Source organism: Ambystoma mexicanum, chromosome 9 (assembly GCF_040938575.1).
Source record: "Ambystoma mexicanum isolate Mex_15411 chromosome 9, UKY_AmexF1_1, whole genome shotgun sequence".
NCBI lineage: Eukaryota > Metazoa > Chordata > Amphibia > Caudata > Ambystomatidae > Ambystoma > Ambystoma mexicanum.
The window spans coordinates 54706878-54995235 of NC_090931.1; the positions used below are offsets into that span (position 1 = coordinate 54706878).

Genomic DNA, 288358 nt, shown 5'->3' on the forward strand with positions numbered 1-288358 from the left:
CAACTGAGGGACTGGATGGGCCAAAATGTAGACTAGCACCAGACGTTCTGAATGACCTACCTGCTGTAAAAATGTTGAATGCCTGAGAAAATATCAAACAAAGCCAGAAGGTGGCATTGAGAGGCTTCCAAATTTAGCGTTGAATACCTATCAATTTGCTTTATCATCATTAAACTTGCTTCCAGATGACTCATTTTTACCATGAAGCGGCGCCAGCATTCTAGAACTCTCATTCGCCAACGCCATAACTCTAAAATAGAACTAACGCCGGTACGGCTCAAAGAGAACAAGCATGACAGTAATTGACCAAGACGGTCATGTGCCGTTGCAACACTTGACCATGAGTTTTGCAATACACTCAGTTGAAACTGCTCCGCACCACTTATTTCTATTCATTTATTTTATTTTTGCATTTATAGCAGCGCACCAAACCCGTGGGCATCTGGCCGCTAGTTGCATGGGGGGGTATACTCCGAGCAGGTGGTACACGTTAGGTGAACAGGTGACCTTACTTTCCTAAAATACATTGGTACTTAGCCAAAACACCTCCATTCCCTGAGCTTCTCCTTATGCTCATCCACAAGAAGGGCCTTCACTACAGACGGGTGAGGGCAGGATTAGGAGAGTTTGACCTCCCATTGACTTCCTGACTTGTCTGGAAGTAGGAGAGTTTGACCTCCCATTGACTTCCTTCCTGGTCTGGAAGTAGGAGAGTTTGACCTCCCATTGACTTTCTTCCTGGTCTGGAACTATGAGAGTTTGACCTCCCATTGACTTCCTGCCTGGGGTGGAAGTAGAGTAGTTCACTCTCCCATGGTCCTGCTTCCTGGTGTGGAAGTAGGAGAGTTTGACCTCCCATTGACTTCCAGCCTTGTCTGGAAGTCGAGCATTTCACCCTCCCGTAGTCCAGCTTCCTGGTGTGGAAGTAGGATAGTTTGACCTCCCATTGACTTCCTGCCTTGTCTGGAAGAAGAGAGTTTCACCATCCCATGGTCCTGCTTCCTGGTGTGGAAGTAGGAGAGTTTGACCCCTCACAAGCCTCCTTACTGGTCTGGAAGTGTTTATTTATTTATTTATTGGTTGCTTGTTAGGCGCTTAAACAGGAAGTAAATACTGTTTAAAAGCGCACACAGGGAAACAGGGCAGGGACAAGGGGATGTGAAACAATTAAAAAGTGAATACAATTAACTACATAAAGAAATAATAAATACAGTGGGTGGGGGCGAACCTACTATGCCTTGTGAGTGTTCAGAACGTGCAAGTGCAGAAGCGAGGGGGAATGGGATAGGTGCTGTGGTGCTCATGGGTGAGCAACAGGTGAAGTGCAGTGATGGATAAGTGCTAGACTCCAGGGAGGAGGGTGAGCTGAGGCAAGTGCTGAGAATAGACAGAAGCTGGGGGTGGTTCGGTGTGGGAGGTCAGGGCCCTGAGGATGCATAAGGGCCCTGCACACCAACAAGCAACTGTGAGATTTAGCAGAGGAGAGTAGGGGCGAAGGAGGAGGTAAAGAGGAAAGTCTTGAGGAGCTTCTTAAATTTAATAAATAATTTAAGAAAGTCCTGCTCAAGTATGAGAGTTGGGCCTCCCATTGACTTTCTTCCTGGTCTGGAAATATGTGAATTTGACCTCCCATTGACTTCCTTCCTGGTTTCAAAGTAGTACTGTTTGTTTCTCCCCTGGACTTTCTTCCTGTTCTGTAAGTAGAAGAGTTTGACTCCCCCATGGACTTCTTTCCTGGAGTGGAAATAGAGAGTTCAACCCTCCATGACATCCTTCCTGGTCTGGAGGTAGGAGAGTTTGACCATCCTATGGTCGTACTTTCTGGTCTGGAAGTAGGAGAGTTTGGCCCTCCCATGGTCCCACTTCCTGGTCTGGAAGAGGTAGCTGACCCTCCTTTGGAATTCCTTCCTGGTCTGGACGTAAGAGAGTTTGACAATCTTGTGGGCCTACTCCCTCCTGCATTAGGTGAACATTGCTGAAGTCTAAAGAAATCCCCTTTTTGTCTTGAAAACGTCTCAATTTGGCAGACAGTTCTCTTGATTGTTAATTTCAACAACTGCCTCAGAGCGAGTGTCCTCCACTGATCCCTTTACACTGAGTTTGCAACAGTGGAGAGGACAGAGCAGCTATTGGAGGAGGACTAAACAATGGCCCTCATTAAAAGTTTGCCGGTCCGGAAACAACAGTGCCGGTAAGCTTACCGGCACCATTGTTTCCGGACCGGCAACTACGAGTCTGCAGGCAGGTTGCATTCCCGTCCGCCAGGTCTACCATGGTGCGCGGAACGGCACCCGCCCACAGACGTTCACTGAAACACCGGCACCGTCATTGATGGTGCCAGTGTTTCAGTTGTCCCCACTCCCATAGAATCCTATGGGGTTCTATGGGAATGGGAAACAACATAGTTACCGGCGCCTGATGTACCAGCAGACGGAGTTGTAATACCCCGGTGTTGCCGGCAAGCCAGGCGCTGGTAACTGTTTACGGGTCTGGCGGTAGCCTGCCAGATTTACCGGCACGGCTACCGCCGGACACGTAATGAAGGTCAATGGGCCTCATCATGAGTTTGGCGGTAGCCCTTAAATCCGGCGGTAGCGCTGTTACCGTTGGATTTAAGGGTCTGCCAAATTTTCGGCGCGTTTTAAATCCGCCGGCGGTAAAAGCGTAAAATTTCCCCATTTAGCCCAATGGGGAATGGGGAATTCCCGAATGGGCTCAATGGGGAATGGGCATGTGATCCGGCGCTAATAGCGCCGGTGGGTTTGCAGTATGGCTAATAACGCTGGAGCTTTTAGCGCCGGCGTCACCGCCCAACTTGTGATGAGGCCCAATGTCTTTTTCGAGTACAAACCCAGAGGGCATTCTGGGGGTGGTTTCAGGTCAACGCATAAAGAGAATTAGCACTTGAAAGTAGTGTTCTTCCTTCCAATACAACAACTGGCGTAATGAGAAAACCATTATATGGCCCCAAACTGAACTGATTCCCATGCTCCGGCCTACTTTGTTGTTTCTTTGTCTTGTTTCTGATGATGTACCGTTTTTTCTTTTTTTCCTTTCACTTGCAACCAGCGCCCTGATGCTTAAGGGTTTGGTGCGCTTTACAAGTGTTAAAATAAAATAAATAGTGGTGTATTCATAATTTGAGTTGTTTTATTAACTATGAACGAACCAGATAATTAATTTATACTGATTTTGTTGCAATGAGAACATGAATTTATTAAATTTCCTTTTATTAAATTGTTCGTACAAGGTTTTGTATTAATGAAATAATACCCTAATAAGTACATGAATATACACGTATACACTCTATATCTACTCTCAACCCTTACTCTAGAGGCAAAAACATATGTTCACTCTTGAGGTCTGTCGAGAGACAGATGAAGATGTCATTCATGGCGACTGGCCCTCCCCTGCCCCGTATCATGCAGGTGAAAGGTTGTTCGCCCTATGGTGACCATATCCGCCTTATAGCAGACAAATACAAGAATAAATGAACATGATGTAACTAAGGGTGGTGAGAACGAGTGAACTCACTGCTAACTGACACACGTGAGTACAATCCGCATGAGGCAGATATGCATTTGTCAAAAAACACGAGGTCAAACATGCATTTGGACATGAAGACTATTTCTGGCACCATATAGACACATAGAATATAACATAAGCAATGTACACACTGAAATGCAACATGAACGATATCCACATATAGCTTACTAGCGTAGAAACCCAACAATAATGAGAAGCCATCTTGTACAAAATGGATGGCGGAGCCACATTAGAGTGGATGAGAAGCCTTGAAGCCATGGGAAGGTTTGATTTACTGAATTCACAGAAATAGAGATCCGTGAAGCACAAACAGTGGCTGGGCGGCCCCTTTCCAAGGACACAGTGAAATAAAGAAGGTTTGGATGGCTCTGAAGAGAGAAGATAAGAATTCCCAAGCCTAAGACACATTTCTTTTAGACTAAATAAAGAACGAATAGCCTTTGAATGCCAGGTGCCACTTAATTAGAAGCTTAATACTGTATAAGGAACATATCGACTAAGCCCCTGATTCATGGAAATATTTGTGCGTAAAACGCAGATTTGCCTGCCATTCTGCCTGAAAATCCCCATACCTCAAAGAGGGATTTTCAGGCAGAATGTCGCACAAATCTGCGTTTTTTTTACGTGCAGATAATTCCATGAATCAGGCTGTAAGTCTCCAGTGGCCGGAGAGAGTAATTACACTTGCATTCACATTAGCTAAAATCAAGGTAAAAGCAGAGTAAATTAATTCAAAACATGGTCTTCTCACACGTGACTTATAATTGGAAGACACTGTCTATTCATAATCTCGAGATACTGAGATGCACCTGCATCAACTCCCCACAAATTCCCAGAACAGAGTCACCCGACGAGGCCAAGTACAACGAGAGATGCTCTGGCTAGTACCCTAGGAAATAAGGATGGTGTCTTATTTAATTGGAAGAAGCAGTTTCTTATTTAATTGGAAGGAGCAGTTCCCTCTTTTTGCTCATGTGCTGATGACCTGCCAAGTGCTCAAGGCTGGTAAGACAGATGCCAACCAACTAAAACTATGTGACGCCGCCTAGTACATGTTGCAGCAGCCAATTACCTACAGCTGAGATTAAGTCTTTTTTTATCTTTATCAATTTAGGGATCGTCTAAAGTGGGGCCATCCGATAGCTATACCCAATGAAAAGACTAACCCCTATACTTTATGTATGTTTGCAATTCCCCTAACTAAGCCCAGACCCCATAGGTTTTTGCAACTAAGATTGCAGAATTACATCAAGTATGATGTGTTTTTCATTTATAATTCGTTGTTCTGTATTGAAACTTGTGAGAGCTCTTGAGAGTTGTGCGCTAACTGCTGTCCCTGCTTTATGTGGATTGTTAATAAAGTGGGCTTTGCCATTTTACTTTGACTATTTCCATTATTCGGGTGCCGGATTTCCCGGACTGTCTGTTCTGCATTTGCTGGTGCTTTCCAGTAACACCATTACATGTCTTTCGAAGATTAAAAATGAACTCATTGCTGTTAATATTGGCTACTCCAAGTCCTCATTTTGCTCTTGCAGTCCTCGCTGAGGGAGTGATGGTCTGTGATGTAAATAATCACTGGGGCGAGGAAGAGTGACATGCGTTAATAACAGCTGTGCTTCAACATAGGTTAATCCTTGTCCCGGGGTTTCTAGGCACTTAATGAACAACTAGTGGTCCAATTGTACTTACTGCGCATTTCGATTTAATGATAACCCGAGAGAGGGCATTTGACTTAGTGAATTTGACAGTTAATCCTGCTGGCAATCAGAATGCAAAGAGGATCACGAATAATCTAATAATTAAGTCTAATAATTGTCTATCACATAAATCTAAACATGGTGATCTGGAGGGGAACGTTTCAGCCTTTTCGACAGTGGGTTTCACTAATGTTATCGCTGAACAGTCACCCATTGTCCTAACAGTACCTCCTCAAAAGAGACCAATATTTCATAATTTTGATGCAGTTGTTCAAGAAAGAAAAGCACTTTTGAGACAAAATGTCAGACAACCGCAAAAACTCCTGCTTTAAAAAGAAGAGAGGGGTACTAAAATATGAGAACTGGGGAGGGTGTATATGCATTGGCTCAGTAGCTACCGCTATTATTTAGAACAACAAGATAGCGAGCATATGTTGCGGACTGTTATGATTAAGAATTCACATAATTTTGGGGATTTTATGACTAATCATATTAAAAATAATATAGACTCACAATGCAATCTGATGGACCACAAGACACAGAGAGCTCACTTCCAAAGTATACATCAGCCTCTAGGGGATAATAACTCAGAACCGGATATTTCAGCAGAGTGATCTTTAAAAATTGAAACAAAACAAATTGAATATCGAATAACCAAATAATTCTAGAGCACCTGGTCTGAACGGATCGAGTAACTATGTGATTAAGTGAAACACTATGTGCCATTATCTATGCGCTTGTACCAAAGTATTATTTTGCTATCATATATTGGTATCAATACATCACCATTGTTTATCAAATTAGCTATAGTCAGTGTATTTATTAAATGTGTGGTTATACAGATCACCTATAATGGTTCCTACAATACATCAGTTTACCAACACATATTTCGACCACTGTGGTCTTTTTCAAGGCAGAAATCATAAGTTAGCAAACTTAGGGGCCGATTCATGGAACAAACGTGCGCCGAAAATCTACGCACAAGCAGGCGCAAGCGGAAAAAAACAGGCGCACGCGCACGCGTGCGATTCATGGAAGTCCCTGCACGTGTCTTCCTCGGGATGTGCGCAAACCCGTGCATGGCGCACACGTCACTGCAACATCCCGAAAGACGTGCGCGACGCGCACAGTGAAAGCGCACAACCTCTGCGCATACACTAGAAAGTGGGCGGAACACGGGGCGTAACACGCGGAATGGGGAACAACTCGCGAAAACAAGGGCGTAACTGGGGATGTACTGCAGGGAAGCAGATGGAACGCCCACACGCACCCGAACCACACGTATTCATGGAATCGAATAGGGCAAAGCCACGCACAGCGAAAGACACGCACAAGCCCAAACACGTCCGCCACACGAAGGCAGGCAGTAGCGTCCCTGCGCATTACAAAAGTGGCAACATACAGCAATAGTGCCTGTGCGAGCGGGGCACGTGTATTTCGGGGTTGCGCGGGAAGTTACACATGCGATTGAGCGGGGTACGTGTATTTCAGGGGTTCGCGTGAACTTTCTCACGCGATCGGGCCTGGGGGAGCGGACTACGTGTATTTCAGGGGTTCGCGTGAAGTTACTCACGCGATCGTGCCTGGGGGAGCGGGCTACGTGTATTTCAGGGGTTCGCGTGAAGTTTCTCACGCGATCGGGCCTGGGGGAGCGGGCTACGTGTATTTCAGGGGTTCGCGTGAAGTTTCTCACGCAATCGGGCCTGGGGGAGCGGGCTACGTGTATTTCAGGGGTTCGCGTGAAGTTTCTCACGCGATCGGGCCTGGGGGAGCGGGCTACGTGTATTTCAGGGGTTCGCGTGAAGTTTCTCACGCGATCGGGCCTGGGGGAGCGGGCTACGTGTATTTCAGGGGTTCGCGTGAAGTTTCTCACGCGATCGGGCCTGGGGGAGCGGGCTATGTGTATTTCAGGGGTTCGCGTGAAGTTTCACACGCGATCGGGCCTGGGGGAGCGGGCTACGTGTATTTCAGGGGTTCGCGTGAAGTTTCTCACGCGATCGGGCCTGGGGGAGCGGGGTACCACTCACCGTCTGCCTTGCGTGTAGTAGAACGCGTAGCCAACACCCGCTGTGAAGTAATAGCGTGTTAAGCCCAACGGATGGAAAACACACGCACCGCACGAAAAGCACGTACAGAACATAAAGGCACGCAGGATCTCCAAGCCCTGCCAGGGCAACGCCCGTGCGCAAAACGTCACAGACGCGCTTACGCTGTAAGGGCCTTTGGTCCAATGAAATCGCGTACGCGTGCTGACGCGCTTACGCGCTAAGGGCCTTTCCTCGAATTACACGCTGACGTGCAGATTTTTCACGTGCCAAATCACTCCGTATCAAGCTGGCCACGCGAAAACACACGGAAGACCACGCTCCTGCCCAGAAGGCCGAATCACTGCCCCCCAGTGCCCCGAGCAGCCTCCCACGTGCCATCTGCTGCTGCCTGCCTGCCTGCCTGCTGCCACCGTGCCCTGCCATTTGGTGCCTGCACATCAGCCATCTGCAGGGGTCCAGTTGCTGTGCCCACCCCTGCTGGTACAGAAGACTCCCGACTCGAATAACATCGCTCCACAGCCCAGCCCCAGGACCCAGTTGCCCACCCACTCCTGCCCCTGGGGTTGCCATGTCGGGCACATCCACATCTGACCCCAGTGGCAAACCCCGGCCAGAGGGGCAGAGGGGCACCAGCTTCACTGCCACCGAAGTTGGTGTCCTGGTGGAGCAAGTCCTTCGGCAGTATGATGCCCTCTTCGGATCGTCCCGCGCCAACAGGGAAGGACGGGATAGGATCTGGGCCGACTGTGTGGTTGCCATCAACGCGGAGGGGGTGGCAACCCGCACCATCCAGAAGGTCAAGAAGCGCTGGGAGGACTTGAGGTCCAGGACCCTCATGAAGGCCCGGCGACTCGTGGAGGGGGGCCGGGGCTGCATGAGTTCCATCCAGTTGAGGGTCCTGGAACGCGCACACCCAGCGCTCCACGCCCAGGTCCTTGAGAGGGAGACCTGTCTGGAGTTGAGCGGTAAGTGGCCAAGCATTGCTGTGTGAGACAGGGCATGTTGCAGTGTGCTGGTTGTCTGATACTTGCCTGCATGTGTGACATAGGCCATGTACGCATGTATGTGTGCAGGGACATCATGGGAATGCATGTGCGACCTGTAATGTATGAACCGCACGGTTGTTGCATGTGTTTGAATGCGACATGGGGAGCCCTGTGCAGATTGCACACATGAGAGCATGGCAGTCTCTGTTCCTGGACATGGGTGGGGGCGAGGGATGGGTGCTGATGCCAGATACATATGTGGTATCCATGTCTGTGTGCCTGACCTGCGTGTCTGTGTCTTGTGAGTGCCATGGATGCATGACACATGTCTGTGACAATGTACAGATTCACTGATGCAGCCTAGTCATCCTTGTATGCACTGTGATTGGGGTGTACGGGGCCAGATGGATGTGACTGAGGTGAAGTGTGTGCATGTGATAGGCATGACCCATGATGCATGTGAGTCCCATTACATTGTATGATTCGAGAGTCCATTGGACATGCATTGAAATGTCCATGGCACGCACCATGACTGTCACTGTGTGTGTTTTGCCTGGACTGACACATGTGTTGTGGTGTGACATGATGGAAGTGTACTTTGACAGTGGCACTCATCTGCTATTGCTTCCTGTCTAGGGGACCATTGTACAGTACCCTGATGCTTGTGTTCTATGTCTCCCTCTACGCAGCGGCTAGTGAAGGAGAGGGCGGAGATGGCGCTGTGGAGCAAGGCGGCGGGGATGCCCCCACGGCTGCAGCGGAAGGGGTGGGTGAGCCCCCACAGGGGCCTGCTACGGCGGTAGACGGCGAGGAGCCATCCAGGTTGGTGGTTTCCACAGAGGAGGAGGAGGCCGCCACTGAGGCGCACATGGGGCCTGGTGGGGGCATCCCTGCTGGTGCAAGTGGTGCAGTCTAGGGGCAGGGGAAGGAGGCAGCACAGGTCACCGTGGAGGGGCCTGTGCATGTCGCTGTCCCTGAACCTGTGGGTGCACCACCTTGCACCAGCAGGGATGCCCCGTCCCAGGCCCCTCCGCAGGTAGAGGGGATGTCCATGTCATCTGACTCCCCTCCACCTGCGGACGAGGGGACCCCTGGCCGTGTGGAGAAGTTTCTGATTGGGGTCGCGATGTGCACGGCTGTGATTCGTGATGCCGTGCGTGCTTCCCAGGAGGAGCATGCACGTCATCACGAAGAGCACCGTGCCGACGTGGCCCAATTGGGATCGGCCATGTTCGGGGGTTTCCTGCATGTGTCGGCCAATCTGGCGGCCCTCTTCTCCTCTGTGGAGACTATACGCCAGTCGTTCTCCTTGCCGTCTTCCGGCCCAGATGCCACCAGGGCCTCCTGTGGACCTGCCCTGACCAATGCAGCCAGCTCGGTGGGGATCCCATCCCTGCCACAGTCAGGAGTCAGAGGTCCAGCAGGGGTGGACAACACAGCAACTGGACCCCAGCAGATGGAGGATGTGACGGCATCATCGGGCAGGGCATGTGCACAACGGCGTCGGTGGTTTCCATCATCCTGGATGCCGTCGTGCTGGCAGAGGCAGTGGCGTCGGAGGCAGCAGCAGGCTCGACGTGGGAGGCATCATGGCTCGGGGCCATCAAGATCAGAGGGGCAGGCATCGGCCGGAGGGCAGGAGAACCCTGGGATGGTGGTGTCTTCCGTGTGGGAGCAGTTGGTCCAGCGGATAGGTGCGGAGCGGCAGCGGGCGGAAGAGGAGCGGCTCACCATGGTCAGGGCGGAGTTCTCCATGCGTCAGGCGTTGAGGCGGCTGAGTGCCTCGAGGAAGCTCGCAGGGAGTTTGAGGTGAACATGGGGTTATCCCTGCGAGACCTCGGGCCAGGACAGAGTCCCGCCTCCAGGACATCGACATGGAGTTCGATGATGCCCTGGCCGGCAACATCACAGAGTGAGCCGCAGGACTTGCCCGCTGCCATTGTATATAGTTATATAGTTAGTGGTAGGTTTCCTTTAAATTATTATTTTTTTTATTTGGTTGCGATTGGACAATGCGCCACTTTTTTGTATATAGTTCAGTTTTTAGTTAGTTGACATAGTTAGGTTTCATTTGGTTGGGCTCATGGACCCGGGATTGTCTTGTATATAGTTCTTCTATGGATTTTTTGATTTCTTGGATTTTTTCCATGGACATTCATCTTCTTTTTGTTGTTTTGCTTTGTGGTTTTTCTAATTTCATTTCCATTCTACTTGATTTTCAATACATTTTTATTTTCATCCTTCAATGGGTCGTATCATCTCATTACTTTCATGCATGTCATGTTGGGTGTTTTAACATTCACTTGCAGCCATTGTGTGTGACAGACATGTGTTCATTTGCATTATTTACATTGGGTGTGTAACATGTAATTGCCTTTGATATGTGGGTGGATGTGATAGTTGGTTGGGCCTTTTGGCAGGGGAGGATGGGCATTACGGACATGATTGGGGATTGTTGGGACCCAGGTGCAGGGGGGCATGGGTGGGACATGGGCGAGGGCCTGCTGGCAGGTGCCCCACAGTGCTGGGGGGTGGGGGTGGTGGGGGACATGAGTTGGACATGGGTGGGGGCCTGCTGGCAGGTGCCCCACAGTGCTGGGGGTGGGGGTGGTGGGGGACATGATTTGGACATGGGTGGGGGCCTGCTGGCAGGTGCCCCACAGTGCTGGGGGGTGGGGGTGGTGGGGGACATGAGTTGGACATGGGTGGGGGCCTGCTGGCAGGTGCCCCACAGTGCTGGGGGGTGGGGGTGGTGGGGGACATGAGTTGGACATGGGTGGGGGCCTGCTGGCAGGTGCCCCACAGTGCTGGGGGGTGGGGGTGGTGGGGGACATGAGTTGGACATGGGTGGGGGCCTGCTGGCAGGTGCCCCACAGTGCTGGGGGGTGGGGGTGGTGGGGGACATGAGTTGGGCATGGGTGGGGGCCTGCTGGCAGGTGCCCCACAGTGCTGGGGGGTGGGGGTGGTGGGGGACATGAGTTGGTGTTCATTAGTTCAAGGAGACATGTGCCTTTGCTGGGGGGCATGCCCATGTTGGGTGGGCTGCCTGCGGGACATGACCAGGGATGCAGGGTAGTCCTCTGTGGTGTGGGCTGCCTGCAGGGGCCGTGGACGGTGTACAGGGAACACCTGGGAGGACCCACACTGTCAAATCACATGTAGGACTCCCCGGCACCCCTGAAATACACGTACCCTGCTGAAATCGCGTGTGGAACATCCCGCGCACCCCTGAAATACACGCGCCCAGGCTATTCGCGTGTGGAACTTCCCGCGCACCCCTGAAATACACGCGCCCAGGCTATTCGCGTGTGGAACTTCCCGCGCACCCCTGAAATACACGCGCCCAGGCTATTCTCGTGTGGAACTTCCCGCGCACCCCTGAAATACACGCGCCCAGGCTATTCGCGTGTGGAACTTCCCGCGCACCCCTGAAATACACGCACCCAGGCTATTCGCGTGTGGAACTTCACGCGCACCCCTGAAATACACGCCCCCAGGCTATTCGCGTGTGGAACTTCACGCGCACCCCTGAAATACACGCGCCCAGGCTATTCGCGTGTGGAACTTCCCGCGCACCCCTGAAATACACACGCCCAGGCTATTCGCGTGTGGAACTTCACGCGCACCCCGAAATACTCGTACCGTGCTGGAATCGCGTGTGTAACTTCCCCTGCACCCTGAAATACACGTACCCTGCTGATATCGCATGTGGAACTTCACGCTCACCCCGAAATACACGTACCCTGATGGAATCGCGTGTGGAACTTCCCGCGCACCCCTGAAATACGCGTACCCTGCTCGCACGGGGCCAATCGCGTGAGGTACTTCCCGCGCACCCCAGTGATACACGTAGCCTGCTTGCTGTGCTGGTACAGGGTTAGCGCAGCCCTTTGCGCTGGATTGGGTATGTTGATGGCTTTTCCCTGCGCGGGAGGCGTTCTTGGGGGCGTAACTGGCGCTGCTGCAGGGTCGCTGCGCCACTGTGCGCCACGGCTGGTTTTGGTGGCTGGAATCCATGAATACGCTGTGCGCGGAAATGGGTTTTGGCGCAGGCGGCTGGCGCAGGGATTCGCCATGTAATTATTGAATGCATGACATTATCATAACACAAAATCATAATAGTTACATTGTATCCACAAATGCAGGTTCTAAGGCCAGAAATGATTTACCGCCCTCCCACTCCCATGTGTGCTTGGTGCGTTTGCACAACATAAGATTTTGAAACCTCGCGCACAATTCGCAAGTTGGTTTGTACAATTTGAGATGCTTTTTGAGATATTCCGGTGCATTGCCGTATAGGCATTATATTTTATCGTTAATGTTTTGAATTGAATCAGTTGGGAGATTGGGAGACAGTTATGTTTTTTTAGCCCTGGTGTGATGTGCTCACAACGACCCGATAACATTCTAAAGACAAAACCTACTCCCTCCTCATTGAAAGGATGAATACAAGTCCCAATTCACAAAAAAAGCTGATCAACGTCATCCCCTTCTTTATCGACCTGCTGCGTTGATTGACGCTGAAAGTAAAATCTTCACGTCTTTTGTTTTGCGATGCTTGGAGTCTTTGGCAATAGAAAAGGGCGACTGAACAAGTATCAGCTTGGATTCAGGAAAGGTATGGAGACCCTAGTAAATGGCGTCTTAATAAACTGTCAGCAAGAGAAGGCCTGGGCTAATGAAAGTTTACCAGTATTTATAACCTCAATCGACTTCTCAGAGGCATTCGATATGGTGAACCAGAGGCTTCTCTGGAAAAAAAACTGAAAGCTTGGCATATTCCAGAGTACCTATTAGCCATACTACTACACCTGCATGAAGACACATGTACTCGCGGTAGATTGAATAGACAGTCTAAAACCATGGTGATGAAACCTAGAAGACCATATGGCTGTACACGGATGGTAAATGAGATACCGGATTTAAGTACAACTGGTTCACTACCACACCGTGCATGCATGTTAAGTTTAGATGAATGGAATGTTTTAAAGAAAGTAAAAACAGATGACACATGTTTCGACCACAAGGTCTTCTTCCAGGCTGATATATACATATCAAATATCACAGACAGTTAATGTACATAACAATAAATATAAAGTGTCAGATTTGGTTGAATGCATCAGAAATTAAAATCGGGGCATATAGGTGCCGGTAAGGATGTAAGGTTGACCAATAATTAAATTCACAATATTATAATGAAACAATTTTACCACTCCTGAGTTGAAATCAACATAGTCACCAAAGTCACCAACAATCCATAGCAGGGAGAAAAAAAGACATATAACACGCGGTAAGGGTACACATAATTCATTGTTAATTGATAAAATAACCGTGTTTAGGCAACCTTTCAGAAAAGATTGGGCTGATGCCATTATAGCAATGCGAACATTGAAAGTCCATTCCAGCCTATCAGCTTTAAACAAACCATTAGGTTTCCCCGTTATATGGACAAATTCAGAATTCCTGTTATTTGGCATATTCCTTAGATTTCCTTTAAACCTTTTACCGCGGGTCAGATCCGCTACTGATCCAGTTCCGTCCCTACATTTTGTACATTATGTAGCGAGACCTTAACCCAATCTTTGGAGCATTTTTTCAGTGAATGCACAGCACTTCAGTGCACAAGAGAACATTTATTTGGCAAATAAGCGCATGGTGGATTACTGCCAGGATTACTAGTTGAGAATATCAAACGCTAATGAAAATGCATTATCTATTACTGTTTTAAAGTTTTTAGGGACTATTAATTTGATTAATTAAAAATTATGAGCCTTATTATGAATTTGTATTGTATCTGTTATTTTGCTATTAAGGAATGCATTACCTATTAATCTTTTAATAGTTCCTCTCTCTTTTCATCTTTGTACTTGTAATTTATTTTTGTAATTGCTCAGTGGATGACTTTTTATTGTGTAAGGTTAATAGTATAACCAATTCACAAACAAGAAATACAAAAAGAAGCACTTCTGCGGCGTAACAGGCTTCGTGCATTCTCGGAGTGTTGAAAAGCTGAGTCAGCATTGCAGAGATCTCTACTGCAGGTCAGTTAACCCACTATGCTGCTTTACCGTATTGAGAGGCCGCCTTGTGATTGCGAAATGAAGGTGTTGTGCCAGTGTGACCGAGCACTCTCTTGCAGATGTTCTGTGCTTTGGCACCAACCAAATAAACACTTATTTTGATAAATTAATTTACTGTTATGTTATGTTATTTTGCACTTATATAGCACCTTATATACCATTGGTATGGTCTGAAGGCGCTGGTAGGTTGAACGCGCTTGGGAACCAAAGTTCAGATCAGTAGAGTGAGTAGAGAGAGTCAAAGGTGCATGTGAGCACCGGGAATGTGTGCAGCTTGTGCGGTATTCGTGTAATAGCTGCTTCTTAGCGGTAGGTGTGGTGGTTGAGAGATCAGGAGTATGTGTTCGTTCTGGCAGGATTTATCCAGACCGAATGTGGCTGTGTTAGGCCTGAGAAGAACGCCTGGCTGGGGGGTGAAACCAGCAGTGTTTACTTAGAATGATGGGGAGTGAGCGGTGGATGTTGGTATGAGAACAGTTATACCGAATGGTGTCATAGTATCTCTGTGTTCTAGTTGAATGGTGGTGTAAAGAAGAGAGTAAGCGTGGAGATGTGAATATGGCCAGTAACCAGGGGGATATCTTCAATAGTCTTATGTCTCGGCTATACGATGCCACGAGGCACTAAGGGAGTGGCTCACTACAGGTTGTTAACACCCTGGGCAATACCGCATTCATATGTAACCGAGTTGTACCCAAAGGGGCCTTTCTGAAATTGAGGCAAAGGTCTATTAAGGGGCATGGCCGGGGGGGTCATCAGGCCCGGCCTTACGGGCAGCAGCGCCCTGGGCAAACTGGCGCCCCTGGTTAACAGGGGGTGGGGCGGAAGGGGAGTGAGGCCAGGATGGGCCACTTTTATTTTGTTTATATATTTTTTTTTTACCTCCTCGCTCGGGCGAGGAGGTAATGATATGACTAGGTCGCATCAGCACCCTATTGTCATTAAATGAGCCCGCCGCCGCGGGTGCATTTAATGACAATGAGGCACCTGCCACGCCTTCTGGCACTACGCCAGCTTGGGGGAGCCCTTGAAAGACTCCCCAGAGCTGGCATGGTTGGGGGGCTAATGGCGCCTTTTGTCATTAAAGGCAACAGCAGCGAAGGGGTGCTTTTAGCCCGCTCCCACAGGCGCATTTAACAGCAAAAGCCTGCCTGTCGTGCCTTCTCCCACTACACCAGCTCGGGGGAGCCCTTGAAAGACTCCCCCGGCCTGGGTTGCCAGGGGCTAATGGTGCCCTGAGGGGCGTGGCGCCCCGGGTGGTTGCCCGGCTGGCCCCCCCCCTAAGGCCGGCTCTGGGGGTCATAGTTCAGCAGTGATTTCGGAGCCCAGTGGACGGATCTGTGGACGCTTTATACCTGCAAGTGGCAGATTCCTTTTCCGTCATCGCAAGCTCTGCCTTTCACTGGCCTGGAGTGGATAAAATGAGTACCAGTAAGTAAGGGGAGCAGACTAGCCCTCACTAACGCACCACCGGCAAGTCCAGCTCGTGCGTTCTATAAATGGTTACTAGTGCTGCCGAGCAGTGAGGCTGGCACTCTGAAATCCCGGACAATGGCCATAGCCCTGCACCTGACCCCCACGGAGTAGTTGTGGCGGGAAGACGGCCTATTTCGGACGCCGCCTTCCCTTTTATTCTCTCTATATTTGGGAACCTATATATAGAGAACGTGTTGTGAATGCGGCGCTGGGTGCGTGTAAACACGCACAGAACCAAAATAACTGCTAAAGGCATGTGTGAGCCCGAAAAATGGCCCAGCCTCAAGTCACGATTGCATGTGCGAGGGTGTGCAGGGACGGCGGGGGTGTGCATTGTCTGTGGGCCGCCGTCTGTGGGCTGTACGTGGTCACTTTGTGGGTGACGTGAGGTCACTATGCGTTCAGGCACTGTGTGTGGGTGACGTGAGGTCACTATGCGGTTCAGGCATTGTGTGTGATGTGCCTGGTGGTGTGTGTGTGTGATGTGCATGGTTGTGTGTGTGTGTGATGTGCATGGTGGTGTGTGTGTGTGTGTGATGTGCATGATGCTCTGTGTGTGATGTGCATGGTGGTGTGTGTGTGTGATGTGCATGGTGGTGTGTGTGATGTGTATGGTGGTGTGTGTGTTTGTGATGTGTGTGTGTGATGTGTGTGTGTGTGTGTGTGTAATGTGCATGATGGTGTGTGTGTGATGTGCATGGTGGTGTGTGTGTGATGTGCATGGTAGTGTGTGTGTGTGTTTGTGGTGTGTGTGTGTGTGTGTGTGTGTGTGAGGTGCGTGTGTGTGTGATGTGCGTGTGTGTGTGTGTGATGTGCATGGTGGTGTGTGTGTGTTTGTGATGTGTGTTTGTGGTGTGTGTGTATGTGTGTGTGTGTGTGTGTGATGTGTGTGTGTGTGTGTGTGTGATGTGTGTGATGTGCGTGTGTGTGTGATGTGCATGATGCTCTGTGTGTGATGTGCATGGTGGTGTGTGTGATGTGTATGGTGGTGTGTGTGTGTTTGTGATGTGTGTGTGTGATGTGTGTGTAATGTGCATGGTGGTGTGTGTGTGATGTGCATGGTGGTGTGTGTGTGTGATGTGCATGATGGTGTGTGTGTGTGAAGTGCGTGTGTGTGTGTGCAGGGGAGTTGCTAGGTCTGGAAAAGACCCGGGGCTAAGCTGATTTCGGAACTGTTGGGACCGGGGGCTAGCTAGTCTTTTGGCTGTAGCTCCTGAGATTCTATCCGGGGCTACAACCAAAAGATCAGGGGCTATAGCCCCCTTAGCCCCCCCTAGCAACGCCCCTGTGTGTGTGTGATGTGTATGGTGGTGTGTGTGTGTGTGTGTGTGTGTGTGCGTTTCAAGTCTGAAATAAAAGGTGGTTATCGCCCTCAATCTGGAGGAATAGAAAGGATTGAGAAATAAGCAAAACAGATGTGGTTCTGGGGTTCTGAATCACATGTGTTTTTTAACCAGCACTGCTCGGTTTAATTGCAATTTAGCAAACTCAAAATGTGTCTTGTTTTTTTTATGTTTGTTCACGTGTACCCCGGGTGATCTGTAGCGCCTCCTGAAACCTCGAGGATGTTACAACACTCTGCGCTCCTCTGTATTGCATTAAGGGGGACTGTTGCTTAAGGGGGTGATCAAGGATACCCTCAAACACCCTGATTAGTAATAATAAAGAGTGGGTCACGCGCCTGTCCAATTCCAATTCCAAAATATATTTTCCAAATCTTCAGTTCGATGCTGTTAGCTTTGTTTCTATGAAAAGATTATTAAATAGGTGCCCAAATGTCAACGTGTGTTTCGACCTCATATGGTCCTCATCAAGACAGGGATATTATTCCAAACCCATCATTACAAATTGCGTACCAACCATGTATATTATTAAACATTTACTTTTGACGTAAATGCATAATGCACATTAAATACTCAACAAAACCATCATCAAGTTATGATGAAATCACTACATTTACACCAGTTAGGACAGACAATATTGGGTGGGCATGGGAAGGATCAAAGGGGGACAGAGATGAGGGATATATAAATACATTCACAGTACGGTAAGGCAATTGGTATGTCTCCCGTGCTATATTTAGTGCTGCTATTTAAGAAGGGACACACCTGGATGGATTCCAAGATGGCCGCCACCTGGTGAAGTCGCACAGTCCCTGCGCTCTGCCCGGGCGGGAAAACAAAAGGTGAAATAAACAGTTTGCAAGCTGCTAGAAACCCAGAATCTGTCCAAATCATGTATCACATACAGCAAAGCTCCGTACAAGTGAGACATCATATGAGGCTGTGGGTCTGAGTCTGACGAGGAGAAACAACGAACGTCGTGACCACATGACTAACACCCCGGTGAGAAGCCTTAGCGTGATGCAGAAAACCAGAGCGGGGTTGACCGCCAAGCCCCCTGCAGCACTTGACGGAAAGGTGGAGCTCCAACGCACCGCTGCATGGAACCCTAGAGAATGAAGATCGAGCCTCTGTGCACAAACGCAGCCGCATGATCTGAGGCTGTGGCGGAGGCTGAAGTGTAACGGTTGCCACAATTGCATAACTGGGAGCGCCAAAAGCGAACATCCGGGGGACCTGGGAGCTCAGCCGGCTGCCGACTGAAGCATAGGAGCCCAGAAGTTAAAGCTCACCCCTGGAGAGGAGACGAAGAGGGCCACCCCCCATCCTCAAGCACCAACGAAAAGAGAACCGGAATGGCACGCAAGAGGCACACAAGACGCTGCGACCACGATACAGCCACCCCGGGAGAACCTGAAGCACCAATATAAAGGTACGGGGGCCAAAAAAGCAATATACGGTGTAGGCCTCCCGCAGCAGAGGTGAGGAAACTTTGCCCTCTTACCTCCCGCTCCCCAAAGGACACACAGGGCCAGGAGCAAAAGGGATCAAAGGGACCTCCGCAGAGCCGGGACGGGGGTTGGCAGGCCCCTCATGGTCCCCCTGAAGGCCCTCCTCCGGGGCTCGGAACGGGACTAGTGGAACGCCCGCTCAGATTCAAGCAGATATTTAGCCTGCAGCACACAGATTTTAGTAGCCCAGAATTACGCAATTGGGCTATAAGGACTGGACTGGGACACCCTCCTGGTTAGGGGGAGTGGGCACCATGGTCACTCCACAGGACTGGAGACAGAGACGCCTCCCAAATTGAAGCACCTGAATACTCAAATGCGCGACCAGAACAATTTAAGACGGGAACAACCACCCCAGTATTACCCCAGGATTACTGAAGCCCCCGAAAGGGAATAAGCCCCCACAGGGGAACAACAGGTCGGCCTTGGATGATAGAAAAGACTTGGATACCTCCTGAGGACGCAGCATTAAGGGCAGAGTATCCAATCAGCTTCCAAAAAGCAGCAACATCCTAAAACAAAGGCGCAACCGAAGACCACAGCGCACAGGGCAGGCAGCGGCATTCGTAACCGAGGGGAAACCAAACCTAACCACAACACCCTAATTCCCCCTGGGAAAATTGGATACGGATACACAATGCACCCAAAGACACTCGAAGACACCCAGTGGCACCCAGTTGGCGCACCAAAAGACCCTCCACACAGGCCCAGGATACAGATTCCAGGGTCCAAAGCCAAGAACACCTCAGCAAGGTCTAAAACCACATCCAAGTCACGAGGTGGACAACTAGAACTCTGCTGGAGACAAAATCGGGAAGGAAGCCAGCACAAGAACGATGCAGGAGAAGTAAACACCAAAGGAGAGACGGAAGAAACCACAAATATGGCTCTAAATAAGCAAGAACTGCAAGAGTGTTTAAAGAGTATGGAAAATAGAATGATGGAATCCCTCCAAACTCAACTAAGTACCATAAAAGAGGAACTAAGATCCTCCTTGCAGGAGGTGAAGAGGGACCTCACAGAAATAGGGGAAAGAGTGGACGCCACAGAACGGGATCTCTTGGAGACCGCCGAAGACTCTAAACAGAACATTATCCTCCTTAAACCAATTGCTAGAGCAACAGAAGACCTCGAGAATAGATCACAGAGGTCTAATATAAGGGTCAAAGACCTACATGAAACAATAGGGGACAAGGACCTCAAGGACACAATGCAGCAATGCTTCAGCAGCATGCTCAACATCACACCACCAGAAAGCATCCTCATCGACAGAACACATAGAGTGGGGCCCAAGAGAAGCGAACCTGGAGTCAGGCCGAGAGATGTCCTGTTAGCAATGACCTCATACTCAATGAAGGAGGAGATATTACAAGCAGCACACAAACAACAAACTGTCACCATCAATGGAAACCAGATCCAACTGTTCCAGGATCTAGCACTCTCCACATTACACAAAAGGAGACTGATGCAGCCGATCACAAGCACACGAAAAGACAAATGAATCACTTACAGATGGCCATACCCCTTTGGTCTGCAGTTCATGTTGGAAGGAAAGCACCAGTGGATCTCCACCTACGAAGAAGGAATGTCTCTGCTGCAATTGTGAAGAGGAGGAACCCCGACGGAGTAAAGAGGCAAAACAAACTCAGAGAGAGGAAGGTCCCAGGCAATGGGAATGGTCCTCAAACAACAGAAGGAGGGGCACAGCGCCCAGCTTAAAGGGGCCCAGACCAAAGTGAAGCTCAAAGGAAACTATTTGAGCACGTCAACGGTGATAAAGAGTCGCTGCATAACAGACCCGGACGAAAGGAGAAGTTTGAGTTCACACAGGGGAGACAATGAAAGGAAAGATGATGAGAAGAACTAAGTAAGCCCAGGTGGGGAGGGGAGGGGATGTCTTGGAATCCACATTCAGGATATAGACATGTCCTGGCAAGCGGGACGCTGGGGAAAATACGGGATCCAACTCTCCGAGGGGAATTCGGAGAAGGCTCAAAAGATACTTGGTCCTAGAAGAAGGGAGGGGGAATAGGGTAGGGCAAGAGGGACAAGACTCATGAAGTTACTAATGTTGAAGTTTGGTTATGGGGGGGGAATGTTCAAGATATGGTTCACGACAAAACAGAGCGCGTAACACCCACTGTGGGGGAAAACACGGCATACAATGAGGAACAATTGATACTGAGACCACGACTGAGTTGAATGTCATAACCCTAAATGTGCAGGGCCTAAATTCACCAGAGAAGCGGCGCTCCATTCTAACGTGATTACTAAAGCTCCGAGCAGCAATAGTGTTCTTACAAGAAACTCACCTACTCCCGATAGACAAAAAAAAGAATGGCCCACAGAGAGTTCCCTAGACAATACAGTGCTTCAGGGGGGAAGAAAACTAAAGCAGTAGCGATCTTACTTAGCGCTAATGTAGCATTTAAGAAACAGGCTTTACACAGAGACACGGAGGGTAGATTCTTGCTTCTCAATGGTATGCTAAATGAACACATTTACACACTAATCGCAATATACGCTCCAAACGAAAGGCAGGACCTGTTCCTGGGAGAAATATTGCAGAAATTGGGGAGTTGGTGCGAAGGACAAACATAATCAGGGCACACTTCAATTGTGTAATGAACCCAGCCTTAGACAAAACTCTCCCTCCCACAGCTGCTGACAGAAGAAATAGGCAGGCACTGGGTAAACTGTTTAGGGACCTAGAAGTCATGAAAACATAGAGGTTTTTCCACGAGGAAAAAAGAGAATTCACCCACTACTCGGAAGTCCATAGAGGGTACTCACAAATAGATATGATTCTGGTTTCGGCCACACTAATCCCACAAAATAACAAGGTACAAATAGGAGTCCACTATCTGTCTGATCAGGCCCCAGTCCTTCTGCAAATAATCGCTAAAAAAGAGAGACCCAGAGTCCGTAAAAACTGGAGGTTGAATGAAACGATGCTCAGAGACATCGCCCTTAGAACGCACATGGAGAACATGCTGAATAACTATTTCCAAGACAATGATAATGGGGAGACAAACTGGGGGGGTAATTTGGATGCGGAAAAGGCGGTTGTCCTGGGAGAATTCATTTCGCAGGCCACAGCATACATACGAGAGAGGGCTCATTAGGCAGAAACTATAGAACTACGGGAGACAGAAGTGCAGCACAAAGCTAAACAAACACCTAAAACATTAAGAACCCTCCGTAAAGCCAGAGCTCAACCCGAAACTCATGTGGCGGATCGTACCGTACAATCATTGTTACACACCAAGCAGATATATTACCTGCACGTGAGGAAAGCTAACAAATTCCTAGCAGCCAAACTAAATAAACAGAGGTCCTTTAACTACATAGTGCGGCTCAAAAACTCAAAAGGAGAAACACGCACATCGGAGGAGGAGAAGCTAGATATAATGGAGAAGCTTCACCAGGGCCTTCTCGAACGGGAGAACCTCTCTCCACAAGCACAAATAGACTATATGTTAAAAATGTGCCTTACCCCAAATAACTACCGAAGACAACCTCAACTTGCAGGCCCCCATTACAGCACGGGAGATAAGTGACGCCATAACACACCTTCCTCCCAACAAGACCCCGGGACCAGATGGGTTGGGGAATGGATATTAAAAAATATTCCAGAACCAGCTGTTAGGCCCACTAACAAAACTTTTCAACCATATAAGGGACAGCGGAACGGTTACGCATGACATGGGAAACTCAACCACAGTCCTGATCCTTAAAACGGGGAAAGATCACACAGAATGTACAAGTTACAGACCGATCTCATTGCTCAACAGCGATGCCAAACTTTACACAAAAATCCTTGCAACCAGGCTGGCAAAAGTACTACCCAAAATTATCCACGAGTACCAGGCAGTGTTTATCGTAGGAAGGCACACGCAGGACAATGTTAGGCGGGCAGTGGGTATCATAGACTTAGGGACTAGGACGGGACAGATGTTTTCTATAACAGCCCTACACGCACAGCGGGCATTTGACAGCCTAGACTGGGCACACCTAAACTTGGTTCTGGCGAAATATGGCGGTGACCCCATTTTTTTAAGACGGTACTAGCGAACTTCCAGCTCCCCTCAACAACCTCTAAGGTCAATGGAAGACCCACAACAAGAATACAAATATGTATGGGTACGCAACAGGGCTGCCCGCTATCCCCCCTGATCTTTGCAATGGCAATGGAACCAGTAGCAGAAATTGTAAGACAGGATTCGGAAGTAAAGGGAGTGGTGGCTGGGGGAATAACACATAAAATAGCATTATATGCCAATGATATCTTGCTGTTTCTTAAAGATTCCATTGCCTTGCTCCCCAAAGCATTGGAGAGGTTGCGGGTGTTCGCCTAGATATCTGGTTTCACCATTAATTACACCAAATCACAGGCCCTGAATGTAACAGAGGAAGAGGGGGTGATTGAATTACTAAAGACGCAATACCCACTAATCTGGGAACCCAAAACCATAGAATACCTGGGCATCTTATTAACAAAAGAATACAGACACCTGTATGGGGCAAACATACCACCACTATGAAAATAGTTAAAAGAAGACTTACACAGATGGGACGCCCAGCGACTGTTTTGGTTTGTACGCATAGCCGCACTTAAAATGACGCTGCTGCCCCGTCAATTATACGTGGTTAGTTCCCTTCCAGTTGAAATTCCCCCTACGATGAGTAAAGCTCTGCTAAAAGAAGCAGTCGCCTTTGTGTGGCATGGGAAAAAATCTAGAATACAAAAACATTTCCTGACCAGACCACCTTTACTAGGAGGACTCAGGGTCCCTAATATTGAGCCATATATCCTGGCAGCCCAAATAGCACCAATGTTAATGGATGGGAGGGAACGCACTAAATGGGCGGATGGGAATAGAGCAAGGTGTCACAAACATCCCACTAGGAACATTACACATGCTACGTACGGGTCAGGACCAGGGGGGCAGAAGGACAACTACTGGAAGCTACCTGAGTATCACTGAGGGGATGGGATATAGCACTCAAAAAATATCATGCCTGGTTTAGGACCCTTTACCCCAATGGCGCACAACCTAGATTTTAGCCCGGGCATGCAGGGTGGGTTCTGGGAAAACTGGGGACAAGCACCGATGATCCATTTGAGGGATTTCTTTCAGGGGGGTACCCCTTTAGTATTCGAAGACTGTAAGCAGAAATTTGGAATAGGAGAAAAAGAAAGATACACATACATACAAATAAGACATTGGATCTCTCAGAAGGAGGTTAAAAAAGTGGCCACCAGAGCCCCGGTGGGACTGGAGCTCACCCTGCAGGAGGGTGTACCCTCGAAAGCATTAGCAAAAATGTACAGATTAATAGATAGGGCACAAATAGAGGACAACATTTCATACAAAGACAAATGTGAGGGGGATTTGGGCCCATTACGGAGGAGGAATGGGGACAATTATGGAAGAGGGCACAAAAAACGTCCAAGTGCACGGCCGTCAAGGAGACAGCATACAAAATATGCACCAGGTGGTACCTAAGCCCACACAGGCTCCACAAAATTAATCCCTCATACCCCCCAACTGCTGGAGGTGATGTGGAAACAGGGGAGACTTGTATCACATTTGGTGGACCTATCCTAAGGCTGTGATGTATTGGAAAGAGGTTTTGGGACATATCAAGGGAGACAACTCCCATGGGACCCAAAGGTAATACTACTGGGAGCTGAAGTTGAAGGAATATACGCGGTGACAGGAAGTAATGCCGCCCTCATCACTCCATTATTAATGGCAGAATTCGTCCATGAAGAGATTGGCCTGTGGAGGTGCATATTTTGCATCCACAGCCACTCCTTTTGAAAATACAGTTGTTGTGCTCAAGTGTGATCCTTAACATTTCCTTTAACATGTTGATATGTTCAAAGTAAGAAGCTGAACTATTCCTGAACGTGCATTCAATTGCTCCAATTGCTCATTCATGCTGTATAGGAAATGTTAAGGATCACACTTGAGTACAACACATTTATATTCAATGATCAGTACTTTCAACAAACCAAAGGAGTGGCTGCGGGTACAAAATACGCACCTATCCAGGCCAATCTCTTCATGGACGAATTTGAGGATAAGCAAGTGTACCAAGATGTGGATCTCACTGCACATGTCATAATATGGCGCAGGCATGTTGATGATTGTGATGGCATGGAGGGGCAGAATGATAGACCTAACTGCCTTTGTGAACTGTATTTGCAACAATCATTTGAGAATTATTTTTATGCACCATAGTAACAGTTAAAAGAGTAACTTTTTGGATCTCACAATATATGTAAATGGGGGGCAGACTTAAAAACTGTACAAATCGAAAGGAGACTGAGGTGAATTCAACACTGTACGCCACAAGTTGCCACCATAAATCAGTTATTAACAACATCCTCATGGGGAAATTGATTAGAACTCGCGTAACTGTGAAGAAGGTGACTCTTTTGATAGACAATGTAATCTCCTGGAAACATGATTTTTGTAAAGGGTTACTCAATAAACTGTATAAAGAAGGCTCAGTAAAAGGCACGCAACATGGAAAGGGATTCAACAATGATCCCCAAAGAGCAGAGAACGAAACAATCAAAAGGATCTACGAAACGTATTACAAAATATTGTAGTGATAACCATGTAATCACAAAAGTATTAAGGAAGCATTGGAACCTTTTACACCAGGACAAGGACCTAAAAGGTAGTGTGGACGACACTCCAAGGTTCATATTCACAAGGGAACCCACCCTTAAGAATACATTGAGCCCATCCTTTCTATCAGGAACGGCCAGACAGGTAAGTACTAGTTGGTTGCAACCGATAAGAACTGGATTTTCCAGATGTGGTACGTGCACGATGTGCAAATACGTGCAAAGTAAAACTCAAGAATTCAGTAAAACTGGGGGAGTGACAATTAAAATTAATAAAATGATTAACTGCAGAATCAATTATGTCATGTATGCGATCATTTGCAAATGCCAAAAAATATACATTGGAAGTACAATCTGAGAATGGAGGATTCTGTGGGAAGCGAAGACCCCAAGTTCCCACTACCTGCCCACTGGCAAGCAACGCATCAAATGGACGATAAGAGAGACTGCGATTGTTGGATTGATGAGAGTCACCCTTGGTAAAAGAGGAGGGGACAAAGAATTGAGACTGAGAGCGAAGGAGGCTAAAATGATTTGCTGGCTGCGCAAGACGGAGATCAGACTGAACACAGATAATGAGATGGTAGCATTCCGCTAAGTAACCAGCACTAATGGAGCGTATTAACACACCTTGAGATACATATGATGCACATGATCTAAGATTGATACTGGATGATTTGAATATAATGTATACTTAAATCAAAGTATGTATATTACACAGCCCACGGTAGTGGCTGTGTAGTCATGGTTGAGTTGCTAACCCCATAGCAAGAGCACTTTTTGGGCGGCTTATAACTTCCCCCCCCCCTGGACCAATCCTTAGCAAACTTTGCAAAAAAGTATATGGCCCACTCTGAATTTTTTTGCAAATTGTGGTGAGGTTTGGTCTGAGGGGCAAAGTTATAGGGGGGTCCCAAAATTTATTTTTTTACCATCGACATAATGGGAAAAAACTTTGCTCACGCCTACAGCTCAAACCGCTGGACTGGACGGATTTCCACCAATTTTGTAGCAGGAGCAGCGGCTTAGTCCTGAAAGTATGCTTTTGTTAATTTGGTGTAAATCCGTCCAGTAGTTTTTTTTTAAATGACCTAAACGTAAGGCAAAAAACAATATTTGTGATATCTATGTCTGCTCCATGGGCGCACTTCCCTGTTCGCTCTGCGGACAGGACACCGATTGGCTAATCGGCTTGCATCTTGTCCGCGGTCATGCAACATGTCCACCGATTGGCTGGAGAGAGGCCTAAGGTGCGTCACATTGTTTCGATGCACCCGCCATCTTGGATCCGACAGCGCGGCGGTGAACAGAGGAAAAATGAAATTTTGGGGAGTGTGTTGGTGTGCAGAAGTGCTTGGGGAGGATTGGGGAGTAAGAGATGGGTCAAATACTGTATTTGTTTAGGTGGCTGGTACCCCTGATGTATTCGACATGTCTGCGGACTTCGCAGCTCTCTGCAGACATAATAAATGCACTACTAGCTCCTTTACTTTAGTATGATGTTGGTTTTGGGTTGTTAGTAGAGGATTGATTGTAATTAATATCCCCTATAAGCAGCCTATATACCACAGTCAAAATGTTTGGTAGCATAGGTGTGTTATGCTGCAGTGGTTGTGGCCAGGGTCTACAGTCTTGGGAGCATGGCTGAAGGCCATAGGCCATGCACCCAAGAGTCTAGGCCCTGGCCACAACCACCGCAGCATAACACACCCATAGAATCAAACACCAATCAAATATCCACAACCCAAAAGTTTGTGTACTGTTTCATTTGTAGAGTTTGTATGTGATGTTTTGGCTAGGCTATACAGTTAAGATTGTAGAGTTTGTAATAGGACGGTGTCATAAGGTACCTTTAGAAGTAAACATTTTGGATTGTGGTGTATGAGTGTGTACATTTTCTTTGAGATCTAATGGTAAATAACCTACTTTGCCACGAATGCCTATCACTAATTCAGAGGGAGGTAATGTTGCTGTTTTTGGTTGAAGGCGTATTATTGCATGAAATAGGTGCACTGTTTGAATTATGATGCTTTCATATAAATTTAGTTGTTGCAGGGGTTTTGGTAGTGGGAATAATCCCAAGTTATTTGTGATAGCACGTGAAGGTATTTGGTTGTTCTCAAGTTTTGCAGTGCAGTAATTGCAAAGTATTAAGGGGTCAGTAATTTCGTATTTGTTTTCTCCTATAAGGTAGAGAGCTAATTGGAACCATTTGGAATCTTCCTTGTCTTCTATTTTGTACGTTATGTCTACAGTTTTTGTGCTACTTTTATAAAAAAAAGTCCTGTGGCAACACACACACATGGTTTGGTACTTCAGCTGAGGTACTTTTAAACTTTAGTATTTCTTTTTTGTATGTGTTTAATAGAAGGTTGCTATTTGTACAGTAGTTGCTAGTTTGTTGTAAAGCTAATGCATTTTATAAGTGGCTTTCACTTCCAAAATATTTTCTCTTGATATGCTCTATTTATTCAAGTAGTTGTTTTACTGCACCATGTAGAAGATTGTTATTTAAATTGACTGGTGCTAAAACAGGACTTTTAGCATAGTAGAGTTTATGGACCAGATTTCTTATAGTTGAATGATGTGTTGATATCATTTTGATATGATGGAAGGTGCTTTTGCAAATAGTTCCTGAAATGCAGGCTAATGAATGTCCTGGTAGTGCTGTGTATTTGCGCACTGGACAGGCATCCATATTTTGTAGTAGTTTCATTTTGAATTTGTCTTTGCTTTTTACATACTGATTAAGGAAGTGGCGTAAAGAATTGAAAGATTTTTTGGCAATGTTACACATTGATGTGCACGGCCATTTGTAGACTGGACGTTTTGGTTGAGTAGAACGGGGAGGTCATACTGAGTTTTCTGGGGATATTTTTTTGAACAGAGTTTCTTGGTCCGTAATTGTGTTATTAAGTTTCTCATACCCTCGCCCACTGCTATGTATGGCAGTTGGGTTGGTTTGCTTTTGTTTATATGCTTCTTCATTAAAATATGGTTCTGTGCTCGTGGTGTGACTCCATTCACCTCCACAGATGTTTAAGAAGCTATTTGTGTTGATTTTCCATTTATTGAGAAGTCTTTTTTGTAATTTAGTAGTTAGTTTTGTTAGTGGTTTCATTCAGTTTAAAAATAAAATAAATAACTTCCTTTTGAGAAGGATTGCACTGTCTATGAGAGCTTTTATGATTACTTTTCTACAGTAGGTGTTAAGGGTTGTGAATGATTTCTCTTCTGTTTTTATAAGGTTCTGAAGGACTCTGTGGCAGACATTTTTTGTAAAATATTTTTTTTGGTAGGGTTATTTGCTACTATATCAAGATTTATAGGTGCAGCGTTAGCAGTAGTGGTAGCTGAAGTCTTGTTAATCACTTTCTGTTTCATTTTACATTTTGATAGAGGAGGCAACGTTTCTGTACTGGAGGCTTGTTTTGTTTCGCTTAATGACTGTATTAGCTGTTTTGTTTGAACTTTTTGTACAACATCTGCTAGAGATGAATGCTTGTTTTGGACACTTTTATTTTGATTTTCTCTACTTCTGTGTTGCTTTCTACAGAGTTGCTTTTTGGTAGGCATTCTTTGGGGTTTGTTGGAGAAAAAAAGAAAGTGTGGGTTGGGTTGTTGTGCAGTGTATGCATGCTTTGTGCATGAGTGTCTGAGTATGATGGTAAGAATGATTGTGAAGGTGTGTGATTGTGCAATGGGCAGCTACATCGAGTTGGGAAGGATATTCTTGTATTTGTGTGTTACTATACTGGGCTTGAGATGACAATATAAAGTATGCAACTGGTAAGGGGAAACACTAATACTACATCTAATGGGAAAGGGTTAATACACTTCTTTGTTCTACAATACTAAAATGCTAGTGTGTTTGAGTAACAGTTAGAACATTATGTTAGTATTGTACTTACTTTTTTGTATGGAAAGGGTAGGTTTCTTCTAAGCCGTTCGTACTTCAGATGCTGCTGCTTTTCAGCAGACTGGTCTTCCCTGCAATTGTAAAAGAAATAAGTTAGTGAATATGTGTGTTTTTAGCACTTTCATTAATGTAGACATTGTTTCTTTTGTTTTTGTAGTAGTAGTGTTTTCTTATAACTGAGCATAGTATGCATATGCACTTTCCTTTGCCTATGTGGATCCTGTATATTTTATTTAGAATCTGTTAGTTGAATATGTTTTACAAATGAGTATAGGGCACACTTGTCTTTTTAATGTTATGTTATTGGATATTAAGAGATTGAAGAAAGAATCATATGCATTTTTTGCTATTTTTACACAGTAAGTGGCAGAGATTGTACAGAAAAGCATGCAATGTATGTATTTGTGAAGGTTTGGGAAATAAAGCAGTAGGATTTCATATAGAGACAGTGGTGTTGTTTGAGCTGGGAGCCTTTCTAATGATATTGTATGTGTGTGCTTGAATGAAGATGTATGTACTCATCCTGGCTGCGTGTAATTTTCTAACACACTGGACAGCCTTTTTTATAATTATACTGTTTTTTCTCCCATCTTTTAATCTGAAATAACATTGTTTTAGATAGCAGTGTGAGTAAACAAAACTTTGGAGAGCAGACAGGTTTGCAATTGACACTTCTTCATAGCAGATGAGAGAAATGACAGTAAGTTCATTTTACGGTTTATACAGGGTAAGTGGCAGTTACTCTGTTTAGATGTATTCATAGAAGAGCTGTACATGTACTGTGTAGAAAATATTCATACCTGTATCCTGTGTTCATGCATGTGGATGTGCATGAATCTGCAAGTAGAAATCTTGGGGAGTTTTATAGTAGTTTTTGCTGTAGGTCTGTTGCAGTGACAGCCGAATTGTACTGAGAGTGATCAATAGTACATCTAAAGTGCTGATCTGTGATGACAGAGTTAGTTGTAGAGTTCTTGGATGTGACTGGTGGATGATTGTGTGACTGCTTAACTTAGCCAATGAGGAAATGGTGCACAGAGTGAAGTGGAAAGGGTAGAAGGGCTGCCCCAGTGTTATGCGTTCCGCGGTCACCGCGGTTGTTCGCAGACAGAGCGTGCCACATCCAGGGTTTCTCAGCAAATCCAGCATGGAAAAGGGACTGTAGGGATCAGCCAATCAGATGTTGAGGTTGTGGCTTGTGTTGAAAGAGGCTCTGTGTAGTGAAGATGGCAGAGGTGGAGAAAGTCAGGGTGTTGGTGGTTGGAGATATGTTTGTGCATGGTTTGGAGCAGTATGCTAAATGTAGGAATGTGGCAAGCAATTTTGATGTTAAAGGAGTGGAGGTGGTGTGGAGTACTGTGCCTGGTTTTAATGTGCAGGGAATTGTACAAGTTTGTGGAGATATGAGCAGGGTAAACATTCCACATGTAGTTGTTTTTGCACTGTGGTGCTTTGTATTTGGGGTATGTCAGTGCCCCTACTTTGTTGGCAGATTTGGAACATTTGGTTCAGGCATTAATGAAAATACTTCCAAATGCCAAGGTTATTTTTTATGGTTTAATACCAAGGGGAATATGGGACAATAGTTTAGTTTTTTGTCCTCAGGAGGTGGAAAGAGGAAGATGTAGGGTGTGCTTTATTGAGGTAGGTTGCAGACCTTCTCATTCTCTGTTTTACGGTAATGTTGATATCATTATATTTGACCCATCCACACTTCTTTTTTATATATGCAATGTAGTGACCTGCATTGGTTGTGGCTCCTGCGTGATAGATTATACCTACTGTTGTGAAGGTTTTCTTACCAAGTGTTAGTTTACCATGTGTAAATCCAGTTAGCTTACCGTTGTTTTTGGTACCATCTGCATTCTAACGTGAAAGCATTACTATTAACTTGAGGAGGACCATCTCCGGTTCTGGAAGCACCTCAAAACCTTCCTCTTTGCTTCTGCTTTCTCTCTCCCTCTCCCCTGCTAAATTCTTCACTGAAACTACACTGAATCTGCAACTGGGCCACTCTCTCCGACCTCGGTCCTTGGCCCAGCCACTCTCCACTTGCACTGCCTCCCTGGCAACCCCTGCACTGCGGGACTGTCTCTGTATCCCTACAGCCCCCCCTCCCCAGCACTTGTCTGCACTTACCTTGCACTTGCCACCAGCTGGCCCTATTATTTATTTTTTATTCTACTTACCTTGTACTGCACTTCCCCCCTCCCCTTCCCCTTGCACTTTTCCCTCCCCCCTACCCCTGCACTTGCGGGATCTAAATGACACCTGGCCTAGTAGGATCGTTGTCTGTCTTCCCCTTGTTTCCCCCTCCCTGCCTCGTCACGCCTTGAAACACTTGTGTATAGGTGCGTTACAAATGCCATATCATATCATATCATATCATATCATATTATGTATTTACTATGTGTCTGTATTTGTAAGGTGGCAAGATGCCCACACCGTTCATCTCACTAGTGACCGAAAGTGGGATAGTACAAACACACTTGTGCAAATTATAGGCCTCTAATATTTAACTGCGGTCATTGGGGTCAGGGTCTGCGGCATGGCCGAAGGGGGTTGCAGCAGGGTTTGCTCAGACATTCTCACACGAGCACATTTTGTCAGGGCTTGAGACTTGCTCCTTTGAAAAATGTTTACATGATTTACCGTATGAAGAGGAGATGGGATGAGGTGACAGGTTTTGTGTGTGTGGCCTGACTGTGGGAGTCGCTGGGAGAGTGCAAAGTTCTCCAGAGGAACAAAATAAATTTGCAGAGATGTTGTCCGCATTGGTGAATGGTAGCAAACAATTCATATGTTTTTCAAAAATATTTGTAATGCCACTATGGTCTGAAGGGCTATCGGCTCCCATTCTGAGTGACGGTTAGCGCCGTGAAATTTTTGTTTCTTAGCTGAGCAAACCCACACATCGTACACTGTATAAGGTTCAATTGTTTTTCGACCTTGAAACAAAGTGAGGATTCTGAAAGGAATGCATAAAGGGAGGGATGTAATACTTTCAAATATGATAATGTTCACCATTCCAAAATTGGACAAAAGAACATGTAATTTCATTTATGAAAATTCGTTGACCTGAACGGAGTGTCTGCATTATGCTGATAGAATGGAAATGCCAAATATTATGTAAGTTTTACTTTCGACGATTTTTTAGAGGAACTAGCCAAATTATCATTCGCTGGCCATTATTGGTGGATTACACTGTATTCGGTTGTTGTGTGTGGCATATTGCAATGACACGCAATTACAACTTGTGTGTGTACTTTGTTTTGTCCCAGGCACATGGCCAGTCCAGCATGGAGATGCATGTAGTCCACTAGTGGGTTCCCCCAGGTTCCATAAACGCGTAATTCAACGCTAATATTTACTTAAAATTCTGTCTATGTGTTCTTCTTGGCCTTATCTTGATCCCTGATTGCGGCGTCAGCCTCCGCATCCCATTTCAAGCTGACCATACTCCATAGCACTAACTTCTGAAGCAAATTGAAGAGTACTTTGCACGTATTTTGTCTGAGTTCCCATTGTTTCACGTCCGTGTTTATCAATAGTTGTAACAGGGGGCCAAGTTAATGGTTAAAATGATAACCTGTAATAAAGATCGGCTACTGAGACACATTTCTGTTATCTTTTTTTAAACAGCTACATCTTGGCTTTCTGCGATTGTCATGGATTCTAGATACCAACTGATGGTTTTTTTAACCATTAGCTGCAGATACACGTGAATGGGTAGATCACAGTGATGCTTTTTTGGGACGTTCGCCACAGGCCGGTAAGACCCTTACACAGTACCAGTGATAAGGAGCAACTTGACATAGTTTACGGTGGCCTAGCGCCAAGTTGATGCCAAAGCCTTGCGATTCACAGTGCGTACAATGCGCTTCTTATACCCAAAAGGAACACCGCGTGACTCACGATAAACATTTGTGGATCGAGCACGAAGAAAAAAATTACCTATTTGCTTGAATATGGCAATCGCAGGATGTTCTCGGAGCATTTATTTTAAAATAAAAGTACTTTACAAATTGTACAGTTTTGCTATTTCCTTTAAAAGTATGGTTTTATATTCAAAATTGGGATGTGCTGTGGTGTGAGATGATGTGTGTTGATATTCCGGGTTCTGCGTCAAGTAACATTATCACGTAAGTGATGATTAAGTGCATTTTACTATGCTGTATAGTAACGTCCTGGAGATCGGCGGAGAATATCACTAAGTTTGTTGATGTCAGCCTCAGGGGCGGGGCATATGAATTAGTGCCGCCAGGGCAATCCACCTTGGGCGATGCGGCAACGGATAAGATTATCAGAAGATGGCCACTCCCTGGTGCCTGATTTTGCATGTGTAAAAAGGAGAATTACGGTAAGGTGCATAGAAAATGTTTGTACGATCGATCAACGTATGCTTAGAAACACATGCCCGAAACCTCGGAACAATAATATTTCTGAGTGCACTATTCCTTTAATAGATCAATTCTTTGCTGCATTCGCTGCAGATGATTTTCTAAGGTCTGTTTCTGTATTTATTTATGTCTGTATGGTGTGTTTAAAAAAAAGAATTGGTAAGTACACATAAATTAATGGGTAATAATTGGTTCATATAGAGAAGTGTAGTGTCTACCATTAGCATCACTGTTTTCACTTATTTCAACACAAGGAACATTTTCTTCCAGCCATTCCAAAGTACTAGACATTTCTGTGTAAAAAGAAATATATATATAATTTTTACTGTACCTAATACAGAAAGTTTATAAATATATAAAATAAAGTCTACTCACTAGTTTCTTGCTAAGTTTTGGTGTTACTGCTGCATAGGTGTGTTGCTGATTTTTGCTGTGCAGTTTGTGTGAGGTAATTGTGTTGGAGGCATAATTATTTTGCTGTGGTATATTGCATTATGTTGCATATGTTATGTAATTGGAAGGTTGGTGTGTTACGTATACAGTTTCCACTTCTTATTTATTATTGAATGTAATGTATTTATGTGCTGCATTTTGAAGATGTTCAGTGTTTTTATTGCATGATACAACAATGTAAGATAGTCCCTGAGTTTTTGGATAGTGTTGATGTTGACCGAGTCTGTCCGCGAACATACCCATGGTCAGCAAACATCAGACCCACTAGCGCAGGTAGGGGGTTCAGTATGTTCTATGTTATATGTATATAAACTAAGGGAATCCTAGGAAACATTTATCCAATTTATATTGTCTATATCTATATTCAGTGAAAAAAACTTTGTCAAGGGCACGTTATGGTTAGGTTGCACTACTAAACACCTATAATATTCAGTGAAAAAAACTTTGCTAATGGGACGTTATGGTTAGGTTGCGCTAGGGCAGTTATGGTTAAGTTGCGCTACTAAAAACATATGAAATTCAGTGAAAAAAACTTTGTTAAAGCAAGGTTACGGTTAAGTTGCACTACTAAAAACATATGAAATTCAGTGAAAAAAACTTGGATAAAGGGACGTTATGGTTTAGTTGCGCTACTAAAAGCCTATGAAATTCAGTGAAAAATACTTTGTTAAAGGGACATTATGGTTTCAAGTAAAACTGAAAAACCCTTGAAATTCACCAGTTATGGTAAGATAAGCAACCATAACTCATGCCACCACCATGCACTGCTAAGACTAACACCCAGGACATCAAAGATGACATCACAAATGTCATTGATGACATCACATGTGCATTTACTTTTCATGAAAAGTCTGTACAAGGGATTCTTATAGTAATGTTGATAAGAAAGTGTGAAGGTTTATTGGAATAAATATCATGAGGTACGTAGTGCATTAAGTAATGCATTGATATAAATAGCATTCTATTATCAGGTTCTTTCCAGTATAATAAGCTACTCATGTAGAAACATAGGCAGTGTGTGCAACATACATGATGGATGGTTAATCTTACCATGTTGAATAGTAAAATGATGAATGCTTATTATTACAGGTTTGTCTACTGTGCAACATTTAATAAGTAGCTAATAAAACCGACTTACTAGATAATTGCATTATTCGAAACAAAACACAAACAGACAACAACACATACAAATATGAGCATATACAGGGAAAACAAAATAAACAAAAAAACAGCAGTATTACCAGACAATCTACCTGATTATCTTCATGCAGAGAAATGATTGCTCTGCTTCAAAGCTACTACTTTTCTATGTATATCTATCACATTATGTGACTGGACACTAAGGAAAGTATTGTGAGTACAATGTATGCACAAATAATAATAATAATGTAGCATCTATATAGCGCTACAAACTCTCAGATTTCTGAGCGCTTCTTATTATTACCCACAGTGTGTGGTGCTCATTTATCCACTTTGGAAGGGTGATAGGCTGAGTTGGCCCTGCTGGGATTCGAACCTGCGTCAGCAGGCTCTGCATGGATACCAAAGCGAGCGCTCTACTCGCTGTGCTATTTGACTGGCTTATGAGCATATCCAGTGAATGTACAGTAATAAAAAAACAGCAGAACTATAAGAAAGTGTTGATAACCTTACTGATCATCTTCATACATAGCAAGCAATGCTGTCTTCCAAGTCTGTGTTTTCCCCTATGTGTATGTTTCATATGCTGTGAGTGAACCCCAAGTGAATTACTGTAAGAACGTATTTAAAGTAATAGTCTACAAATATAGTACTTTTTGAATTTTTAGTTCCTGACTGTTCCTGGCCTAGATATGTCAGTAAAGGAAAAAAGAGGGAGCCAGACATGTGATGTCATCTTTGATGTCCTGGGTGTTAGTCTTAGTAGTGCACAGTGGTGGCGTGAGTTATGGTTGCTTAGTTTACCATAACTGGGGAATTTCAAGGGTTTTTCAGTTTTACTTGGAACCATAACATCCCTTTAACAAAGTTTTTTTCACTGCATATATCTTCTCCCTTTTCAGAATCAATGTTGGGACTTAAGTCAGTTAGAGGGATTTGTAATCAATTAACAGTTATATTGAATGATCAGAATGTAATGTTCAACTTAATTAATTGATGAATTTTCATAGAATTTGTTTCTCTTTTGATTAACCTTGGAACGTAGGTAAGGCGCAGGGCTTATGGACAAGAGGCCCCGAATCGGTAGCAGTAAGTATGGGCTCCTCAAAAGGACATAATTTGTGAAACTTTCTGATAGAGGGAAGATGCAGAGATTGTAATTTATAGGCTAACTGGACTATTACCATGACTCTACTGGGAATGGGATGCTTTAACCCATTGTGATAAACAACGTCTCATATACAGCAATAACCCAGAACCACGTGTCTTATCTGACAAAAATAGACAAATATTTAGTGTTCTCCATTTGCGCCACTAATTAAATAAAACAATGTTAAGAGTGCTTCATTGCACTAAGTGGCTATATAGAGTCAGCAGCAATAAGGTACCAACACTTAACACGGGCCTCGGGTATAATGGAGCGCATTACAGTAACACTCCAATAACCAAACAAAAAATGTGGTAAAAGGTTTCCTTAAATTATAGATACAAGTGTTAGTAGTTGAAACTGTAAAGAATGGATCCAGTATTTATTATATAACTATGTGCTTAATATAATAACGTGCACGCAATTGTTTATGAAACGCCATCCAAAATGGGTGAACCATAACGTGTTATGTCAGATGCAACTGCGTGTGATGTCACAATGTCACCAAGAATAAATGCTGCATCCAAAATGGCAGCCGTGGCAAACTATGCACGCGGAACGCCGCCAGGATGTTTAACGAAAAGAAGACTTTTTGAGGTAAGGACTAGGGCACCTATTAAACTTATTTTAGATGACTTTCTGCTGACTATTATTAGAGGAAGATATATACAGAATAAAGAATAGAGTCAACGGCTACACCTTTCATAGACACGCAGGAGGTGCACCTATTCTACAGTGAGGATAGCTTACATATATGCTAATCCAAGGATCACAAGAGGGAAGGCTGTGTCATAAAACAAAGTTTAATTGAGGATTTAACAGTGAAAAATTAGGCAAAAGGCCTCAGCAACAAAAATAGTATATAAATACAAAGGAACCAAGACAAATAACGGTGGGTTAGTAACAACCAAGTGCAATTTCATGTGCGGCTTTATCAATAGTGGCACACAATCATTGTCGACACATTTATTGGGTGTTTCTGGTTCGGATAACAAATGGAAAACCACAGGTGCTGCGATGATGAGGCAAGGATTACTATGGGTACCGAACTGTCGCCAGGGCTCACGTAATGGTGTAGAGGCTTGGTTCACCTAAAGTGTTAATCGTCCCATAGATGATTTAGGGAGAGGGAGGTAGACACTGTAGAAGGTAACCTACCGGAGAAGATTCAGGTGGCGTCTTGAAAATAACAGGTAATTTCTGCTGTCATTAATACAAGCACGAAGATAGATTTAGATACGGCAGGGGCTGCTATCTGGTGAGAGAAAGGCTTTGAGTTAGCCCAGAAATTGAGTCAAAATTAGTTGCAAGTAATGTTGAAAAAGTCCTCAAAGCCTACCTGCCATCTTGAGGTGTCGTTTGAGTGAGATGGCACAGGAATTAGCAGGGTAGCTCTGATAGTTGAAATACCAACTGGTCAAAAGATCAAAAAATCGGGCTCCCGGGGAGAATTCAAGGGAAAGCCTGGAATTAAATCAGGAAAAATAGCAGATTACGAGTAGGCTGACCAGGAGTGAAAGAAAAATATGAGGTGAGGCCAAAGTGAAATGGACACCCGTAGTGCGAGAACCCACTTTAATGGCCTTGAATAGGGCGCAGGGAGTGAGCCGATCTGTTGAGGTGGTAATGATGCACACGGTGGTCTGCAGGTGCTGAGGTGATGAATGGCCTCATGGTGGGGTACAGGATTCCCTAGTTACACAGAGGAGTGAGAAGGGTAGCTCTGGGAGCAGTGCTGTGAAATAGAGCGCGGCTCAGAGCGGGCAGGCCGCTCGCAACCCAACATGCAACTGAAAAGAATTGAGAAATGAGCACTGGGCGGCTCAGGTGTCCGACACAAGAAAAAGGATGGAGAGGGCAACGTCTTACCTCTCGGATGCGGAGCTGTATCTGACTCGAGACGAGTGTTGCACCGCCGCGCATGTGCAGAAGGGAATGTGTTGATCTATGCAGAACAACTTTATTGAGCCGCCTGGTACATGGACATGAGTGTGGCAATGTAATCTATTTGCCAAGTGGACGTGTCAAAAGGAGGGCTGGGGGCATGAGTCTTAATCAGTGGTGGCTCATAGACTGAGGGATGTCGTTTTAATAAAACACATCGGCTCATGTAGGAAACTCGAGCCGGGAGAGTGTAGGCAAAATATTTGTCAGATGTAAATGCAAAGGTTGGCATGGAGACCTAGTTGCAAAGGGACATAAAGAATGCGTCATAGGTGGAAACAAAGGAACATATGGAATCTATGTTCGAGAATCAATATTTATCAAAAGAATTTGAGCTTTATTTTGCACAAAACTAAGGAACAAATACATCTGTGGATTTGGCACAGGTATGGCCTGAAGTAGCAAAACAATTACTTACAAGAGTTTCTAATATCTGGGCAGTAAACCAAAGTCACAAAGCCAGATAAAACAATAGAGAACGTGTGAAACATTGTCAAAATGTTTGAACATTAATGGGCATAAACGTGTACATCACAAATAAATAATTCCATCAGTAGACCACAGATGTACTAGCGGTGTTGCTATTGCCTGGAATTTCATATCGTAAATACTGTAGAATTAGGTTTCATTTGGCCAATCAGAAGAAGATCGTCTTCTCTGTATGCAGAGTCGCATGCATCGCGGGACAAAGTATTTGGTAATTACATAATTTACAGACAGATGCAACACTATTTTAGTATAGTAACAAGGATACAGGTGTTGCCACAGAGAACATAGTGTACCAGAGACTCGGTGTTGACAAGAGTATATTAAACTATGGAAGGCCTGGTGTCAGCTGAGTAGTAGAGTGCATACAGGGCACAAGGTGCATGACTGCGCTGGGTTACAGTGGCTGACCGCTTGTCTATTGTGGCTGAAGATAGAGTGCCTGTCTAACAGCTGTTAAGGTGGTTTTAAGAAAAAAACAAATTCTGTTTGATGCATATGTTAAGACCTTTTTTCACAGAGTCCAAGCAGTAAATCCATTGTTGTGAGTTTGCGTAGTGTCAGATCACGGTTGCTGCCACGGAATGGATTTTATACTGTTTGTAGAATGAACCAGAACAAGTCATTGTGGCTGTATTTCTTGCCCTTGAAATGTACCACCATCGGTTTATCTTCGTTTAAAGATGTGAAGGCAGGCGCTCTGTTACCAGTCTTTAGCTTCTCCTCCTAATGCACGTTTTCATGACTTCATCAATCTTCATGGAGGCTGAGTTTCTATGTTTTTTCAGGCGGGTCTGCATTTCTGTTTCAGGTGTGACAAGTTAATTAGCTCTGAGGATTCTGGTACTTGTTTTTTTTCGCACTTGATTTTGCTGGCAGGTGACTGGAAACAACTCCCTCCATAGCACAAATCTTCCCCTTGATGGGGGCAGGGGGAAAGCCATGGTTGTGGCTCTCCAGTGTAAGTGTTATCTTCTGTCAAATTTGTGATGCAAGATCTATGCTTGCATATTCATTGTTTAATTGAACATTTACATTTACCTACATAAAGTAGGTTGCAGGGGCACTTGATGGACTATACCGACCACTTAATGTTACAGTTGGTAAATGTGTTAAAAGTCCAGCTTTTGCCATTTAGATCTATTTCTTGTATGTTGTTTGTGAGGCAACATACCGAGAAGGTACTACATCTATAATGTCCTTTTACCGGTGTGAGGTGCCAAAGGGTTTGCTGAGGATTAGGAGGTTAGCTGGGTTCTTCATAAGTGTGGACTAGACAGACTTTTAAGTTTCTGCTGCATTTGAATGCAAAACGCGTTTTTTCTGGATTGAAAGATTCTGTGGACAGGGTGTTCCAATGTCGAAGTGCTACTTTTCTGAGTGAATTACTTATGGGTGTAAAGGTCGTTACACATGTAATTTTATCCTTTGGTTTATCTCTGACTACTGGGGTCAAACAGGAGTCTCTACTGGTATGTTTTGCTAATGTTCTGGCTCTTCGGATGATGTGCCCCTCTATCTGTGTTCTTTGAGGCGCGTAGACAATTCAATGCTTTTGCTATCATATTCGCCTACTGTTGTACAGTTGCATCTCAATCTTAAAAATTGCCCGTAGGGCAAGTTCTCTTTAAGCCCTGCGGGGTGAAAACTTTTGTATTCTAGAAGGCTGTTCTTTGACGTAGGTTTTCTATATAGGGTAGTCCCTCGGTTGTTGTTGCTGGAATTGTAAATTTCCAAATCTAGAAATGGTATGTGCATTTTTTCGTAATGTATAATAAATGTGCTGCATGTATTACGTGTGTTTAGCCATTCTAGGAAGTTGAGTAGTAGTAGCTCTTTTCCCTTTCAAATCATGAAGACATTGTCTATATAATGATACCAGCACCATACATTGGAACTGAAAATATTGGTGTCATGGTAGATAGAGGTTTTCTCGAAAGAGTCCATGAACAGATTGGCTACGTCGGGGGCGAAGGTTGCCCCCATACTCGTGCCATGGCATTGCTGATAGAAACTCTTCTCGTAAATAAAGTAGTTTTCTGCCAATGCAAGTCTTGTGCATTCTAGTAGGAATGCCATTGGTGGTTCTAGTTTGGGTCTTTGGTCTAGGTAAGTGGCTAGTACCTCGGTGCATTCTAGTTAGGGAATGTTGGTATATAGCGACTTGATGTCCAGTGCTACAAGGAGCTCTTAGTGATTGATTGTCAAAGTACTACGTTTCTTTATCATGGAAGTAGTGTCCTGAATATAGGACAGCATTTTGCTAATGAATGGATGCAAAATATTGTCAATATAGACTGATAGTGGTGCTAGAATGGAGCCTATCCCGGCGACTATTGGTCTTCCTGGGGGGCAGTGAAGGTTATTGTGTATTTTGGGCAGCAGGTAAAAGGCAGGTAGGATAGGGTGATGGTTGACCAAGAATGATTTTTCATCCTCATCAATCCAGTCTTAGTGCCAGGCATGACACATGAGACTTTCTATTTCTGAGAGGAGTCTAGTAGTTGGATTGGTGTTGATTTGTCTGTAAAATTTGGTATCTGACAGTTGTCATAGAGGAGCCTGCTCCATAGTATGATTCCGCCTCCTTTGTCCGCCGGCTTGATGGGGAAGTTGTGGTCACCTTCTAGAGATTTTAAAGCCATCCTTTCTTGTTTAGTTATCTTTTCACAAAAGGTGATGCATTTCCATCAGAATTTGATTTTCGTAAGCTAAAATTTCCAGACAAACCATGGAGGACAGCAGTGTAAATGTCGATGGTGGTTTGAGGTCAGTGGATCTGGGTGGATCTCTTTCCGGTTGTCTTTAAAGAAATACCTCAACCGGATTATCCTGAAAAATGTGCGCAATTCACTTTCAGTATTGAATCTATCTGCATGGGTGCTGGGGATAAAGCTAAGTCGCTTACTTAGGATATCAATTTCAAGCCTGCTTGGATGTTGATGGTCCTGGATTAGTGGAGTCTGAGTCACTACTGTTGGAATTATTAGAAAAAGTCACACATTTTCTAGGGAAACATCATTGGTTCTGCCTGTTGGTTGATATTTGTTGGCTCAGCTGGTTGTAGAAGCCTGGAACTAGGTGAGGGTAGGTATTTTCCTCTTTATAATTTTTAACGTCGTTTTTCAGTTTCCACCGTTTTTTGTCTATTGTGAATTTCTGGAATTTTGTGATCTATTCCTCTATTTTGTCCAGGTGGGTCATGATATCCGATATTGTAGAATCTTTTTACATTTTTTCTTCTAGTGTGTTGAGTTCTTCTTTCTGGGGTTTGGTTTCTTCTTCTGCTGCCTCTTTCACGAGGATCACCCAGTCACAAGAGCACTTATTACCGACGCCACTGAACTTAGTCATAAATCTTGGGTTGTCTTGGAAAACTCGTGGAATGTTTTTAACTTGGAGTCCTTCTGGAATTACGCTGGCTTTTAAGTACTCTAGCATGAGTTGGCCATGAGATGCTGTTCTTAGAAGCTTCTTTTTCTTTTGAAGTAGTATATCCAGGCCATTGGTCACTGGATCTTATATGGAACTGCTGGTACTCCAGTGGAACCTAGGAGTGAAGGTGTCGTCGGAAAAGCTGACAATATTCACGCTTTCCATTGAGTTAGAAAATTAATCTTGCCCAGCAAAGAAAGGGTTGTCCAGGGAAATGGAGTATAAGAAGGGGCAGGGGACCCTCTTTTTTGTGTTTGGAGTCCTGACTTTGGATGGTAAATAGGGAATGATAGAATAAAGAATAGAGTCAACGGCTACCCCTTTCATAGATGCACAGGAGGTGTACCTATACTGCAGTGAGGATAGCTTACATATATGCTAATCCAAGGATCACAAGAGGGAAGGCTGTGTCATAAAACAAAGTTTTTCATCCAATACTTTGTCATGCAATGTTGCACAATGTTATGCTATGGTATGTTGCTTTGAAGCACATATTGTGCTATGCTGTGTTTGTGATTAAATGACAACTGCTCTGCAGGAGTGCAGAGAAGACAAGTGGCTAGACCGCCTCCTCAGCCCCACACTACTTCTAAACCAGCCGTGATCGCAATCATAAAGGTGGAAGCGGTTGCAGCCCGGCAGGAATACCTCCTTCGCCTCACGTGGTCATGCAGGCCGAGGGCAGGCGACAGTCTCAGGAAGGCGTGAGCTCACAACTTTACCAACCCAAACACCCTTACCTCAGTGGTTACAAAATAAAAGAACGTCCAATCAAGTTTCAATACAAACATTGATACATTGTGTACGTGAGGAAGCTGTGCAGAAATGCGAGACATAGCCTGTTACAGCTCAATGTTCTGCCCAGGACATGCATGACGGCACATGGGTCGATGAAGCTTACTAAGCAGGGATCGCGTGCGTGCCCTGGTGTGGATCAGGTGAGGCGATTCTAATGCAGATGTTCTGGGAAATGATGAATCGGTCGCTGGAGAGGGGCGGAGTCACTAGGTTTAAGTGGACGCCGGAGGAATGTCTGTTGGGCATGCAGGCCCGGCCGAGGGAGACAGCCCGTGTGGTGAAACTGATGGACCTAGCATGCATATTGGCCAAACACAGGATGGCTATGGCCTGGAAGGCGGTAGCCGGTGCATCGTTTGCAGGGTGGCGGGAGGACGTGCGTGTATGTTCTGCAGATGAGACTGCGGTGTGGTATAGAGCCTTACAGGGGGGAGCCCGAGAGACTGCAGACAATATAGAAGCCTGGAATGCTCTGATAATTGCAATGTGTGGTGCGTCTGATGGCAGGCCCCCCCCCCCCCCCCCCGGGTACACTGCGACATTAATCGGTTATCTTGTTTGGATATAGTCCTCCCTGTGGGAATCAGAGTTTGCAGGTGTGCATGTAAGACCACCATTATACGCAGCTGTCTTCCATGCCCCATATTACTGCTCATCATATATTGTAGGACCAGGACAAGCTATGCCTTTTGTTGGTTTTGTTGGTTTGGATTTGTTTATTTTGTTTATAATTCTCTGAAATGCCTGCAATGCTTCTAATTCCGATTGGTTCGCATATTGGATGATGTTGGTTTTGAATACATCGATTTAATATATATATATATATATATATATATATATATATATATATATATATATATATATATATATATATATATATATATATTAAAAAAAATAGATACTTTAATAAAGCAATCAATGCAAATAACGAATCAGAAAACACTCTGAGAATCCACTCCGGGAACCACACAGAGAGGATGAGAGGATGCAGACTTTTATGAAAGGGCACTCTGGGCTGGTAAGCAAGGGTGTTCCGGCAACAGATTGGCAGCTATGTCCCTGTTGAAGGATATGTTCTTCCAGAGAAGGGTGGCTTAAGAGACTATCGTTCCAGAAAGTAGACTGAAAGTAAAGGGGACCGGCCATCTTTAGATAGAAGTCTTGACTCATGCACTCAACAGCGTTGAGCAGATTTTTAGGCATTTCGTTAGGATTAAGCTGAAGTCGAGACTTTCGAGTCGATGTAATCCCACTGACGGTCACTAGTCTGTCCTGTGAGTTTGAAGGTGTGGGCTCCTGTTGGGTTGAGCCGGCATTCCAGACAGCTGCAATTATTTGAGCCGGCTGTTGAGTCGACGGCAAGACAGTTGCTCTGCCGGGTCGAGTGGGCTTCCGAGCTGGGCCACTTCGATGGCTTCCAGCATTCGCGCCATCACTGTCGATAGCTGCTCCCAAGACAATGAGCCCGCGGTCAGCTTGAGATGAGTCGGTCTGCTTCAATGGGTCGAGTTGGAGTCTTGATGGCTTAAAGTGCAGCACGTGGTTTGGAGTTTGCAGAGTGCCAAAAGAAGCACTGCAGGTCCTGTGGCAGTTCGAAGGGCATCGAGCACGGTTGATCGAGCTTGCCTTCTGTCGTCACCTCCCTGGCAGAGGACTTTGGGGTAGGTTGAATCCCCAACAGAGGACCAGATTAATCTTCTTCTTCTTCTGAGGGACCACATATGACACAAAGAAATAGGGGGTGGCACCTTCTTATGAAGGCAAAATGTCACAGGGGCCCAAAGCAAGCCTGCTGTAAGGATTACAATCCAGTCGGTGTACACTTCGCCTTCAGACATCACACCCAGAGTGATTACATGAAGAAGAAGAGAGCTGCCAATGGAAACCAAGATGCCAGAACCCTTCTCTCGGCCAGCCTTTCACTCCTGGCTACTCTAGCGCCACCCCTTCCCATTGCAGCTAGACTTAAAAGAGACTCCAGAGGTCAGCCCCCTGGTGTGAGTGTAGTGCTGCTGTGTCAGTGCTGCCTTTGAAGCAGTGGTTCCCAGTACACCCCCTCAGGTAGGGTTCCTCTGCCCTCAGAGGAAGGCGTTGTCCTTCCTGTAGGAGGATCAAAAGACAGCAGCCTGGCTCTTGTCCGTCATCTGTGGAGTTAGCCCGCCCAGACACTGATAATACAAGTTAGCCCTGTGACTAGCCCATCAAGCAGGCTATTTCTCCCCGTTTATTCTCAGTGGAGGGGCTCTCACATTTGGGGCAAAACTCTCTGATGTTGGTTTTGACCGCAAACGTATAGATGCACCAAATCTCTCTGCAAAAGATTACATGTAATGAAAATTTCTTTGGAAATGGCCGTTCATGCAGCCCAGTGTGTTTATGCACCTGCTGCAGGGCTCAGTGTGTAATCTGAACGTTGCAAATTTGGCCCCTATGGAAGGGCGACTCCTCATTTCATGTTTTGACTATGAAATGTAGGGCCAATTCATCTGTTCAGTCATACGAACATATTAACAATAAGACAGGTGTGTTTACTGGGTAGGTCACAGCTGCGCCACCAGAAAAACATCCTTTCACCAGATGGTGCGATCCTGAGCAGATTACGTAGTATCCATGCCCAGCTGCCAAAATGTGTAGTGCCTAGAAGCGGGATCAACACAGCCGTGCTAGGCGCTACTTGTCTGTAGGGTACAGCCGCGCAGAGAGGGCAACGGGTGCGCACAAGTCGATCCCGCAGCCCACATCATGCGAGTGCACATCGATGTGTCCTGCCCGGGCTCCAGTACACATTCCGCCTGGTTGCTGTCACTGTGGCAACGCGTGACGCCGCGCCCTGAAATGTGTGTGGGATCTTAAGGGTCAGGAGAAGGCAGAGCACAGCGTGTCCCAGCACTGCGTGAGAAGCGCGTGCGCATGTGATGTGCACCCGGAGAGCCGGCAGCATGGCCTCTCCACCAGACATGCCGAGGTGTCACTTCCAGCGACTTCCAGGGACGGGCGTGGCCGCGTGGGTCTGGCTGCGCCCTCCTGTGTGCAATTACACAGCCACCGCTCGTCACGTTCACTTCGCCAAAAAACGATCCCTTCCCTCAATAGCGTTGCACAGAAGCCGCCCGGTGCTCTGGGAGCGTGGGAACATGTGCTCACTTCCACACCAGGTCACATTCCTGCAACTGGCTGGCTCACAGACAAGGACCCAGTACTGCAACCTGCCTGTGACATGTCATGCCGTGTCATGCCACCGTACCTGTTTATCTGTGCGCTGGGGGGTTTCACGCTCTCCTCAAGCTGTCCTCTGCCCCTTTCTTCCATGTCATGGTGTGCCATGTTATGCCATGTCCTGCTGTGCCATGTCATGCCATCTAATGCTGTGCCGTGATAGGTGTTATGCCATGCCATGCTGTGTCATGCTAAATTCCATGTAACGTTATGCTATGCTGCATCATGTTGTGGCATGCGAGATGCCATGTCATGTTATCCAATGTAATGCCATGTCATGTTGTGCCATGCTAGGCACCAGGTTATGCCATGTCATGCTGTGCCATACTAGATGCAATGTCATGTTATGTTATGCTGCATCATGCTGTGCCATGCTAGATGCCATGTCATGTTATGTTATGCTGCATCATGCTGTGCCATGCTAGATGCCATGTCATGCTGTGCCATGCTAGATGCTATGTCGTCTTGTGTTACTGGCGGCTTTTTATATCGTTTGCATGGACTCAGGGTGTCATGCCTCGCCGTGCTACACTGTGCTGTGTTCCATCCTGTTATGCGGTACCATGCTGTACTATTGAATTTGTTACAGTTGTTCTCGCCTGTGTTATGCGATTCTATCCTTTGCTCCTTTATCTTATTCTACACTATGCTTTCTTTTGTTTTGTTAATTTATGCTAGCCTATGCTGTGTTTTGTTATGCTCTGTGATTCTGTGCTTTTATTTGTTAACATCTGCTGTGTTTTATGTTATGCTACCCTTTTCTCTGTTTTGTGGTTGTGGTGTCCTAGGTCTGTTTTTTATGTCAAGCTGTCCTTTTCGCTGTTTTGTTGTTATCCTGTCCTTGGTCCGAGTTTAATGTTATGCTATCCTTTGCTCTGTTTTGTGGTTGCGGTGTCTTTTTTCTGTTTTTTATGTTATGCTATCCTTTGCTCTGTTTTGTGGTTGTGGTGTCTTTTTTCTGTTTTTATGTTATGCTATCCTTTGCTCTGTTTTGTGGTTGTGGTGTCTTTTTTCTGTTTTTTATGTTATGCTATCCTTTGCTCTGTTTTGTGGTTGCGGTGTCTTTTTTCTGTTTTTATGTTATGCTATCCTTTGCTCTGTTTTGTGGTTGTGGTGTCTTTTTTCTGTTTTTTATGTTATGCTATCCTTTGCTCTGTTTTGTGGTTGTGGTGTCTTTTTTCTGTTTTTTTATGTTATGCTATCCTTTGCTCTGTTATGTAGTTGGGTTGTCCTTGGTCTGTGTTTTATGTTATGCTACCCTTTGCTCTGCCATGCGGTTCTGTGTTATGCTGTGTTCTGCTCTGATATGCTTTGCAATGCCATGTTATTCTGGGCTATGTTTATCTGTGCTGTGCTGTGCTATTCTATTCTGTGCTGTGCTATTCTGTGATATGCTTTCCCGTGTCATGTGATTCTGTGCTATGCTATGGTATTCTGTAATGCTGTGTTATGCGATGTTACGCTGTGCCGTGCCATGCTATGCTATGTTGCACTCTGCTTTGCTACACTGGCGTGTGCTCCGTTGTGTGCTATTAAATATGTTAAGCTAACGTTATGGTGATTTCCTGTGTTACGCTATGTTACGCCACGCCAGTTATGTTATGTTTACAGGTTCCAAGTCCCTAGGCAGGTAACCGCGTAGTTTTTGAGGGAGGGGGCGCTTTACGCACTCTGTTTAAATGTTGGAATAAGGGCGGCGGGGGCAGGTGCCCTGTGACTAGCTTGCTTGCAGTAGTATCAGGCGATGCGAAGGTGTAACATGTGTATTTCCTAAGTGCCGTGCGGGGCCTCTTGGCGCTAGTAGTGGATCTGGCAGGTGGCCCCGCGCGCGCAGCGCCTGCGGGTCCTTTGGAAGGCCGCGTTGGTAATTACAGGAAAGGTTCACTTCTGGGTCTCCCAGTGGGGGCTGCCCTTGTAGGCAGGTCCTGGGGGGCGACACGGAGGGGGGGGCAGCCAGCTCAGCCCCCCTGGAAGTGATGCTTCCACCACCGCGCAGGAAAGAGTTAATGAGGGCTGAGAGAAACCCTCGAGAAAGCGAGAGCTCTGGGAGCTGACGGCCGGGGGAGGGAGCTCCCTTCCCGCCGCCTCATTGGCTTTGAAAGTTTTCCTGCGGACCTTTCTGCCTTTTTTCGAGTTCCCTCTCCCCTTCGCCCCCCTCCCGGGAGCCCGGAGGGGAGGAGGCGGTGGGCGAGATCGAAAATAAACCTGGGACGCGAATGCGGCGGCGGCGTATAAATACCGCGCGCAGGGCGTCTGGGCCAGTGGCCCTGCGGGGACAGGGGACGCCAGGGGCAGGGAGGCAGGCAGCCGACGACGAGCTCTCTCAGCTTGAGGACCCCCCACTCTGCGTGATTGAGTCGCCCATCCCCCACTCTGCGTGATTGAGTCGCCGAGGACCCCCGTCCCCCCAACTCTGCGTGATTGAGTCGCCTCTCTCAGCTTGAGGACTCCCCCACTCTGCGTTATTGAGTCTCTCCGCTTGAGGATCGCCCCACTCTGCGTGATTGAGTCTCTCAGCTTGAGGATCGCCCCCACTCTGCGTGATTGAGTCGCCCTTTGGGCTATTGTTGCTGGTCTTGCTTGGCGTGGATGTGGAGGAAGGGGACCAAGGGGGGCTCCCCCGGATCTCAGGCTATAGGTGCATAGCGAGAAAGAGCGGTGCCGGTCTGGAGAGTAGCGTGTCCTGAGGAAGGCTTAGTTGACATGAGCTGAAACGTGTCGGCTTGCTTGATAACCCTCTATTTGCTGCGCTTCCTTGTATGGGTCTTTTAATGCTATCTGTATATGTATATATATATATATAATACTATTGGGTTACTTGTCTCTGGCGCACCCCCACTTTCCAGAGCGCCCCCAGACTTGCTCCGGAGTTGGTGGGGTCCTGCTTTTTAGACTTGTTGCAGCTGGCTGGTTGGGGGGATGCTTTCTACACCTCGAGCCCATTCCTTGGGTGCTGTGGGCTGGTCTGTGCCAGTGGCTTTGCTGCTGCTGGTAGCTGGCGCCCTGGCGGCGCCCGGTGGGCGCCTGCACCGCAGCGCTCCTGGCAGGGGCCTGGGAGGGGCAGAAGAGCAGCAGACGGTGCCCGTCCGCCTGCTGGGCATCCCTGGGCAGGTGTTGTACAGACTCTCGGCTTTTGGCAGGGTCTTTGTGCTGCGGCTGGCGCCCGATGCCAGCTTCTTAGCCCCGGGTCTGCGGGTTGAGCACTTGGGCCGGGGGCGAGATAGGAGCGAGACTGGGGGGTCCACGGGGAGCAGGGGTCTTAGAGAGTGCTTCTTCTCGGGGACAGTGAATGGGCGTGGAGACTCGCTGGCAGCAGTCAGCCTTTGCCTGGGCATACGGGGCTCTTTCCTCACAGAAGGCGAGGAGTACCTCATCCAGCCTGCCAGCCCGAGTGAAGAGCACCCGCCAGGGGCAAGGGCGGGCAGCAGCGCCCGGCAGGGGTGGGACACCTGGCTGCTGAGGCCCGAGACCCACCTGAAGCCTCATCTCATCCGCCGGCGTGGGGGCGCGGGGACTCTGGGGGCCAAAGCTGCAGGACCTGGCACAGCCAGTGCCCACAGAGAGGCCACCGCAGAGGAATGGGCGGAGCCGGAGCCCGCCCGCAGCCGGAGGTTCGTGTCCGAAGCCCGCTTTGTGGAGACCCTACTGGTGGCTGACGCCTCCATGGCCCGCTTCTACGGGGAGCAGTTGCAGGTAAGATGCCCCCCGAATCTATCTCCCTAATAAAGGGCCAGTGGGGGGAGGGGGGTGGGTTCAAATAGAGGCTGTGTGTTGTGCTGTTGCCTATGACTTGTGCAAAGTGTGAATTCAAAGGCAAACATGCGGACCCGTGTGGGTTTGGGCCGATAGCCCGCGCCCCCGCTTCGATGCGCTGCCCTTTCAGTGCCGTCACATTCACCCATCCGTGCTTTGCTGTATGTAAATAAGCCAATCCCTTCCGATCACTGTGGTTTATCATGAAAGGGAAACCAAGATGGTTAGTGAGAGTTCAAAAGCCTGACATTACAGTTGGGAAAAGGAGCGCAAGTTGCATAATTCTGAGGGCAAAAGACGATGCAATAAACGTCTACAGGGAAGAGGCAGGGGGCGCCACTTCCATGCAATAAAGTCGCCATAGTAAATCCCGCCGCAAAAAACGCCGATTTTCTTTAAATGCACTATTTTCTCAAATATATATGTGGGGGTGGGTAATGGTAAGTATTTATGTGACGGGAATTGCTGGGGGCGCTGCGGGGGTCCCCAAACCCCCCCATATATATATATATATATATATATATATATATATATATATATATATATATATATATATATATATATATATATATATATTATTTTTTAAAGAAGAAAAAAATCGGCATTTTTTACAGCGGGATTTATCATGGCGACTTTATTACTGGATGCCACTGACGGTTGGCATATATACCCAAAATTGCTGCTTAGTCCCTGTTACAGGCGCTCTTCGCGTTCCGCCAGGGCGCTCCCCGCGTTCCGCCAGGACAAAGCACCGAAGTATGGCTGCGTGTACAGGGCCATCCGCTCTTCTATTTAGCATTTCGGAAGGGATCCGTCTGCTTCCAAGCGATATTACTTCAGGTAGGAAAAATATATGAGGCCACATGGAGATACCGTGAATTGCCCAGGAGCACACGATTTGGTAAAGTGGGCAAACGAGTGAGCATGTGGGCGATGAGCGCCGGCTCCAAATTTGTCAATGACATCCTGTGTGATCTTGGGCGCAGCGCTTTCCTTCAACTGTGGACATTTGCAATATAAGCGAGTTTTGAAGTAGGGTTGAATAGACCAGATCCTGGAAAGGGCTGATTAAGGAAGAATGCTGCCTATTTCCACAGCCCTGATGAAAGCCTCCAAGGAAGTCGAAACTTCCTCTCCTGGGAATGCGACCTTTGGTCTATGCCTGCCCTGCCCTTCCGCACTCCCCCCTGACAATGCTCTAATGAGCCGCGCGCTCGCCCTCTGACGTGTCTCCCACGGATGTCATTTTGTGGCAGACGTGTGTCCTGTTGCCACTCTACGTTCCTGGGCACCCTCCGCCCCCATGCCCCCTGCATTTACCTTCTCACACGGAAGTCCAGCCAGGCAGCCACTAAGTCGTCTCCTGTTTGCTGGTCCTGCCCCTTCCTTTTTTTGATCAGAGCGCCCTTCCCCCACCATAAAACCAACATCAGAGGTGGTTTGTGGCTAAGTGTTAAAACATGGGGAGGTGCCCGCTATTCCCGGCGCTGTTCGTTTTCCAGGAACCCCTCTTTGATTCTGGGCAGATCGCTTTCTGGCGCATTGATAATATGCATAACATGATGGAACTACTGCAACTGCACGTTGTGTAATGTCCTAGTGTTCCCCCAATTACACGTACCCCAAGCATGTACATTCTCACTTCTGCCATCACCCCCACACATGAGTGTACAGCGCCTCGTGTCACAGATTCTTCTGTTCTCTGTAAAGCGCTCCGCTGCTGGCGAAGCCCGGTGCGTGCTTTGTGAAATGCATAAAACATGGTTTAAGATAACACTGGCTGCATTGCTTGTGACCAGACACTTCCGCTCCTCAGGCGCACACATCTCTCTTTCTTGAAATGGAGCGGGTGTTTTTTTAACTCCAGGTCAAACTGGGTCATAGAGTCTAGAGGTCATGGGCGTCTCGGAAGCAGCCTTTTGGGCGCTGAAAGCGAGCAACCACACGCGTAGAACAATGGACACGCAACTTGCAAACCCGTCTTCCTATGCGCCAGCAAAAGCGAAGAGCATTTACAAAGAAGCCATACAGGAAATCCGGTAGGCTGCGAGTAAAGCGCTTGCTGTAGAAAAATGTAGCAGGAGGGTGCGAGGCACTGTACAGTGCATATGTACGTTCTCGACTCTGAAACTAGGCGCAGTGCTGGAATCAAAGCTGTCATTTCACTCAGGCCAATGTATCCCACACACTTACACTGAGTACCAGGATATAACAGGTTATGAACGCCAATAGAATCGTTTTATTCAGCTCTGGGCCGATCGTCCTTAAAACGACTCAGTAGTGGCGAGCAGGTTTCGCTTTGACCTTTACCGTCAACGCCCAACCTGCTGAGCTATCCAACCGGCTTCACGTGCTATCACACTTTGATCACTCGCGCACGTGCAGTTTTCTGTACTTCTGTCCGAATCGTGGCCCTGTTCCCTGCCTTTACTGCCGTGTTCATGCCAAGCACGGCAGCCCGCCTGCGAGTCTCCCGATTTCCCCCGGGGCCTCCTCGACTCTCAGGGCGCGCTGCTTCCTAAACACTCCTGTTGCTGGCTGCGAAATCTTCTGACCGCTGAAGTCTCCGGCGGACTCGATGGTCGCTTTTCCGCGCACGAACAGAACAGCGGCACCGTTGTGCTACCCGGTGAAAAGGCTCAGATGTCACTTTCCCCACCTGAGTCCTGGCTAGTTTGGATAGGCATGTGTGCAAGGGCTGGCCCGACCCTCTAAAGAGATGCCAAACAACATAGCAATTATTTATTTACCACTCACCACAAAGTTAATGGTCGCTTGGCGCTAGAATAACAGATGTGTTACCATCTAAATGAATGAATGGTACACGTTTTAGACCTCCGAAAGATGGAAATCGGAATGGGGTATATATTGGGTGATGTGTTGCTTATGTATAAGCCCCAACCCGGTATTTCAGCAGGTGTTCAACCCCACTGAGCTATCTCCCTCATTCGTCTTTCGCACCATTTTACTTTTACCGATGGTTTTGAAGCCAGGCTGCCATCTGGGTGCATTAAGGCCTCACTTTGCTGCAATAAACTAAAACAGGGCCTCCCGGCCACTTAGCACGGGCAGGCAACGCTGTTACGGGAGCAGTGCGCAAAGTGGCATAGTCAGTGCTTTAAGTGTATTTGTAATTGTATTTATTGTTTTATATAGCGCCTTAATCCAAGGCGCTTTACAATGAACAACAATATATACAATAAACATGGAACAGTAGAAGCAATAACGGTAAACATGAGTCAAACCAGAAACTCGGCAAGTAGAGCAATTTACATATGAGAAAGAGCAGGAGAGGAGGGGGTGTGTGGAACGAGGGGGGAGAGAGAGAGTAGTGAGTAAGTGAGTAGTAGGAAGCAGGGAGATTTAGAAGAGTTGGGGAAGATAAAGAGTACACAGAGAAGGGTACAAGAAAGAGGGAAAGAAGGGTGTGAGGGGGAAGGGGATCAGGGAGGGAATGAAGAAGAAGAGATTTCAGTGAGGAGTGGAAGGAGAATAAGAAGGGGAGGAACGGATAGAGAAAGGTAGGGAGTTCCAGCGTAAGGGAGCAAGGAGCTGAAAGGAACGGAAACGAGAAGAGGCACAAGGGGGGGACTGAAAGTAAGAAGAGATCGGCAGAACAAAGGGAGCGAGAGGGGGTGTAAAACGAGAGAAGAGAGGAGAGGTAAGGAGGAGCAAGGTTGGGAAGAGATTTAAAGACCAGGCAGAGGAAGTGGAATTGAAGTTGGGAATGGAAAGGAAGTCATCCTAGCTGAGAAAGTGAGTTGGAAATGGAGTCATGGGATAAGAAATTGAGGCGGGCCCTCATTTGGGGGCGTGGCTTGTCTGATAGGCGTGGCCTAAAACTTGAAGGCTTGGACTAAACAAGAGCATGTAAAAATGAAGAGGGGGGGTCTCGTCTACATAACTAAGCGCATACTGCAGCACTGCTGGTACAACCAAAACGTGTGGTCCTGGGCACATCATGTAATTGCACTACGTCTTATCTGCAGCACTCCAAGACCTGGTGCAGTAAATAGTGACAGAGTGCGGTATAATGCTGCAGCATACAGCAGCGTAGCCCCACAGCGTGCGCTTCTTTGCTGCCACTCTCCGTGTCCAGTGAAATAAGAAAACAAATATTATGGTAGTTCAGCCAAATGAAATGGCTCGCCCGCGCGGCGTCACACAATGTGGTTATGTGCTTCAGTTGGGACCTGCGAGTTACATGTTCCAGGAGAAATATTTGACTCAATATTTATACCCATTACCTGAGATAGTGCAGAGTGCACAGATAATCCGACAATATAAAATTGATTAATGCAAAATAGGACCTCCCCGTCCCTCCCACCAACCTGCTGCACAAAACGTTCTTCAGGGGTTCACCAACAGGATTTATTATAGCGTGCTCCCTTGCTCGCAGGAGATTGGGGAGGCAGCCAGGACAGCACTTGAAAGAAAACAGGTGTCATTTTAGTATTGAGGACTTTTAGGTCCTCTGAAACTTCACTCCGTTTTTTGATAGTAGCACTAGTGGCCGCCAGCCTTGAGAAATTATAGAGGAGCTGTGTTCCATTCTTATCCACAGCACTGGCATCTGTTTTGACTCCCTCAAGACCCTATAAAGAACAATTGTGCAGCACTTCTAAGTTCTCAGGAGTTTGTGTCATCTAGGCATGAGCTCTGCGACCGCCACGTGTGTGGGCCTCTTTGGGTTGATATCCCACATTATGGTGTGCCGCTGTAGAAGCCTACATGGTTTAGTGTTGTGTAAATACGTAGAGGTCCCACTGGAATGAATATTTCCAGTTCTGTAGGCCCCGCCTGGAGTATTGAGTGATATTCTGCAGTACTGGGTCCAGTTCTGGAGGCCCCGTCTGGAGCACTGAGCTATATTCTGCAGTACTGGGTCCAGTTCTGGAGGCCCCGTCTGGAGCACTGAACTATATTCTGCAGTACTGGGTCCAGTTCTGTAGGCCCCGTCTGGAGCACTGAGCTATATTCTGCAGCACTGGGTCCAGTTCTGTAGGCCGGCCCCGTCTGGAGCACTGAGCTATATTCTGCAGTACTGGGTCCAGTTCTGTAGGCCGGCTCCGCCGGGAGTACTGAGCTATATTCTGCAGCTCTGGGTCCAGTTCTGTAGCCGGCCCCGCCTGGAGTACTGAGCTATATTCTGCAGTACTGGGTCCAGTTCTGTAGGCCCCGTCTGGAGCACTGAGCTATATTCTGCAATACTGGGTCCAGTTCTGTAGGCCCCGTCTGGAGCACTGAGCTATATTCTGCAGCACTGGGTCCAGTTCTGTAGGCCGGCCCCGTCTGGAGCACTCAGCTATATTCTGCAGTACTGGGTCCAGTTCTGTAGGCCGGCCCCGCCAGGAGTACTGAGCTATATTCTGCAGCACTGGGTCCAGTTCTGTAGGCCGGCCCCGCCTGGAGTACTGAGCTATATTCTGCAGTATTGGGTCCAGTTCTGTAGGCCCCGTCTGGAGCACTGAGCTATATTCTGCAGCACTGGGTCCAGTTCTGTAGGCCCCGTCTGGAGTACTGAGCTATATTCTGCAGCACTGGGTCCAGTTCTGTAGGTCGGCCCCGTCTGGAGCACTGAGCTATATTCTGCAGTACTGGGTCCAGTTCTGTAGGTCGGCCCCGCCTGGAGTACTGAGCTATATTCGGCAGTACTGGGTCCAGTTCTGTAGGCCGGCCCCGCCTGGTGTACTGAGCTATATTCAGCAGTACTGGGTCCAGTTCTGTAGGCCCCGTCTGGAGCACTGAGCTATATTCTGCAGTACTGGGTCCAGTTCTGTAGGCCCTGTCTGGAGCACTGAGCTATATTCTGCATTACTGGGTCCAGTTCTGTAGGCCGGCCCCGTCTGGAGCACTGAGCTATATTCTGCAGTACTGGGTCCAGTTCTGTAGGCCCCGCCTGGAGTACTGAGCTATATTCTGCAGCACTGGGTCCAGTTCTGTAGGCCCCGTCTGGAGCACTGAGCTATATTCGGCAGTACTGGGTCCAGTTCTGTAGGCCGGCCCCGTCTGGAGCACTGAGCTATATTTTGCAGTACTGGGTCCAGTTCTGTAGGCCGGCCCCGCCTGGAGCACTGAGCTATATTCGGCAGTACTGGGTCCAGTTCTGTAGGCCGGCCCCGCCTGGAGTACTGAGCTATATTCTGCAGTACTGGGTCCAGTTCTGGAGGCCCCGTCTGGAGCACTGAGCTATATTCTGCAGTACTGGGTCCAGTTCTGTAGGCCCCGTCTGGAGCACTGAGCTATATTCTGCAGCACTGGGTCCAGTTCTGTAGGCCGGCCCCGTCTGGAGCACTGAGCTATATTCTGCAGTACTGGGTCCAGTTCTGTAGGCCGGCCCCGCCTGGACTACTGAGCTATATTCGGCAGTACTGGGTCCAGTTCTGTAGGCCGGCCCCGCCTGGAGTACTGAGCTATATTCTGCAGTACTGGGTCCAGTTCTGTAGGCCCCGCCTGGAGTACTGAGCTATATTCGGCAGTACTGGGTCCAGTTCTGTAGGCCGGCCCCACCTGGAGTACTGAGCTATATTCGGCAGTACTGGGTCCAGTTCTGTAGTCCGGCCCCGCCTGGAGTACTGAGCTATATTCGGCAGTACTGGGTCCAGTTCTGTAGGCCAGCCCCGCCTGGAGTACTGAGCTATATTCTGCAGTACTGGGTCCAGTTCTGTAGGCCCCGCCTGGAGTACTGAGCTATATTCGGCAGTACTGGGTCCAGTTCTGTAGGCCCCGTCTGGAGCACTGAGCTATATTCTGCAGCACTGGGTCCAGTTCTGTAGGCCGGCCCCGCCTGGAGTACTGAGCTATATTCGGCAGTACTGGGTCCAGTTCTGTAGGCCGGCCCCGCCTGGAGTACTGAGCTATATTCGGCAGTACTGGGTCCAGTTCTGTAGGCCAGCCCCGCCTGGAGTACTGAGCTATATTCTGCAGTACTGGGTCCAGTTCTGTAGGCCCCGCCTGGAGTACTGAGCTATATTCGGCAGTACTGGGTCCAGTTCTGTAGGCCCCGTCTGGAGCACTGAGCTATATTCTGCAGTACTGGGTCCAGTTCTGTAGGCCGGCCCCGCCTGGAGTACTGAGCTATATTCGGCAGTACTGGGTCCAGTTCTGTAGGCCGGCCCCGCCTGGACTACTGAGCTATATTCGGCAGTACTGGGTCCAGTTCTGGTGATCCCAGAGAGGATATTGTGTGTAGTTTCGGAAGTACCATGTGGAGGTTTGGGTGCATGGCTGGTGGTTTTCATCTGCAGTATTGCAAAGTCTCCACCCTTTCAATTAGGACTGGAGCTTTTAAAAATAATAACAAGTCCTCTACTAAAGATTTGCACTTCCATCACCTCTTTCCTTTTGCAAATGACCATTGCCATTCATGCTTTATTTGCAAAAGGGAGATGTGTTGTCTGGGAGGTTAAGGCCTTTCCCCCTGAAGTGAAGGCTTTCAGATGCAAATGTCTCATCCATGGGGTTAATGGGTCAAACGTTAGCACCCTTTTGTCTCCACTCCTGTTGTGCCTGTTACAGGGCACAACAGGGAGTGGAGACAAAGGGGTGTTCATGGTGGGAACGCTGTGCGTTTACTGAGCTGTGACTAACAAGTACCAGACAGCCCCAGCTTTGCTTTGGAGTCCTGCACTTCTGTCAGTCACAGCTGCCTGTCTTGTTGACAGCGGGCTCATCTCCCGTCGAGGCTACGGCCGTGGTGGGACAATGACCCGCAGTGAAGTGGTGGGACCGGTGTCCCGGCAAGGCCCTGTCTCAGCCTCACTTTTTGGAGACTGCCGGGGCCCAGCCCCGGCAGGCCCCGGCCCGCTTAAAGCACTGGGTATAGTGGAGGAGGCCGTCATCGACTCGCTTAATAAACCTGACCCCTCCCCACTGCCTAACTCCCTGAACCCCACTGCAAGTCTCAATGGAGCTTTCTTCCAGAATGTTCCTGAGATGGACTCGCTTCTTCGAAAGGAAAGGTGCATCTTGGGAAGAAAGAGCATCTGAAGCTAATCGAAGAGAGGTTCTTGTCGTTGTCCTTGGGTTCACCACACTACGACTTTACCCACACACGCCCAGAGTGCACACACATACAGATACACACACACTCTGTCCAAATTATTGTTTCTGTGGAGACACTCTGATTGAGAAATGTAAATGAAAAAATGTGTTTGTTGCTGCTTCGCCATCATGGCTTAAAGACAGGCGTTCCAGCATGCTGCCTGTATGATGCCTGTATGATCCCATGTAATAGTCCCTCTGACTAGCCACCATTCACATATCTGAGGTTTTTTTGGGTAATTCCCTCATCTGCACTCTTCCTGCAGAACTAGATGCTACAAAAAGAACTGGAAAAAGAGAAGGCATCAGCCCAGGTCATTCTGCGACTGACCAACAGATGTCAGTATTGCATCACTGTAAACTTGCTTCCTCTTCCATATGTAATTCATCGCAGTTCTAGGCCTAGTCACTGGGTGGCACTGCTGCATATCTTTCTGTGTGCTCCTTCCCAATTTGTCATCCCATGCCACACTATGACTGGCCTCCAGGTGTCGCCGATGCACAGTGTGACACTTCATGTGTCATCCAAAGATGTTCTCTGACTGGCCTCCAGGTGTCACTGCTGCAATACTTTCCACATGCTTCCTCTCCAATATGTAAGAAAATGCAGTTCTATGGCTGGCCACTGGGTGCCAGTGGTGCCCTAATTTCCATGTGCTTGCATGATATACTGCAGGGCAGGACGTTTTGGCGCAGCGCCTTTGGCCGCAGATCCCCTGTCGGTGCCCTGTTGGCCGCAGCCAGCAGGCTGCAGGAATCTATCGATGCCAGCATGTTTCAGCATATAATCGGGGACATCCTTTAGGGGTCGCCAGGGGTCGCAACCATGAGGTCTCTCTTGCTACCCCTGTGGTCTCCCTTGCTACCCCAAAACATGTTTTTTAAATGCAAGCTCCTGGGCTGTGACCAGCGCCATGTGGCTCTTTGTTCTGGCGTGACTGGCTTTCTTGTTCAGGCCTCTTAAAAAACAGGGAGTTCTCCAATTACACTTTGAGTAGTGACCCTAAATACGAAAGAATAGGAATACCAAATAATGTGTCTTTATGGAATTCCATACAATAATTGCTAGACTCAATAAAGGTTTATTTCAGGCACACTTCAGAGGGTGAGTCATTGATTTAGTCTGTTCTTAAACACCTCAACTCAGCCTTTCATCCTGCTGTGGTTGATAAATGAGTACCAACACAGGTTGGGTGATATTTTATGCATATTTTTCTATATAAAGCGCTTAAGCCTAAGAGCTATATAATTACACATCATTATCATTTGGCCTTGGATGTCTACTTGCATTCACAGTAATTTGCTAATATGTGCCTTTACACACTGATATTAACGATACATATGGCGATCCATTCCTGTACGAAATGTACATCACATTATAGTGATACTATGACCATATCTTTCGTTGTGTACTTGGGAACAATGCTATGCAATGGCACGTCCTGTTTTGTCAAGGAGTGAAAGGTTGTGTTCTATCGCTTCCCGTGATATCACTTCGGGTGGGGTCAAATGACATCACTTCCTGTGATGTCATCAGAGGTCAAGGGTCGCGTGATGTCACTTCCCCTACCCCTGGCATTTTGGTGAAATGACGTCCATGCATATGAACCTGTGCTACATTTTTTAAAGCAATGGTAGCTACCTCGCTCTCTTCAAGCCCCAGCACTTAGCCACAAGACCGAAGGGATATTATAGTTTAAAGGTGCACGAATGTAATACCCTGAAATCATATACATGTGGCTGCAGGTAAGTATTAAACGTGTGTCTGAGAACCGTCACTGCCGTTTGGTCTTCTGGCTCCATCCTGGCCCTTCAAGGCCAGCCTCCGGGGTCCAGATGCCCCTGGCTGCAGTGACCCCTCCTCGCGTGTCACCCAGGGCCGTACTCTGGCCATTGACAGTCACCTGATGTCTGTGCTGCAGATGACAAGATAGCTTAGGGGTGCATAGCCCCTCTGCGGAGATCAGTATGCATTCAGAAAGTCTTAGGTTTGACTCCGCCTTTTATCCTTTCTAAGATGATGAGTTGAGTACCTTTGGGCTGTGAAAATGAAACAACGTTTGATTAAAGCACAAGGAAGGATAGTCAAGTAGAACGTGCCATATACAATACAAAGTATTATTATTCAGTATTATGAATAATGATAATATGAGTCATTATTACACTAATGCACCTTCTGGCATGTTACCAGACGTGGCACTAGGACTGGACCCCATGTGGCCACTGCCACGTCGGTGCCCAGTTCTATTTTCCGCTGCCACCCAGCTGTATTTCAGTTAAGCGTGGCAGTGCCCCGCGTGTGGGCAGCCCTCGCCACTGATGTGTGCTTTTGAGCTCGGGCATGGCCGAGGCACACGGGTAGGTTAAGACGCAGGAAGGTTTGCGAGGGACCTCGAATTCCTATCACCCAACAGAGACACCGTCTTCTCCAAATACCTCTCAGCGGAATTCAGAGCGTGTGCACCGAAAAGCGAGGGCGTGGCCGGCGATATAACGCCATATCAGGAACGCTCTAGGCTATGACGGGGCGGTTGCAGAAACGCCCTCTGCATTCTGGTTTACGCTGCACCCGTCCCCGGGAGTCGCCCCGTTGGCTGCCATGGGGGCACCTTTCCTGGTGGGGGCGCTCAGAGGCCCGGATATGTCTCCCCACCACTAGACCGGTTCAGCTTTTTTGATAGACGGCATCTGATTGGTTGGGGTCGGCTGATAAAAAGTTCAGCTGCTGCTACGTGTCCCCTGTTCCCTCGTGAGTTTGGCGGCGGGGGCGGGTGAGGGGGGTCCCACTTTTGCATTGTGTAGGCAGGGGTCGCTGCCAGCTGGATGCACGTCGGTAAACGCCACCTAGTGGCTTGTGCAGCAGGGGTGCCTGTGGGCCTTCTCCCGGCTCTGTAGGTTTAGCTCGTGACAGCGCGGCAGATGGCATGCTTGGCATCGCCCGGGTATGATGACAGGGTAATCGTCCTAGTATCACTGTCAGCAGCCTGGCATATCAAGCAGCACTCTATCACTGGTTCACCTGTGGTATCCTGAGCGCACTGGCATCCTGCTGGCACCCTCCGAGGCTTGGTTGCATCAGAAAAGCCCTCTAGTGTCACTGGCATCGCCCATGCTAATTGCACCCACACACAATTGGCAGCACCATGTCAGATTTAGCAGAAGAACAAGGTGGTTGGTAACTCCCTGGCATGTCGATCAGTATCACCTGCCGCCCTTTGGCACAGGGAGGGGTCTGATGCCAATGTGATGCCAAGACTGCATTCTGGACACATTCAGCATGAGACGGTGGCCACTGGCAGCGCAATAATGATGTTGGCAGCACCCTGGCATACTAATCAGTGCCACGTACAGTCCCTTGGCATAGTGAGGTGTATATTCTAATGATGCGCGGGCACCTGGTATTTTCAGAAGTACCTCTGAGGGTAAGGCTGCACGTGGGCACCTTGGCAGCACCCCGGCATATAGAACAGCACCCCCGCACGGACAATGGTGATGTGTGTTCCCATGACTCTGCCCGGATTCCATCGTCACAAAGGGAGACCCTCCAGAACACAGCCAGAGAGCAGAGCCCAACACGCACGCGGGCACGCACGCGGGCACGCACGCACAAACACACGCATATCGCGTCACCTTCCACTCAGGGAATTCTGCTCACCCTCTCGAGCTGTTGTTCCTCCATCGATTCACGCGGAATCCACCGCGGCTCAGACACAACACACACACACACACACAGAGACCCTCCACATGCAAAGACACGCCAAGCACATGGAGCCGCATGGACGGCACCCGACTACATATGGATTCCCCAGCGACTTCTCCCCAGTGGCCTTCAAGACACTGGACAGCCTGGCCCCACAGAGAACTCCCACAGACACATGCACGCCTGCATAACGTCCACACCGTCCACACATGCACACAGCCTGCCATAGTGCACGCAGAGACCGCCTCACAACCGCATCCCACCCAGCCCCGCCCCCAATAAAACACGCTCTTGTAGTAGAAAAGGTAATTCGCCGAGTGCCCTCTTCACTCCAAGAGCTGTTCAAGCACCCCTGGTCCCCACAATCCCGGAAAGGCAGATGGGGCGGTGCCCGGGGGCCTCAGCGATACGAGGTCTGTGCATGAACACTGCTCCGCGTGGAGGGTCGCAGACCCCTGGCCTGTACTTGAATTGCAAATGTGAACCCCCCTTTCTTCGGCACTGGCAACCCTGCAGCAGCAGCCCCGGGAACATCCATACCCCAAAGACCCGTTAGCAGGATAGCTCCTGCGGTGCCTGCAGGACCCCACCTAGCGGCGGCAGCGGCACCTACAGGAGCTGCCTCTGACCTGTGTCTGGCAGTCCAACAGCCACTGACTGGGCCACCGTAAAGGGGCTGGAAACGAAAGAAATGCACGTAGTGATCCCAAAGGGGGCAGTGCCCAGAGTTCTGGGGGCAGAGCTGAGCCGAGTCTTGATAAGTAAGCGACAGTGTTATAAAGATTGTAAAAAACAAGAGAGAACTAAGATAGCACTGCTTCATAGGGATGCCATGAAACGTGCACAAGTCACACGATGAACTAACCTGGTAACAGATACCAGCACCAGCATAGTCAAAAGCCGAGCAAAACAGTTTGCTTGACTCCTTTTTTCTACCTTCCTGAACACAATCCTAAAATCACCAGCATGCAAAGTAATTTGAACTTGTAACATGCCTCTGTTTTACAACTGTACTGTTTACACCGAAAGAAACATGGGGCCTCATTATGAGTCCGGTAAGTACCGGCACGGCTGCCGCCGGAATCTTTTTTTTTTCCGGCGCCCAGCAATGGGGACCTACCAGGGCATTACAGGCCTGGTGGTCCCGGTAATTTCCTATTGCCGAAGCCAGAAAAAAATACTCCCCATTTCCATTTGAGTCCCATTGGACTCAATGTGAATGGGGAGGACGGAAGCACCGGCGCTGTTAATAACGCTGCTGGGGCTTCCGTCAAAGTCTGCGGCCGGGTGCCGTTCCTCCCACCAGGTCAGACCTGGCGGGCGGAAAAGCACCCACTCACAGACCTCGGAATGTGCCGATCTGGTAACAATGGTGCCGGTATTGTTACTGGCACCGGTGTTACCGGACCGGCACACTCGTAATGAGGGACATGGTGAAAGTAAATGCATGATACAATTGAGAAGAGTTCCCCGCAGCTTGCGAGCCTTCTAGAGCGGGGACAGGTGACCCCTCTGGGTGCAGTGTTGTCTGTAAATTCGGGCAAAGGCCTCATTCCAAGTTTGCCAGAGTAGTAAAAAGGTGCTGGCAATTCCATTACCCCCACTTTTTTGTGTGGTAACAGAATTAGCTCTGCCTTTACCGTGCTGCCAAATCCCAAGTTGGGCACTGAAGTGGAGGATTCACTTCATGAATCAGGTATGAAGTAAATCCTCCTCTTTAAAGCCAAAAATTGGCAGAATTACCGCAGCAGGTTTACCGCTCACGCTAATAACACCCAAACCCCCATGGAGTCTTATAGACTCAACAAATGGAGACTAGTACTGCCCTACCACCACTTGAAATCCCCTGGTAAATCCACGGGACCAAGCGGTAGTAATGGGAACCGATTTTGGCAGTAATTTAGTAGAATTATCACCGAATTACAGCCAAACTCGGATTGAGGCCCAGTGTTTTTACCAGATTCCAAATCCGAGGAAAACATCCCAATTCCAGCACTGCTCCTTGCAGACACAACATCCACAACAGAAACAACTGCAGCCACCCGGGGGGTACACTGCGCACTTGCAAGACCTCGCCCCCAAGACCCCCCAAAAGAGTGTGTTTCCCAAATGCATTCTTATACTGAAATATCACCAATGGAAGTATGCTGACATTACAAGTTAACCAGAGGATAAAAATGGCTAGTGTTCATTGCCACGGAAACCAGCAAACATTAAAAAACCTAGATGGATGGAATGGAAGGAAACAATGAGAAGCCTGAAAGACCCCCAAATACACGGCAGCACATATCCTCACAACCTCAGTTGCCTCTCCTGGCCTCACATATGACATCACAGGTAACATCACAAATGACATCATTCATGGCATTCCAGACACACGGTGGGAAATATATGAAACCTCTCTCCCCCTCTCTCTCTCTCTCTCTCTCTCTCGCTCCCTCCCTCTCACTATCTCTCTCTGTCTCACTCCATCTCAAGCTCTCTCTCTCTCTCTCTCTGTCTCTCTCTCTCTCTCTCTCTCGCTCCCTCCCTCTCACTATCTCTCTCTGTCACACTCCATCTCAAGCTCTCTCTCTCTCTCTCTCTGTCTCTCTCTCTCGCTCTCTCCCTCTCACTATCTCTCTCTGTCACACTCCATCTCAAGCTCTCTCTCTCTCTCTCTCTCTGTCTCTCTCTCTCGCTCTCTCTCTCTATCTCCCTCTCTCTCTCTCTCTCTCTCTCTCTCTCTCGCTCCCTCCCTCTCACTATCTCTCTCTGTCACACTCCATCTCAAGCTCTCTCTCTCTCTCTCTCTCTGTCTCTCTCTCTCGCTCTCTCTCTCTATCTCTCTCTCTCTCTCTCTCAATCTCTCTCTCAGTCTCTCTATCTCTCGGTCTCTCTCCCTTTCTCTTTCCGTCTCTCTCTTTCTCTCTCTCTTTCTCTCCCCCATCTCTCTCTCTCCCTCTCTCCCTCTGTCTCTCAATCTCTCCCACTCTCTCAATCTCTCTCTCAATCTCTCTCTCTCTATCTCTCAGTCTCTCAATCTCTCCCTTTCTCTCTCTCTCTCTCTCTCTCTCTCTCTCTCAGTCTCCCTCTCTCTCTCTCTCTCTCTATGTCTCTCAATCTCTCCCTTTCTCTCTCTCTCTCAGTCTCCCTCTCTCTCTCTCTCTCTCTCTCTCTCTCTCCCTCTCACTATCTCTCTCTGTCTCACTCCATCTCAAGCTCTCTCTCTCTGTCTCTGTCTCTCTCTCGCTCTCTCTCTCTATCTCTCTCTCTCTCAATCTCTCTCAGTCTCTCTATCTCTCGGTCTCTCTCCCTTTCTCTTTCCGTCTCTCTCTTTCTCTCTCTCTTTCTCTCCCCATCTCTCTCTCTCCCTCTCTCCCTCTGTCTCTCAATCTCTCCCACTCTCTCAATCTCTCTCTCTCTATCTCTCAGTCTCTCAATCTCTCCCTTTCTCTCTCTCTCTCAGTCTCCCTCCCTCGCTCTCTCTCTCTCTCTCTCTCCCTCTCTCTATCTCTCAGTCTCTCAATCTCTCCCATTCTCTCTCTCTTAGTCTCCTTCGCTCGCGCTCTCTCTCTCTCTCTCCCCCTCTCTCAGTCTCTTTCTCTCTATTTCCGCCTCTCTGCTCTCTCTCCCACACCCTCGCTCTTTCTCCCAGACACTCCTGGAGCCCAGGTCCCATGCACACATTCCTGCCCTATGCACGCGGCACGCCTCCATGTGATCACCACATGCGCTCCCCGCACTCACGGGCAGGCATTCCACCGATGCCCCCACTACCTGCGGCTCCACGTGTCCTGCGCGCCCTCCAGGCGCACACGTGTTCTCAGCCAGTCCTGTCCATACACCGCCTCGCCACGCATGCCCAGTGCTGGCACTCTGAAGGGCTGCAGCGCGTGGACGTGTTCCGCATCCACCAGCATTATTCCCTTATGCCACCAATCCATGCCTTTGCACTGACGCGTGAACATGAAGTTGAACACCTGTGTCGGATTTCACAACAGGGCGCTTCTTCCAGGCTTGCTGGAAATGTCTGATGTCTTCTTGAATCAGGGCGTGAAGGCAAGTTTATATGAAAGAAAGATTGTATGCATATAGAAAGCGCTGCACAGGGAAGGCGCTTGCTTAAGGCTGTAGGCGGGAGATGGGTAGGGGGGAGTTTATATGGGCGCGTTGGCAAGAGTTCTTCTTGGACGTCTGCACTTCCAGGGAGCTTCGCGGATACCGTTCTGTGTGAGGTGACATACATCTATGACTGAGTGACTCAGAGGTGTGCTGACCACACATACCAATTTTCTGGGTGGTCTCAGAGGTGTGCTGAGCACACATACTCATTTTCTGGGGGGTCTCAGAGGTGTGCTGACCACACATGCCCATTTTCTGGGTGGTGTCAGAGGTGTGCTGAGCACACATACCCATTTTCTGGGGGGTCTCAGAGGTGTGCTGACCACACATGCCATTTTTCTGGGTGGTCTCAGAGGTGTGCTGACCACACATACCCATTTTCTGGGTGGTCTCAGAGGTTTGCTCAGCACACATACCCATTTTCTGGGTGATCTCAGAGGTGTGCTAACCACACATACCCATTTTCTGGGTGGTCTCAGAGGTGTGCTAACCACACATGCCCATTTTCTGGGTGGTGTCAGAGGTGTGCAGAGCACACATACCCATTTTCTGGGGGGTCTCAGAGATGTGCTGACCACACATGCCCATTTTCTGGGTGGTGTCAGAGGTGTGTAGAGCACCTATACCCATTTTCTGGGGGGTCTCAGAGGTGTGCAGAGCACACATGCCCATTTTCTGGGTGGTGTCAGAGGTGTGCTGACCACACATGCCCATTTTCTGGGTGGTCTCAAAGGTGTGCTGAGCACACATACCCATTTTCTGGGTGGTGTCAGAGGTGTGCTGACCACACATGCCCATTTTCTGGGTGGTGTCAGAGGTGAGCTGACCACACATGCCCATTTTCTGGGTGGTCTCTGAGGTGTGCTAACCACACATACCCATTTTCTGGGTGGTCTCAGAGGTGTGCAGAGCACACATACCCATTTTCTGGGTGGTCTCAGAGGTGTGCTGAGCACACTTACCCATTTTCTGGGTGGTGTCAGAGGTGTGCTGACCACACATGCCCATTTTCTGGGTGGTGTCAGAGGTGGGCTGACCACACATACCCATTTTCTGGGTGGTGTCAGAGGTGTTCTGACCACAAATCCCCATTTTCTGGGTGGTCTCAGAGGTGTGGTGTCAGGGGTGTGCAGACCACACATGCCCATTTTCTGGGTGTCTCAGAGGTGTGCAGAGCACACATACCCATTTTCTGGGTGGTCTCAGAGGTGTGCTGACCACACATACCCATTTTATGGGTGGTCTCAGAGGTGTGCTGACCACACATGCCCATTTTCTGGGTGGTCTCAGAGGTGTGCTGACCACACATAACCATTTTCTGGGTGGTGTCAGAGGTGTGCAGAGCACACATGACTATTTTCTGGGTGGTCTCAGAGGTGTGCTGACCACACATGCCCATTTTCTGGGTGGTGTCAGAGGTGTGCTGACCACACATGCCCATTTTCTGGGTGGTGTCAGAGGTGTGCTGACCACACATGCCCATTGTCTGGGTGGTCTCAGAGGTGTGCTGACCACACATACCCATGCATCAGGGTTTGTGCGGCAGTGCAAAGTCACTTTGAACCGTGCAAACAATGCCATGAATCGGGCCCCTGGTGTGCTTTCATGCATCCCAGGGTACACACGTATCACGACCTGACAACCTCAAACAAGAGTGACTTGCGGGTCTCTACTTCCAATATTGGGATGGCCGACTCACCCCTTCGTCTTTCTAATGATGAATTGAGTACCATTAAGTTGAGTAAGCGGCGCACATGTTATTTACAGTGCTTCGAAACGGCCAACCTGCGGTGAAAGCTAGCAGGCGCTATTCAAATAATCGCGTTCTTCTTCTTATTGTTATTATTATGCATTATTGTATCTGACGGAACGCGGCCATTCCATCAGGGAGGGCATATGGTGATCTGAAATTAGGCACGCGCACCATGCCCCCCCCCCCTCCGCCGTGGCTTAATGCAAGTGAAAACCTGGCACTTCAAGCCCAGAATGCGCTGCGCCCAGACGGATGGCGGGGCCCGCCGGGGAGTGGGGGGACGCCACAGCTGTTACCACTCATGCCCCCTTTGATCCTGAGGACATGTATGCATAGCGGCAAGCACTTGGGATTCGCTGCATTATAGCGCCATGACATAGATCAGGTAGGCGCTGTCCTCCGTGAACGTGTCCTGCAGAAAAGCGATGCAGGCCTTCAGAGGTGTGTGCGTGAGAGGCAGAGGTGTGCGTGACAGCATGAAGTGTGGCAGACGTTAGCTATGCGCCACACGTGGAGCCGTCATGGGAGTGTGCGTGACGCGGCCTCTGGAGCCAGCGGGGCGCCGGTGTCCAGAAGGGGCGCTCCATTATTAAGCACTCACTGGTGGCCGGACATTTTTTTGTCATTATAGGTTACTTATTATGCCCACCAAAATGAGTGCGAGCAGCCAAGCCTATCAAGGGGGCCTTCAGGGAGGGCCATTAAACAAAAGAATGGCTTCAAATGATGCATTTTACTGCCTATATTTTTTTTAAAGGGGGTAAATAGATCATAAAGTAGCATTCTACAACATTTGAATGATGCCTGTGCCCAGAATATATGCCAGCACTGCAACTATAAAGCACAGTTTCATCAGGCCTGTATCGCCGATGTATGTCAGCTTAACCATGTAAAATACTTTCCCCTCCTCCTTGTGCCCAAATATATACCAGTAGTGCCCCTGTAAAACAATTTCCTAACATAACCACAATACATACAAGCATACCACAGTGAAGGATGTTAATGGGTTCAAAATTAATTCAGAATGACCTTTAAAAACACTTTTGCAATGTATACCAGAATTGCTTCTGTTAAACAATGTTGTGCCCAATATATGCCCGTTACTGTAAAGCACCCACATGGTTTCAGTGCGGGCCCTCTCCCCTTCCAGACACACAGCACGTGCCCATGCCCTACTCCCACACTCTCACATAAACTCACTGCCTTGTGCACACTTACGCATGCATGCAAGCTTATGCACTCTTGCACACCCGCGCATATTGCATTCGCAGCACGCATGCACATACTCTAGGCTGGCCATGACCCCCGCCAGTATCTAGGCTGGCTGTGGCTGATGGCCTTCTAAGCCAGATCATCGGGAGAGGCAAAGGTATTATTTGGAACTTACCTTTCCGCACGCTCATGCGCTCCTCTCCCCCTCCAGTCAGGGTCTACTAAGGGTTATTGGGCCTGATTCAGGCACCTGCTTTATAATGGCGCAATCCCACAGGAAAACGTTCCATGAATCAGGCCAATTGTATTTGGCACATTGGAGGGGGTGAAAGAAATGGGGGGCAGAAAGAGTGGGAGTGGGCCGGGGATGATCTGGGGGGGGGGGCACAATCCGAGGAAGGTCTGAGCTGTGACTGGTGCCTGCACTGGCATGAGACGCCAAGTCGCTTTAGGCATGCCACCCGGATGCATTCACCCTGGATTGAGGTGTAGCGCCCAGAAGGCAGACAGCAGGGCCAGGCACATGTCAGGGGTGCCTTGGATTAAGATTTAAATCATGTTTTCTAATGTTTGTCCTGCGCCTTTCTAAGGGCAGCAGTGCTGAGCACCAGGTCAGGGTGCATGGAGGCCCTTTCCCCCAAACTAAAACTTTAACGAGCCTCACTGCACGGAAGCTTCTAGAAGAGTGTGTTTGATGTCAGTAATGCTAGACTAACTTCCCCAAAAGCAAATGCTTTGTGGGACAAAAATTCAATGGTTCTGACCCTCCGACCCACTCCCTCCACCCACCCTTTGTCTCCATGACATCCACTGCCATCCCTACCCCAATAATAGTTTGCACTTTTTATTCTATTTTGGTGGGCAAGAGTGCTGACATAGAAAAAGGCCTAACATTCCGAATGGCCCTATGGAGCCCTGCCAGGTCTCATTGAGGTCTGTATAGAGTCCTATGGAGCCCTGTCAGGTATCAGTGAGGTCTGTATAGGGCCCTGTGGAGCCCTGCCAGGTCTCAGTGGGGTCTGTATAGAGTCCTATGGAGCCCTGTCAGGTATCAGTGAGGTCTGTATAGGGCCCTGTGGAGCCCTGCCAGGTCTCAGTGGGGTCTGTATAGGGCCCTGTGGAGCCCTGCCAGGCATCGGTGAGATCTGTATAGAGTCCTATGGAGCCCTGTCAGGTATCAGTGAGGTCTGTATAGGGCCCTGTGGAGCCCTACCAGGCATCAGTGGGGTTGTATAGAGTCATGTGGAGCCCTGTCAGGTATCAGTGAGGTCTGTATAGGGCCCTCTGGAGCCCTGTCAGGTATCAGTGAGGTCCGCATAGGGCCCTGTGGAGCCCTGCCAGGCATCAGTGAGATCTGTATAGAGTCCTATGGAGCCCTGCCAGGCATCAGTGGGGTCTGTATAGAGTCATGAGGAGCCCTGTCATGTATCAGTGAGGTCTGTATAGGGCCCTGTGGAGCCCTGTCAGGTATCAGTGAGGTCCGTATAGGGCCCTGTGGAGCCCTGCCAGGTCTCAGTGGGGTCTGTATAGGGCCCTGTGGAGCCCTGTCAGGCATCAATGGGGTCTGTATAGGGCCCTGTGGAGCCCTGCCAGGTCTCAGTGGGGTCTGTATAGGGCACTGTGGAGCCCTGCCAGACATCAGTGGGGTCTGTATAGGGCCCTGTGGAGCCCTACCAGGCATCAGTGGGGTCTGTATAGAGTCATGAGGAGCCCTGTCATGTATCAGTGAGGTCTGTATAGGGCCCTGTGGAGCCATGCCAGGCATCAGTAAGGTCTTTATAGGGCCCTGTGGAGCCCTGCCAGGCATCAGTGAGGTCTGTATAGGGCCCTGTGGAGCCCTGCCAGGCATCAGTGGGGTCTGTATAGAGTCCTGTGGAGCCCTGTCAGGTATCAATGAGGTCTGTATAGGGCCCTGTGGGGCCCTACCAGGCATCAATGGGGTTTCTATAGGTTCCTGTGGAGCCCTGCCAGGCACCAGTGGGGTCTGCATAGAGTCCTATGGAGCCCTTTCAGGTATCAGCGAGGTCTGTATAGGGCCCTGTGGAGCCCTGCCAGGTCTCAGTGGGGTCTGTATAGGGCCTTGTGGAGCCCTGCCAGGCATCAGTGGGGTCTGTATAGGGCCCTGTCGAGCCCTACCAGGCATCAGTGGGGTCTGTATAGAGTGATGTGGAGCCCTGTCAGGTATCAGTGAGGTCTGTATAGGGCCCTGTGGAGCCCTGCCAGGTATCAGTGAGGTCTGTATAGGGCCCTGTGGAACCCTGCCAGGCATCAGTGGGGTCTTTATAGGGCCCTGTGGAGCCCTGCCAGGCATCAGTGTGGTCTGTATAGAGTCCTGTGGAGCCCTGTCAGGTATCAGTGAGGTCTGTATAGGGCCCTGTGGAGCCCTGTCAAGTATCAGTGAGGTCTGTATAGGGCCCTGTGGAGCCCTGTCAGGTATCAGTGAGGTCTGTATAGGGCCCTGTGGAGCCCTGTCAGGCATCAGTGAGGTCTGTATCGGGCCCTGTGGAGCCCTGTCAGGTATCAGTGGGGTCTGTATAGGGCCCTGTGGAGCGCTACCGGGTATCAGTGAGGTCTGTATAGGGCCCTGTGGAGCCCTGCCAGGCATCTATGGGGTTTGTTATTGGGTGCTGTGCTGGATGATAGAAGCCAGCTCTCACAAGCAGGGCCCTCATTTTTACCATTTGAAGTGGTTTGACGAATCCTGGAGCTTATATTCATCCCAGTGCTGCTCGTGAGAGATGCTCCATTGGTGAGAGTTTATCTTCAGAGAGAAAATCTCTCCCAGTCATGGGTCTCTTCTAAAAGTATGCCCCCCTCAACCCTGGTATACTGCCATAATATTGCCCCAGTATTAGAGAAGAGATCGAGCCCTTTAGAGTGCTGTATAGACAGTAGTGCTTAGAGGCCCCAGTCAGGATTTAGCGCTTTATAAATGATGCTGGGGATGCACATGAACTGTCTTCATGCCAGGCATGTGCCAGGCAAGGCCACTGGTAGTTAAACCCATATCAGAGTAAGGATGAGAAGAGTATGCCAGTGCATCGCCCAGAATGCATTTATTTATTTATTTGCATGTATTTATTGTTTGCCTGTGAAGCGCTTATACAGCAAATACATTCTGTTTCAAAGCGCCCACAGGACAAAGGGAGGTAGCATGGGATTGTGGCACGAATAAAATACAAACAATACAGTGGGGGAAGGGGCGGCCGACCCTACTTTGCCTTGTGAGTATTCAGAATGTGCAAGTGCAGCAAGGAAGAGGGCAGTGGGGTAGGTGCGGGGTGTCCGTGTTCGAGGGTGCTATGCGGCCAGGAGCCGCGTTGGGAGGAAAAGTGCGAGTCTCCCACGCAGAGGGTGTGCCGAGGCAAGTGCTGAAGGAAGAAAGAAGCTGGGGAGATTGGGTGTGAGCAGTCAGGGTCCCACAGGATGCATAAGGGTGCAAGAAACCGATCACAGCAACTGTGAGATTAGCAGAGGAGGGAAGATGGGAAGGAGGAGGAAAAGAAGAAAGTCTCGAGGTGCTTCCGGAACTTAAGAAGGTCCTGCTCAAGACGCAGAGCGAGGGGGAGGCTATTCCATAGGAGGGATCCAGCTGAGGAAAGTGAACAACCTCCTGCTCTGTTTAGCAAAAAGCTTTACACACAAGGAGTTGGTGCCAGAGGAACGCAGAGGTCTAGAAGGAGAGTATTTTGTAAGGGAATGTTGCAGATTGCATGGCCCCAGACCCCAGACAGCCTTGTGAATGATGCAGAGGGATTATAATTTGATCTGTGCAGTAAATGGGAGCCAGTGGAGACTTTTTAGGGCAGGAGAGATGCGGTCCCTGGGCTCAAGGCCAAGGATAAATCCTGTTGCTCTATTCTGGGTTAGCTGAACGGGACGCATAGTGGAAGAAGGTAGATTGATGAGGAGGCTGTTGCAATAGTCATGGCTAGAGAGAAACAGGGCTAGGGGAACATTGAGCTACTGAGGGAAGGCGAGAAAAGTGAGAATTCCTTTGAGAAGGAAGAACAGAAAGTGGGACTTCTTGGAAATGTCCTAAGTGGGAGGGAGGAAGGAGAGAGAGGAGTCAAAGATGACTCCAAGCTTTCTGGCTTCAGAAGAAGGAGCAGGGCGAGAGCCCAAGGTGGAAGTCCAGAGAGAAGGGAAGAAGGAGGGAGCAGGGGTCCCAACTGGAAGGATCTCACTTTTGCTGGCATTGAGGCAGAGATCGTTGGAAGTGCACCAGGCCGGGATGGCAGATAGGCAGTTATGAAGGAAGGTACGAGGGAGTCAGCAGGAAGTCTGAAAAAGATTTGTGTGTCATCTGCATAACACCAGAAGTTGGGGATAAGGAGGAGATGAGGAGTGCCATCTGAGTAAGGTAGATGTTTAAGTGCCAAGGGAAGAGGATAGATCCCTGGGGGACACCACAGGTGGAGAAGGAAGTTGGAGAGGAGAAGGTGCCCAAGATGACTTGGGAAGAGCTGTCAGTTAGGAAAGTAGTCAGCCATTCCAGTGCCCGATCCGAGATACCAAGGGTATTGTGGAGCCTTTGTATGGAATGGTTGACACTCTCAAAGGCAGAGAAGAGATCAAGTAGGATGAGGAAATTTGGGAGTTGGAGTCCAGGGATGCGAGCAGTTCTTCACGGGTGTTCAGAAGAGCAGTTTCTGTGTCTCTGGATGCTCGAAATCCAGATTGATGATCGTGGAGACCACCGACAAGTTCAGTGTGCGAGTCGAGTTGGAGCAAGAGCAGATTCTGCAACAGTTTCCCCAGGAAGGGGGTGATTGAAATAGGGCGGTAGTTGGATGGACAGGTAGGATCTGATGAAGGTTTTGTCAGTCAGGAGAGGGTGCACAAGGGAGTATAGAATGAAGGCAGAGCTTCTCGGACTGAAACATGGGACCCAAGGACATGTACACGCCACTCCTGGCATCTCACACAACACATACCAGAAAGGGTAAGTGACAATCATGTGCCCTTGATGTTTTGATATGTTAGGCTGTCTTATCTTACGTCACCTTTATCTCATGTGATGTATGGTTCTCGTTGCTTCTCTTATTTCATCTTATCCTGTCCTGTCTTATCTCCTGTCATCATGTCATGTTAGTGATTGCTATACTATGTCATCTTATGCTGTCCTGTGTTATCTCCTGTCATCATGTCATGTTATCGATTGTTAAATTATGTCATTTTATGCTGTCCTGTGTGATCTCCTGTCATCATGTCATGTTAGTGATTGCTATACTATGTCATCTTATGCTGTCCTGTGTTATCTCCTGTCATCATGTCATGTTATCGATTGTTAAATTATGTCATTTTATGCTGTCCTGTGTGATCTCCTGTCATCATGTCATGTTAGTGATTGCTATACTATGTCATCTTATGCTGTCCTGTGTTATCTCCTGTCATCATGTCATGTTATCGATTGTTAAATTATGTCATTTTATGCTGTCCTGTGTGATCTCCTGTCATCATGTCATGTTATCGATTGTTAAATTATGTCATCTTATGCTGTCCTGTGTTATCTCCTGTCATCATGTCATGTTATCGATTGTTAAATTATGTCATTTTATGCTGTCCTGTGTGATCTCCTGTCATCATGTCATGTTAGTGATTGCTATACTATGTCATCTTATGCTGTCCTGTGTTATCTCCTGTCATCATGTCATGTTATCGATTGTTAAATTATGTCATTTTATGCTGTCCTGTGTGATCTCCTGTCATCATGTCATGTTATCGATTGTTAAATTATGTCATCTTATCCTGTCCTGTGTTATCTCCTGTCATCATGTCATGTTAGTGATTGCTATACTATGTCATCTTATGCTGTCCTGTGCTATCTCCTGTCATCATGTCATGTTATCGATTGTTAAATTATGTCATTTTATGCTGTCCTGTGTGATCTCCTGTCATCATGTCATGTTATCGATTGTTAAATTATGTCATCTTATCCTGTCCTGTGTTATCTCCTGTCATCATGTCATGTTAGTGATTGCTATACTATGTCATCTTATGCTGTCCTGTGTTATCTCCTGTCATCATGTCATGTTATCGATTGTTAAATTATGCCATCTTATCCTGTCCTGTGTTATCTCCTGTCATCATGTCATGTTAGTGATTGCTATACTATGTCATCTTATGCTGTCCTGTGTTATCTCCTGTCATCATGTCATGTTATCGATTGTTAAATTATGTCATTTTATGCTGTCCTGTGTGATCTCCTGTCATCATGTCATGCTATCGATTGTTAAATTATGTCATCTTATCCTGTCCTGTGTTATCTCCGGTCATCATGTCATGTTAGTGATTGTTATATTATCTCAGCTTATCCTGTCCTGTGTTATCTCCTGTCATCATGTTATGTTAGTGATTGTTATATTACGTCATCTTATCCTGTCCTGTCCTCTTCAACCCCCACCTCTCATCACTTCTCTCCTCTCCCCTTCTCTCCTCTCCCTTTCTCTCCTCTCTTCTTCTCTTCTCCTTTCCTCACCTGTCCTCTATAGTCATCACATCTTCTCGCCTTGGCCCCTCTTCTCACCTCTTGTTTCCTCTTCCCCACACTCCTCCATCCTCTCATACCCTTTCATCATGTACTCTCCTCTCCATCCTTCCCTCTCCCCTGCCCTCCTCTCATGTCCTCTCCTCATCCACCTCTCATCTACTCTATTTGTTTGGTTATTATTTTTAAAATGTTCAATCACCATTTACAGATTGTGCTGCAAAACATCTGTTGATTTTTATTTTTGTAATGGTTATCATTGTAAATATGTGTTGGATATATTGATTAAATATGTGTTTTTTTAATAGTAGTCATTATAGGATATGTTTAAAATTACTTTTTTTTACTGTAAAGATTTTATGTTTTACTTTTTCAAAATAAAGCTTTTATGATAATGATGGCATGAAAAACAATAGGCACATGAAAAAGATATTACCGAAGTAAAAGATCGCGCAAAATATGAGGTGAAAATTCAGTAAACTAGCAAAAGGTAATAAATTTCACAGTCTGGCAATATTACTGCTCTAAAAACATGAAGACTGATTAACGAGATGCATAAATCAATCTGGCACCAGTTGCATATATTAAATCAAATAAATATAAATTCTAGCAGAAAGTCGACAATAGTTTCGGTAGTTAATACCTTCTTTGCCCTGCCTTCATCAGGAGTTCATGATTCATGTGTTACATATTTTACTGTAACTTTTCACCAGAGACAGGCCTAGATGTCTCTGTATTTTAGTCTGAATATGAATATCTTGAATATTGACTCAATTCAGTAGAAACAGTATTCCCTGAGTTTCTTTGCGATTGCAGTAATACTCCTGAATTATATTCCTAGAGTGGACTATCATAGAGCACATGGTGCACATGGTCCCTTGCCAACTCTTAGGATGACCGAAACCTATAAACCATTGAGGCTTCCCCGCAGTCGGCGGCAGCCACGAAGCCCCGCTCCTGAACCCCAGTGAAGAGTCTGGGAAGAGCCCTTCTCGTTCATCCTCAGATCTGCATTCTCCTGTTCCAGTGGCGGGGCCCAACCTGGGAAATGTGTCTTCTACAGCAGAAGTGGGGAAGAATCTGTGATTAAGGGGTACTTTTGGGAGCATGTTTGCATTGTATGGTGGGCCACAGTTAAGAGGGCAAAATTAGATTGCTTGGCAACAGGGAGAAAGTGGGGGAATCCCATGTTTTGGGGTACTATCAGAATAAAATACTCAACTCCTTAAAAAGAATAGAAATGATGAAATTAACGTTTTGGGGCCCCAAGAGAAAACATGGCCGAGAACGAAGACAACTACAAAGATTTTTAAAGCAGATTAACCAAAAAAGTTATCTGGAGAAGAGGACATGTACGCTCGTGCACAGTGGTGGCAGCTGGATCTTTCAAGCGGGGGCGTATATGCAGCCCCTGGTCACAGTGTCTTCCTTATCGTTCTAGTCCTGTTAGTTTCCCTCTCACTGCCACTATTTGACCCCAATGTGGACGTGTTTGCCCAAGTTAGGCCTCCTTTCACTCCTAATGTTCCCAGGAGTGCGCCAATGCTGCTCTGATTGCCTCACTTCCGGCCCACTACACTTTCATTACACCCAATTTCCCCCCAATGTCGCTCGTGTGGACCCGCTTCTGACCCATGCCACTGCCCCAGTTTTGTCCCAATGTCAGTGTCATTGTCCCAGCTTTGCCTATATCACAATCACTGCCCACAGTGTTGCCTAACTGCCACTCTCCTTGCCCAAGGTTTGCTTGTATTGCCGTCATTTCACCCAGTCTTGCCTTGGTGTCAGTTTCAATGCCCCCCACCTCATTACCCAAGTGTTGCCCCACGACACTCTAATTGCCCCAAAAACCTCACCATTCTCAATGTTTGCAACAAATCAAGCTTATTACCCACGGTTTTGCCCATTCCCCTCCCACCCACACGCACTCACAACCCCCACCCTCAAATGCTGACGCGCGCACACACGTGAATGTGCAAACACAGAAAACACAGCACAGAAAGCAAGCATGGGTGAACATACCTTTTCCCTAGTCCTCGGCACGTGACCTGTCTCGCCTCCTTCGGGGCTGACTCCGCCGATGCCTGCGTATAACCCGGGACAGACCTGAGAGATAGCTCTGCTGCTAAGCCTGATTCCTGCGTGGCCACCATGAAAGGCACGGGGGGCTGAAGGGGGGCTCTTAGACATAGACTGTCTTGCTCATGCGGGGGCACTGAGTGGCAGACACCCCGGGACTTCCTATGTGCTGGTGATCAGAGTGGCCCCCCTGTGGGCCCCTATTTGTGACTGGGCTGGAGGTGTACCAGGCAATGCGTGGCGGTCTCCAGGCGTGCTGAGCTGTGCTTGCAGCGTGCTCCCTTATAGCAGAGCTCCGCTTTCCTTAGCATCACCAACCGCATAATGCTTGTTGGGGCAGTGCCCCATTGCCCATCACGGACAAGTCCCCAGTGCTTGTTAATATTTTTTGAACAGGAAGCTTGCTTGGCCAGAAATATCCAAAGCGCGATAATATGCGCTGTGCGCAGTGGAGTAACTTTGCTGAAAATATTGGGGGGGACATGACATCTGAAGAAAAGGTACCCCAGCCAAATGAATGGGGACAAAATGGTGTGCCATGAAAGTTGGGGGAGACAAACACCCCTGTACCCCCTAAAATTACACCCATGCGTGCACAGCGCTACCCCGCCACATCTTTCTGCGTCCTCGGTGCGGCCAAAGCACTAGTTAATATTGTTTTCATCGGCACTTGTGTCCCTCTCGCCGCCCTGTCCCTTCCTCCACACACCTGTATTCCTGGCTAAACTCCCATGGCGCCGTGTGCAGCTCCTGGCCCCTCTTCCGTCTCGAGGTCTTTTTTACTGTTCATCACAGCACTTTGGAGTTGACGCCTCAACATCAAATGCAAAATATCAAAATGCATGTCACACTATGCAATGGTCTTCCCGGAAGCCCCCTCAGGGGGGCAGACCAACAACGTCATCCCTCTTCCTCCCACAGACGCCCCCGCGCTCCCCCTTTGTGCAAAAAATTAATGTTTAACAAACGGAGAGACAAGGCCTACCTTGACCTCTGCCGCCATTCCCGCGCCCCTTAGTCGCCATCTTTTCTAGTTGCTATTTCCGGATCCGCTCTCGCCCAGAGCTTTTACGCTTTCTTTGTTAATAAACGTTGCCAAGATGGTTCCTTGGACCCACTTTTTAATTAAAAATAAGAGGAGCTCCTGCCGCAAAGTGAGGTGCTCTAGTTTCCTTCCCTATTTTGGGTTAAATTCGCTTTCAGCCTCCACTGATATTGTCTGCTGTGAGACAGGGTGCCCAACTTTTGGGGGGGAGGGGTGGAATTGGAAGTGGGTAAACAAGCAATGCTTTCAAGGTTAAAAGGCAGATCCAGAAAGGTGAAAGATCAGGAAACGAGTATATGGTGTGGTGAATATCCATGACTTCGAGGCTGGTCATCAGCTACCCAGTTTCACACTGGGTTGACAATTACCGGTTGCTGGCAATTGGGGTTTTGAACATCTATCTGCCCAAGAGCCAATGAGGAGAATGACTTGCCTCTAACTGGTGTCTGCTTCCATCTTTATGCATCTCTGCTTCTGCCTTTATGTTTGTTCTACCCTTGGGATCAGCCTTGTTTTCATCAATGGTCCCTCTGCTTCCCCTGAAATGGATCATCTAGGACTCGACTTTTAAAAAGTGCCACTTTCTGTCGCCCTTTAAAAAATGTAATGGGATGCATAAACACAGGTATGAATTAATCATAACCACCGGGCCGCCCGCGGGTCGCTTCGATTCCATTGTTTTTAATGCTTTTGCACCGCGACATAATGGACCATTTTTGATCTTGCTGCGTTGATGGCAACCACAGCAGACACTTCTACTTAATCTGAGATGGGTACCCTTCAGTCGTGGCTGCCTGGGCACCCTGGAAAGGCCTCGTGCAGCTCATGGAGGCTTCCCTTGTGGCTAAAACAATCCCACATGTTTCCAGTGACTCCATAATATTGTGCCACGTTTTTCCCAGCCTCCCTGTTCTCCAGACATTGGAGGTCGACTTCCCACAGCAGGCGGTCCCTATGCCAATCAAAGAGCAATGGTTCTAGTGGCCCCACCCCCTGAAAGTTCTAGAGAAAAACCCAAATCCCACCTTTTATACCAGACCTGCTGCCTTCCACATGATTTTGCCTACAACTCCCATCAGCACTTGCCAGCAAAGCCAAAGGTGAAGGATCATGGGAGTTGTAAGCCCACATTTCTGGAGTGTCAATGGTGGCCCGCAAGTGCGTTATACTATGTGTCGGGCGTTCATCCTCATTTACTGTTTTGGTGCCCACATGTATTGTCTGCTTTCTATTTCTTCTAGAACTCTCACCCCATTCTCTCACCCATGAAAAACAAACTGAAGCTGGCGAAACATTTCCTGAGCGCCATATTGAAGAACTAAAATAAAATTAAAGAGGTCATGACCATAACGTAGTCAGCGAATTGTAAAACTCCTGCTTCTCTTTACCCCTTAAGGGCTAAGGGCGAGTATTTTCATCCTGATTTTCCGTAAGCAATCATTGTAGGCTCCGCCCACTTCCACAGTTAAGTGCGGGATGAGCAAAGGTAAAGCTGGAGACTAGATAGGATCTGCAGATGGTATAATGGATACCACAACGAACACTTCGGGGCCAAACTGCAGACCTGTTTCTGCGAGTGAAGGATGAGCAGTGCATTGCATGTCCGCATCTGATAGTTGTGCTAACAAGGATTCGCACTATTCGCAAAGGTTTGTGGGTGAGTGACGTGCAAATAGACGCAGCATATCTGTGGTGAGGGGATTGTAGGCATCAGAATGACGTATGCAAGTAGAAGGCCCACCTGCATTGCAGAACTCCCCCCCTTTACTGTGCTAGAAAAGACAAATGCATAAAAAAAGCGGGCCCCTGGTTTGCTCAGGAAAAGAAGTGACTTCTTCTTCCCATCTGGTGCTGGAAATGGGTGCAGTGGCCCCCAGCACCAGAAAGACAGGGGACACATTTCTACTTTTCAAAACAGAATTACAGGGTGTGCAGGCATACATCTGGAGATTTATAGCGACAAATAGCCCTGTGACTGCAGAATAACCAAATCATGAAAGCAATATTAAATAAATAATGTATTTCATCTCAGTGCCTCCAAGATGCAGGGTACTTGCCCTGCTGCTCACTGACCCCCGGGTCACCATGAGGACCAGTCGCCCACCGATACGTTCTTTGGGGGCGTTGCATGAGCCAAAGGGTCATTGGCAGAGTAGGGTTGGAAAGGGGCTGGAGCCCACATCAGAAAAGGCACTGCCTCGAAGAGAAAGGACTAAATGAACAGCAACATGTCCCTCCGGGGCCCAAGCCAAGCCGGGGCCAGCCGCCCTGACCTCGGTCTGCTCGGACACCTGAAGGCTCACTCACTGCTAAGTGTATTTTAGTCGTCAGTGGTGGAAATGGGAAAAAATTCAAGGGCATCCCACAAGGACAGGGGTGGGGTTCGAAGGTAGGGGCAGAGTTCTGAGGAGGCGGAGCTAGCAGTTGGACTCCACTCAAAGGAAATGTTAAAAATAATATTTAAAAAAATGCCGCAATTTCTTTCATACTGCTTCTTTCCAAACTCCACACTGTTCACCAATTCCACTTGAAATCACTCCGGTGGCAGTGGTGCAACGAAAATATTGTTGGTAATGCAGTGACTTTTAGTACATTAAGGGATCAAGAGACACGCTCTACAGTAGAAGGCTACCAGGGTATCTCAACAGGTTGAGAGACCGTTGCTGAGATGTTATATATTCAAAACTGGTTGTTAATCAGATGACTTTTTGCAATGCCTTACAAAAAAACAAGTGCTATAAAATGTGTTTGGCCAGGGCATGGGTTGGGCTAGTCGCTTGCTTATATTCAGGGCAGAGGTGGTGTGAAAACATAAAAATTGCTATGAGGCTGGGAAGCCCAAAGGAAACACACCAACACAGGTTACAAAGAACATACAAGTGCTTTATTTAAAAGCTACAACAGTTACCAAAGTCAATTGACAAACGGATAGCTATTCGGCCCTCAGAGTAACGTAACGAACTTCAACGAAGGTTTGATGCATTAGTAGAGAGACCGTACATTGGAATATTTGGGTCTTTTATATGTTTTGTCCAGCCTTTGGCCAACCCTCTCGCGGGTTAACCATTCTTGGGATCAAGCCTAGAGTTCCTTGCCAGGTCAATCCTATAATTTATGCGTTTTGATCAGTTTCGCTGATACAGTTGTTCATTTACACATAGGTCAGCAATAGGACAAGGCTTCAGTTCGCGACCCCGACAAGTGGCCTGCAGGCATATTAATTATTTGTGTGCGGAGGTCACAACGGCCAGAATCTCGCTCAGAATATCATTCAGCCTCCATTTTGATGTTCAGGGTGACTTCCACATTTACAAGAGGACCTAAAATGGCGGCTAAATCCAAGATGGCGACTTACATTACTTTTCGTTAAGGTCAAGACCTTTCCTCGGAGTCTATTCACATGATATTTATTAGACGACTTGGCGTAGGCCAATACACATTCAATTTACTGCGGTAGGAGGCCTAATATTATTTCAATTCCAACAGACCCTCCTTTTGGCCTATGCCAAGTGCTGATATCATTTCTAATACTTTTGCAAATAACTCCATGCATTGTCATCCATACATCCCAAATCATTGTCTGTAATATCTATAGCCATTAGGTCGTTCATCAGAACCTCTTGTAACACAAACTCTTTAGATGCTGTATCTGGGGCATATATTCTGTGCCCTATTGTGCTCACTGCTTGGGCACAACATCCCCCTAGCATTCCACATATACTCGGAAGACATTGAAAACAGCAACAAAGGAATAGCAGGATCCCCAATATAACCAGAATGACAGAAAGCACCTTCCAGCCCCAGGATCGTAAAGAATCCCAAAACCAGGTGCTAAGATTCCAATCTCCTACAGGGATATGTACTTCAGAACTAAGGATATGTAAGTTCTGTATTGCTTTAAAAATTGTCGGCGAGGAATATGGTACGAAAACACAGCAAGCGGACCCCACCAATTTGTATACTCCACCTCGTTCTGCCAGAATGACATCTAATGCCATCCGATTTTGGAGTGGTACCAATCTTATTGACTTTTGTTCTACTGTCATATTGTAGAGTATGACCGTGGTCCGGTTGATCGTTCTCTCCAGTACCCTTGCTAATCCCCTAATGTTCTCAGAGTTTGTTATTTGTCCCCAAAAGGGCACAACTGATTTTGCTATATCTCCCAATACTTGCCCAGGGGTATCTCCGTTCTTGTCCCGCCGTGGGCGAGCCTTAGAAACCTCCAATGTTCTAGCTACAAATACCCCGGGTAACAGGATTCCTAAATAACAGGTTCCCTGCCAATCCTTGGGCAACTAGGGAAATACTAAACTACCACAAACAAAATAAACAGGCCCCCCTACATACAGAGGCCTGTTTTCTCCAGTCAAATTTACAATGTTCACACAACCTTCAAAATCTCCCATTGGCCGAGTGCCATTTCTTTGTACACAAAAGGGGACTGAATCAGGGATATGATTTATAGAGTAGGAAGGAGGCACTGCGTCCTTATTGCCTATCAGAGCCATTTTAAAGGAAATTAGAGCTTGTAAGGGAAGAGATAGTTTATCAGACGGCCTAATAGAAGCGACGTTAGGCTTACTTCTATTCGCAAAAAGCGAGCATCCCAGGGGAGTCAATTCACGTTTCTCGAAATCATTCAAATTAGTTCCATCAAAGTTCCCTGAGATGCTATCATTCCAACGACCAAAGAATAGTGCTCTAAGAGAGGCATAGCAAGCAGTCGTTAAAGGTGAAGGGTGAATATACCATCCTAGCCCCTTGTTCCCATGTTGCGGTAAATGAGTACAAATCCAACAATTACTCTTATTAAAAATGGCATGCGTTGCATTCATTACTATCATTAGAGTGTTATTATGATACTTTTGTCTATGTTGGGAGTCTCTAGGGGACAGAGTGTGAAGGTGTACAGAGGGAGTCAAAGCAGTTGGTACAATTTCAGTTGGTAGTAGAGGTGTTAGAGGGTACATTTCTTCAAAGTACCAAAGTCCTACAGCGGTGATTGCAAAAATACCAATTATCATTATCAAAACACAGCAATACGTTTTCGGGACCCAGGCGCATTGTTCATTGTCCAAGTTGGTCACCCCCCTATTCACAAGTCCAATGCGCGGAGCAGCAGTGGAGGTGGCAGGCATTGTAGTTCCTCAATCAACGACCCCAATGTTCGTTGCTGGCGATGCTACGGTCGCACGATTTCTTAGTCCTTCCCAACCCTAGCCAGCAGAATTCCTTTTTTCCCTTTTGTTGAACAGAAACTTTATTATACAAAAGGAAAACTTTCAACCACTTCTCTTTTCCAAATGCACGGAAAGACCTGTGCCGTAGTTCTATTTTTCTTCGTCGAAGGTTGTACCTGGTGGTACCCAAAACTGTTTGATCTGAAAATAAGGTGTTGTCATTTCCTGAGGGAAGCGACGTATCGGAGGCGACGGAAGTCGCAGAGCTTGAAACAGTGTTTTCCGGAAGTGATTTTTCAAGAGAGTGCGGAGACGAAATGGACTGTTCCCCAAGCTCCACGGGCTCAGAGAAATTCTCCGACGCACTCCCAGCGCTGTTTGCTACTCCAAGATCAGAGACTGTAGTATCAGCGAGGGGTTCTGCTTCTTCTGCAACATGTGGCGTCGGGTGAGGACGTTTCTTGACGTGCGTCGCGTAGATCCAGTGTTTCTTCCCCGCCACCCGCACTGCTGTCCGGGTGACCAACAGCACCTGGTAGGGTCCCTTCCACCGAGGAGCGAGACAGGAAGACCTTTCGTAGGCCTTCACTAGGACCCAACTTCCAGGCTGTATATCGTGTCCTGGGCCCGTAAAACGTACAGGTAAAGCTGAGTAGACCTGGTGATAAATAAAATACAGGTTTTTAGTTAACTGGTTACAGTAGTCTACAAGCAATACATTTTCCACCTCTCTCAGGGCTTTAGGCTTTGGGAGACCCCAAATGTTAGCAGGCCTCCCCATTACTACCTCAAATGGAGAAAGCCCAGTCTTAGTTTGAGGTGTGGTACGCATAGCTAATAATAATACAATAGGTAAGGCATCTGGCCATTTCAGCTTGGCATCGGCACATGTTTTTGCAAGCTTATTCTTTAAGATACCATTATGTCTTTCCACCAACCCAGCACTTTGAGAATGTCTGGCTGAGTGAAATCGTTTCTCAATATGTAACGCTGTGCATATCTGCAAAATTACTGCTGCAACAAAATGAGGACCATTGTCCGACCAAATTACCCTTGGGAGCCCAAATCAAGGAAAGAATTCTTTTACCATAGTCTTTGCAGTGGTCATGGCAGTAGCATCTTTAACATATTTTAGATTGTTACACCGTTCCATCTCAATAAAATCAAAGTGAATGACCTCGAAGGGAACAGAAGGCGGCCCAAAGCTTCCCCTTGGAGTTACTGTCCCCTTTGCCACATTGTGCTGTAAGCAGATCATACAGTTCCGGACATGATGTTTCGCAGTCTCCGGAATCTTATTATTCACCCAGACTTGTTCTAACATTTTCGTTATCTGCTGAGCACACACATGTGTAGGACCGTGTGCCATCGTAACCATTGCCAGCACATATGAATCAGGGAGCAACCATTTTCCTTCAGATGTATCCACCCAACACCCATCATCATCTAGTTTCCCCATTCCTTCGGCCCACCTTTTAGATTCTTCTGTTGTGGCATCAGTTTGAATATCTCGCACAGACCCTATACCTTCATCCATTACATAAGCATCTTTCATTTCCCTCAGAGCATACATGTCCGTGCTAAGGTCTGTGGCCGTTTGCCTGGCTATCAGGTCCGCAAAAGTGTTCCCTTTTCCCACATCATCTATTATCTTACGATGTGCTGCACATTTCATGATTGCTAACTGCCTTGGGAGCGAGAGTGCCGAGAGCAATTGCACTATCAAGGGGCCATGCTGAATCTTGGTCCCATGTGAGGTCAGGAACCCTCTTTCTGACCAGAGCCTCCCAAAGTTGTGAGCCACCCCAAAGGCGTACTGGCTATCAGTATATATATTTACTATACGCCCTTCGGAGAGTTCACAAGCTCTGGTCAATGCTATAATCTCTGCGGCCTGCGCGGAGTTATACGAAATTCTCTTAGTTTCAACAACTTTACTCAACGTAATAACTGTATAAGCAGCTGTAGATGTACCATCTGAAAGTTTGAAGCAGGAGCCATCACAAAACAGCTCCCCTTCTGCATTGTCCAAAGGAGTATCTATAAGATCTATCCTGCCCTTCGTTTCTTGTTCAGTGGTATACAGGCAGTCATGTAATTCTTCGTCACCGCAAACAGTGTTTTGCGGGAAAGGTAAGAATTCAGCCGGATTAAGAACACAACACCTCTTAATTTGAATGTGAGGGCCAAACAGAATTAATTCATACCTTGTTAGCCGTGCAGAGGTGAGGTGTTGCGTTTGGGTTTTGTTCAATAGGATATCTACAGAGTGAGTTACCATCAAAATCAAATCATGGCCTAGGACCATTCCCTCACTCTGTTTTACAGACCCAGCAGCAGCAGCGACAGCTCGCAAACATCTTGGCAAAGCGCATGCAACAGGATCAAGGGCGGAGGAGTAGTAGCCGCACGGCCTATTCTTCCCTCCGTGTTCCTGTGTTAACACACCCAAAGCACATCCATCACATTCATGTACAAACAACACAAAGGCCTTGTCATAATTTGGAGTACCCAGAACCGGTGCAGAGCATAACGCGGTTTTGAGAAGCTCAAATGATCGTTGATGTTCCGATTTCCATGGCATTGGCATAGAAATGCCCTTCTTCGTCAAAGCCAACATCTGTTTTATCACTAGTGAGAAGTTCGGGATCCACAATCTACAGTAAGAAGCCACACCTATTAAGGCTCTGACTTCCTTCTGTGTATTTGGAACAGACATCACACCAACACAGGTTACAAAGAACATACAAGTGCTTTATTTAAAAGCTACAAAAGTTACCAAAGTCAATTGACAAACGGATAGCTATTCGGCTCTCAGAGTAACGTAACGAACTTCAACGAAGGTTCGATGCATTAGTAGAGAGACCGTACATTGTAATATTTGGGTCTTTTATATGTTTTGTCCAGCCTTTGGCCAACCCTCTCGCGGGTTAACCATTCTTGGAATCAGGCCTAGAGTTCCTTGCCAGGTCAATCCTATAATTTATGCATTTTGATCAGTTTCGCTGATACAGTTGTTCATTTATACATAAGTCAGCAATAGAACAAGGTCTCAGTTCGCCACCCAGACAAGTGGCCTGCAGGCATATTAATTATTTGTGTGTGCGGAGGTCACAACGGCCAGAATCTCGCTCAGAATATCATTCAGCCTCCATTTTGATGTTCAGGGTGACTTCCACATTTACAAGAGGACCTAAAATGGCGGCTAAATCCAAGATGGCGACTTACATTACTTTTCGTTAAGGTCAAGACCTTGCCGCGGAGTCTATTCACATGATATTTATTAGACGACTTGGCGTAGGCCAATACACATTCAATTTACTGCGGTAGGAGGCCTAATATTATTTCAATTCCAACAGAGGGGGTATTTCTGCCCCTGTAGTGAAAATCAAAATTTGGCACCCGTGAACCCACAGTTTAATTTCTTAAAAACTGCTGCCAGCACAACATAATCATTTATTTGTGATTAACCAGTTTGACAATCATTTAACATCTTTATAAATATAATCTGTGATAAAACACAAAGGGGCACACAAATCACAAAGTATGTGTGGAAGTCTGACAACAACAAACAATTTCAAAGAAAACTTGTGAATGCAAGCATCATTTGTCAATTTAAAAATTACTTTGGTTTTTCTTTGAAAGCCTACAATGCACATTTGGCAAACAATGGCGTGCCCAGCATGTAGGAAGCCAGCTTTGAGCAGTAATGCCCCCTCCCATTTGTATTCATGGCCCATTGATTCCTGTGGTGTCCCTTTCAGGCCAGAAGAAAAAAAAAACAGGCTAAGCGAATAGGACCTGCAGACACAGGAATGACAGCAGTGAAAGGAGCACAGCCCAGATTAGATCACTGAGCCCCCAGCTTCCCTCTGCGAAGCTGGGGTCTGGGTAAAAGCCTGGTCAGGGCAGAGGCTGGACTGGACCCTAGATCGGGCCAGACATCTGATGCCAGATCTCAGACCAGCAAGAGCCGGCCCATTGACCAGCGCTGGTAGCCGTCATTTATATAGCGCCATTTCCTCATTGGCATGGCCTCAATGCGCTTTGTGGTTGGGATGCCCTCGGGAGCCAAAGTGCCGTTGGGGGACAGGAACAGCTTACCTCGCCTGCAGTCCTTTGCCCAGCGTTGAGCAAATGCTCATGAGAGCTTTGGGATTGCCACCTGGTGGGCCTGCGTGCCCTCCTGCCAGGTCTGGTCCTGTGGGGCATCGCTCCAGAGGGACGTGTTGGGTGGCACTGGATCAACGTTCCCCACTGTGGTACCAGTTGGGAGGGGAGGGGTGTTCTCACTGTTTCTGTCCAGGCCTGAGCTGTTGGCGTTACTGCCGTGGCCATGCCAACGTCCTCTGCCTCCGTGGAAGAAGTGTTCCCATCCACGTCAGGGGCTCCTGGCAGGAGTGTCGATGGCACGAGTGTTCACTTGCATGGTCACAGGTTGGCACATGTTCCTCGTCATAACTATTACCCTGCTGTCAGCCACGACAGCCCTGCCAGCCAGGGAGCCGCAAGTCTCAGGAGAATGGTCAGGTGCCCGCTGCACCCCAGCACATGAGGGACTGCTTCCAATGCCCAATCAAACGCTTCCAAACTCTCCTTTTGCAAGTTTGAAAACTTTATTTAAGTTCGTTGGCGATTTTCCCAACTTTGGCCCTCAAACGTGCGTTCCTATCTGGGGTATCACAATGAACACGCGCTACCTTTTGATGTTTCCCTGGCACGTGTTTCACACCAATGTGCTTTTTCAGGTTCTTTCATCATTTCCTCCACCTCTAGGTGGGGTATTGGGCGTTCCTCGTGCCCTCCAGGAGCCCTGTAGCATCTTAGTGCTGTTGCAGAAGGCTTAGTTAGTGCTTGCAAAAACATACATGTTCCCTAACCCCATGTTGCGGGGCGGCATACTTAGTTACACAAGTGCTTGCAAAAACATACAGGTTGCCTAACCTTAAACTTCGGCCTTTGATTGGTTTTCCGTGCTCGCGTTGGATTCTATACTAAAATGCATGGCATTCATTGCACAGGGCTGCTGGGCACCAGCTTTGGCCGTGGCTACCAGTGAATGAGACCGTGGTCTGCATATTTTAGTGAATCAGATAAACACATCTCCCTCTAAGCCCCTCCCCGCCCAATAGGTGTCATGGTGGGGGATGGGGGCAGTTGTTTTGTCCAGTTTGCTCACTCTTCCTAGAGTTCCCTAAGGCACATACAAGATCAGGTCAAATCAGGGCAGGTTAGGACTGAAGGGGGACAAGGGGGAACCCTGGCAGAGCCCGGGTACCAGGGATCTGCTCCAGCCAGCACCGGCTCACTTAAAGCCCTGCCTGGGGAATCTTGAGCATTTTCTTCCACAATCACTTCCCAATTGTATACAATTGTCCCATCGTGCATTTACACCACGTTCTTTGCGCACGCATGTTTTCTAACGCATCTGCTGGCGATTCCCAGTGTGCGCATCCGTTTAACACGCAATGTCACCAGATGCGTGGAGTAAATCATACGGCAAGCTAAGTATGCGTCATGAGGTCATACATTGCAGGCACACGTGTTACTGAATCACCACGCCACGTTTTGGGGCAAGCACCCCCAGCCCTCCCTGCTTGTGAATTGCACTCTACAGTGGTGAGCGCATGTTAGCGTGCTGTCATGTGTCATGGCGCTACGCGTGTTACTGTGAATCGGCACCAGTGGCTGTCTTGTGTCACTCTGTCTGCCAGACTGCAGCAGTGGCGCCCTCTAGGGGAGGGGCCAGCACATGACTGACTGCTCGAAGGCATTGGGGTGAGAAGGGAAACCTAACATCACATCTTCTAAGATGCAAATTTATTGATTTATTAGAAATATCAAAGTGCTTTTATCAAAGCCTGGTGCCATAGTGAAATAAACCAGAATATACATGTTACGGTATGCTATGTCATGTTACGCGGTGGTATGCTATGTTATGTTATGCTGCGGTTTGTTGTGGTATGTTATGGTATGTCATGTTACGCGGTGATATGGTATGTTATGTTATCGAATGGTATGATATGGTATGTCATGTTACGCGGTGGTGTGTTATGGTAAAAATAAAGACAAATAAATAAGATATGGTATGCTATGTCATATTATGGTATGGTGTGTTATGTATGGCATGTTGTGTTTTGGTATGGTATGGTATGTCATGTTATGGTGTTGTATGGTATTGACACAGTATGTTATGGTTGTCATGCTATGTAGTGGTGTGTTAGGGTATCATATGTTATGGTATTTTATGTTGTGGTATGTTATGGTATGGTATGTAATGTTATGTCATGTTATGTTGTGGTAGGTTATGGTATGTCATGTTGTGCCATGTTACTGTTGTGTATACCACGCTCCACTGTATTTGTGTGGTCTCCCAGCGCTCTGGCGACCCTGAAACTTCGGGGGGTTGGTCGGGTTAGTGGAGAGAGGGGAACATGCGAGCTAGCGCTGCTGCTACTGTCTTGACGCTGCCACTTGGAAACTAGGAAGGATTGGCTGGGGATGGGCTCGTGCGTTTCACATAAGATTTGGAGGGTAGTAGATGCCAGGAGTGGGTTACGGAATCAGGAAGGGGCGGGGAGGGGGGCAAAGCGAGAGCAGCTGGAGTGTATCTGGAGGGGGCGCAACACTGGATTTAAAGTGGGTCTTGTTTGTGAGCTGTAACGAGTTGCAACACATACATTAAATAATAGGTGGGTACAAGTCATCTCATGAACACTCTTTATTTCCCAGGGAAGAGCATCGCCAGATTCCAGTCCTCAATGCGTCCTTAAAGACCTACTAATTTAGTATGCGAATCAGCGCTGGTCATTGGGCCGGCTCTCGGCGGATCCGAGATCCGGCACCAGACATGGAGCCGGATCTCGGGATACGGCCAGAGTCAGCCGCCCAAACCCATGAACGCGCCTAAACACTTAAAAAAGAAAAAAAAGTGCCTGCGAGGGCAGCATTGCCTTTGATGCGGCTCTAGCACTGGTGTGTAAAGCACAATGCTCGCTGCATGTACAACTGATTCCTTTCAGTTGTGCATGTAGCGAGCCTTGTGCATTGCACACCACTGGCAAAGCCGGTGGTAAAAGGCAATGCTGCCCTCGCAGGCACTTTTTTTTCTTTTTTAAGTGTTTAGGCGCGTTCATGGGTTTGGGCGGCTGACTCTGGCCGTATCCCGAGATCCGGCTCCATGTCTGGTGCCGGATCTCGGATCCGCCGAGAGCCGGCCCAATGACCAGCGCTGATTCGCATACTAAATTGGTAGGTCTTTAAGGACGCATTTGTTTAAGTATTCCAGCATTGCTGGATGTCCACTACTTGCCCCGCCCCCCAGACCACGCCCCTCGGCAACTCCTGCCCCACCCCAGTCCTTGTGTTTTGGGATCCCCCACCACATTTTTTCCATTTCCACCACTGAGCGAATACACTGTACATGTAGCAAGCATGGCCGAGGCAGTCTGCTACCTCTGCCTGATGCCTCGCCCAGACCCTGGCAGCAATGCCTGGCAGCAACGCCTGGCAGCCAAAAGGACATTATACAAAGCCCGCTCCGATGCCTCAAGGTAGCTGCGCCCCTTGACACGGTGACCCTTAATTCATGAGAAGGGGCCATTAAAGGGATACATCTGACCCTACGGCGAGCTGGGCAGAATACCAGCTCGTGGGCTAGTTTCTGCAAAGAGGCGCCATCTCAGCAGAGGGTGGCAACCGCAGAGTGCCAACCCCGAGCGTCAGATAAAGACTTCTTGCCCGAGGAGGGACGCTTGAGCCCAAATGCCCCGGGGGAAAGCTTTCTAGCCAAATGTGCCGCACCAATACATTGACCTAAGCACTTCCTCGATCGGCTGTAATCCAAGCTCAAACTTCAGAAGAAGCTTTGGGGTGCCAGTAAAGTGCTTAAGACATGATTGCAGGCAACCGGAGGAAGCGCTAGCCCAAAGCTCGGCTCCACACAGCGCCGCTGCGGCCAATGCTTTGCTTCAATGCGCCTCTATGATGATCGATCTAGCTGGGACCTGAGTGTTAACATGAGATATCCCCCTCCCCTCCGAGCTGGTTACCACATCTTCCCGAGATGGCAAAGCACATACCCAAATAATCAAAGGTTGGTAGATTCGTAACTACCTCTGGCGGTATTTCCGGTTGGTTTCTAAAGCTTTGGTTTTCCTCCCAGACCATGGGGGTCATAATGAGTTGGGCAGTAAGGGATGCCGGGCACCGGTAAGGAGACCGGTGCCGGTAATCCTTTACTGCCCAATTCTGAGGTCCTTTAGCGGGCCCGTAATTACCGCCTTCCCCATTCCCATTGAGCCCTATGGGGGCTCAAATGGGAATGGGGAATGGCTGGTTGAATGGGGACTTACCGGGTCCTCCAGGGTCGGAATGATCCGGTAAGTCCCCATCCTACCAGACCGGACCCGTACCTGATATTGGAGGAAGACATGGAATGAGGGCCCATGTGTTTACTTTTAGCAGCATGTACTATCAGCCCTTTGGCTTCATTATTATCTACGAGCAGGGGCGTTGCTAGGGGGGGGCTAAGGGGGCTATAGCCCCTGATCTTTTGGTTGTAGCCCCGGATAGAATCTCAGGAGCTACAGCCAAAAGACTAGCTAGCCCCCAGTCCCAACAGTTCTGACATCAGCTTAGCCCCGGGTCTTTTACAGAACTAGCAACTCCCCTGCCTACGAGCGCCCCCCGCCCCCACCCTCCAGCTCAGGGCAGGTTCCGTCCTAGACAGCTGGCCATCATGATCAGCAAAGGATGGCATAGGGACTGAATGCCAAGGCCTGGGTGAAATGCTTGCCCCTATGACCAGTAATGGGGCGATTGGGACCCTACCGTTTTGTGCAGTTAAGCCCCCCTGTGCGACAGGCCTTATCTATTTATAAAGAAGCCCAATATTTGCTGCACCGCGGAGCATGTGCCTTGCATGGCAAAGATGGCCGCCGTGTCGTACACAGTTACTTTGAACCCTCATTGATGGCTGCTCAGAACGTGCTGCTGTCCGTCAAGCACTGATGTAGGAGAGAGTTGCAGGTCCCCTCACAAGCAGTAGACAGAAGAATGACTGTTCTGGTGACTTTGATAAGATCCATCAGGTGTAACAGGTGTCTGATGCAAACAGGAGCCATGGCTGAAAGGTTTTGAATTCATCTGAACCACTGGCATGGCTCTGGGCAACTCTCCAGACCGTTGTTCTTCAGCCTGGCAAGCCATTACAGAAGGGGAACGACCATAAACGAACCAGGCTTGGTCTCACCAGAACAGGTGCCGCCCAACCCAACTGCTTGGTAACTTCTGCGCAAGACCACAAGCATGTGTTGGCCTCATTGGGTGTCATATGTGAGGTGTTGCTTGGACCTCTAGCCCCAGCAGGCATGGGACCCACGTCTGGGCATACCTGTCAGACTCGGGGTGACTAAAGCAGACGAAAGGAGTGATGACTGGAAAGCTTAGAATTAATCTTAACCTCTGGCATAGCTCTGGGCAACCCTCCAGACCATCGTTCTTCGCCCGCCAAGCCATTACAGAAGGGGAAATACCATATGCAAATCAGGCTTGGTCCCACCACAAAAGAGGCGCTAATTCTGGGCTTCGACAGCGATACTAAGGTTCAGAAAGAGCAGTGGGTAAGTCTAAAGAGGTGGCACATTTGGACGCTGGGCACTTCCTAGAAAGGCAGGTTTAGACTGGAGAGAATGTTTGGGACACTAACCCGGGGAACACAGTCAAAGGCAGGGGTCTGGAAAAGATCTGGGGCTACACCAATGTCGGGACTGTCGGGACTTGGAGATAGCTGGCCTGTGGGTTGTAGGCCCTGAGCTTCTATCTGGAGCTATAACCAAAAGATCCAGGAGTATAGCCCCGTAAGCAGCTTAAGCCCAGCCCTAGCAACGCCTCAGGTCAGAGGTAAAGCAGGGGACACAGGTGAGGGCAGCCACAGGATGGAAGCCATGGACAAGGGTGAGATGTGGAAAAATGAACCCTTTTGAAGGGAATATGATGGCGGAGCAGAATCAAATTGGCAAAGAATTCGAGTTTTGGAAAATATCCAGTCTTAGGCCTGGTTTTGGCTGCGATGCACCGAAGTGGATCAGCGTGCCAGGTGCAGTAATCAAAGGTGAGCCATCACGGGGGTATGAGTGGCAGATCTGAGCTGCGTGGGGGGTAGGAATGGCAGGAATTCAAGGAATTTATGAAAAAAGAGGCAGCAGGAACAGGCGGGGCCTCAGGTGTGTGGGGCTTAGGCAGAAGAGGTGTCAAGTGCGAGGGCGACCACCTGTTTAGGGTGGAGATGGAATGGGGGTTTCAACATCGGCTGTGGAGTAGCATGACGAGGGGGGTGTTGTCTTTTTATAAGAGGGTAGACAGCCATGGGCATAGACTTTTGGTTTTCCTGGGGGAGCGGTGTGGTGGGAGGGGGCAGGAAACAAAAACAAAAATGGTCCCATCGTAATGTCAGGGATTTTTAGGTAGGAGGGGGCCTCGGAACACCTCATACTAATCGCCCCTGTATGCAGCAACCCTCAAGTTCAAGTATGAATTCACTGCCAAAACGTGGAATGTTTCCCAATGGGTCACCTGACAGAAAGGGGTAGAAAATAAAATTAAGAATCTTCACTCAAGGGTTAAGATCACACAACAAAACGCGTGAACCAACATAAGGAGATCAGAAATAATCACGCGAGAACCGCTGCCAGTATGTTTCCGCGAAATGCTGCCAACTGACAAGCCCTGGCATGTCTCTCCCAAACATGGGCAGAATGAAGCCTCTACCACAGAGGTTTGCTTTGGACTTCAACTCCCATCGTCAATAGCCAGTGCAGGCCATTGGGAGGAATCCTGGGCGTCATAGTCCAAAACATTTGGTGAGCCAAAGGTTGCAAACTTCTACTGTAGGATGGGCGTCATAGTCTGGAAGATCGGGAGAGCCGCCGGTGGCAAACGTCTAGCCTACGATGGGCATCATAGCCTGAAACATCTGGAGAGCCACAGGTTGCAAACCTCTAGTCTAGGATGGGTGTCATAGCCTTAAACATCTGGAAAGCCACAGGTTACAAACGTGGAATGTTTCCCAATGGGTCACCTGACAGAAAGGGGTAGAAAATAAAATTAAGAATCTTCACTCAAGGGTTAAGATCACACAACAAAACGCGTGAACCAACATAAGGAGATCAGAAATAATCACGCGAGAACCGCTGCCAGTATGTTTCAGCGAAATGCTGCCAACTGACAAGCCCTGGCATGTCTCTCCCAAACATGGGCAGAATGAAGCCTCTACCACAGAGGTTTGCTTTGGACTTCAACTCCCATCGTCAATAGCCAGTGCAGGCCATTGGGAGGAATCCTGGGCGTCATAGTCCAAAACATTTGGTGAGCCAAAGGTTGCAAACTTCTACTGTAGGATGGGCGTCATAGTCTGGAAGATTGGGAGAGCCACCGGTGGCAAACGTCTAGCCTACGATGGGCATCATAGCCTGAAACATCTGGAGAGCCACAGGTTGCAAACCTCTAGTCTAGGATGGGTGTCATAGCCTTAAACATCTGGAAAGCCACAGGTTACAAACGTGGAATGTTTCCCAATGGGTCACCTGACAGAAAGGGGTAGAAAATAAAATTAAGAATCTTCACTCAAGGGTTAAGATCACACAACAAAACGCGTGAACCAACATAAGGAGATCAGAAATAATCACGCGAGAACCGCTGCCAGTATGTTTCAGCGAAATGCTGCCAACTGACAAGCCCTGGCATGTCTCTCCCAAACATGGGCAGAATGAAGCCTCTACCACAGAGGTTTGCTTTGGACTTCAACTCCCATCGTCAATAGCCAGTGCAGGCCATTGGGAGGAATCCTGGGCGTCATAGTCCAAAACATTTGGTGAGCCAAAGGTTGCAAACTTCTACTGTAGGATGGGCGTCATAGTCTGGAAGATCGGGAGAGCCACCGGTGGCAAACGTCTAACCTACGATGGGCATCATAGCCTGAAACATCTGGAGAGCCACAGGTTGCAAACCTCTAGTCTAGGATGGGTGTCATAGCCTTAAACATCTGGAAAGCCACAGGTTACAAACCTCTAGTCTAGGATGGGTGTCATAGTCTGGAAGATCGGGAGAGCCGCCGGTGGCAAACATCTAGTGTAGGATGGGCATCATAGCCTGAAACATCTGGAGAGCCATTGGTTGCAAACCTCTAGTCTAGGATGGGCGTCATAGTCTGGAAGATCGGGAGAGCCGCTGCTGGCAAACCTCTAGTCTAGGATGGGCGTCATAGACTGAAACATATGGAGAGCCACAGGTTGCAAACTTCTAATGTAGGATGGATGTCAAAGCCTGAAACATCTGGAGAGCCACCGGTGGCAAACGTCTAGTCTAGGATGGGCATCATAGCCTGAAACATCTGGAGAGCCACAGGTTGAAAACCTCTAGTGTAGGATGGGTGTCATAGCCTGAAACATCTGGAGAGCCACAGGTTGAAAACCTCTAGTCTGGGATGGGTGTCATAGCCTGAAACATATGGAGAGCCACAGGTTGAAAACCTCTAGTGTAGGATGGGTGTCATAGCCTGAAACATCTGGAGAGCCACAGGTTGAAAACCTCTAGTCTAGGATTGGCGTCATAGCCTGAAACATATGGAGAGCCACAGGTTGCAAACCTCTAGTGTAGGATGGGTGTCATAGCCTGAAACATCTGGAGAGCCACAGGTTGAAAACCTCTAGTCTAGGATGGGCGTCATAGCCTGAAACATATGGAGAGCCACAGGTTGCAAACCTCTAGTGTAGGATGGGTGTCATAGCCTGAAACATCTGGAGAGCCACAGGTTGAAAACCTCTAGTCTAGGATGGGTGTCATAGCCTGAAACATACGGAGAGCCACAGGTTGCAAACTTATAATGTAGGATGGGTGTCATAGCCTGAAACATCTGGAGAGCCACCAGTGACAAACGTCTAGTGTAGGATGGGCGTCATAGTCCAAAGATCTGGAGAGTCAACAATGGCAAACCTCTAGTGTAGGATGGGTGTTATAGCTTGAAACATCTGGAGAGCCACAGGTTACCAACCTCTACTCTAGGATGGGCGTCATAGCCTGAAACATCCGGAGAGCCGCTGCTGGCAAACCTCTAGTGTAGGATGGGCGACATAGCCTGAAACATCTGGAGGGCCGCTGCTGACAAACCTCTAGTCTGGGATGGGCGTCATAGCCTGAAACATCTGGAGAGCCACCAGTGTTAAACTTCTAGTGTGGGATGGGCATCATAGTCCAAAACATCTGGAGAGCCACCAGCGACAAACCTCTAGTGTAGGATGGGTGTCATAACCTGAAACATCTGGAGAGCCACCAGTGTTAAACTTCTAGTGTGGGATGGGCATCATAGCCTGAAACATCTGGAGAGCCACCAGTGGCAAACGTCTAGTCTAGGATGGGCATCATAGCTTGAAACTTCTAGAGAGCCACATGTTGCCAAACTGTAGTGTTATGTTACGTGTGCTTATATTGCGCCGGGAGCCTGCAGGCATCAGGGCACTAGTGTAGCATTGGCATCATAGTCCAACACATCTGGCGAGCCACAGGTTGCAGACTACATGATGAGCATGTACTTCACTCTCAGAGACATAGGGGATGCTACATCCAGGTTCCTTAGGGGTATCTCAAATGAGGTGCAAGAGGATGGTGGGGTACTGGCCCCCTGTTCATAAAGCCTAACCCCCCAATCGGGCTCCCTCTGTAGTAAGCAGCAGGAAACGCGGCGCTGGGCACGTGCTGGGCCACACCTTGATGAACTTCCATCTTATGCAATCAACTCAAATGAAATGTGGGCTGCAGTGTGACATTCCCACAATTGGCCTGTAAATAGTACTGTGACGAATCAACTTTGGGGGGTGGGAGGAGAGGTTGGGGGGGCACACCAGTGGTCCAGGAATGAATATCGGTTTCTAAACCATCAATCAGCCCCACACCTCTAGTACACCAGAAGGGATCCAAACAGACTGGGAACACAAGTAAATTATAAGACATCCTTGTCCAATGTTGGTAACATGGTTGGAATTCGAGGCTTGTCTCCAAAAGGTTGTGAATCGTTGGTTAGTTGCAACACAGCGAAAAATGCAATTATTACTCAATGATAAAAGTACTGTCCAGTCATGGTTTATAAAATGATCGACTTCATTTTTATTCCACAGACAGTTCTAGCAACACTACGAAATACAACCCACCCTGTAAAGGAATGCAGAGGACATACAGTTTCAAGAAGGAAAATTGATGCACTATGGATACTGACAGAAGGGTAGTCGGTAAAGTAATTAATCACAATAGTTCAAGAACACTTGATTTCAGCACAAAGGGAGCAATGGGCATACAATTTCACTAGGGGCTATCTGAGAAGGAGCACAGGGGCAGAACCACAATGTACTGTGTGCTTGTCGAAGTTCTTGTTGCTCGACAGGGTCGAGTCGGTTTCAGGTCGCTTTGCAGCTCCTGCGGCAGAGTTCAAAACAGGAGATAGCTGCGGGTATCAAGTAGCAGGAAAGTTGGCACGCGAGGCTGGCCTAGCCAGCAGAACGGGGTCAGGAATCATTCTCTCAGTGCTGGTTGGCGGATCTGAAGCACTGGTTGAGGCATCTTGTATGATGTTAGAAACTGTGGCATGACAACAGTCAGCAGTTGAGTCTGGATCAGCTTGAGGGGCTCGTCTGACTCGAAAATGTCCTTTAAGGCAGATGCTGGTGGATGCTCGTCGATGCACTCCTAGCTTCTTCACTAGGCTTGTGCCATCCTTTAAGGCGGACGACCCCAAGCTGAGGAGAGTGTTGCAGGCAATGGCCTTGTTCTTGGTTTGGTTCAGAGACTCTCTGGCACTTCCCACCTAAGAAGCTTGCTTTCAGAGCCTAGTAGAGCATGCCGAGTGCTGGCTGGGTACCGGTTCTGAAGCTGTTGGAGGGTCCTCTGGATTCAGTATCTCCCTCTGTTCCCTGGGAGATGTTAAGGGGAGGGATCTTGCTTCCCTCTTTGGAAATCTTGGCCTTCGTTCAATGGCGTAATCTGTAAGGCATACTGTACCTTCAGCCAGGGTCCAAATGAGTTCTTCTTGTTACTCCTTGCAAAGTTTTCAGATGATCTGCCCAAAGATTGGCTCAGCCCTCTTTAAGAGCCAAATGGGCACAGTGATTGGCCTAGCTTATTGAACAAATCCTTGGTCCCCACCAACAATCTCCTGTATGCATGAGGTCATAACCAGAGTGCTTTGCAACAGAAAAGTTAAAGGGGGAAGCATTTAATACTAAGTCCCACCCAGTTTCCTGTCTGTTATGGATCAATGGGTCTCTCTGGTTAATTGAGCTCTGTGTGGTTCCTGATTAAAGCAGTAGGTCTCGCTTCAAGCTGTGGCAAGAATAGACTTTCTGTCTCCATCAAATCACATACTCCTACCATCTGAACAGGGTCGCCCTGCTGTGATGACTACTGTAAACAGCTGTCGCAGACATGACAAGTCACTGCCCTTGATATTGAGAGGCGGGAGCAGGCTTCAGGTTGACAGAGTGCATATGAAAGGTTGTTGGGGTTGTCCTGTCCTTTGTTAGTCCTGCATGCGCCTCCTTGAACTAACTCTGATTAGTATGTGAGAGTGCCACCAGCAGCTAACAAAGGAAAGTGCGGATCCATGGAGCCTTTGTTAGTTAATTAGGCTGGCCATGGCAAGAGGAAGGTTTTGCCTTACCCCTTTTGAGATGCCTTGATGTACTCTTGGCTGTCATATTCCAGCTAAATATGACAGTGGGGACGGTGCCTGCAGGCTGTGTCCACCCAGAGTACACAGGTGTATGTCATGTGGTGAGCATAGGAAAAGGTGTGCGGATTTGCCCCACACATTTTTCGTCGGTTCGTCTACCATCATTCAATTTCATTCAAAATTTCAAAAAAGCCCAGGTGAGCGCACACCCACCGTGCAGATGGTCGAATTCCTCACAAGTACTCCTCATTTCAGCTTTCTTTTATCTTTTTTTCACCTTCCTCTTGTCACCTAAAAACAGAACACAAACCCTAAAAGATTCAACAGAAATCTGAAACGCTGACCCGAAAGTGCAGAATTGTGCTTTCACCCCGCTAGCTATGACCTCCAAGCTCCTCACCACTTACCTGTACAAAAAATAGCAGTTTTGCAGCTCCCAGATGGTTTGAGCCGTTCCTGTTAACCTCCACCCCTCAGCTGTGGGCCTGTAAACACTTGTCTCACCTGTACCTGTTTGGTCTCACCGTGTTTAGTAAAGACTGATATGTTGGCAGGACTAAAACCCTGTTATTTGTGTAGCAAACACTAAGCAAAACGGCTGTTTTCTCCTTTGCGTAGCCCCACCTTATCAGAATCAGTGACCCCATGGGCCTAGTACCTACTCCAAGCCTGTGTGTTACCTATGACCCCAAAGAGGGTCATCCTGAACTCAAGCGGTGGGTGCAACTTAGACTGGAGTGCGCCCACGGTATTGTCACCGGCAGAAGTGGTGTCGAAGAAAACGTAACCGTGGACGTTGCGAGGATCTGCACATGTGCACCTGCCCCTAACCCGCTGTGACTCTGCATACTTGCACATTGTGCACAACACACTGAGAAAAGTGCGAAGGAATGGCCCTGGATTGCTTCTAACAAGTCCCATGTTAGGAACACCGGGTGTTATTCAGAGTGTAACGACCGCAAGACGATGGTATGTGGAAAATGCTCATTTATGCAAAATGAGCCATGGATGGAACATGGGTGTGTGTCATCGCCCGGGGAAGTGTGGGGGTGGGCCGTGGGCCGCCTCGCATCGTCTCTGCACATGTTTCAGACTCATCTGCCTCCTGCTTGGGCATTTGAAGTGGCAGGTGGTGCCTCCAGGGTGGGCGGGCTGCGACGGGAGATGGCCAGGCATCTGTGGGCCAGATGCGCCATGACGTCATGGCGCATCCGTCCCAGCGCGCATGTGCTATCCGGTGATGTTATTTTGGAGACAGAAGTGATTAGCATCACGGAGAGACGTCCACACAATAGAACAACTCTGAACAATAAGGCGGGCACGTGCCTGCTAAGAAAAGTGCTGGGTGCTGCCTTCTTGCTGGGCGGGGAGCTGCAGCTCATGGTGTCCAGGCATCGGTGGGCCTGGTGCGCCATGACTTGCAAAGTGTCCCTGGAAGGAGTATGGATGGCACCGAGGTCGCCTACATGCCAACACTATCCATTCCATTCGGGGGATGCTAGTCCAGTCCTGGTTTTAACGCTACATCCTGTCACTTGTAGCCCTGGATTTATAATGGGGAAATCCATGACTACAAGTCCAAGAATGCAAAGTTAAAAGCAGGACTGGAAAAGCGTCCCCCGAATGGAATGGATAATGTTGGAGGCTCCTAGTCAAAGCAAGCATTGGCAAAGTCAACAGTGTTTTTTTTCATGTGTGCACGGGATATGCAGTGTCCTAATGACACTGGCTGTTCAGAGGATGGCAACACTTGTGTGAGTGCCAGTGCCTGGAAATGTCCAATCCCTATAATCACACCAAAATTATTGTTTTTGCCAATGCTTGTTTCTAACAGGACCTCAATGCATGGGACAGATGCAAGGACACTGATTTTGCGTATAAATTAAGTGCCCGAAGGCATACTTGGTTAAGACAATTTTATTACCCAAGGATCTGATCCAGAGCCTTAATTAAGCATTAATTCCCAGAAGACTGATTAGAAATAACCCTGGCAGACCATTGCTGCACAGTGTGTGGTGTTACTGCTTGATAAAGCTAGCTCAAAAGATTTCGAGAGGGTGTGTTTTGGGTGGAATGGGGCAGGTAGTGGTAGGAAATGGCCGTGTGGATTAACATGGTCATGGGCAGCCAAGGTAAATACTCAAACAACGCCCGTGTCCTTCCACACATCCCATCGGCCTCCTATCTGTAGTCCAATGCAATACTTTAGGCTTACACAGGTGGCGCTAAAGCAGCACCCCATCACAGCTAAAACGAATCCTATTGTCATGCCTCTCACCCATATCAAGACTATAAGGGCCATTTGGCGGCCCTGTGGGGTGAGCGTTCGGCAGCTGCGTGGTGTAACCTGGCCCAGGAGCCGGCCGCCCTGGCCCCCATCCCCAGCAGGCTGCCGGAGGCGCACTCTGGCGGACGCACAGCCGGATGCTCCTACGGTGACATCACTGAGCAGCTATGCAGCCCTCCAGCTGAACCGGCCCTGCACGGCCCGACATGTTGCAAGAGCTGGGCCTGGCTGCTGCTCAGGGATACTGGCCGGGTTCATGGTCGGGCTTAGGGACACTAGCGCTGTGTGTCCCAATGCTGGCTGCCAGCTGAGCTGGGCAAGAGCCAGAATAGCGCCCTCTCCCATTACACGGGCTCCCACAGTGGGCTCCCAGTAGGGCCGTGTCTTCCGACGCTGGTAGTTTCATTTCTCTCATGATAGTGTGAGTCTACGAGTCCCTGCATGCAACGCGCTGTTGGCTAAAAAGCGAGGCCTGTTTGAGAGTGTCGCAAATGACATGGGGGGGGGGGCAATTAGCACCTATGCTTTTGTGCCTTAGTGCAGAGGAGGCTGGGGGACACGACAGGGTCTGAAAATATCCTACAATGTGATGCAGTGGAGGCAGAGAGTCTGGGCATGCTGCCCTCTGATAGGCTGGTTTGCCTTGTTATTGTTCTTATGTTTTGGGGTTTTCTATGGTGCCAGTGTGAGGCCTTCTGGCTGCTTTCAATAGATGTTGAGACCTATACATACCATAATGTCAGAAAAGGGGGATTCACAAAGTCTCAGTAAACAAAATGGGCATGACTGCAAAACATGGGACCCTGAGAAGACCTGAAGACCCTAGAAAAAGCCCCATAGAAGACGCAAAGACCCTGACTACATTTGATTGGCAGTAGTACTTGTGTGTTCCCAGAAACCTCGCGCATGAAACAAAGGGGAGCGCTTATTCCTCATGTCCTTGTTTGTGAACCATTGTGTTCTTTATTAATGGGGTGATAAAGGTGGTCAGCCGAAACATGTTTCGACCTCTCAGGGTCTTTATCAAGGCTAGTGCATTTGCGTCCATTAACCAGCTGGTTGGATGGTTCCCAAGGTCTGTTGGAGTGGATGTCTTCCACTGGTAGTCCTGATGGGCTCTGTAAAGTTGGGCCTCAATGGGCATTGGTGTGGCCAGTTGGCCTTAAGCTTCCTGATAAGACTGTCCGGATGGCACTGAGATGTCAAAACACGGGTCGGCTGACCACCGGAAATCATCCTATTATTAAAGAGCACAATGGTTTACAAACAAGGAAATAAGTAAGATGCATTCCTCTTTGATTCATGTAGGAGGTATCACACAACACACAAGTACTAATCCTAAAATAGCTATGGGCAACACCTCCACAACCCCAGACCTCGCAGTCAATCCGAATAATTAATGCTTTCAAGGAAATACACCAGAAAGTATCCAAGTGCAGTGCAAGTAGAGTCATCCCCTAGTGCCCGAACGCCTCTATTCATACGTTTGATTGGCATCTTCTATCGACAGGATAATGAGTGGGGACACTCTCAAGTGAGGGTGGGGTTCCATTGACTCCACTATCCTGTGCCTGTTGCGCCAGCAACTGTTCTGTTCTTCAAATTCCTTTTGGGGTTGGACTCATAGTGTGACTAGGGGTGGGCAAAAATGTCAGCCCCGCGAAGCGAAACGTGCAGAATTCGCCCATTCCTAGAAATCAGCTTTACGGTTCCTCTGACCTGAAATTTCGCCCGGTTATGTGCTTTTGTCGCACAGAACATGGTGTATCGTTTGTAGGTTGTTTTTTATGTAGCAAGACAAGAAACTTCACACAGGTCTCTTTTCAATCCATGCAGTTTCGTGCAGCGACACAAGAAACTTTGTGCAGGTCTTTTGCGATCCGTGCTAGTTTCGCGCAGCGGGACAAGAAACTTTGTGCATTTCTTTTTCGAACCGTGCTAGCTTTGCGCAGTGACACGATAAAGTTTGCATGGTTTTCCCTGATCCATGCTACTTTCACACAGCGACACGAGAAAATTCGGGCACGCCTTTTTTCCACCCGTAACGAGAAACTTTGCACAAGTTATTTGATTGTTTGACATTATCGTTATGAGAGCGACTACGCTGCGTCAGTGTAGAGCGACTACGTTGCGTCAGTGTAGAACGATTATGCTGCGTCAGTGTAGAACTACTACGCTGCGTCAGTGTAGAATGATTACGCTGCGTCAGTGTAGAACTACTACGCTGCGTCAGTGTAGAATGACTACGCTGCGTCAGTGTAGAACGACTACGCTGCGATTACGCTGCATCAGTGTAGAACGACTACGCTGCATCAGTGTAGAACGACTACACTGCGTCAGTGTAGAACGACTACGCTGCGTCAGTGTAGACAACACATGTTGGAAAGTGAAAAAACGGAATGTGTAATGCAGGTAACTGTGAATCATCCTCCCAGCCAGATGTGAATGCAAGCATGAAAATGGGGAAAACGGGAAACAAATCACTAAGCATTTGGGAGCGAGGGTTCAAAATCTTTTCACATTTTTTACAAATGATTGTATCATGACACATGTTTTCCGAGCCCATTTGAGCTAGGAGTGTGAGCACGAGCTTTTTGGAATTCAGTTTCGAGGATTTCTTTCAACAGGCAATGGCTGTCATCAATGCACTATAGTTTGCTTTGATGTCATTGATGATGTCATAAGGGAATTCCTCTGTGATGTCATCAGTGTGCTTATTGGCTACACAAATGAGGGGCATTCAGGGTTAATGTGGCGTACCTTCCAAAACGTGCCACATTGTATGGGTTTTGCTGTGTTAACCATCATCTTAACGTCACTTGAACTAACGTATTATTTCACAGAATTTCAAGGGGGTTGTTGCGTTGAACTCTGTCTACTTAACTCTGTCTTTACAAAAGATTTTTCACTGAACTTTAAGGGTTCTGTTACGCTATTTCTCACACCATCTATAACACCAAAGGTTTTTCTTTTCATATAAGAGATTTTATTTGTAATATTAGTACCCAACGAGGGTCAATCAGATTGTTACGAGTTATCTTCTTGGCCCTCACTGGGTCCATACCCAGGCGACAAAGACTTACCTGATATGGGACGCGCGTCTCGTCCCTCGCAGTTCCTTTTCTTTATCTTGTCAGTCTGCATGGAAAGGGAGAGGGGAGTACGTGTAGTCCCTTCTCCCTCTTCCATGGTGACCTTTTTGTTTGTTTTCTCTTTTTTCATTTGTTTTAATGGCAACCATGGAAAGGGAGAAGGGACTGTGTGTAGTCCCTTTGCCCGATCCCTGGCAGACATTTTTTTTCTCGAGTCGAGATACAGTCGCACCGCTGTTTCTCGACTTGAGAAAAATTGCTATTAGTACCTCAGTGCGACATGCCGGGGTCCTAATAGCAAAAGAACCCTCGGAGGGGGGACATCCCTTTGCTCGAGCTTCTAACTATGGCCCTGGGGACATTGCCTTCCCGGTAATTCCTCCCCTCCGTGTTCTGTTGCTTAATTATCAATGCATTTATGAACCGCGCACTGTGGAATTTTCCCCTATTATGGGGTCATAGCCTGATCTTTTAGCATACATAAACAAATATTTTGCATGAATTTACCATGAATGTACAGTGAAATTACTGCAAAAGTTCTGGAAGAATGGTTTGTATCGATGGAAAAAATGGCGGCTTATCATTTCTGTAAAGCCTCACTTGCTGCAATGCACCATGGGAGATATTTAATAGATTTTGGTGCCGGGGTCACCCACACCATTTTCAAAAAATGACTGGACTGATTTGCAACTAACGAGCAAGAGGTGCATCTGCTCTGGTTTGTGCCAAACATGTTTTGGAATCTGAAGCAAATCCCCCCGACAGTTTAGGCTGCTGTGTGCATTTAATTTATTTATTTAAATTGGTTATTTATACCGTGCTTAATACCCAGAGTTATCGCAGCGCAGACCCGGGGATCGAACCTGTGTTGCTCCGCATCATCTTGCTTCCAAGGCGAGCGCTTTGCCGCTGAACTATCCTCCCGAGACATACATGTTCAATGAAGGGTTATTTTCACCTTTTTAGAAACACAAAGCCAAAGGTGAAAAGCACTTTATGATTTGAAAACCATTGCACGAATTTTCACCAAATGTTCTAAATGTGTGTGTCTCGGACCAGGAAACATTTTTGAAAAGTGTCCTAAAGATACGTCAAACGAGTTAAGTTATTTGCAATAGAATATTGGCAGAGTCAGTAGATCTTCGAATCAGCTTGTAATGTGGGCGTTGGGTCGTCAAAGGCCAGAGCCCGCACAGGAATCCAGAGAATACATATGGGTGAGGGGCACTGGCACAGCTGTTTGGAACCTCACAGATGGTCGTGGAGGTTATAGATCAGATCTCAAAGGGCACTGGCAGAGCTGTTTGCAACCTCATAGATGGCCACGCAGGTTATAGATCAGGTCTGAGGGGCACTGGCAGAGCTGTTTGCAACCTCATAGATGGCCGTGGAGGTTATAGATCAGGTCTTTGCAACCTCATAGATGGCCGCGCAGGTTATAGATCAGGTCTGAGGGACAGTGGCAGAGCTGTTTGCAACCTCATAGATGGCCACGCAGGTTATAGATCAGGTCTGAGGGGCAATGGCAGAGCTGTTTGCAACCTCATAGATGGCCGTGGAGGTTATAAATCAGGTCTGAGGGGCACTGGCAGAGCTGTTTCGAACCTCATAGATGACCGCGCAGGTTATAGATCAGGTCTGAGGGGTTACCGGCAGAGCTGTTTGCAACCTCATAGATGACCGCGAAGGTTATAGATCAGGTCTGAGGGGCACCGGCAGAGCTGTTTGCAACCTCATAGATGGCCATGCAGGTTATAGATCAGGTCTGAGGGGCACCGGAAGAGCTGTTTGGAACCTCATAGATGGCTGTGGAGGTTATAGACCAGGTCTGAGGAGCACTGGCAGAGCTGTTTGCAACCTCATAGATGGCCACGCAGGTTATAGATCAGGTCTGAGGGGCACTGGCAGAGCCGTTTGGAACCTCATAGATGGCCGTGCAGGTTATAGATCAGGTCTGAGGGGCATCGGCAGAGCTGTTTGCAACCTCATAGATGGCCGTGCAGGTTATAGATCAGGTCTGAGGGGCATCGGCAGAGCTGTTTTCAACCTCATAGATGGCCACGCAGGTTATAGATCAGGTCTGAGGGGCATCGGCAGAGCTGTTTTCAACCTCATAGATGGCCGTGGAGGTTATAGATCAGGTCTGAGGGGCACTGGCAGAGCTGTTTGCAACCTCATAGATGGCCGTGGAGGTTATAGATCAGGTCTGAGGGGCACTGGCAGAGCTGTTTGGAACCTCATAGATGGCCGTGGAGGTTATAGATCAGGTTTGAGGGGCACCGCCAGAGCTGTTTGGAACCTCATAGATGGCCGCGCGGGTTATAGATCAGGTCTGAGGGGCAGTGGCAGAGCTGTTTGCAACCTCATAGATAGCCACGCGGGTTATAGATCAGGTCTGAGGGGCAGTGGCAGAGTTGTTTGCAACCTCATAGATGGCCACGCGGGTTATAAATCAGGTCTGAGGAGCACTGGCAGAGCTGTTTGCAACCTCATATATGGCCACGCAGGTTATAGATCAGGTCTGAGGGGCATCGGCAGAGCTATTTGGAACCTCATAGATGACCGTGGAGGTTATAGATCAGGTCTGAGGAGCACTGGCAGAGCTGTTTTCAACCTCATAGATGGCCGCGCAGGTTATAGATCAGGTCTGAGGGGCATCGGCAGAGCTGTTTGCAACCTCATAGATGGCCATGCAAGTTATAGATCAGGTCTGAGGGGCATCGGCAGAGCTGTTTGCAACCTCATAGATGGCCATGAAGGTTATAGATCAGGTCTGAGGGGCACTGGCAGAGCTGTTTGCAACCTCATAGATGGCAGCGCAGGTTATAGATCAGGTCTGAGGGGCACCTGCAGAGAGGTTTGGAACCTCATAGATGGCCACGCAGGTTATAGATCAAGTCTGAGGGGCACCGGCAGAGCTGTTTGGAACCTCATAGATGGCCGCTCAGGTTATAGATCAGGTCTGAGGGGCACCGGCAGAGCTGTTTGGAACCTCATAGATGGCCACGCAGGTTATAGATCAGGTCTGAGGGGCACCGGCAGCGCTGTTTGCAACCTCATAGATGGCCATGAAGGTTATAGATCAGGTCTGAGGGGCACTGGCAGAGCTGTTTGCAACCTCATAGATGGCAGCGCAGGTTATAGATCAGGTCTGAGGGGCACCGGCAGAGCTGTTTGGAACCTCATAGATGGCCGCGCAGGTTATAGATCAAGTCTGAGGGGCACCGGCAGAGCTGTTTGGAACCTCATAGATGGCCGCTCAGGTTATAGATCAGGTCTGAGGGGCACCGGCAGAGCTGTTTGGAACCTCATAGATGGCCCTGCAGGTTATAGATCAGGTCTGAGGGTCAGTGGCAGAGCTGTTTGCAACCTCATAGATGGCCATGCAGGCTATAGATCAGGTCTGAGGGGCATCGGCAGAGCTGTTTGGAACCTCATAAATGGCCACGCAGGTTATAGATCAGGTCAGAGGGGCAGTAGCAGAGCTGTTTGGAACCTCATAGATGGCCGTGCAGGTTATAGATCAGGTCTGAGGGGCACCGGCAGAGCTGTTTGGAACCTCATAGATGGCCACGCAGGTTATAGATCAGGTCTAAGGGGCACCAGCAGCGTTGTTTGGAACCTCATAGATGGCCCTGCAGGTTATAGATCAGGTCTGAGTGTCAGTGGCAGAGCTGTTTGCAACCTCATAGATGGCCATGCAGGCTATAGATCAGGTCTGAGGGGCATCGGCAGAGCTGTTTGGAACTTCATATATGGTCACGCAGGTTATAGATCAGATCTGAGGAGCACTGGCAGAGCCGTTTGGAACCTCATAGATGGCCGTGCAGGTTATAGATCAGGTCTGAGGGGTAGTGGCAGAGCAGTTTGGAACGTCATAGATGGCCGCGCATGTTATAGATCAGGTCTGAGGGCAGTGGCAGAGCTGTTTGGAACCTCATAGATGGCCACGCAGGTTATAGATCAGGTCTGAGGGGCAGTGGCAGAGCTGTATGAAACCTCATAGATGGCCATGCAGGTTATTGATCAGGTCTGAGGAGCAGTGGCAGAGCTGTTTGCAACCTCATAGATGGCCACGCAGGTTATAGATCAGGTCTGAGGGGCACCGCCAGAGCTGTTCGGAACCTCATAGATGGCTGTGGAGGTTATAGATCAGGTCTGAGGGCACCAGCAGAGCGGACTGGGAATTCCAGGCTAGGAAAAGCGAAGCCTGGGCAAAGGTGCATTGAAAGCTGTTCTATCTTCATCATTGTATAGACTTATGTGTTTTTTGTATAGTGCTTAGTACCAAAATGGGGCTGCTCGAAGCACTACAGGGAAGGAAAAGAAACAAAGAAGGAAATAAGAAAGAGGGGAAAAGAGGGTGGGTCAGAGAGTACAGCTGCAAGAGAAATCGGGGCTGAGAGGTAGAAAAGAAACAGGGCCTTACAGTGAAGTAGAACTTAGAAATTATGTCTCAAAGGCAGATCCTTGAGGGATTTCTAGTATTCCCACATTAAAGGGTTTCTCATATTTCGGTGTAGGCGCATTGTCAGGGCTGTACATGAAATCCATCTGCTGCAGTTCATGGGGTGGTGTCAGTCGACACTGAATGCATGGGCAGAGCAGTGTGTAGTGAGCTTAGAACCCTTTGGACAAAACGCATGCCATGGATGGGGATGCAGAATAACTCTGACACCAAATAATGGAAGCGACTCAGGAAGATGGCAAAGAGAGAGAGACACATCACAGGAATTGTGTCAGTTTGTGGTGATCGTACACTCCTAAATACAGGAGTGCAGTGCTTAAAGTGGGCCGGGGCCTACCAGGGCCGGGCCCCGGCAGTCTCCAAAAAGTGGGGCTGAGCCGGGGCGCTGCCGGGGCCCCGTCCCACCGCCCGCAACATTGGCAGGATGCATGCGCCTGCCATGAAGTCAGGCGATCTGACAAAAGTGGCAGCCAACCACAGTGACGCTGTGACTGGCTGCCACTTCTGTCAGTCATAGTAACTGCCTCTGGTGACCCCTCGCGCGAGAGGTCACCAGAGGCAGTTACTGTCCCTTTGTTTCCCCAGGTCGCCGAGGCGTCTTTAACCCTCGGCGAACCTGGGGATTCCTCGACATATTTCGAGGTTTATAAAAGATGGCTTTGAAAGTACACATTTCAAGCCATCTTTTATAAAGCTTTGCCGACGCACAATTTTGTCCGTAGTCAAAGCTTCATAAAAGACGGCTTGAATTGTGTACTTTCAAAGCCATCTTTTATAAACCTGAAATGTTTAAAAAAGATGGCCTGAAAACTAGGCAAACCGTAGGGTATGCACACACATATATATAAATGTCATATATTTGTATGTGTACCTTACTATGGTTTGTGTACTTTGCAAGCCATCTTTTATAAACATAGAGATATGTAACATATTTCTACGTTTATAAAAGATGGCTTGCAAAGTACACAAACCATAGTAAGGTACACACACAAATATATAACATTTATATATATTTGTGTGCATACCCTACGATTTGCGTACTTTTTAGGCCACGCCCCTCCCACAAGCCACGCCCCCAAATGAGGGCCCCCCCTCGATTTCTTACCCCACTTAAAGCCCTGCAGGAGTGCCTCCAGTGCAGGGCAAGGCTGATTCACGTTTGACGTGGCAATGGTGCATCACAAACAGGTACATATATGTTGTGCCTGGTCATAGCGTGTAAGGAATAAGGGCGCGAGGAAAGGTTGTTGGAAATAACAGGGATTGTTATCGCTCTCTCGCTAGTGTCATCAAGAGAATAACTAAAAACAAACACTGAATAATGGGGGTGCAATACTAAGTGGCCCAAGACACAAGAAGAAATCCAAGGTGGGTGGTTGGATACAACATGCAGGGAAGACCGGGCGTGGTACCCTGTTTGGTCAGTTTTTATTAGTTGTTTTGTATTATCTGTTTTTATCAACTATATTCACACTATCCCCCCTTTTTTGTAGTGTTTGGTGATCTCTCCAACGTTGAGAGATTAAGAGTGTGTTACATTGCGTTGGGCAGGGTGCCCTGAAGAAAGCCCGGAGGGGAGGATTAGAATGCGAACTGAAACATAAGAAAGCTCACCTTCGAGCTGGACACACTAATGTCTCGACCAGGATAGTGTATTTGTTCACACTGTTACTATCCACACCTACAGAGGGCATTTGTATGTTTACCATGCTGTACATATTGGTAGGGTAGGTCTTGCAAGATGGCCACCCAGACTAGTGTTTGTGTCATCACACTGAATGTTATGGTATATTTTAGTGATGTTTATATCTGGAATATGTGTGTTTTTGACATCCAATAAGTAAATACATTTTGTTTTATTTCTTGGGATTGGCGACTGATCATAGTATAAGGGTGCATTTGTCACTCTGTTCAGGTTGAAGCCGTGGTAACCAGCCACGCTGTGTGGAAGGGTGGGGGAGCCTGGGCTCAATTGTGTTTGTATGATGAAGGAGCTTGGGACAGGCAAGTGAGGTCCGGTGGGGATCAGGGGCCAGAGCTGCTCTGTGACGTCTGGGGTCCGGTGGGGGTCAGGGACCAGAGCTGCTCTGTGACTTCTGGGGTCCGGTGGGGATCAGGGGCCAGAGCTGCACTGTGACTTCTGGGGTCCGGTGGGGATCAGGGGCCAGAGCTGCTCTGTGACTTCTGGGGTCCGGTGGGGATCAGGGGCCAGAGCTGCTCTGTGACTTCTGGGGTAGGGTGGGGATCAGGGGCCAGAGCTGCTCTGTGACTTCTGGGGTCCGGTGGGGATCAGGGGCCAGAGCTGCTCTGTGACTTCTGGGGTCCGGTGGGGATCAGGGGCCAGAGCTGCTCTGTGACTTCTGGGGTCCGGTGGGGATCAGGGGCCAGAGCTGCTCTGTGACTTCTGGGGTAGGGTGGGGATCAGGGGCCAGAGCTGCTCTGTGACTTCTGGGGTCCGGTGGGGATCAGGGGCCAGAGCTGCTCTGTGACTTCTGGGGTCCGGTGGGGATCAGGGGCCAGAGCTGCTCTGTGACTTCTGGGGTCCGGTGGGGATCAGGGGCCAGAGCTGCTCTGTGACTTCTCGGGTAGGGTGGGGATCAGGGGCCAGAGCTGCTCTGTGACTTCTGGGGTCCGGTGGGGATCAGGGGCCAGAGCTGCTCTGTGACTTCTGGGGTCCGGTGGGGATCAGGGGCCAGAGCTGCTCTGTGACTTCTGGGGTAGGGTGGGGATCAGGGGCCAGAGCTGCTCTGTGACTTCTGGGGTCCGGTGGGGATCAGGGGCCAGAGCTGCTCTGTGACTTCTGGGGTCCGGTGGGGATCAGGGACCAGAGCTGCTCTGTGACTTCTGGGGTCCGGTGGGGATCAGGGGCCAGAGCTGCTCTGTGACTTCTGGGGTCCGGTGGGGATCAGGGGCCAGAGCTGCTCTGTGACTTCTGGGGTCCGGTGGGGATCAGGGGCCAGAGCTGCTCTGTGACTTCTGGGGTCCGGTGGGGATCAGGGACCAGAGCTGCTCTGTGACTTCTGGGGTCCGGTGGGGATCAGGGGCCAGAGCTGCTCTGTGACTTCTCGGGTAGGGTGGGGATCAGGGGCCAGAGCTGCTCTGTGACTTCTGGGGTCCGGTGGGGATCAGGGGCCAGAGCTGCTCTGTGACTTCTGGGGTAGGGTGGGGATCAGGGGCCAGAGCTGCTCTGTGACTTCTGGGGTCCGGTGGGGATCAGGGGCCAGAGCTGCTCTGTGACTTCTGGGGTCCGGTGGGGATCAGGGGCCAGAGCTGCTCTGTGACTTCTGGGGTCCGGTGGGGATCAGGGGCCAGAGCTGCTCTGTGACTTCTGGGGTCCGGTGGGGATCAGGGACCAGAGCTGCTCTGTGACTTCTGGGTTGCTGGGGGCCCAGTGCAGGGCCTGTAGGGACACAGGGAGCCATTTGATTGCGGTCCCACTTCAGGGGGCACTTACCCTCCAGTGAACAGGGTATGGTTCCATTGGAATGAGCAGAAGGTTCGGGAAGAGGGGCACTACTGTGTACTTCAACTAGTGTGTTTTGTATGGAATATATAACTTTACTTACAGTATCATGGGTTTCAACTAACTCACAATGGATCCTTGAGATGCACAAGGGTGTAGTCACGGGCCTATGGAGACACAAAAACACAACTTCGAATCAGCCAACAGGTGACCCAAGTGCACTCTCAATGGACATACAGTCTCTCTGTACTTCTCATGTATATAAATACAATTCACATATATACCTTAAATACTTAGTCACGTGCTTTAGACATTCATCTAAAAAAAAGATGAATGCTGGAAAGGCTGCGAGAAGTTTAATCTGCAATTTATTTCCTGAGTGTAATCACACCCACTTCATTGGTATCAAAATAAAATAATATACCTGGTTTCTTCTAATGAAACACGAAACAAATCCAAAGAAAGGTACATATAACTCCACCTCAACATAAAACATCATGCTGTTACAATTGTGTAATTTTTAAACAGTGAACTCCAGCTACACATTGCGGCTGACACGTTTTGGACATACAAGATGCACCTTCAGGGCATAGCGTTGATTCTTCCAAGGAAAGGGTGATTATATTTACATGTTATTCTGTGTGCCTATATTCAATAACAAATCATAGCGCCACTACCTGGTAATTACTCTCTAGAATAATTCAAATTCATGTAGACCAATGAATAGCATAGACTCGCATCAAACACTGACCTAACGGGTGCTGGTTGAGCTTGAAATGTGTTCAAGCTGTGAAATAAAGTATACGGACTGAGGAGGAGAGCTCAGGGGCAACGGGCTCGCCTTGGAAGCAAGATGACACGGAGCAACAGGGGGTGCGATCCCCAGGTCCTCGCTTAGAAACCTCTGGGTATTAAGCGCGCTATAAATAACCCATCGTGTCATATACCGCATTTGTTTACTAAATACCCCCATGTGCCGGGTGTCATGGTCTAACATTGTACAGCGCAAATAAACTGGTAAGTATTCCTGTAACACTTATCCTGTTGTCACGGATGTTGGACTCACTGGGAAGTTTTATTCACACACACTGGGCCATCTCAGTCCAGCCTTCTATCTCCCTGAAACAAATTAGAAGTAAAGTGGGCCGCATTAACGACCGTAGTAAATATGCGTGTATGAAATCACGTGCCAACCCATGTGTAAAAATACACGTGTGCTTGTCTTGAATCGCTGCGTGTATCTGCCAATTAGCACCCACTTTTCATAGCGGACGCAGTAGCGGCTGTGTCCATATGATCCAGAGCGCATGATTGCATTCCATTAAATACGTACATTTTGGCGGTCGCGGCCGTATTCATGTGATCGAATAAATATCATTACATTATCATGCATCATCGTCAGTGGTAATGTGTGTGTGTGTGAGACCTAAATCGATGCTCACAATGCGGCCGTGCCCGCCTTGTAACATACAGTCCTGATCATTAAATAATAGCCAAGCGTACTTACTATGTGGTTACTCATCAGTGGGATCAATGGTAAATCATACATGTCTGTTAAGAAGTACCTCTTCAGCCCCGGCTCTTGAGGGTACATGGGCACAATTTGTGCTCGTAATAGAGAATACGTCTCTGTGTATATGTTATTTTATTAAATTAAAGGGTGCATCCTGCCTGGGTACTGGCCCACCTAAGAGGCCTGTCAGTATTTCTAGACCTGTAGGGTAGTCAGTAACCGCAACACAATACTTTCTTAGTACATATGCGTCACGGACTGTCGACCGCTCTCACTCTTAAGGACTTGATACACAGTTTGCGTACCTGTTGGATAGTCAATAGCAGTAAAAACCATTCTCTCTTAGTCCATATGCCTCACAGGCTGTCTGCCCGCTCATGCTCTTAAGGATCTAAGGCACAATTACAGTGAGGTATACTCAGTATTGTTTCTTATACAGAACACATTAGATCCCATTCACTGTTCATCCCCTGTGGGGTTAAGGAGTCCAACATATCAATCCACACAATTCCTCTTTGGAGAAATTTCTCATGCAGTTCACCACCCCTGTTCCATATTGATACCTGTTCTAGTATTACGCACTTCAGTTGTGCTATGTTGTGTCTCACTACTGTAAAGTGTGTGGCTGCTGATGATTTTAAGCCTCTCATCCGTATATTTGACTCATGCTCCGTCCATCGAACTTTAGCCTTGCGCATTGTCATCCCCACACAGTACAGACCACATGGGCATCTCAAGGCATATACCACATTTTTGGAATTGAAGGTGTAAGAGTCTCAAAGTTCAATGTCTTTCCCAGAGTGTGGGTGTGTGATCTTCTTCCCTATGATAACGTTGCTGAAATGTTGGCAATTGCTGCATGGTTGAGTCCCTTTATGTTGTACTTTGGTCTTTCTCTTGGAAGACAGTTCCACTCTCACTAGTGTGCTCCTCAAAGCTTGGCTATTCCCATAAGCAAAGGTCGGAGGTTCTGGGAAGAGCCTATGCAAAGTGGGGTATTTGCATATGGGTCCAGTTTTGCTTCACTATTCTTTTGATCTTTTGGCTTTGCGTAGAGTGGGTTGTAATAAAAATGGTTCCAGTGAGGCCTTGGTCCAACAGCAGTCACCTCTAATGCACCATTCTTCTCTGGATGGTGCAAAGATCAATCAAGGGTGGTGTGATAGATCCCTTCCTTAAAAATGTCTAAAGTTGTAGGGAATTGGGCAGAAGCAAGTCTGCTCTAAGGGGTCTAATTCCTATTACTTTAACAAGTGACTCTGTCTTCAAACATCATACAAAGAGTTCCTTGTTCCAAGGAAAATGGAGGGGACAGGAAGCAAAGCAGGCCTCGCAGAAAACCACAATGGTAAACCCTTTCTCAGATTCAGTTTTCTGTCTCTGGCTACTTTAACTCTGTCCCCTTCCCATGCCTAAAACTTCAAATGCCCTTTGTTGTGTAGCACCCTGGTGTGACACTGGCCTGTGATATGGCAGTGCTCCTTTAAAGCAAGATATCTCCTGGTGGGAGTTAATGTGTGCAAGTGGAGGCGCTACTCTTCCTCCCTTTGGATCAAAGGAGGGCAGCATTCTGGCTATTGTCTGGCTGGCAGCAGTCTTCTATGAATATGCATTTCCCTCACATAGTTTACCTGGGCTCACGTGGATGTTACTTGTATGATATCAAATTGGTGTGACTTTAATAATTGGGCACTCTTATCAGTCACTTTACCATAACCAGATATGGCTTATTCTTAACGTTTACCCTGTCACCAGATGATTAATGCAACAATTATAATATTTTGGGTCAGAGGTGCAGAAGTTAAATTAGAGCCCCTGGCTACAGTGACATTTGGTCACAGCCACTGTCCGGAAGACAAATGTGACCTTTGAACCTACCAGGGGTGTTACTAGGTCTGGAGGAAATCAAGACTGTCGGTACCCAGGGTTAGATAGCCTTTTGGCTGTAGCCCCTGTGCTTCTATCCGGGCTCTAGCTCCAATAGCCCCCTAGCAACGCCCCAGGAACCTACCCTGTACCACTGAAGAGCAGGTGCTGCAGTTGTCAGCAGAATGGTGGAGCAAGGGCACACACATGCATTTTTCTAGGCATGGAGCTTTATGATATGGGGCCTGATTATTAGCCTCTCTTTTCAGAAGCAGAATAAGCTGCATCGTCTGATTATTAATAAAAACCTAGGGCTTTCACACCCTCACCAGATGGCAAGCCGTCACATGCACTCATTCAAAAATGCCAGCCAATGAGAGGGGCCATTGTCAGCTCATCGTGTGCTGCCATCGGGCTTACCCTTGAATTGAATGTGTGCTTGTAGCAACTCACTTTCGCAAGTCAAAACTGTCACTTCAATGATGCTTCATCAGTCTTGTATCCACACCACAGCACTTCAACCACTCTCAGGGATGCCCGAGAAGAATGATTCACGGTCTGGGATCATTAGCAGGCCGCTCTGCCGTCTTACCCCTTAAGTGCCAAGGACGAGTATGCTCGTCCCTTTAGCATAGACTTGTATAATAGCCTGGCACTTGGCAGTAAACGCAGAGAAGGTAGACCCTTACCATTGATCTCACCTGAGCACTTCACAAGAGCGTTGCTCCACTAAACAGGCGACTAAGGACAACTTCCTAACACCTCTTGGCCATTGGCCACTTCAGACACAAGCATTTTGATGGAAGAACACAGCCTACAGGCGGCTTTGGACCTGATCCTGGTGTATTTCTATCTCAAGTCAGACGTGCTGTATAGTCCACCTATTCCGGCGGGTCACAAGGTGGCTGGAAATAACAGTTCCGGAAGAACCTCAAGACCCTCCTCTTCAATAAATGGCTCCTCCCTAACACCCAGGTTCACACACCAGCCACTCCCAACCATGCCTGAGACTGGGTGATCTGCTCCCCACCGTTTCCTCCCCTGACTGCTTATAGATCCTTTTCTGGCAAACTGCCCCTGTGCCCTGTTAGCTCCCCACTCCCTTTTTCCTCTACTCCCTAATCTTGTTCTCCCCCCTGATTGTAAAGTGCTCTGTTGCTTCCCGACGCCATCGCAGCACTCCATTAAATACCCAAATAATAATACCAAAGAGGGGGATTGGAGCCTACTAGCCTTGCCACTAAGCCTGTCCTTGCACCCCGAAGGTTGGGAAGCAGCTTCATGGATGTATGAGGACGACATGAAAACTCTTAACAAAATAAAATCAATCCAAAGGGATTCTGGGAAGGAAATAGCAGGGCCATCACCCAGGGGTCTCCCACAGTGGAGTGAGAGGGTGCCCCCGAAATACATCTCTTTTCAGCGGCAGCATTTGGCACATGTGAGCGCCATTTCCTCTGGCTCTGGGTCATTTTTATGTAAAATCCACGAGAGTCTTGGAAGCTTCACAAGATGAAAACCAGATGTGAGAGATGCAGACATCAAAACTCCCATTGCACAAGACATTCGGGGAAACGAGGCCTGGTGCCTGCAGCAGTCAGAAATCAACAACCGCTGCCACCTTGCAAGGAGTGCGCTGCTCGCGTACCGCACTCTGCGCCCGCTCGCTATCTAGGCCTGGTGCTTGCGTAGCAAGAAGTCAACAACAGCCCGCCACCTTCCTAGGTGTGCGCTGCTCGCATGTCATGCTCTCCGCCCTCCTCACTATCTAGGCCTGGTGCTTGCATAGCCAGAACTCAACAACCACCCGCCACCTTCCTAGAAGCGCGCTGCTCGTGTGCCATGCTCTGCGCCCCCCTCGCTATCTAGGCCTGGTGCTTGCATAGCCAGAACTCAACAACCACCCGCCACCTTGCTAGGAGTGCGCTGCTCACGTGCCGCACTCTGCACCCCCCTCGCTACCTAGGCCTGGTGCTTGCGATAGCAAGAACTCAACAACCGACTTCCACCTTCCTAGAAAGGCACTGCTTGTGTGCCATGCTCTGCGCCCCCCTCGCTATCTAGGCCTGGTGCTTGCATAGCCAGAACTCAACAACCACCCGCCACCTTGCTAGGAGTGCGCTGCTCACGTGCCGCACTCTGCGCCCCCTCGCTACCTAGGCCTGGTGATTGCGTAGCAAGAACTCAACAACCGCCTGCCACCTTCCTAGGAGTGCGCTGCTCACGTGCCGCACTCTGTACCCCATCCCTATCTAGGCCTGGTGATTGCGTAGCAAGAACTCAACAACCGCCTGCCACCTTCCTAGGAGTGTGCTGCTCGCGTGCCGCACTCTGTGACCCTTCCCTATCTAGGCCTGGTGCTTGCGTATGTTGTAACTAGCGTCACGAGAACGCTGCGTACCTGTTCGTCCGGTTGGGTTTCTTGATGATGAGGCCAGGCTGTCAGAGGATCCGAAGAGACGTGATTAATGGCACGGGGAACCAGCCCAACCCCAGCCCGAATAGAACCGGATTGGAGGCGAACCGGCTCCCAACGCCACGGTATTGCTCACCCCTGATTAATGTGGCGTCAGGACAGTGCAAGCACTGGCAGGGGGAGCCTCTGCGTAGATGGTTCAAAGTCCTCAGAGGTATTCCGGCAAAATGCAGATCCGGAGGCAGGAAGCAGATTGTACCACCAGGAACGAAGGCAAGGAAGCAAGCAGGGCAGGCTGGTAATGAGAAGAGCACGGGGACTGGAGTGGGAAGGAGCGAGGAATGACTGAGCTAGGCGGACAAGGAGGGACAGGCAGGGACCATGACAAGGGAAGCAAGGGAGGACTCAGGGACAGGAGGGAACTAGAAGGAGGGAGCGCAAGGACAGAGAGACAGGGGTTCCCCAGGCAGAACAGGGGAAGAAGGAAGCAAGCAGGAACACTGGAATTCCACACAAGGCAGCAAGGACATGATCCGAACAAACCGCGTTGAGACGCGGTTTGGAAAAGGATCAGGGCTCCTTAAATAGGCCCAACAACACCTGGGAGGCTTGCAACGCAAGCCGTTCCGTCTCTCAGGCATTGGATACCCCACAACGAGGCTTGGGCCGCATACCTCCCAGTATCGAGCATCCTGCGCACTGCGCATGCGCGAAGCGCGGAGAGCGGACGCCCGCGCATGCGCAAAGCAGCGTGCACAGGAGACCCGGAAGCGCCCGAGACCCGGGACACCCCCGAACCCCGAAGCCGGAAGCGAGGATACAACCTCCAAGACGTGGAGCGCCGTAACGGGTAAGGAGACCCCAGGACAGGTGGCGTGACAGCGTAGCAAGAACTCAGCAACCGCCCGCCACCTTGCTATGAGTGCGCTGCTCGCGTGCCGCACTCTGCGCCCTCCTCGCTATCTAGGCCTGGTGCTTGCATAGCAAGAACTCAACAACCGCCTGCCACCTTCCTAGGAAGGCACTGCTCGTGTGCCATGCTCTGCGCCCCCCTGGCTATCTAGGCCTGGTGCTTGCGGTAGCAAGAACTCAACAACCCCCTGCCACCTTCCTAGGAGTGCGCTGCTCGTGCGCCGCACTCTGCGTCCCCTCCCTATCTAGGCCTGGTGCTTGCGTAGCAAGAACTCAATAACCACCGCCACCTTGCTAGGACTGCCCTGCTTGCGTGTCGCACTCTGTGCCCCCTCCCTATCTAGGCCTGTTGCTTGTGTAGCAAGAACTCAACAACTGCCCGCCACCTTGCTAGGAGTGCGCTGCTCGCATGCCACGCTCTCCGTCCTCCTCACTATCTAGGTCTGGTGCTTGTGTAGCAAGAACTCAACAACTGCCCGCCACCTTGCTAGGAATGCCCTGCTCGCGTGGCGCTTTCTGCGACCCCCTCGCTATATAGGCCTGGTGCTTGCGATAGCAAGAACTCAACAACTGCCTGCCACCTTCCTAGGAAGGCACTGCTCGCGTGCCATGCTCTGTGCCCCCCTCGCTATCTAGGCCTGGCGGTAGCAAGAACTCAACAACCGCCTGCCACCTTGCAAGGAGTGCGCTGCTCGCGTACCGCACTCTGCGTCCCCTCCCTATCTAGGCCTGGTGCTTGCGTAGCAAGAACTCAACAACCGCCCGCCACCTTCCTAGGAGTGCGCTGCTCACGTGCCGCACTCTGTACCCCCTCCCTATCTAGGCCTGGTGCTTGCGTAGCAAGAACTCAACAACCGCCTGCCACCTTCCTAGGAGTGCGCTGCTTGTGTGCCGCACTCTGCGTCCCCTCCCTATCTAGGCCTGGTGCTTGCGGTAGCAAGAACACAACAACCGCCTGCCACCTCCCTCGGACGGTGCTGCTTGCTTGCCACACTCTGCGTCCCTGTACCTATATAGTCCTGTCGCTTGTGGTAGCAAGAACTCAACAACCGCCCGCCACCTTCCTAGGAGTGCGCTGCTCACGTGCCGCACTCTGTACTCCCTCCCTATCTAGGCCTGGTGCTTGCGTAGCAAGAACTCAACAACCGCCTGCCACCTTCCTAGGAGTGCGCTGCTTGTGTGCCGCACTCTGCGTCCCCTCCCTATCTAGGCCTGGTGCTTGCGGTAGCAAGAACACAACAACCGCCTGCCACCTCCCTCGGACGGTGCTGCTTGCTTGCCACACTCTGCATCCCTGTACCTATATAGTCCTGTCGCTTGTGGTAGCAAGAACTCAACAACCGCCCGCCACCTTCCTAGGAGTGCGCTGCTCACGTGCCGCACTCTGTACCCCCTCCCTATCTAGGCCTGGTGCTTGCGTAGCAAGAACTCAACAACCGCCCGCCACCTTCCTAGGAGGGCTCATGTGCCGCACTCTATGCCCCCCTCCCTATCCAGGCCTGGTGCTTGCAGTAGCAAGCACACAAAAACCTCCTGAAACGATCCTTGGAGGGCGCTGCTCGCGTGCCACACTCTGCGCCCCCTCTCTATCCAGGCCTGGGGCCGATTCATGGAATTACTTTGCACAGACTTTGCACGGTTCCATGAATCAGGGTTTGTGTTGTCAATGAAAAAGTCACTTTTTAGCAGTGCATAGCCATTTGAACCGTGCAAAAAATGCCATGAATCGGGCCCCTGGTGCTTGCGGTAGCAAGAACACAACAACCGCCTGCCACCTCCCTCGGACGGTGCTGCTTGCTTGCCACACTCTGCGTCCCAGTACCTATATAGTCCTGTCGCTTGTGGTAGCAAGAACTCAACAACCACCTGCCACCTTGCATGGAGGGCGCTGCTCGCGTGCCGCACGCCGCGCCGTCCCTCCCCACCCAGGCCTCGTGTTCTTTGCATATTGCATACATTTTCTGTAAAGGGTGGTATGAATACCGCCAGTGGCAATTAGCAATTACAGCCAAAGGTAAAAACCTTCCAGTTATAGAAAGGGAAAACAAAACGCTGCAGCAGTATCTGCTATGCTGGATTACCGCAAGGGTAAATCTGTTACCCCCGAGATAAAGCCGGTTATAATGGAAGAAATGAATTGGAAAAGAGTTATAATTATAACCCAAAATCAGATCTGCCCCTGTGGCCCTTTGAAAAGTGTCAGAACCAGAAGCAGGTGCTGTTGCCGTAAATCTGTGCCAGGTGTGGTGATTACAATGTCAGGTGTCAAGGATGGTGGTATTTTGTATAGTGCCGCTACATTTTCTCCTTCCCTATACTGTGTTCTTCTGCTTAAAATGATGCTAGCGTCAGTGCTGTGCCGGTACTGCTTTCCCTCCCTCACTGCCCACCTTCAGAGGCACTTAGCACCAAGCGTGCCGCCCCGGTGGAGCGGTAATCTCAGCCAGTATTCACAGCTGGATGTGCTCCTTGCCACATATGTGCCCACAGGGTTCACTCGTTGGATGCCAGTCTCACATCGTGGTGCACTGTCTCGTCCCAGCCTCAGCGGCCCTATTTTCTTTCATGGCGTCTCACAGGACAGTTTCTTCACTTTTGCAAGCCTCACCTGTGATTCTTTTTTTAAGGTTTTCACGAGGATTCTGGGTGGTGCAAATCTACATTTACAGAACACACTGGGCCTCATTACGAGGTTGGAGGTAGCCTTGCCGGTTTTACTGGCAAGGCTACCGCCAAACTCGCATCCGGGTCCGGCATTTGCACTTTGCCGGGTGCTGGGCCTGGTACATCCCCATTCCCACTTGATCCCCATAGGGCTGAATGGGAATGGGGAGGGTGGTAGCACCGGTACCGTTAATAACCGGTGCTACAATCATGTTCTGCTCGCGGGTGCCGGTACGGCCACCAGGTCAGACCTGCTGGCTGCAAGGGCACCCGCGAGCAGATCTCCTAGTATGGTGGTACGGTAGCAACGGTGCCGGTAGCGATACCAGCGCCGTTGTTGCCTTACCGCCATACTTGTAATGAGGCCCATCTGGGTTTTGTTACAGGGTTGGCGGTGTGGTACCGTGGTGGTAATTCCATTACTGCCACTTTCCTGCACAGCCGATTCAGAAGAATCGCGGTAAAGTTGAGGACCGCGCACTTTATCACCATAAGTCATTAGATTCGCTGTTGTGGAATTACCGCTCGTGGTAAAGGCAAACATGGGGATTAGCACCGCCGTTAGCCCGCTCGTAATCACACGGGAACTGCACAGGACCGAGTTTAGGCAGCAGGGTTAGGAGGCCCGCTGTGATGTGAGCACAGCTGGAGCCCCCACCTCTGTCCCAGACACCTTTTAAAGTAGCTGACCACTCCCCCTTTGCATAACTAGCCCATATCCGGCAGCAAGCGCGGCTCAGCACGTGACGTCTCTTTAGAGACACCTTATCTGATGATTGGGACTGTCTGCACCCTCCCCTGACGCGCCCAGGACTGAGAGATTTCACAATGCGCGATATGGGCTGCGATGCGCGCCCCCCCCCCGCCCCCCAGCCCCCTCCCTCCACGCTCTTCCATCAGGAGCGCATTCCTGGCCAGTGACGATCATTCCGCGAGGAGCAGCCAAGAGGTGACAGCACCGACTTTGGCGTAGGACTGTGTGTGTGTGTGTGTGGAGTGTGTTAGTGTAGTGTGTGTGGAGTGTGTCAGTGTAGTTGTGCTTCTGCGGCCCCTCTCCAGACTCCCCTCCAAGGGACCAGAATGGCGATCGCCCCCTCTGTCAGGCTGCACCCCTCAAATGCAGGGTGCAGAGCTGAGAGAAGGCGAACCCCCGTGCATTCGAGGGTCTGTGTGTTTCTGACACGTGATCCGTGCACATGTGCGAGTTATTGGTGATACATTAGTGAGATGTGTGTCTAAGTGTGTGGTTTCCTGGCAGGGATTTCATGATCTGAGTCAGTTGTGTGTACATTCGTTGGCAAACACTGCATTTTGTCTATACCGTGTGATGTATGTGCAAGCGTGTGATTGTTTTGATACACAATTAATTCTGTGTGTTCCAGGTCATGTGTGTGTATATATGTGTAGTTTCTAGATAAACTGGGAATTCTGTGTGATCTGATAGGTGGGTGTGTGTCTGTATGTGCGTGCTTTGTTCTTTATTCTACGTGTAACACGTGCTCTGTATGTAAGTGTGCCATCCCTTGGAATAAACATGATCCATACATACCAGGTCATTGGTGTGTAAGTGTACTTTCCACAGCACAGAAGGAAATTGTGTAGCACGTGGTCCTGTGTGCAACTGACTGCTTCCTTAGTAAACATGAATGTGTGTGTGTGTGTTTGTCTGTGTCTCTATATGTGTGGCTGTGTGTGTTTGTATAAGTGTGAATTCAACAGATTTGCTGTGGAATGTTTTATGGGTAAGTGTGCACTCTCAGTAGAGATTGATGCCCCTGTTTGGGTGTGTACACTCTTGGCATAGATGGATTGCTGTGAGTACGTTGAAGCTCCCTTGGTATGGATATATTTCTGAGTATAAGCAAACAGCCCCTCACCATAGATGGATTTTTGTGTTTAAGTGTACTCCTTGGCATTGATAGATTTTGGGGTAGAAGTGTGCACTTTTGGAATAAATGGATTACTCTGAGTAAATTGGCGCTCCCCTGGTTTTGTCAGATTTCTGGGTATAAGCCGGCAGCCCCTGGCATAGATGGATTTCTGTGTAAAAGGGCACTCCTCTGGGCATACGTGTGCAGGTCGTTGCCACAGATGGGGTTCTGTGTGGAAGTGTGCTCCCTTAGAATTGATGGGTTTCTGGGTATTATTGGACAGCTTCATGGTATAGATGGATTTCTCTGTGTGCGTGTGCTCCATTGGTATTGAAAGATTTCCTGGCACAAGCATGCAGTCCCTCGGCATAGATGAATTTCTTTGTGTGAGGGTGCAATCCTTTGGAATGGACAGATTTCTGGGCATAAATGTGAAACCTCTTGGCATGGATTTCTGTCATTAAGTTTACAGTCAATTGGTATAGATACATTTCTGATTATGAGCAACCAGCATCTCATCAAAGATGGATTTTTGTGTGTAAGTGTGCCTACTTGGTGTGTACAGATTTGGGGAAAAGGCATGTGTAAGGGTGCAGATGAATCTGCGAGTACCTGCTTTTACCCCTAGTACTTACCAGTACCAAGCAGGTTTAAAAAGAAACAAGCTTAGACAGCTCTACTCCATTCCAGAGATATACAAATGACACCTGCACACATGCGCTGAAAAGCAGAATCCACAAGCTTACGCTTAAACAGGCAATGCATATGTTAAACTACCATAAAGAATTAGTTAAAATGACATTAGTGTAGAATTAAAATTAGATAATAACAGAAGCACACAGTGTACTAAACATTCATAGAGGAGCTATGATTCCAGCATACAATAAGCAGGTTCTCACTACATTGGTAAAGGAAACATTTTCAAATGGCGGGACCAGATGCTGCATACACTTGCAGGCAATCCATGCATGGCAGAAAATGCATTTAATCCCAGTAAAATATAGCAGTGGCATGCTAGCATAAAAAATCCATCTTTAAAAACGTTACAAATGAAAAGCAGTCCGTACAAATCTAGTTCGGCCCCAAAAACTCAAAAATGGGCCAGTAAATAAATACATTTCAAGCATCCTGGGAGATCTGCACAGCGTAGAATGGAATGGAAGGCCACAATGCAAGATAAGCATGGCAGGTCACAGAGAATTTGTTTGCAAACTAGCCAGTGTGCAATAATTACATTTTATGAGCTTCAGTGTAAGGCAGATAAGGCCAGGGATGTCATTTGGGGATCGCCAGGGGTCGCAACTGGGAACCCTGAAGTCTCCCTTGCTACCCCCGAGGTCTCCCTTGCTACCCCTAAAAAAATAATTTAAAAAACATTATTCTTCTTTTTTTGTTTAAATGGAAGCTCCTGCGCTGTGGCCAGCACCATGTGGCTCTCTATTTCTGGAGTGGCAGGCTTTCTTGATCAGGCCTCTTAAAAAAAACACAGGGGGTTCCACAAGTGTAATACTTTGAGCAGTGACCCTAAACAAGATACAGGAGGAATCACAGATAGTCTTTCTGGAATTCTATACAATAATTGCTAGACTCATTAAAGGTTTATTTTAGGCACACTTCTGAATCACTGATTTTGTCTGATTTTGTCCGTTCTTAAACACCTCAAATTCACAATGCAGCCAAAAACTACATGTATTTTGCTTTTCGCAAGTTGCAGTTATAGCATGTTTTTTTCTGCCGTTGTCTCTGTTACGATCATCACAAGACATTTCATCTCGATGTCCTCGATGACTTGACAAAATCCTTGTGCTTAAAAGCTTGTGTACAGTGTAGAAATGTTTAACCCTAGCACATCAAGTGGCCCTTGATTTCATTGTGCCACAATTAATGTTTTTTTGTAATGTGTCTATCTTTCCTATCTCCCTGGCATGCTGTTCAGGATGTTTGTTTGCATGTATGAGGTAACGAGTGCCCAGAGTACGGAATGCTGTGTGAGTGCGCTGCTTTTCCTGCGCTACTATAAATTCTTTAAAGCTATGAACTCTCCCAATGGTATGTATTTTGCCAACCTCTGAAACCTGAAAAGTAGATACATGCAGGCTTGACATGTGGCCAACTTTGCACCAGACCTGCAGATGAACTGGCCTGCTGTTAAATCTCTGTTACCAGTTTATTGGTTTTCACCAAAGAGTGTAATTTACTTTATGACTTTCAGAACATTTAGACATGTAATTTCTCCTTTTAATATAGCTGGTAAGATAGCTACAGCTGGTAAGAAAGCTCAGTGGGTTGAGCGCTTGCTGCAGTGATGTATGTGTGAGCTTCAGGTTGTGGGTTCGAATCCCGGCAAAGCCAACTCATCCTTTCATCCTTCTGAGGTGTTTAAATGAGTACCAACACAGGTTGGGTGATATTGTATGTGTATTTGTTCTATTTAAAGCGCTCAGCTTAAGTGCTATACAATAACACATCATTATCATTCGACCTTGGATGTCTGCTTGCATTCTAATTTGGTAATATGGGCCAATACACACTGATATTAATGATACATATGGTGATTTATTCTTGTATGAAATCTATATCACATTACAGTGATATTGTAACCATATGTATTGTACTTCGGAACAGTGCAATGTAATGCCTCTTCCTGTTTTGTCAAGGGGTGTAAGATTGTGTTCCATCGCTTCCCGTGATGTCACTTCGGGGTGGGGTCAAATTACATCACTTCCTGTCAAGGGTCATGTGATATCACTTACGCTACCCCTGGCATTTTGGTGAAATGATGTCCCTGGATAAAGTCTTTGATGTCCGAATCATGGATGAGCAAAGAAAATAAACTGCTTAGCTGACAAAATGATGGACGCTGCTAAATAATCTGTGCATTCAGCTATAGCTGAATTCTGATTAAAATGTAGATATTTCAAGTTAAAACATGGTCTCAACGAACACATAATGAAGACTGCAGTTAGTTAAAGTGACAACTAAGATAAGCACACCTGCGGTACTAGACAGAGGCAGGAAATGACTCAGAAGGTAGCCTTGCATTCACATAAGTGGCGCTGAGATAATGATGTAAGTGCATTTATAAGTGGTGCACTGATCTCTCTATCATCATTATAACAAACTCCATATATTTCACACCTGGTAGGTATAAGGTTGAGCAAAGCCTGTGCCAACCAATGGGAACCCACATTTCCTCAGTTTACTGCTAGCCTATGAAATGGGAGGAAAGTGGTGCAAGTGACCAAATGGGTTGGTCAGTAGATAAGGGACCCTCCAATCCCGAGTGTTGCAGCTACAGGAAATATATGTATCCTAGGGGTGCAAACCAATGAATGATAGACACAGGTTTTGCAGTCCGCTTGTCATGATGATATCATTGGTGATACGTATTCTCTTTAAAAATTATTGTCCAGAAATGGAGCAATTGGCAAAACTGGGCAAAGGCTTGTCTGTGGATTTTGTGTTTTCCTCCCAGCTTCTTTACATAATTCCATCCTCTGTCAACTCTATTATTGTCAGTTGCCAGGTATTGGACTGAGTTTCTTTTTTGGGCCCAGATTACAGCCCCTTGGCATACATTATTTTCTCTGTGTAAGTGTGCTCCTTTGCAATTGATGTATTTCTGTGTATAACTGTGCAGCTCTTTGGCATAGACATATTTCTATGTATAAATGTCCTCAATTGGTATTGGCAGAGTTCTGGGTATAAGCAAGCACCTCCTTGGCATAAATGGATTCATGTTTGTAAATGTGCTCCCTTAGTAGATTTACCGGCATAAGTATACTGCTCCTTGGTATGGATGGTTTCCTGGTTTCCTGTGTGTAATACTGCTCCCTTGGAATTTATAGATTTTTATCGATTTTTGGGTGTAATCATACAGCCCCTTGGCATAGATGGAGTTCTGTGTGGAAGTGTGTCCCCTTGGTATTGTTTGGATTTACCAGTATAACCATGCAGCCTCTTAGCATAGAAGGAGTTTTGTATGCAGTTCTGCCCCCTCTGTATTGATAGGTTTCCGGTTATAGATATGAAGCCCATTGTCATAAATGGATTTTTTGTTTTTGATTCTGCTCCTTTGATATTGATAGATTTCTGTGCATATGTGTGCAGGTCCTTGGCATGGATGGAGTTCCATGTTGAAGTATGCTCCCTTGGTATTGATAGATTTCCTGTATAAGTGTGTAGCCCCGTGGCATTAATGGAATATCGTGTGTAGTTTGGCTCCCTTGTTGCTGACAGGTTTCTGGGTACAAGTATTCAGCCCTTTGGTATAGATGGATTTCTGTATAATTACAGCCAAACTCCATTAGTGTCTCCTCCACTCAATCTGGAAGCAAATCTGCCAGATTACGAGTGGTCCTAATGCAGCGTTGGTCACCATTCTTGGGGTCGCGTGGCACTCCATGGGGAGTTGACAGAAATGACCACAGGTTGCAATTATCCTGTGATCATTTCACTACTTTTGGAAGTAAAGTGCAAGAAATACATGCACCGAAGCGCTGGAGCTATTTCCTCCATCTCAGCTCCAAAGCCGCAGTATGGTGCTGCGCTGAAAGTGGATGCACTGCCATAGTCGTGATGAGCCCCTACGGTTTTTATACAAATGCATTCATTGCCAGTTTGCTGCCTCCGCATATCGGTCCGATAGCACAGCGAGTAAAGCGCTTGCTTTAACATCTGTGCAGAAACTGCTGATGCAGGCTCGAGTCCTGGCAGGGCCAAACACTGTGGGTAATAATAAGCAGTGCTCAGATACCTAAGGGTTCGTAGCGCTATATAAATGCTAAATTATTATATTTATTATTAGGTTGGAGCAAGCATTTCTGCCCCAATACATATATCAGAATGTTTTGGGCGATCGAGTGAGATGGTTGCATACATTATTTCTTCTGCGAGATTAATAGGAATAGAGTCACTGTGGTGTCTTCCAAATTAGCGGAGATCCTATTACATAATCTATTATGACGCCATTGAGCAAACAGAATGCAAAAACGGGACAACTTAATGTTGGTTCAAGTCATGTTATGTTATTTAAAAATTATACTACGTCCATCACCACCTTGGTGCTTTTACGGAGCATGACCTTGTCCAAGAGGTGGGCTATGTCGGCCCTGCCAGGGTGTCACCAGACTTCAGTCTGTGGAAAGACAGGGGAGGTGTGGGCAGAAGGCGAAAGGAAAGAGAAATAAAGTGCAAACACCTTCATGCAAGATGAACTGAGCAAAACCTGTTTGCGCCAATGCATAATGCACAAGCAGAACATTGGGGTCTCAGGCATTTGCTCTGTTTTTTAGCACCAGAGCAAATGTTAGGTCACCTGATCCCTGGCATAGTCGGAATTCCGTTATCCACTTCAGAGTGATAAAATGCTGAGTCCAATCCAGTACTTAGAGGTCTTTGGCTCAGCATGCTGAGGGGTAGGTAAGGTAGGGGGGCAGCGGTGTGTGTGTTTTTCACCATCCACATTAACAAAATGAAAATAAATAAATGAATTGATTGACACGTCATGTGTTCAGATCAGATCACGTGTGGCCTACCATGCCATTGCTTACACCCTGAGGTTAGAGAGTAAATTAAGGATTGTGTTCCTGGACTGGAATTCTGCCGATTGTAGAGTGAATCCCCCTTTCAACCAGGGACGTCATTTAAGGGTCGCCAGGAGTCTCCCTTGCAACTCCTGAAAAATCTTTTTTTTGTTAGGCTCCTGGGCTGTGGCCAGCAGCATGTGGTTCTTTGTTTCTGGAGTGGCTCGTTTTCTGATAGCTACAGCCAGTAAAATAGCTCAGTGGGTTGAGCGCTTGGTGCTGCAATGTGCGTGTGATCTGCAGGTTGCAGTTTCGGCTCCCGGTAAGGTCAACTCAGCCTTTCATCCTGCTGAAGTTAATAAATGAGTACCAACACAGGTTGAGTGATACTGTATGTATATTTGTTCTATATGAAGCGCAACACATCATTATCGTTTGGCCTTGGATGTCTGCTTGCATTCACATTAATTTGATCAATAGGCCTATACACGCTGATATTACCGATACAAATGGTGATCCATTCTTGTATGAAATGTATATCACTTTAGAGTCCTATCGAAACCATATTCTTCGTAGTCTACTTAGAAACAATGCTATGTGATGCCCCTTCCTGCTTTATGAATTGGGAAAGGTTGTGTTCCATTGCTTCCCGTGATGTGATTTTGGGGTGGGTTCAAATGACATCACTTCCTGTGATGTCCTCAGAGGTCAAGGGCCATGTGATGTCACTTCTGCTACCCCTGGCATTTTGGTGAAATGATTTCCCTGCTTTCAAGCTCTACCGCCCTGTGACCTAAGACCAAAAGAGCTCAAATGAAATGAGTCAACGAACAGGCGGCCCGGCCAACTTTGTCCTACTGTCGATGACATCATTACAGCGGGACGCACACTTCTACTCTGATTTCCAGGCTTTAATGTGGCCTTTTGGATGTTTCTAGATTTCTGTCTTTTAGGCCTGGCCCATATGGTCCTTTGATTATCCAGTTTAGTCTTAAAGCAATGAGACGTGGCCTCCCAGGAAGTGCACTGTGTCACATGACAGGACATTCTGCACCCTTTGAAACGACAGGAAGGCGACAGAAGTTGCTGCGAGGGAAACCAAGGTCTCTGAACATGTCCAATGTTATTTTCATAAAGCATAACTTTGGGTGGGGGCAGAGACCCTGCGGAAAGGTGGAGGGTTCCATGCCAGAATGACCAAGTATTTATTATGATCACTATTGCAAAATGGGTATTACTGACAGCTTCTCTTTTGACTAATTGCTTTCTTGTCATATTTCTAGTTTTATTTGGAGATTCTCACCCCCCCCATGTGCCCCTTTCCCTTCTCATCCACTCCAAACTTTGTTCTGCTTTGTTTACCCGCCTCTGTGTTTCTTCTTCTTACTTTTTGCTATTATGTGATGCTTTTGCGCCACCTATAAGCTGAAACTATTCTGTTAGAGTACATGGAGGAGGGAGATGGGATGTCAGGAGGGACACACAGTCTGTGGGCGTTTTCTGGTAATTTAACCACCTGTTGACCACCCATGGACATGCTAATCCCTATGGCCATTCCCAGCCCCTAACTGCCACTCCACGCCCAAAGTACACCCTCTTGGTATCTCTGTGAGCCAGCTATATCAACCCATAACATCAAACTATGTGATGTATATGGCTTGGCAATGCTATTTCCAAGTAGTTTCCTGAGAGTTAATGGCTTAATTTGCAGCTGGTGTAAAAATGTCTTAACCAAGTGTTCCTTCAGTCACTTGATGTATGAGCAAAGTGTGTCGGACATATGTTGGTTGAACTGAAGTCCTATTAAAAACAAGCATTAGCAAAGCCAACATATTTGACTTGTACATAGATACTTGATAGGCATTTCCCAGGCATTCACACCATATGGCCAGGTAATCACACGCATTTCCACCGGTTGCCATCTTAGTGCCATGTAGTACCATTGAGGCAGTAATGGGCAAATGGCTATCCGATGCCTGCACAAAGGCCAAACCTCTTGGCTTTGCCAATGCTTCTTTCTGCCTTTTGCCATAACCTTGTTTTATCGTGCAAGTGTCATAGCAATTTGTCAGAATACTATCATCAAACTGTATTTAAATGACTAACGTTATCACCCTGAATGAGTGCACTCCCCTGTGACACAACAGCTATAGCACCACAGAATGATGAGCTTTGGAGCCGGCTTTACTTACAATGAAGAGCTTTGGAGCCGGCTTTGCTCAGAATGATGAGCTTTGGAGCCGGCTTTGCTCAGAATGAAGAGCTTTGGAGCCGGCTTTACTCAGAATGAAGAGGTTTGGAGCCGCTTTGCTCAGAATGAAGAGCTTTGGAGCCGGCTTTACTCAGAATGATGAGCTTTGGAGCCGGCTTTGCTCAGAATGAAGAGCTTTGGAGCCGGCTTTACTCAGAATGAAGAGGTTTGGAGCCGCTTTGCTCAGAATGAAGAGCTTTGGAGCCGGCTTTATTTTGTCCGCACTGTTTTGTGTGGAGGTGCCAGGGCCAGTGATGGTCAAGCATGTATTTGGGGACCTGAGTGGACATTAACTTCTCTGTCCAGTTGGGGGATATTTCTTCAATGTCACCCACACCCCATTGATCCCAGCCTTCCCATCTCTCACCTGGGTCCCTTTGACGTTGTCAGAGGCAGGGCTATGTGGTCTGGGGCCCTCGAGGACTTGACAGGGCCCCAGAATTGATATTGGGCCATAACCCTGCCGGTGCTTCTCAACCAGATTTCCCAGAGTTGATTTTCTGAGCTCAAAAAGTCAATGAAAAGATTCTGAGTGAGAGCAATGCTCCTGCCCAGTAGATGTCACTGTTGCTCCTTGTGTAGAATCACATTATTAGCGTGTAACTTTTTAAGTTACTTAATTTGTTTTGTAACACTCAGAGGGTGAAGATATTTTAAATGGATATGTATTGTTTGTTTTTTAGCAACATGTTAAATTAAAGTTTTGCCATTAGATTGATTTAAACACGTAATACACATAAATCATGGATTTCCTAAAAAAGAAATGAGGAACCTGCTATTAACCCGCTGTGATTAGATTTCATTTTTGTATTTAAATGTAAATCTATTATTTTTGACACACCATTTAAAATAAACTTGGCTCCTTTTCATGCCAGGCATGATAACTCAGTCGTTCCAGCTAAGCCACCCCTTTCATCACCTATAAGCCACCCCTTTCATCACCTGTAAGCCACTCCTTTCATCAGCTATGCCACACGCCGCTTAAGTGTACCTTAGCTGCATCCGTATCTTAGGCAGTACCTAACGATTGAAAGGCCCACCTCCTAAGTATTGCCTCAAGGCTTGCATGGGCTCTCTCTCGGTTTCTTATTCCACTGAAAGTACAAAAACAGGGATGCCCAATAGGACAACTACCCCTCCCCCAGAACACAGGGCAATGCGGCAAGGTGCGCCAGCCCCGCTCTGGCAAGATCAGGTCTGGTCACATTGGTAGGTGCTTCTCAGGAAGACCGATATCCAGTAAGCAGAGGAGGTGGGTGCTCCTGTCTGAGGTGACCTTAGAGACCATCCTGGCACTTGGCTTTGTAAGTGCCGCAACCTGGATCTGGACAGACTGAATATCGAGGAGCGAGAACGCCCGGACTCGCAGAGCCACCAGAGATTTGAACCTGCTTCTTGCTCTTGCCTAAAATCCAAGCCTTTAGACATAGCCTTTCTCGTCGATTATAATACCACTTGTCTGTTACTCATCACAAGGTAGTACACTGGGCCAGTTTCCCTGTTTTTGAGCACTCAAGCAAGATCATTAATCTTTGATTATGTATTTGCCTCTTATCTGTGATCGATTTCTTCTCATAGTCCTTATTGGTGGCTCTCATGAGCAGATCTCTGGATTATTCAAATAATCGTAATGCTGTAGCAAGTAGAATAATGTTTTAGATGATCTGCTGTGTGTGTGTGTGCTGGATATTTGACTCTTTAAACCGTTGAAACAGTACTAAGTTCATCTTGTAAACTCTCTCACTTTGCAGGGCTTCCTTGCACACTCAGCCCGCGCTACCAAATATAAGCTTAATTGTCTTGCACCTGAGAAGTAATGTATTACCACCTGAGGCCATGGTATTTATTCATGGGCTCAGTGCCTGGGTGTTGAAGTCATTAAGGACCTGATTTATAGAAATATCTCTGTGCTAAAAAGTGGCTTTGCGCACTAATCAGCGTGCAGAACTCCTTCGGTCGATTCATGGAACTGGCTTTGCGTGCATTTGCTGGACCTTGCGGGAACTCTACTGAGGTCTGTCACCTCTTTGCGTTAAGTCGGGCGTCGGGCGTCAGTGCTTACTGCGTGAGACTCCATGCAAAGTGTGGGACGGGCCTATGCAGAGAAATTGATAGGGGGCGGGGCATACCTATTCTGCATATTTCCAGTGAAATGATGAAGAACGTGGTCGTATTGAGGGATGGGCCACGCATTGTAATTGCGCACACAGTCAAGTGCAAACCAAACCGAATTCATGGAACCCAACGCGCAACCTCCCGTTGGGAAAGGTTACACGCAAATCTTGTGGACTCACCGCCATATGATAGGAGGCGCAGAGCACTGTGCGCCTACGATCCAATTCACAGAGGTAGGGTGCATGCAGCAATTTAGGGGTGACAGTGCATATTTGAGGCGCCGGTTGAAGTGAGGAGTGTGTGCATGCAGATTAGCGGTGTGCAGCTGTCTTTTATGGCGGTTCGCACACAGATATACCGGAGGCTGACTCGAGTTATGTGACATGTAATGCATTTTTTCGGGGTGCAGTCAGGAGTTACGGGGGACCGCATGCAATGTCACTGGGGTGCTGCCTTGATTGTGGGGGGTTGGCCCTCAGTATTGATGGGGTGCATGATGGAGGGGATACAGAATATGCAACAGTTGCTATTCGTGGCTGGATCTGCTTTGCGTGGGAGCATGTCGTGGGCACTCCGGCCACTACTTGCGCCTGGGGTTATTTTGCGGCTGGTATTCCATGAATACATGGAATGCAATAACATGCTGTTTAGTGCAGGTACGCGCAAAGGTGTGTGTTGCGTGCAGAGTACTTTGCGGGCTCTATGTGCTTATTGTATGAATCGGGCCCTAAGAACCAGTGCCAAGGTTGGGGGGGTTTGGGGCAGAGAACATGACTGCAGCCTTCCTTCCTGTCTGCCTTTACTTGCTGGGTGGTGCAGGGTTATGGCTGGCATGAAAGTGCATGCACGTCGATCTTAGTCTCTGGGTGGAAGCAGCGCGCGCCACTTGCACCATGTTGATGTAACCATAGAGTCTTCGTAGCGAAGGGGTGGCAGCCACCAAAAGTCTCCTCCTGCTAAAACATGATATCGAGGCAGTGAAGGTAGGACTTCTGCAGATATTTGAGATCTCAGGCGGCGGGTATGCTGAAAACCATGGGTGAAGTTTAAAGAAGGCACTTCCAACCTGTACAGGACACTCACTGTCCACGTATTTCACTTTTATTAGCCTGATGCTTCGTCTTTGCTACGAGCATTTTCTTGTTGTACCACGCATGTCTTCCAGCTAAGTTTGCACTATGTAAGTCCCATACAACATACATACATGCATACATACTGTACATTACATAGATACAATCTCCGTATGTTACACTGTGAAATGATGTAAATGAGTATTGGTTTTACCATCTCTGCTACCTTTCGGAGTACATTTGTGGCCAGGACGGACCGCTGTCTGGAGACACAGTTGTTTGAGCACCACAGAATAACCTTCAAACCACAGGGAAAATATAGATTCGTAATTTTTCTTCAATACTCGAATCGAGACACTTGGACAAAACTTGCAAAGAGGAAAATGTATTGCTGTTAACACCAATTCTCCTTTTACCGTGTTTATTACTAAAATGATGATCAACTATTTAGAGTTCTTACCATAGAGATAGTGAAGACTTTTAAGCCAGGGAATATGTTGGACATTTTTGGGCAGAAAAGCCCATTTTAATGTTGATTAAGGTATACAGGCCACTATTTTATTCTCGCTTCTGGTAACCCCATAACCTTCAATAGCAAGTCTATATGTGCACTTCATTTACATGCATGAATCCCAAACAACACATGTACATTTGAGAAATTCAAACCCATTAACTAAGACCATTTCAATGATTATTTAATCTATAAAGTTTGCACCCCTGACTTCCTCTGCATAGAGTGATGTGGCGTCCAAAACTGAGGCCGGGCTCTGCGATTCTTTGTACCAATGCTACAGCATCAACTAACCTTTGTCAATAAATGCTAAACGGTATCTTCTCCGGGGACCAAAGAGAATCCATGCACTAAAAGAGCCACAGAGAGCGGAGACACAAAAGTCCAATCACTCTGAGTACCCGGGGTCTGACTTAACCGGGTTCTCTTCGCTTCGCGTCTTTCGAAAGTTACAATCTACCAATGTGAACGAAAACATTTAAGGGGGCCGGAAGTAATCCGGTGAAGATAAAACCTGCATCAATGACAGGACATTTGGTCATGAAGATTCCTTGCCCCTCATGACCATCATTGTCTGGCAAAGCCCAGGTTAAAAGTCTAATTTCCAGATTTCCCCAGAGCTTTTCAATTCATTACTCATCTTAAGTAGAAATGTCTTAATTGACAATTTCCCCAAACTTATAACACTAATCAATAACTATTGATTTGTTCATTGCTGGCAATTTCGTAATGCTTTTATCCGACTGAACCCCATTACTAATGTTATTTAGAGGGGAAAAGCCAACAGACTTTTCACATCTGCACCAAAAACAATCAACTACTTTTTACGGATAATTGTGTGCACTGAAATATAAGAAAAATTGTAAGAAAAAATCTTCCAAAATGTTACCACAACTGGACAATTAGCTGTGAGATATGTTCTGGTATGTTACTGGGATATGCTATGGTATGGCAGTAAGATTGATTCTGCGCATCGCTGCCATTTGAATGGTCTCCCTGCTGCTCTATGATATCTAGAAAAAAGGGGTGAGATTGGTGAGTGGGAAAAGGCACATTGTAAGACATCTTGGCTGATGTGAAAATGAAGCGATTGGCGCATCCACGAAACGTGTCTCCGTGGCTGTTATTTTGGGGCTGAATAAATGTGGTGGGAATTCTGCAGCATCACAAAATCCCCTACTCACAATTTTGAAAAACGAGTACAAATGAAATATTAAATATTAGATATAAAGTAAAATCCCAGAGATTTCATGTCGTGTATTGTACTGAGAATTCTTTTACAATTCAGTATTACTTTTTCTTGCGTAATCTTTCTATTTCTAGTGAAAAGACCATTTTTTTTAGTGTTAGTTTTGCAGGACGCCGCCCGTTGTTAGATCCCGCTCCTTTGTGAACTCTTTACCTCGCCGTAGATGTTCCCCGATGACTTATAAAGTGCTCCATTGCTTCACAAAGGCCTGTCTGTACGCAATAAATAAAATAATAATAATAGTAGTATATGATGGGGAGCTTAGCGCCTGGGTCGCACGGCTCTGCTAGGGCCGTTGTACCCAGTGCTGGCGATTGGGCCAGCTCTTGCCGGATCCGAGATCCAGAACCAGATGTTTAGCCGGATCTTGCGATTCGGCCTGAGTCAGCACTGGGGAAAAAAAGCACACGCGAGCAAAACTGTAACTTCCTCTGGTGACCCTGTGCAAGGGGTCACAAGAGGAAGTTACAGTCCTCAGCTACGACCTGGTTTGTTTATTTATTTATGCAATGTTTGTCAGATACATGGACCCAGATTATTTATTTATGCAATGTTTGTCGGATGCCTGTATCCGACAAACATTGCATAAATAAATGCATATACAGGTATCAGAAAAACATTGCATGAGTAAATAAATACCCATATTAACATTGAAACTATCCCACACGATGCAGCCACCCAACTGCTTTCACAGGGGAGCTGCAGGAGCTGTGCTCGGTGGGGTTCAAGTAAAATAAAAGTTGCTTATGGCAACATAAATTACCCTGTACGAATGGGGGAGTTTCTTTTTTAATAAAATGGGATGCAAATTGTGTATTTTAAAGAATATTTGCTGAGCAACACTGGTCACAGGGTCACAAAAGGAAGTTACAGTCCTCAGCCACGACCCAGTTTGTTTATTTATTTATTTATGCAATGTTTGTCGGATACATGAACCGGGATTATTTATTCGTGCAATATTTGTCGGATGCCTGTATCCGACAAACATTGCATAAATAAATGCATATACAGGTATCAGAAAAACATTGCATGAGTAAATAAATACCCATATTAACATTGGAACTATCCCACACGATGCAGCCACCCAACTGCTTTCACAGGGGAGCTGCAGGAGCTGTGCTCGGTGGGGTTCAAGTAAAATAAAAGTTGCTTATGGCAACAGAAATTACCCTGTACTAATGGGGGAGTTTCTTTTTTAATAAAATGGGATGCAAATTGCGTATTTTAAAGAATATTTACTGAGCAACACTGGTCACAGGGTCACAAAAGGAAGTTACAGTCCTCAGCCACGACCCAGTTTGTTTATTTATTTATTTATGCAATGTTTGTCGGATACATGAACCGGGATTATTTATTCGTGCAATATTTGTCGGATACCTGTATCCGACAAACATTGCATAAATAAATAAATATACAGGTATCCGACAAACATTGCATAAATAAATAAATATACAGGCATCCGACAAACATTGCATGAGTAAATAAATACCCATATTAACATTAACTATCCCACACGATGCAGCCACCCAACTGCTTTCACAGGGGAGCTGCGGGAGCTGTGCTCGGTCGAGTTCAAGTAAAAGAAAAGTTGCTTATGGCAACATAAATTACCCTGTACGAATGGGGAAGTTTTTTTTTAAATAAAATGGGATGCAAATTGTGCATTTTAAAGAATATTTACTCAGCAACACTGGTCAAAACTATTATCGGCATAATGAAGTAACTCATCACCCGTGCCATGGAAGTGGTTTCAAGTGGAATTGATATATAGTTTGGAAAAGAAGCAGCATGAACTATTATTTTGGACATTTCCTTTGATGAGAGGTCAACAGCAGTTCGGCCCCCTCAACGCCACCCCGGCCCTTGTGGTATCCCCCACCAATGTGTTTCCATTTCCACCACTGGTTGCCCCTTGCTATTCCCCCAGATCACCTCAGGCCCTCCTCAGCAGGTGACTGGTGGTATCTCTCTGCTGCTTATTGTGAAGGGGGCTGTGCGCCTGGTGATGTAAGCAGTGACTTGCACACACTCTAGGAGATGGGGAGGGATTCGGATTTCTGGTGTCGTCCAAGAAGGCAGTGTGCACAGCTGAGACGGACCTTGCCTCCTCAAGTCCTGTTTGCCCCCCCGCCGCCTTCTAACTGTTAACCACGATCGACGTTCAATCTGCAGCGGTCTGGTTTGTGTAGGAGATTTTTTATACGATGTATACAATTGGGAAAGGAAATGGATGTCTCCTCATATGTATTATTGTATTATGCATTACAGCTGTTTCATTGTCGAGGTGAGGCTCTCATTTTATTCTTTCGGCTGTATGTTTAGCTGTTTGCACTTTGATGGCTCATATCCGAATAAACTCAAATAAACACAGGCACATTTCAGGAAATGTGTGCTTTTGGTGCCCTGGTATTTTAGCGGGCCACCGGAATGTATAGGAGCAGGTTTCTAGTGGACAAGGTTTAACCCTCAGCGTGTGGCCTTCCATTGCTCCCCCAGAATCATATCTTGACCCTGATGTCTGTGGCTGCTCGTATCTACAAGCACCCCAGCCTGAAGAACCTGCTGCGCCTGGTGGTCGTGAAGGTGGTCGTGGTGGATGATGAGGAGCTGGGCCCAGAGGTGTCGGACAATGGGGGGCTCACGCTGCGCAACTTCTGCAGCTGGCAGCAAAGATTGAACCCGGCGAGTGACCGCCAGCCGGAGCACTACGACACCGCCATCCTGCTGACACGGAAGGTAAGGGCGGCCGCTACCCCCTACAGACCTTTACTCTGCTCAGTGCAAAGTGTGTGCAACAGAGGGCCAAAGAAACCCGACAGAACCATCACTGACAAAGACATTGGGCCTCATTGCGAGTTTTACAGGCACGGCTACCGCCAAACTCGCTGCTGGCACCGCCACCCGCGATTGGGTAATACCCGGGCCATTATGAGTTGAATGGGCCGGTAATTGCCCATTCACAGGTGGCGGTATTGCCGGGCTCCCGATCCCCATTCTGCCCAATAGGGCAGCATGGTTACACCGCACCGATGATAACGGTGCCGGTGCAATTACGAGCTGTGCTCGCGGGTGCCGCACAGCTCTTACCTGGCACCTGTCAGGAACCCGCGAGCAGAACTCGTAATTCGGCAGTACGGTGTGAACGGTGCCGGTGCCTTACCGGCACCGTTCATACCGTGGCCGCCAACATTATAATGAGGCCCATTAACTGCTCCCGCTGAAGTCCTACATGCACACATTGGAGGTGGCAAATGCAGGTGTGCTGGGCTATTGTAAAAAAAGAAAAGTTTTCTAAAAGTATATCCTGTGTTACGGAAAAGCTGGGCAGCATATGCTTTGCAAATACACAAGTTATTCTTTGGTTGTGAAAAGCCTTTGAGGGTGGCACCGTTCCACCTTTTACATTTGTTTCTGTAAAATTCACTCTGTTATGACAAATTGACCCAGAAGTATATTGAAAACCTGTTGGGTCTTTTTTTGTTTTGGCCATTAGGTGGTGCTGTGAGCACAGCCTATAAGCCAAAACTATTGCCATGACTGGTGACGATGGGAGGGAGGTGGATATGAGAAGGATACCGCAGCCTGGGTGTGTTCTTTGGTTATTTTCTCACCCATTGAACGCAATGACATGCTAGACCAATAGGGCCATCCCCACCTACTATATAAAGAATTCATGTATTATAAGCCCGGTGTTGAATTTACCTGCAGTGACATTATTTCCTTTCCGGTAGTGATGGTCCCATGTGTGTTATAGTATAGACACCCCGAGTCACTCTAGCACAGGTTCAAATATTCTCATAAGCTACTTTTTGTGAATATTATTATTCCCCAACATCCGTTCGAGCTATTTACCTGCTTTTAAGGGGATGCCAATGTTATTTCCTGGACACAACACATACAAAACAAGCATTGGCAAATCCATCTGTTGTGGCTTGTATGTAGTGATGGGATTGCAAATTGGCAGGCACTGCCAACACAGTGCCACCTGACCATAAAATGGGAACAGTTGGAAAACGGTGTGATTCCATGAACATATGATAGCAGTGTCTTATGCACACGTCAGAACTGTTGACTTTGTCAGTGCCTATTCTTCACAGGATTTCATTGCAAGGGACATATATAAATTAAGTGGCTGAATGCACATTTGGTGAAGGTATCTTTATTTCACCATTAGCACACTCAGAGCAGCGGCAAATACCAAATGAACTCTCGGCAGACTACTTAGAAATAACACTGGAATGCAAAGTATGATGTTACAGCTTTTTAGAGCAAGCTGAAAGAGATCCCAGGAGGATGTGTGTTGAGCCGGTAGGGGTAGCGAGTGAGTAGAAATGGCCGTAGGTATTAGCATGGCCATGGAGAGTTAATGGGGGGATAAATAACCAAACTACACCCACAAGCTGTCTGTCTCCATTCATATCCCTCCCTCGCTCGCACCAAGGCAATACTTCTGGCTTCCAGTAGATGCTTGAGTGCCATACAAAAGCTCAAACTAAAAAATGGGAGGACCCACTAAGATCAAAATGGGAAGTGACGTCACCAGGAAGGGCCAGAGCTTAAAGTCAAGTATGAAATTCCATTTAATTGGCCATGCCTAATCATTGAAAGTGCACAGAGCCAACGGCGATTCGCCTTTCAGGAATCACCAACTCATGAACAATGACCCCAAGAGAGGATATTTTCTTCTAGCGGTCCTTTCAAAGTATAAAATGTGAGCACCTTTTAAATCCACGCATCTGTACCAAATTATTGCGGAACAAAGCCTTAGTGTGAGGCATGTTACCCATGATGCCCCAGCTTTGAGGCACTAAATGATACATTCAGTTAAATACATCATACTTGCTTTTATCGCTGCCCTCAAAAACATCCAGTGGGGACAGCGTCCGCCCGTGGGGACCCTAGAATTGTGCCGTGTTTATTTGCAAGAAGTATTTTAAAAGTCTCTAGCTTAATTAGAGCTGTAAACCCGCTCCTGATGTTAAAAACAAGCATTGGCAAAGCCAACAGTTTCGGCTCATGTAGACATTATGTAGGCATTTGCTAAGCACTGCTGTCGAACATGCAGGTGCTAACACCATTTGGCAAGTGTCGTCATCTAACGGCCATGTAGTACCCTTATCCAAGTGTCTGGGATATGCTCATCCCATGCCTATACAAAAGCCAGGTCTATTGGCTTTGTCAAAGCTTGTTTAAGCATATAAGAAGAATTTCCCAACATCAAACGCGCATTTCCCAAAATATCAGAGTCTGCAATTCATACTGTGGTGTCTGCCTAGATCCAAGTCTGATGGTCTGTCCAAGCCGACACGTGTTTCGGCCATCAATGGCCCTCGTCAAGGCTGTCTAATGGCCGATTGTTATTCCGTGTTACAAGACATGGGTACATTTGAAAACCAACATCTGAGTACATGGGTCCCTAGTGAAACACAACGCGCTTTGTTACTGTGAATTTTGTTCTATTAGGGAAGAGCAGTTGAATTAAATGTGCATATTTCACTTTTAAGAGAAGTGAAGTCCCTGTGCGTATGTTATTGTACCCTGCCCCACTCTTTGGGGGGCGGGGGGTCTAGAGCCCCATTGATAACATTGGAAGACCTGCGGAATTGCTTACCCCGACTGCTTAAATACGTTCCCAGTAAATATATTTTGCTTTGATAAGTGATATTAACAGTTGAAAGTCATACATTAGTCGTCACTTTATTTGATTCCCGCAGATATGAAATATTCATTTTGTGACATCATTTTCTGCGATTCGGATAAGAGGGCCCCACACATATTTAGCTGCACAGGGCCCCGCAAATACTAAGGGCCCTGTGCACTGGGCGCAGCCTATATCTTCCCAACTCACGCAGCACAAGCCGGGTTCGCCCCGTCCATTCGGCTTGTCTAAGCATGTCTCCGAGGGACAGCCCACAGCCCCCTGTCTCATGTCTCTTCTCGCGATACGTTCTGACAGCGTCAGAGGGCGGCAGGCAGCTGGCATGGAGCATCAAAACGTAGCCTTGCCCTGCGTATCAAAAATACTCACACTGGAGGGCACTGTGCACAATTACACACGAAAAATGCAACTCCAAAAACAATACAACATCCTCTGCCTTTGAAAGTGCCATGTCCTGCTCGTCAGGGCATGGCATCTACTTCCCGACGCCGTGTGTTCTGAATGCCAGCATTCCTACCCTGTGAGCTATATCTGCAGGCTGGTGCAGTGGCCCTGTGGGCTGAGGGCCCGCCTGGGGACACGCACAGCGCACCCTCTTACCACCTACTCAGCCTTTCATCTGCCGGAGTGTCATAACATGCGTGGGGCAATAATGAAACCGCGTATTTAAGCCCCTGGCGGCAATGCAACGTGTGGCGTGCGCTGCATAGGTCGGCATTCCTGCAATGTATTATTCATGGGTTTAGTATGTGGACACTTTGCCCCCCGGATATAGCGTTTCCAGATGAGACGCTATGCGATGCTGTCACTCAGACTCGAATATCCATGCGTGGGAGAGCACACCATGTTCCTTTACCTTGAAGGTTCCAGGCGTGCGTGCGTGCGTGTGTGCATGCGTGTGTGGATGTGTGTGCGTGCGTGCGTGCTAACGCGCGTGTGTGTTACGCTGGCGAGCCTTCGTTACTCAGGGAAATGTTCTTTTTTTTGTCTCTGTAGGACTTTTGTGGGCATCACAGCTGTGACACTCTTGGCGTCGCCGACATTGGCACCATGTGTGATCCCAGCAGAAGCTGTTCCGTCATTGAAGATGACGGGCTGCAGGCGGCCTTCACCCTGGCACACGAGTTGGGTAAGTCGGCCGTGCCCCTATCCTAGGGGAGCTTTGCTTTCCCTTGCTCTTTCCTGTTATGTTATGTTAGCTCTTGTCCTTCGCTGCTGCTCGCATCACAAGCTCAGGGGTCTTAAAGCGCCGAGCCTTGCCCGTTTCCATGCACATCAGGGCCGTGGGTGCCTGAAAAGGTGACGGGGAAGGAGAGTTGGAAAGGGCAAGAGTGGGAAAACTCAGGGGCAGAGGCATCTCTAGAAGAGGTCTGGGGGGATACAGCCCCGGGTATTTTGGGTGTAGTCCCGAATAGAAGCTCAGGGGCTGCAACTAAAAGGCTAGCTAGCCCCGACGCCCGAGTCCTGACATTAGCGTAGCCCAGCAACACCCCTTTTTATTATTATTTTTTTTATTTGAATTTATTTGCAGCACACATAACCCGTAGGTATCTTGTGGAAGTGCAGGTCATTTATAACGCACTCGGTTTTTTCTAGCGCAGATCAGGGATTCAAACCTGTGTTCGCTTAGCGTGGTCTTGTTTCCAAGATCCGCGCTGCCACAGAGCTATCCGCCCTTCACAGGGAGACAGAAAAGTACAGACTTGACTCACAACACAAATAAGAATTAAACCTTATGGGTGAGTGATAATGATCGTGGGATGAGTGCTTAGTTTTCAGTGTTTTGACAGGAAAATAAGGTGGCTGCTGCCATTACTACAGGCCAATTCCCCCTCCACACACCACACCTCCCAGCCCCCGGAAGTGAGAACCCACATACAGCTCTTTCAACTAAGCTGAAACTGCAGTGCTTTAAGTGGGCCGGGGCTGGCTGGTCCCAACACAATTTTGGCAGGTTGCATTATCCCGCTGCGGCCGTGGTCACCGCCACGACTGGAGATTCGTCCGCCATTAAGTGAGGTAAACTGACAGAAGTGCCAGCCAGCCGCAGCGTTGCTGTAGCTGGTTGGCACTTCTGTCAGTCACTGTAACTTACTCTGACGACCCCTTGCCCAAGGGGTCACCAGAGGAAGTTACTGTCCCTTTGTTTCCCCAGGTGCCAGGTGTCTTTAACCTTGAGCGAACCTGTTGCCTCCTCGACATATTTCGAGGTTTATAAAAGATGGCTTGATAATTACACAATTGAAGCCATCTTTTATAAAGCTTTGCCGATGGACAAAGACGCCTCTGGCTTTGTCGTCGTGAAAGTTTTATAAAAGATGGATTGAACAGTGTACTTTTCAAGCCATCTTTTATAAACATAGAAATGTTTTAAAAAGATGGCTTGAAAAGCATGGAAACCATAAGGTACGCGCACACACATATATAAATCTTATATATGTGTGTGCGTACCTTACTGTGGCTTGTGTAGTTTTCAAGCCATCTTGAAGTACACAAAACATAATAAGGCATGCAAACAAATATATAAATGTAATCATTTATATATTAATGTGCGTACCTTACTATGGTTTGTGTACTTTGCAAGCCATCATTTATAAACAGATATTTATAAAAGATGGCCGGCATAGCACACACACCATAGTACGGTATTCATACACATTTATAAATGCTTATATGCACTTATATATTTGTTTACGTACCTTACTATGGTGTGTGTACTTTTTAGGCCACGCACACCCCATAAGCAACGCCCCCAAATGAGGCCCCCCCTCGATTTCTTAACACCCTGCGTGTGCCTTTCAGAATCGGGCACTGTAGTGCCTAATTTCTTCGCATGCTGCCCGCACCTGTTCATAGCACCCGGCTACCGTACACACGTGTCCAGATGGCCTGTGTGACCCTCGTGCTATGCCATGAGATGCAGCACTACTGGGCCACTTTAATCCCGGCCAGCAGTATTCGGAATGTTCTTCAAAGCTTGCATTCACAAAGACAATCAGATCCCAAAACAAAAGCAACACAATTTACAACAAATTCCAGGAACATCACAACAGCACGTTTTAAAAACGTTAAAAAACGAAGGGGAAAGGGAAAGAGAGAAAAACGAGAAAATATATGTGTGTGGGTTACCATCCCACAAAGCTGTCATGTGATACAACACACATTCCTAACTGTCATGCATATTCATAACTGTCATGCATATTCCTCACTGTCACGCATATTCCTAACTGTCATGCATATTCCTAACTGTCACGCATATTCCTCACTGTCACGCATATTCCTATCTGTCACGCATATTCCTAACCGTCATGCATATTCCTAACTGTCACGCATATTCCTGTCACGCATATTTCTCACTGTCACGCATATTCCTAACTGTCATGCATATTCCTGTCACCCATATTCCTCACTGTCACGCATATTCCTGTCACGCATATTCCTCACTGTCACGCATATTCCTCACTGTCACGCATATTCCCAACTGTCATGCATATTCCTAACTGTCACGCATATTCCTGTCACGCATATTCCTCACTGTCACGCATATTCCTAACTGTCACGCATATTCCTGTCACGCATATTCCTCACTGTCACGCATATTCCTAACTGTCATGCATATTCCTGTCACCCATATTCCTCACTGTCACGCATATTCCTGACACGCATATTCCTCACTGTCACGCATATTCCTAACTGTCATGCATATTCCTAACTGTCACGCATATTCCTCACTGTCACGCATATTCCTAACTGTCATGCATATTCCTGTCACCCATATTCCTCACTGTCACGCATATTCCTGTCACGCATATTCCTCACTGTCACGCATATTCCTCACTGTCACGCATATTCCTAACTGTCATGCATATTCCTAACTGTCACGCATATTCCTAACTGTCATGCATATTCCTGTCACCCATATTCCTCACTGTCACGCATATTCCTGTCACGCATATTCCTCACTGTCACGCATATTCCTCACTGTCACGCATATTCCTAACTGTCATGCATATTCCTAACTGTCACGCATATTCCTCACTGTCACGCATATTCCTAACTGTCATGCATATTCCTGTCACCCATATTCCTCACTGTCACGCATATTCCTGTCACGCATATTCCTCACTGTCACGCATATTCCTCACTGTCACGCATATTCCTAACTGTCATGCATATTCCTAACTGTCACGCATATTCCTGTCACGCATATTCCTCACTGTCACGCATATTCCTAACTGTCACGCATATTCCTGTCACGCATATTCCTCACTGTCACGCATATTCCTAACTGTCATGTATATTCCTGTCACCCATATTCCTCACTGTCACGCATATTCCTGACAAGCATATTCCTCACTGTCACGCATATTCCTAACTGTCATGCATATTCCTAACTGTCACGCATATTCCTCACTGTCACGCATATTCCTAACTGTCATGCATATTCCTGTCACCCATATTCCTCACTGTCACGCATATTCCTGTCACGCATATTCCTCACTGTCACGCATATTCCTAACTGTCACGCATATTCCTAACTGTCACGCATATTCCTAACTGTCACGCATATTCCTGTCACGCATATTCATCACTGTCACGCATATTCCTAACTGTCACGCATATTCCTGTCACGCATATTCCTCACTGTCACGCATATTCCTAACTGTCATGTATATTCCTGTCACCCATATTCCTCACTGTCACGCATATTCCTGACAAGCATATTCCTCACTGTCACGCATATTCCTAACTTTCATGCATATTCCTAACTGTCACGCATATTCCTCACTGTCACGCATATTCCTAACTGTCATGCATATTCCTGTCACCCATATTCCTCACTGTCACGCATATTCCTGTCACGCATATTCCTCACTGTCACGCATATTCCTCACTGTCACGCATATTCCTAACTGTCATGCATATTCCTAACTGTCACGCATATTCCTGTCACGCATATTCCTCACTGTCACGCATATTCCTAACTGTCACACATATTCCTGTCACGCATATTCCTCACTGTCACGCATATTCCTAACTGTCATGCATATTCCTGTCACCCATATTCCTCACTGTCACGCATATTCCTGACACGCATATTCCTCACTGTCATGCATATTCCTCACTGTCATGCATATTCCTAACTGTCATGCATATTCCTAACTGTCACGCATATTCCTGTCACGCATATTCCTCACTGTCACGCATATTCCTAACTGTCACGCATATTCCTGTCACGCATATTCCTCACTGTCACGCATATTCCTAACTGTCATGCATATTCCTGTCACCCATATTCCTCACTGTCACGCATATTCCTGACACGCATATTCCTCACTGTCACGCATATTCCTCACTGTCACGCATATTCCTAACTGTCATGCATATTCCTAACTGTCACGCATATTCCTGTCACGCATATTCCTAACTGTCACGCATATTCCTGCCACGCATATTCCTCACTGTCACGCATATTCCTAACTGTCATGTATATTCCTGTCACCCATATTCCTCAGTGTCACGCATATTCCTGACACGCATATTCCTCACTGTCACGCATATTCCTCACTGTCACGCATATTCCTAACTGTCATGCATATTCCTAACTGTCACGCATATTCCTGTCACGCATATTCCTCACTGTCCAGCATATTCCTTTTATGCATCCTGTCAGGTGTCCAGTACACACGGTGCAGAAGCTTAATTTGGCTGGGCCTTTACGCCAGTCCAGGTACACAAGTCAGGGGCTGCTGGGGCCTCTCATTCCACAACCAGTATTCTGAATGTTATGTCTGCAAATTGTCCAACACCATGACATGTCGCGCCTAGAAACACTTGTGTACAGGCACGTTATAAATGACATATATCAGGACATTGGAACTCACTTCTGGCTCTCTTGGGGTGTTAGAGTCCCCAGGATAGACTCTACCCGAGGAACTCGTGATTGGATGTGAGTTCCTGTGCAGCTACCGCTCCACCCCAACCCTAGCATGTAACCTAACCAGTCATGGTGGCTCCTCACTTCACAGCTTATTCGACTTCACACAGTAAAGCTTTGCCTCTGTCTGCAAGAGGGAGGCATTCCTATCGTGTGTTGACTGTTCTAATTGCGTTGCTGCCCGTGTCAGTTGCCTCTGTTACTCCATGTTTCTCTCTCTCACTCTCCCCCTCCCCCTCTGTCTCTCTATCACTCTCTCTCACTTTCCCTCTTTCTCTCTCACCCTCGCTATATCACTAACTCTCTCCCACTCTCTCTATATATCGCTCTCTCTCACTTTCCCTCTGTCACTCTCTCTTCATACTATCATCTGCCTGTCCCTCCCAGTTCTTCTCCTGGCATGTATGTCTCCCCTCTTGACATCCTTGTCTCTTTTCCCACTTCTTTACACTTCTCCTAACATTCTCCCCTGTTCCATTTCTCACTCTCCTGTCTGACCCTCACCAAGCCTGCCCCCCTTTTCTCTCTTTTGCCTCACTTGCCTTCTCTCATTATATCTTCCTCTCTATGTCTCTTCTCTCAAGCTGTCTGTCCCTCTCCCACTTCCCCCCTTTATCTTCCATGCAATCTTTCTATCTTTGAATCATTGTCACACTCGATTTATTTATTTCTGGCTCACACTCACTCTCACTCAGTGAATCTTACTGAGTCTTACTCCACCTGAACCTCATGGTGCAAACCTTACCCACAAGAATAGGAGCGCCTTACAGCATATTACCCCAAAGGGTATAGGGATCCTTATAGCATATCACCCCCAAGGAGTATAGGTGAGCCTTACAGCACATTACCCCAAAGAGTATGGGGCTCCTTACAGCATATTACCCCAAGGGTATTGGGCTCCTTACAGCATATCACCCCCAAGGAGTATAGGAGAGCCTTACAGCACATTACCCCAAAGAGTATGGGGCTCCTTACAGCATATTACCCCAAGGGTATTGGGCTCCTTACAGCATATCACCCCCAAGGAGTATAGGAGAGCCTTACAGCATATTACCCCAAGGAGCCAAGGAGTATGGGGCTCCTTGCAGCATTTTACCCCAAAGGGTATAGGGGTCCTTACAGCATATCACCCCTAAGGAATAGAGGAGAGCCTTACAACACATTAACCCCAAGAGTATAGAAGAGCCGTACATCATTTTACCCCCAATAGTATAGGAGAGCCTTACAGCATATTACCCCAAGGAGCCAAGGAGTATGGGGCTCCTTACAGCACATTACCCCCAAGAGTATGGGGGTCCTTACAGCATTTTATCCCCAAGGAGTATAGGAGCGCCTTAAAGGCATTTACTTCAAAGGGTATGGGCGTCCTTACAGCATATTACCCCAAAGAGTATGGGGGGCCTTACAGCATATTACCCCAAAGGGTATGGGTGTCCTTACAGCATATTACCCCAAAGGGTATGGGGGGCCTTACAGCATATTACCCCCAAGGAGTATAGGAGCGCCTTACAGCATATTACCCCAAAGTGTATGGGGGGCCTTACAGCATTTTATCCCCAAGGAGTATAGGAGCGTCTTACAGCATATTAACCCAAAGAGTATGGGGGGCCTTACAGCATTTTATCCCAAGGAGCATAGGAGCACCTTACAGCATATTATCCCAAAGGGTATGGGGGGGCCTTACAGCATTTTACCCCAAAGGAGTATCAGAGCTGTGATGAATCAGCTTCTGTTCTGGTACACAGAGCCTAGCCCGTCCCATGGGGTCTCCTCCTCAACTGCTCTCGCTTCTACCCAAGCTGGGAGGCTGGTCAGCAACTCCTGTTTATTAACCTCAGTGAAGTGGGGGAAGTCCTCTTTCTTGACATAGGACAGGCAGGACAGCCTTGCTCATGCCTTTCACAGTCTCTATGTCGGGATCCATGATTTTTACAAATACCTAGCAGTGTCTAAACGTTGCCTGCAACAGTACTTTTATGGTTGAGTGACTAAGCTGTGCACAAGACTCCAACTAGATGTGACCGCTTGCCACCAATGTGACGAATCAACTTCCGGAGCACCAGTGTTCCAGGGATGAATATCGGGTTCTAACCCATCAATCAGCCGCACACCTCTAGTACACCAGAAGGGATCCAAACAGATTGGAAATACAAGTTAATTATAATCCTCATTGTCCAATTTTGGTAATTTAGGCGGAACGGCAGGCTTATCTCGGCAAGGTCATGGATCACCGGTTAGTTGCAACACAGCAAAAATACAATTATTACCCAATGGTAAAAGGGACTGTCCAGTCAAGGTTGTATATAAATATCTCTATTATTATTATTACAACAGAAAGTTCTAGCACTCTATAAAATACAGCCTACCCTGTAAAGGAACACAGAGGGGAGTCGGTAAAGCAATCAGTCTTAACTATTCAAGGTTATTTGGTTTCAGCACCAAGGCAGCAAGGGGTCGTAAATGTCACTAGCAGCCTTCGGAGAAGGACCAGGGAGACAGAACCACAATGTACCTGGTGCTTGAGATGATCTTGATGCTCGACAGCATCGAGTCGGTTCCAGGATGCTTTGCAGCTCCTGTAACAGAGTTCAAGACGGGAGACAGGTGCGGGTATCAGCCGGCAGGCAGTTCGGCTAGCGAGGCTGGACAGATGGCTGCAGGCTGGCATACACAGCGGCACAGGGGTATCATTAAGAATCGTTGTCTATGTGCTGGTTGGTGGACCTGGAACGCTGGTCGAGGCATCTCGGACGGCTTTGGTTACTACAGCGTGACAACAGTCAGTGGTGCAGCAGGTCGCAGTTCGAGGGCTCGACTGTCTCGAACATGTCCTTAAAAGATGGATGCTGGTTGATGCTTGTGTGGCACTCCTCCTTTCTTCTTCGCAGGGCTCCTGTCGTTCTTTAAGGCAGACGTCCCAAAGCTGAGGAGAGTGTTTGCAGGCAGCGGCCTTGTCCCTTGTTCAGGGACTCCCTGGCACTTCCCACCTAGGAAGCTTGCTGGTAGAACCTAGCAGGGCATGCAGTGCGCTGACTGAGTACTGGTTCTGGAGCTGCTGGATGGGTCCTCTGAGGTTATTATCTCCCTCTGTTCCCTGGGAGATGTTTAGGGGAGGGATCATGTTTCCCTCTTGGAAATCCAGGCCTTCCTTCGCTGGCAGAAGCTGTAAGGCAGGCTGTACCTTCAGCCAGGGTCCAAATGAGTCCTTCTTCTTACTCCCTTTGAAGTCGTCTGATGATCTGCCAAAAGAGGGGCTCAATCCTCTTTTAAAACAAAATGGGCCCCAGTGATTGGTGCAGACTAAGCCTACCTTAATGAACCAATCCTGGGTCCCCACCAATAATCTTCTGTTATGCGTGAGGTCATAACCAGAGTGCTCTGCAACAGGAAGGTAAGGGGTGATAACGTGTACTACTAAGTTTCACCCATCTTCCTGTTTGTTGTGAATCAAAGTGTCTCTCTAGTTAATTGAGCTCTTTGTGACTCCTGATGAACGCGCAGGTCTCCATTGAAGTTTATGGCGAGAACAAACTTTCTGTCTCCATCAAATCACAGGTATATATAAATGGGTAATCCCTATTTTTTGTTAACGGGGGGTCAAAACTGTAAGAAGGGATTTTCTATGGAGAAAAGGTTTGTGAAAAAACAGATCGACTACCCCTCTCTTTAAGTCCTGTATGGGTCACAGGTGAAGATGAAGGTTAACCTGTACAATTTGTTAGTAAGGTTATCGCCTTTTTGGGAAGAATTGCAAAAAAATGCTGCTAGGTACAAAAAATTCTATCTTTTTAATAGTCACAAGAATACCTAAAAACGTTACAAGCTTAACAAAACATAGCAAACTTAATACATTTTCAATTAAAACATTCAGTCATCATTCATCTATTCTAACAGGGGAATACTACAACTTAAACAGCTTTGTGCATAACAGTGAGTCAAAATATGCATTAGTGACAGGGGAAAAAAACATTAGGTTTTCCCTTTAGCAGTCGACATATGTTTCGGCCCTTTGTAGTGTACCACCTCTGTCAACAGTGATCACTAAGGTAAATGTTGGGCCATCTTCAGGACAAATGGTTACTTTGTGGTAGATTATTCTTGTTCCCCATTAGGCACACTAGCACATCTATGGTCCATAGACTGAAGTTAGGACTATTGAGACTGGTCAGACTCTCGGATGTGGCCGGGTATTGCCATCTCTGGTCTTGGTTCAGATTAGCAACTTCTGTGGCTTTGTTTTCAAGGTTGGTCTTTGTATTTCTGTATTTCACTTGGTACCATTCATTGGCAGGGCTAGTGTGCCTAATGGGGAACAAGAAAGGGAAAACCTAATGTTTTTTTCCCCTGTCACTAATGCATATGTTGACTCACTGTTATGCACAAAGCTGTTTAAGTTGTAGTATTCCCCTGTTAGAATAGATGAATGATGACTGAATGTTTTAATTGAAAATGTATTAAGTTTGCTATGTTTTGTTAAGCTTGTAACGTTTTTAGGTATTCTTGTGACTATTAAAAAGATAGAATTTTTTGTACCTAGCAGCATTTTTTTGCAATTCTTCCCAAAAAGGCGATAACCTTACTAACAAATTGTACAGGTTAACCTTCATCTTCACCTGTGACCCATACAGGACTTAAAGAGAGGGGTAGTCGATCTGTTTTTTCACAAACCTTTTCTCCATCAAATCACATACTTGAAAGGGCATTCCCTTCAGGGGTTGCCTACTGTAAACAGTTGTTCCAGACATGACTTTCACTGCCCTTCATACAGAAGGGTGGAAGCTAGCTTCAAGTTGACACATTGCATATCAAAGAGGTGTTAGTTCCTGTCCCTTGTGTTAGTTCTGTGGCCAGGCCTCTTCGCAGGCAGGCTTTTGTTTAACTCTCATCAGTGTGCGCTGGCCCCACACAGTACATTGACACTAGAATAGGGTTGACACTAGAATAGGGTGGATCCATGGAGTCTTTGATATGTAATTAGGCTGCATATGGCAGGAAGAAGGTGTTGCATTCCCCTTCCTGAGATGCTTTCATGTACTCCTGGCTGTCACATTCCAGCTAAATGTGGCAGGGAGGACTGCGCCTGTAGGCTGTGTCCCCCCAAAGTACAGTTGACTATGTGTTTGTTGTGCAGCGAGCATAGGAAAATGTTTGTGGATTAGCCACACACATATTCTGAGGTTGATCTCCTGTCATTCCACTTCTTACAAAAATGTTAAAAACGGCCAGGCGAGTGCATACTTCCTGTGCGGAGAGGCGAATTCCTCACAGTAGCGCCCAACAACATGTAACCCCCAAGGAATAATGGAGCACCCTAAAACATATTACCCCTAAGGAGTCTAGGAGTGCCTTGCAGCACATTACCACTAAGGAGTATAGGAACACCCTACAATATATTACCCCCAAGAGTATAGGAGTGACTTACAGCATATTACCCCCAAGGAGTAATAAAGCACCTCACAGCATATTACCCCCAAGGAGTAATGGAGCATATTACCCCCAAGGAGTAATGGAGCGCCTTACAGCATATTACCCCCAAGGAGTAATGGAGCGCCTTACAGCATATTACCCCCAAGGAGTAATGGGGCCCCTTACAGCATATTACACCCAAGGATTAATGGAGCCCCTTACAGCATATTACCCACAAGGAGTAATGGAGCGCCTTACAGCATATTACACCCAAGGATTAATGGAGCCCCTTACATCATATTACCCCCAAGGAGTAATGGAGCGCCTTACAGCATATTACCCCCAAGGAGTAATGGAGCATATTACCCCCAAGGAGTAATAGGGCGCCTTACAGCATATTACCCCACAAAGAGTAATGGAGCGACTTACAGCAAATTAACTCCAAGGAGTAATGGAACATATTACCATGGAGAGTTTTACAGCACATTACCCCCAAGGAGTAAAGGAGCGGCTTACAGCACATGACGCAAAAATCCATCCACTGAAAGTCTCAATGTAACATTTACAAAAAGCAAACCATACAATAAAGGACTAAACACATCCAGGCTGGCAAGACACCAGCATAGATAAAAGAATCAGGTGATCACCATAGCAACCAGGCAACCAACTAAAAGATGTCTAAAACAGAAGGGACCAATCCAGGACCCAGGAGAAAGCAGGACAGGTATTGCCTGAATAGTGAGTTCCCTTGGAAGCCTGACTGCATTGGGCTTAAACGGCAAGAAACAGGCAGAACGTCCACAGCCCGGCGCATAAGGAGGAAAACACTGCTTTTAGGCTGTTTCCTCTGTTTCCAACTTTAAGAGCGCTTTGCTCCAAGAAAACCACCCACCGCCCAAATAGTTTAACTGTTCAATCATGTTAGGAGAATGTTCGTGCCTTAACACCTTACATACACGGCACCCTGCTTTTAAAACCCGGGCGTGCTTGCGCTGGCAGCCAATTCAAGGCGACCAAAATTGAAGAATCAGGATCACATTTCTTTGTTCCAACATTGAATTTTGGTGCTTCATAAACAACAGTCTTTAGTGAGTATTAAGACAGTTTTTCAAATGTCCAACAATAGTGCACCTCCTCACCCCCGCCCCCCCTGCCCCCCGCCTCCCCCAGCCCCCCCCCCCCAGCCCCCCAGCCCCCCTTCGATATACTGTGGTACGTTTCTAAGATCTGCATCACTACCTCTCGCACGCTGCCAGCATTAAAGTCTGAACTACACGCCTTGGAATTTTCTGCCAGAAGAAAAAAACATTACCTTTTCATACAACTTTCATTTCAAGAAGGAAGTCTGGGCCCTCTTCTCAATATGAGTCTTCAAATGTATTTATTTATTTTTGCCCTTAGTGGAACGCCCAGACCGGGGATATCACGGCGTTTTGTGAGTACAGGCAAGAAGCTTTCGCACATAAAGCAAACAAACGACAAGCACACGATAGAGGGAAAATCATGCGGAGCAAAGGCAAGTGGCAGGGGCACAATATGACTGATGTTTATCCAACAGCCGGGCCTTGACACGTTTTTTGAAAATAGATACTGAGCGCTCATTTCTGATGTGGGCAGGCAGAACATTCCAGAGCGAGGGTGCCGGGACACGGGAATTGACTCCGCCGGATCTCTTGCTCTTGAAGCGGATGGGGAACAACGAGGAGCAGGAGCTCCATCTCAGCGCTCACACCGGGACAGATTGAGAGATACAGTTGTTGAGGTAGAGGGGGGCTTCCTTGTGAATGCAGTGGTGAGCAGAGTTTTGAATTCTACACAAGCTTTTATGGGGAGCCAATGGGCTTCCCTTCTGGTGGCAGAAATATGGTCAGAGCACCTAGTGCTTTGTTTTGAAGCAGTTGGAGTTTTTGCATGTTGGTGTTCAAGGTGCCCATCAATAGGGCATTACACTAGTCCCGTTTGGACAGGATCAGGGCACGTGCGAGTGTGAGGCAGTTGTTATGTGAAAAGAACTGTATATTCAGCGACTTCAGCCTCGCTGCGTAGGCAGTGGATGAGGCTAAGGAATGTAACTGGCCAGCCATGGATAAGCCAGCATCAAGGAGATTCCCAGGGTTTTTATTTGCTTTGGAACGGGTATGGTTGTGCCATCAATGCAGAAGGCAGAGAAGGAGTCGTCTAGGTGTATGAGACAGTGAGGGGAGCCAAGGATGAGGAGCTCGGTTTTCTCAACGTTTAGGCGTAGGTTGTGTGTGGCCATCCAATTTTTAATTGTGCTGTAAACTGCGTTGATTGCGAGTGTGCTGTGAGTGTGGTCACCTGCCATAGGGATGAAAATGTGGGTGTCATCTACAAAGTTGGTGTAAATGACCTCACTGGAGTTGAGGAGATCGAAGAGGAGTTTAGTATAAGTATTATAAAGAGTGTGGGAGAGGCAGGACCCTTGTGATACGCCTACAGTGCGGGCTGGGATCAGCTGAGTGGTCCCCAATAAAGACGTGGGTGGTGCGGCCATTGAGAAAGGATTTAATCCACTCGGTGGCTTGCGGAGAGAAATGGAAGTGATGGCTGAGGTGGTGACATAGGAGGTTGTGATCTACTAGATCGAACGTCGCAGAGAGATCTTTAAAAGGAGGATAGCTAGTTTGCCGGAGTCCCGAATGGAATCCATTTGTATTTTTAGGTCCAAGAGGGCAGTTTCTCTGCTGTGGGTTGAACGAAAGCCAGACTGTCTTTTGCCAAGAAGGTGGTTAAGCTCCAGGAATTGTTGGACTTGGGAGTAGGCAAAGTGGTAAATAATTCTGAGGAGGAAGGTGACTGTGGTGATGGGGCGATAGTTGGTGGGGATAGATGGGTCAAGGGATTTTTTAGGAGGATTGTGGCCCACGCTGCTTTAATGTTGGAGGGTACTATATTAGTTGAAGATGATGCATTGGAGAAATTCAGTGATAATAGGCGTGATCGAAGGAGCACAGAGTTTCACAATGTGGGTGGGACAGGAGTCCCCTTTGCAATTGGTCAGAGATGCAATTGAAGCTCAAATTGAGGTCTCTCAGGATGAGACATTTTGTTGAGGGTTTCATGGACCAGGAGGTCAATGATGGGGCAGTGAAAGCCATTGGTTTTGCCTCTAGATCAGAAACAGGTTGAATGTGGTTTGTGGATCTGTGGTCAGCTTTAGGAACAGGTTTTCGTATGGAGTGGGAGGGAGGGGGCAAGCCCTGATGGGTAGGTCCAAAGATAACTAGGGCTTTTGCTTTGGCAGGATGGATGGAAGGAATTCAGGTTCCTGCAGCTCATCCTGGGGCAGGGGGACACTGTTTGGCCAGAGAACGTGTGAAAAGATGGGGGTGGTGGTGGTGGTGGGGGGGTCAGAAAGAAAACATGGCATGGGTGGCGTTTGAAGCCTAAAGCATTGTTGAATGTTTGGAAGGCGTGTCCATTCCAGGTTGCGAGATTGGATGTCAGGCCTGGAACCTTGGGAGCTGCAACTGGTAGAGGTGGTTTCATCAGGCAGACCCCCAAATCCCTCACCACCGAGACAGACTCTTGTTTTTTTAGTTTGGAATAAAGCTACGCAGGGTTCTGTGCTACGTAGTTCGACCTCAGCGGCTGTTGATATTGGATGCCGTCTTCGGTTGATCCGGTTTTCTTGATGGCGGCACCAAAGTATGGAAGCCCCTCCTGCCCGGCGTCAATGTGCCCAAGCACCTCAGATTCACGTCTTTCTACAGGAAGTATTTCATCTCTGTCCTTTCCCCTCTGACTGGTCACTCGCCGTCGCTTTCAACCCATTGCTTTTTACTATCAGTGCTTATATCGTCTCGGGAGAATAGCTCGGGGGCAACGTGCTCGCTTTGGAAGCAAGACGACACGGAGCAATACAGGTTCGATCCCCGGGTCTGCGCTTAGAAACCTCTGGGTATTAAGCGCATTATAAATAACCTATCATATCATATAAAGACAAAATCATGCTCCTCCTAGCTTACGCCAGATGTAGACCGCAAATAATGTTGATATTAATTGCCATAAAATGCACTACTATCCAATCCAACACTCCAGTTCCTTGTTTTGGGGATGTTGTGGGCAGTGACACCTAACACAGCTTTGTGCTTTCTTCTCCCCAGGGCACGTGCTTAGCATGCCACATGATGACTCCAAGACCTGCGAAAGGCTCTTTGGGGGCCTGGGCAATCATCACATGATGGCACCCATGTTCCTGCACTTGAACAAGACTATGCCGTGGTCCCCCTGCAGCACCATGTACCTCACCGACTTTCTGGACAGCGGGCACGGTAAGGAGGCCCTGGGCGGGCACCGGGGAAGCAAATATGGGCTTCTGGAAAATAGAGGTGTGAAAACTTTACAAATGAACAAGTGGAAAGGTGCAGTGGGTTAAGACATCTCTCGCAGAAATCAGTGTATGGTGGGTCAACTCAGTATTTTATCTTTCTGTGCTTGATAAAATGAGTACCATTGAGTTTCTTGTTTAAAACACAGACAAGTGTTAGCACTTGCGTTCTGCTGGGTCCCCTGTTCGTAATTTTGCACATTTACAAAAGAAAGTGAAAACTGAAAGAGTAAAATCAGGCTTAATTGTCTTTATTGTTTCATTTCACGCTCTGCTTTGTTTAAAAGAATGAAAAAGCCCCTGCACATTGCGCTGTGCAGAAGGCATTCACTGTAGAGGTCGTTTTGCAATGGGCAGAGCATTGAATACACGCGTAAAAGTCCTCGGAACTCTTTTACGCTGCCTCTTACCGACCGGCACGTTCTCATCGTCGGTAAATGCCGTCTGAAAAGCGGAATTTACTGGCCCTCATTTGCTTTTGCACAGGGAAGAAGCTGAAGAACAAAGGCTGTTTTGCAGTGTGTTGCTCTTTGCTTTTAGGCTTCATATTGCACAAGACCCATCAGCACATAATGCCTAACGTTGATCCCCGGCATGTAATCTGCATTCCTTATTAAATGCCCGCACCATGTACTCGTGTTGAATCCGTCTGCTTCTATTAGTTAAGCATCAGGAGTAAAAATCACACGCAGGCGTTACACCATGCGCTCTTTGTAGTCGGAGGGGTGTAGCATGGCGGAAGTGTAAATACAGTTCCCTGCTCCTCCTCTGCTTCAAGGCGATGTGAAATGCCTTGGAATGTAAAAGGGAGCTGTAAATGGCTAACACCTTGCTTTTGCATCTTACGTTTGCATTCAGGCGCTATACTAGGCCGCTCACATTACATGCCATGACACATAGTGCTGAGCCTAAGAATTATGACCCTCTGACCGTGCAAATCATAACTTACTCCGGTCCAACCTGTGAATCTACCTAAGAGTCCCACTACTGTGAAACATGAGGACTACCACTGCCAGCTCATCCTGACCCAGAAGGTAACCAGGAACAGTGGGCTCCTAAGAGTACACCATCCACTCCAGACACCCACCCCTCATACCGCTATGTTCCCTCTCCACTCCAGACACCCACCCCTCCTACCGCTATGCTCACTCTCCACTCCAGACACTCATCCCTCCTACCGCTATGCCCACTCTCCACTTTACACCAACGCACAATAGAGCGCAGCTATGCCCCTCGATCAATTTCAGCCTAGCAGCACACATACCTACACTAATCAATGAACATCTCAACAGCCTGCTAGAGCGCAGCTATAACCCACGAAAAAATCAGCCTGGCTGCACACATAAACGTCCCACACAGGCCTAATGCCGCCAGAATGCAGTCTCTGAGACTGACCGCCAGACTGTACACATTCAACTGATCTGTCACTACCACCGCACCTAGTGTTAGGATGCAGCTACCATCAGTCAAATCACACTGGCTGCACACATATTAAGTGCACCCAAGCACCATACACTACCCTACTCTCTCCACTGACCTGGACTACGGTCCCCAAGGGCGTTCAACCCACAAGCACTTTGAGATCATACCAATGACATATAGAGCACTATATAAATGCCAACTAACATAACATTACACTCCGGGGCGTAGGAAATGAGCCCCTGCTATTTTTTCTAATGGAGGGAGAGTCATGTCCGTTTTCCCTTTAAATCAATGGTTTCCTGGGGGAGCTGTGCTGTCCTTTCTCCCCTTTCCCAGGTGTTGTCAATCTGCGGGCATGCACATTTAATTGGCTCAAAAGGGGATCTGGCAAATTATGGCCAAAAGTTTGCTTTTCTGGTAATTTGTGAATTCCCACCATCTCCACAAAATTTTCTCTCCTGACAAAAATCCCAAATCACACGAGGTTATCACAAAAATGTATAGATTCGCCCCCAATAAAATCATTTTATTAGGAAATCAAACTAATTTATTAAAAATGGTGTGTGGAGGGAATCAGCCTGTCCCACCATGGCAAAGCCACGCAAAATAGTGATATACGTTTCTGCACGTTCTCAAACTTCCCCAGGGAATTGCCTGAGAAGCTCCTATTTACTTTATTGTGAGAAGCCTGCCATCTTTAAGAAACTAGAAGAGATGCCACTTTCCACTTGGTCTCGCCTCCGTCCTTTTCTTATACTTTCACTTTTCTGCAACCGTCACACCATTTCTAAATCGTCCATCTTGTTTATGCCCGCAGATAATACCCCCTCCGCCTCCCCCTGCCTCCAGTGTCCTTCTACTGGCATTTTCTGCCTCTGTTTTCTTTGCTCTGCTTCTGCACTATAGTATATTTAGTTTGGGCCATGAGGTGGTGCTTAAGTGCCAGCTATAAGCCAAAACGATTGCATTAGAGTACAGCTAGGGGGATGAGGATATGTGAGGAGGGGCACACAGCTTGTAGGTGTTGTTTGGTATTTACCCACCCATTGACTGCTCATGGCCCTCCTAATCCCTATGGACCTTCCCACCCACCTCATGCCTCTCCCCGCCCAAAACATGCCCTTTGGGAACTCTTTGAGCTCACTCCTTCAGGCAGTAAGAGCCACCTTTAGCCTGCCAGGGTTGTTGCTAAGCAGTCTGCTAAGAGTTAACGGCTTAATGGCAGCAGTAAATGGCTAATGGTGTAATAAACATGCCTTAACCAAGTGAGGGTGGGCCACTTCATTATCTGTTCCTTGCACTGAAGTCCTGTAAAAAACAAGCATTGACACAGTCAGAATTTGGGGCTCATGTATAAGTGTTAAATAGGCCTCTTCCAAGCACTGCCATCATACGTCCAGCTAATCGCACCATTTCCATGGAATGGCCAGCTGGCACCATGACATCAGTGCCCAGCAAATGCCTATCACATACCTAAACAAAAGCCCAAACGCTTGGCTTTACCAATGCTTATCTTTGGTGTAGTCAGTAATGAGACTCTATTGGAAGCCAGAAAGCTCAGTAAACATAGGGTCTCATTACAAGTTTGGTGGAATTTGATCTGTAAGTGCCACCAAACTGAAAAACCATTAGCAAATGCGAAAACAATAATTTCATGGGTGATGTTTTTTAGAGACCCCTGGACTCAAAAGTCATTCCCCATTAGCCTCTAATGGAGAAATGTGGTATTAAAGTGTCCAGTAAAACCGCCAGGGTAATGCTGCATCCGTTAATTCATTTGTGTGGCGAATCAGACAGATTTTTCAAATATGGGTTTTGAATCCTATAATGGTGTGGAGCAGCCAAATATGAGCCATTCCCAAGTACTGTCTGTTTCACAGCCACTGCACTCCCTGTAAGGAGACGAGTGGTCTTGTGGACTTCCTCAGACTCTCATCATGTCCTGTTGAAGGAGAATCCCTCTTAGTGTTCTTCTGAAGGAGACCCTCCTCTTAGTGTCCTGCTGGAGGAGACCCCCTCTTAGCGTTCTTCTGAAGGAGACCCTCCTCTTAGTGTCCTGCTGAAGGAGACCCCCTCTTAGTGTCCTGCTGAAGGAGACGCCCTCTTAGTGTTCCTCTGAAGGAGACCCTCCTCTTAATGTTCCTCTGAAGGAGACCGCCTCGTAGTGTCCTGCTGAAGGAGACCCTCCTCTTAGTGTCCTGCTGAAGGAGACCCCCTCTTACTGTTCTTCTGAAGGAGACCCTCCTCTTAGTGTCCTGCTGAAGGAGACCCCATCTTAGTGTTCTTCTGAAGGAGACCCTCCTCTTAGTGTCCTGCTGAAGGAGACCCCTCTAAGTGTTCCTCTGAAGGAGACCCCCTCTTTGTGTCCTGCTGAAGGAGACGCCCTCTTAGTGTTCCTCTGAAGGAGTCCCCCTCTTAGTGTTCCTCTGAAGGAGACCCCCTCGGAGTGTCCTGCTGAAGGAGACGCCCTCTTAGTGTTCCTCTGAAGGAGACCCTCCTCTTAGTGTTCCTCTGAAGGAGACCTCCTCTTAGTGTTCTGCTGAAGGAGACGCCCTCTTAATGTTCCTCTGAAGGAGACCCCTCTTAGTGTTCCTCTGAAGGAAACCCCCTCTTAGTGTTCCTCTGAGGGAGACCCCCTCTTAGTGTTCTACTGAAGGAGACCCCACTCTTAGTGTTCTTGTAAAGGAGACTGCCCCCTCAGTGTTCCTCAGAAGGAGACCCCTCTTAGTATTCCTCTGTAGGAGACCCCTCTCTTAGTGTTCTGCTGGAGACCCCACTCTTAGTGTTCTTCTGAAGGAGACCCCTCTTAGTATCCTGCTGAAGGAGACACCTTCTCAGTGTCCTGCTGAAGGAGAGACCCCCTCTTAGTGTTCTTCTGAAGGAGATCCTCCTTAGTGTCCTGCTGAAGAATACCCCCTCTTAGTGTTCCTCTGAGGGAGACGCCCTCTCAGTGTCCTGCTGAAGGAGACACCTCTGACTGTTCCTCTGAAGGAGACCCCTCTTAGTGTTCCTCTGAAGGAGACCCCCTCTTAGTGTTCCTCTGAAGGAGACCCCTCTTAGTGTTCCTCCGAAGGAGACCCCGTCTTAGCATTCCTCTGAAGGAGACCCCTCTTAGTGTCCTGCTGAAGGAGACCCCCTCTTAGTGTCCTGCTGAAGGAGACCTCCCCTTAGTGTCCTGCTGAAGAACAGCTCCTCTTAGTGTCCTGCTGAAGGAGACGCCCTCTTAGTGTTCCTCTGAAGGAGACCCCCTCTTAGTGTTCTTCTGAAGGAGACCCCCCTTAGTGTCCTGCTGAAGGAGATCCCTCTTAGTGTCCTGCTGAAGGAGACCTCCTCTTAGTGTCCTGCTGAAGAACAGCTCCCCTTAGTGTCCTGCTGAAGGAGACCCCTCTTAGTGTTCCTCTGAAGGAGACCCCTCTTAGTATTCCTCTGAAGGAGAACGCCTCTTAGTGTTCCTCTGAAGGAGACCCTCCTCTTAGTGTTCCTCTGAAGGAGACCCCTCTTAGTGTTCCTCTGAAGGAGACCCCCTCTTAGTGATCCTCTGAAGGAGACCCCCTCTTAGTGTTCCTCTGAAGGAGACCCTCCTCTTAGTGTTCCTCTAAAGGAGACCCCCTCTAAGTGTCCTGCTGAAGGAGACCCCTCTTTGTGTCCTGCTGAAGGAGACCCCCTCTTAGTGTTCCTCTGAAGGAGACCCCCTCTTAGTGTTCCTCTGAAGGAGACGCCCTCTCAGTGTCCTGCTGAAGGAGACCCCCCTCTTAGTGCTCCTCTGAAGGAGACCCTCCTCTTAGTGTTCCTCTGAAGGAGACCTCCTCTTAGTGTTCTGCTGAAGGAGACGCCCTCTCAGTGGTCCTCTGAAGGAGACCCCTCTTAGTGTTCCTCTGAAGGAAACCCCCTCTTAGTGTTCCTCTGAACGAGACCCCCTCTTAGTGTTCCTCTGAAGGAGACCCCCTCTCAGTGTCCTGCTGAAGGAGACCCCCTCTTAGTGCTCCTCTGAAGGAGACCCTCCTCTTAGTGCTGCTCTGAAGGAGACCTCCTCTTAGTGTTCTGCTGAAGGAGACGCCCTCTCAGTGGTCCTCTGAAGGAGACCCCTCTTAGTGTTCCTCTGAAGGAAACCCCCTCTTAGTGTTCCTCTGAAGGAGACCCCCTCTTAGTGTTCCTCTGAAGGAGATTCCCTCTCAGTGTCCTACTGAAGGAGACCCCCTCTTAGTGCTCCTCTGAAGGAGACCCTCCTCTTAGTGTTCCTCTGAAGGAGACCTCCTCTTAGTGTTCTGCTGAAGGAGACGCCCTCTTAGTGTTCCTCTGAAGGAGACCCCTCTTAGTGTTCCTCTGAAGGAAACCCCCTCTTAGTGTTCCTCTGAAGGAGAGCCCCTCTTAGTGTCCTGCTGAAGGAGACCCCTCTTAGTGTCCTGTTGAAGGAGACCCCTCTAAGTGTTCCTCTGAAGGAGACCCCCTCTTAGTGTTCCTCTGAAGGAGACCCTCCTCTCAGTGTTCCTCTGAAGCAGACCCCTCTTAGTGTTCCTCTGAAGGAGACCCCCTCTTAGTGTTCCTCTGAAGGAGACCCTCCTCTTAGTGTGCTTCTGGAGACCCCCTCTTAGTGTTCCTCTGAAGGAGACCCTCCTCTTAATGTCCTGCTGAAGGAGACCCCCTCTTAGTGTCCTGCTGAAGGAGACCCCTCTTAGTGTTCCTCTGACGGAGACCCCTCTTAGTGTTCCTCTGTGAGGAGACCCCCTCTTAGGTTTCCTCTGAAGGAGACCCTCCTCTTAGTGTTCCCCTGAAGGAGACCCCTCTAAGTGTCCTGCTGAGGAGACCCTCCTCTTAGTGTTCCTCTGAAGGAGACCTCCTCTTAGTGTCCTGATGAAGGAGATCCCCTCTTAGTGTTCTACTGAAGGAGACCCATTCTTAGTGTTCTTATAAAGGAGACTGCCCCCTCAGTGTTCTTCAGAAGGGGACCCCTCTTAGTATTTCTCTGTAGGAGACCCCTCTCTTAGTGTTCTGCTGGAGACCCCACTCTTAGTGTTCTTCAGAAGGAGACCCCTCTTAGTATTCCTCTGTAGGAGACCTCTCTCTTAGTGTTCTGCTGGAGACCCCACTCTAAGTGTTCCTCTAAAGGAGACTGCCCCCTTAGTGTTCTTTTGAAGGAGACCCCCTCTCAGTGTTCTGCTGAAGGTGACCCCCCTCTTAGTATTCTTCTGGAGACCCCACTCTAAGTCTTCTTCTAAAGAAGACTGCCCCCTTAGTGTTCTTTTGAAGGAGACCCCCTCTCAGTGTTCTTCTGAAGGTGACCCCCCTCTTAGTATTCTACTGAAGGTGACCCGCCCTCTTAGTATCCTTCTGAAGGAGACCCCCTCTTAGTATTCTTCTGTAGGAGACCCCTCTCTTAGTGCTCCTCTGGAGACCGTGCTCTTAGTGTTCTTCTCACGAAGACCCGCCTCTCTTTGACGCTGCTTTCTCCCTACAGGAGACTGCCTTCTGGACCCCCCAGCCAGCTTCCTGGACCTCCCGGCAGAACTTCCAGGCCAGGCCTCGCTGTATGGACTGGACGGCCAGTGCCAGCAGGTCTTTGGCAAGGAGTTCCGTCACTGCCCTAACACGACGGAGGAAGATATCTGCTCCCAGCTGTGGTGTCGCGTGCAAGATGAGCCCATGTGTCACACCAAAAACGCCACCCTGCCTTGGGCAGATGGAACCACTTGTGGGGACCGGAAGCTGTGCTGGGAAGGGCAGTGCCTGGCAGAGGAAGAGGTGTTGAAGGAAAAGGTAAGGATGATCGTGTGGCCCTGTGTCTCTGCCCATGTGGTTATCATGACTTTGTATATTGTGTACACTACACTTTGAAGAAGGGCTACCCTGAAATCTGGAGGATGAGTTCACTTAGTCATAATATCCTTGGGGGTCATGAGTCTACGCGTCCAAGATCACCCCCTTACAGCTGGTTCCGCAACAGCCAAATTACTTGGCCAACATTTCCTACATGTTAATTTTGTGGACGCCTGGGGTGGGACGGGACGGTGAACAATGTGCTGGCTGCACACAACTGATCAAGTCCCACCACCAGAAGTATTCTGTACCGCCGCCCTAGGGGAAGGTGTGGGGGGCAGTTTACAGGGGAGATTTTGCAATCCTGGATTAATCCAATGCTTGCGGTCTAATATATATGGTTGCAACACATAACACGTTTGCCATTGGGTAATGGCGCATTTTGAAAGTTGAGGAGAAAGGCCTCCCCCGGCATGATTCCCCCCCCTCCTTTGTGAAAACGCCGCCTTGTGCTTCGTTATTGTTGCTAAGAGACACACTATGGCCGTGGCCAGTACTATAGCCTACTCTCGTCTCTCTTACAGCCCGCCGTGGATGGAAACTGGGGACTCTGGGGTGCCTGGGGGGAGTGTTCCCGCACCTGCGGCGGGGGCGTCCAATTTTCCTTCAGAGACTGTGATGATCCAGAGCCACAGAATGGAGGGAAATATTGCCAGGGCCAGCGCGCCAAGTACCAGTCCTGCAACATCGAGGAGTGCCCCCCAAATGGTAAGAGGTCTTTTATCGCCTGTGCTTAAGCTGATCAATGTTTTGGAGCAGAGACGGCTCAGAACCCCCCCAAGCATTTTATGGATCTTAGTTATTTTGCTGGCCTGTTAAAGATCAACCACATGACTCATATGCGGGCACCTACCTTGAGAAGACAGTAAGTCCTTAGGCAATGTTAGGGATACAGAATTCACATCAGTGGCCCACACAACCTGTTACAACTTGACTCACAAGCACAAAATCCCAAGAAGGCCCAGATCTTAAATTTAAAGCAGGCCTGGCTTCTTCTCTGCTGGATCCAAGAGTTTGGAATTCTGGTCCCAATCTCACTGGAATACTAGACTGTACATCATTGTTCCATGTTTGCACTGAGTCAAGTGCTTTGGTGCCCCTTAGTAGGAGCACAAGGTTGTACAGTCTTTGAAATGAGAAGCTCGCTTGGCCGTGCAAGCCCACAACAAGGACATCTTGTGAAAATGGCAGGGGGGGCCGACCACTATGTAGACAAGTGGTTCATTTTCTGTTTTCTGGCAGCCATGAACATGAACAGTTGAGTCCCTAAGACTACGGAGTCAACACGTTTCCCTCCTCCAAGACTTCTGTGGACTTTCTACAGAGTCTCCTAGTTCTTGAATCTTCAAGAAGGCAGATTGAAGACTTATATTCTCAGCAGTTGTGTGGCTCTCAATATTTGAACATCCATGAGTGCCAGAGCTGTTCAGCTGTGTGGATAGATCACAGGTAAGGCACTCGCACCTGATGTGAGGCCAGCCTGCGAGTATGAACCCTGGCAGGGACGGCTCACCTTTTCATCATTACGAGGTTGCTGATTTAAGCACCATAGAACTGGACAATAATAACAACTATTAATGAAGCACTGAGATGCAGGAGTAATGCGTTATGAAACATAAAAACCTATTATTCTGCCAACTAGCCGAGCACCCAATGCCTCCCGTGGACGCAGTCCTATAATGCGCTGTACAGTCACGGGTCTGTCACTTTAACTCACATTTTCCAGTGTTCATGCCAGAAGACTAAACTGGTCACAAGGTCAGCAAATGTCTTCCATCCTTAGAGGAAATTCCACTTGTCCAGTTCTCAAGAGGATTCCTACTGGATCCGGTAGTGGAATGTGGGTGGCCTGGTCATTGAGCAACCTTTGACTATAGAAGCAAGAAGAGAGACTCCACTGTTTAAGTAAAAGGCTGAGTGAAATAAATAGAAGCAATTAGACGTGAATAGAAACAGTTGCAACATCAGGAAACAGCTTGAAGAGGCTCCCGGAGCCAGCTGGACTTTCCGCTCCGCCTGATTGTTTGGAAGTGCGGGATTTGCATCTTCTCTGTGAAAGTTTTGCCCTTTGAATAATTCAAAGTTGCAGAAAGGAAGGAGTGTGATTTATAATACAGGCTGTAAAAGCACACAACTCTATGACTGGAAGGGTGTTGTAGAAAGATTTTAAGACTAATCATAAAGTGCTGATCATTACAAGTGCAGCTCCTAGCGTCCTCCCGCAGCGGGGCCGGCTGGCACTTTCACCCTTCTGAGTCTCTAGGTATTGAAATGGGCAATAGCAACACCTGTCCACGCTTCCTACACCCTGTATTAGAGAGTGCTGCATCAAAGACCGCTCAGAGAGACCTTGACCGCTACTCCTTTCCATCTCTTCACAGGGAGAAGCTTCCGGCAGTGGCAATGCCAGCTCTACGACAGCTACAACTTCACCGACATGGACGGGAACCTCTTGCAGTGGGTCCCCAAGTATGCAGGGGTCTCCCCCAGGGACCGCTGCAAACTCGTCTGCCGGGCCATGGGCCGCAATGAGTTCAAGGTCTTTGATTCCAAAGTAAGGTTTATTCATTCTTGGTTGTGTTCAATGAGTGTTTGGCAGGACTGATGGACGCGTGGGCCCTTTTGCCATCAGTCCTCTGGCCTCTCAGCTGATTCGGGTTGAGTTAACATTAAGTCACAAGCTACCATGTATATTTATATTAAGGGAACATGCAGTCTTTAAGATGGCTTTGGATTGCTGGGGTCTTTTCGTGGTGATCAAAGGCCTTCTCCATTATTTGTGTTGACTTTTTCTTTCAGTTAACAACATTGTACCCTAATGAGGTGGAAATGTTTGTACAGGACATACAGAACTACATGTAGTCAAATATCAGTCAGAGTAGAAAAATCTAGAATTACAATTAATGGGCAAACAAAAAGAATGTATTTGCTGCGGCCAGGCTTATATTCATCCTGGTCATGAAATTACTTTAACAATTTGCCAAGGCAATCATTTTCTTTGATGAATCTTGTTTTCATGTTAAGTAATCAAACAACGTGTACCTATGAAAAACTGTATGAAGTTAATTGAAATATATTTATAGCAAGAACCAGTTGTAGGGTTAGCTATAGGGCTTGGTCCCTCCTTGAGGCTGGGCCAGTATGTATATAATTAATGGGTGTCCCTCAAGGTGCTTCTGAGATCCTCCATGGATATCCAACTGGTCCTCTTCTCCCTCTCCAGGTGGTGGACGGCACTCTGTGTGGACTGGAAAGCTTGTCCGTTTGTGTGCAGGGCCAATGCGTGAAGGCCGGCTGCGACCACATCATCGGATCCACTATGAAGTTGGACAAGTGTGGCGTGTGCGGCGGCAACAGCTCCACGTGCCGAAAGATCTCCGGGTCACTGAACCGATCCAAGTGAGTCCCAGGTAGCGGAATGGAGGGCAGTGGCCATCTGAGTGTGGGCTTGGTGGTGATTGGGGGAATAGAAGGCTGGATTAAGTAAACACCTACACTGACCAATCATGGCTGACCCTGGTGTATAACTTTAAATTATATCACAGTCACATTGCTCCCCCTTACACTCCAGGCAATACTACCACTATCACTCCAGGGGGTTTCTGATCCAAGCCGGCCAATTACAGGCTGTACTACTGCTCCCAGCCAGACTGTTAAGACCAGTTTTGCCCACACTGACCTCTTTAACCAGCTCATAGTCTCGTGTTGTGGCTGTTGGTAGGTCTCTTGCAGCACCTTGATGCTGGTTAGGTGGTAAACCTACGGCATGGAAACAAATTACTTTATCACACCACAGTAAAATAGAGGCCTCATCGGAATCCTGCAAACAAGACCAAGTCTGCATGTTAGCCCGTGGGCCGTGTCTGGAGCAATGATGTACTGCGCTGCCTCCGCGCGGTCGCATTCATCCAGCCATCTGTCCATTCATGCACTGCCACTGTCTCAGTAATGCAAGGCAGTCAAGAAGCAGGAGGCCTCTTTCCAGAGATAGATTGAGGCTGGAGGGGCAGATCAGTGGTGTAGACCAATCACAATGAAGAGACGAGGTCAGGGTGGGGGCAGAGATGATGTAGTGGGCATGGGTGGATAACGAGAAGGAATCGGGGATCACAACCCAATGCCTGGTAGGTGGGAACCTTTACAAGTCCAGATTACGATGGATTATGGGGTGGTATTTACACAAGGGTCCCTCTGTGGATTTCTGCATCTTCTTCTATGTGGAGAACGTGTCTAATGTCACTTGGACATATGACCTAGATAGGAACTCACATGCACCTTTAGTGACCACTGATCATGCCACTCACACTTGTACACTTCATAGAATGAGCTGTATGGTAACACTCCAGAATGAGCCTGGGGAGCTTTGGTAACACATTATGTAAATTACCAACACAATCACAATACTCTACCATACAATGTATGTCTGGCAAATGGTGTTTCATGGGACTGGACCTTTATACACTTTCCTTTTCTATGTCCAGGTATGGATACAATGACATCATCACAATACCCACTGGCGCGACCAACATTGACTTCAAACGCCGAAGCAGCAGAGGAGTCAAGCGCGACGGCAACTACCTGGCCCTCAAGACCATGGACGGCAACTACCTGCTAAACGGAAACTTGGCCATCTCCGCCATGGAGCAAGACATCTTGGTGAAGGACACCATACTGAAATACAGTGGCTCCTTGACCACGCTGGAGCGCATACAGAGTTTCCAGCCCCTTCCGGAACCCCTGACCGTCCAGCTCCTGAGCATGTCGAGTGAGATCTACCCGCCAAAGGTGAAATACACCTTCTTCATCCCAAAGGATATTCCTTTTGCCAGACAAAAGGGCAAAGAGAAGAAAGCTGCCAACATCATCAAGCCTAGGGTTACTTCCCAGTGGTTCCTGGGGGACTGGTCCGAATGCTCCAAGAGTTGTGGCTCCGGGTGGCAGCGGAGGATCGTGGAATGTAGGGACATGGAGGGCAAGACCTCAACAGACTGTGACAAGGTGCTGAAACCCGAAGACATCAAACCGTGCGGTGATTTGCCCTGTCCAGTCTGGCAAATGGGATCTTGGTCGCCGTGTTCACGAACTTGCGGGGAAGGGGTCCGGACGCAGAGTGCCCTCTGCGCAGACTACACAGGGCAGGCAATTCAAGCTGAGAAATGCCACGCCTCCAAAAGGCCACAGTCAATCACAGCTGAATGCATGCTGCAAGAATGTTGAGACCTACCACAAAATGTAGCACTGAGCTTATTTAACATAGGGAACCACCCACTACACCTGACCTTGTTTGAATGTCCAAGCAGGGGCTGCTAGCATGAAATGACCTTGCTTTACAGTCAAAGCAGGAACTTCCAATGGTGCCTGATCAGGTGTGCAGGACAAGCAGGGGCTGCTAGCATGAAATTACCTTGCTTTACAGTCAAAGCAGGAACTTCCAATGGTGCCTGGTCAGGTGTGCAAGACAAGCAGGGGCTGCTAGCATGAAATGACCTTGCTTTACAGTCAAAGCGGGAACTTCCAATGGTGCCTGGTCAGGTGTGCAAGACAAGCAGGGACTGCTAGCATGAAATGGCCTTGCTTTACAGTCAAATCGGGAACTTCCAATGGTGCCTGGTCAGGTGTGTAGGACAAGCAAGAGCTGCTAGCATGAAAGGCCCTTGCTTTACAGTCAAAGCAGGAACTTCCAATGGTGCGTGGTCAGGTGTGCAAGACAAGCAGGGACTGCTAGCATGAAATGACCTTGCTTTACAGTCAAAGCAGGAACTTAGCATGGTGCCTGGTCAGGTGTGTAGGACAACCAGGGGCTGCTAGCATGAAATGACTTTGCTTTGCAGTCAAAGCAGGAACTTCCAATGGTGCCTGATCAGATGTGCAGGACAAGCAGGGGCTGCTAGCATGAAATGACCTTGCTTTACAGTCAAAGCAGGAACTTCCAATGGTGCCTGGCCAGGTGTCTAGGACAAGCAAGGGCTGCTAGCATGAAATGACCTTGCTTTACAGTCAAAGCAGGAACTTAGAATTGTGCCTCGTCAGGTGTGCAGGACAAGCAGGGGCTGCTAGCATGAAATGACCTTGCTTTACAGTCAAAGCAGGAACTTCCAATGGTGCCTGGCCAGGTGTCTAGGACAAGCAAGGGCTGCTAGCATGAAATGACCTTGCTTTACAGTCAAAGCAGGAACTTAGAATTGTGCCTCATCAGGTGTGCAGGACAACCAAAGGCTGCTAGCATGAAATGACCTTGCTTTACAGTCAAAGCAGGAACTTCCAATGGTGCCTGGCCAGGTGTCTAGGACAAGCAAGGGCTGCTAGCATGAAATGACCTTGCTTTACAGTCAAAGCAGGAACTTAGAATTGTGCCTCGTCAGGTGTGCAGGACAAGCAGGGGCTGGTAGCATGAAATGACTTTGCTTTGCAGTCAAAGCAGGAACTTCCAATGGTGTCTGATCAGGTGACAAAACCTGGTCCGTCTGAAATCTGAACTTGTTTGAACTATTAAACAGGACGTACTAACAACACCAGACCCTCGACAGAGATTGTTAATAAAAGCCTGAAGTTGCTTGGAAAATGGCCGCAACCATTAATGACAGCAGAACGTCCATGGCAAGAGATGCACGAACTTCTATGGCACCGCAGACTGCACGGAGTGCTAACACATTCAGACCTGGCTGGTAAGATTAAGCAGCAAGTACTAACAAAACAAGACCTTCGAAAGGGTTTGCTAACAAAAGCCTGACCTTGCCTGAAAATGGACCAGCAACCACCAATGACACCAGAACATCCTAGCCAGGCGATGCAGAAACACCTGTGGAACCTCACACGGCATGGAATGCTAACACACTGTGACCTGGCTTGAATGAACAAGCAGGAACTACTAACCAAAGCAGGCATTGCTTGAAAGTCCAAGCGAGAAGTACTAATATTCAGACCTTGCTTGAAGGTTGAAGCAGGGACGCCTAACACGACGTGGACTCGTCTGAACAACCAAGAAGGGACAGCTAACCCAACTAGACCTTGCTTGACAGTCCAGGCAGGGGTCCACACCACCCATTAAGATCAAGCATGGGCACTAATGGAACAATGAGAGATGCTGCGCACTAACCGACCTGAGCAGGTCCTTCACCTGTTTGAAAAAGTAATAGACTTTTTTTATATATGTATATATATATATATATATAAAGCAATGTTTTTGTTTTGTGTCCAACTAGAAATCTACCTCAGAGGAGAAGATATATTGAAAGGCTGCTGGAGAGTTTTTGGTGCATTTTCAAAGTGTATGCCTATGAAATAACGTTCGGCATTTAACCCAGAAAGTTCAGAGGAGAGAGAAAAAAAGCCCCTGCGTGTGAGTCTCATTCACCAAATAGCCCTTGAAAATGACATGTTCACCTTTGCCACCATTTTTCTGTCACTCCTTGCCGTGTCACAGCCATGCTGCAATTAAGGGGCGGGGGAGAGGGGGCAATTGTCTAGAGGAGTTTGAATATGTCATGGCCCACCTAGGACCCCTGCGATGCCCGTAAACACTCAACAAAGTCTGTGCGGGTCCGTGCTGAGACGCGCTGACGTGCCACTGATCTTACTTCCTGGTACTCGTTACAGATGGCACCCCCAGGTAAGGGCTTGCGTCCTATACAGACACGAAATACTGATAAATATACCCCACGCCTTCCCTTTGATCAGGAGCCTGAGTCTTTACTGAAGGTATCCTTACTCAATACTCGCTCCGTAGCCAAACATTTCTTGGATATACATGATTACATACTGGAGTACCAATTAGATATCATGTGCCTCACTGAGACTTGGCTTACCGACTCCCATGGACCTACTATTGAGCAGGTGACCCCCCCAGACTATATCTTCTTTGGGAAACATAGAGAAGGGGCAGTGGGAGGAGGAGTGGCTATTATATGCAAGAAATCACTAGGATTTTATGAAGCTCAAATCGAATGCTGTGGGACTGACATGATACATGTCAAGATGACTGTAAACCCTAACTTTTCCTTGAACTTGGTTCTCCTTTACAGACCCCCGGAGGATTCTGATAGATTTAACGAGGACCTAGTCAACCTTGTTTCTCCTATGGTGACTTCCAACACTGGCTTGGTCATCTTGGGGGACTTCAACCGTTGGAAAGGTGACAAGAGAGATAAGAAAGCCCTATCATTAGAAATAGTGTTGGCAAATCATCAGATCATAATCCATAACGTTGACCCAACGCATAACAAAGATCATACTCTAGATTGGGTCGGCAGTTGCAATATACCTATTGATAACATCCTGGCTACACCTTGTATCTGGTCCGACCACTTCTTTATCACTTGTGTCCTGCGGCTTCCTGCCCGTGCACGCAGAGTACACGCTCCTACATACCCAGTTAAAATTTGAAATCTGAAGAACATAACTACATCCGTTCTGACAGACTATCTGTCTTCTCTAATGACATCAACTAAGGACACTGATGACCCTGAGTCTCTGATAGATAATTACAATAAACTAACCACTGACATGCTCGACAAATTCGCCCCATTGAAAGACAAACTGGTCAGAGACCTACCAAATCGTCACAGATGGTTCTCCTCTTCCTTGGTCGATCTGAGAACTAGTAAAAGGCAGGCCGAACACGCCTGGCGCAAAGATAGTTCTATGACCAATCTACTGGATTGGAAGCGTAAGGAAAAGCAGTATAAACTAGCAATTCTTGAGGCTAAAAAAACTCATTATAATAACCAAATTAGTTCCTCTGGGGACCAGTCCAAGGAACTTTTCGGCCTCTTTAGATCTTGGGAAAAACCTACTGCCTGTGGCTCTTCCATCAAACCCACTGCTGAGGATTGCGATCGAGTACAGAAAGCATTTGTGGACAAATTACGCAAAGCCCAGGATAAAATTAAACAGGAAACCCTGACTCCCTCACCCCTTACAGTCAGGCCTGTATTGTCACCTAATAAGACGTTAGCATCTGACACTAAATTGATTGATACAAAACAAAACCTCATGCCTAACACTGCCACTAAAACAGACCCCGCCTCTGGCTTTAGCTTCAAGGAAACTACTGTAGTGGACATGATAAATATATTGAAATCTATGCATCCTACCAGCTGTCCTGGTGAACGTCTCCCAACCAAAATTATTCTGGAGCACAAAGAGCAGTTTGCGCCTTTTCTATGTAGATTCACAAATGCTTCCTTTCGGTTGGGCAAAATTCCCCAGCCGCTGAAAAATGTTGCGGTTTCACCATTATTAAAAAAAGGTTGGATTAGACCCTTCTGATGCTGCAAATCTCAGGACAATCACGAATACTTTGTTTTTACTTAAACTCATAGATAAGATAGCAACCATTCAACTGCAGGACCATGTACAAACAGCTGATATACTTCACACAAAGCAGTCTGGTTTTAGAAATTATCATGGCACTGAGACTGCCCTTTTAGATTTACAGACCTTTATGCTCTCTAAGCTGGAAGAAAGCAGGTCAGGGCTGCTGATGCTGCTGGACTTATCGGCAGCCTTCGACCTGCTTGATCACAACATCCTTCTTGACAGAATGCAGTCGGTCGGGGGCCTCTCTGCAAATGCCATAGCTTGGTTAAAATCTTTTTTAGAGGGACAACAATCCCAGGTATACTGGGGGGATTGTTCCTCTGAACCACAGATACTGACTTGTGGTGTCCCTCAAGGGGTATGTCTCTCCCCTTTATTGTTTAACATTTATATCCTCCCCCTCTGTTATGATTTAGAACTTTTTCAAATTTTCTTCTGCAACTATGCAGATGATTTTCAATTGGTCCTTGACATCACTGGCAATCATGATACCGACCAACACCTGGTGGACATGGTGTATCAACTAATAGAAAAGTGGATGTCTACTAACTGGCTCTGCCTAAATGCAGCAAAAACTGAGCTTATGCTTTTTGGACCCACCCAGGCACTAACTAAACTGGACCAAGCGTACTCAGGCTTTAGGATTGATGGCAGTGGCATAAAAGTTGTGCAGAAAGTTAAAACGCTAGGTACTTACATGGAGAGCAGCTTAGATTGTGATGCTCACGTTACAGCTATTTCTAGGAGCACTAACTATCATCTTAAAGTGCTCAGACAGGTTGCCCCATTTGTCTCCATCGAAAACCGCACTAAACTTGTGAGAGCTGTCATTTTACCTCGCGTGGATTACTGTAATGCACTTCTATGTGGGGCAAGTAAAGCTGATCTCCTCGAACTTCAGAAAGTACAAAACAAAGCCATCCGCATCATCTTTCAGATGAAAAATTCTGAATCAATCACTGCTGCCAGAATAAAACTACACTGGCTCCCTGTAGAGGCTCGCATTCAGTTTAAGCTACTTACCATCTGCCATAAATGTATTTATGGGTCTGCACCTAGCTACCTGAAAGACGTTATAAATATCTATCAACCCACAAGAAGACTCAGATCAGCTGAAGACCTTCTATTAGCCCACCACCGCGTGAAACGAGCCCGAGGGCTTGGCAGAGCGTTTCATATCCAAGGCGCCAAGGCCTGGAATGCCCTGCCAGTTACCTTGCGTAAAACCGGGGATCTATTTGTGTTTCGGAAACTTCTGAAGACTCACCTCTTCTATTAATACGTTTCCTTTACTGGTGGCTGCCAACTTTTCTGTCTCTCGGCGCCTGGATGCCTACGGGCTTTGGCGCGGTATAAGAAAAATAACATAACATAACAAAGTGCTTTGAGCGCAGGCTTCAGAGTCTAGGCACTGAGATGGATATCCGCAGGGTCGAATCAATGAAATGTTCTTCCCACCTGGTTAAGGAAGCAGAAGAGGGTCCCTGGAGAAAAGAGTAGGAGAATAATCAGGGGATGGGTCAAAGAGAGATAGGGCCAAAGAAACAACCCAGAGTAGCCCCTGAAATGTACACAGAGTCGTAGTTGCTGCCATATTAAGCCAAATGCGTGGCCACAGTCACGTGTGCCATTGGTGACCTTTGACCTTACAGGATCCTAGGGGCCAGTGCCCTGCCACCCACCACCCTGCGCATTCCAGGACATTCTGGCAAACATTTTGTGTCGATTCTGAAAAGAGGAGGTGGGGTGTGTCTGATATTATGTACCCCTCCCTCAGTGATGTTCAGATGGATCTATGATGTTTCTACACATTGGGGTGTCCTCTGATCAGTTTATAAATCTACACCCTGCTCGACCCCTCCCCACCTCTATCTTTTATAGGTGGGATGTGTTCCCTCCAAGGTGCCACTGGACTCCCCCTCCCATTCCCCCCCTTAAGGTTCTCCCATTGCACCGGTGTATTTTCCCCCCTTTTGAAATTGGATGTAAGGGAGCTGTTGCTCCAATTGCTGACCCCAAATGGAAGAAGCAGCGTGCCCGCGCCCAGACCCTTGGCGACATGGCGAGTGCCATCTTTGGTGCTCAGACATCTCAAGGATGTTGAGCAGGACTTTGAATGCATTTCAGAGAATTAGCCCCTACAGACTGGGGGCCCAAGTATGGCCGAGGCCCCCCTGTCTGGGCCCCATTTCTGTGTAGTTGTACTAAGGCCAGGCTGTGAGCAGCCATTGCTGAATTCAGATGGCATCGACCTGCTCTGGGCTGACAGAGCTGAAATTGGCCTCTTTGAAAATAGAGCCATGAAGGGGCTGGTAGAGGTGGGTGTGCAAAGGCTTATGGGACATAGACCCCAGGGACAGGGTTCCCATGTGTTTCCCTTCACCCAGGTATCACCACGATGGTTGCCCCCCACGCACAAGGGCAACACCCGCCACTATAACAACAGTAGTATATATATATATATATATATATATATATATATATATATATATATATATATATATATATATATAGGAAAACATACCTGTGTGAAGCTAATATTTTTCGAGATGGCAGCGTTTGAGTGAGACTATACACCTGTGACTTGAGTGAGACAGCCCTTTAATGGGTATGCTTACTCCACACTGAGTGAGACAGTGTTCCCATGAGAGGAACTGGTGCTCAGTCATTGGGGTTGCTGCTGCCTGCCTGAAACTGAATCCCTGGTGAGTGAGAATACCTTCAATAATTGAATGTGCCGTCTAATGACTGAGCCCATTTCCCTATAACACCAACTTTCAATGAGTCAAGCTGCAGGCCGATCACTGAAACTCATGAACGAACCTTCCAATGAATGTAACTGACATCCGATGAGTGATACTCACCACAGTGAGCAAAACTGGCTTCCAGGGAGCGAACTCCTTGCCAAACAAATGATGCTACACCCTGAAAAATAAGGCCCGCTTCTGATTGGTGAGACCGGAGCCTAGCAAGAGACCCACCTTTGAGCGAGCCAGCTGGAAGTGAGTGACACGTTCCTTCATCTGATCAAGAACGAAATGTTCATAGTCCATTGAGGGAGACCATACCCTAACGAGTGAAGTACCTTTGAGTGAGCCCTTTCGCAATGAGTGAGACGTCCATCTGATGAAGGGACTAGACCTCAAAAGTCCGTTGAGGGAGCCCAAACCCTGCTGAGTGGAGCACCTTTGAGGGAGTCCTCTAGCAATGAGTAAGGCACACATCTAATGTAGAGACTACACCTCAATATCTAAGGCCCACTGCCATTGAGTGCGACTACAGTCCATTAAGGGACCCTAGACCCTGATGAATGAACCACATTTGAGTCAGTCCTCTAGCAATGAGTGAGGCTTCTACCCAACAAGTGAGACTGCCGTGCAGGAGTGTAACAAATTCTGTACAGTTCCCATTGCTATCCAAAAAAGAATGAGTAATGAGTGCCCCCAGTGGACTAGGCTCTGTGTCATGGATTAGGACTGGACTCTTGCGATTGACACCACGTCCTAGGAAGAGAAAACAGCAACGCATGAGAGAAACGACATCGATTAAAAATAAAAACATCTGCACATGAGAAAGACTCCTCCCAATGAGACGGATCCCCAGACTCCTCAATTCGTTTTTTTTTTTAGCGTTAACCCATATCCCCATCTTCCTAAATATCTAGCAGAGAAACATTCCAGACAAGGAGAGCTTTGAAGACAAGGGTCGGGGCGCGTCATTGGTACAAGTTTTATCAAGATCTTCTATTTGGGACATTTAGCTCAACAAATACCTGCGTTCGCGTTTTGTGATCACGGAAAAAGAGTTTGTGGTCCCTCCTACCGGTATTCCGTTTCAAACCGTTTTAATTGTATCTTTTTAATTAAAAACATAATACAAAAATGGACTAAAAATATGAATGACACACTCCCCCTCCAGATGAAACAGAATGATGCTTGCCACTATCTAATTATCTTTCGTATCCAAATTGCTCTCCTGCTTTTTCCCGGGAAATCTCTAAATACTGTCACTATTGGTAGAAAGGGAGGCAGTGTCCCCCGCTCTCCTCCGTCTGCAAGGACACGTCATATTTACTGACTAATGCTAAACCTGGTCCCCGCCTTTACAGCTCGCGACATTTCTCCACATTTGAAGTTTACAGATAGGGTTCTCAACCTTGGTACCTCAATTTTATTCCAAATTCGTCGAGTGGCTTCCAGTCAGTGACGTGGCGGTCCAATGACTGTGATGCTCTCGAAATGAGCATAACTCACCCTCAGGGAGTAAGACAGATGTTTCGTGAGTGACTGCAGTCCATATGGCCTAACAAGCGACCCTAAACCCTAGTTAGAGGCCCCCCACAATTGAATTGGACGTGCTTGAATGAGTGCACCGAACATCTCCAGGTCCTTCCGGAAGGACTAAAGCTGCCCTGGAATGAGTAAGACCATCTCCCAATGAGTAACACTTTTGAGGAATGGCTGAGAACGCCCCATCTCCACCATTAAGGTCACTGCCGAGAGGCCCATCCAATAAGAGTCATTTCTTGGATGCTGCGTCTTTCACAAAATTCTCCCCACGGCCTCATCCCGGTTGGCGCGGCTTTACTTTCTTGAACCTTGCGCAGAAGTCTGAGGCACTTGTTTACACTTATTTCACGTGACGCAGCACTCTAGGAATGAGCTGTGGGGGAGTACTTTCCACGCACCGAGCCCACTGTCAGCTAAGATGATCCGGAGTGAGCTGGCGCACGTCGACGTCAGCGTGACCCAAGTCATGGCGGGAGCCAGGAGGAAGCACAGAGTGCTCCCAGCGTAGAGGCTAAGGGCGGCGGCCTGCGAGTGCGCTGTGTCTGGGTCAATGGTCTGGCGGGGCTCCTCTAGGGACAGCAAGCTCTCCTAGTGGATGCTAGACAAGGTTTCCCTCGTGGTAGAAGGGATGGCGGCAGTTGGACTGTGATCAAAACTTCCATACTACCCCCCTTCCCCGCCACACACATGCGCTCACAAATCTACTAGGATCTGCAGCACAATAATATCTTTTACTGGAAGACTTGTGTGTGAAACTTCACTCAGAAAAGGGTCGCTTGGAAAAAGAGTAACTTTCGAGGGGTCTCGGAGATGTGCACCCCCTGATGGTCTATCCAGCACCCTTCCCCTTACTAAGTTACTGACACTCATTTTCTTTTCAAAAGTCCATTTCTGGAACTGGGTAGAAAGCAGACAAAACTACACTTATCGCACACAAGTGTTGCAGTTTCCACCCAGCCCGAAGCAGGGCGGCCATTTTAAGATTTTAAGGCTATCCGTCTGGGATGGCAGGCAAGCCAGGGAAGAGCGTGGAGTCTCCGGGTTTTTACGCTCTTCTCCGGGTCTCCAGGGAAGAGCGTGGAGTCTCTGGGCTTTTACGCTCTTGTTCGGGACTCCGGGGAAGAGTGTGGAGTCTCCGGGTTTTTACGCTCTTGTTCGGGACTCCAGGGAAGAGTGTGGAGTCTCCGGGTTTTTACGCTCTTCTCCGGGTCTCCGGGGGAGAGCATGGAGTCTCCGGGTTTTCGGGAGACTAGAGACGGCCCCCCGCAAGGCACTTCTGTGCTGATGGAAAGGAAAGCTGCAGATCAGGCTTCTGGTCCATTTCCAGACTTGCTAATGGGGCGCATTGTCATCAGTCACCCCCGCCCTCTGCGCCGAACATTATCAATAACAATAGAACACCTTCTACTGCTACGCCTCAAGGGACAGCGCAGCTGCCACGCCAGTCGAGCGAGTACCTGGGCCACTACTACGCCTCAAGGGGCAACGCAGCGGCCACGCCACTCGGGCAAGTACCTGGGCCACTACTACGCCTCAAGGGGCAGCCCAGCGGCCACGCCACTCGGGCAAAGCGGCCACGACACTCGGGCAAATACCTGGGCCATTATCCAATATTCTGCCAGATTACAGTCTAATTGCAAAAATGTATGAAGACACCCCCTGCTCCTAGGGTGAGGCCGGCTCCCTAATGGAATGTCTGGGCTCTCAAAAGGGGTGTTAATGAAGGCAAGAGGCAAATGGGAGAACGGCTGATAATAAAGGCCAAACAACTCGAAAGAAAACTGCAGCTGTTTTACTTACAAATGACAATAGTGTCTGTTTACGGATGCCCCCTTTGCTTAGTGCTAACTCCACAACCATGTCAATTAGGCTTGCAGATTCTGCCTAATGTATTAAAAAAGCGATATTACAGTTGCAAACATCTGGGCGGGGTCTGGGGAAAAGGGGGCAGGGATACGATGACGCCATCCTGCGGGTTTCCCTATGCCAAATGTCCCCACCCACCCTAAGAAAGAGTAGCGTTTCAGCCTGGCATACCTGGACAGTGGAGCAACCTACCCCATCACATGGCCATGCCCTTCTTGGAAGACATTCCATGCGCTTGCGCTGTGTAGAGCAAATGCCCTCCTCTGCAGGAGACGGGCAAGGGAGGCCATTGAGGTGCCCTCTCAAAAGCCCCCGACACTCCAGCAAGCAAAGAAAAAGAACGCAGGTGGCTTCGTAGGCCGTTTAATAAACACGTGTTTCCCTCCATGACCTTTGGTAAATAAGAAAAATGCAACAGGATTCCAAATATGAAACAACATTAAATCAAATGATTCACCAAAATGTAACGAACTATAAGATTAGGTTGTATCGAAGGCATTATATGGGCAATAACGACTTCACATGAATTAGCTGCGCGGACGGGGCGACCGCACGAAGCACCACCAAGAGGGCGTTATGACCATTCCAAGAGGGAAGAGGTATTGGAAATAGAAATAATTCACATTGTAAGGTCCGCGGGAAAATTCTGAATTCGTTTCATATTGGAATTTTCCCTTTTTGGTTCCTTACAGTATATTGGGTTTCTGAAAGGTTTGCCTCTCGGGCCCTATAAGGATGCAGGCGTTGACTAGTCCCATTCGGTGCAGTGCACTCCCTTTTGCCTCCCGGGGTCACGTGACCGTACTATCCTAGGTCCCGCCTTGTCATTCAACCAATGCAGGCTTCTTTTTCCAAGGGCCTCCCAGGGTCCAAGACTCATGGGTTTAGGGAGTTTTGCAATCACAGTGTTTCTCGGGGGCTTCATTAGATCAAGTATTTTCTTCACTCTTATGGGGGGGGGGCAACAATCCTTTGGGGTCTGAAATAGTGTCCTTTACTGGGCCAGGCGGCAGCCCAGGGCTCTGGGGGTCAGCACCTTGCTACGCTTGTTAGGCGCTTTTGATGGGCTTTGCGGCGGCTTGAGGAGGCTTCTGCTTTGGTTTGTGTTCACCATGTTTCGTTGGCAGCAGACAGGATCATGTGTTCCCATCACTGGCGTGGATTATTAATCGCTGGGGGGTGGGCTTTTGGGGGTGGGCTGTTTAGCCCCGCCTTGTTTCCCCCGCTTCTGCTTTCTGAATGGGTGTAAACTGTCTGCGAAGTGCCACTTGTGCTGGACTTTGGTGAGAAAGTATTTCGGGCTTAATTTGCCATGGAGAACTACGCCTTAACTTCTGCCATTTCATTCTTTTGTTTTTCCACTGAAGTCAGGGAGGAGGGAAGAAAAGTGAAAGTGACCAGCGCAGCAGGGACCCCTAGTGTTCAAAGAATTACATGACATGGTCGTTTCCATCTTGAGAGTGTAGTGAGTGAATGTGGCGGCTAGAAGTAGGTCCTATCCACCCCCGCAAAGCACATTGAGCTAAAAGTGTACCGTGGATGCAGGGAAAATAGGAAAACATCATTGTGAATACGGAGAATACGCCACAACTTTGTAATTCAGACACAAATATGTGTACACAGTTGTGCATTTGGGTGAACCGGGGGTGGGCAGACACATTGCCATTTGCTCGCCAGGGTTTCCGGAATTTGGTTGCAGGGGGTAGCGTTGGCTAAACTTTATGCCAGGGAGGGCGTTGTCGGGGGGAGCGCCTTGTTGGGGGGCAAGCGGGCGGAGTGGCGTCGCCATGGGAAACGGTGCAAGCTTAGCTCACTGCCTTCCTGGGGAGGTAGTCCTTCCCAAGAGAGATGCCAAAGCGGTTCCCCCGTTTGCCCTGCCCCCCGCTGAGGCCTGTGCGGCATTCAGGCCCAGTTTTCCCATCTCTGCAGTGACCCTGCCTGTTACAGTTGCAGGGGAAGAAAGAGTTGGGGCCAGAACAAACGCACTGCCCAGCATAATGCTGTGTATTGTGCCACATAAAAGCCAGCACTGGGAAGGAGAAAGGGATGTTTGCCATGGGGCTATAACGTGCCATTATTATTTATTTAAAGCGGCACCGTGACCCCAAAAAACAGCTTTCAACGCACGAGCTGTCGTTTCATACAAACAGAGCTGTCACTCCTCTTTCAACCCAGGAGCAAGCCCCCTGGCAGACTTTTCTTCCCAAGCCTCTGTTTCCTTCCTCCCACAACAAAGGCAGACAAAAAAGAGGGGCTGGGGTGGGGGGCTGTGGCTAGGTGGGTGGGACATGCTCTTTCTTAGCCATGAAAGGCCCCACACTCACACGAAACGATGCAAACATAAGAAACACAAGTTATGCCCAATGTTTAAGAAAGTCTTATGCAGGCCTGGGTGGAGCAGTGTGGGGGCGGCGGTGATCCGTGGGAAACACGTGCCACGGCCACCTTTGCAGACTCGCAGGAGGTGGCACACAGTGCCATAGTTACCCCATGGGCACCTATTGGGGCCAACCTGAAAACCAGCCTCGGAACTGAAACTCAAGATGCTTTCTCTGCTTGCCCTCTGTGTAGGAACTCACCACGGGGTGGCAGAAGGTGGCAGCTGTGGATCGTGGGCACTCATTGGTTTTGCACAAGCCGTCAAACAAACAGCCATTGAAAATGACTGCCAAACCCAATTAGCATGGGTCAGATTTGAAATGTTTATGGCCATTGGCATCGTGTCGTGGGCAGTGCCAGTCTTGCAAGCTGCTGGGCTCCAGGACATTGGGGGCAATCTGGGGGGATTCTGGGGGGGGGGGGGGCTTGCCACAGGACTGGTGCGGAATCCAGTGATTATACCTAATAAAAAATAAATCATTAATTTATAACGGAAACAACGAAAAAATACCACAGTTAAAAAAAAGGTATATGTGGGGTGAGGCAAAGGGTATACATCTGGTGGGTGGGCTTTAAAACATGGAGAAACGGGGTTTAGGGGGACTCCCCACTAAAAAAAATCGGTATTTGTTTTGAAATTTTGGGTTCGTTAAAATGTAATTCTTTATTTCTTGGTCCTTGACATAGATCCGACTGGTGCATATCAAAGGTCTGTGGGGCTTGCGCAGACTAAGCCACGTGCCAGAGTTATCTCACTTTGGTGGAAGCAGAGGGAGGCACATGTCACTTTCACTTGCCTCAGTAGAGTTGGGAAAGTGTCAATTACATGTCAGGCTCACTGGAAACGTGGTCATCCATGTGTGTGCCCCCCCCCCCCCCCGCTTTATCAGAGGCTCTGCCCTTTGGCTGACCAGTTCCTTTCGAGACGCACCTTTGAAGTGTCAGTGCCCCCCAGCTGCCCTCCAGGAAATGGTCCACGGGTTTACATCCGGTGCAATGGCTGACCCAAGCCTTCCCACTGCACCCCCAGTGAAGCGCCCAGTTTTCTCTACCCAGCCTCCTTTGGAAACGTATTTAGTTTTGTAAACAGACGGACCTTGCAGACGTGTGACCTGTGTGCTCCGTGAGCACTGCACCAGTGGGGCACATGCCCCCCTCACCTCCCCCCTGACCCCCCCTCACCTCCCCCCATTCCGCTTCTGGCACTTTAGGGCTTTTGGTGCACGAGACATAACACTTTTTTTTTCAATGAAAGCATTTTAATGATAGACAAATAAAATAAATAAACTTTCTAATTTTATAGAAAACATTTGTGTCTGTGTTTTTTCTTGCCTTTGACAAGCAAAGCGACTGGATAAATGAATGAATGAATGAATGTGTGGTGTGTGAGTAGGCCTTAAAACAGTGGAACATGGGACACAGTGCACCTTAGAACTCGGCAGATCGGCGAAGATTTGGAATCCATCACCCCAAGACATATGGGGTCATGGGTCTCCGGCTCCAAGGTACACACCCGAGTGGCTAGAAACAGGTGCACAACACGTTGAATAATAAACCTACTCACGGTTACAGGAGTGCAGTCCCCTTTGGCAAGGGCAGAAATGCAGAGAAAGGCCTGGCTCCCAGGAAGCACCCGGCAAGAGAAGAACCTGGCCATCAAAGCAGTGCTTTGCAAATGTCTAAGTCTCTTGAAAACATATACACATTAACTATGTCTTTAAAAGCTGAGGTTGTAGGTTAAAAAGTTATAAATATTATTCGTAATTTTTTCATATTCAAAGCTGGTCGCTTAAACATTGAAAGCAGAGAGTTGGGACTGCTAAATTCTGCTCAGGTGTCCTTATAATAGTAGAAATCCGGTCAGATAGCACAGTGAGTAGAGCGCTCGCTTTGGTATCGGTGCAGAGCCTGCCAGCGCAGGTTCGAATCCCGGCGGGGCCAAACTCTGCCTTTCATCCTTCCGAGGTCGATAAATGACACCGTGGGTAATGATACGCAGCGCTCAGATGCCTGAGGGTTCGTAGCGCTATATAAAAGCAAAATAAATAAATAAATAAATCAATCATTCATAACATAAACACATAAGAACACTATTAGAAATGTACTTGGGGCCCTGAATGTACCCCGAGTAAAACAGGGCAAATACAGTGTCCTTTAACAGCATATTAAAGTTTAATTTGATATGTTAAACTAATTACAAAGATCTTATGTAAAACTAGAACATTCAATAATATTCCATTAGGGCTTATTATGGTCCTTAGCATTGAGCGAGAACCACCGTGCTCTGCAATATTGACAATGTACTGTTACCCACCAAATTCCTCAAATATGGCCACCAAAAACATGCATGTAACCTAATCAGAAAAGAAAGGGAGGCAGTGGGCCCCTAATATTCTCACTACACTTGCTGAGGCATACACAGGCCTTGCTTATATGTGGGGTGCCCGCTCCCCCCTTCCCCTGCGCATGGGCTACAGGAGTGTCTGTTACACCCCTGATCTGCTGCATCAAACACTCCCCGTTCAAATCTCGATCAGAGACACTGCCCATGGCCAGTGTCGAATGAGCACAGACCAATGTAAAACTATGAGACACCAAAGCCTCCCCTGCCCGCGCGTCCTGAAGAGACAGAGCCTATCACAGCTGTCCATCATATGACGATCCGTGTCCCGCTAACACCAGGAAGCCCCCGAGCAGCAATGGACACTGCGGCAAACCACACACCGCAGCATGAGCTCAAACCAATGGCGATACACACAACAGCACGTGCTGCTGCCCGCAGGCCCCCCAGGAATTTATATATCTAGTCCGACAATAGCAGCGGGTCTCTCTACAAACAGGCACGGCCTAAGCGTGGAACGTCTGGGCTGCAGGGGTCTGCGGCCTTTGGCTCTCTGGATGTGTTGGAATACAGATCCCATCAGCCCAGGACAGCACAGCCAATGGCGTGAGACTTTGGGAATTGGAGTCCAAAACATCTAGAGAGCTGCAGGTTGAAGACCCTTGCTTGAGCATATGCCATTTCTTGACCCCTGCAATATACCCCTATTAGTATTCCCCAGATCATTCCAACAGCCACTCTTATTATTTTACCTGCTAAGATTGTAATTATAGGAGGTAGTTGGCAAACCTAAAATACGTGAGCACCTTGTTTTTACTATGATCCATCGGAGTAGGTTTAATGCAATAAAAGGTTTGCATCAGGTTAATATACACAGTTGCAAAAATGCCCCTGCAGTCAGCAAGAGAATGCATTCTTTTACTTCAAGCAGACCTCACTCCCAGCACAGTCTCCAATAATTTGATTTTAATTTTGATACATTTGTAACGCGCTCAAAATGGACCAAGCCGTATAGTGGCGCAGATGCTATTTATACTGAAGCTAGTACCAAGAAATGAATTCATAGATGTTTCCAGGACAAAAAGAGCACTCTAACTAGTCCCTATGGCTGAAGTATTATTTAAACAGGAACGTTTTGAGCGCTTTGTGAAACTTAAGCAGAGAGTCCAAGGTCCTGATTTCCCTGGGTAGACTGTTCCATAGTCTCGGACCATATACTGAGAATCTCCTATCCCCTCCAGACACACATGTGGATGAAGGGATAATTAACAGTGCTTGATCATTTGATCGTAGACATCTGGGTGATTGATACCTGAGTTTGTCCTTAAGGTAATCTTGTGCCATGTTATTCAAACATTTGAATACCAGACAAGCTATTTTAAATTTTATCCGGTCTTCAACTCATAACCATTGAAGAAGCCGGCGAGAAGGAGAGACATGAGAACTTTTATTTAGGCCATAAGTCAACCTGACTGCCGTGTTCTGCACTCTTTGCAGTCTGCTAAGTTTTTTTTTTTGGGGATTCTCACCAGTTGACTGTTAAAATAGTCCAGGGGGGCATTCGTAAGCGCTCCCACCACCTGTGCATAATCTTCTTTTGGAATGTCCGGAAGAGTCTCAGGGAATAAAATATAGCTTTCACCTTGGCTCCAACCTGATTTTCACTGCCCACATTTTCTTGCCAAATACAGCCAAGATTCTTAACTTTGGTGGAAAATGTAAGTTCAACTCCCAATAACTTTGGGAGTGGCTGATTTTTTTATGGTGGCCATTAAATGCTCCGGGCCAAACTAAATGCACTCTGTCTTAGCGGCATTCAGTTGTAGTTGATTAGAAGCCATCCAATCACTAACTTCCTGAAGACACTCACCAATCTTGACAAAGGTTTTCCCTAACCTTGTCTATTGTAATGAAAATCTGAGTATCGTCTGCATAAGACTGGAAACTAATTCCATGATGTCTCGGAATCTCCATAAGCAATCGGAGATATAAGGAGTGGTGATAATGAGGACCTTTGATTAACCCCGCAATCCACCGTACTAGGGACTGATGTAAATGCCCCCAGTTTAACACATTGTTGGTGCTTCTCCAAGAAAGACCTAAACCACTGAATGGCCTGTTCTGAGACTTTTCCAACTGACCTCTTTCCAACAAAGTCTCATGATTAAGCGTATCGAAGGCGGCTGACAGGTCAAGCATCACTAAAAGTGAAAGCCTGCCCTGATCAGCCACCTTCAACAGCTTGTCATAGACTGCTAATAGCGTCGTCTCCGTACCAAATTTTGGGCAGAAGCCGGACTGCAATGGGTCAAGAAGTGATTCCTCTTCAACAAACGCCTGTAGCTGTTGAGTCACCACCTTCTCTAATATTTTCTTAAATAATGTGTAGTTTGAGGTGGTATTTGGTAGAAGAGACCTCACTTCCAGCTCAGCTTTAAATAATAGCCAGTCAAAAATAGTCAGTTTAATAGAAGAGATATCATTCATACCTCAGTTTGAAATGATAGCCAAGGACAGTCTGTTTAACAGATGAAACATCACCTGCAGACCGCTTGGTTCTTTAGCAATGGTTGCAGGAATCTCAATTTTCCCCCATAGAATTATTTACATTTTCAGTTTCTGGCTGTACACCCCAGTGGCGGCTGGTGCATTTTTTTTATAAATGGACTGTTGTGAATATTTCCCACAAATACGCCACTGTTTTACAGCACACTTATTTTGAAAAACTGGGTATAAAATGGGTAAAATGCCAAACAGTTTACAATTGCTTTTGTAGGGTAACTCATGAAAATGTCCAATAGATGCAAGTCACCAACAGTGCAGAGAAGCATTTCACCAACAAACATAATATATGCCAGCATAAAAACATTTTTACGCTCGCTGCGCCCATATATTTCCATGCTGGCTGCACCAATACATGCCAATATTCCCATAAAAGTACATATTCATATTTGCTTTCCACATAATGCCAGTAATGATACTATAAGAAAACATGTCCATGCTTGTTCTGCCAAAATATTGCAGTATCCTCATGTAAGAACATACTGCATTTGGCTTTACCATTAAAAATGCCCTGCCACTGTATAAAAACATGTCCAAAATGTCTGCTTCAAAATGCCAGTCTAGCCATGTAATAACACTTATCATAATTGCTTTATCAAAGATGCTCAATACCAAATGACATGCCACAGCAAGATGTGGCTAGACTGGCTGCACCAAAATGCCAGTCTAGCCACATAATAACACTTACCCTGCTTGCTTTATCAAAGATGCCCAATACAAAATGTCATGGCACAGTAAGAAATGGCTAGACTATCCAAAACAAAATGCCAGTCTAGCTACACAATAGCATGTATCATGCTTGCTTTATCAAAGCTGCCCAGTACACAATGGCATACCACAATAAGAAATCCCTAGGCTGGCTGATCAAAATGCCATTCTAGCCACATAATAATATGTACCATGCTTACTTTATCAAATATGCCCAATACAAAATATCATACCACAGTAAGAAATGGTTAGACTATGTGCATTAAAATGCCAGTTTAGCTACTGTGAGATAGGCATGGTATCAAGAGAGATGGCACAGACAACACAAATATAGTTCAACCAAACTTTAGCAACAATCAGGATGGTGTAACACCTAACTAAACCTATACTATTGCAGGGTTTCCCTGCTTAAAGAAGTGTAAAGGAAGTCTTTGTCACTAAGTCCAAAGCAAAAACTCTATCTGGGTCAAAACCTATGCTTGTCTTCACAACTACAACAAAACTAGTGGGGAAATACTCTCAACCCACAAGTCATTGTTCCAAAACAAAAAATGTTTAAAGAGTGGCAATTTAAGCTCCTCTAAAGTTCTCTGGTTCAAGTTAAACACAGTTCAAATGTAACTTCCTTTCAGCAAGGACTGGGCAAGCTCTAAAGTTAACTTCTTTAGATTTGCAAGTACCACAGTTCACATCAGAGGGGTCTCCCTTCCCCAAGTTCAAATGCAACACGAGTTCATACACTACACAGTGGTCTTGGGACTCCCTTCCCCAAGACAAAGGTTCTCCAATTTTAACTCTCACGGTTCCCTTCCCCAAGAGTCACGTCCAGCAGTTAATTTACTACAAAATATTCATAGAACTCGGTGGTCTGAAGACTCATTTGCCCAAGACAAGGACTTCCCCAACTTTAACTCTCAGGGTTCTCTTTCCCAAGAGTCCCTCAGAACAGTTGGGATTCACAAATTCACAGGCCGTTAAATTCACACGTTCATGAGAGAACACAGGGTCCTTCCTTGGTTAACTTCACCAATGGTTCACACCTCTTAGTTGCTTATCAAATCTTTCATGGCTTCTGGTCTAGGTGTAGTTTTCAGATCACACGGCCCACCCCTCACAGGTCACGCAACCAGCAACCACATATCTTGCTTGTGATTAGAGTCCTGTTGTTAGCAAAGTTGACCCTGGGAAACGTAATGGTCTAGACGCAGTTTTCAGACCCCACGGTCCACCCATCACAGGTCACGCAACCATAAGATTCCGATAGCGGATATTCAATGGTTCACAAGTTCAAGTCTTTCACTTTACTTTGTAGGTGTCTCTTTGGCAATGATGCCGTTATGCAATGTCTGTTGTGCGGGCTCATGCAGCCACTCTTGCCAAAGTCAGCAATATATACAAGTGTTCACATTATGGGCTCGGTAGCTCTTTTCATCTCGTTTAACATTCAATGTTGGTCACCTTTTCATGGTTTGGGCTCAATAGCTCCTGTTGCTATGTTCTGCAAACAATGTGAGCAAGGTGGTAGTGCTGCGGGCTCATCAGCCCTTTCATTATATCCGATCTTCAAAATATGTAAGCATCAGGCTTTTCATTACGTTCAGCATTCAAGATTTCAAGCATTCTGCATTTCCAATTCAAGATTTGCAAGTGTCCAGCTTTTTGCTACATTCGGTATTCAAAATTACAAGTATTCAGCTTTTCAGTACTTTCGGCTAACAAGGTTTCAAGCATCCAGCTTTTCATTACGGTCAGCATTCAAGATTGCGAGCATCGGGCTCAACAGCCCCTCCCGGAGTGCCCCGGTGTCCCAAGTGTCCACTGACACTTACCGGCCTGCAACTCTGTTTCGGCAGGTGTTTCCCTCTGCAGGTCCCGGCCTTTGTGCTGTGCTCCGCCTACGCTCTTCATAGCGGTCGCTTTCCACCTTCCTTACAAGGGTTCTCAGACTAACACTGCACTCCCGGCAGGACTCCCAGGCACCTTATCAGAGTTTTGGCACTTTAGCTTCTGATCCCCTCTGCACAGCACTTCTCAGGTTCTCCAATCCTCCTGCACCTTCTGCAGCACCCGTACTTCTCGAACCTCTCTCTTCCTCCTTTTGCACACCACCTTTTATATGTTTCTTGGCTGTTGATGGATTGCAGGTGGAACAAGTCATTCCAATTGCCTGACATTGTGTAAACTCGTTAGTGTGACATGCTGAGCTTCATGGCTATATGCAGCTAAACCTCTCTTCCTCGTCACAGAACCATAGTGGTTTTTATAATGGGAAATCTGCAGTGCTCCTTGTTGCCTCTTCTTCTTCTTCCCAGTACCCAACGGCAATTTTCACTGGATGATGGAATGAGACTGGGAATAGCCCATGAAGGATAAAGGAGGGGAGGGTAAGTCAATGTCAGGAAAAGAGAATATCTTGTCCCACCATCAGGTACCCTCACTCCAATCCCCCAGGACCCTTCACCCAGGTGTACCTCCCTCGCTTGTTCACCCCCATGGTCGGGATCCAAGAGCAATGACCTTTCCCTGGCCACCTGATTAGAGCATCCCAGGGGAGTAGATGTAGGAGTACCTTAAGGTTTCTCATACGACATAATAACACTTATCATGTTTGCTTTGTCAAAGATACCCAATACAAAATGTCATGCCACAGTAAGAAAATGCCAGACTGGCTGCATTAAAATGCCAGTCTAGCTACATAATAACACTTTGCATGCTTGCTTTATCATAGATGGCCATTACAAAATGCCATGCCTGCCATCTGGGCCCCCAGTGCCTCGCATACACACAATGTGATTTTGTGTGCATGCAAGGCACTGGGGGTACCAAGGAGCAGGTGTGGTAATTTTTTACTAGCCATCTATCATTGATGCCAGTAAAGAAAATACCATGCCTGCCCTCTGGGCCTTCTCAGCGCCTCGCATACACACATACATACACATATTTAAATTAACATAGCTTCTGCCCCGGTCCCGATGTTTCCTCCCTGTGCTCGAGCTCCCATGTAGCATGAGCAGGAACCAGGAAGCAAAGAGCGCTTCCTTTTTTGGGGACATGTGCACAAGTGCCAAAGTGCTGATGATGAAGTGGCCTGCTCTGTTTGTATGTGAGAGGAGGCACTGGAGCCCCTCCCTCACACATACAAACATGCAGTTCCTCAGTCAGCATCCCCAATGGGCCATGCAAGGTTGGGGAAGCAAAAAGGGCCCTTGCATTGCATGGCTCATTGTATATGCGAGGCTGGGGAACAGAACTGTCAAATGGAAACATCGTTTTCCTTTAATTGTACAAGACAGCCAAGGAGCGCTCCCTAAGCTGCAAAAAGTAGCTGTGAGAGCGCTCAGTGTCTACACTGGCTGGCTCCTTGGCTATTCCATAATAGGAGAGAGACACCATGGTTCGGCACTCCCACACCCATTATAGAGAAGCCAAAACTGGTATGCCGTGAATGAATGAATGCACAGGGTCAGTGTGGCTGGGGATGAAATACTGTTGACTTTGAAGTCATGTACATGAACTGCACTGTTTTTAATGCAGCAATTTTGAACACATTACGGGATCCATAGACATACCCTAGAGTAGAAGTCTAGCAGGGTAGCTCAGCAGGGTGAGTGACTGTTGCTAATATCTTATATATTTAAAACTGGCTGTAAATCGTATGACTTTTTGCAAGTCCTTATAACAAAAACAAGTGCTGTAAAATGTGCTCGGCCACGGGTTGGGTTGCGCCAGTTACTTGCTTATATTCAGTGCGCGTGGGGGACGGGGGGGTATCTGTGCCCCCATAGTGAAAATCAAAGGTTCGCACCCATGAACCCACAGTTTAATTTCCTAGTAACTGCTGTGAGCATAATATAAGTATTTCTTTGTGGTTAAGCAGCTGTTATAACAGCTTTAAAAATATATCCTGTGATAAAACACAAAGGAACGGGCACACAAAGTAAAGTATTTGAGTGGTAGTTCGACAGAAAAATTAACATGTTTTGAAGAAAACTAGTGAATGTAAGTTTAAGGAGCATGTTTCAGTTTGGAAATTATTTTTTGGGGTTTTTTTTCTATGAAAGTGTAAGTCGCACATTTGGAAAACAATAGTGAGGCCAGCTGGTATGTAACCTGCTATTGACAGTGATAGCCCCCTGCCCGGTGATATTCATGGCCCATTGATTCCTGGCGTGTCCTGTTCAGGCCAGAAGAAAGAACACAGGCTACGCGGGCCCATCTTTAAGACTCCTGGAAAGAGTTCTTTGACAAAGAGGGGTGGAGGGCAGGCCACCATTTACGGGGGCAAAGCAGCCAATAAGGGGGCAATTTCCCCTCTTTGCACGCCTATGCCCATCACTCTAACACTTCAGAATACCCCTCTGGGATCCTTCACCACCAAGGCCAGAATACATGCAATCTACAGACATGCATCCTCGCACAGCCAACACGCAGCTTCACGCACACCGGAGAGCACATACCTTCACGCACACCGGAGAGCAAATACCTTCACGCACACGGAGAGCAAATACCTTCACGCACACCGGAGAGCAAATACCTTCACGCACACCGAGGAGCACATACCTTCACGCACGCACACCGGAGAGCAAATACCTTAACGCACACCGAGGAGAAAATACCTTCACGCACACCAGAGAGCAAATACCTTCACGCACACCGGAGAGCAAATACCTTCACGCACACCGGAGAGCAAATACCTTCACGCACACCGGAAAGCAAATACCTTCACGCACACCGAGGAGCAAATATCTTCACGCACACCGGAGAGCAAATACCTTCACGCACACCGGAGAGCAAATACCTTCACGCACACCGAGGAGCACATACCTTCACGCATGCACACCGGAGAGCAAATACCTTCACGCACACTGAGGAGCACATACCTTCACGCACACCGGAGAGCAAATACCTTCACGCACACCGGAGAGCAAATACCTTCACGCACACCAAGGAGCACATACCTTCACGCACGCACACCGGAGAGCAAATACCTTAATGGACACCGAGGAGAAAATACCTTCACGCACACCAGAGAGCAAATACCTTAACGCACACCGAGGAGAAAATACCTTCACGCACACTGGAGAGCAAATACCTTCACGCACACCAGAGAGCAAATACCTTCACGCACAACTGAGAGCAAATACCTTCACGCACACCGAGGAGCAAGTACCTTCACGCACGCACACGGGAGAGCAAATACCTTCACGCACACAGAGAGCAAATACCTGCACGCACACCGAGGAGCACATACCGTCACACACACTGGAGAGCAAATACCTTAACGCACACCGGAGAGCACATACCTTCACGCACACGGAGAGCAAATACCTTCACGCACACCGGAGAGCAAATACCTTCACGCATACCGAGGAGCACATACCTTCACGCACGCACACCGGAGAGCAAATACCTTCACGCACACTGAGGAGCACATACCTTCACACACACCGGAGAGCAAATACCTTCACGCACACCGAAGAGCAAATACCTTCACGCACACCGAGGAGCACATACCTTCAGGCACGCACACCGGAGAGCAAATACCTTAAGGCACACCGAGGAGAAAATACCTTCACGCACACCAGAGAGCAAATACCTTCACGCACACGGAGAGCAAATACCTTCACGCACACCGAGGAGCACATACCGTCACACACACCGGAGAGCAAATACCTTAACGCACACCGGAGAGCACATACCTTCACGCACACAGAGAGCAAATACCTTCACGCGCACCGGAGAGCAAATACCTTCACGCATACCGAGGAGCACATACCTTCACGCACGCACACCGGAGAGCAAATACCTTCACGCACACTGAGGAGCACATACCTTCACGCACACCGGAGAGCAAATACCTTCACGCACACCGGAGAGCAAATACCTTCACGCACACCGAGGAGCACATACCTTCACGCACGCACACCGGAGAGCAAATACCTTAACGCACACCGAGGAGAAAATACCTTCACGCACACCGGAGAGCAAATACCTTCACGCATACCGAGGAGCACATACCTTCACGCACGCACACCGGAGAGCAAATACCTTCACGCACACTGAGGAGCACATACCTTCACACACACCGGAGAGCAAATACCTTCACGCACACCGAAGAGCAAATACCTTCACGCACACCGAGGAGCACATACCTTCACGCACGCACACCGGAGAGCAAATACCTTAACGCACACCGAGGAGAAAATACCTTCACGCACACCAGAGAGCAAATACCTTCACGCACACGGAGAGCAAATACCTTCACGCACACCGAGGAGCACATACCGTCACACACACCGGAGAGCAAATACCTTCACGCACACCGAGGAGCACATACCGTCACACACACCAGAGAGCACATACCTTCACGCACACGGAGAGCAAATACCTTCACGCGCACCGGAGAGCAAATACCTTCACGCATACCGAGGAGCACATACCTTCACGCACGCACACCGGAGAGCAAATACCTTCACGCACACTGAGGAGCACATACCTTCACGCACACCGGAGAACAAATACCTTCACGCACACCGGAGAGCAAATACCTTCACGCACACCGAGGAGCACATACCTTCACGCACGCACACCGGAGAGCAAATACCTTAACGCACACCGAGGAGAAAATACCTTCACGCACACCAGAGAGCAAATACCTTCACGCACACCGGAGAGCAAATACCTTCACACACACCGGAGAGCAAATACCTTCAGGCACACCAGAGAGCAAATACCTTCACGCACACCAGAGAGCAAATACCTTCACGCACACCAGAGAGAAATACCTTCACGCACACCAGAGAGAAATACCTTTGCAGACACCAGAGAGCAAATACCTTCACGCACACCGGAGAGCAAATACCTTCACGCACACCGGAGAGCAAATACCTACATGCACACCGGAGAGCAAATACCTACACGCACACCGGAGAGCAAATACCTTCACGCACACCGGAAAGAAATACCTTCACGCACACCGGAGAGCAAATACCTTCACGCACACCGGATAGCAAATACCTTCATGCACACCGAGGAGCACATACCTTCACACACGCGCACTGGAGAGCAAATACCTTCACGCACACCGAGGAGCACATACCTTCACGTACACCGGAGAGCAAATACCTACACGCACACCAAGGAGCACATACCTTCACGCACACCAGAGAGCAAATACCTTCACGCACACTGGAGAGCAAATACCTTCACGCACACCGAGGAGCACATACCTTCACACACGCACACCGGAGAGCAAATACATTCACGCACACCGGAGAGCAAATACCTTCACACACACCGAGGCGCACATACCTTCACGCACACCGGAGAGCAAATACCTTCACGCACACCGGAGCAAATACCTTAACGCACACCGAGGAGCAAATACCTACACACACACCAAAGAGAAAATACCTTCACACACACCGAAGAGCAAATACCTTCACGCACACCAGAGAGCAAATACCTTCATGCACACCGAAGAGAAAATACCTTCACGCACACCGAAGAGCAAATACCTTCACGCACACCGGAGAGCAAATACCTTCACGCACACCGGAGAGCAAATACCTTCACACACACCGGAGAGCAAATACCTTAACGCACACTGAGGAGCAAATACCTTCATGCACAACTGAGAGCATATACCTTCACGCACACCAAGGAGCACATACCTTCACGCACGCACACCGGAGAGCAAATACCTTCACGCACACGGAGAGCAAATACCTTCACGCACACCGAGGAACACATACCTTCACACACACCGGAGAGCAAATACCTTAACGCACACCGAGGAGCAAATACCTTCACGCACACCGGAGAGCAAATACCTTCACGCACACCGAGGAGAAAATGACTTCACTCACACCAGAGAGCAAATACCTTCACGCACACCGGAGAGCAAATACCTTCACACACACCGGAGAGCAAATACCTTCACGCACACCAGAGAGCAAATACCTTCACGCACACCAGAGAGCAAATACCTTCACGCACACCAGAGAGAAATACCTTCACGCACACCAGAGAGAAATACCTTCACGGACACCAGAGAGCAAATACCTTCACGCACACCGGAGAGCAAATACCTTCACGCACACCGGAGAGCAAATACCTACACGCACACCGGAGAGCAAATACCTACACGCACACCGGAGAGCAAATACATTCACGCACACCGGAAAGAAATACCTTCACGCACACCGGAGAGCAAATACCTTCACGCACACCGGAGAGCAAATACCTTCATGCACACCGAGGAGCACATACCTTCACACACGCACACTGGAGAGCAAATACCTTCACGCTCACCGAGGAGCACATACCTTCACGTACACCGGAGAGCAAATACCTACACGCACACCGAGGAGCACATACCTTCACGCATACCAGAGAGCAAATACCTTCAGGCACACCGGAGAGCAAATACCTTCACGCACACCGAGGAGCACATACCTTCACACACGCACACCGGAGAGCAAATACATTCACGCACACCGGAGAGCAAATACCTTCACACACACCGAGGCGCACATACCTTCACGCACACCGGAGAACAAATACCTTCACGCACACCGGAGCAAATACCTTAACGCACACCGAGGAGCAAATACCTACACACACACCAACGAGAAAATACCTTCACGCACACCGAAGAGCAAATACCTTCACGCACACCGGAGAGCAAATAACTTCATGCACACCGAAGAGAAAATACCTTCACGCACACCGAAGAGCAAATACCTTCACGCACACCGGAGAGCAAATACCTTCACGCACACCGGAGAGCAAATACCTTCACACACACCGGAGAGCAAATACCTTAACGCACACTGAGGAGCAAATACCTTCATGCACAACTGAGAGCAAATACCTTCACGCACACCGAGGAGCACATACCTTCACGCACGCACACCGGAGAGCAAATACCTTCACACACACGGAGAGCAAATACCTTCACGCACACCGAGGAACACATACCTTCACACACACCGGAGAGCAAATACCTTAACGCACACCGAGGAGCAAATACCTTCACGCACACCGGAGAGCAAATACCTTCACGCACACCAGAGAGCAAATACCTTAACGCACACCGAGGAGCAAATACCTTCACGCACACCGGAGAGCAAATACCTTCACGCACACCGGAGAGCAAATACCTTTACGCACACCAGAGAGCAAATACCTTCACGCACACCGGAGAGCAAATACCTTCACGCACACGGAGAGCAAATACCTTCACGCACACCGAGGAACACATACCTTCACGCACACCGGAGAGCAAATACCTTCACGCACACGGAGAGCAAATACCTTCACGCACACCGGAGAGCAAATACCTTCACACACACCGGAGAGCAAATACCTTAACGCACACCGAGGAGCAAATACCTTCACGCACACCAGAGAGCAAATACCTTCACGCACATCGGAGAGAAATACCTTCATGCACACCGGAGAGAAATACCTTCACGCACACCAGAGAGCAAATACCTTCAATCACACCGGAGAGCAAATATCTTCACGCACACCGGAGAGCAAATACCTTCACGCACACCATAGAGAAATACCTTCACGCACACCGGAGAGCAAATACCTTCACGCCCACTGGAGAGCAAATACCTTCACGCATACCAGAGAGCAAATACCTTCACGCACACCGGAGAGCAAATACCTTCACGCACACCGAGGAACACATACCTTCACACACACCGGAGAGCAAATACCTTAACGCACACCGAGGAGCAAATACCTTCACGCACACCGGAGAGCAAATACCTTCACGCACACCGAGGAGAAAATACCTTCACTCACACCAGAGAGCAAATACCTTCATGCACACTGAAGGGCAAATACCTTCACGCACACTGGAGGGCAAATACCTTCACGCACACTGGAGAGCAAATACCTTCACGCACACCGGAGAGCAAATACCTTCACGCACACCGAAGAGCAAATACATCGGGCGTTACTGAGGAGAACAGGCCCTTGAGAAGTTTATAACAAGGATTGATAATACCAACTGCTTGTGCTTTTGTGTAAGCTTGGGAAAGGTATTTGCCAGGCACTGCCCTAGCGGGGCTAACTAGCCATCGATGGGACCAGCTGTAAAATCGTGTAAGTTATTGGACATATAATGGCTGTGCTTGGTGAATACCTAATACTCACACACAAGCCAAAATGGTTGGCTTCGCTAATGCTTGTTTTCAACAGAAGTTCAGTGAAGGACACAAATAGTGTTTATAAATCGAGTGGCTGAAGGCAAACCTGGTGAAGACATTTGTATTACACAAGTAGCACATGTACAGCTCCAGTTAAGCCATTGACTCCCAGAAGACTGTTTTGAATAAAACACTGGCAGGTACTTCTGGTGCAAAGTTTGAGGGTATAGCTTAATTACAGTGGGCCTCATTACGACCCTGGCGGAAAGTGACTGACCGGACCGCAACAGCGTAAATAGCGTTTCCGCCATTGCACGAAGGAGCAAAGTGCGGCTAATCACGACCCATCGGGCACGAGCATTACGCCATGGCGGAATCCGAAAGGCTGCGATGGCGGAAATGACCCCAAAACGGCCCTTACCGCCGCCGTACGCTGCACCAGGTGCAATACCGCCACCCATCTTAGCGGTCACCGTAATGAGCGGTCACCGTAACGAGCGGGCACCGCAAATTACGGCCACCGTAAATATACGGAAACGGAAGTAAAAGCATGTGGCCGGAACGGGAAACAGCACGCCGCACAACTATAAAAACCGAATCCCAACACAACCATTAAAAATCCGACCCTGACACACATCCCAACCCGTTAGCAACCCCAGTTAAAAAAATAAATATGGGAAAGGTAGCCAAGAAAGCGTGTGACCGCAAGCGGCAGGTACACTTCTCCCGAGAGGAACTGACCGTGCTCACCGAGACCCTCCAGGAAAATGCCGCCGTCGTCTTCTCCAGTCAAATGACCAGGACGGCCCTTGCCAACAAGAAGGCCATATGGGCCCTGGTGGCACAGCGCGTAAGTGCGGTGGGGACAACACCCCGCACGCCACAGCAATGTCGCAAGCGGTGGGACGACCTGCGGATCCGCGTACGCAGCATACTTTCTGCGAACAGGAACATCGCCACAGCTACCGGGGGGGGTTCAGAGTCGCCCATCAAGTTGACCCCCTGGGAGGATATCTGCGCCTCCACCATAGGAATGGAGAGCATAGAGGGAGTCGGAGGGATGGAGAAAGGAGTGCCGACATCCGGAGAATCAGGTAGGTTGGCCAAGAGAAACAATGCGAAATCCACAAACCACGAACATGTGCAGTACCATGTGACCCCATAGTGCAATACATACTTTGCCCTGACAGCGCCCTCTAAAAGTCAGAATGAATAAACAAATCAATCAAGATGCCATAAACAACCCCTACATGTGCAGCATGCACCCCCTAACTGCAGGCAGCCAAATGAATGCATCCTCAATCCACACGAAAATGAGACCACCTCCAAGGCCCAGTCCCAAATCAGCCTCATGTACCACCCCAATGCATTTGATACGTTGCCATTCCAAATCCGACAGACCCATAACTAACGCTCGCCCCTCTTTACTCCACCACAGGGTCCGATACCAACGACGAGCTGCAGGACACCCCTACCAGCACGCCTGCAAAGAGGGCCAGGACCAACGTCCCAAGAGCCTCCACCTCAGGTGCAAGGATCAAGACACGGCAGCAGCAGGAATCAAGTGGCAGCACACTGGAGGGGACTGCAACAGGCACCCCAGCAGCCAGCAAGTCCACAACCCCAGCACCACAGGTCCCCCCAAAGAACGTATCTGATGGCACTGCCTCTGGTGGTAGCAGCACCATAGGTGACACAGCTGTCATGCCAGCATGCTCCGACACGGAAAACAGTGCTGGCGACGTAGGTACCATCCATGACCTTTCCCAATCCCCCTGCATGTCCCATCCCCTACACCATGACGAAACCACGCAGGGGCACCCTGAAGACGACGACTGGCCAACCCCCACAAGTCCTGTGCCAAGGCAACATGTGTTGAGCAGCCCCCCTGTCACACCACCGCAAATGTCCATGGCCCAGCAGAGGCAACAGTCCCTCGACCTGCTGATCGAGCAACAGCAGGAAGTGTCCACGCTACTCAAGGACCATGCAAATGAATGCGGGGGTTCCAGGGCAGCCATGGAAACATCCACCGAGACACTCAGGGCACAAATAGAGAAAAGTAGTGAGAGCCTCAGGGGAGAAATGGAGAAAAGCACCGAGAGCCTGAGAGCACAAATGGAGAAAAGCACCGAGAGCCTGAGAGCACAAATGGAGAAAAGCACCGAGAGCCTGAGAGCACAAATGGAGAAAAGCACCGAGAGCCTGAGGGGGGAACTGCATGCGACGTCCAAAGACGTTTGTGCTGAACTTGCTGCTGTGCGCCGTGTGCTCTCGGAGCTCTCACAAACCCTCAGAGACATGCATGGACGCGAGCAGGCAGAGACATCATCCGTGGCAAGTTCCGTCCAGGGCAGCCCCCAACGCAGATCTGGCAGGAACCTGCGCTCCACGGGCAGGGGTGCCCCTGATACCCGTAGAGGGGGCTTGCAATAGCGTCCAACCACGGACAGCATGCATATTTGGACACTGGTGTTGGGGGGGGAGGTAGTAGGGTGGAGGGGGTGTGTTGGGCTTCACTGGGTGGCGGGTCCATAGGGTGTATAAATCAAATCACATCAACAATACAGCATCTCATTATCATCCAATGACATGTGTGGACATTGATATTTGCGTACGAGGCCTTCATAGGCGTACAGTCCACAATGTGCCTGTACTACACACACACAGTGCCACAGGTCCCCTTTCCGTGTAATAGGCACCATGCGTGGTTGCTAGAAGCATGCATCTATGATGCTCTGTCGGATTGCACGTGCATCCTGTGCCTCATGGACTCCTTGAGGTGCCTCCACATCCCCACCCTCATCATCATCATCATCTTCAGGTGCATGCAGTACAGCGTCAGGGGGCATGGGCACATTCCTACGTATGCACATGTTGTGCAGCATGACACATGCCATGACCATCTTAGAAACCTTCTCATGGCTGTACATGAGTGCCCCGCCAGACCTGCTGAGGCTGCGTAAACGAGCCTTCAGTAGGCCGAATGCCTGTTCAATGACCACACGGGTACGTGAGTGGGCATGGTTGTAGTCCTCCTCATGCTCGTTCTGTGGGTTCCGGATTGGTGTAAGGAGCCATCTCTTCAGTGGATACCCGGCATCACCTGTATGAGACGAATAAAGGGTGTCAGTGGAATGATAGTGCTAAGTAGCCCCCCCCCCTCCTGCAAGGTCATTGACGCATCAAATGGGCCACGATGTCATGCATGGAATGAGACTCACCGAGTAGCCAGGATCTGTGCCCTGCGTGTCGCTCCATGTAGCGTGGTATTCTTGTGTTCCTCAGGACCATAGAATCATGGGTAGATCCTGGAAATCTGGCACAACAATGCGTAAAGATCTTGTTGGAGTCACACACCATTTGCACATTGATTGAATGAAATTGTTTCCGGTTGCGGTACTGGACCTCCATGGCATGTGGGACAACCAATTCAACATGGGTGCAGTCGATGGCACCAATGCAACCCGGGATGCCGCCAAGTGCATGGAATCCCACTTTTGCGTTGGTAATCTCCTGGTACGTGCGTGGTAGTGTGATGTGGTCGTCGGCGTGCTTCAGGAGGGCATCGTGCACTTGGAAGAGTGTCCGTGAGAACAGTGGCTGTGAAATGCCATGCAACTGTCCCACTGTGTGCTGGTAGGTGCCTGTGGCCAGGAAGTGGAGTGCAGACACCACCTTCAGTAGGGGTGGGATGGCGGTTGGGCTATCTATCATGCTCACGAGGTCAGCATGTGTCATGTCCACAATGGCGATTATGGTGTCCCGGTCCAAACGGTAGAGGGTGTGGATCTGCTCAGCAGTGAGGTTGAACGGAACGGCTCGGAGGCGTGGGATTGCGGGCCGCCTGCGTGGTGGTAGTGGCAGTGCTTGTGGGCCTTGCTGACCCTGCCTTGCCCTCCTCCTCCTCCTTCTCCTCCGTCTCCCCTGTGCGCCCGGTTGTTGTACCTGTTGTTGTTCGTCGTCTTCTTGTAGTTGTAGCACTTGCAGTGCTATCTGGTCCCCCAGGCCCAACATCGCTAGTCCTGCCGGTAGCATTTTGGAGTGGGAGTGGTTGTGGGAGGGGTTTGGGTCTGCTATATATGTGCTGTCGGCCTGTATGGCCTCCACCTGTGCTGATTGAATGATTCTGTGGCAGATGCTATCCCTTCTGGCCGAGCACGTCCCGCACGTAAGGCTGCATTTGGCCGCATGGCATCTTGGGATTGGAATCATGTATCAAATCCCGATGGCAGTGTGATGTACTTTGATTGATTTTCATGCTATGCTCCCATTGTTACACATGCTATGATTGCAGCCGCTTACATACCTGTGAAGAGTCAGTGGTATGTAGGGCTCGATCGATGGCCGACCCTCATGCAGCACAGTAACGTACTTCACCGACGGGCGTGGCGTCCCATTTGTGATTGCAGCCAGTTAGCATTATGACACACAGCCGCACTACATTGATGTAATTGTGAATGCAAGCGTTCACAGTAGCCTTTTCGACGTAATGTTGCAAGTGAGGAATTCGAAGGCCAGCATTTTTGGTTTTGAAGTAGCGGCGAGGATACGCCCACAGGTCTGGCTGGAAATGTAACGTTCTATTGTAGAATGTCCTTGGGACATGGCCCATAACGAGCAGGCAATGAATGATATGAATTGAATGGGATGCGCAATAGCGTAGTGGACGATAAGGCAGGACGTTCCCAAATCCATCTTGCTTCACAACACTACAGATCCGGCCAGGGGCACAGTGGTTTTTGCAGACTGCATTACGCACAGACGCGATGGAAGTTTCACATATAATGTGAGTGAATATTCATGCGTTTTCATTGCGGGATGAGGGAATGATGAATGGATGCATGGACTGATGATTCCGTTTAGGGTCTGCCATGTACATGGGTTTTTTGATTCACTCCCCTTCCCCTGCGCTATGTGATGCAAGGCTGCCATAGTGGGACATACGTCTATCTGCCCTTGTCGGATCCTCCCTGTCTCGACGCGCCTTCATACACTTGTGTCTAGGCACGTTACTAATCCCATGTCATGGGTTCTATCTTGACGGACGCATGCACAGTAACCGACGTTGCCAATGGTGTATTTACCTCGATTGATTTCGTTATGATTCGATACTGATTTAGGGGTGTGTATATTCCTTTGGAGTGGGCTAGCATGCATATGGGTGTGGATTTGGTGTGTTGAATGAAGATTGTAATGCATCATGAGTCCCGTAATGCAATCGGTTAATTTGTGTTTCTTTTGGGTGACAGGTATCTCCTGCCCTATTGCAGATGCCATCTCTACGCCACTCCTCCAGATGGTTTTTACTCTCGACTCCTGCAGCTTCGGGTGAATCAGTGGAGCACCATTTCGATCTTATGGGACGATCGCCAATGGGCCACATGCCCTTACGCTGTACTGGTGGCTAGGTGCAACATTTCGGCCTTTCAGCTCGACTAGTGCCTGCCTCATGGGACGGACCTGCGGTTCTTGCCGCTTCCATGTTGCCTTTTGGAACGTTGATGTAGGCCCTGTGTGCCATGATGGTACAGGGCGTCACACAAGTGGAAGCTGGTCAATTATTGCAGATGCAGCCCTCGGTGATGATGGTTGTTTTGGTGTTATTTTGCAAATTGCTGTGGGGCCTTTGTCATTTGGATGTGCATTTAAATTGTATTCCGATATTTGTCGTGTTGCGTTGTTCTTTGCAGGTGATGTGGCGATTTTCGCTTTGTGGCGGTATGTATTGCGAGATGATCTGCATTGTGTTCCGCCTTCTGAGTTGAGTTGTGTGGTACAGTACTGGCCGCGTTTGCCTACGTAGCACAGTATGGTCACGGATAGGGGCTGCCATTGTGACTGTTTACATGATGTGCTGTTCAGGGGCGGGGGATTGGCTTTTGGCCGACTGGTGCCTGTCAGCCAGGTCGATTGGTGGAATGATGGGATGTTCCGAATGTGGCTGGTCACAGGTGACTGTGTTTGCGTGCGTTTGTTGGAGGGGGACTGGGGTCATGTCCATTGGAATAGCTTCTGTATTGATGCCATCTGTGCCCTGCAGCTCCCATCGGCCCCTCTTGGGATGAGCCTGGCTGCTCAGTCACTCTGCCAACTTGTGTGGTACATGCTTCTGCTGATGGTTGGTTTGTTTACTGGCAAGAGTACAGGGCTGGTGCAATCCCCCTCAGGATGCTGTTTTGGATGTTGCCTTGCGCTGGTGGCAAGCGATGGGGGACTACTGTTGTTTTGTGTCATGTGTTCTTGATTTTCATTTTGATGTATTGTACCTTCACATGCCTGTGCTGCATCAGTACGGCTATGGTGACATGCCGTACATGGATGCCCACTCACGGGGCGCTTTGAGCCCCTGCATGCTTTTCTACGTTGGCATGCATGGGTGAATTGTAGATTTCACTGGTTGCATAGTGTGGTTACATTGCGCCTGCCAGGAGTTGTGCAATGTGGCCAGGGAGTGGAGTACAGGCACTCAGTGGGCCATTTACGGTTGGTTCACGATGCCGTATTTCTCGCCATGGCGGAATGGTACTTTACGACGTGCTTGATGGCGTTCAGTACATGTCCGCTAGGGTCAGAATTCGCGTACCGTTGCGCCATGGCGGTGATTCCGGTTTTGCAAGGCGCGCGTGCGCGTACTTGGTGCAGTTAGCGTTGCCGTTCACTGCGGTGTCGCTAATGGCATCGTACTTTACGGTGACGGGTCATGATCGCAACGAGCGGTGTTCGATGGCGGTATTGCATTTCCGCCATCATTTTTCCATTTCCGCAAGGGTCGTAATGAGGCCCAGTGAGTGCAAAGAGTTCATATGAGAAGGAGTGTTTTGGGAAGCGCAGCAATGAGTGGGATTAGCATGGCCATGGGTAGTCAAGGGGCGGGCAAATAATCAAAGCACACCTAGACGTGTTGTGTCCCTCCTCATATGCCTTTTCTCCCTATCTGTACTGTAATGCAATGGTGTCAGCACATAGGTGGCGCTTTAGCACCGCCTGATAGCCAAAACTAAAAAGCAGTGACCCGTATGCAGAAGGGCTGCTGTGAACCCCTCTAGTGACATCGGTCAGTCCAGATCCCCAGCAGGGAGGCATTGCAGTGAGTACGGGCTGGACACTGCTATACCGAGTTCTTCCAGAGAAGCACACGCCTGTACTCACTCCACATTATTCCGCTACCGGCCTCGGTGCAGCAGGGCAGCGGTGCCCACGCTCTGCCCGTACCTGCCTGCGAGCTGCAGGGCGTGCCTGATCTCACCGCAAACACCTGACGCCTGATCTCAGCGGGCAGCCAGCCCATGCACACGGCAAGTAGCCACAACACGCGGCGCTGGATCCTCCCGCAAGTATGTAAACACCGACGTCATGGAATGTTTGGGAGGACACATGTAAGCTAAGTCTCTTGTGGAGACTGCAGAGGGGGTGGACAAGCCCCATTTCATAGGCGAAGGAGAAGCGCCCGGGAGCATATTATTCAGTAATCTAGTCATCAAACGTCAGATCATTTTTTTAAAGAGGTTGCCTTTTTCAATTACAGTGTTTGATTTATTGCTTATTAACGCAACTTTAAACAAATTACATCACATACGAACACTGCATCGGTAGAAGAGATACTCTCTTTCAACTGCCTCTGTGTATGTCTGTCATTTTACCCTCCCTTCCTTCCATCCTCCCTTCCTTTTTCTGTCTCTTTCTTTCGTTTCTTTCATCTCTTTCTATATTTTTCATTTTATACTTTCTTTCTTTCTTTCTTTCTTTCTTTCTTTCTTTCTTTCTTTCTTTCTTTCTTTCTTTCTTTCTTTCTTTCTTTCTTTCTTTCTTCCTTCCTTCCTCCTTTCCTTTCTTTTTCTTTCTCTTTCGTTCGTTTCTATAGTCCTCCCTCCCTCCCTCCCTCCCTCCCTCCCTCCCTCCCTCCCTCCCTCCCTCCCTCCCTCCCTCCCTCCCTCCCTCCCTCCCTCCCTCCCTTCCTTCCTTCCTTCCTTCCTTCCTTCCTTCCTTCCTTCCTTCCTTCCTTCCTTCCTTCCTTCCTTCCTTCCTTCCTTCCTTCCTTCCTTCCTTCCTTCCTTCCTTCCTTCCTTCCTTCCTTCCTTCCTTCCTTCCTTCCTTCCTTCCTTCCTTCCTTCCTTCCTTCCTTCCTTCCTTCCTTCCTTCCCTCCCTCCCTCCCCCGTCTTTCCGTCTTGCTTACTCCCCCTCCCTAGCTGCATGCCATTCCCCCCTCACCGCCCCTTGCTCGGTCTTTCACCCTGAAGGTCTAGCTGTCTCTTTCTTCTCCCCCCTCTGCCCCCCACGCCTCTCCGCCTTTCCCCCTTGCACTGTGCCCAGTACCCCACTTTGCTGTAGGCAGGGGAACTCCGGGTCTCATCGCCCAGTATGTGTCCTGTTACGCGCACATGCGTACCCTTTTAGGAACTGTAGGATTCTTGGCCACGAGGAGGACACTTCACTGGAAGGAGGATGTGCCCGCCGGCTGCAGACTCCAGACTCCGCATCCTTTGGAAGCTGCTGTGCAGTGCAGCCCACCCAGACTCCCTGCCCCAGATGTGCCACCGCCATTCCCACACAGTCCCTCACCGACAGACAAAGGGGCAGAGGGAGCTGCCAGACTATCGCTTTCAGTCCCAAGGGCGACTGACAGTGCCAACAAAGGGAGCCAGGCCGCTCAGTCGCCAGCCCTGGCAGAGGGCCCCCCACCTCACAGCCCCTCTGTGCAGACCTGCTCTCTCAGCCTGCATCTCTGGGGCTCTCCCCCTCCTCTGCAGGACACGCTTAGACACATGTTCTCACAGATTGTATGTGTGCGGTGTTCCGCTGTCCACTCAGCTACCAGAGGGATTAACCCCTTATCTACGACCCCCAACACACCCTGGCAATTCACATCTCCTGACACACCCAGACATGGCGACCTTACCATACCTGTCAACTCACACGCTTTTGGCGGATACCACTCGCCGTGTACTCAGTTTACTCACTCGACAAGCCCCAGACACCCCTTCAAAGGGCTCTGATTCGCCAAATAGAAAATCGGGTGTTCTCACCCGCGCTGGGGGGCAAGTAAAAGGTTCAGAGGTATGCGGGCAGGGCAATACAGTAAGACTGGCCAGATCACGCATGCCAAAGCTGACATGACTAACGCTGTGCCACACTGCTTGGGACCCTGACACTGCTTGGGACTCTGACACTGCTTGAGACCCCAACACTGCTTGGGATTCTGACACTACTTGGGACCCTGACACTGCTTGGGATTCTGACACTGCTTGGGACCCCGACACTGCTTGGGACTCTGACACTGCTTGGGACTCTGACACTGCTTGGGATTCTGACACTGCTTGGGACCCTAACACTGCTTGGAACTCTGACACTGCTTGGAACTTTTCACAATTGACCTTGGGAGAATTGACCTCGGGAGAATTAAACTAATTTAAAATGTAAGTTAGGACATACATGCGAGGGAAACCACCCCACCCCACCCCCGGTAACCCCTCACCCAATCCAAAAAACCCTGTGAACTTTCACCCAATCCTGTCACGACCCTCGCCCAAAACCTCCTCTGGCAAACCCATTGGCCAGGTGGAGTCAGGACTTGGGCCTCTAGAGCCTGGCATCCTCTTCAAAAGCCCTCATGGGGCCGGGGCCAGTCCTGGCTCCTATGGCGCCAGGCTCCTACACCATGAATAAACAATGTGCTTGGGAACTACTTTATTGTATTGTCAGCCAACATGGAGGCATCCACATAGCTTGGTTCCTAAGAACCAAGCTATGCGGTCTAGTGCTTTGGGTGTGGCAGCCTAGGGACTACTTTACCTGGACTATTTTGTTGGGGCTATTTATACCACACCCGAGCAAGACAACACGCTTTGCGTTACTTTGCAGCTTGCAACGTGACCCTCACCGTGTCCAGCTATTCCCTCGAACCTCAGAGAAGCAGAACCTGCAAGGAGACAAAAGGAACATCATTAGCAGCAGCATCATCTTACCTGCAGTCTTCATCTTTAAACACTCGCAGCTACTGAGAACAGCTTCCTCGAATCTGCACGCCTCCCGGACAGAACGACCTGAAAGAGGAAGATAGAGTCAACATTAAAGAAAGCAGTAGAGACATTTACAAATTACAAACTATTCAAAAGGCTTACCTGGCTGGTCGCCTCTCGGCTGGCACCACTCCGGACATTCCACTCGTGCTGAAGAACACCGTGACCTACAAGGCAGGAAAACACAGGTTAGCAAACGCAAGACTTAGCAGCGCTGCACATAGCGCTTACTTACCGCATCATAGCGCTCTTAATGCACCATCATTTACCAGCGGGGCTCAACCAAGCCAGTTTGCCGCGCTGAAGCTCCGCATACCTAAGGGAGAAAAAAGAGACATTTTAAACAAAGAAAGGCATGCAGGATAGCAACAAAACTAAAGAACAGCAATAAGACCTACCTGAACAATATCAAACGGGCCGGCGTCAGTGAAGTAACTGGACCGCACTCGCCCATGAAAGACAACGCGCCCCTGCAAAGAAGGCAGGACGGAGAGCACGCCTAATTCTACCACAAGGCAGAATCTTCCCCGCAGACCACATCAGGGCAAAGCTGAGAAGCATACCAGCGAGTAACCCGGCTGGGTGGCATCTCTGTGGATACCAGGTGAGCGTAACAATCCCCTTATATTATTTATAATCCAAAACTAACCCAATACATATATAAAATAATTAAAATAATATAATGGTCAATTGTGCAGAAGGTCAATTAGGACCACTATAATTAGATCAATAAGGACAGAAGGTCAATTGTAAAAGGTCAATTTTGGTAATACCCCAAGTTGCACTGGTCACTGATGTGGTCTTCTTTGGGTTTCCAGGTGGGTCTGTATCTGCCGGCTTAGAGCTCATTATCGTGATTATTGGTCGGAAACAATGGTCTAGATGTTCACAGTGCAATAAGCCTGGAAGTGGCAAAGTGCGGTGGAAGGCCTGGCACTCTCCCCTCCAAATAATGTCCATTATACATTGTGATAAAGACTCTGAGAGGTGGAGGAGGGTGGACATAGAAGGCCATTCAAAACAAAAAGGGAGGCATGGGGGTAATGAGAAAACACGCCCACAAAACAGCCCCTCAAAAGGCTGTTAACCTATATACTAGACAAAAATGCCCATGGGGCTATATCATTTCAACAGAGTATAGATCGGGTGCACCGGTGAATTCTTATTGACTCAGTCCTTTGCCAATCATATGCAAACTCTAATTTTGCAACCAATAACAAAAGCTGTTAAAAAAGCATATTTTATTAGTATAAGTAGAGATAAAAACAGTAAAAAACAAGACAGTCACAGAATGTCAACACGCCTAGGGTTGATAAAGTGCTCCGTGCTGTACAATATTATGTAAAGAATTACACACATCAATCATTCACTAGCCAGACTCATTCTCTCCCATTCATACTATTCTGAGTGCACAAACAAAACCCAACATGTTTCATTCTTTTGGGGCTGATTTATATTGACATTCTAGGAATTTCATCAGGGGGTGACTGTCTTTGTCTGTGCAATGCAGCAATATCTATAGCTTCCTTTCCAGTTCTTTTATGCAGAAGCATACTCTATTTTCTTCTCCGAACTATATAAAGCTCGGAATGCTTCTATTGGACCCAAAGTACTCTCCGGGTTTTGAATCAGTCACGTAGGTGGAGCTGTTATCATCTGGAACAGAGACAGCATTGCTGCAGCAGCCAATGGACGCCACGGCTCGGGTCTGATGCCACAATCCGATATTGGCGTCTACACGATCGCCAGATTCCGTGGTGGTGGCATTCAGCACAGGACACAACGCCACAGTTATCACGTTTTAATCCTCAAGCAGGATTTCACCCTGGGCAGAATCTCGTCTCGTATGGACCCAGTGATGGGGTACAAGTTTCTCTGGGTGGACTGTAAGGCCGTAAGTTTTATAACCCGCATAACAGTCAGAACCATAAAAAACAAAACATATAATTATAACTGATCTGCTTTTGGGCATCATGGGATCTGGTGTGTGGGGGGCCCTGCTCCCTCGTAGAGCCAACTGGGGGCTGATCCATGCCGCCATCTTTTACGACTGTTGCACCATGTCCAGCTGGGCACCCCTTCTTTTCCCTTTTGTTTCAAACCAACTTCTGGCGGCTTGGCAGAGAGACCCTTTATTTTCACTGCAGCGGCGCCCTTGTGACCCCTCCCCAGCTCTGTTGGCATCCCTGGCGAATGTTCTTCGTTGTGCATTTCCTGGCTGCTTGGGGGGCAAGAACGCATTATTCATCAGCCCTGTTGGGGACATTGGGGCATTTCCAGCCTTTTCCCAACTTCCAGGCGTGTTTATTTTTAGCGGGCCAATTTCTGGCAACTTGGGCAGTGAAGGAGGGAGCTCGCTGCGCTGCCTACCGCTTTTTTTTATTTTCCCCATTGTTCCCCCCCTTTGTTGCCTTTATCCAAGCGTTATATTTTTGTGCCATTTTCTGGCAACTTGGGCAGGGAGGGAGGGTATTTTGGAAGTTTCTTCTTGTTGTGGCACCGTTCTGAGGCAGTGAGAAGTGAAAGGGGGTTCTAGAGCCCCACTGCTCTTATAATGAACATCTTCCCAGAGGGCACACGGGCACCTTGGGTGCTACATTTGTATCCCCGGTGCCATGCCTTGTTCTTTTGGAGACCCTCCATTGGTGTTTTGTTTTACTAGCCCTGTAATCCTGCCCGGTGGAGGTAGGTGCTAACTAGCATCCTCTACCTAGAGACTGGGGCCCCCTCGGCCCCCCATCCTTAGTTATTGTCAGTAATGCATGGGAGGGGGTATCCCTTCCTGTCTTCATGTCACCGCCCCCCTCCCCCCGGCTTATTCGTCTGGGCCCTCTACCTTCTGGGCTTTGCCCCTGTGGGTCCCAAGGTAAAAAGAACAGATTATTACCATCTTCAAATAACCACATGAGCACAACGGTTACCGAGTAGCCCCCAATGGGGACAATGATTACTGAGCACCCCCAGTCAGAAGAGGATTACATAGCAGCCGCAACAGGATCAACGATTACTGAGCAGCCTACATGGGAACAGCGATTATTGAGCAGCCTACATGGGAACAACGATTACTCAGTGGCCTACTTGGGAATACCAATTATTTAGGAGCCCCAGTGGGAACAATGATTACTCAGCAGCCCCAATAGGAACAGCGATTACTGACCAGCCCACATGAGAGCAACAATAATGGAGCCACCCCAATTCGAACATCAATTACTTAGCAGCGCCAAAGGATACAATGATTAGTGAGTAGCCTACATCGGAACAACAATTACTGAGCAGCTTACATGGGCACAATGATTACTGTGCCGCCCCAATAGCAACAGCAATTACTGAGCAGCCTACATGAGAACAGCGATTAAGGAGCAGCCTCAATGGGTACAACAATTACTGAGCTGTCTGCATGATCACGACAATGCAGAAAGATTGGAGGTTATGTGGTCTCAAGGGCAAGAAGATTGTCGGTCTTGGGTCTTCAGGGCAGGAAGATTAGGTGTCCAGGAGTCTGCACAGATGGAAGATTGGTGGTCCTAGGGTCTTCAGGCAGCAATAGCAGACCAGTGAACAGGAAGCCTCCTACTGCTAAGATTAAACTTGTGCCCTACTTCCACGAACCCCACGATAATTTGCATTTTTGGAAACTAAATACACAGCTTGGCAACAGCCAATAGGCATTCAATTTTATTGACGCTTTTCTGATGCTGGGTTGGAAAAACGCCACACGCAAAGTCCTGGTTGAGAATGAGGTATTATCAAGCCAGAATCCCAGCACTACCGTCCAATTAGAGGGTCTGCACAAAGAACACTGCCACAGAAGCATGGTGCCATGCAGCCACAGCACAACCACTGTACTACAGGGTCTGTAGCACACTGAGCAATAACACTGAAACATGGCACAACTGAGCCTCATCACTACCGCCCAATAACAGGGTCTGCAGCAAAGAACACTGCCACAGAAGCAGGGTGCCGTGCAACCACAGCACAACCACTGTACCACAGGGTCTGTAGCACACTGAACAGTGACACTGAAACATGGCACCACTGAGTCCCAGCACTACCGTTCAATCACAGGGTCTGCAGCACAGAGCACTGCCACAGCAGCATGGTGCCATGCAGCCACAACACAACCACTGTACCACAGGGTCTGTAGCCCACTGAACAGTGACACTGAAACATGGCACCACTGAGTCCCATCACTACCGCCCCATCACTACCGCCCAATCACAGGGTCTGCCACACAAAACATTGCCACAGATGCATGGCACCATTGAGTCACACCACAACCACTGTGAGACAGGGTCTGTAGTGCACTGAAAAGTGATACTGAAACATGGGACCACTGAGTCCCAGCACTACCGCCCAATCACAGGGCCTATAGCACAGAACACTGCCAGAGAAGGATGGTGCCATCCTGCCACACCACAATCACAGTACCACATGATCTGTAGCGCACTCAACAGTGACACCGATACATGGCACGACTGAGTCCCAGCACTACCTCCTATTCACAGGGCCTACAGCGCAGACCACTGCCACAAAAGCATGTCGCCATGCACCCACCCTGCAACCACTGTACCACAGGGTCTGTAGCGCACTGAACAGTAACACTAAAACATGACAATACTGAGTGCCAACACTACAGGGTACGCAGCACAGAACACTACCACAGAAACATGGTGCAATGCAGCCACAGCACAACCAATGTACCACCAATTCTGTAGAGCATTGAACAGTGACACTGAAATATGGCACCACTGAGTCCCAGCACTACCACCCATTCACACGGTATGCAGCACAAAACACTGCCACATAAGCATGGCGCCATGCAGCCATAGCACAACCAATGTACCACAGGGTCTGTAGCACACTGAAGAGTGAAACTGAAACATGCAATCACTGCATCCCAGCATTACATTACTGCCCATTCACAGGGTCTGCAGCACAGAACACTACCACAGAAGCATGGTGCTGTGCAACCACACCACAACCACTGTACCATGGGGTATTTAGCACACTGAACAGTGATACTGAACATGGTGTACAGATTCCCAGCACTACCACCCAGTGACAGGATCTGCAGCACAGAACACTGGTACAGAAGCATGGTGCATTGCCGCCACAGCACAACTACTGTACCGCTGGGACTGTAGCACACTGAACAGTGACACTGAAACATGGCACCAATGAGTCCCAGCACTACCACCCAATCACAGGACCTACAATACAGAACATTGCCACATAAGCATGGCGTCATGCAGCCACAGTACAGCCACTGTACCACAAGGTCTGTAGCGCACTGAAGAGTGACACTGAAACATGCAAGCACTGTGTCCCAGCATTACCGCCCAATCACAGAGTCTGCTGCACAGAACACTGGCACAGAAGCATGGCACCATGCAGCCACAGCACAACCACTTTGCCACAGGGTCCGTAAAGCAATGAATTATGACCCTGAAACATGGCACCACAAAGTCCCAGGACTACCCCTCATTCATACGGTATGCAGCACAGAACAGAACCACATAAGCATGGCACCATGCAGCCACACCACAGCCACTGAACCACAAGGTTTCTAGCACACTCAATAGTGACACTAAAACATTGCAACAATGAGTCTGAGCACTACCACCCAATCACAGGGCCTGCAACACAGAACATTGCCACAGAAGGATGGCGTCATGCAGCCACAGCACAACCAGTGTGCCACAAGGTCTGTAGCGCACTGAAGAGTGACACTGAAACATGCAAGCACTGTTTCCCACATTACCGCCCAATCACAGAGTCTGCTGCACAGAACAATGGCACAGTAGCATGGTGCCATGCAGTCACAGCATAACCAGTGTACCACCAGGTTTATAGCACACTGAATAGTGACACTGAAACATTGCACCACTGAGTCCCAGCACTACCACCCATTCACAGGGTCTGCAGCACAGAACACTGAAACAGAAGCATGGCACCATGCAGCCACAGCACAACCACTATACCACAGGGTCTGTAGCGCACTGAAGAGTGCCACTGAAACATGCAAGCACTGTGTCCCAGCATTACCGCCCAATCATAGGGTCTGCAGCACAGAACACTGGCACAGAAGCATAACACCATGCAGCCACAGCACAACCACTGTACCACAGGGTTTGTAGCACACTGAACAGTGACACAGAAACATGGCACCGCTGAGTCCAGGCACTACAGGGTCTGCAGCACTGAACACTGCCACAGTAGCATGACACCATGCAGCCACAGCACAATCACTGTACTACAGGGTCTGTAGCAGACTGAATAGTGACACTGAACCATTGCACCAATGAGTCCCAGCACTACCGCTCAATCACAGGGTCTGCAGCAAAGAACACTACCACAGAAGCATGGCGCCATGCAGCCACACCACAACCACTGTACCACAGGGTCTTCAGTGCACTGAACAGTGACACTGACACATTGCACCACTGAGTCTCAGCACTACCTCCCAATCGCAGGGCCCGGACGACAGAACACTGCCACAGAAGCATGGTGCTGTACCACAGGGTCTGTAGTACACTGAACAGGGACACTGAAACATGGCCCCACAAATTCCTAGCACTACCACCAAATCACCAGGGTCTGCAGCACAGGACAATCCCACAGAAGCATCAGTCACAGTACAACCATTGTACCACAGGGTCTGTGGCACACTGAACAGTGACACCGATGCAAGGCACCACTGAGTCTCAGTACTACCGCCCAATCACACGGTCTGCAGCACAGAATACTGCCACAAAAGTATGGCACCATGCAGCCACATCACAACCACTTTACCACAGGGTCTGGAGAGCAATGAACAGTGACACTGAAACATGCCACCATTAAGTCCCAGCACTACTGCCCATTCACACGGTATGCAGCGCAGGGCACTGCCACAGAAGCATGGCGCCATGCAGCCACACCACAACCACTGAATCACCGGGTCTGTAGCACACTATATAGTGGCACTGAGACATGGCACCACTGAGTCCCAGCACTACCACCCAATTACAGAGTCTGCAGCACAGAACACTGCCACAGAAGCTAGGGTGATGCACCCATAGCAAAATTGTACCAGAGAGTATGTGGTGCACTGAACAATGACACTGAAACACAGCACCACCGAGCCCCAGCACTACCGCTCAATCACAGAGTCTGCAGCAAAGGACACTACCACAGAAGCATGGCACCATGCAGCAACAGCACAACCACATACCAAAGGGCCAGTAGCACACTGAAGAGTGAAACTGAAACATGCAAGCACAGCATCCTCGCATTACCGCCCAATCACAGGGTCTGCAGAATAGAACACCACCACAGAAGCATGGTGCCATGCAGCCGCACGACAACCACTGTACCACACGGTCCGTAGCGCACTGAAGAGTGACACTGAAACATGCAAGCATTATTTCCCAGCAATACCACCCAATCATAGGGTCTGGAGCACAGAAAACTGATACAGAAGCATGGCATCATGCAGCCACGGCACAGCCACTGTACCACAGGGTTTGTAGCACACTAAAGCGTGACACAGAAACATGGCACCACTCAGTTCCAGCACTACAGGGTCTGCAGCATAGACTACTGCCACAGTAGCATGGTGCCATGCAGTCACACCACAACCACTGAACCACAGGATCTGTAGCACACTGAACAGTGACACCGAAACATGGCACCAATGAGTCCCAGTTCTACCACCCAGTCACAGGGTCTGCAGCACAGAACACTGCTACAGAAGCATGGTGACATGCAGCCACAGCACAACTACTGTACCACAGGGTCTGTAGAACACTGAACAGTGACACTGAAACATGGCACCACTGAGTCCCAGCACTACTGCCCAATCACAGGGTCCACAACACAGAACACTGCCACAGAAGCATGGTGCCATGCAGCTACAGCACAACCACTGTACCACATGGTTTGTAGCACACTGAACAGTAACACAGAAACATGGCAAAGCTGAGTCCAGGCACTACAGGGTCTGCAGCACTGAACACTGCCACAGTAGCATGACACCATGCAGCCACAGCACAATCACTGCACCACAGGGTCTGTAGCACACTGAATAGTGACACTGAACCATTGCACCACTGAGTCCCAGCTCTACCCCCCATTCACAGGGTCTGTAGCACAGAACACTGCCACAGAAGCATGGTGTCATGCAGACACAGCACAACCATTGTATCACAGGAGCTGTGGCACACTGAACAGTGACACTGAAACACAGCACCAATGAGTCCCAGCACTACCTCTCAATCACAGGGACTGCAGCAAAGAACACTACCACAGAAGCATGGTGCCATGCAGCCACACCACCACCACTGTACCACAGGGTCTTCAGTGCACTGAACAGTGACACTGATACATTGCACCACTGAGTCTCAGCACTACCTCCCAATCGCAGGGCTCGGACTACAGAACACTGCCACAGAAGCATGGTGCTGTACCACAGGGTCTGTAGTGCACTGAACAGGGACACTGAAACATGGCCCCAAAAATTCCTAGCACTACCACCAAATCAGCAGGGTCTGCAGCACAGAATACTGCCACAAAAGTATGGCACCATGCAGCCACATCACAACCACTTTACCACAGGGTCTGGAGAGCAATGAACAGTGACACTGAAACATGGCACCACTAAGTCCCAGCACTACTGCCCATTCACACGGTATGCAGCACAGAGCACTTCCACAGAAGCATGGCGCCATGCAGCCACACCACAACCACTGAATCACCGGGTCTGTAGCACACTATATAGTGGCACTGAGACATGGCACCACTGAGTCCCAGCACTACCACCCAATCACAGAGTCTGCAGCACAGAACACTGACACAGAAGCTGGTGTGATGCACCCACAGCAAAATTGTACCAGAGGGTCTGTGGCGCACTGAACGGTGACACTGAAACACAACACCACCTAGTCCCAGCACTACCGCTCAATCACAGGGTCTGCAGCAAAGAACACTACCACAGAAGCATGGCACCATGCAGCCACAGCACAACCACATACCAAAGGGCCTGTACCACACTGAAGAGTGAAATTGAAACATAAAAGCACAGCATCCTCGCATTACCACCCAATCACAGGGTCTGCAGAATAGAACACCACCACAGAAGCATGGTGCCATGCAGCCACACGACAACCACTGTACCACACGGTCCGTAGCGCACTGAAGAGTGACACTGAAACATGCAAGCATTATTTCCCAGCAATACCGCACAATCATAGGGTCTGAAGCACAGAACACCGATACAGAAGCATGGCATCATGCAGCCACAACACAGCCACTGTACCACAGGGTTTGTAGCACACTGAAGCGTGACACAGAAACATGGCACCACTCAGTTTCTGCACTAAAGGGTCTGCAGCATAGACCACTGCCACAGTAGCATGGTGCCATGCAGCCACACCACAACCACTGAACCACAGGATCTGTAGCACACTGAACAGTAACACCAAAACATGGCACCAATGAATCCCAGTTCGACCACCCAATCAGAGGGCCTGCAGCACAGAACACTGCTACAGAAGCATGGTGCCATGCAGCCACAGAACAACTACTGTACCACAGGGTCCGTAGAACACTGAACAGTGACACTGAAACATGGCACCACTGAGTCCCAGCACTACCGCCCAATCACAGGGTCTACAACACAGAACACTGCCACAGAAGCATGGCGTCATGCAGCCACAAAACAACCACTGTACCACAAGGTCTGTAACTCACTGAAGAGTAACAAAGGAACATGCAAGCACTGCTTCCCAGCATTGCCACCCAATCACATGGTCTGCTGCACAGAACACTGGCACAGAAGCATGGCACAACGCAGCCACAGCACAACCACTGTACAACAAGGTTTGTAGCACACTGAACAGTGACACAGAAACATGGCACCACTGAGTCCCAGCACTACAGGGTCTGCAGCACAGAACACTGCCACAGAAGCATGGCACAATGCAGCCACAGAACAACCATTGTACCACGGGGTCTGTAGCACACTGAAGAGTGACACAGAAACATGCAAGCACTGCGTCCCAGCATTACTGCCCAATCACAGGGTCTGCAGCAAAGAAACGACCAAAGTAGCATGGCGCCATGCAGCCACACCACAACCACTATAACAAAGTGCCTGTAGCGCACTGAACAGTGATGCTGATACATGGCATCACTGAGTCTCAGCACTACCACCCAATCACAGGGTCTGCAGCACAGAATACTGCCACAAAAGCATGGCACCATGCAACCACATCACAACCACTTTACCGCAGGGTCTGTGGCACACTGAACAGTGACACTGAAACATGGCACCACTGAGTCCAGGCACTACCGCCCAATCACATGGTCTGAAGTATAGAACACTGCCACAGGAGCATGGTGCCATGGAGCCACAGCACAACCACTTTGCCACAGGGTCTGTAGCACACTGACGAGTGACACATAAACATGCAAGCACTGCGTCCCAGCATTAATGCCCAATCACAGGGTCTTCAGCAAACAAACCACCACAGAAGCATGGCACCATACAGCCACACCACAACCACTGTACCACAGGGTCTGTAGAGCAATGAACAGTGACACTGAACCATGGCACCACTAATTCCCAGCACTACCGCTCCTTCACACGGTATGCAGCACAGAGCACTGCCACAGAAGCATGGCGCCAGGCAGCCACACCACAACCACTGAACCACAGGGTCTGTAGCACACTGTATAGTGACACTGAAACATGGCACCACTGAGTCCCAGCACTACCACCCAATCAAAGGGTCTGCAGCACAGAACACTGACACAGAATTATGGTGTCATGCAACCACAGCACAATTTTACCACATGGTCTGTGGCGCACTGAACAGTGACACTCAAACACGGCACCACTGAGTCCCAGCACTACCACTCAATCACAGGGTATGCAGCAAAGAACACTACCACAGAAGCATGGCGCGATACAGCCACACCACAACCACTGTACTACAGTGAAGAGGAAGTGCCAAGTATGAGCCGCACCCCAGCCACCCCCTTCGAAGTGCCTGGAACTTTCGCGCCAAAATATGTGACGTATCAAGAACAGATAAACCAGCAGAGAGCCGCAGTTGGGAAGAACAGCACCTATTGAAGTACTGGCACCTAAGCAAACCTGGACAGCAAGGTACCCAATGAGAAATCCATACCTACAGACAAGACAAAGGGATATTTGTCAGAATTGAATACCCGAAGAAGCCAAGAAGATACTTAAAGAAGATGACTGTTGACGTCACGAGAAATCGGACTGACACACACAGAGGATAAATGATGACCCAAGAATGCTGATAAAGAGACAAAATGACATGGATAAGTGAGATCTTGGGCCTGAGGTGAAACAGGTGATTTCAAGATAAAGAAACTTATGCCATGTGCACGATGAAGAAATTAAGCCAATTTAAATGTGTACATATGCAGGGAACCGAAAGAAACAAAGAAATCGTGAAGCTTGCTTATGCTTAATAGTAAAATAGATTGCGGCAAGCGCCAACTATACATATCTACCTCAAAAGCACTTTATAGATGAGTGGAAATCCACTACGCACATGAGCAGAATCGAATCGAGGTTACTAAAGGTCTCCAGAGGAGAGGGCCTCTGCTAACAATTCAAGAATTAAAGACAGAGAGAAATCCTGCTGACGGTAACCATGCAAGGAAGCCAAGGCCGTGTCAGACTGGAATAGATTAGCAATGCCGACGATTTAAGAGAAGAATAACAAGAGTCTCCTGTTCAGCAAGGTCGAGATAAGCCGCAGATGGTAAATGACTGACAGAAGTAAATCAAATACGCGAAATTGCACAAAGAAGAGGCCTATTTCACGGTGTCCTAGTCACGTGGCAAGGCAGGCCGAAAGGGATGAGACTTTCACACCTACGCATGGAGCCTTATCGTACCCATCCTCCTTAACTTTCTCAGACCAAGAAGCAGACTCAAGGCCAAACTACAAGGCAGTAATTGGCACGCGGCCACTAAGGCGATGAATGGCTGTAACATAAATTGAAGGGAAGCTGGGGTGCAGGCTTACTCCCTGCACCTGGCTAATTATTCCTCATGCTGCTAATCGCAAGTGGAAAAGTATGTGAGGGCTCAATGCCAACCCAATCATAGTGGACCGTGTAATCTAGGGGCCCATAGAGTGTAGAGCCAATAGAACGTTGTACTTTTTGTGGCATTTACAGTGGCCAGTTTGAAGGAAGGACTTAATTGGCCCACCTGACATTATTATCCAATCCCCTCTCCCCATTACCATATACACATATAGTACCTATGATAAAGTTGCCTTCCTATAACCAATTGAGTTGCATGTTAGGTTTTTAAGATTACACGTCAATGATGACGAGTTGTTGGTATAAATTATGTTGTTTTTCTGAAATTAGTTGGAGTTGAAGCGAGAAGGAAGATCGAGCGGTTGCTGATGTTCATTGAACTTGCCGTTTTCTGTACTTGTCATTAACCCTTTAAGTGCCATGGGTTTTTCTCCCCAGTTCCAAGGCCTTTTTTGGTGATTTCAGTATGTCGCCATTCAATGCCTTGTAATTTTCTTTTCACATGAGATATCTCGGCCAAATTTGGCCCGTTTTTTTCCCACATGTAGCTGGTCGTACCGCCACCCAGGAATCCTAGCTTGCTGTAGGGGGGGCAGAGAAAATAACTAAAAAGGGCCAATAAAATGATGTACGAAGAAGCCTGTGTTTTTTTCCTTCTAAGAGCTAGGAACAAATGGTTTGCTGTGCTGAATTCCCCAATCTCCTGGCCTTGAAGAACAGGTTGAGTGGAAACGAAAAAAAAATATTTTGATGTGGTTATCAACCGTTTTGTGAAAGGTAGGTGATTTTGTCAATTTTTGCCAATTAGACATGCACGGACGGAATGGAAGAAAAGGGTAGGAACACCAAATTGGAGGACAGAAAGGCATACATTTCTGAAAAGTAGACAAAATTCTAAGTTTAGGAAGGGGTGATTTGCGGAGGTCGGGCAACAACTAGGTAGGGGAAAATGCCATAGTTTGGAGAAAAAGCGGGCAAATGATTAAAAAAAAGGTATGTGGTGGACATGGTTGGCTTGGTACGGCAACGGCTTCTATGACTTTTGAGAAAAACAATGCTCCACTACATTCCCTCGACTCTTGCAGTTAGGAAAGCACACATTTCTTGTAGTGTTTCACAAAACAAGCAAAACCACAAGCCAAACACTGAGCCATGGTGCACAGGAGTTTTATGCTTACGGCCTGAACAGACATACTTAGCATGTGTAAATCAGGAAAACCAATATGGTGAGGAAAGGTAAGCATACATTTTTTGAAAGAGCACAAGCAGACCTTCTCAGGAGTAGGTGACTTGTACAGGTTACAAAAGTGTATGGTGCCTAAAGCAGCTACTAAATGTAGGGCATATTTGGGAAAGGAAAGGGTTGTGGGACAAAGGGCACCAGCAAATGGGTTGAAACGTTATGAAAACCACACAAACACAACAAATGTCATACCTTCCCGTGTTCCCACGGGTGCCCTGATGAAATGGTACCTCACATGTGTGGGTGCACCTACCTGGGTGCCAAGGGGAAAGCCAAAAACACCCCTAACCCCAAGTCTTTTCCGACAGCTGAATTTCACGATTTTTTCAGACTGGCACACCATACAGATATGGGCCTCGGGTGTCCAAGCCACCAAGGAAAACAGGGAACCCCATGCATTTCCGAAAAGAGGACACCCGTGGCAATCCGCAGAGGTCTGACTTGTGCAAATCGGCTCAGAATTTATTACGCAGAAACCCTGGCAGCGTCCAAAATGTGGCAAAAAAATCAATTTTCTGCAAATTTCACTCGGCTCACCAACCGAAACACGCCACCAACAACACATGGCCTACCGTCCTGCGTTCCCACAGGTGTCCCGATGAAAACGGTACCTCACACGTGTGGGTGCACCTACCTGGGCCCCAAGGGGAAAGCCTAAAACACTGGTAACCCCAACTCTTTTCGCACAGCAGGATTGCAGGACTTTGACTAATGTGCACACCATACAGATTTGGGCCTAGGGTGTCGAAGCCAGCAAGGAAAACAGGGAACCCCATGCATTTCCCAAAAGAGGACACCTGTGGGAATGCACAGAGGGCTGACTTGCCCCTTTTTCTTTTTTCTCATGATATTTGTGTTTGTTGAACCGGATGTATCAAAATGTTCACTATGGGACTGTGTTATTTTTGCTAACCAATATGTATGGTCATGTATGAAACACAGCCTTGAAAATGAACAGTGGTCGAAACACGTGTCGGCTGTTCATCACATTAAAGACCTCTTGAACACCGAAACTTTTTTCTGACTTCATGGCATTCTAGAGCCACCATTTTGGACATTATAACTTTTTAAGTTTGAGTGCGGACTTCAAAGCAAAACCCCCCCAATCCTTTGCTGAGTATATCTCTAGATATGGGAAGAGAAGAAAAGAGATGGAAGGGAGAGGAGGATAGGACTCATGAGATGGCATTCGCACAGAACGAATGGATGGGAGGTCAGATTTTATTGAAACTCGATGGTAAAAGCATTGAGAATATGAGACAAAAGGGAGAATGGGATGAGTTATAGAAAAAGGAAAAGGAATACCGATCAATAGACAAAGGGGCTATAAAAAAGGATGGACAGAAACAAGAGCAGCTGTATCATGATGAATGGGTCAGAAAACAGGAAAAGGCAGAAGAACAGAGAAAACGCGATTGCAAGCAGAGAACAGCTGATGACCGAGATAGAGTAGAACGAAGGACAATAGAAGAAGAAGAGGAAAAGATACGGGAGAAGAGAATAAAATGACAAAGGGATGAGGAAATACTAAGGGCAAATGAACAAAGAGATGCGAGAAAGCAAGAAGAAGATAGGGTCAGAGAGGAAGCGAGGAAGCGTAGAGAGTTTTATGATGACATAGAACGTAAGTGAAGACAGAAAGCACGGGATCTTGAATATCTGGAAAGAGAGGTTAAAAAACCTGATCCAGAAGTAGGCTGAGTAGGCTGAGTCTGATTCAGTACCAGGCACGGCTAGGGCAAATATCGAAGATAACTTCGACACCAGAAGCATCAGAGAGACAATTGATAGAATATATGATGAGATGGGGCTAGAAGGGGTACCCCAAAGGAAAGAAGAGGATGAACATCTGGAGAGCACTCAGTTGTACAATACTGAGGATGCCTCATGAAGTAGCAGAAATGGAGAGCTGCCCTTAGATAGGCTACCCTAACCAGAAATGAGGAGGATGAGAGAAGTTGCATGAGTTAGGCACAGACAGTATTGGACGCATGAAAGAGAGAAATGTGAAGAAAGAGAAGATGAGAGAAGATGCGAAAAATGCTTCTCTAGGGGAAAGGGAGTGAGATGGTCAGATTCTAGTGGGTCTGCACCTAAGGCATCAGAGTCAGGCACACAATCAGATCGGCATGAAGGAGCATCATACGGTCAGAGGGGGGTGTCTCCACCGCCCTATGTGAGTAGACTAAGGACATTGCCAGGTAGACGGCAATGCGGGTATATTACCCCTGCGGTAGACAGAAAAATGATGAGCGGGGAGAAGGAGTGTCATGTGTCACAGTTCCCTTTACTAGAAAAAGGAAGGACGAGACCACAATATATACCCTGGCCTCACATGGACAGAGAAAACCTGAAAAATAAGCTCCCAATGTTGACATCGGGAGCTGGAAAATGGATACATGAGTTAGAAAAAATGACAGGAGGGAACTCGTTAGCTATAGGGGATATTAAGGGTCTTTTAATCGCCATACTTGGTGATAGAGCTGATTATGTGTGGGTACGAGCAGGTTACCCTGGAGTGAATATAGTTAATACCGCAAATGACGGAGCGCTGTTTAACAATTTCAGAACCGCGGTATGGAAAGCGCTTTGAGTGCTATACCTGGACACTTCTGATATGGGAGCTTTAATGTCACGCAAGATGAAGGAGTCAGATGATACTTTGATATACATTCAGAATTTCCAAGACTCCTGGGTGCTGGAAACTCATGAATCTCGGGGGAAGTCTATACCTGTGTTTTACCATATATTGTGCCAAGGGCTGCCAGAACAGGTACAGAACAGCTCAAGAAACTGGTAGGTATTGAGGCAAGGCCATGGTCTGACATACAGTTGGACTCAACAAAATCAAAGGGGTCTACTTTTGGGTATCTCAACTGTGTATTGCCCAAAACCGTTTTCACACTAGGGAGGACACAGTTATATCGAGTAGGGAGGAGTTTGCCAAAAAGCCAAATTAGCTAATTGCGCTTTCCAAATAGTCTCTTGTGCACATGTGTTGTGCTAAAAAACACATGCTCTACCGCCTTGGTTGTTGCATGTGTTAGCTGTCATCCAAATGAAAATGAACATTAATTTTAATAGGTTTTCTCTGGATGAACAGGTGCAGGTTGAAATTGTAAAAACAATGAAGAATTTTTCTTCAACGATGTTCTCTCTGAAGGTAGTTACAGGAAAGACCCCTAAATGCTTGGGCAGGGGGTCCTTAATCCGAACGAACGTAACCTGTGCAGTTCATGTTGTGCACTAGGTATGGTCGTTCTCTAGCCGACCAGTTTCTGTGGAACAAATTAGTGGGCCACATTCATCAGGGCTTCGCAGGGCATCGGGGTATGTGCCTGCTGGTAATCACGTCTGTATCTCTTCAAAAACACTCCCTGTAGAGGTGACAAGGAGGGAGGGGAGAGAGATCGGGCACGGGTAAATATCTAGTGCTATATATAAAGATTATCTCGAAACACTGCATTAGTATATAACGAGGGGAGAAGGCTTCCCCGCTCCGTGTGGTCTGGTAACTTAGCACGGTGGGTGAGACGGCCCGGAACCTGGTGGCCAAAAGACAATAAATACTGTCAATAATGATGCCTAAGTGCATCGTTTCGGAAAAACAACAGGCAGCAAAATAATTGCTATCTATTTTAACCAAATTGAGTGTATATCCTGTCTACAGCGACGCGCGCGCTGCGTGGTCACTGATGGTTTAGCAAACATACACAAGAGGACATCCTAAGTCTACACATTGAGCCGCGTGTCTGAGTCAAGGACACCACGCTCGGGGGGAGGGAGGGAGTGGGGGGAGGAGAGTAGCAGTCCCAGGCAAGCTGCAAAGGGTGGTCGCTTACCTTGGAGCGATCGTCTCTGTTCGCGTAACGGACCGCGCGCGAGAGATGTGTTTCTCAGCGGGCGGCGTTCGCAGACTGTTTTTGTTTCCATTGTGTGCCGCGCGTGCGTGCCTGGCTCTAGCATGGCCGCCCCATCAGAAGGAGGCGGCGGCCATCGCAGAGTCAGGCAACGCGCGTCGCGGGTCGCAGGGACATCGGCCAACCAAGTTGTACCTGGAGGGCACTGGTCACCGAAAAGGTATGAGATTCTGTTGCATTACTGTATGTTCAATGGCGATAGCTCACATGATCCCATAGCGCCCACACATGGTGCGAGCGAATGCAGAGGAATGCAATATAGAGAGAAGCACAAATCACAACACTATATCACTGCACGAAATTAGAGGGATAACCACTGGTCCACTTTCAATCTAGCTCATAAGGTTGCCAATGATTGCCAGTGCGTCGCTTCATTCAGCCCAGATTTATCTGTTTTTAGACGGAAAATCCAAAGTTGTTCCCGTCTAAACAGCAAATTCTGTATATTCCCCCCTCTGGTGGGGATGGCCATTTTTTCGATTATTGTCCATGTGAAATCTGCCGGGGTGTGCTTTTGGGCTAGGAAGTGTTCCACCAGAGGTGCCGTAATCTTCTTCGTGCGGATGCATGATCTATGCTCTGCAAGGCGTGTTTTAATAGGACGTGTTGTCATGCCTACGTAGCGTTTGTTGCAGGGGCATGTAATGATGTAAATCACGTTGCTGCTGTTGGAGTTCGTAAATGTTTTTTGAATCCACGGGAGATGCCACCCTATGTCAATGGAGGTGGTTCTCTTGGTGCTGGAGCAAGCATTACATGCGCCACAAGGAGTGTGGCCAGTTGCTGGGTTTCGTCCCCACAGTGTGTTTGGTTTGGGTTCTATTTCTTTGTATGAATGTACAAGGGCGTCACGTAAGTTCTTCCTTCTTTTTAATGCAAACCTTGGGGTTTCTATACTGTGCTGGCCGACGTTTAGGATTGGCCAAAGTTTCACGATTTCTTTCTTGATTTTGTTGATGAGCGGAGAGAAGCTCATTACTGCTGTTATAATGTTGTTGGCTTCATTCGGCTTGGCATGATGTTCCATGGTGACTTTGCGTGGGATGTTACTGGCTCGTTTGCGTGCCTGTTTAATTATACGTTTTGGATACACCCTATTGTGGAGTTTGGTTGCGAGGTCTGCTGATTGTCGATTGTAATCTAGTAATGTTGAACAGTTTCTCCGGTATCTAAGGAATTGTCCAAACGGTAAATTCCTTCTCAAACTGGTAGGGTGGAAGCTCCCGTAGGTGAGTAGTGAGTTTCTATCCGTAGGTTTATTGAACACTGTGCTGTTGTCTGACATACAGTTGACCATCGCGCACTATTGCAGGCTGCTGCAAGAAAAGAATCGCAAAAAGGACACTGAACGAAAAGGTGAAGAGGCTAAATCGGTACAGAAAAAAATATCAAAGTATCCCAATGAGGGGGCAATGATAACTAATACAGATGGATCAAACATGCAGCAGGCCAATAGCCTAAGACAGTTTGATCACAGAAATGACAGGCTTTACCAAAGGGGAAGATGACTTCAAGGAAGAGGATGGCAGAGTAATCAGGGAGGTTTTCAAAAAATGCACAGTGGAAACAAGGGTATGCAAAATGGGCAAATGGTCAGACCACCGCCAATATGTTGGACGTGTGGAATGACAGGGTATCTAGCAGGCACATGCAGAAGTCAAGGCATGGTGCAAAACGAACAGCTCTCAAGAGGAGGGATGGTGAATCCAGCTGCGGTCTCGCGGCAGGGTGGAAATGGAGTTGCACAGAATCACACGGTGCAGCAGCAAGTGCCAGGAGTAAAGCAAAGTTTGCCACCCCAGAATGTGACACATTTTCCACAGGGACAGTCTCGGCAGTCGCCAATGCAAATGTCGCAAACAACAGGTACAGGACAGATACTGAATTCAGGGATGAGAAATGCCACAAGTGATGGTGGAAATCCGTTCACTCATAATGGGAAAAGATTATATATAGACTAGGACAGCTCACTGGGAGACCTCATGTGTTCTATCCTATCAGTAACATCCAACCCTCACCAGGAACCAAGGGTAGATGTCTGTATAGGGGATAAAGAATATTCGTTCTTAGTTGACACGGGGCGACACGCTCGTGTATACGTGAAGGCAAGTTTTCTTTGTCCGGCGTTGCCATAAATACTCAGGGCTTCAAAGGAGCAACAAGTCGTGTTCCTTTTACAAAAGAACTTCTAGTCTTCATAGGAGAATGTGACATGAATGTGCCACTGCTATATTCAAGGCAAGCCCTGATGAATATATTGGGACGAGATCTAATGACAAAGTTAAACATGACAATTTCGTTCACGGAGAAGGGCATAGTATGTTCAATTCCAGGAATGCATTATTTGAACGTATGCAAAATGATTAGAGCATACGCAGGACAAACATCTATGAGAGCTATTCCAGTGGACCCAGAAATATTCACTTATGGAGAGCGCATATAGATGGCATGGCTACCAGGCCTTGCAGACAAAACCATGAGAACCCCAGATGAGTTTTTATTCAGACCAAGAATACCTATGCATGAGAAAAAGGGACAAGTGTTTCCCGTGACAGTATAAGCAACCATAGTGCCAAGAGAAATGGCTCTTCTTGACGGTTATGATGATGAAGGCAGACAATGGTGTGCAGTAATCACCATTGGGGAAGGTTATAGATGGACTGACATCACTGATGACGATCAGTTTGAAGAACAAACAAGTGAAGATGAGATAACAGTTGAGGTTAATTTCATCTATTTGGTCAAAATGATCAAAGGAGAAGTGCCTCAGAGAATGATGCTGGCACAAAAACGTTCTGAATATTTTGAGGACGACATGGCAAAGGTGCCTGTCTCAGTATGGACTACAGGCCCCTATGATGTACGCTTATTGAAAGGAGTCGGAGAAGTGAAGATTAAATTGAAACTAGGAGCAATTTTACCAAAAGCATGACAGTATCCCGTGGCTAGGGAAGCAGATGAAGGGATTTTTAAGACAATTTCTGCCATGATGGAGCAGGGCATCTTAGTGACGTCAGAGTCACCCTGTAATACATCAGTGTACCCTGTCAAGAAATCAAAGGGAGGGTCTAGCCATTTAATCCAAGATTTAGGACCATTGATAGTCGAGGCCGAGTTTCCTCTAGTCCCTAACCCGGCCACGATCCTATGTAATATACCAGTTCAAGCAAGATATTTCACAGTGACTTGAAAAATGCATTTTTCTCAATCCCATTGCACAAAGACTCCCAAGATTTAACATTGTTTACATTCAGGCAAGTTCGTCTGAAAAGCACAAGGCTGCCTCAAGGGTACTGTGAGTCTCCTTTGATTTTCAACAGAGTCCTGCAGATGGACTTGAGCAATATCGCGTTAGAGAGTGTTGTCTTACAATAAGTGGATGACATCCTAATTTGCAGCAAGACAGAGGAAAAGTGCAGGCACGATTCTATTCAGCTGTTGATTATATTGGCTGAGAAAGGATATAAAGTTGAAAGGAGAAGTTACAATATTTCTACAAGAAGTGCTGTATATAGGCCAGCTTATCTCACACGAGAGGAAAAGGGTTACCCCTGAAAGAGCTGAAGCCATTGCAAAGACAGCCAAACCACACACGATAAAACAAATGCAGAGTTTTCTCGGATTATGCAACTATGTCAGGGCATGGGTCTTTGACTATAATTCCTATCCCAGACCCTTGTTACAACACTTGAAGAAAGCACAGGCAATGAAAGAAGAAATTGGGTGGACCGAGAGTATGGAAGAAGGGTTTGTTGAACTAAAAAAGGCCATTTGTACATCACCAGTTTTAGGGATTCCCGATTATGCAGAGGAATTCTACCTGTTTTCACAACAAATGGCAGTGTTATGACAGCAATACACACACAGAGAACCACGCTGGGGTACAAGCACCTTGCATACTACAGTGGGAATTTAGATCCAGTGATGAGGGGTCACTTTCTGTGCGAACAAAGTTTGGCTGCTGTAGAGTTCACCACAGAGAAGGCAACAACCATTGTAATGGGGTGCCCAATGACGTTATTCGTCAAGCACGCACTGTTTCCCATTTTAGAGAAACCTAAAGGCACATTGACACGTCAGAGAGCTTCTGCTTATGAAGTGATCATATCAAATCCAACGATTAAAATAGTTTGATGTAAAATAGTGAACCCAGCCATGTTTATAGCAGCACCAGTCACTGAAAGACAGCCAATACATGATTGCGCAAACTATGAAGAATTTTATGGTGATATTCCCAGAGTAAAAGAAAATGCATTGGCAGGATGAGAAATCGTCTTAGTTGACGGTTCTTCGAGGATCGATCAAAATGATGGACAAAGATATACAGGCGCCGCTGTGGTGAAGCACACGGCAAATGGGGCATTTCGAGTACTCATTAGTGCACGATTACCCTCACACTATGCATCACAAGCTGCAGAATTATTGGCATTGATACTCGCGCTCGAGAATCATGCAGACCAGGAAGTGACAGTGTTCTGTGACTCTGCCTATGTGACGTCAACAGTGCATGAAGGCTTAGCACGCTGGAAAAGGAGGGGCTACCTCCGAGCAGACGGCATCCCAGTGCGGGTCGCAGCCCTATTGGACAGGCTCATTAAGGCACTACAACTCCCAGTCGGCCTAGCAGTCATGAAATGCGCCGCCCACATGAAAGGGACAGATTTTATCTCATGTAGAAATCAAGCAGCAGCCACTGAAGCCAAGCATGTGGTGACTAAAGACGAAATAATCATGAGTGCAGAAATACTTGATGTGCATGAGAGAATGGCTGTTGCACAAAGCAAGCCTGAAGGCCATAGCAACATGGCCAGGACCCAGTTACTGGAGCTCCAGGGGGAGGCACTGCAGGAGGAGAAGAACCTCTGGAAGCGACGAGGGTGTTCTTTAAACCCCTCCGAGAGCTTGTGGTGACAAGATAGCATTGGTAAACCAGTGATGCCTATAGCCTTATTGAAGATAGCACTGGAACAGTTACACTATCCAGCGCACATGACAAAGGAGAATCTAGCAGCAACGATTGCTGAAGACTGGTTCATACCGAACTTGGCAGAACACGTTGCATTTCTTATGACAAGCTGTATAATTTTCCAGCAGTTCATGTCTGGGCATACACTATGTGTAATTAGAGGAGTTATCCCAAGGCCTACTGGGCCTTTTCAGCACTTGCATATCGACTACGTCAACATGATTCAAGTATGTAATGGGTACAGGTATCTAATTGTTGTGGTGTGTCCATTCTCTAGATGGATAGAAGCAGGCCCATGTACACACCCAGACTCTACCTGTGCGGCCAAATTCTTTGTGAGGGAGGTGTTTCCCAGATGGGGAGTGTAGGAAGTCATGAGATCAGAAAATGGTCCTCATTTTGTTAATGCACTATTTGAACGGATTAGTTTGTTGCTTGGTATGAAGCACAAGTTTTCCTTGGTGTATCATCCTCAAGGGAACGGCATATGCGAGAAGCTCAACGGCTTGTTAAAGGAAAGGATAGCCAAGTTGAAGCTTACTCTGAAGAAGGGATGGCTACACTGTCTTCCACTGGCACTGTATGCACTCAGAAAACAGCCTGGTTCTGACTATCATCACACGCCACACGAAATCGTGATGGGCAGGAGGATGCGCACGCCATTGAAACCTCAAAATAGAGCTAGATGTGATACCCAGCCAACAGGAGAAGTGTTAGTATTAGAAATGCAAAACTACTTGAATTGCATGACATCTTGTCTTACTGTCATGTCAGGACAGCTGCAGCGACAACAAGCAGAGTGCAGGGCATCACAGAAGGACATACTATAACCGACCCAATTCCGAAATTTCATATACCTCCCATATTCCATGGGGACACAGTCCTGGTGAGAAACCACACAAGAAGAAAGTGGGACGAGCCGAGATTCAACAGCCCCTTTTGTGTGGAGGACATCACACCCTCTGCAGTCAAACTACAGGGAAGAAGAGCTTGGATCTTTTTGGGCAACATCAAGCCATACATTGGAGAAGACCCTCTGCCGGCACCCACCGTGTAGAGACTGCAGACAACGGGGAAGAACCACAGCACATGCAGACAAGAACCATGACGAGAAAGAAGGACACATGATCAGCAAAGCAAAGACAAGGAACATTTTGTGCAAGGTGTGGTGTAGTTTTGGAAACTTCCTTTGAGCAAAATAAAGGAAAAAAGGGACATAAAACCATGGACACTCTGTGCATCCTGGTTGCAGGGTGAAGAAGAAGAATTGCACATATAAGCCACAAAATTAGCTTGCTGATTTTAGACTTTGGACTGAGGCACACTGAAGCCTCAAAAAGAAAGGATATGCCAAATTTTGATCGAGGACATGTACATTGGAAAAGAATAGAGTATCCTGACTCTTTCAATACAGAAGTCTTATTTGGACTTACTCATGGTGTCACGCAATAGTGACCTAACCAAAGACATTCTGATCTTATTCGAGTTAGTATTGAGGACAAACCCATCGTTGGCGGGAAGAATCACAAGCATAAAAGAGTTTCTTCAAGATCCTGAAAACGAAAAGACAATAAGGAGGCTGCTCACAGTAATTGCAGAGCAGTTTCTTTTGCTTCCGGAATACAGCGAGGACAAGACAAATGTCCCTGTCACGAGAAGATAGCAGACTAGCGAGCAATATATCTTTTTGATTAATTGAAGACTTTCCAGAACTAGTGGGGAGACATGCCAGTGTTGATGTCCTCACGTTCATTAGAGACCTAGCGAACTCTGAGAAGATGAGCATGCTCCTGCATGGTATTATAATGCCCGTCAAACTTTATAATCAACAGCAGAATCACCAGAGAAGATCGCAAAACTTTCCTTCAAGGGACAGATCGTGAAGGTGTTGCCAAGGTCTTTGTTTTGTTTATGCTGACAAGGAACAACATGTCATCCGGAGCGAAACAGATAAGAAACATTGACTAGGAACTGGTCTATTTTGAACACGCAAATTATAAGACTTGCTGAACCTATTGCCTCATTTGGAACTTTCGTTTTAGGAAAGGAACTGTTTCCAGAGACAAGAGACAGTCTATTATTCAGACAAAAAAGGATAAGCAGTTTAGCATCTGGAATCTGCAAACAGAGACAGTAGAATCCAGATAAAAAAGGCAAATGTTAGTATGTATTAAAAGTTAGTTTTGCTTCCTTAAATGATTGAGATGGAAAACCAGAACAGTAACGTTGTCCTCCCTCATGAGGAGAGACGTCCATATTGGCCAAGGAACAAATGCTGGAAGCTTACTCATACATGCATTATTTACATGTTCATAGGATTCATTATCATATTACTGTCATTGACGATTAGGACTGCATTTTTTATAGGTGCACAAAGTGTTCAGGTTCCCGTGCACCCACCTAATGATGTACACATGCAACCTACAAAGCTACTGAGACCTTACATAGTCATTCCAGTCCCTAGAAAAGATGATTGAGTGACTGAACTTGAGATGGATGTGATAAAAAATGACGCACGCACAAAACCTGGGGTAACAAATTAATTGCAACGCTAGAGACAAGGTCAGCAAAGTAAACCCGAGAAGGCGGTGAGGGAAGGTACACATAGGCAAATAATGAGCACATACACACCTGATCTAGTGTCAAGAAGTTCAGAATCACATTCCAGAGAATGGGGAAAGCTCGACAAACAACGATGAGAAGTTCCATGCCAAGAGAAGTTGATAGACAGATGGCAGAAGCTGAACTTTTAAAGAGACAATAGACTTTAGAGAATGAACAAACAGAGACAGCACCGACAAGCACGCCTGACCCAATGATAAAGAGGTCAAGCTTAAATCCTGCAAGACAATCAAGTGCTGAGATACTGGCAGAATCAATATGGACGATCATAAACTGAGCCAGAAAGAACCAGAGGGAAAGAAAGACTTACTGGACTTTCTCCTACTCAAGTAATACCGACGAAAAAGCCTGGATCATTGATGAAGATACCAGAGAATCCTCCAGCAAGAAGAAGCTATACAGATGTGTTTAAGGGTGTGGTTGTAGCTAACTACAGGAAGACCTTAAGAATTAGAAGGAGCACACGAGAAGACAATAATGAATTGAATGATTACTTGGACAGCACAGCACACTTTGGAAAAAACATATGGTACCAAAACATGAAGGAAGCTGGAAGATGAACTTCAGAGGAAGAATGCTTTGTGTGTGCACTCCTATCTTACAGCATGGGGAAGTCAAAAATCTTCTTAGCTGTTGAAGTAGATGTGCAGACAGCACACTGTCTGTCGCACATAGAAATCTGCAAGACCATAGGACAGTTCATGGGAAGTGATGCTTCACTCAAATGGGCAAATGAAGCAACGGATCCAGGTGAAGATGATTATGTCCAAGACAATAAGACAAGAGAAAATGGCAAAACAAAGAACATTGCGATAAGATATGAAAAGCCTGGAGTTAAAGCAGAGATCAGATGGGAAACATCCAAGAAACTAAACGTTCAAGGAAATCTCCAGAAGAAACGCAATGATGGAAGAACAGAGGCCTAATGCAAATCTGGGGAACAGTGCTTTCACCAGACAGATGGGAGAAAGGAGTAGTGATCGGCAGAGCATGGATGATCATTGTACACTATAAGGAAACCATTGAAAATGCACACAGGATATGCAAACCACTATGGCCGAGACTGGCCAGACTGCTTATATGGGTCGAATACAGAGGAGAACCCCTACAGATAGTGCCATTGGAGAATGCCAAACTGTGCTTCAGAAACAATGGTACAAGAAAAATGGGAAAAAATCAGAACTGTGGATGAATCTTCGATGCCACAGGAATGGCACATCGTAATGTAGTGATCATGGGTCATTATTGGGCATGTGGATCCAAAGCATATATTAGTTTGCCTAAGAATTGGGGAGGTATATGCACATTGGTGAATGTCCATGTTCCAGCACTGGTGATTCCAAAAGGTGTCCTGAATATTGACATTTTCCTGAAAGCGGATGCTCACATGAGGAAGGAAAGAGCTGTGGAACTGATGAGCCGAATGAAGAGAGAGAATTACTTCTCTGCCAAATCAGAAGAAGCCTTTTATGCAATCCCATAAAAACACAGGCTGTTCATCTTGACCTCATCAGTGTTCATGACAATCCTGATGCCAAGAGTTCAGATTGGAGCAAATACTAAATGGTTGCAGATAACCAGGTGGGAATTACTGCAGACCATCAACACAACGATAAAGGGATTCAACGCAATCAAGGAAGAGTTAAGAGCGATTCGACTAATGACTCTCCAGAACAGATAAGTCCTAGATATGATCACAGCTATGGATGGAGGTGTTTGTGCAAAAAAATCAGAGAATCATTTTGCACATTTATACCATCTCACGATGACAAAAATGGAACCTTAACAGATGCCATAGGTATGCTGAGGAAACTACAGAATCAGACGATTGATGAAGCTGACGAAGTTGATGATGACAGTTGGTTTTGATCACTGTTTTCATGGGTTCCGCAATGGATGGCAGATGCATTGAAGTTCCTAGGAGCTCTGCTAGTGATGATATTGCTAGGATTCTGTGTTATAAAGATAATAATCTCTCAGTGCCAGAAAACTGCGAAAAAAGCCATAGGGATGAAGATCATGATTGATGTCGAACCAGGATGGAAGCCCAAGGACCTGACTGATGAAGAAATAAGAGACTTTGTGAAGGGCAGCATTTATGCACCAGAAGGAACACAGTTCGGCATCTAAAGAAACATAGAAAATATGTGGGAAAATGCATCTATTGCAATCCAAGTGGAGAATGTCAACTAATGACATGGAACAAAGACGAGCATGTAAGAACAGCAGTATGTTTAAAGGAAGTGATAAAGATATGGACTCCAAAGGAACATTTCTGCAGACCTAGATGTCCAGAACCAGAGGATGACAGAGAACTGAATGCAAGGAAAGAAGTAAGAGTGGTCGATGAATCGCCCAGAGAGGGGAGTGAAGAGGAAGTGGCAAGTATCAGCCACACCCCAGCCACCCCCTTCAAAGTGCCTGGAACTTTCGAGTCCAAAATATGTTATGTATGTCGAACAGATAAACCAGCAGAGAGCCGCAGTTGGGCTCTGCCCAGTGCCTATCAGAAGAACAGCACCTGTTGAAGTACCGGCACCTAAACAACCCTAGACAGCAAGGTACCCACTGAGAAATCCATACCTAAAGACACGACAAAGGGATGTTTGTCAGAATAGAATACCCGAAGAAGCCAAGAAGATACTAAAAGAAGATGACGTCACAAGAGATCAGACTGACACACAGAGAGGGTATATGATGACCCAAGAATGCTTATAAATAGATGAAATGCCATGGATAAGTGACATCTTGGGCCTAAGGTGAAACAGGTGATTTCAAGATAAAGAAACTTATGCCATATGCACGATGAAGACATTAAGACAATTTAAACATGTACATATGCAGGGAACCGCAAGAAGCAAAGAAATCGTGAAAGCTTGGTTATGCTTAATAGTAAAATAGATTGTGGCAAGCGCCAACTATACATATCTACCTCAAAAGCACTTTATAGATGAGTGGAAATCCACTACGCACATGAGCAGATTCGAATTAAGGTTACTAAAGGTCTCAAGAGGAGAGGGCCTCAGCTAACAATTCAAGAATTAAAGACAGAGAGAAATCCTGCTGACGGTAACCATGCAAGGAAGCCAAGGCCGTGTCAGACTGGAATAGACTAGCAATGCCTACAATTTAAGAGAAGAATAACAAGAGGCTCCTGTTCAGCAAGGTCGAGATAAGCCGCAGATGGTAAACGACTGACAGAAGTAAATCAAATACACAAAATTGCACAAAGAAGAGGCCTTTTTCACGGTGTCCTAGTCACGTGGCAAGGCAGACCGAAAGGGATGAGACATTCACACCTAGGCATGGAGCCTTATCGTACCCATCCTCCTTAACTTTCTCAGACCACGAGGAAGACTCAAGGCCAAACTACAAGGCAGTAATTGACACACGGCCACTAAGGTGTTGAATGTCTGTAACATAAATTGGAGGGAAGCTGGGGTGCAGACTTACTCCCTGCACCTGGCCTCATTATTCTGCATGCTGCTAAGCAAAAGTGGAAAAGTATGTGTGGGCTGAATTACTATTATTATTATTTGCATTTTTAGAACGCTCACACAGCCCGTGGGCATCAAGGTGCTGTTACAGGAATTGCTTTTGTTTTGTAGTTGCGTAATTTTTTTTGTTGTTGTTGCTGTTCTCTTAGTTGCGTATTTAAAACGCACTTAAATACCCAGAGGTTTCTAAGTGCGGACCCAGGGATCTAACCTGTGTTGCTTCGTGTCGTCTTGCTTCCAAGGCAAGCACGTTGCCGCTGAGCTACCCTCCCGGGACAGCTAATGCCAACCCAATCATAGTGGACTATGTCATCCAGGGGCCTATAGAGTGTAGAGCCAATAGGACGTTGTAATTTATTTGACATTTACAGTGGCCAGTTTGAAGGAAAAGCTTAGTCGCCCCACCTGACATTATTATTCAATCCCTTCTCCCTGTTACCCTATTACAGATATACTACCTATATTAAAGTTACCTTCCTATAACCAATCGAGTTGCATGTTTGGTTTTTAAGATTACACATCAATGATGACAAGTTTTTGATATAAATGAAGTTGTTTTTCTGAAATTAGTTGGAGTTGAAGCGAGAAGGAAGATCGAGCGGTTGCTGATGTTCATTCAACTCCCTGTTTTCTGTACTTGTCATTAAACAGACTCCCTTTGCCAAACTATTGAGTTGTCATTATTATTTGATGTGTGAGTACGAATCTGCATCCCAATCTATCTCGAGGGTGTTGCTACTCATCTCAAAGGGCTGTTTGGAGACCCTCAGTCTTATGGGCCGGCTGGGGTCCATCCAGTTCAACAGGGTCTTCAGTGCACTGAACAGTGGCACTGATACATTGCACCACTGAGTCTCAGCACTACCTCCCAATCACAGGGTCTGCAGCACAGAATACTGCCACAAAAGCATGGCACTATGCAGCCGCAGCACAACCACTGTACCACAGGGTCTGTAGCAAACTGACAAGTGACACTAAAACATGGCCCACAGATTCCCAGCACTAGCACACAGTCACAGGGTCTGCTGCACAGAACACTGCCACAGAAGCATGGTGCCATGCAGCCTCAACACAACCACTGTACCTCAGGGTCTGTAGCACACTGAACAGCGACACTGAAACATGGCACCACTGAGTCCCAGCACTACCGCCAAATCACAGGGTTTGCAGCACAGAACACTGCCACAGAAGCAGAGCACCATGCAGCCACAGAACAACCACTGTACCACAGTTCTATAGGGCACTGAAGAGTGACACTGAAACATGCAAGCACTGTGTCCCAGCATTACCGCCCAATCAAAGGTTCTGCAGCAAAAAACACTACCACAGAAGCATGGCGCCATGTAGCCACACCATAACCACAGGGTCTGTAGTACACTGAACAGGTAGTAGAAGAGATTAGACCAACCAGACCAGAGATAACATCTGATTACTGTTTCAATTGTAATCACTAACTGTTTATTTTACAAAAAACGCACACCAAATTGCATAATAACAATTCTATTCATGTAAAATATGGCTCCATAAACCAAAACAACACATCCCTCCATACAAGCTTCATTCACAACTTCTTCATACATTCATCATATTCACAAACGATAGAAAATTATATCTTGTTCATATCACAATAGCAGTTTGAGCACTTGTTAATTCAACACTTGATTAATTTACAATGTGCCCCTCTGTCAACATTCAGGGGGTATGAAAACTGTTTGTCGACATGTTTCGGTTGGGTTCTCAGCGTGGATAACTGATTCACTCGTATATTATGTTCAACCTTCTTCAGGACAAGGGAAACAATCGCCAATTCCGCATTGTCTCAAAGGAAAGTGGGGGTGTGAGGCAAGGAAGCCTTGGGTCTATAAAATAGTGAGAAAAATAAATAAAGATATCATCTCTGTTTCATAAAAACCCTTTTACTGAGTAAACAGCTGACTAATGAGGCTGTGTGGCACCGGCTCACCTCCTCTGAATCTTTCAGTGGCTGGCGGACCAGTAAAGTGGAATAAATCCTGTTGTGAAAGTTCTCAATTAATAAGCTTCACGTCGTATGTCCTGCAAAATGAGAGGACATGTATACTCATGAAATAGTAAAAATTAGAGTATGACAGACTATTGTGATTATCGTTAGTGGGTCGGTACTCACTCAATTTGAATTGGTCAACAGCTCAGTAAAATGCCAAAAGAGATGTAAGTTCGAGCAGGAGCGTAATTTGGACGCCTGCAAAGGGGAAACAAATAACACGGGACCCATAAGTATATGTAATCCCGTTTATATCACTGTTCAACTCGCTATTATAAAGCTGGGCACTCAATAGAGAAAGAAGGTTGCTTACTTAATGGGTTCCCTGGTTTGGTCCGTTTAAGGTGGAATGCCAATGGTCATATTTGGCCGTAGGTAACAGTGCCGCGAGGCTGTGGAAATAAGCGTAATACGCGAAATTATAATTAGGCTGGGTGAACGTGGGCTCACAGGAGCATCCCCATCCCTCATTTACTCACCTTGTGCTTTCGTGAGCTCTCTCGTACGCATTTTACTGAGCTGTTGACCAATTCAAATAGAGTGAGTACCAACCCACTAACTTTAATCACAATGGTCTGTCATACTCTCATTTTTCCTATTTCATGAGTATACATGTCCTCTCATTTTGCAGGACATACGACGTGAAGCTTATTAATTGAGAACTTTCACGACGGGATTTAATCCACTTTACTGGTCCGCCAGCCACTGAAAGATTCAGAGGAGGTGAGCCGGTGCCACACAGCCTCATTAGTCAGCTGTTTACTCAGTAAAAGGGTTTTTATGAAACAGAGACAGGGATGATATCTTTATTTATTTTTCTCACTATTTTATAGACCCAAGGCTTCCTTGCCTCACACCCCCACTTTCCTTTGAGATGACGCAGAATTGGTGATTGTTTCCCTTGTCCTGAAGAAGGTTGAACATAATATACGAGTGAATCAGTTACCCATGCTGAGAACCCAACCGAAACATGTCGACATACAGTTTTCCTCCCCCCTGAATGTTGACAGAGGGGCACATTGCAAATTAATTAAGTGTTGAATTAACAAGTGCTCAAACTGCTATTGTGATATGAACAAGATATAATTTTCTATCGTTTGTGAATATGATGAATGTATGAAGAAGTTGTGAATGAAGCTTGTATGGAGGGATGTGTTGTTTTGGTTTATGGAGCCATATTTTACATGAATAGAATTGTTATTATGCAATTTGGTGTGCGTTTTTTGTAAAATAAACAGTTAGTGATTACAATTGAAACAGTAATCAGATTTTATCTCTGGTCTGGTTGGTCTAATCTCTTCTATTACATTATAAATTGCCTGAAGGACCACAGACAATAATCAGGCGTCCCTTATATTTTTTCTGTACACTGAACAGGGACACTGAACATGGCCCCACAAATTCCTAGCACTACCACTGAATCACAGGTTCTGCAGCAGCGAACAATGCCAAAGAAGCATGGTGCCGTGCAGCCACAGCACAACCACTGTACCACAGGGTCTTTAGTCCACTGAACAGGGACACTGAACATAGCCTCACAAATTCCTAGCACTACCACTGAATCACAGGTTCTGCAGCAGCGAACAATGCCAAAGAAGCATGGTGCCGTGCCATGCAGCCCCACGCCAACCACAGGGTCTGTAGCACACTGAACAGTGACACTGAAACATGGCATCACTGAGTCTCAGCACTACCGCCCAATCACAGGGCCAGCAGCACAGAACAATGCCACAGAAGCATGGCTCCATGCACCCACATCACAGTGACTGTACCACAGGGTCTGTAGGGCACTAAACAGTGACACTGGTACATTGCACCACTGAGTCTCAGCACTACCGCCCAATCAGAGGGTCTGGAGCACAGACCACTGCTACAGAAGCATGGTGCCATGCAGCCACAGCACAACCACTGTACCACTGGGTTTGTAGTCCACTGAACAGGGACACTGAACATATCCTCACAAATTCCTAGCACTACCACTGAATCACAGGTTCTGCAGCAGCGAACAATGCCAAAGACGCATGGTGCCGTGCCATGCAGCCCCACCCCAACCACAGTACCACAGGGTCTGCAGCACACTGAACAGTGACACTGAAGCATGGCACCATTGAGTACCGAGCACAACCGCTGAATCACAGGGTCTACAGCACAGAACACTTCCACAGAAACATGGCACAATGCAGCCACATCACAACCACTGTACCACAGGGTCTGTAGCGCACTTAACAGTGGCACTGATACATGCCACCACTGAGTCCCAGCACTACCACTCAATCACAGTGTCTGCAGCACAGAACACTGCCATAGAAGCATTGTGCCATGCATCCACATCACAACCACTGTACCACAGGGTCTGTAGCGCACTGAACAGTGACACTGAAACATGGCACCACTGAATCTCAGCACTACCGCCCAATCACAGGGCCAGCAGCACAAAACAATGCCACAGAAACATGACACCATGCAGAAACAACATAAGCACTATACCACAGGGTCTGCAGCACACTAAGCAGTGACACTGAAACATGGCACCACAGATTCCCAGAGCTACCACCCAATCACAGTGTCTGCAGCACAGAACACTGTCATGGAAGCATTGTGCCATGCATCCACATCACAACCACAGTACCACAGGGTCTGTAGCGCACTGAACAGTGACACTGAAACATGGCACCACTGAATCTCAGCACTACCGCCCAATCACAGGGCCAGCAGCACAAAACAATGCCACAGAAACATGGCTCCATGCACCCACACCACAACGACTGTACCACATGGTCTGTAGAGCACTAAACACTGACACTGAAACATGGCATCACTGATTCCCAGCAAAAACGCCCAATCACAGAGTCTGCAGAACAGAACACTGCCACCGAAATATGGCACTATGCAGAAACAACATAAGCACTATACCACAGGGTCTGCAGCACACTAAGCAGTGACACTGAAACATGGCACCACAGATTCCCAGAGCTACCACCCAATCACAGTGTCTGCAGCACAGAACACTGCAACAGAAGCATGGCACCATGCTGCCACACCACAACCACTGTACCACAGGGTGTGTAGCACACTGAACAGTGACACTGAAACATGGAACCACTGATTCCCAGCATTGCTACCCAATCTTAGGGCCTGCAGCACAGAACACTGACACAGAAACCTGGTGCCATGCAGCCACACGAGAACGACTGTACCACAGGGTCTATAGCACACTGAACAGTAACACTGAAACATGGCACCACAGAGTCCCATCACTATCGCTCAATCACAGGGTCTGCAGCACAGAAAATTGCCACAGAAGCATTCCGCCATGTAACCACAGCACAACCACTGTGCCACAGGGTCCTTTGCGCACTGAACATTGACACTGAAACATTGCACCACTGAGTCCCAACACTATCACCCAATCACAGGGTCTACAGCACAGAACACTGCAACAAATGCATGGCACCATACAGCCACACCACAACCCTTGTACCACAGGGTCTGTAACAAACTGAACATTGACACCGAAACATTGCACCACTGAATCCCAACACTATCACCCAATCACAGGGTCTGCAGCACAGAACACTGCAACACAAGCATGGCACCATACAGCCACACCACAACCACTGTACCACAGGGTCTGTAGCGCACTGAACCATAACACTGAAGCATGGCACCACTGAGTCCCAGCACTAGTGCATAATAACAGTTTCTGCAGCACAGAAAAGTGTGACAGAAGCATGGCACCATGCAGCCACAGCACCACCACTGTACCACAGAGTCTGTAGGACACTGAACAGTGACACTGAACCATGGCACCACTGAGTCCAAATACTAGCGCCCAATCACAGGGTCTGCAGAACAGAATAATGCCACTGAAGCACAGAAGCATGTTGCCATGCAGCCACACCACAACCACGGTACGACAGTGTCTGTAGTGCACAGAACAATGACACTGAAACATGGAACCGCTGAGTCCCAGCACTGCTGCCCAAGCACATGGTCTGCAGCAAAGTATAATGCCACAAAACCATAGTGCCTAGCAGCTACAGCACAACCACTGTGCCACAGGGTCTGCAGCGCACTGAATAGTGACACTGAAACATGGCACCACTGAGTCCCAGAACCACCGCCCAATCACAGGGCCAGCAGCACAGAACAATGCCACAGAAGCGGGGCTGCATGCAGCCACACCACAACGACTGCACGACAGGGTCTGTACCGCACCGAGCAGTGACAATGAAACATGGAACAACAGATTCCCAGAACTACCGCCCAATCACAGGGTCTGCAGCACAGAACACTGCCACAGAAGCATGGCCTCAAGCAGGCACACCACAACCACTGTACCAGAGGGTCTGTAGCACACTGAACAGTGACACTGAAACATGGCATCACTGAGTCTAAGCTCTACCGCCCAATCACAGGGCCAGCAGCACAGAACAATGCCACAGAAGCATGGCGTCATGCAGCCTAAGCACAGCCACTGTACCACAGGGTCTGTAGTGCATTGAAGAGTGACGCTGAAACATGGAACCACTGAGTCACAGCATTAGCACCCAATCACATGGTCTGCAGCACAGACCACTTCCATGGAAGCATTGCGCCATGCAGCCACCCCACAACCACTGTTCCACAGGGTCTGCAGCGCACTGAACAGTGACACTGAAACATGGCACCTCTGAGTCCCAGAACCACCGCCCAATCACAGGGTCTGCAACACAGAACACTGCCACAAAAGCATGGTGCCATGCAGCCACAACACAACCACTGTACCACAGGGTCTGTAGCCCACTGAACAGAGACACTGAAACATAGCACCACTGACACCCAACACTACCGCCCAATCACAGGGTCTGTAGCACAGAACACTGCCACAGAAGCATGGCCTCAAGCAGGCACACCACAACCACTGTACCAGAGGGTCTGTAGCGCACTGAACAGTGACACTGAAACATGGCATCACTGAGTCTAAGCTCTACCGCCCAATCACAGGGCCAGCAGCACAGAACAATGCCACAGAAGCATGGCGTCATGCAGCCTAAGCACAGCCACTGTACCACAGGGTCTGTAGTGCATTGAAGAGTGACGCTGAAACATGGAACCACTGAGTCACATCATTAGCACCCAATCACATGGTCTGCAGCACAGACCACTTCCATGGAAGCATTGTGCCATGCAGCCACCCCACAACCACTGTTCCACAGGGTCTGCAGCGCACTGAACAGTGACACTGAAACATGGCACCACTGAGTCCCAGAACCACCGCCCAATCACAGGGTCTGCAACACAGAACACTGCCACAAAAACATGGTGCCATGCAGCCACAACACAACCACTGTACCACAGGGTCTGTAGCCCACTGAACAGTGACACTGAAACATAGCACCACTGACACCCAACACTACCGCCCAATCACAGGGTCTGTAGCACAGAACACTGCCACAGAAGCATGGCCTCAAGCAGGCACACCACAACCACTGTACCAGAGGGTCTGTAGCGCACTGAACAGTGACACTGAAACATGGCATCACTGAGTCTAAGCTCTACCGCCCAATCACAGGGCCAGCAGCACAGAACAATGCCACAGAAGCATGGCGTCATGCAGCCTAAGCACAGCCACTGTAGCACAGGGTCTGTAGTGCATTGAAGAGTGACGCTGAAACATGGAACCACTGAGTCACATCATTAGCACCCAATCACATGGTCTGCAGCACAGACCACTTCCATGGAAGCATTGTGCCATGCAGCCACCCCACAACCACTGTTCCACAGGGTCTGCAGCGCACTGAACAGTGACACTGAAACATGGCACCACTGAGTCCCAGAACCACCGCCCAATCACAGGGTCTGCAACACAGAACACTGCCACAAAAGCATGGTGCCATGCAGCCACAACACAACCACTGTACCACAGGGTCTGTAGCCCACTGAACAGTGACACTGAAACATAGCACCACTGACACCCAACACTACCGCCCAATCACAGGGTCTGTAGCACAGAACACTGCCACAGAAGCATGGCCTCAAGCAGGCACACCACAACCACTGTACCAGAGGGTCTGTAGCGCACTGAACAGTGACACTGAAACATGGCATCACTGAGTCTAAGCTCTACCGCCCAATAACAGGGCCAGCAGCACAGAACAATGCCACAGAAGCGGGGCTGCATGCAGCCACACCACAACGACTGCACCACAGGGTCTGTACCGCACCGAGCAGTGACAATGAAACATGGAACAACAGATTCCCAGAACTACCGCACAATCACAGGGTCTGCAGCACAGAACACTGCCACAGAAGCATGGCCTCAAGCAGGCACACCACAACCACTGTACCAGAGGGTCTGTAGCATACTGAACAGTGACACTGAAACATGGCATCACTGAGTCTAAGCTCTACCGCCCAATCACAGGGCCAGCAGCACAGAACAATGCCACAGAAGCATGGTGTCATGCAGCCTAAGCACAGCCACTGTACCACAGGGTCTGTAGTGCATTGAAGAGTGACACTGAAACATGGAACCACTGAGTCACAGCATTAGCACCCAACCACACGGTCTGCAGCACAAAACACTTCCATGGAAGCATTGCGCCATGCAGCCACCCCACAACCACTGTTCCACAGGGTCTGTAGCACACTGAACAATGAAACTAAACTATGGCACCACTGCCTCCCAGCATTACCACCCAATCACAGGTTCTGCAGCACAGAACACTGCCACAGAAGCATTGCGCCATGTAAACATAGCACAACCACTGTACCACAGGATCTGTAGCACACTGAACCGTGACACTGTAACATGGCTCTACTGAGTCCCAGAACCACCGGCCAATCACAGGGTCTGCAGCACAGAACACTTCCACAGAAGCATGGCACCATGCAGCCACTCCACAACCATTGTACCACAGGCTGTGTAGCTCACTGAACAGTGACACTGAAGCATGGCACCACTGAATCCCAGCACTAGTGCATAATCACAGTTTCTGCAGCACAGAAAAGTGCGTCAGAAGCATGGCGCCATGCAGCCACAGCACCACCACTGTACCACAGAGTCGGTAGGACACTGAACAGTGACACTGAACCATGGCACCATTGAGTCCAAATACTAGCGCCCAATCACAGGGTCTGCAGAACAGAATAATGCCACTGAAGCACAGAAGCATGTTGCCATGCAGCCACACCACAACCACTGTACGACAGTGTCTGTAGTGCACAGAACAATGACACTGAAACATGGAACCGCTGAGTCCCAGCACTGCTGCCCAAGCACATGGTCTGCAGCAAAGTACAATGCCACAAAACCATAGTGCCTAGCAGCTACAGCACAACCACTGTGCCACAGGGTCTGCAGCGCACTGAACAGTGACACTGAAACATGGCACCACTGAGTCCCAGAACCACCGCCCAATCACAGGGCCAGCAGCACAGAACAATGCCACAGAAGCGGGGCTGCATGCAGCCACACCACAACGACTGCACGACAGGGTCTGTACCGCACCGAGCAGTGACAATGAAACATGGAACAACAGATTCCCAGAACTACCGCCCAATCACAGGGTCTGCAGCACAGAACACTGCCACAGAAGCATGGCCTCAAGCAGGCACACCACAACCACTGTACCAGAGGGTCTGTAGCACACTGAACAGTGACACTGAAACATGGCATCACTGAGTCTAAGCTCTACCGCCCAATCACAGGGCCAGCAGCACAGAACAATGCCACAGAAGCATGGCGTCATGCAGCCTAAGCACAGCCACTGTACCACAGGGTCTGTAGTGCATTGAAGAGTGACGCTGAAACATGGAACCACTGAGTCACAGCATTAGCACCCAATCACATGGTCTGCAGCACAGACCACTTCCATGGAAGCATTGCGCCATGCAGCCACCCCACAACCACTGTTCCACAGGGTCTGCAGCGCACTGAACAGTGACACTGAAACATGGCACCACTAAGTCCCAGAACCACCGCCCAATCACAGGGTCTGCAACACAGAACACTGCCACAAAAGCATGGTGCCATGCAGCCACAACACAACCACTGTACCACAGGGTCTGCAGCCCACTGAACAGTGACACTGAAACATAGCACCACTGACACCCAACACTACCGCCCAATCACAGGGTCTGTAGCACAGAACACTGCCACAGAAGCATGGCCTCAAGCAGGCACACCACAACCACTGTACCAGAGGGTCTGTAGCGCACTGAACAGTGACACTGAAACATGGCATCACTGAGTCTAAGCTCTACCGCCCAATAACAGGGCCAGCAGCACAGAACAATGCCACAGAAGCGGGGCTGCATGCAGCCACACCACAACGACTGCACCACAGGGTCTGTACCGCACCAAGCAGTGACAATGAAACATGGAACAACAGATTCCCAGAACTACCGCACAATCACAGGGTCTGCAGCAAAGAACACTGCCACAGAAGCATGGCCTCAAGCAGGCACACCACAACCACTGTACCAGAGGGTCTGTAGCATACTGAACAGTGACACTGAAACATGGCATCACTGAGTCTAAGCTCTACCGCCCAATCACAGGGCCAGCAGCACAGAACAATGCCACAGAAGCATGGCGTCGTGCAGCCTAAGCACAGCCACTGTACCACAGGGTCTGTAGTGCATTGAAGAGTGACACTGAAACATGGAACCACTGAGTCACAGCATTAGCACCCAACCACATGGTCTGCTGCACAGAACACTTCCATGGAAGCATTGCGCCATGCAGCCACCCCACAACCACTGTTCCACAGGGTCTGTAGCACACTGAACAATGAAACTAAACTATGGCACCACTGCCTCCCAGCATTACCACCCAATCACAGGTTCTGCAGCACAGAACACTGCCACAGAAGCATTGCGCCATGTAAACATAGCACAACCACTGTACCACAGGATCTGTAGCACACTGAACCGTGACACTGTAACATGGCTCTACTGAGTCCCAGAAACACCGGCCAATCACAGGGTCTGCAGCACAGAACACTTCCACAGAAGCATGGCACCATGCAGCCACTCCACAACCATTGTACAACAGGGTGTGTAGCTCACTGAACAGTGACACTGAAGCATGGCACCACTGAATCCCAGCACTAGTGCATAATCACAGTTTCTGCAGCACAGAAAAGTGCGTCAGAAGCATGGCGCCATGCAGCCACAGCACCACCACTGTACCACAGGGTCTGTAGCGCACTGAACAGTGACACTGAAACATGGCACCACTGAGTCCCAGAACCACCGCCCAATCACAGGGTCTGCAACACGGAACACTGCCACAAAAGCATGGTGCCATGCAGCCACAACACAACCACTGTACCACAGGGTCTGTGGCCCACTGAACAGTGACACTGAAACATAGCACCACTGACTCCCAACACTACCGCCCAATCACAGGGTCTGTAGCACAGAACACTGCCACAGAAGCATGGCCTCAAGCAGGCACACCACAACCACTGTACCAGAGGGTCTGTAGCGCACTGAACAGTGACACTGAAACATGGCATCACTGAGTCTAAGCTCTACCGCCCAATAACAGGGCCAGCAGCACAACACAATGCCACAGAAGCGGGGCTGCATGCAGCCACACCACAACGACTGCACCACAGGGTCTGTACCGCACCGAGCAGTGACAATGAAACATGGAACAACAGATTCCCAGAACTACCGCACAATCACAGGGTCTGCAGCACAGAACACTGCCACAGAAGCATGGCCTCAAGCAGGCACACCACAACCACTGTAACAGAGGGTCTGTAGCATACTGAACAGTGACACTGAAACATAGCTTCACTGAGTCTAAGCTCTACCGCCCAATCACAGGGCCAGCAGCACAGAACAATGCCACAGAAGCATGGCGTCATGCAGCCTAAGCACAGCCACTGTACGACAGGGTCTGTAGTGCATTGAAGAGTGACACTGAAACATGGAACCACTGAGTCACAGCATTAGCACCCAACCACATGGTCTGCAGCACAGAACACTTCCATGGAAGCATTGCGCCATGCAGCCACCCCACAACCACTGTTCCACAGGGTCTGTAGCACACTGAACAATGAAACTAAACTATGGCACCACTGCCTCCCAGCATTACCACCCAATCACAGGTTCTGCAGCACAGAACACTGCCACAGAAGCATTGCGCCATGTAAACATAGCACAACCACTGTACCACAGGATCTGTAGCACACTGAAACGTGACACTGTAACATGGCTCTACTGAGTCCCAGAACCACCGGCCAATCACAGGGTCTGCAGCACAGAACACTTCCACAGAAGCATGGCACCATGCAGCCACTCCACAACCATTGTACCACAGGGTGTGTAGCTCACTGAACAGTGACACTGAAGCATGGCACCACTGAATCCCAGCACTAGTGCATAATCACAGTTTCTGCAGCACAGAAAAGTGCATCAGAAGCATGGCGCCATGCAGCCACAGCACCACCACTGTACCACAGGGTCTGTAGCGCACTGAACAGTGACACTGAAACATGGCACCACTGAGTCCCAGAACCACCGCCCAATCACAGGGTCTGCAACACGGAACACTGCCACAAAAGCATGGTGCCATGCAGCCACAACACAACCACTGTACCACAGGGTCTGTGGCCCACTGAACAGTGACACTGAAACATAGCACCACTGACTCCCAACACTACCGCCCAATCACAGGGTCTGTAGCACAGAACACTGCCACAGAAGCATGGCCTCAAGCAGGCACACCACAACCACTGTACCAGAGGGTCTGTAGCGCACTGAACAGTGACACTGAAACATGGCATCACTGAGTCTAAGCTCTACCGCCCAATCACAGGGCCAGCAGCACAGAACAATGCCACAGAAGCGGGGCTGCATGCAGCCACACCACAATGACTGCACCACAGGGTCTGTACCGCACCGAGCAGTGACAATGAAACATGGAACAACAGATTCCCAGAACTACCGCCCAATCACAGGGTCTGCAGCACAGAACACTGCCACAGAAGCATGGCCTCAAGCAGGCACACCACAACCACTGTACCAGAGGGTCTGTAGCGCACTGAACAGTGACACTGAAACATGGCATCACTGAGTCTAAGCTCTACCGCCCAATCACAGGGCCAGCAGCACAGAACAATGCCACAGAAGCATGGCGTCATGCAGCCTAAGCACAGCCACTGTACCACAGGGTCTGTAGTGCATTGAAGAGTGACACTGAAACATGGAACCACTGAGTCACAGCATTAGCACCCAATCACATGGTCTGCAGCACAGAACACTTCCATGGAAGCATTGCGCCATGCAGCCACCCCAAAACCACTGTTCGACAGGGTCTGTAGCACACTGAACAATGAAACTGAACTATGGCACCACTGCCTCCCAGCATTACCACCCAATCACAGGTTCTGCAGCACAGAACACTGCCACAGAAGCATTGCGCCATGTAAACATAGCACAACCACTGTACCACAGGATCTGTAGCACACTGAACCGTGACACTGTAACATGGCTCTACTGAGTCCCAGAACCACCGGCCAATCACAGGGTCTGCAGCACAGAACACTTCCACAGAAGCATGGCACCATGCAGCCACTCCACAACCATTGTACCACAGGCTGTGTAGCTCACTGAACAGTGACACTGAAGCATGGCACCACTGAATCCCAGCACTAGTGCATAATCACAGTTTCTGCAGCACAGAAAAGTGCGTCAGAAGCATGGCGCCATGCAGCCACAGCACCACCACTATACCACAGAGTCGGTAGGACACTGAACAGTGACACTGAACCATGGCACCACTGAGTCCAAATACTAGCGCCCAATCACAGGGTCTGAAGAACAGAATAATGCCACTGAAGCACAGAAGCATGTTGCCATGCAGCCACACCACAACCACTGTACGACAGTGTCTGTAGTGCACAGAACAATGACACTGAAACATGGAACCGCTGAGTCCCAGCACTGCTGCCCAAGCACATGGTCTGCAGCAAAGTACAATGCCACAAAACCATAGTGCCTAGCAGCTACAGCACAACCACTGTGCCACAGGGTCTGCAGCGCACTGAACAGTGACACTGAAACATGGCACCACTGAGTCCCAGAACCACCGCCCAATCACAGGGCCAGCAGCACAGAACAATGCCACAGAAGCGGGGCTGCATGCAGCCACACCACAACGACTGCACGACAGGGTCTGTACCGCACCGAGCAGTGACAATGAAACATGGAACAACGGATTCCCAGAACTACCGCCCAATCACAGGGTCTGCAGCACAGAACACTGCCACAGAAGCATGGCCTCAAGCAGGCACATCACAACCACTGTACCAGAGGGTCTGTAGCACACTGAACAGTGACACTGAAACATGGCATCACTGAGTCTAAGCTCTACCGCCCAATCACAGGGCCAGCAGCACAGAACAATGCCACAGAAGCATGGCGTCATGCAGCCTAAGCACAGCCACTGTACCACAGGGTCTGTAGTGCATTGAAGAGTGACGCTGAAACATGGAACCACTGAGTCACAGCATTAGCACCCAATCACATGGTCTGCAGCACAGACCACTTCCATGGAAGCATTGCGCCATGCAGCCACCCCACCACCACTGTACCACAGGGTCTGTAGCGCACTGAACAGTGACACTGAAACATGGCACCACTGAGTCCCAGAACCACTGCCCAATCACAGGGTCTGCAACACGGAACACTGCCACAAAAGCATGGTGCCATGCAGCCACAACACAACCACTGTACCACAGGGTCTGTGGCCCACTGAACAGTGACACTGAAACATAGCACCACTGACTCCCAACACTACCGCCCAATCACAGGGTCTGTAGCACAGAACACTGCCACAGAAGCATGGCCTCAAGCAGGCACACCACAACCACTGTACCAGAGGGTCTGTAGCGCACTGAACAGTGACACTGAAACATGGCATCACTGAGTCTAAGCTCTACCGCCCAATCACAGGGCCAGCAGCACAGAACAATGCCACAGAAGCGGGGCTGCATGCAGCCACACCACAATGACTGCACCACAGGGTCTGTACCGCACCGAGCAGTGACAATGAAACATGGAACAACAGATTCCCAGAACTACCGCCCAATCACAGGGTCTGCAGCACAGAACACTGCCACAGAAGCATGGCCTCAAGCAGGCACACCACAACCACTGTACCAGAGGGTCTGTAGCGCACTGAACAGTGACACTGAAACATGGCATCACTGAGTCTAAGCTCTACCGCCCAATCACAGGGCCAGCAGCACAGAACAATGCCACAGAAGCATGGCGTCATGCAGCCTAAGCACAGCCACTGTACCACAGGGTCTGTAGTGCATTGAAGAGTGACACTGAAACATGGAACCACTGAGTCACAGCATTAGCACCCAATTACATGGTCTGCAGCACAGAACACTTCCATGGAAGCATTGCGCCATGCAGCCACCCCAAAACCACTGTTCCACAGGGTCTGTAGCATACTGAACAATGAAACTGAACTATGGCACCACTGCCTCCCAGCATTATTCCCAATCACAGGTTCTGCAGCACAGAACACTGCCACAGAAGCATTGTGCCATGCAACCATAGCACAACCACTGTACCACAGGATCTGTAGCACACTGAACCGTGACACTGTAACATGGCTCTACTGAGTCCCAGAACCACCGGCCAATCACAGGGTCTGCAGCACAGAACACTTCCACAGAAGCATGGCACCATGCAGCCACTCCACAACCACTGTACCACAGGGTGTGTAGCTCACTGAACAGTGACACTGAAACATGGCACCAATGAGTATCGAGCATTACCACCCAATCACAGGGTCTGCAGCACAGAACACTTGCACAGAAACCTGGTGCCATGCAGCCACACCAGAACGACTGTACCACAGGGTCTATAGCACACTGAACAGTAAAAATGAAACATGGCACCACTGATTCCCATCACTATCCCCAAATCACAGGGTCTGCAGCACAGAACATTGCCACAGAAGCATGGCGCCGTGTAACCACAGCACAACCACTGTACCACAGATTCTGTAGGACACTGAACAGTGACAGTGAACAGTGACACTGAAACATGGCACCACTGCCTCCCAGCACTACCGCCCAATCACAGGTTCTGTAGCATAGAACACTACCACAGAAGCATGGTGCCATGCATCCACATCACAACCACTGTACCAGAGGATCTGTAGTGCACTAAACCTGCCTCCACAGACACTGAAACATGCCTCCACAGAGTCCCAGAACCACCGGCCAATCACAGGGTCTGCAGCACAGAACATTGCCACTGAAGCATGGCGCCATGCAGCCACACGACAACCACTGTACCACAGGTCTGTAGTCCACTGAATTGTGACACTGAAACATGGCACCAACGGGTACCGAGCATTACCGCCCAATCACAGGGTGTGCAGCACAGCACACTGGCAGCCATGCAGCCACGCCAGAACGACTGTACCACCGGGTCTATAGCACACTGAACAGTAACAATGAAACATGGCACCACTGAGCCCAATCACTATCACCCAATCACAGGGTCTGCAGCACAGAACATTGCCACTGAAGGATGGTGCCATGTAGCCACCCCACAACCACTGTACCACAGGGTCAATGAGTAACCGAGCATTACCTCCCAATCACAGGGTCTACAGCACACTGAACAGTGACACAGAAACATGGCACCAATGAGTACCAAGCATTACCTCCCAATAACAGGGTCTACAGCACAGAACACTTACACAGAAGCATGGCGCCATGCAGCCACATCACAACCACTGTACCACAGGGTCTGTAGCACACTGAACAGTGACACAGAAACAGGGCAGCAATGAGTACCAAGCATTACCTCCCAATCACAGTGTGAAAAGAGAAAAAAAATTACAAAACAGTGCAAAGTCAGATAGCTATCGGCCCTCAGTACAATACAACGAACTCCAGCGTGGTTCAGTGTGTGCAGATAGGGCCGATAGCAATCTGACTTTGCACTGTTTTGTAATTGTTTTCAATAGAGAATATAATACTTTGTATGTTCCTTTGAAACCTGTGTTTGGTGTATTTCCTTTTGGGGTACTCAGCCTCAATATTTTGTTTCTCTTTTCACAGTTGGCGCCCGAATAGGGACCCTCAAGATTGATGCCGGATTGTTGAAGGTTGACACTTGCTATCGGACCGGGATCGGACGGTGTACAAAAGTAAGGGGCCCCTGGATGAGACGCGACAACTCAGCAGCACTGCACGATCCAATCCCTGGACGACTAGCCTGTGGTCTGAGACGGCATCTTGACGAGGGTCCACTTATCAAGGCGGGCAGATTTGCCGAAATCACCATACACAAGGTAAGATTAGTTAGGTAAGATTCTTAGAAGTACCGATCGGTCCTCCGTAGGTTTGGCCAGGTGAGTCGTGACCCGATTCTTAATTTAACCGTGGCAATTTGAAATTTGGCGCATTGTATCTGCTGACACAATTATTGACGAGGTAACACCAAGAATTTGAGATATGCCTGGGAAATTGTCTACCTGCTTTAGGGCATTATTTCGCAGTGATAGACAATCTTTGGAATTTAGCCGTCCGGCACCACAGGAGGGGTCGCCGGCATGTACTATGTACTGTAAGCATGGCATTGGAAGTATAGTATTTAATGATATTTGGCAAAGACAAACCAGACATACCTCCGAACTTCAGTGGACAATCAATGGTAGCTTCGAGATCCCTCGCATTGAATATTTGGAGTCAGTATTGTTAAAGAAAAAGTCTAGACCTGCAGCATTTGATGTTTTACAAAATTGGAAAAAAGAAGCGTTACAACAGCTTAAGAGGAGAGAAAAACATGCACGCCGTCATAAGACGGTTGCTGAAAAAGCATTATTATATGATCAGGATAAAAAGGCTGAGTCGGCTAAAAATATGGAAAGGGCTTTTTCACTTGGTATTCAGAAAATCTATCCTTCCAAAGATCTCCATGATTCTGATGAGTTTTTTGAGAAAATATTAAATGAAGGAAGGCCTGGTGCCTCTGCGCCACCTCCGTATGTTCCTCTTCCTGCTGCGGTACCTTTTCCTGCTGTTATTCCTACTCTTCCTGCTCAACCTGTTGTTCCTATTCCTTTGACTGTTGTTCCTCCACCTGCTCCTCCGCCTCTTCCTGTCGCACCAGTTATAGCTCCTCCATCGAAATTGCCTGTCCCCTCTCTTCCAAGTGGTCTTGGTACGCTTGTAATCGATCATGGTGCAGGCTCGAAGGTTGTCACTCGCAGTGCTGTACCACCGGAGAAGAAACGTGAGTTAATTGTATGGGCTAAACATTGTATGGAGAAGGATGATCAGACTAGTGTTTTTTCCACACTTTCTAATACAGACAATTTTCCTGAGAAAAATGTTTTTATTGAAGGTTTGGGGATTCAGTTATGTATAATGTGGGGAAGATTAAATAATACGGATGTTCCGCAAGGGTTAAGGGATCTAAATACTTTAGCACTTTCCAGAGATACTGTGGAGAAGGTAAATGAGCATGTGGAAAGGTTATTTGATATAGAAAGGAGTTAGAAAGGATACAGAATGAGGATGACGAAGAGGAAAGTATGTATGTACAGAAACGGTACCTTCCGTGTCGTAAACCGATGTCAGAGGAAATGCGAATTTTGTAAGAAACATGCGATTAGATGGATTTCAGACATATCGATAACTCCAGTTGAGGTATATGACACATATAATCAATATACGTTGGAAATGCAGAGAAAAGTGATACAGGTAATGGTAGAGTACCTGCAAGATGAATGTGCAAAGAGGAAGATTAGTTGTCCCACAGAGTTATTGAATATTTATAAGAGAGCTTTTTCAGTTGACACTTCTTCGACTGCATTAGCGCTCGATTTGGCTCTGTTGCTTAGCAAGCGTTCGGAGTTGCCTACATCTCAGTTGCCTATGAGAGAGGTTCCTCCGAAATTTGTCCCGAAGGTTGAGATTGCGGCCGATGCTGCATGAGGTATAGTCGCTGTGGACATTCCCGCACACTATGTATCACAGTTTGTTCACGTCCCGTTTTCACGACAGGAAGTGAACACCATTAGACAGTATATTCCTGATATTAGGAAAAATCTGACAGGGTTCTATAAAGAGATGGAATCCGTTTTGCAATCCTCAGTGTTCCCCTTGGGTGACATTGATTTGTTGTTTCCACTACTCCTGCCCGTAGATTTATGGAAACAAGTTAGAACTATTGATGATGTACCCGGGTTGGGAGATACATGGGCGAATTTAAATAGATTCGATGGGGGAAAACCAGCTGGTGAAAGACCACAGCAGGTGATATTAACCATAATTCCTGAAAAAAGAATTATATGGGACAAGCTTACGGCCTGTGTCCAAGGAAAGTCTGAGAGTGCTACCGAGTTCTTTAATCGGTTCGAACAGGTATTTTTGGATTTCAGTGGACAAGACTTAGGCACAGAGTCTGGGAAAAGGTTATTTGTGGACAAATTTGTACGTGGATTGCTGCCTGACATCCCGTCACAGATTATGTCCTCTGAAAACGCTTGGCAGGCAAAATCGCAATCAGAAGTACTGCATATGGCTCAGTATTATGAGAATCTTGTCAACAATGAAAAAGATAGGATTGAAAAACGGAAAGGTGATTTAAAAACAAAGGTGCTATTGCAGCAAATTGTTAGAGGCCCCAGAGGGGGTAACTCTCAGGTTAGAGGTCAGTATGTCCCACAGGGGAATGTGCCCTTGGGTCCTGTGAACATTAATTAATGTGCTTATTGTCGACGAGAGGGTCATTGGCGAGCACAATGCCCCGTCCTTCAACAGAGGTCGAATAATAATATGGATAGGTGATCTAGAGGTCGCCCGGGCGTAGGGGGCCCTGGTAGAGGTCAGTTCACACAGGACCCTCAATAATCTTTTTCACAGGACAATCAGACTCCGAGTGTGGATACTGGAACATATTCAATCATCCTTCCGCTGCATATTTGTCTGAAGAGCTTCCTTTTGACAATATTCTGTTTCGTTAGGATTGCCCGAAGCAGGGTTTGGAACCTACACCTATTCCCGTTAATCAGAAAGGTCCCTACATTGAAATGATAGTGGGAAATAGGAAACATCAGTTTTTGATAGACACTGGAGCACAGAAGTGTTCCATTGATCGTTCACGGGTTCCAAACATTCCACTGTCAGGGCAAACCAATGTTTCTGTAGGGTTTTCTGGTACTCCAGTTATTTGTCCGGTCTCTATGCCAGTACCTATTTCTTTGGGTCCTTTTACGGACTAGTGTCCATTTCTATTGACCTCAGATTGCGGGGAAAACTTGCTGGGATTGAACTTGTTAAAAGAATTAAATGCAGTGATTTATTGTTCTTCTGATGGAGTACGCTTGACAATTTCACCACAGCAATCTTCCACCCCGCAATTTCTGACTAGACCTTTGCCTCCAGAATTCATTGATGTACCAGAGAGCTTATGGGCTGTTGACGACAATGATGTCGGTGTTTTGCAGATTGAGCCTGTTAAGATAGTTTTGAAACATGAATATGAGCTGCCACGCATTCCCCAGTATAAGATTTCGGTTGAGGGTGAGCGAGCTTTGAAATGTATTGTTTCCGATTTTGTGCACCGTGGTGTGATTGAAGAAATCTCAGGGTGTTCGTGTAATAGTCCGATTTTAACCGTGTACAAGAAAGGTGATAATGTAATTCCATCCTGTTTTATAATTGATTTACGTGCCATTAATAAAGTTGTGGCACCGCAGTTTCCAATTGTGCCTGATGTGACAACGATCTTAACCATGATTCCAGCTACAGCTACTTACTTTAGTGTTGTGGACCTAAAGAATGCGTTCTTTAGTATTCCTATACACAAGGATAGAAGATATTTGTTCGCCTTCACCTTAGGGGGACGCTCGTTTACATTTGCTTGTGCACCTCAAGGGTACACAGAGAGTCCTGCTATTTATAGTAGGGCTTTGAAGAACAACCTGATGCCCTTGAATTACCCTCTACTTGTACTTTGCTTCAGTACGTTGACGATTTGCTTCTGGGTGCAGACTCTGAGAGTGCCTATAAGGAGGGCACTGTGTTACTACTTATTCATCTAGCTAAGCATGGTCACAAAGCTTTGCTTAAGTAATTTCAATATTGTTGCCAGGAGGTTGCCTATTTAGGCTATCTCCTGTCCAAGGAGGGAAGAAGATTGACACCTGAAAGAATAAAACACATTTCTGGTATGTCTGTCCCAAATACGCAGAAGGAAGTTAGGGCCTTGATAGGTATGGCTTCTTACTGTAGGTTGTGGATCCCAAATTTCTCACTAGTGATAAAACCGATGTTGGCCTTGACAAAGAAGGGCATTTCTTCGCCGTTGCCATGGACTTCGGAACACCAGCAATCATTTGACTTGCTTAAGACTGCATTATGCTCTGCACCAGTTTTGGGCACACCAAACTATGAAAAGGCCTTCGTATTGTTTGTGCATGAACGTGATGGATGTGCTTTGGCTATATTAACGCAGGAGCATGGAGGGAGGAATAGGCCGTGCGGTTACTATTCCTTCGCCCTTGATCCTGTAGCATGCGCTTTGCCAAGATGTTTGCACGCTGTCGCTGCTGCTGCTGGGTCTGTAAAGCAGAGTGAGGGAATGGTCTTAGGCCATGATTTGACCCTGATGGTGCCTCACTCTGTAGATGTTCTATTGAAACGAACTCAAACGCAACACCTCACTTCTGCACGGTTGACGAGATACGAATTGATCTTGTTTGCCCCTCACATTCAAATTAGGAGGTGTTGTGTTCTTAATCCGGCTGAACTCCTATCCTTCCCGCAAGATATTACTTGCGGCGATGAAGACTCACATGATTGTTTGTATATGACCGAGCAAGAAACAAAGGGCAGGATTGATTTGAAAGATACCCCTTTGGATAATCCGCAAGGAGAGCTGTTTTGTCACAGCTCCTGCTTTAAACTTCCGGATGGTACATCCACAGCCGCTTAAGCAACACTACCTTGAGCACAGTTGTGGAAACTAAGAGAATTACACATAATTCTGCGCAGGCCGCAGAGATTATAGCCTTAACCCGAGCTTGTGAACTTTCCGAAGGGCTTGCAGTGAATATATATACTGATAGTCAGTATGGCTTTGGGGTGGTTCACAACTTTGGGAGACTTTGGTCGGAAAGAGGATTCCTAACCTCGCATGGCACCAAGATCCAACATGGCACCCTAATAGTGCAACTTCTCACAGCACTTGCGCTCCCTACCCAGTTAGCAGTTGTGAAATGTGCAGCACATCGCAAGATTGTAGATAATATTGGAAAAGGGAATGCTTTCGCTGATCAAATAGCTAGACAAACTGCCACTGATCTCCTTACGGAGATATATGTTTCTAGGAAAACTGAAAATGCTAATGTAATGGATGAGGATGTGGGGTCTGTACGGGAGATCCAAGCCGATGCCACAGTAGAAGAAACCAAGAGGTGGGCTGAGGGCTTGGGAAAACTTGATAACGATGGATACTGGGTGGACATGGTGGATGGGAAATGGTTACACCCCGATGCGTATGTGCTTATGATGGTCGTAATGGCACATAGTCCTACGCATGTGTGTGCTGAACAGATGACGAAAATGTTAGAAAGAGTGTGAGTAAACGACAAAATTTCAAAAATTGCTCAGCACTATGTCCAGAATTGTATGATTTGCCTACAACATAATGTGGGAAAGGGGACAGCAACCACAAGGGGAAGTTTTGGGCCACCCTCTGTCCCATTTGAAGTAATTCACTTTGATTTAATTGAAATGGAGCGATGCAATAATTTAAAATATGTATTGGTAGTCATTTGTGCCTTTAGTAAGTGGGTTGAGGCTTTTCCTGTTAAAGATGCCACAGCTATGACCACTGCAAAAACTATGTTAAAGGAGTATTTTCCCCGGTTCGGTTTGCCGAGAGATATCTGGTCGGACAATGGTCCACACTTTGTCGCCACTGTAATCCGACAGATATACAGCGTTACAAATTGACAAACGGTTCCATTCGGCCAGACATCCTCAGAGCGCCGGACTAGTAGAAAGACACAACGGTATCATCAAGAACGAACTCGCTAAGACGTGTGCCGGCACCAAACTAAAATGGCCGGACACCTTACCGATCATGTTACTAGCCATGCGTACAACCCCTCAAACTAAGACTGGGCTCTCTCCATTTGAGGTGGTAATGGGGAGACCTGCCAATATCTGGAATTTGACAAAATGTCGAAAGTTAAGAGATATTGAGAATGTATTACTTTCAGATTATTGTAGCCAATTGACTAAAAACCTGTATTTGATTTACCACCAGGTACGAGAGGCCTTACCTGTGAGGTACGAAGGCCCGGGCCACAGCATACAACCTGGAACCTGGGTACTCACTAAGTCATTTGAGCGTACCTCCTGCCTCGCGCCTCGCTGGCGTGGACCGTTCCAGGTCTTGTTGGTCACCCAAACAGCGGTGCAGGTAGCTGGCCGAAAGAATTGGATCCACGCGTCACACATCAAGAAACTTCCTCACCTTGTGCCACACGTTACAGAAGAAGCAGAAACCCTTGCTGATACTGCAACCAACGATCCTAAAGCAGTAAACAGCACCGAGATGTGTCAGAGAATATCTCTAAGCCTGAGAGGCTTGGGGTAGCTGCCATTTTGTTTCCACACTCTCCACCGATTTTGCACCCGGGAGCGGCTGTTTCAAACGCAGCCCCTTCGTTTGTCCCGGATACGTTGCTTCCAACGGGAAGTGACGACACATTGCTTCCGGATCAATCAGTGCCAGGAACAGCCAGATATCACTTGCGTCCAAGAAAATAGACATACGGCACGGTTCGACTGTGCATTCAAGGAAGGAAAAGAATCATCAAGGGCTTACTTTTGCCCAAATTTGTGAAAGGGGATTCTGTTGGCTAGGGTTTTGGAAGGACGTAGAAATCGCGCGACCGGGGGGTCGCCAGCAAAGAACATTGGGGTTTCCGTTTTGAAGACTGCAATGCCTGCTACCGCCACCGCTCATATTGGACTTGCAAATAAGAGGGTGACCAACCGGGACAATGGACAAAATGCCTGGGCCCCGAAAGCATACTGCTGTATTATTGTAATATTATTTGGTTTTATAATAGGCACTGTTGTAGGCCTTTGGTATTTAGAAGAAGCGTATCCTTTAGAGTTTTCGCTACCAACTGTAAATGTACCCACTGTTCCTACACCTTTTGTGCATTCAAATACTTTGTCCCCTAGAGATTCCCAGCACAGACAAAAGTATCATAATAATACCTTTTTACTTATAATGAACGCTACACATGCCATTTTTAATAGATCCAATTGCTGGGTCTGTTCACATTTACCGCAACATGGGGATAAGGGGCTAGGTTGGTATATTCATCCTTTACCGTTGACAACTGCTTGCTATGCTTCTCTTAGAGCACTGGTCTTTGGCCGATGGAATGATAGCGTCTCAGGGAACTTTGATGCCACCAATTTGAATAGTTTTGAGAAACGTGTTTTGACTCCCCTGGGATGCTCTCTTTTTTCGAATAGGAGTAGACCAAATGTCGCTTCTATTAGGCCTTCTGATAGACTGTCTCGTCCCTTTCAATCTTTGATTTCTTTTAAAATGGCTCTGATAGGCAATAAGGATGCCATGCCTCCTTCTTACACTGTTAACCATAGCCCCGATTCAGTTTCTTTCTGCATACAGAGGAATGGCACTCGGTCAATAGGAGATTTTAAAGGTTGTGCCAACGTTGCAAATTTGAATGGGGAAGACAGACCTTTGTATGTAGGCGAACCTGTCTATTTTGTTTGCGGTAATATAGCGTTTCCATGGTTGTCCAGGGATTGGCAAGGAACCTGTTATTTAGGGATCCTGTTACCTGGGGTGTTTATAGCGAGTACTAAAGAAGTTTCGAAGGCTCGTCCACGACGGGATGAGAATGGTGATACCCCGGCATAAGTATTGGGTGATATAGCAAAATCAGTTGTGCCATTTTGGGGGCAGATAGCGAATTCAGAAGGTATCAGAAAACTAGCGAGAGTACTGGAGAGAACCATCAACCGGACCACAGATATACTCTACAATATGACATTAGAGCAGAAAGCAATAAGATTAGTAGCACTCCAAAATCGAATGTCATTAGATGTCATTCTAGCTGAGCGTGGTGGAGTATGCAAATTAGTGGGGTCCGCTTGCTGTGTTTTCGTACCAGATTCCTCCCCAACTATCTTTAAGGCGATACAAAATCTGCACGTCCTTGGTTCCGGAGTGCACTTTCCCGAGGGAAACTGGGATCTAAGCGCTTGGTTCTGACACTTCTTGCGATCTTGGGGTTGGAAGGTACTTTCGGTTTTATTAACTATTTTAGGAGTTCTGTTGTTCCTTTGTTGCTGTATTCAGTGTCTGCCTGGTATGTGTTCGATGCTAGGGGGATGTTGTGCACAAGCGATAAATTCGATAGGACATGAGGTGTATGCCTCAGATAAAACTTCCAAAGAATATGGGTTGAAATATATACTAGTAAAAGACCTAATGGCAATAGATATTTCAGATAGTGATTCAGGGTACATGGATACTGATGTATGGAGTTATTCGTAAGGAGACCCAAAATAGTTTTTAGCACTTGGCATAGGCCAAAAGGAGGGTTTGTCGGAATAAAAAGTATATCGTGCCTCCTATTGTAATAAATATATTAATATTGGCCTACGCCAAGCTGCTCGAAAGTCATTTGCAAGATCTGTGTTACAAGGTCCTGACCTTTAATCTATGTAGGCCGCCATTTTAGGTCAAACCGCCATTTTAGGATTTATGTGGAAAAGTCACCCTGTGAGCGAAAATGGTGGACAATGTCATTGCAAAATACAACATGGCCGTCTTAACCTCTGTACATCGCTAATGTGTAATCTGCCTGCAGGCTACTTGTTGAGGTCATGAACCGAGACCTCGTCCTACGTTGACCTATGTGTAAAAGGATGACTCGCGCAATGAAACCAATCCACGAGTATATATTATGATAATGTATTTACACATTGGACAAAGAACATTTGTTTTTATTATATCGTATTAATGTTTAAGAAGACCTGCAATACGAAACTTAGAATACACAGTTAATGCATACGCCTATTGTTACATGTAATAAAGAACAAACCAGTTAGATGCGATTAGTTGAGACTCGGCAACGAACCCTAGAATTGGTAACATATAAAGTAGAATATTAACCCGAAGAAGGGTTGGCCATAGCGCTCACAAAATGTATAAAAAGCGAATGCATTCTAATGTACACACTCTCACTGAACACACTGAACCACGCTGGAGTTCGTTGTGTTGTACTGAGGGCCGATAGCTATCTGACTTTGCACTGGTTTGTAATTGTATTCGATAGAGAATAAAATACTTTGTATGTTTCTTTGAAACCTGTGTTTGGTGTATTTCCTTTTAGGGTACTCAGCCTCGATATTTTGTTTCTCTTTTCACAACAGGGTCTACAGCACAGAACACTTCCACATAAGCATGGCGCCATGCAGCCACATCACAACTACTGTACCACAAGGTCTGTAGCGAACTGAACAGTGACACTGAAACATGCAAAGACTGAGTCCCAGCATTACCGCCCAATCACAGGGTATGCAGCACAGAGCACTGCCACAGAAGCATTCCTCCACGCAGCCACCCCGCAACCGCTGTACCCCAGGGTCTGTAGCACACTGATCAGTAACACTGAAACATGGCACCACTGAGTCCCAGCTTTACCACCCAATCACAGGGTCTGTAGCACAGAACACTGCTACCAAAGCATGGGGTCATGCAACCACACCACAACCACTGTACCACAGGGTCTGTAGCTCACTGAACAGTGACACTGTAACATGGCACCAATAAGTCCCAGCACTACTGCACAATAACAGTGTCTGCAGCACAGAACAGTGCCACATAGCGCCATGCAGCCACACGACAACCACTGTACCACAGGGTCTGTAGCGCACTGAACCGTGACACTGAAACATGGCACCACTGATTCCCAGAAAAAGGGCCCAATCACAGGGCTGCAGCACAGAACACTGCAACCGAATCATGGCATCATGGAGCCACAACACAACCACTGTAACGCAGGGACTGTAGCACACTGAACAGTGACAGTGAAACATGGCACCACTGAGTCCCAGCACTACTGCCAAATCACAGTGTCTGCAGCATAGAACACTGTCACGGAAGCTTGGCGCCATGCAGCCACACTACAACCACGGTACCACGGCGATTGTAGTGCACTGTACAGTGACACTGCTACATGGCACCACTGGGTCCCAGCATTAGTGCCCAAGCACAGTAAGTCACTGCAAGTCCCAATGGCAAGCCACCTGCTCTTGCTTTACCAGTGGAGTCATTTTGCTGAAAATGTTCGGGGGCACATGACATCTAAAGTAAAGCGCCCCATCCCAAATTAGGGGTACAAAATGGAAAGGCGTACAGAGTCGCCCAATTTATCCAGTCATTATCATACAGGAGGAAAAGCTCTTCCTTCGCCGGCTCACACATGTAAGCAAAAAGCATTGCTTTTCTCATAACCCATGGCTTTCTGTGGGAGGTGTCCCCCTTTGACCCCCTGTTGTCATCGCGGAGAGTAGTTACCGCAGGGTATCAGATCCAGGAGGCGTGTCTTTTAGGAACTAGTTCACTTATCATGTTGGTGCTATTCTGGACGCCATGACACATGACACATGCAGTCAAGCATTAAACAGACATCAAACCACAGGGTCATGAGAGCACAACCTTGCCAGCGAGTCCAACCGCACACAACATGACCACAGAACCACAGTGGAAGAAGCAGCCCAGAGCAGGGCTTAACCCAGCAGTGCCATTGTAATCCATCCCTCTTGACCCTCGGGTTATGCAGTGTACACGGGTGGTGTCAGGGCCTTTCAACTTTTTGAAATGAAACGGGCCTCGAGCCTCAGGGGGGGCCCACGCAACTGCCCCCATATTGCAGGTCAGCAGTCTAATAACACAGCAATATATTCCTTTCTATATTACTTGCGCTCTGGGGCTTACAGTGTAAATATGCACTTACAGCGCTTTGCAGCACTCGCCTTACAAGCTGCATTTGCTGGACCCCTTCCGGCCATCACTTCCATTGGGGAAAACAGAAGTGTTATTATCTCATTGCCTTTCAACACTGGTTCCTCCACAACACCCACTTGCATACAAAGAAGGATTCATAACTATTCAGGGAGCATTCAGTGTTTCAGCTCCCTGCTGGCGCACAATCTTGTGATAACTGGAAGCTATTAACCTTATCTGTATCTCTATTACAATGTAGGCCCCCCACCAAAACCTCAGGCTGCTTTCCGATCTAAACAAGAGGGGTGGCCCCAACCATCATGTCGAAATGGGCCCCCACAGTGCCTTAAGTTGGCCGGGGACTGCTGGGGCAGGGCACCGGCAGTCTCCAAAAAGTGAGGCTCAGCCTGGGCCCTGCTGGGGCCCCCGGTCCCACCACAATTTTGGCGGGACGCATTATTTTTTATTTTTTTTATTTTTTTAGAGGTTATGTCTGTGAGGCACAGCTCACTGCTCGTGTACTTTGTAGATCCCACTGGACACAGAAACAAATCCCCTTCTCTTGGGGTTCAGAGGAACAGAGCACAGGCCTCACGAGTTAGGGTTACACAGAATATACTCAGAATAGCTCTAGCACAGATCACCAGTGGATGCGAACAGCAGCCGCGAACCCCCATCCACAACCTCAGCCTCCCTCCCGCACTCATGCTGGGATTACAGGCGTGCGCCACCGCGACGGGAGATGCGCCCGCCATTAAGTGAGGCGAGCTGACTGAAGTGCCAGGCAGCCACAGCGTTGCTGTAGCTGACTGGCACTTCTGTCAGTCATTGTAGCCTCTCGCTTTGTCCGGCATCAAAGCTTTATAAAAGATGGCTTAAATTGTACACTTTTCAACCCATCTTTTATAAACATAGAAATGTTTAAAAAAGATGGCTTGAAAAGTATGCAACCTTAAGGTACGCACACAAATATATAAATCTTATATATGTGTGTGCGTACCTTACTGTGGCTTGTGTACTTTTCAAGCCATCTTGAAGTCCACAAAACATAATAAGGCATGCAAACAAATATATAAATATAAGCATTTATATATTTATGTGCGTACCTTACTATGGTTTATGTACTTTTTAGGCCACGCCCACCCCAAAAGCCACGCCGTCAAATGAGGCCCCACCACCCCTCGATTTCTTAACCCACTTAAAGACCTGGGCCCCCACACATCTTCAGCAAGGCCTGGGTACACAGCAGTGACACGGATATCAGAGCCAGAAAGCAACACTCGTATTATTAACCTTTTGAGTGACAGTGTGTTTCCTTGTGTGAATGAGGACATCTTTAAATAGGTCGTGCGGGCCTACGGAGAGTACACAGTGCACAGCAACGCCAGACTTTACTTCAGCAGTAGTGCATCCGAAGGCCCTGGCCGTCTAAATGATAATATTTCAATCATTGTAACTTAACCTGCCCAACAGCTGCAATGCCCCGCTTTGCTCTCCAGAGTACAGCGCATGCTGACATATGGAGTTACTAGCAATGCCGCGGGGCAGGGGAGTTGCTAGGTCTGGAAAAGACCCGGGGCTACGCTGATGTCGGAACTGTTGGGACTGGGGGCTAGCTTGTCTTTTGGCTGTAGCTCCTGAGATTCTATCCGGGGCTACAACCAAAAGATCAGGGGCTATAGCCCCCTTAGCCCCCCCCTAGCAACGCCCCTGCCGCGGGGTATTCTGGGAGGGCTCCAGGCAAGGCTCAAAGTGCTTCAAAAGATCAAACACAGCTTCCTGACTTCTAGAGACATCCATAGAAACCACTGGGGGAGGTTGCACAAAAGCGGGGCTCAGAAAAATATTGGGTTGTACCACACACACAGACACACACATGCTCGCAGCCTTACTATAGACATGTGTTGCAAAGCAATCGTGCATTACATTTGCAGCAGATCCAAACGTTTCCCAAGGCCCGGGTTGCTGGGTTACTGCCATTATGATGGCCTGTTCATTGCCACACTAATCCCGTGTATAGGTCCTGACCCGCATTTGGGGGCGTGGCTTGTGAGATGGGCTTGGCCTTAAAAACGTACACAAACCATAGTAGGGTACGCAAACATTTTATATATTTGTATGTGTACCTTACCATGTTTTGTGTAGTATGCAAGCTATCTTTTATAAACATATATTTCTATGTTTATAAAAGATGGCTTGCATACTACACAAACTATGGTAAGGTACGCACATGAATATATAAATGCTTATATTTATATATTTGTTTGCGTGCCTTAATATGGTTTGTGTACTTCAAGATGGCTTGAAAAGTACATAAACCATAGTAAGGTACGCACACAAATATATAGCACTTATATATTTGTGTTCGTACCTTATGGTTTGTGTACTTTCCAAGCCATATTTGTTAAACATTTCTATGTTTATAGAAGATGGCTTGAAAAGTGCACAATTCAAGCCATCTTTAATAAAGCTTTGCCGATGGACAAAGCCTGAGGTGTCTTTGTACGTCGGCAAAGCTTTATAAAAGATGGCTTGAATTGTGCACTTTTCAAGCCATCTTTTATAAACCTCGAAATATGTCGAGGAGTCCCCAGGTTTGCAGAGGGTTAAAGACGCCTCAGCGCCCTGGGGAAACAAAGGCACAGGGTGCGAAGGGTCACCCGAGGAAGTTGCAGTGACTAACAGAAGTGCCAGCCAGCTACAGCGACCCTTTTGGATCGATAGACTGAGTACACTAACACCAAAAGGCCTTAATGAAGAAATCAATTACATGTGTTTTTTGTGAACTTGATGTAAGAATGTCCAGTTGTTATTACAAATCAGATTGAGAATAATTTGCATAAAAGTAATTCACATGGTACAACTGTTTTACTTGCATGATGAAAGAGAATGCCATGTAGACTAACAGCTAATTGGTATTGTGACTATTTTAAAAATTAAATGATGTAGATGGAAGAGTAAGTTCGGTATGACGAGTTCTATACAGAGTTCAAAGTACACCAACTACAATCGGTTAGGTAAATTGTTCATACAGCAAGTAATGTACTAATGGCACCACCGGTGGCCACTAGATCCAGAAAAAATATCACACCGGAAAATATCTTACCCCAGCTCCTACCAACCATCAATGCCCTGCCAACAGATTCTGACCCAGATACCATGGTCAAAATATATAATGACACCATGGCCATAGTTGCCCCACTGAAGAACTGTAAAAGTAAACAACAATCTCACCTCAACACCTGGTTCACCCCCCACCTAAAAGAACTGAGATTGGAAAAAAGGAAGCTTGAAACTTTATGGCGACACACCCCTACAGCTGAAAACAAACTTAAACTCCAACGATGCGCTACTAACTACAAGAAAACAATCATTCAAGCTAAAAAAGACGTCTTTAACTATAGAATCTCCAACGCATGTTCCAATACAAAGGAATTATTTGCAATCCTGCGAGAACTTGAATCTCCCATACCACCACCCGATAACATACCCAAAGATAAGCAATGGTGTACCAATATCCAAAACGCCCTCGCAAATAAAGTGAAAACATTACAATCTAAAATTACCCTAAAAAAAGCCTCGCTCCCTCTCAGCGAAACTCCCAGTACGCCCACACACACGACCACTCCCAATCCTAACTTAACACCTTTCAAATTCATTAAAGGATAGTTCCGGGACTTTTTTTTTATTGTTCCTATGGTTCGGCCATGTGTTTTTAAGCATAAATCGGTAGATCGTAGAAAACTTTCCTATGGACCTTACCCGACTTTTCGTCCATTAACGCACTCGAAAACATCCGCCATTTTATGATAATCCTATCATTTCCCCCCATCGCCCTGGCTCACCTGCTTTTGCGGCACTAAATCAAATCCCCCGCCCCTGAAACAGACTTGATCAAAACATTCATATTCCCCGCCTCTATCCGTGACGTGACTGTGCCACACAGAACCAGGAAATCAACACAGATGAGCTCACACAACACAGCGCGCCACAATTGGGAATATGAAACTGTACTTTTAAATTAAACCGCAAGATTGTAAATTTGGTAAAGTACATTTATTTGACATCAAATGTTTTGAGAATATTCAGCGATTTGCATTTTTATTTGCTCACGTTCCAAAAAGTTCGTTTCGAGGCACACGATGTTCCTTTGCTGTACACAGGGTCTTAGATCATCTCACAATACAGCGCCACAATTCGGAATATGAAACTGTGGTTTAAAAGCAAACGGCAAGATTGTACATTTGGCAAAGTACATTTATTGGACATCAAATGTTTTGAGAATATTCAGCGATTTGCATTTTTATTTGCTCACGTTCCAAAAAGTTCGTTTCGAGGCACACAATGTTCCTTTGCTGTACACAGGGTCTTAGATCAATGAATTTTTATTTGCTCTCGATCCAAAATATTTCGTCTTGAGGCAAGCGATGTTCGTGTGCAGTACACAGGGTGTTGGTTTACGATAAAATAAGCTCTTCGGTCGCACTGATAATCGCATGGCTGTTCCAACAACGAGGCACTAGGCCACCACAACGGTCTGTATGTTGCATCTAGCCGTTAGTACCGCGTAAGGGCATACTTGTACTTGGCGATCGTCCCACAAAATGGTCAGGGTGCTAACGTTGTTCACGCGGAGAAGCAATTGGCGATTATAGAAGCCATCCGCCGGTGTCTGGTACTCGTGACACAGACAATAATGGATGATGTACCTATTTGAAAAACATAAAAAATGAAATTAGTCTCACCATCAGATCTTTATTAAAATTATTCATTTTATATATTAGGTCGGGAAATTATTTCATAGCTAGGACAGTGCAACTGGGTTTTATACGTCAAGGGGGGGCTGTAGGATACTGAGACAGTCCCCCAGTGCAGGGGTTGACAGGGAGTGCAGGTGGAGAGTGGAAGGGCCCAGGACCGAGGTCGCAGACAGTGGACCAGTTGTAGCAGGGGAGAGAGAAAGCAGAAGCAAAGAGGAAGGTTTTGAGGTGCTTGCGTAAAAGGAGACGGTTCTCCCCAAGATAGTGCGCGGTACAAAACAATATGCCACATAGAACGAACAAGTACAACTTAACCCGTCTTTAAAGCTACTGTATAGTAATTAAATTGCGGTATAAACTCATCTAAAGAGTTACTTACATTATATTTGCATTTTCCATTGTGTCTGTGCGTAGGGCAGCCCCGAAATACCACTCCTTCTATGCCGACGTTATTTCTTCTAATGAACGAACATGAAATGGCTTTCGTTTCTGAAATTATATTCATTATCGTTTCTTACGTGGTCCCGGCCTGTCAAGGTCAAATAACAATAGAACCTTATACTGAGTCGTGGGCCATTCTGGCACCCGAGAAAAAATCAAAGCAGCTGACCTTCACTTTGAACGAACACACATTCCTAGTTAGCTACATTCAGTGTAAGGCCATCTCACAGGACTTGAAATTTACACTCCATCTTTGCATTTTGTCTGCGTGCTTTGCAGCCCCACAGAACCATAAATACGGAGACATTCTATATTTTTTGAAAAATGATTTATATTACTGTTTGGTTTAATTTAATGCGCAAATGAACAAGGTTGGATAGATACACATATTCAATGGGCCTGCGACATGAGAAGACTCGAGAGAACAGACAATCAAATTACAATCATTTAAACCGTGATGTGTATTTCTCAATGAGCTCTTCTTTAGGCGGACATGGAACAGAGGCAATGTTGGGTGGCAATGCAGTTGTCCCCTGCACAGGTTCGTTCACAACTCCATTTATGTGCCTATCTAGGACGTCAACAATAAGTCTCTCAATAAACTCATATTGCATATCCTCAAACACTGGTTTGATCACCCATTGTTTACTTCTTTTAGTGAAGGCCTTATTGTAGCAAAGCGTCCCTAAAGTTCCGGTCGTCCTACTTTGTTGACGGCCAACATTATGGTTATGTGCCAAGACCGCTAAAAGAGTCCGATTTATCATGCCCTCCATGCCAAAATGCAATCGTTTTGGCCTGTACTTTAGGCACATATTGTGGAACACCTCCAAATCTCCTGTGTGGCAGAATTCCGTGAGTCCCCTCAAAGCTTTTGTTATAGTTTTATCAAATACAATCTTTTCAATGGCTTTGTGAGTGGGTGATGAAGGAATCAACCACTTCTTCTTCCGTGCCTCCTCTGTGGACAAATGGCCATGTTCACAATTGTGGAAATGTTGGTTCGTGTTCCAGCGGTGAACGTTTGTACAGTGTAGCATTACTGACCGCCATTTTTCCAGTAGAATTTCCAACGACCCTCCACATGTTTTTGAGCTCCACCAAAGATGGTTGCTGATTGACTTGGACCACTGTGAAATACCTTGCATATCTTTTTTTTTACCTGCAGCCGACAATTTTTTATTGATTGTTTTTGCAAGATGCCAAACGTCAAATTGGTGATTATATTTTTGTACTCTTCTCTCATTGTCTTGGCAATTGAAACGTGTCTGTCCGTGGCTATCAGGTCGATCACCATTCCCCGCGATTGTAGTTCTTGCAATGATGCTACAAAGCCAACTTTCTCCATGGCCACTGAGGATGTACTTTGTGACACCTGCACGACCACCGAACTCACAATTTTCTTACTTTCCATGTCCTGAAAGTGGTAGGTGCAGTACTTGGCTGAAAATCCTGGGCTGTCGCACTGTCCATCACCGGCTAGCCTGAACCGTTTGCCCGCAAATGTACTATCAATAGACATTTTTTCCATTCTCCAAGCTTCGCTAATGGCTGGAAATAGATAATCGGTTTGGTATTTGTAGAACTGAGTTTTCGCAATGAAATGGATTCCCACAAACTGAAAGAAAGACTCTAATTTTTTAAAACTTGAACCACTAAAAAGTGCAGCCGCTGCACAAAGTAGATTGCCTGCTGGCAGTTGTCCCAGCATGGGTTGTGCAGACCATGAGAAAGGATGATATTTTGTACAGGTGGCATGTATTTTAAGGTTAGTGCCTCGAATTGCACGAGTCACATTAATCAATGGCTCCCCACATACTTCCCCACCTACCGAATGCCCACATTTCAACCGAATAATAATATCAATCAAACAACTATCGAATACAATGAATTTGGCCTCTTTCCTTATACTGTCACTCTGCATCCCAGCTGGTTCGGCCTGTAACGTTGAGGACATGTCACTCACATGAAAGGTAGAATCTCTGATATCGTCTTCCGCTATGTTCAGTGATATTGAAGGTGTTTCATTGTAGTCCACTTCATTCTCTTCCATTGCAACATCTGTTCCTTCTCCGGCAATGGGTGAATAGGACAATTTCTTCAACTTTCTCGCGGTCATAGTTTTTGCGGGTGTGGATTCTGTGAATTTATCTCCGACTGCATCCGAACTACCAGGAGGACATTCACTATCAATGGCTGGATGTGGTATAGCTCCGTTGTCAATCACTTCATATTCTTCCCATTGGCACGATGCATCTCCAGTCTCAAGTCCCTGCCAAAAGGTTTAACAAGCAACATCTCTCGTTCGCTTCACTGTCTGTGTAGATCTAGTTCGTACACCCACTCGCAACTAGAGGACAGATTGGAAAAGGGATGTTCAGTTTAAACACAACTTACAGTATTGAACTATTAACAGTGAAAAACAACATAATATAGTGACCAGGACACTAACCTTCTTTTGCTTTCTTTTCTTTGAAACTTTCTTGCCTCGAACTTCAACATCAGGACGCTGTTGCTCCGACTCGTGTGTGCATGTCTCCACTTCCTCTTGCGCTGCAACGACTATATTTTCATGATAAGCACATCCATCACGCACTGACGCTCCATCGACTCCCTGAAACATAGAACTTTCATTAGTATGTATAATAATATCGAAAACACAAAATGTACTTGGGGACCAATACCCACGTACATCTCAATAGCAAAACACGAATGAACGCTTTGTGTAGAACATTCAAACGACAATTATTCACGCATTGTTGATCTAGTTAGATGGAACTGTCAAGATCCATACCTCGGGCTCCTCATAGACTTCCATTGATGATATTATTGAAGATGATGCTTCAGTGACTCCCTGAAACACAGTAATTGCATTAGTATGGTTTTCTATTTTGATAAAAAGAACAGAAACTTTGTGCAGGCGTGAACGGCTCATCTAAATAGACCTGCACAAATGATCAGTTGTCTAAAATAAATAATGGATATGTAAATATGATTCGATTTGCTCGATCGTTGGAAGTGTCACCACCCAGAGATCTGCATCAACTACTAGGGGTGATGTTCTTGTAGAAGAAGCTCCGTCATCTCCCTGAAACATAGTACTTGCGTTAATAAAGAAGGAAGTATAGCAGATGTAATCACGTCATATGATTTCGCTTGATCGAACTGTCAGTATCCATACCTCGAAATGCATAAGAACATCAAGGGACGATGTAACTGCGGTGCACACTTCTGCAAGCTGTTGCGCCGACCCGTAACTGCATGCTCCCCCTTCTTCTTGGACTAATGCTCCATCGACTCCCTGAAACATAGGACTTTCATTAGTAATGAACACAATATTGAAAAAAGAAGACACATAGGAGGGCGACGACAGAAGGACATATCAATGGCTAAAAACGAAAGAAACATTGTGTGTAACAATCACGCTACAAGAATCCAAGATCTGATGATCTCCATCGATGGAACTGTCCTGAAACGTACCTCGAGCATCTGAGTGACATCAACGGTAGTCGTCAATACGTTGGACTCCTCAGCATCTCCCTGAAAGACAGTACTTGCATTATTTTGGATAACAATAATTATAACTGAAAACAAAGACTAGAGGACGAGTACAAGGGTGTACCATTAGGTAAAATAATTACACGATAAATTAAAACTATTGATTTACATGCCTAAAACAAGTCAGTGGCAGAATAGCCAAGTAAGATTACCCGATAGGCGCTTGAAGTGGCTGATGACTGCAATAACGACACGGATGGAGAATCTTCCGCCTTCATATTGAGTGGATACATAAATGGGGAAATTATTGTTAGCTAATGCTACACACTACCGCAAGGCCGAGAGATAAATACGTAAACTTGACTCACCAGTGGAGGGATGTGGACGAATAGAGTGGGAATAGCGGTTGAGAACAATTTTCGCCTCGCTCGCGGTGTGTTCTTCTTTATTAGCAATGATGTGGAGTACATGTCAGAGGTAAAGTGCCTGCTGCAGATGCGGTATCGATCACCCCTCTTGTCCGCAAAGACTTCTAGCACTCTACTTTCAAGCTTAGACGGTGGATATCCGCAATATCGGACCCATTCTCTTATCTGATCTATTGTCTTAGGGAAAACATGCATAATAGTACCTTCAGATTTATTATGGGTCTTCGAAGGGCAAACGCCAATGGAACAGGCAGGCATTGTGGAAAGTTCTGAAAAGTAAAGATCAACAATTCTCTATGAATACCAATGTAAACTCAGAACATGTGACTAGTTCCTTGCATGTACTGTCTTGAACGAAAAGAAATTGGACGCAAAATGATTATGGTACATGGCCTTACCTTGACGAACAAACTGTTAGATGCAGGGATCAGAGTAGTTTCTTGTCGTAGAACAGGGAGCAGTTCACAGGTTGCAAACTGAGGAGTTTCCTCGAAGTGGTCACGGAAGTTCACAGAGACGAAGAGCAGATAGCCAGCACCTTCATGGGTTGACTAGCAAAGCGCAAAGAAGTGCTCATTAGAAATATGAAGTGGGTTATAAAGAATTCGAAACAGGGGTGTGTTTGTGAATGAATGACGTGTATAAGTCGTGGCATTATGCGGTTTACAGGGGGCCGTCCAGCGTGAGGGGGGATGCTTGGCAGGAGACACGGGGTCTGGAGGTAGACATGGGAACAACAACATGCTCTATAGACCACTTTGAAGTGTACATGGTCTTTGGCACCTCTTGGCCTTTATCGATCCCTGACAGCTCCACTTGCCAGCGCAAGTACCCCGGTGCGAACTGCCTTTGATAGGGCGGGGGGTGGATTGGGGCGGTGGTCGTGCAGACAAGACACAGGAAGACTCATGAATGGAGACACACTTATGTGGATTGCAGGGGGGCGTCCAGCGTGAGGGGGATGCTTGGCAGGAGACACGGGGTCTGGAAGTAGACATGGGAACAACAACCCATGCTCTATAGACCACTTTGAAGTGTACATGGTCTTTGGCACCTCTTGGCCTTTATCGATCCCTGACAGCTCCACTTGCCAACGCAAGTACCCCGGTGCGAACTGCCTTTGATAGGGCGGGGGGTGGATTGGGGCGGTGGTCGTGCAGACAAGGCACAGGAAGACTCGTGAATGGAGACACACTTATGTGGATTGCAGGGGGGCGTCCAGCGTGAGGGGGGATGCTTGGCAGGAGACACGGGGTCTGGAGGTAGACATGGGAACAACAACCCATGCTCTATAGACCACTTTGAAGTGTACATGGTCTTTGGCACCTCTTGGCCTTTATCGCTCCCTGACAGCTCCACTTGGCAGCGCAAGTACCCCGGTGCGAACTGCCTTTGATAGGGCGGGGGGGGGTGTGGATTAGGGCGGTGGTCGTGCAGACAAGACTCGTTTGCCGCAGGGCCTCACCAAGGAGAGGCCATCTAACTGCATGTAAGAGGCTGGCTGCAGGATCTAGTACATGGAAGGCAGGGGGGTGAGTTTATAAATACCTCACCCTCCCAGGAGAATATATGGGTGCAGTTCACCCTGGAGACCCTGGATGCCTAGGCAGTTAGTCAGCAGCAGGCTGGCCTGTGGTGGCAAGGCGGCACGGGCCAGAGCTGGTCATCTCTGTACCCGGTGCCCAAAAGGATGATTTATTATGATCAACCATATTGATTATTTACCTATAACCATGTTTTGTATCAATAAAATCCAACGGCCTTCCTTTTATTGCCAACGCTTGAACAAAGTGGTGTGGTAAGTATTTTTGGGGAAGGAGGCAAGGCCGGGAGGCTTGATGCCAACCCGCAAAATAACATATGTATGTCTGCTGCATATGGGTTCAACGGTTATGTGGATTGAAGGTGGGCGGCCAGCGTGAGGGAGGATGCTGGCCGGAGACATGTGGTGTGACAAGACAAGGCACAGGAAGACTATTCAATGGAGACACACTAGATTCATTTAAAAAATCAAAACAACCATTGTTAAAATATATGTTGGGTTTTATTTTAGATCTTAATTTCAATTGAACATAAATAATAAACATTACACATTGTAAAGTTGCGGTTGCAGCACATCCAGGGAACATCCGCGGTATTGTCCACTGTCGCTGGGGAAATGTTGTCTAATGGCAAGTACCGCACAGGCAGGTATTACTCTCCGAACGCGGTGTCCGAGCCTCCCGTGAAGCCACCAAGTGAAGCAACGATAGGCCACCAGCCTGTACCACCTGTGAAAATGAAAGATGCAAACTGTATTAAAATGACAAAACTTTCTTATCACTGTCGATTCAGGTAAAAAATGTCATTCTGCTTTGAAAAAAATTCTATCTAGAAAATGCACAATATGGAACCAATTTACATGCATTCGAATGATATGTAGATGTAATTTTATATGTGGGAGACGACCATGACATAGTAGTGGCATCACTGACATCACAACCAGAGTATACTTACTCGTTACTCGGATTACGCGGACGAACAGTGCAGCGAAGTTCGTGCATAAGCACCATCATCATCCTCAACACGGTCCGTGAGAGGCAGGCTTCCCTGAACTCTGGCAGCTCGGTGATGCATTGCGGACTTGGCTCGCCTTCCGAAATGTAGGCCAAGCAACCGGAATTTTCACGGCAGCAGCAGTTCTCCTCCTCAGTTGGCATTAGCTTGCACCGATTGCACGTGCACCAGGTGGAGACGCCGTCCATGCGACATGGTCCAGGCTCTTCATCCGTTGACTGGTCCTCCCAACTGCCGTCCGAATCCCCATCGTTTTCGCGTGCTTGCCTTTCCAGTAGTTCTTCCTCGGTGTACTCGGGCTCGTACATATACGGCATTATTGTAGCCATTGTGTGGTAAAGAAAGTAAAATAATTTATAGCGGTGGTACTGGTATCTGTTCACACGGGCTACAATCAATGAAGGTAGCTGACCAGAGCACAGAAACGAGTCACAGAATACTCAAAGTAACACAGAGAGAGGAATGGATTCGAAAATCTGCTGCTGTGTGTTGTGAAACGGTGTGTTTATACTTATTGAGGAAAGAGGCGTCCTGCCATTTCCATGGCGACACTTCATTAGCTGAGGCGCAGCGATTGTTGACACGAAACAGGAAATGGGCGGTACGCGTCTGCTGATGTCAGGCTCAGGGGCGGGGGATTTGATTTAGTGCCGCAAAAGCAGGTGAGCCAGGGCGATGGGGGGAAATGATAGGATTATCATAAAATGGCGGATGTTTTCGAGTGCGTTAATGGACGAAAAGTCGGGTAAGGTCCATAGGAAAGTTTTCTACGATCTACCGATTTATGCTTAAAAACACATGGCCGAACCATAGGAACAATAAAAAAAAAGTCCCAGAACTATCCTTTAAAGTTTCCACTCATGAAACTGAAAAAATCATTGCCTCACTAAAACCCTCAAACTGCAAAGCTGATTACTGCCCGGCCCAGATAATTAAGAATGCCGCCAGAGACCTAGCCCCGTTCGTCACCAAACTTATCAACGCTGCCTTCTCATCTAGCACAGTCCCAAGTAACTTAAAAGAGTCCTGGGTTCTCCCCCTGCTAAAAAAGTAAACCCTGGACCCCTCCGTCCCCACTAACTATAGGCCCATCACCACTGTCCCTTTCCTCCTGAAGATAATTGACAGAGTGGCCTATCTCCAAATCCAAAAATACCTGGAGACTAACCAACTCCTTGGCACTCTTCAATCTGGCTTCGGACATCAGCACTGCACTGAGACCGCCCTTATAGATCTCAAAGCTCAAATTGACAAACTCAACAACAAAGGAAACACAGCTATGCTACTCCTCCTTGATCTGTCGGCGGCCTTTGACCTAGTGGACCATGCAGTACTTTGCAAACATCTAGTGTCAGCCACCCACTTCTCAAGTGAAGCTATAGCCTGGGTTCAATCCTTTCGCGACAATAGAAGTATGCAAGTCTTCTCCACTGTAGACTCTGCAGACCCTATCCAGACAACATGTGGAGTCCCACAGGGCTCTTGTGTCTCGCCAACGATGTACAATATCTTTACTAAACCTCCATTCGACAAATTGGACAGACTGGGTGTCACCTACACAAATTATGCAGATGACACCCAGATCCTCACCCCCCTTTCGGGCAACTTTGTTATGGATACAGCTTTAGTAAATAAAATGTACACACTCATTCAGGCCGGATGGCAACCCATGGCCTCTGCCTGAATGACGAAAAAACAGAAATCCTTATTCTAGGCTCACCCAACAACCTAAAAAAACTCGACTCTAATTACAGCTCTTTCAATATAGACGTCAATAAAATCCTCGTCGCCAAAGAGGTGAAGACCCTTGGTTTCTACTTGCACTCCACCTTGTCCTTAAGGAAACAAGTGAACTCCCTGGCCTCATCCACTGCCTATACTGGTAAACTCATCAAAGCATGCAGACCCTTCCTCTCACGAGCTAGCTGCATTATGCTAGCCAATGCACTGATCCTCTCAAAACTGGATTACTGGAACGCACTTTATGCAGGCGCTAACAAATACGTCATCAATAAACTCCAAACCCTGCAAAACAACGCGCTCAGAACGGCCTTGAACCTTCCAGTCAGAGAGCACATCTCAAATGTGCGTAGAGACTACAACTGGCTAAAAATTAGCGATAGGATCACCTTCAATATTGTCACTCTAACTTTCAAATGCCTGAATAATGCTGCCCCCCCATACCTCAGGGACAGAATAATAAGAAAAACCTCTGCACGACCAACCAGAACAGCCAACTCTTTCTGCCTCCAAACCCCAAGATTCCGACTAAAATAAACTGGAGGCAATAGCTTCCCTGTGCAAGCAGCTCAGTACTGGAACGCCCTACCAGTTGAACTAAGAAGGGACCAGTCCTACAACAGCTTCAGGCACCATACTCGCACCTGGCTCCGTCGCAATGACCTTAGAAACCTGAGACCATGTGCATTGTGTACTGATACCATACGCACCCATCCACTCTCTCATGTAAAATGTACATAATGTATCTACTGTTTATAATATGCTACCCTCTATTTCTACATGTAAAAGTAAAAATGTATATAATGTAATTACTGTATATAACATATGATACCAACAACCTGTAATCTGTAACCTGTAACCAAGTTCTAAGTATTCTTGTTATTCTGCGCGCCCAGCTACCCAAGGGTTTTCTGGCGCCCTATTAATAAACAAACAAACAAACTATCTTGCACCAGAGGCTCAAGTTACTCAGATGGGGTTGTAATGTAGGGAGTAAGTGAAGATGTTGAATAAAGTGAGGATATAGCTGTAGCATGTTGATATGACAATGTGCACTAAGCATAGCGTTTGTTACGCATCCTTTACATATCAGCTAAGGCTTGATTCGTTTCTAAATGCCCCGCAGCATCACAGATGAGTGCGAACACCCATGGCAATAACAGACCCTCATATCACTTATGGTTTTTATTGATGTTTGCGGAATTGACACACAATTGATTACGTATGCACACACATAGATGTTTTATGGGACCTACTTTCGTGATATTTCGACACGTTAGATACTCCATGGGCTGCTCTACATAAGAGAAATCATTATTATTTCTTAAATTTCAAGGAGTAGTAACACACTGCAGTACGACTCGCTAGGGTGAGATTGTGGGAGTTTACAGCTTGCGTTGAACGCACCGTCTGGTCACGCTCCTTTGAACGAAGCAGCGACTCAACCATGTAACCATAGTAACGTGGTCATGGAAGGGTGGGACGTGAGGCATACGTGCACCGGTACCTGGTCGCCATGACACAATATAAATACCACGCGGCTTTCCTGGGCGCACTACACCAAGTCTGACACTGCAGGTAAGAGGACCTGGCCTGGTCATGAACGCACAGGAATTAATCATGTAGAAACACTTGATTCGTAACAATGATATACAAACAATTGTAGGTCACCGCTTCCAACGTATGATCAGAAACACGGGAGATGCATGATCAGATACACTGGTTTCACGTGGCTAAGATTTGTGACGTGATAGACTGCAAGATTGAGGTATGAACAATTAACTTTAAACTACTTGGACTTTTATGCTTGAATTTGAACTTGTTGGATGTCACGCTTAGATAGTTGCTGATTAAGATGTTTTGTCGTGTTTCTTTTGCTGTTGCACATTTGAACATTACTGTTACATCATGGTACGTATATCATTTAAAACATTTTTTTTTAATAAATGACCTATTAACGTTTGCATAGTCCTGAAGATGGTGTCACACACCGACACGCAGAGGCTAAATGCACTTGATTGACCACTGCATCCTATTTCTGCCTAAAAAACACCACTTTGTAACCAATTCGTAGGAATGTGAATTAGACATTACCTGCACATTTTTACCGTGATTCTGTCATCTATGAATATACTATATTTCTTTTGAAAAGCAAAAAAAAAAGGAAATGCTGTGGTAGAAAGACTTTAACATAATAACATTCTACATGCTCATGATTTTGAGCCAACTGAGAGCGTCAGAAATTATGAGGTGGTTTCACCTTATTTTCTTTTTGTACCACTGTTGAACGTGGCACACCTGGCCCAGCCCGCTCCTCCATGCCGGCATACAGGAGGGATCCCTGCAACAAAGGTTCTGGGGCGGAGTTGCCACTGGCGGACACTCCCCCTTCTGGCCCCTTTGATGGCCCTTTTCCCCCAGTCAGATCAGTTTCCCTGAAGAGGCAACATTTACATCCTGCTCACCTCGCCCTCAGTGTTTTGGACAGTCCAGGGGCAGGCATAGCTCTCTGGTTAGGGGCATCTTGCTAGGCGTGCTTAGTATATGACTTTGCATAAGAACCCATCGGTCTGTGTCTACTAGGGGGCCCCTTGTCATGTGTTTGTATGTTTGGGGTTGGCTCCAGCCCCATTACAGTTAGTGGGCTCAAATTTTGGCCCACGGCCGGCATACCAGTCTGGGGTTTACTGGCGATAGTGAAATTAGGTAGAGGAATTAAGGGGGCGGAGAGTGGCAGTCTTGGTCTGTCCTTGCAAGTCTTTCTACAGTGCCTATCCAGTCTCTCTACAGTCTCTCTACAGTGCCTTTTTAAACCTACTACCTCCGCGGAGCGGACGCGGAGTGGCGGAGAGTGGCAGTCTTGCAGTCATGCCAGGCAAGCTGGCCAAGACGCCCTCTCTACCACTGGCCCAACCAGTTCTAGAAGACGCCATGGGCAGACGCTTGAGAAGTGCTAGCGTGAGTTCTATCTTTAAAAAAAACACAGCAATTACCACGCTAAACCCCCCCCTCGACACAAGCTTGTTGCAGGACGATGCCAGTCAAGATTCCACACAAACAAAATCTTCAAGGAAGATTCACGCCATAGCCCCTGCACCAATGATTCCAAACTCTCTTCTGGACCTGATCATGAGTGCACAGGACTTACCTTCTGGTGCGCGGACGGCGCCGCTCGGGAAGGTGTCGGAGGGGTCTGTGGAGGTTCCAGCGAAGGCAAGCCAACTTGCGGTGGCCTCGGTGCCCTCCATCCACGCCTCGCCCCGGCCTCAATCAGAGGGGAGGAGGCGCCGAGAGCCCGGATCGGGCCGTCGGAAAATAGCGAGGACGCCGAGGGGGAGGAGAGGCTGAAGACGGGACCCTCCCGCGGGTCAGAGGAAGAGAGGGTGACTCCTGACAGGGCCCGTGGATCCGCGCCGGCGCTGCTGACGGGGTGCGACCCCTCCCGACTCTCGGCCGCCTGCCATCCGCGTCTCTCCCCGGCCACGACCGGTGCTCCGCCACCTCCCGGAGGGGAGGCGGCGTCGAGATCCCGGAACGGGCTGTCGGAGGTCGGCGCGGACGCAGAGGTGGTTGTGAGGACGCGGTCGGGGCCCCCCCTTGGGGCAGAGGAGGAGAGTGTGACGCCAGAAGGGGCAAGGTGGTCCGCTCCAGCGCCGTTGACGGGACGCGATCCAGCCAGACTCTCGGCCTCCCAAGCGGCCCCAGCACTGCTAACCCCGCCCTCGTCCGTGTTGACGATCCAGGCCCAGATCCACCAGGAGGCGGGGAACGCAATCATCGCAGTCACCGAAGAGGAAGACACGCCGACCTGGCCCAATGTGGTCCTCACATCTCCACTAGCCACGGAGGTACAAGAACCGGTGGGGGAAGTAGCTCCTACTCAAGCGAATTTGAAAAAAAGGCCACGAATTACGGGTGTCCCCCGGAAAATAAACTACAAAAATACACAGGAAAAAAAAAAGAAATTGAAAAAAAAGATAGCTACTCCTCCAACAAAGCAAGATCTAAAGGATCAGTCCGAACACTTAAACAAGCCCTGCAATGTAAACACTATAAAAAACTCAAAAAAGGGAAGTAAACAACACCAACAACCATTGAAGCTTCTGACGGACTTCTTTCGCAAACATTCAACGGCCTTCCAAGGATTAAGGCAAGACCTGACCGATGAGGAAATATTGGAGGCGACCTCTGAAAGCTCGCCTCCAACCAAACAACGCAGATTGAACGCCTTATCTATTACACCACTACTGAGGCAATCAAAAGCAGTAGATGACCTCAAACCAACCAAAGAAAACGACCATTCCGTAGAACCTTCTCCAACCAGGTTGGTTTCTCCAAAATTGACATCTGAACCCACAAATTGCAATACAACGAAGGAAGCTGCCACAACAACGGCATTAGAACAGTGGAGGCCAAACTGCTTAGACACTACTGGGATCTTGTTGGTGTCAACTGAGGCCAACAGCGATCCATCGTGCCCCAAAGATAGCCACTCATTACATTCGGTCACCTTGCAGCAGGAAGGAGCTATCCAAGAGATGATCCTAAACGGCCCTATGGATAACCAAAACCTATCCAACATAGATAAAATCCCATTGACCTTCCCTACTCCCACAAAAGAAATCTCAGAAAAACAAGATCTGGCGGGGCAAGTAGAGAAGTCGATACCAGGGAAAGACTCAGCAAGCAATCCCCCTTCCCTGAGGAGAGACGAGTGCTCTAGATCGAACACCTCATCTCCGGAGCTCTCGCGGACGAAAAAGCCTCTCCCAGCGCACAAATCCAACACACTACCTGAAAGGCCCTTGGACACCTTTTTCTCCAACTTGGATACTTACAACCTTCATAGAAGATACTCACTAGACCACCCCCCCAGAAGGTCAAACTCAGGAATCTCATCAATAAATCCAACGATCACACGGTGCAATAGCCCCCCCGCTCAAAGCTCAACAATCCCAAATGATCCGCCTCCAAAAAAACTCGACATGTGTACTCTGATGTCGGCATTGACAATTGCTCTCGCCCCATTTACTAAACTCTACGAGACTATCGGCGACACCCTGAAGGACCAAACATCACTACAGGCGGCCATGTCAACGAAACTGACTTTTCTAGAAGGATATATAATGGCCCGAGAGCAGAATCGTAAACAGGGTGATTTCCCGGAACCACAACACCTTTCATCACCGATTTCCAAAGGAAATGACTCTGAAAAAGAAGCGCGCTCGCTACCTACCCATATATTGCGCGAACCAAAAGCCACTCAAACGGTAGCATTCATAGATTTAACAACGTCTTCCAACTCACAATTAATGGCCGGGAAAACTACAAAAGACCCCGTTGAAGGAGCTACAAAATTTATGAGTATTGTAAGCCCTGAAGTACTAACCCAAAACCAAGTCTCGCCTAAGGGTAAATTACCATCATTGATAAAACGGCTAGTAACCCAACCAGTCCCACAGCCAACACTGAAAGGGAACCAAAGACCACCCCGGGAAGAAAATAATCAATCTAACCCATCACCGAGAGGGGTCCAAGAGTTCTTAAATAATGAAGAGCTGATGAATATTACACAACACTTAACAGAGAATTTGACACCTCCTCCAACGAACGACAAACCCAGTCTCGACCCAGCTACGCCACTTGCACAACATCGAACTAGATCTAATGCAGAAGACCCAGGACTTGATCCACTACTCTTTACTCGAAAGAGCAGCAGAAAGACTAGCACCAGGAAACAAGACAACGACTGGAAACATTACGCCTCCCATGGTCTTCGCGACGAAACGAGAACGTCACCATTCAAAAAGCGCGAAGTCCAATCGCCCTCTTATCGTCAGTTGAAACGAAACCATCATCATGACGAAACAAACCATGTCTGTTTCGAAGCCGGACAATTCCCAGCTCGTCCCGATAGAATTTACAACAGATACAGGACAACGATGAAGACACCCAGAGCCTTACCGCAAAAAGACTCCCATATCAGATGGATCTTGAGGCTCGAACAAACTCAAGAGAACCAAGATAAAGTAATCCTTAACAGAAGAGGAATCCTGGACCTTTTCAGCTATATTCCTAAACTAAGTGCGCTGAACTCAGCCGACATCAAGATAGTCGACCCGAGTCATAGGCACCACAAAGCAATTTGTCACCTCTACATCTCATCCTCTGCTACGAATAAATCATTAAGAGCAGCAGTCGAAGACCTCCAAACCATGGGGTACGAATTAAGAGAATCTACCAGGGAAATAAAATCCGGAAAAAATGCAATACCAGAACCTACCACGACACGTCCAAAGGTGAAAATCGACATAAAGCACGTTCACAAACAACAGCACGAAAACACAAAAATTGCTAAAAACATCAGAAGAGGGAAAGACCCCTCAACCCAAACGATTCTGAATTCCCCGGTTTCGCAGAGATCCACTCAAGAAGAACGGCTACTAACTGATCCAAGGCGAATTCAAAGCAAGGTCCAAAACGAAACCTATGCGAACGTGGCAAAACCAACATCAGTCTCTACTCTTGGGACTATGTGGTCATGGCTGCCTAAGGCCCTGAAGTCCCAGCGTCAAAAATAGCCACCAGCGAACCAAATCAACGTCGACACATCTAAGGACCATCACATTCGGATGCACGATGGTACAAAACTATGCTCATGGAATACCAGAGGCTTTTACCACCTAACCACCTCAAGCGCAATCAATTGGCAGGAATATGACATCATCTGCCTCCAAGAGACTTGGTTGCTCCACCCTCCAATTATCGACGGATTTGTGACCCACATAGCCCCTGCAAAAAAAGGTTTAACAGGCAGCCCAACCGCCGGCCTACTGATCGCAATCCGTAATGGTTGTGGCCTGACGAACATCGAAAAACTGAAAGAAACCCAAGATATGCTGATGTTAAAGCTAAACTGGTCGTCCGCAACAGAGCAATCGGGGGGCCCCTCAAAATCGGTGGTCATCATCACCACATACTGGAATCCGGCTACGACTAATACTTCGAAATTCATCAAAGAAATGGAAAGAAATATCGATGAGATCCACTTAAACCAAAAAATCGACCTCATCCTTATATGCGGGGATCTCAACATTAAATGCCACAACCCTGATAATCCACCTCTCGCTAAATCGAAAGATCCACTCACCGATCAAAGGGCATCTAAATGGCTAGAATTAATGGAATCAAGATCTTTCCTAAACCTTGACCACGCTTTTCCTGATCCAAAGAGACCTCCAACTTGGGAAAGAGCAAACTCAAAATCCACAATAGATCACATCTTCGTCTCGCGACCTCTACTAAATCTGACAACTGCATTTAATGTGAAAAGAACAGAGGAGAGTGACCACAACCTCCTAGAAACTACCTGGACCTCAGTGGCGTCAAACAAGACCTTGATGCCAAATAACATGGATTTAACACCACAAGGCACCAGACTGAAAATGACAGAAAAAGCAATAAACTCGTTAACAACAGCGTACAAAGCGCTCGCAGTACTAAATCAGCAGCCACCGGCTGATTACACGCCCCTGCTGGTAGCCTTTAGTATCCCACGTGGAAGAAAAAGGGAAAACCAATCGCAGCGGAGACACACATTTGATAAACTTATACAGGAGAAAAAGAGAGAACTAAGGAGAGCAAAAAGACTCGCCTTGACCTTAAACCAACCAGCGGCAGCGTTAATAGCCGAAAAATCTTACAAAAATTGGCTAAGAAGTTATCGACATAACCTGTTGCAGCAAGACGCGGAAAATATCCTTAGGGCAATTAATGGCAATTATGCCAGAGACTTCTGGACCCTTATCCACTCGGCTACGCCAGGCGCTCTCCCCGACCAACTAAATGGAATTACGGCGGCAGTATGGGAGGCCCACTTTGCAAACTTATTCAAGGAGTTAACACCTAGGGAGAACAAAACATCTGACATCACCTCACCATGGATCAATATCACCGACGAAGACGAGATCCTGTCACAGATAAAGAAATTAAAACCATCCCGCGCCCCTGGCCCGGACGGGATAACAAATGTTGATCTTAAAACTCACCCTGAAGCGTGGTCACACCTCTTGAGTATACTCTTTTCGCGCTGTGCAACTTCCAGATCAATACCGCCATCGTGGACCCGTGCGAACATAGTCCCGATTTATAAAAAGGGAAATAGAGCTGACCCATCGAATTTTCGCCCAATAGCACTTTTGGATTCGATAGGGAAATTATTTGGATCTCTCCTCCTGCAACATTTTCTCAGATGGGCAACCAACGCCCCCTGTCAAGACAACTTTCAAACAGGATTCAAGAAGAACCTGGGTACGAACGCGAACATCATGATACTGAACATTCTGAAAAGCAAGATATTCGAAGGTAAACCAGATTTATACATCACGTTTATTGACCTAACACAGGCCTTCGATAAGGTGAACCGTACCAGATTATGGCAGAAATTAACCAACTGGAAATGCCCTCCAGAGATTCTGAACCCGATCAAAGCCCTATACTCAGATACATCAATGAGAGTAAGGTTAAACCAACAAGGTTCCTGTCGGAGGAGATAAAAACATCGAGAGGCGTAAAACAAGGATGTCCCCTCGCCCCCGCACTCTTTTGGACTTACCTAGGGGACTTTCAAACTTCCGAAACACTAATCCGTTCCTTTCCACCGAAATTGGGAGGAACCTTGATTAGCCGCCTACTCTACGCCGACGATTTGATCCTATTAGATCAGACACCTATAGGTCTCCAACGGCAGTTAAACAACTTGCAAAGGTATATGGAAGAAAACAATTTGGAAATCAATGCGTCTAAAACTAAAATGATGACATTCCAAAAAACTCCAAAAAAAGCAGAAAAGTCCAACTTCGGCTCCATCCGAATCGAAAAGGTGTATAGCTTTAAGTATCTAGGAGTCACACTAGACAGCTCGGCAAATGATAAATCAATGCAAGAAACCCTCATCGACAAAGTTAAGAACCTATCGAACCAGGGAAAGGCAATTGACCTCAAATTCGGTCGTTACTCCATAATTCCAGTAAGGGACTTCTTCAAAAAGAAGGTCATCCCTACTGTAACCTATGGTACAAATGCTATGCTTAATCTACCCGCAGAATTGTGGCCCAAATTGGAGGCGCTATTCTGGAGGAAAATACTGGGTCTCCCGAAATCGACACCGATAGCGCCGCTCAGGAGAGAACTTGGCTTGCTAACCTTGAGTACCTCGGTGGCGTTGAACAGCGTCCTACTATACAGGAAATGCATCACGCCAGGGAGCCCATACGTTTATCGCCTGATAAATCAGGAATTGGAAATGAAATCATGTAACTCATTGCTGAGATGGGAATCCACCATGCTGGCCCTCCTACATTCAGCCGACAGTTGTAAGGAAGAGTTGATAGCCAACCCAGTCAAAACCTCCAAAAAAATCAAAGAGTGGGACTGGATTCAAACTATAGAATCAGCTAATAAATACAAACTTACCAGCCATCTTCCACCGTTCTTTAAAAAACAGGACACACTGCAAACATACCTTAAACGGTTTCCTAGTAGAGCAGCTCGGCTCTACTTTTTGAGAATCCGTTTAAATCTCCTGGAGACAAATGAGATCTTGGCAATAAGAGGCAGATCAAACACAAGTCAATGCCGTTACTGTAAATCCCCAACAGAAAAAGAAACGATTC

The 288358-nt window shown here is 47.7% G+C and overlaps 1 protein-coding gene across 1 annotated transcript; it reads left to right on the top strand.

Moving 5' to 3' along the window:
• The first annotated feature begins 48513 nt into the window (after positions 1-48513).
• On the top strand, positions 48514-172443 carry ADAMTS8 (ADAM metallopeptidase with thrombospondin type 1 motif 8). Its single transcript, XM_069614131.1, has 9 exons — positions 48514-49967; positions 139124-139363; positions 143283-143415; positions 157758-157925; positions 164859-165157; positions 165742-165925; positions 167599-167771; positions 168441-168616; positions 169699-172443. Exons 1-9 carry the CDS (start codon positions 49194-49196, stop codon positions 170432-170434), a joined length of 2883 nt encoding a protein of 960 aa, XP_069470232.1. The 5' UTR covers positions 48514-49193; the 3' UTR covers positions 170435-172443.
• Positions 172444-288358: the final 115915 nt, after the last annotated feature.

Excerpts from the sequence above, each read along its gene's own strand:
- ADAMTS8 (XM_069614131.1), top strand. The coding sequence starts at position 49,194 with ATGCTTTCTACACCTCGAGCCCATTCCTTGGGTGCTGTGGGCTGGTCT. Across the intron at positions 167,772-168,440 it reads TCAAGGTCTTTGATTCCAAA|GTGGTGGACGGCACTCTGTG; the intron begins GTAAGGTTTATT and ends CTCCCTCTCCAG. Across the intron at positions 168,617-169,698 it reads GGGTCACTGAACCGATCCAA|GTATGGATACAATGACATCA; the intron begins GTGAGTCCCAGG and ends TTCTATGTCCAG.